General features: G+C 41.0%; 9 protein-coding genes and 2 long non-coding RNA genes across 14 annotated transcripts in view; 5 read left to right on the top strand and 6 right to left on the bottom strand.

Moving 5' to 3' along the window:
• socs5b (suppressor of cytokine signaling 5b) overlaps nt 1-15,185 on the bottom strand; it is a 19,240-nt gene extending 4,055 nt beyond the window's left edge. The window contains exons 1-2 of the mRNA XM_026189767.1: nt 14,722-15,185; nt 1-2,935 (exon numbers count right to left, since the gene is read on the bottom strand). The exon at nt 1-2,935 is cut by the window's left edge and continues 4,055 nt beyond it. Of these exons, the coding sequence (XP_026045552.1) occupies nt 1,225-2,916 (1,692 nt within the window). The 5' untranslated portion in view covers nt 2,917-2,935; nt 14,722-15,185 and the 3' untranslated portion in view covers nt 1-1,224. The remainder of the gene's footprint in view (nt 2,936-14,721) is intronic.
• Nucleotides 15,186-20,736: 5,551 nt separating this feature from the next.
• On the bottom strand, nt 20,737-48,799 carry LOC113034643 (rho-related GTP-binding protein RhoQ). Its single transcript, XM_026189419.1, has 5 exons — nt 48,218-48,799; nt 47,864-47,922; nt 29,285-29,449; nt 26,085-26,180; nt 20,737-23,639 (listed from the first exon to the last, which is right to left on the bottom strand). Exons 1-5 carry the CDS (start codon nt 48,357-48,359, stop codon nt 23,478-23,480), a joined length of 624 nt encoding a protein of 207 aa, XP_026045204.1. The 5' UTR covers nt 48,360-48,799; the 3' UTR covers nt 20,737-23,477.
• A 10,800-nt stretch (nt 48,800-59,599) lies between these two features.
• On the bottom strand, nt 59,600-60,923 carry LOC113035554 (homeobox protein otx5-B-like; the record flags this gene model as incomplete). Its single annotated transcript, XM_026191188.1, has 2 exons — nt 59,600-60,335; nt 60,711-60,923. Coding segments are annotated over 2 exons (879 nt in total), but the record flags the coding sequence as incomplete, so codon positions are not given.
• Nucleotides 60,924-68,387: 7,464 nt separating this feature from the next.
• On the top strand, nt 68,388-71,836 carry tmem254 (transmembrane protein 254). The gene is made up of 4 exons (XM_026191050.1): nt 68,388-68,533; nt 70,384-70,487; nt 71,042-71,101; nt 71,311-71,836. Exons 1-4 carry the CDS (start codon nt 68,447-68,449, stop codon nt 71,429-71,431), a joined length of 372 nt encoding a protein of 123 aa, XP_026046835.1. The 5' UTR covers nt 68,388-68,446; the 3' UTR covers nt 71,432-71,836.
• A 2,836-nt stretch (nt 71,837-74,672) lies between these two features.
• Nucleotides 74,673-87,450, bottom strand: LOC113035303 (L-threonine ammonia-lyase). Of its 2 annotated transcripts, none has more exons than XM_026190788.1 (11): nt 86,976-87,450; nt 81,140-81,467; nt 79,727-79,843; nt 79,371-79,612; nt 79,085-79,250; nt 77,898-77,997; nt 77,653-77,728; nt 76,931-77,056; nt 76,504-76,671; nt 76,341-76,398; nt 74,673-75,651 (listed from the first exon to the last, which is right to left on the bottom strand). In XM_026190788.1, the coding sequence occupies exons 1-11, from the start codon at nt 86,990-86,992 to the stop codon at nt 75,553-75,555; spliced, it is 1,497 nt and encodes a 498-aa protein (XP_026046573.1). In that variant the 5' UTR covers nt 86,993-87,450; the 3' UTR covers nt 74,673-75,552. The 2 variants fall into 2 exon arrangements, with proteins under 2 accessions (XP_026046573.1, XP_026046572.1); XM_026190787.1 differs by lacking the exon at nt 86,976-87,450 and adding an exon at nt 84,455-84,866.
• A 2,971-nt stretch (nt 87,451-90,421) lies between these two features.
• LOC113034904 (placenta associated 9) lies at nt 90,422-97,656 on the top strand. The gene is made up of 3 exons (XM_026190062.1): nt 90,422-90,734; nt 96,719-96,810; nt 97,156-97,656. The coding sequence occupies exons 1-3, from the start codon at nt 90,671-90,673 to the stop codon at nt 97,303-97,305; spliced, it is 306 nt and encodes a 101-aa protein (XP_026045847.1). The 5' UTR covers nt 90,422-90,670; the 3' UTR covers nt 97,306-97,656.
• Nucleotides 97,657-97,669: 13 nt separating this feature from the next.
• Nucleotides 97,670-205,491, bottom strand: stk32c (serine/threonine kinase 32C). Of its 3 annotated transcripts, XM_026190058.1 has the most exons (13): nt 205,429-205,491; nt 203,454-203,603; nt 156,100-156,155; nt 134,108-134,259; nt 125,209-125,382; nt 117,878-117,915; nt 116,919-117,008; nt 116,404-116,507; nt 116,158-116,274; nt 110,411-110,536; nt 110,000-110,128; nt 106,362-106,429; nt 97,670-102,494 (listed from the first exon to the last, which is right to left on the bottom strand). In XM_026190058.1, the coding sequence occupies exons 2-13, from the start codon at nt 203,533-203,535 to the stop codon at nt 102,287-102,289; spliced, it is 1,344 nt and encodes a 447-aa protein (XP_026045843.1). In that variant the 5' UTR covers nt 203,536-203,603; nt 205,429-205,491; the 3' UTR covers nt 97,670-102,286. The 3 variants fall into 3 exon arrangements, with proteins under 3 accessions (XP_026045843.1, XP_026045845.1, XP_026045844.1); XM_026190060.1 differs by lacking the exons at nt 203,454-203,603; nt 205,429-205,491 and adding an exon at nt 159,346-159,443; XM_026190059.1 differs by lacking the exons at nt 134,108-134,259; nt 156,100-156,155; nt 203,454-203,603; nt 205,429-205,491 and adding an exon at nt 125,968-127,530.
• Nucleotides 195,426-198,770, top strand: LOC113034905 (uncharacterized). Its single transcript, XR_003274257.1, has 3 exons — nt 195,426-195,585; nt 198,284-198,378; nt 198,495-198,770. It is a non-coding gene; the product is annotated as an uncharacterized LOC113034905 (long non-coding RNA).
• LOC113034906 (uncharacterized) lies at nt 199,521-200,890 on the bottom strand. Its single transcript, XR_003274258.1, has 3 exons — nt 200,615-200,890; nt 199,865-199,953; nt 199,521-199,660 (listed from the first exon to the last, which is right to left on the bottom strand). It is a non-coding gene; the product is annotated as an uncharacterized LOC113034906 (long non-coding RNA).
• LOC113034903 (leucine-rich repeat-containing protein 27) lies at nt 205,014-213,621 on the top strand. Its single transcript, XM_026190061.1, has 12 exons — nt 205,014-205,228; nt 205,375-205,670; nt 205,790-205,920; nt 206,347-206,405; nt 206,896-207,048; nt 207,823-208,018; nt 210,957-211,097; nt 211,190-211,295; nt 211,793-211,872; nt 212,349-212,469; nt 212,558-212,783; nt 213,561-213,621. Exons 2-11 carry the CDS (start codon nt 205,458-205,460, stop codon nt 212,669-212,671), a joined length of 1,314 nt encoding a protein of 437 aa, XP_026045846.1. The 5' UTR covers nt 205,014-205,228; nt 205,375-205,457; the 3' UTR covers nt 212,672-212,783; nt 213,561-213,621.
• On the top strand, nt 213,208-221,785 carry pwwp2b (PWWP domain containing 2B). The gene is made up of 3 exons (XM_026190056.1): nt 213,208-213,806; nt 215,975-217,703; nt 220,771-221,785. The coding sequence occupies exons 1-2, from the start codon at nt 213,667-213,669 to the stop codon at nt 217,701-217,703; spliced, it is 1,869 nt and encodes a 622-aa protein (XP_026045841.1). The 5' UTR covers nt 213,208-213,666; the 3' UTR covers nt 220,771-221,785.
• Nucleotides 221,786-243,793: the final 22,008 nt, after the last annotated feature.

The following is a 243,793-nucleotide window of genomic DNA, read 5'->3' on the forward strand; positions in this document are numbered from 1 at the left end:
CTCACTACGCTGTAAATCGACTTGCTTAAAGAGATAGTCTTTACACAGCTGCTCTCACTTCCTATGAAAGACATTTGTTAGGATTCTTTATTGTAACCAAAAGAACCCAGGCCTAGCTGCACTGATGTTTCAAATGTAATTACATATGTTGAATTCATGGATTGAGATTTATTTATATATTTGAATTTTTATTTATATTTTGAATATACAGATATTGCTGATGCAACAAATGGATCGTGAGCTTAAGGAGGCACCTATAAAACGGAATAAAATATCAACCTCGATTTCAGGAAGAACTGAACTGGGTGCATGTGTCCACATGCCAAACTGCCTATGGTCAGTGAAGAAGTGACAGGCTGCTTTCACAACTGCACCAATGACAAGATTTCCTCACAATCTGTCATGTTTCCAAAGCAATGCCACACAGGTGGAATAAAGCTGACAAGTTTAGCTTGCTTACTAAATGCCACACAGTCAACTGATTTATTAAGCATCACTCACGATACTGCTAAAAGAGAAACTAATGTTCCTTTAGGACTTACGCATAATCCTTAGAAATCACTTGTTTTCCTTCATCTCTGGCTTCACTGATGCATGCAACGAGATGGCAAAGAATATGACTTATGTAGCTCTATCCATAGGACAAGCTCTGACTGCAGTATACCAAAATAGCACCTCCAGATCCCCTCTCAACCCACACACACACACACAGACACACACACACCTTCTCTTGTAAAGGTGCTCCACTAGGTGCTTTGACAAGCTAAGGAAGAAAAGTAAGAGCGCACAAAGTGAGCTGTACAACATAGCCATGTAAGCCTAAATAGCAATTTAGGATGAACGGGGGAGGCATGCATGCAGGTCTACAGGCAGGGTGATGTTGTGGGATCAGGCAGACACTTAGCACAAAGCAAGAGAAAGGAAAAAAAAAAAGACACAAAGCACTGATATTTGTGTCTCCCCTCCCTGTCAAAACAACCTGTTCAACGCAAAAACATGTGCTTGCCAGACAGCATTATACTGAATATAATCATATGTACTTTTGTGATGTAAGTAATAACTAAAACAAAGTTTAGAATGAATCTTGTATAGCTTGTTACACTTAAACTCGATCCCCCACCGGTAAGAAAGCCATATCAGTATAGCTTCCATTTTGCTAATGAGGAATTTCTAAAGTCATGAATTCCTCCTGCAGCATGTCTAACAGGCAATGGAGAAGCCGCCCTATTTGACTTTGAGTGGCGGTTCCCTCTCCAGCCAGCGAACTCGTACTTTCTGTTTATAGTGATACTCCTTGAGGAAGTCCTGCAGGGCAGGAGGCAATGGCAGAGACCCTATACCATCGTAAGTGGTCCAGCGGCAGATGGCGGCCCGTGCCAGGTGCTGCAGGCCAAAGGGGAAAGTCCGATGAAGAGGCGCTGTAAGCAAAGGTTCGAAAAACATGCAGGCGCTGGGGTCTTTATAGTGCTCCAGCAGTCCTGTGACAGTGGAAGAGTGGAAAACGCAAGGATCATGAGCGTCAAAGCTGAAGTTGTGGTTCCACTGCTCGATGCGTGCGTGCAGGGAGCGATTGTAACGGCGGAAGCTAACAGAGAAGAGGTAGTCCTCCTGGGCTGAGTCACGCAGCAGGAAGGTGCCCTCGGGCCTCCCATCCAACAGCGCTTCTGCCTCGTAGCGGTCCATTACGCCCCAGTAACAGGGCAGACCTGTAATCTCTAAAAGATCTGGCACCAGACAATGGATGTAGTCTATCTGAGTATGAACCTTCCAGGGACCGTGTTGTTGTCGGCTAAGGTGACCATCCCCTGAAGCATGCCTCTGCTTGGGCCTCCTGGCCTGCAGACAAAGGGTGGTCGAATCCTCCTCAGAGTCACAGTCCTGGGATGACGCTGCAGCCCCCAACAACTGCCCACAGGCTCCTGATGATGCAGCAGCCAGAGCGCTCCCGGCCCCTGTGACCCGGCCTTCCCCAGAGGCCTCTCCCATGCCAGGAGCCATTTTTGGTCCCAGTTTGTAGAGAGAGGATCCTGGCACTGAGGCCTCCAGGGTGTGGATCTGTGCATTGGGTGGTGGGTCCACACCTTCCTCGATGCTGAGCCTGCGGCGCTCGCGCAGACGTTCTTCCTCATCCTCGGGAGAGGGGTGGGCTGGGTCAAAAGCATCCAGAAGGGCAGTAGAGGAATGCGGGCTGACTGGTGCTGTGTGCTGTTTGATCAAGTGCCATTTGTGAGCAAGGTCTGAGCCTGGTGGAAAGGGGCAGGTCTCCAACATGAGCTCTGTGAGGTGAATCTTACGTTTGGAGGTGACGGCGTTCTTAGAGGAACGTGAGCACCTGCGAGCAGGCAGGGGTAAGCACAACCCAACTGTATCACTTAGCCGCTGGCGCAGAGAACGACCATTCAGACTGCGTCCTACTGATACAGAGTCATTTGTCTCCTGGATAGAGCTGACCCCATAGCGCCTGTCCCTACGGTTCCCACTCCCGCGTAAGCGGCCGGACCGCCTATCTGCCTCCAAAGAGCTTTGGGTTTTGGTGGAGCATGAGTGTTTTTTCTTGCCCCCCCACGGGGCATGACGGGAGTAGGAGTCTCTGCGAGCCAAGGGAACACCCCCGGACCCACTCCGCACATCTTCAGCGTCCTTGTCGATAGTTATCTCTACAATCTGAGGTATGTCCGACACACAATTATGATGACGGCGCCCTGCTGTTACCACTGGCACTGGTAGGAGACTTCGTGACGGGCTGGAGGCTCCTGATGCCTGTGCCCCACCTGAGCTGCCTCCTTGACCGATATCCACCACACAGTGGACAGTGTCTGCCTCAATCCTGCTTTCATGGGGTCCTGAACTGTTGTTGTGGAAGAGTGTCTGGCATCTGCTCTTCAGATTGCTCCACATGATGCCCACTTTCTTCATTAATAGGAGCCCCTGGGACCTGAATATAAAAGAAGACAAAGCTGATTAACTCACAGGTGAGAACATCCCAACAGCAGCAATGGTACCTTCATTTAACACTGAGGTACAAGCTACACAAAGAATGCCCTACATTTAAATTCCCCAGACGAATGTGCATCTAGTAATTAGACATGGTGAGAGTATAACGGGGCCAGAGTGTCTGGGAGGTGGGTGAGCTTGAGCTGTTGGAACAGCAGAGTTACGAGTTGCCAGGCAGACATGCAGGGACACAAGGCCACAGCTATAAATGAACCTAGGATCTGCTCACAGCTGATCTGCTGGTATGTACTGTATTACAGAGCCAGTCTAGACCTGACCAAAAACCTTCCCTGTAACAGCAGCAGACAGGGCACATGTATATTCACATACACTCTCACATAAGTGGTTGATTTATCACTAGTAGAATTTGACAGGGATTTGGAAGTTCTAGCACTAGAGTGCATTCTAATAATCCAAATTTTACAGTGAGCAGAGTTACTATAGAGAAGCAGCCAAAGATGCCAAAGCCCTAAAGGAATTCATAACCGACTATTTCTACAGCATTTCCTGTTTCTGATGAGTTTTTTGACATCGTGGCTTTGTTAGTGTCCACACAACTGGCAAAACAATAAGATGCGTATACCAGAACAGTATCTTCAACCAAACAGCTTAGCACTTCTTCACACTAGTGTTTAGGTTTAGATCCTGATGGTGCCGATATTAGCCATTTGCATATATACTGGTTTCCCCATTTATAACAGACAAATGAGAATTAAAGTAAAGAAGAGATGGGAGAAACACCCTTCAACCATGTTTGTGCCGCACAGTTCGTCCACTACAGAGCACTCTGCAACTTCACTATTAGCAACACATTTAATGCCACAAACAACAAATTCATAACTTATTGTGACAAGATTATTCCATTACATTATCTCAGCAGGGATACATTTTAGGGTAATATGTTCATTATTTTTGTCTGGAAAAAAGTGGGAAAAACAAACAAACATTGTCCAGTCCATGATTTTAAAATTGCTAAATATTGTATGTTCTATAAAGAAAATCTAAATATATCTGTCAAGGGTCTTTAGGGTCTCTGTTGCTAAACGGAATTACAGCAAATTACTCATTTCTAAAAATAATTTTAGTCCATCTTCAGTGAACTTTGAATGAAACAAGTGCAAGACATTAGCACAGAAACCATATTGTACCATACTTAAAAGAACAGGCATTTAGTGAGCTACTAACACAAAAGTCTTCAAGTCTCTCTGGAATCATCAAATCTAACTTCCTATCTTTTCTTTTGTTTTTGGCCGGTTAACTCAATCTTCTTCTGGGCTAAAACCTGTTACCCAACGATTATGAAACATCATGTCAACCAGCATGCAGAGTAAAGTTTACCTATAAATACTAACGAACACATCATGGTTCAACACTATCAGCTGTGACAGAAAATGTTTCGCAAGGTAAGCAAACCATGCTGAGATTCAGCACATGACATTTGCTCAAGGCAGCTCACTACGTTTATCACAGACTTAGGACCCTGGCCCACTTATGGATTTGCTTTGTCAGAAAAAAGATGAGGACAGAACAACGAATCTCCTTTAACAGCCAATATTGGTTGCTATACCCACCCCAAAAAACAAACTGCAACACTGGTGTAGCTTACAACCCAGCTGGCATTACCCAAAGAATTTGCAATAAACTTCAATATGTCCATTGTATTTCACAACCCAGTCCATGCAAAATAGCTACCTGACAAAGACTATAAATAGCCATGTAATGGTCTACATGTAATCTGCAAAAAAAACACCAAATGAACCTACAACTGGATGCCAGCTTCAAAGTGTGTACCTCTCTTGACACTGGCTCCATGAGCTTCTAGACCAATCAGCTGGCTGATACATTTCTATCCTTGAGGCCATTCACCATTTTGTTGTAAATGCACTGTGCTTTCCCAGAACAAACAGTCTAGCTACTAGGGCTGAACGATTATGGAAAATAATCTAATTGCGATTTTTTGCCCCAATATTGCGATTGCGATGCGATATGCGATTATTTTTTAAGGTCTTTGTCTTCTGTATTATTAAACAAAGACAAGCAATACATCATATAGTATGGCCAATACTATATTACATTAATTTTAAACTGTTCTTTCCTGGAAGACAGACCTCTGTTATGATGACATGAGGTGATGCATGAATTGATGACTGACATTTTTATTTAACTTCTTCAATCACAACAGTATATTTGAACATACACAATAGTTTATTTTTAGCTTACAAACATCTGAGCATAAAGTGCTGACAAGGAACCCTGGTGTAAACATTAAAATGAAAGTCAGTACAATGTGCAGATTGCAGAAATATACATAAAAAAAATCAGTGGCTTTACCACACTCAGTTTTTCAACATCTGTGAACTACTAGACAGTCATTCAATTAAAAAATAATATTAAATAAATAAAACTAATAAATAAAAAATACACACATCTTACTGATCTCTGCAGTCAGTAACATTACACATAAAGTGCAAACATAATAGCAATTGTATAAACACACACACAAACACGCCTTTAAAGTTTAAAGGCGTGAAATTGGACGGTCTAGTTCTGATTAGCGTCACCGCTGTCTCGGTGGAGTTTAATAAACTCGGCCGTCTGCTTCTTGCTATCTAAAATATAACCAGACACTGGTGTAAATTCTCGACTGTCTCATACTTCTGTTTAATAAGTTTTCTGTTTGACGTTTAGTCAGCTGTGTGAAAACCAAGGAGGAACCCACCCGGGGGATTAATAAAGTTTTATTTTATCTAATCTAATAACTTTAATCTCAGCCAAACCGATTTACTCACGAACAAACAAAACACTGAAAAAAGCCCAACAATAACATTTTTAGGTTGTCTAAGTGACTTATATATTACGTTTAACCCGAGCAGCGAAACTCCGCGGTGATCTGAAAATGATGTGCCGGGAGTTGTGCCGTTCTCGGCCGCATCAGTAACCCTCGAGCTCCCGGCTAGCTGTCGAGCTGGTGGGTAGCAGACGCCTCTGAAAACGTCGAAGCACTTTTGCAAATATGGGATATCTTGATAAACCGAGCAGATATTTGATGTTTACACAACTACTTTCTCGCCTGAAAATATTTTAAAAGTTTATTTTGTGACCCAGAAAGATTAGTATGAGTAATTTTAAAACTTAGTAGCGGCCGCCATTGTTGGAAACTGGAGTTTGGCTGGGCCGCGCTATGAATTCTGGGATATGGTAGTAATTTGGACAGCCTTCGGCGCGTCGCTGTGACGTAATCGGTCTACAAATGCGGCCTCAGGAGGATGCAGCCCATGAATTTGGACATGTCCAGAGTATAATCGCAGCCTTTGCGGTTAGAAAATTGCACTTGATCATGTCGCGATATTATCGCAAATGCGATATATCGTTCAGCCCTACTAGCTACTTGTGAAATATTTCACTCTACTGCTCATCTTCCAATTTAAAGACCCAATTTGCACAATTGTTATTACCAAACAATCTCATGTGATTTAGAACCCCCCCCCCCTCTATGTTTTGTGCAGTTTATTGACATAGGATAAGCTTATTAAAACAAGAGCCTGACGTTGCAAACTAAGTGGTAAATAAGTTTTCTATTTTGCTAAAACAGCCTTCAAAATTCAAGCAGATGTCATCAAAATTCCAAAACGCAACTCCAAATTATTTGCAAGCAGAGGTTAACTTTTATACCCCCACCTCATCTGTGCAGTGAATTGGTTATGATTATTAAAAATGGAAATATAATAAAAGTAATTTTCTGCCATTTTTCCACAGGTAGTCAGTTCTTCCTCCTTCCAACAATGATCTGTACTAAGTACACATTAACTGGTACTAGGATAATGAAAAATGAAGCCAAAATTATGATGAATGACGGTGATATAGTAACCATGTATGAACAGACTTCAAAGCATGACTTGACAACTGACTACTATATGTTATAAAACTTCCAAAAAAAATGCCTAAAACTTCATCAATATTATATCAAACTAAAGACATTTCAATAAAAATAGCATACTAAATCAGAGGCTTGGGGAAACAGAAAACCAAAAATTATTTATAAAATGGATCAGGTTATTATTTTAAAAAACCCCAAAACAAAACATTTAACAACATACCTCTTAAAATGCTGTGAATTAGTCTATTAACACTGCAGCTTTTTGAAATGAGCGTTACTGTATAAACTCAGAAGAAAAGGCAACTTTAAAGAAGCAGGAGTCAAGATAAATATAATAAAGATGATGGACAAATATAAAACTGAAATATGATCATCACTAAAATCTAGTTACAACCATTTGGAATACACCATTTTTAAGAAGGTGAGGTGTAATAAGCTCAATCTTTACTTCTTCAGTCAAGTTTGTTTATCCAATTCTTTTTGCCAATTTATTTTTAATGAACACTTTTGTGTTGTTATTTTAACTATTAATAGCCAAAATAAAAATAAAATCACTAACACATAAAACCTCCACAATCACTACAAATAAAGGTTTGATTTAAGTCCTGTTGAAAACAGGTCCCAGACAGTCACGCGAGTCTGTTGTCGAGCTCTGTTTGTCATTTACAGACTTATTGTGTCTACATAAACTTGAATCAGTTTCAAAATCTATTAACCGAGAAACATGACAACATGGGATGCCATTTTCTGCTTTGTTGTAAACAACATTCAGCTGCGAGATAGATTTGATTGCATTATATAGGCTGTTTTATTTTGCATAGCAGTGCCCACCAGTGAACAGTGAAACACTCACTGTTAACAAACAGCAAAGGCAAATCCCAACTTGAGCATAAAAGAGGTTTAGGTTTATATTTCGACTGGTCTGGCAGCAAGTTGTATACAGGACAACCTTTTTAAAATCTCATTAATATATTTGGGTTATTTCCCATTTGGCATTTTCCCATTGTAATTTTCACCTGCCAACTACATGTGATACCAGCAATAAGGTAAAGATTTAATATTGTTATTGGGATTTTTTTTGGAGTAACATAACAATCAAATTATGAAAAAAAAATTTGGGGGATTGGGAGCGACGGTCCAGATGATGACCATCCCAGACTGAACACACTCACCCGAAACACTCAGCCTGCTAATAGTGACTTTGACTCATTAACCCAGGTCCATATTTTAGATGAAACAACTGATAATTTGAATAATTGTGGGTGTGCTACCAGCTCTACAGTCAAAAACTGCATTTCTTCATCTGAACGTGATGTACTTTCACTAAAGTTTCAACACACTGACTGTGTTTCCGCATTAAAAGACCGCTGCAACTGTGGCAACAACCAATGTCAGCATCAACTCTGGCAAAGTTCAGCCACACTTTTGAGCATTTAATTTTCTGTGTGTGGGACAGAGCTGCCCCGTGTCCCGCCCCTTGCATGCAGGCTCCAAAAGAGAAAGAGAGAACTGTCTTCTAAATAGGGAACAGAAAAAAAATGCACCACAGATTTATGTCTTAATAACTAACAGAGGAGCACAGAAAGATAAGCCTCATGTACCAATAATAAACGTGTTTTTTGTGTTGTTTTGGGTTTTGGTTTTGTTGGGGGGTTTTTTTGCCTCCAGTAACAAAACCAAAACATTATGATAACTTCAGCTTATTGACACTACAGTCTTTTATAATTTAGCCCTAGGGTCTGTTTAATACCTGGTTGCAGTACCCATCCCTACTCCATGCTCTATAAGTGTCTGTACAACAACGCGGATCAAGTTTTCTACATGGTCTGCTCTGCTGGATGTCTGTATTCAATGCGCTCAAGGGGTAGTGCCAGCAAGAAGAAAAAAAAAAAAGATTATTCTGCGGTCTAACTACCGCTGACTGGCGATGGAGTGATGAACTACACATCATTTCTAACGGCAACATACAAATGACATTGTCTAAACTGGTTAGAAATGTTTGTTTGAAGCTGGGTTTAAAGCCTCTCCTCTGCCCTAAACAATGAAGCCAATGTCTTTGCTGCAATAGACTCAGAAAACTTCTCAGCGACTTTTCAGCGGTGCTGGTTGTGGACACAACTACATTACAAAATTATTATTTTTATGTATGTGACACTGATTCTAATGCATCTTACTACGACAACAGTTTTCACAGGGTTTATGGTCATTACTCTCAAGCGCTGAAAACGAGATCATTCCTGTTTGTTGCCGTAACAGTGACAGCAGTGGGGAAAACCCACCACTGTAAATCATGCCTTCACCGAGCCCACTGCAAAAACCAATTTATCAATTCTTGGCCACAGTTTTTCCCCTTTTTTTCCTGTGGTTATTGTCACCCCCATCAGCGCTTCCCAGAAAGAAAGCACTACAGACTTAAATTGCCCTATAACACAGCAAAATAACTGCCAACAGCAGTCAGTGAACTGCTTTCTAGTTTTGTGCACGTCATTGTAAGCGACAGCTTTTACTCTGCCGCTTGTAACGAGGCACATAAAAATTCCACTTTATGCAAAATCTCCACATTGTATGGAAATCACAGAGATACACAAATATTATTGTGCCAAGTGCATCTTATCTGAACCAACAGTGCAGAGTAGATTAAATTAGCATATTGATCACTGAGTTACCAAGTCAAAAACATTTGACAGGGTTTGGCTTTTAAAGACTTGGGTGCTCTTAGGGGATATTAAAGTTCAGTTTTTAGGTTTGAATTATTCACCGTAACAAAACAGTTAATCTGTCACTGTCAGAGCAGCAGAGGCTAAACCAAACTTGTGCATAACAGAGGTTCGAATTTATATCTGAGCTATCATGGCAACATTTTATAGGTGAAAATGATGCCATTGCCTGTGTATCAGATATTCTTACTGCCATTTTTCACTGTTTTTACCAACAACTACAAAAAAACTGTCATATTACTTGGATAATGAAATCAGATGTCACAACTCCAATTCCAAAGGTCAGTTCTTTCTTCAGCCACTAGTCTGCATAATCAAGCTTATGATGTTTCTGGGACCTGCTTTTTCCTTCACGTCAACAAGGTGCTGGAAACATTCCAGAGATTTCAGTCCATGTTGACGTGATTGCATCACAGTCGCTGCAGAATCATCACGTGCACATCAAGGGCGAACATCTCCCGTTCCACGACATCCCAAAGGTGCTCTACTGGACTGACATCTGGCAACTGTGGCAGCCATTTCAGTGCAGTGAAGTCATTGTCATGTTCGAGAAACCACTTTCAGATGATCTGATCTTTGTGAAATCGTGTGTTATCCTATTGAAAGGAGCAACGAGAAGATGTGTACACTGTGGTCTTAAACGCTTAGACATGCTGAGCAGCAACACTCATACAGACTGTGCCATTTAAACGATGCCGAGCTGGAACTGAGGGGCCCCAAATATCCCCCATTCCACTGCATCTGAAATGTTAATATAAAGCAAGATGGAACCATGCTTTCATGTTGTTTATGCCAAAATGTGACTCTGCCCTCCAAATGTCACAGCAGAAATGGAAAAGCATCAGACCAGGCAGCATTTTCCAGCCATCTATTGTCCAATTTTGGTGAGTTTGTCAAAAAAAAGAATGTAGCCCCAGTTCTCAGCTGACAAGAGTCGCTTAAACCACATTTCTTCCATATTCTGATGCACAGTTTGAACTTCACTAGGTTACCTTGACCATGCCTATGTCTAAACGCATCAACTCACTGCCATGTTACTAGCTGATTAAGATATTTGTGTTAGTAAGCCAATGGTGTCCCTAAAAAAGCAGCCGATGAGCGTACATTCATAAGAGAGTAACGGTCAATCACAGCCGCTGTGCATCGCAACTAGGGCTGCCACGATTAGTCGACTTGTCACGATTACGTCGACGACTAATTTTATAGTAGACGCGTCGTTTGAAGCTTTGTAAGATCCCAAAAGACGCAGGAATAAGTAGCAGGATTTAAGAGAGTAATAACGGACTGAAACAGAAGATGGCAGCACTGCATGTACAAGGATGCCAGCTGCCGTTAAACCCCGAAGAAGAAGAAGCTGTATCCCAGAATTCATAGCGCCCTGCTCAGTTTCCAACAATGGCGGTAGCTAGTTAGTTTTAATATTACTCTTATTATTCTTTCTGGGTCACAAAATAAATGTTTAGCATATTTTCAGGCGAGAATGTAGCTGTGTAAACCTCAAATATCTGCTCAGTTTATCAAGACACCACAAAAGCGCTCCGACGTTTTCGGAGACGTCTGTTATCCACCAGCTCGATAGCTAGCCGGGGGCTAGGCTCACGCAAATCGTTTTCAAACCCACCGCCATCTTTCACTACTCAGGTTAAACATGATATATCAGTTACTTAGATAACTTAAAAATGTTATTGTTTGGCTTTTTTTAGTGTTTTATTTGTTCCTGAGTAAATCGGTTTGGCTGAGATTAAAGTTATAGTTTTTACACAGCTGAATAAACGTCAAGCAGACAGCTGATTATCAGAAGTGTGAGATGCTTGAGAATATACTCCAGTGTCCTGTTATATTTTAGATAGCAAGGAGCAGACGGCTGAGTTTATTAAACTTCACCTAAACAATCTTCAGATTTCATTAACATTTAATAAACTATCATCTTGCCTTTATGTTTAGTTAGCACATACCTTAAACACTTAAAGCTGTAAGCTAATGATAGTTATATAAGAGCAGATGCATGCTGGTGCAATAAGCTGTACGTTTTACGTCCAATGGATGATGATCTGATAGTCGACTAATCGCAAAAATAATCGGTGACTAGTCGACTATCAAAATAATCGTTTGTGGCAGCCCTAATAGCAACACAGTTTTATAAACCAGTATAAGTTCATCCACTTTAAGTTATCAGATGACATACACTGTAGCAAACAGTATAACAGACTTAAGTGGAACACGTTATGTGTGTTCAAAGGGTGGTTTCTCAGGATTTGTAACAAGTTTAAAAACCTGTCTTGGTCAAATATTGCCCAAACCTGTGGAAACCTACAGCCTGCTTTAGACATTGAGACTAGCCTTTTATTGATGTAGCACAAAATCAGTATTAGTTATGTAAATCAAAAATGTTGTAATTTTTATAGGATTTGCATTCTCCAGTGTAGTAGAGGGATACGTATCATTTTAAGAATTTCTAAACAGCTAATTTAACTTTTTAAAGCAACAATATTATTGCAATCATACTATAATTATATGTCTTCAGGAATAGATATTAAAGCCATATTTGACTTTTCCCATTGTGGGTCTAAACATCATACTAATGATCATGCTTATAAAAGTGCTTTATGTCTAAACTGCCAAATGTTGAAAGGCACTCCAAGATTTGTTCGAAGAGGTACATGGCTCAAAGTGAACTGTGCGTCCAGCCAATTCAATTTGAGAAAGCAAAACATGCAAACAACAGCCTCTCATTTGCCAAAGTTTTGTTTGAACACAACGGTTTTTCTGCTCACAACCTAAATTTGCCAGAAGTTTTCTTGATTCTGTAACTGGACTGTCAAAATGAACAAACCACTGAACTCCAAAGTAAAAGTGCATGCTCCCACCCTGCTGTGTGTCCTCCAAGTTGAACTGGAACTGTGAGGCTAATATTATATCAGTTACATCTCAAGAGCTTTTCCATCCCGGCTTGTGAGAGTTATTCTTTATCTTGCGAATCAGTTCAAAAAGCCCCAAAAACACAAACCATGCAATGTTCAAGTTTACAACAACTATGACTACATAGTCCCTGGCTTCCAAAAGCTATAACTATACAACTACTTCTCATGCACAAGTATGATTATATCATAAACTTGGCACCATATTCCAAATCTCCTTTGACAAACAGCTAAAAAGAAAAAACAAACAAAAAACTAAAGAATACACGTTTGCTGGTTAGTCTGACAGTTTTATGTCCACTGTGACACTAATTCAAACAATTACCCTAAGATACACAGAAGCACAATGCTCATGTGTTTCATGAAAACTGGCACCTATAACTGAAAATCTGCCAACTTGTACTTCAGTCTTATCTGTTCCTTGTTCTCATTAGTGTGGCTACTGTCATACCAGACATGCTGGCACTGACTGAACAACTGCAAACATACAATCACTAGCTTTCAGGTCAGTGCATTTAATTAACACAGAATACAGACCACCATATGTCCAAATACCCAATCCGTGTGATAGCAAATATTAAAGAACTTTTGTATATTTCTAATTGATAAAGAACAGACAACACACACATGAGCATATCATAATGTAGACATGCGTCTGCAATTAAAGTCAATTCAAGTGTGAGACAGTCCTCCTGAACCTTCTGACTTTTGCTGTTGTCAACAATGGCTGCACCAAGTGTGATCCAGTCCACAGCCATTTCGGCCGTCCTGAAACAGAACTAGGCTACTTCTCCTCTCCGACAACCCAACACACCCATTCTCCTGGGACCACACTGATCTAAGAGAGGTCTGGAGAGAAGACAAGATTAAGGGAGGATGCCTCCCCTGCTCAGACCAGACCAGAACAGAGTTAATGAGGTATTTGTAGCTCCTCACATTATAGAAGATTTGTGGGACATGCCATGCAATAAGAAAACATCAAAACGAATGAGCACGCCGATTGTTTTTCCCCATCGCTTAAAACCTGACAAACTGGACGCTGAAGAACTTCTCGGTTAAAATACACCTTTGAAGCAACATTTTCATCCATACTCAATAATGCACTACTTGAACTGAATCAACGCTGTTTTTCCACAGCAATTATTCGACACCCGTGTTCCTTTGTTAGTTGTTTGAGCTTAGTACATCGTTACAAACACATCATTTAATAAATATATACTTTGTTAATCTAAAAAGAAAATCTCAAATTAATAACAAAGACATATTCTTCCAAATCCGTTTAGATGCCATGCTAATTGCCTTAAGTTATGCGATTACAAAAACAGTCTTCGTTTCAGTGCAATCTTGACAGGTCCGTTATAGTATCGTTGGCTACATTACAGATTCATGTGCTATTAAAGTCAACAGAAATCCGACAATCGCGTTAAAACGTTATCATAGCTGCTTCATAGATCTGGCTGGAAGGCCTCTCGGGTCCTGGAGGCCCCACATTTTCCCTGTCCCAGCCAAGTTAGCTCACTTGCTAACCCGCTAACGAACCACAGCCAGCCCCCCGGACACCTCTAAATGTAGAATTAGAATAGAATAGAATTCAACTTTATTGTCATTGCACATGCACAGGTACAGGGCAACGAAATGCAGTTTGCATCCATCCAGAAGTGCTTTAGTGATATAGATATATTACAATATATATTAGCAATAGTATAGATATGTAAGTATACTACAGAAATGGGTCTATTATGGTATGTTATAATGTACACGGTATGAAGTATGTTGTGAATATTCTATAACTAAGTATGTAAAGGCTGGAGTACAAGCTATGTACAGGCTATGAACGTAACTATTGAAACCGTTTTCCAGGCTCATAATTGCCGAGCTAGCTCGTGGACTGCAGTCATATAAATATAATGCTTAAAAAAGCAAATATTAGAGATATTTATCATTTAGTTGGCAAAAGATATAATCAAGTTACTGTCCAGGCTTGTGAGCTGTCAAAAATGCTAATTGTTAGCATTCCCCAGAACGGGAATTTCTAGCGTTTTAGTTAGCTTTGGCTAACTAACTAGCTAGCGGAGTTAGCATTTTAGCTTGTTAAAAAAATCCACATTTTTTTTTATAAGTTACCCAGACGGTCCTGTGTACTATTAAATGAGCTAAGAAGACAAACGTGACAAGTTCGGGAAGTGCAGATTAGTTTCTAAATTTCATATCTTACCCGTGTGTCTCCTGAAAGCTCTATTCAACAGCTCTCTTTGTCTGCAAAAAATGGCTATTAAGAGAACTCAGGCATATATCCCCCTTGCGGACCACGGTGTCGGCTGAAACCACTGAAGGTACACGAATACTTGACGGTATCATACCGACTATTTAATTTATTAATGTAAAATGTATTTAAAAAACTAAATCGTGCGTTAAGCGCCGTGGAAGCCCGTTCTTCATTATGGTGGGGGTCTTCTTTTCTGCCGTGGTCGTTGCTGCTTCTAGCAACCAATATGACGGTAGTCTGAGCAGACACAGAGTCTGAGAGGCGGACTGTGCTCAACGTGAGGGATCCCGACTGACAAGGGCTCGGTCCAATGGAGCAAAGGGAAAAGGCGACCACTTCCGACGAAGCACGCGGATAGGGAATGCCCCGCGGCTCGCTCCTCATGATGGGCATCAAGTGTCACCAATGAACGGAGAGAGGAGGATGGGGCTCTCTGCTGGGCTGCTACTTGGAAACGTGGAGAGGTGAAGTGATGCTGGTGGTATCCCGGGCAGGCCGGTCCATTGGCACATTGATATCAACGGGGTAAAAGACGGCCAACGAGCCTTCATTCACCTCGCAGCCTGTGGGGTGAATGAAACCACGGGATAACGGCAAACCGTTTAACTCCACAACAATTTTATTCTTAGAGTCATAAGTGAAGAATGTAATCTAATAACTAGAATAATTAATTTAGCCTCACCAATAATCTTCTTATTCTGGTCATACCCAAGGCTGCTTTGCAAGGCAGGTCCCTCAAACTCCAGGGTGCCTGGAAAATTCAAGGCATAACGTCTTACGTTTGTACTAATTTCAATTAAAATATGTTATGAAACCCCAAGACCCAATATAAACTGACATTTTGAAGGCTTTTAGATGCAGAATTTGTGATCCAAACTCCTAAAATAATTTGCCTCCATCATCTGACCACAATCGAAGCTTGGTTACCACAATTAGACTTTAAAGCACACTACAAAGTAGCCTAATTCATCCGCGTGTGCGGCAAGCAAGAATACTTGTGGTGGAAATTTGCGTTAAATTAATTAAAGGACCTGTTACAACCCACCTCCCATGACCTCGAGTGCTGTAGACCAGTGAGTACGTCTCATAACCTGTTCCAAAGAACAATTAAAAAGTCTCTGAGGAGAAATTACTCACTTACACCCACACATGAGATCATCTCCTGGAGATGGATAATTCCTAAGCGCATGACACAAGCCGTAAGGGGAAGTGGAAGTTGTGTGAGTAATGTAGTAGTTCGCTGGAGCCGAGGGTTGTGAGTTCACGGAAATCACGAGCCGTCTGAGCACATTAGCTTTTACATCTCCGAGATACTGATCCAATTTGCGCTTATGAAAGGAAATGAAAGAGAATTGCATTAGCACTGATTCTTCAGCCAGGACTGATTCACACTGTTTTAGTCGACATGGACCTTCCCTAACAGGTCGCTGCTGCAGCAAACAAGCCACACAGAAAGGATATGATAATAACTAACTACGGTGATTCAGCTTCTTATGAAGAAGAAAGGTGTGATAGTAGTGTATTACAGGTCCATGCGAGCTCAGACCTAACATATTAGAACTGACTATTTATGAGTAGCTGAAAAAGCAGGGGGTGATGTTTATTCATGAAATTAAAAGCGATGAAGTACTCACTGAGAGAATATAGTTAAATGCCATAATAAACTTTAATTTATTGCAGTAAGCTACTAAGCCATAACCGCTGACAGCTAATATTCGAGGCTGGGCAGTCACTGAGTACAGGAATAGATTTGGATATAGATCAGAGGTGATACCAAGTAGAGGTTTGGTGTTTGGGGACTCATGTTCTGTTTCTTTGTACAGTGATTAAGGGAAGCAGTTAAGGGTGATTTTGTGATGTCCGCAGATCACATTTCGTGAAGTGGGGCTTGATTAAAATGTCAAAAGAAATGATCGGCCCCCAGCAAAGTTACTGCATGTTTGACTAGAGTTGGGTGAATCTATTGTTTGGACCAGTGAAACTGATACAGTAAGCATCAGTTTATTTAACCATGTCAGATGTCACTTTGTCATCTCATTGTCTGTTCAGAGAGATACACAGAATGCAGTGTTTTGTTAATGTAACTGTAACACATTTTATTGATCAAAGTTCAGGAGTTTTAGAAAATAAATAATGCATGTAATCATAATTAAACAAGCTCAGCGAAGAAATTCAAATTCAGCTCTGTCCTGAAAGCGTTGCATGGTTCTTTATATCCAGTGCTCGGGTATTAGTCATGCGGTGACAAAGGCAGGGTTGCCATCTTGTGGCAGCAGGATAGAAACAAAACAGTCCCTTTTCCCCAGATGTGCTGATTATATATGTAATGTACTTTTCAGACTTTTATAGTGCAATTTGCTGATCGGGTATCATTTTATGTAGGTCTCACACCAGTTTTCAGTGCTTTGCTGCAGCATTTCATATCAAACAGTAATGTCAGTTTAATTACAGCAAAATTACAATAAAGACTAGATTAATAGGTTCTACGTGTTGTGACAACTCATTATTAAACTCTTTTAATTATGTTTTATTCGTTTCACACAGCACTTCACCAAACCAAAGCCCTTTTTTCCTGGATAATGAGACATGAAGAAAATAGAGGAAGTCTTTTGCCATGAAGCCTTTTACTGTGTTGTTTATCTCTTTAAAGTGGACCTCAAACAATAATTGAATACAGATTAGGTACATTTCATGCTTGTAGAAATGGCACATATGGGGTGAGGAAGGTGGTAAAGGAAGAGTGAATATGTAATTGTTGAGAAAGGGCAATTCAACCATGCAGGGGAATAATGAAGCTCTGAGCTCTGTGGCTGGAAAGGGACCTCACCAGTCAGAGTAGCATTGTGTCTATTAGTGCTGAGGGCCAGAGGGAAGATGGTGGAGGAAGGTGCATGGCAGCAGACTGGAGCTGGGGAAACTCCAGGCTCCCAAAGAGTCCTGCTACACACATAATGTGCTGTGTATCTGCATTTGAAAGTTCTAATCAGAATTCGGTATTTTATCAGTTTTTCCTCTCTACATGACAATGAGAATAAGCTGACTTTCTGCATCGTGACAGTCAGCACTAATGGTGCAGACGACGCACGATCAAAAGTTAGAAGTCTGTGACTAGCACATGTCAACACCAGCAGGTGAGGAGATCTATTTGTTAGAGACCAAAATCATACCCAAGTCTTGCTTCTGAAGGAGGAGAAAAAACACATACCGCTTTCACATTAATAGATGCAACATTTCCCTGAATGTAGCTTTACCCCAGGACTCTAACAGTATCCACACACCGGGTTGTGTTTTCTAGGCTTCTAGTTGTATAAATGTGTCCATGTGTGCTGAAGCAAATGAAATCATTTTTTTTTAATTTGAAGGATGATTTGTTCTCCTTAATATATCAAATATGTCTTGGAATTGGTGACTCCAGTAGATGTGTCAAACTACTCAGATACACAGAAAATACACAAACAAGAGATGATATTTCCATATATGGTCATAGGAAATTAGAGCAGGAGGAGATGAGGTTTTGTTTTTTATCACAGGATGTTAGAAAAACAAACATGCCTGTTTCCAGTTTATGTGAATCACTCATATGGGATGTGAGCAGACGTGCTTCACTTTAACAATGCATGCATTATTAGCATTAGAGCCTTTTATAAGGCTTTTTTTTTAGCTCCACATGACAATCCTCTGTCTGTTTGTGAGATCTTTAAAAAAGCTAAAAAAAAACCAACAAAAAAACTATAATTGACCTTAGTATCAGATTTTAACTACGAGAACTAGATTTAGACATCCACATCTTATATTTTACATTTTGTAAGTGAATAAAATTCTTCATGTAAACTACAAAATAAAATTTTAAACATTCAACATCACCGCATTATATGTCCCATCCATTTTCCTACCTGTTCTGTCAACTCTGTTTGCAGAGGTGCTGGAGCTGGTCAGCAGTGCTTCATGAATTTGAAGATGTTACGCAATAAATGACAACATCCATCCATTCTCCTCGGGGGGCCCATACATTCACACTTATGGAGAATTTAGAGTTTCCTGGAGAGAACCCACTCAAACACAGGGAGAACATGCAAAGTCCACACAGAAAGAACCGGGTTGATGGTGGAATTGAAATCTGGACCTTCTTACTGTGGGGCAACAGCGCTCTCCAGTTTCATTGAATAACACATACCTGATTTTTTAACAGGTTTGGAGTACCTTTACAGTGGCGAACATTAAGACTCATTTGACTTCAATTCCTCATGAAGTACTGTGGTGATAATTGTTTCAGGTTTACAGTGTTTTTGTGGCAAACTACAATGTAAATGTTTAGCTAACAGTGCTAAAGTTCAGTTTTTAATGGAACCAGTGCTCCTGTAAATGTGTGGTATACAAGGATTTGACAAAAACGAAATCTCTATGTGTTTACAGAAAAGCAAAGAAAATATTTTGTACAGTTATATTTGCTTTTTAAAAAATAAAGTAGGACTTTCAACATGTGATCTTTGTAGTTCATTTATTGTAACGTTTTCTAAAATACACTAGCATAAAGTTACTTTAAACTAAAATTAAAGAGCTCTTGTTATGTTGATAGAGTATAATATTATAATATTACTTTGCTTATTTAAGTACTGCACACTCAAAGTAATATAACTGTCCCCTGTTTAAATCTAACAATACTTTTTTATATATATTATTAAATGAACTCATCTTTGCAGTGTACAAGGATGCTGTAATTCTGCCAGTAAAGGAAACCCTGTGGCTTTTTGGTCAACATGCATGAAAGTGATACCAAGCATTAATAAAGAGTCTTAACTTCTGAGATGAAATGCTCCTCGATATTACGGGTCACATAAAAGGTGATTTATCCCCTTCAGAGCTATAATATGGAGATCTACACAGTTTTACTTAACAGTTTTGTAAAAAAATAATTTCTTCAGTTGAAATCATGCTTTGGAAATTTTAAACTGCATTAATGTGTACCGTCAAATTTTAGCCATACGTGCACAATAATGAGAGACATGCAAATAACTTAGACTGTAAAAAAGTGCTATGTTCGATTTCAGAGTGTTAAAAAAAATTTTCAGCCATATGTGCCTGAACTTTGTTTTTTCAATATAAAATAGTTTATATCACAGTGAAGGAACTCGTACAAAAATGAATGGAAATGTGTTGTTTGAAGTTTGCATGAATAAATTATTGAACACTGATTTTTTAGCAGCATCATAAATGTTTATGAGTTAAATATGTTCCACTATGAGGTACTGTCATATACTGATACATCCAGTGATACTGTAAATTTCCACACCAAATAAACAGAGTAAAATTTTAAACTGTGTATGTAAAGTGAAGTTAATTGTTCCACAGAGAGGAACATATAGACTGCACCCAGTGAGTGGCGCTCCTGCCCAAGAGATAAATCAATTCATCTTATAATCTCAAAAATAGATTTAAACATAAACAGATTAATTTCCTTTTTTAAGTTTCAAAATAAAAGATGCAAACTTTTTTGTGTATTTGTCACGCTTTCACGTTTCAGATCAGCAAACTTATTTGAATATAATATAAAGAGCATAAATACCAATTGCAGTTTTAAAAACATAATTTAATTAAGAGAAACTGGACTAAACTTTCCAAACAAAATATGTGATCAATCGGAGATAACTCCTGATTTAACAAGAGTTAAAACTTTAACAAGAGTAAAACTTGTACTCAGGTTACCTTTCTCTAATATTAAAGTCTGTTTGATGATCTCATATGTGTGACAGTGTGACAGTTATGCAAATATAAGAAATCAGGAAGTGGGCAAATATGTTTTCACAGCACTGTAAATCTTTAATGCATTAATGCTGTGTGTGTTTTTTAATATCTATTTCTCCTGACCTTCTTATCTAACCTGTTATGAACATAAGCATAGCAAAGGTTTATTCCACAAATGCATCCCACATCACATCTGGCCCACTCCAAGTTAAATCCCCAAGCTGACTTTTTAAGACAGTAAACACATTTATTGAGAAGAAAGAAGCATCAACGGGAGAATGCATCGGTGGCTGTGGCACTTATAGGTCCTGGATCCTGAGGGTGGACCTTCACACAACATAAGCAAGCAAAACTGTCCAGTAGATAGAAGGCTTGTTCACCCTGCAGTCGTCTGCTGCTCAAAAAGACAGTTACAACAACGCAGGCTGGGACAGAGAGGAGGAGCACCTTTTACATTAAAGCTTTAATCAAACATTGTATCTGACTCTGAACAGAAAGTTAACAGCAAGTTGGCACCTTTGATTAAAATCTTTTTTTTTTCTTTTTAAAGATTTTAAAAAGCTAATAACAAATGCATAAAAACAAGAAGCACTGGCATTTTTATGTCTGTCTTGCAAGAAAAGTTCAGTCCCGACCTCCAGTTGTTACATACCTATAAACATATTGGCTGGAGACCTTTGTTGCATACACTTTGTTTTGTGGAGGGGAATGGGTGGAGTAATTGCTCTAGATCCTAAAGTTTAATTATTATCTCCAATTCTATTTAAATTGTAATGCAATTCACAGGTGACAGATTCTTTACGAGATCGCTTAAATGACAGGGATAGTCCATGGGTGCTGGTCAAAAATTCCTTAAATCTCTTCTGGCTTTCATTTCAGGACCTTATTGCCTAAAACACTATTTTTTTGATTCAGACTTTTTGTCTCCTGCACATGGGTTGTTCCAACTATTCATATATCTAGCTAAGTCGCTAATGGCTAGTTTCAAACTGGTGATTTGCCGAACTAAGTTGCACCATTTAACATTTAAAAAAAAATCATCTAAGCTTGAAAAGGCTTTAGTCATTTGGGTTGAAATGGTTGTGATACGATCTGAAGAATATCACATAACTTTATCAAAAATGCCCAAAACAACAGTTTCAGAAGGCTAAGTAGTTGCTACATTAAAACAAGCACCAATCGGTGATTATGCTGATCTAATTTACAATATGTTTGACATTTAATGCTATTGGCATAACATTTTGTAACTTGGAAATTATTTGAAAGTGTAAGAGATAATTTTCCTCATCTTATAAATAGCTTAATAAACATTATTTTGAAATATGGTCAAATATGTCAGCTATGAAGCTAACATTAGCCTTTTCAGCTAGCTGACATATCTTACATTATTTTGCAGCTACTAGGCCATTAGGTGGAAATATTTAGTGACAACAAATGTCCTTGTATGCAACTACTTTTTGTGGTGCAACTTGATGTAGTAATGAACACATCTCCAAAATGTAACGACCTAACTTATAAGTAGGATTAGCAACAGCTTACTAACTAACAGCTGTTGCAGCTAGTTCTTCAACCCTTCATACCACTTCAGAAGTTTGGATCAGTTGTGCACTTCCTAAAGAATTGAAATTCGGGACGTTCAAGGAAACATCCCAACCACTTTTTGTCGACTTGATAAACTCTGAAGATGGTGTGCTACGCTCATACTTGTGCCCGATAGAGCAATGTGCATCTTCTGTGGTTCAGTCGGTCTATTCTGGGATGGGGTCAGTTTCTGAAAGCAGAGAAATGTGCTTGGCTTTGCTAGGAAACAAAGTGTCACCATCTGTGCTTCATGTTGTGCAATAGATGTACAGCATTGGGTCATCTCAGCTATCGGACTTCGATAAAAGCGTGTGCATTGGAGTCTTTGGACGTTGATATGAATCAGAGTTTCATTTCTGAAATGAGATCCCTCGTCTCCTTTTCTCTTTGTAGAACTTCCTTAAATGTCGATTAAAGAATTATTGCAGAATAACAGAAAATAAAGGAAATACATTTATAAGCTCATAAAGTGTTATTTGCACAGATTGACTTTTCATAAACTCTGGATTATATAGATTTCAAAAATGGATAATAAACCTCAGTCTCTGATTAAGACATCAGACTCCCAACTTAACTTTCCGAATGTTTTGGCATGCCACGCTATAGAACATTTTTTCCCATTTTCCATAAGGCAAAAAACAAGACTTTCAAACTTTAAGATCACTCAGTCCTAGATCCAAAATCTGACATCCGAACTGCGTTTGTCCCAACACAATCTTGTGTGGTTTTTCATTAGCAGGTTCTCAAACGACAAATAATTGGAGACAGACTTTTTTTGGGGGCCAAAGATCTTTTTGGAAGAAGTTTTAAACAAAAAGAACTGGGCCCTTATGTCCAGAAAAGTATCCTGGACACCGTCACAGTGTCACTAAAGCCAGCCTCTCTTTCAATAGCTCATTATTTCTGGTCTTTTCTCTTGCACATCTGATCTTGTATTTAGAAATATACTAATCAATAATCTACCTCCCATAAACAGAAATGACATGAGCTCTTTAAAATGTAGCATTAGTCATTCAATGTCATTTTGTGTTTTGTTTTTTTGTTTTTGTTTTTTTGTCCATACATGACAGCATACAACAACACTATACAGAAAAATGATTAAAAATGGTTATAAAAGAATGTACTTCTGAGGCAAAAGTCTTTTAAAAGAAGAGACTGACTTGGGCTTTGTGCTCCTTTGGTAGTAAACTGCAACCCTAACCCCAGTGCTGGACAGCAAGAAAGAGTTATGGCCATCAAAGAGCTCCAAAGTGGCTCTCGTTTTGTCCTTTCAGTCCTCTCTTTTGTCTCAGCTGCTGTCTGTGCATTTTTCTGCCAGTCTTTTGTTCTCAGTTCAGGTTTGGTTTGTGGTTGATTGCTGAATGATCTCTGAGTATATGTAATCACGTAATCAGACAGCAGTTAATGCAGCGAGGCCCCAGTCTCCTTTTCAGAGACCCCTTCTTTCTCTTGGGGGTCAGGATGGCGATGATGGCCTCGTCAAACACCGTCTTCAGGCCCTTCTGGGTCAATGCTGAACATTCCACATAGCAACATGCACCAATCTAAAGAGAACAGAGGGATCGTCAGTCACAGCAACGCAACGTTCAAACGGCACTGACATTAAAATAGTTTGGAAAATGTTCACTTTCTTGTAGATTGGTAGATATGCCAAACTGTAGCACTATCAAAGAGTTAAATACCCAAAGGCACAAAGACGTCACTTGCACAAAACATCAGGAAAAAGTTGATGAATCTGAACTTTACCAATTTAGTCTGCCAGTGTCAACGAACATGCCAACTTTTCACCCTTATGGGCTTCATCCAAGAAAAAAAATGGAGGTCCGGTCATTGACATAGAGATATCTGGCAAGTGATTGGCTTAAAGATCAGAAGAAAATTAAATTCCTGATCTCAAATACATCTATGTAGCATATAACTTATCTCCATTTTCTCTCGTGCTTCTTGGTAAAGTTGACATGTTTGTTATTTAACAGCTTTTTTCTATGGTTTATATGCAAGTGCCACCTTTGTACCTTTGGATATTAAGCAGTCCTAAAGTATGAACTGTAAGATGGATGTAACTGGAAAACAGAGAAGCACAGTTTTCACCATTTTTTTAAAGATTTATATTTTCTTTAGAGCTATAAAAGTGTCTAAGAGTATCTGTTTACCAGTCTGGGTTTTTGGATCACCTCTGCCACAATGCTACGACACCCATCCATTAAAAAGGAAATGTAATAAGAGTGGAAGAGGCTCAGCAGCAGCTCTGCTAGCTAGAAACACTGAATGCTATAATTGTATCAGGCTAGCAGTGTAATCATATATTATTTGCTTTGGCTATGGTTGATATTAGTGGGTAACTTTAGAAGCTAATGGCAAGTGAGCAAGGCCAGTACAGGAATGTTTATGGAGGCCGCTCAAGTATAGAAAACAGCCCGATGAATGTTCACATAACTGAATAAATAAGTTAGCCCTTTAAAGCCAGAAACATTTATTATTTCATGTCCAATATGAAAAAAGGCCCTTCAAACACCTGATTTGTGTAAAAAATTGCTTTGCAAAACGGCTAGACCAAAAACAGCTCTTTAGCGCCTAACTAACGAGCTTTTTAGAGGTTAGCATTCATTGGGGATCCAAATTAAAGATTTGTAAACACTTTTATTTCTTTTGTCGAGTCACTCCTTTGTACTGTCCAAAGGAATCACAGTAACCTCAAACATTTTCACTATCATGATTTTTCAGCTTTTCTTCTAAAATGTTGACTTTGATCTTCACCAAAAATGCCTGTTTTTACTGTGGCCAAACAAATTTATCTTTGATCTGACCGTCCAGAGCACGGTTATTTTAGAAGGCCTGAACTCTGCAACGGCCAACGGTAGCTTTGCTTTAAAGCTCTTTTTGAACAGCAAATACCATTAGTGGCACTGCTCCCAGGTGAAATCTGTCTGCAGTGTAGAACTGTGAAGGCACATGACGTGTTAACAAAGGAGCTGCAAGAGTTCCCTTTATATCTTCTGATGGAATTTTTAGATCATCAGACTGGTTTTTATATCAAAATATCTGTTACTGACTTGAATGTAACAGGGCAGCCAGTCATGAAATCCACACTACTTTTCCTTACAATGGGATGATTTTTTTCCTTCTTTTCTTTCTGAACTGTTTGGAGCTCCTTTAAATAATTTACCAGACTTACAGACTTTGCTTCTGAAGGCCTCAAAATGTTCTTTAGATGTTGGCATGATGGGATCCCAAACAGCAAAGCAAGCAATAGACCTTTATTTATACAGGAAAAGCTGCAATCTATCACTCCCTCAAAGTGTTTTGCATCAATTGTTGGACTAGGATGTATTTTTACTATGTACTTTTTCAATTAGAATCACTTTTGCTTCTTCAAATATGGGAAATAGTTATTTTTCACATGACTGGATAAACTATTTCTTAAAAATATTTGAAATTTACCCTTTAAAAAAAAAAAAATTCTAATCTTGAGTTGGATTATGGAAGATGGGTTACCTACAACAGCAACTATAGGAAACAATACCCAAGGTAAAATGCTGCTCACTTTGAGGAAAAGGGGTCTAATTTGACCCGACATGTTCTTCCAAGTTTCCTTGAGGCCTCAGAAAACTTCATGACTCCATGAGATGAGAATCGCATTGAAATCTTACATTGCCAAAACGGCACGAATATAGACTTTAAAATGAATCTAGGCAGTAATGTTTTGAAAGACTGAGCCTTATTCATGCTCTGACAGGAGTGATTAATCACAGATCGCCTTTGGTATCTATGGTGCAGAGTCTCGAACTCTGCTGGACATCTGTGTTGGTTCGGAATGTATTCCCGGATTCATTGTAACTCAAAGAATGTGCAAAGGTCTTGATTCCAAGAATTTCTAAAGAGACATTCCTAGGTCAAATCAACACACAGGAATCTAACTGGACTGGGCAGCTCAATTCTGCAACAGCGAAAGTGAAAATAGAAGCTTCCCTTTAGTTTGGCATACAAACCTCCTTTGCCAGTTTCTGTCCTTGCTCGGTGGCAATGGGCTTCTCCTTCATGTCATTTAGTTTGGCAATGGTTTTGGGGTCATCACGGAGATCAATCTGAAAAAGATACGCTTCTTTTAGCTGAGTCAACATTAGTATTGCTGTTATGATATAGATTTTATTAATAGCTCATATTTGCGTAACACAGAGGGATTTCATCATTGCATCTATACATAGGAATGAGCTGTAACTGACAGCGCGAGCTCTCATTTTGTAACACAGCCATGTTGGCCCACACTTCCTGCTCTTGTGCAAAGCAATTTCACAGACAACCACAAGTTTCTTCACTCTGCTTTTATTCACTGCTAAAGCTAACAGGAAGTGGCCTTCATTAACCCATTTCTTGATTGGGGAGATTTGCGGCAGCGTGCACATATCAGCATCCAGCCAGTGGAGCGGCGAGTGAGTTATAGCAGGAACTGATAACAGCGCAGTAAACATCAACTGCCCTCAGTTTTAAGCAAGCGCGATATTGGCCGTGACTTTTAAGGTTTAAGAAATAAGCTAATGCTCTGGATTAATGTTGTGTCATAAGAATCAGTAAACTGTTAATTGCTTCTTTAACAGATTTAAACCTCACATTTAACACGGGGACATAAAACGCCTAAAGCGATATGTGACAAATCAGCCTGAGATCGTTGGTCAGGTTTGTACTGGCCGTTCCATATTTTTGCTGTTATTTAATAAATAATTTCTTCTGTTCTTTGGCTCATCTTCACAGCTCCCCGACTACATGAGTGGCTGGGCTTAAAGCTGCACTAATTAGTACTTTTATAGTGACAGTGGCTGAAAAACATAATTGTGGAATTTGAAAATGGTCTCTTCCAGACTCGGATCTACATCTGCCCTCAGCATTACTGATCACTTTAGCATCTTTCAGCTCGGTGTTTTGGTTTTACAGACCAAAGCTTTAATGTTTCAGTCAACAACTTTACCAACTTCATTACTTCCAACTTGTAATACACTGCAAAAAGCACGGTTCCCAAGTTAAACTTCTCTCAACTTTGAAGCAAACGATTGAAGCGACTACCAATCAGAGTGAAGGATACAGTTAATTGACATATGACACGATGGTAAGCAAATTAGAGGGTTAATACATACATTTTACATCAACCTTATGCATTGATAATATATTTCACGAGTTAATCACCAAACTAATACACTGCATGACTCATGATGTAATCACAACACCAGTGCAAAGCAGAAAAAACAAAGTCTGGATGGTGTTTATACTGAAATAGGCTAATTTCTAAGTTGAAGAAAACAGTGTAAGAAAAAGAAAATACATTGTTCTTTATCACTTTTCAACTTTCTTGGTAAATGGTAGGTTACACCACTTTTTTATCCCCCATATAACTAAATAACTGCATGAATCAGAGAAACACAAATAAATCTAGAGTCAGCTGTGGAGTACTACAGTATTAGCCAGACAGCTAATATCTAATTCCTCCATGCTACCACCTACTGTCTATTTCAGCACCTGTACTTTTAGATATGCGCCTACTCTTAGTTGTGTCTTAGTCCTCTTTAATGGGCAGCTGCGATGTTTTGTCATGTTCCCACCGTTCTCAAAGATACCTTGCCTAAGTAATATTAGGGCTGCAATTAAAGATCACATTTAACATGGATGAAGGTGCTTCATGTTTTCCCAGTTGATCAGTTATCATCATTTGTCTTTTTTATGTGTAATCTAATACAATATTTTGTTTATAGTCATTTATAAAGAAATAGGTTTGATATTATGGTGTTTGGTGTGAAAAAAAAAAATAGCTTAGCGGAGCAGAATGGATAGATGGATTATGCTAGGTGCTGATTTATTTTATGAAAATCTAGCTGTTAATAAAATAATGGCTTCAACTTTTAATACCACAGCAAAGTTCTGCTGTCTTCTGAATGTGAAATTTTCCTTTATTTCTCATACGTCAGCTCCTCAGCTGAGCTCTTATTACAACAGCAGAGATGTCAATCAGATGCTTTTAGAAAAGAGACACGAGGGTTATGTGAAGTACAGCAGCTCAGTGTGTGAATGTAAACACAGACAAAGGAGGCGGATTATGAGACAGAAGCACAGCGGGAGGATTACTTGACAGCTACAGACGGAGGAATGGAGAGATTGCTTTGTCACTGTAGCTAACTGCAAGGATGCAACTAGCATGCTAACAAAGCTTTCTGGTAAAATTTACAAAACTGTGTCCCAGTTTTTTCATTTTTTGTTGTGTGTTTGGTTTTTTTTTTTTTTACTGTTTTTATATTCCATATTATATATATTCATGTTAGAGTAACCAGCATGTTTGTTAATGTACAGCAGCACTTGCTATTGGCATTTGTGCTAACGCTAAAATTATGTAATCTCGCTTGTGCTAATCATCCTTATGTTAGCGACTGAGAATCATTCCTTTATGTAAGATAACATTAGACTTGACTTACACTTGCTCACATAACCTTATAAAAACAAAACCTAAAAAAAATAAATACATCCAGGAATATAAATTTACTTATAATAAGTAAATTTTTAATTTAAATAATATTTATTAGTGAATTAATGACGACAGGCATTTTTTCACTGATCTTATGCCCCTTTCCCTGATTGTATGTGCATCTTCTCACACACACAAACAAACAAACACACTCACACATACATTGTGGGTAGAGTGGAACTGACAGGATACAAGTGAAGTGAAATAATGTTAATCAGGCCGTTGACAGCACATAATGTTACCATAAGAGCAGTAAAATAAGTCTTCCGCCAAGCTTAATAAGAATGAGAGCGAGAAACCGGCAGCGACACCACTGTCACCAATAAAGCAAAAAACTATAACAAAGCTGTGAAGGAAAGTGTAGTTGCACCACCTCCATGTATGTATATAAAGTGGACTTCCACGTTGTCACTGTTGTACTTGGTCTAGCTTTCTGAGTCAGGATCAGACTGATACTGGATGAAAATGATTAAAGTTTGTTCAATATGTCTAAGTAACTGAGTTTATTTTTCATTCCTTTTCATCTCTATCTGAAAACATCAGGTATGAGCTCAACAGTGTATTCTTCTCTGGTAACCTCATTTCATTCCAGCGTGTCAGAAATGACAAATGCAGGTACATCCACCACATATGCGCAAAGCAGCTGAGAATGGGAAGCGTCTGTTACGTGTTTCCAGAACCAACCTGCGTGCCGATGAGCAAGTAAGGGACACTGGGAGCGTACTCCTGCAACTCGGGCACCCATTCTTCACGCACATTCTGGAAGCTGGCGGGGTTGACCACAGAGAAGCAGATGAGGAAGACATCGGTCATCGGGTAGGACAACGGCCTCAGGCGGTCGTAGTCCTCCTGGGAGAAGACAGAGCAGCACCAGTTAACAATCAGAAGATATGATTCACTCCTGTTCCTCACATCTGAGAAACTCTTACTCATCGATTATTAAAGGATTATGAGATGAGCTCAGAATGATGACCAGAGAGCTACACAGTGCCAAAGTGGCTCCTGAGCCGTGTTATGTGCATTAGGGTCCGAGTTAAAACAAGAAACGAATGCCAAGAAGATGACGTTAATGTGAGAGTTCCCTTTCTGACAGACAATCAGTTATTATATCACATTTGCAGTCCTCTAATGCGAGCTGAGCACAAGGCATCACCACAAGATGCTGAGAACCAGACACACTGCCATCTCCGATATCTGTGTGGTGTAAATGACCAATTCACCAATGCAACACTGCCCTTTGTGAGCCAGATCAGGCGCTCCCTTGTCCTCGCCAAAGATGAAGTCTTTTCGACATAGTGTCTGAGTTGCGCTCATATAAATATTCACGACCTATCTCACGTCTACTGATGGCACGTTTTTCCTGCCGCTGGTTAGAGACATGGGGAATCAATGAATCTCCCGTAAGGAGATATGACTCAACCAGACCAACTTGACTGAGTGAATCAGTCTCAGTTCTGTCACTTTTATTGTCTGCGACACTGAATTCAAGAAGATTGAATACAACGTCTGACCAAGATGCTGCAAAAGGACAACCAAACACTGGAATTAAACTCTTTCATCTTGATGCCTTCAGCGAGTTCAATTCTTTGCCAAAGCAGACAGCACAGTGTGCTATCACCAAATCGCCTATAACTCAATTACAAACCGCTGGGAATGGCTTTGCAAATGAGCAGAATGACAGGAAACTCCTCAAACAGCAGTACATCAGCCAGGCAGAGGCGTCCTCCTTTTTTGTCACCCGGGTAATGGATTTAAGATATACAGACTTTATATTGAATTGGAGCAGATGATAAAATAAGCATACAAATCTTCAAGCCCTGTGCTCATGTTGTGCATTAGTCAACAATGCCTCACTGGAATAGGTCAAGTGGATATAATTCAATACTTTACGAGTATTTCATCCTCTTACTTCCAAATGAGTGCGATATTTCACAGATGGGGCTCATGCAGGGATTTCAAACAACTCTTAGAGGCTTTTTTTTCTTAAGCTATGTTCACACAGGTACCGCAACCCTGAACTTTTCTCTGCAATACCAGATAAAAATACACGTAAAGCTAATCGGATTGGAGATTGCTGCTCACCTGTGACTTCCCAAGCACAAAGCGTGTGGGATTCTTGGATTGCATCAATGTGCGATTAACAGATTAACCACTGGCATCATGCACGCTGCCTCACGCAGGTTCTATTCAGGCTTCTCCATTAACCAAAACACATAGAACATTTCCAGTAGTGACAAAACATTAAAGCAGAGCGCTTCTTGCCGTGTGCCACATCTGAAAAAAAGACATCTATAAATGTGGTAAACACTCCGACCTGATTTTCAAGATGTCCGTATTTCATGCGTAAAAAATTGCCTCAGAGTGCTCGGGGGAGTTGAGTTTTGTTACACTGGCTGGTTGAGTGTTTTGACAGCACAATAAGTTAAGTACATTTCCTGTGTCATCTTACCTGACACTAGCTGAACCTCCGCACCCGATAAAACCATTTTGAGTGCAAACTATCCGGTGCTTGTAGCAAACCTGAGAGCAAAATTAATAAGAATAATCTTTAAACCTTGTGCACGACACATGTTATACAGTTTAGGCAAAGGTGAAACACGAGCATGACTAAAATGATCTGATGGAAAGTTTCTCAGCTGTCAGATTTTGCAATTATTTGCACACTGTCAGCTATAGTATGTTACACATGAAGTCCAGGTATATAATTTCTTAAGCGATATTTTCAGTGGTTGACAAAAAAAATAAATTTAAAGCCTATTACCAGGATTATCTAAGAATAAACTGTCTCCAACAGACATGTTATTTCACAAGTAAGAAGGAAAAACCATCATACCGAGCAACTAATGAGAAAATGCCGGTGAGCTGTATTATCAGTGTTTCATAAGCTTTACCTAAAATAAGAAATGACATCGGGATATTCCTGTGTCTGCTGCCTCAGTTTTGACCGGATTTAAAAAATACTCTGAGAACATCGACCTCAAAGTGCATTACTAACCTGCACTACACACATTTAGTGCATATCAAGGTGTAGAACTCATTCTGGGCACTGCTACAACACTGAGATGTGGCAATATTGAATTGTTTAACCTTCATGTTCAGCGTCATTATGATTAAGGATCATTGTTTCAAATATTTTTATTGAGAGCAAGTATCATGATTGTAGTTTTTACAAATTGACATAACATAACTTATGCTCCTTTTTTTCTAAACTAACAAGGCAAATAATTAAACAACACCAACAAAAAAAAAAAAAAAAAAAAAAAATAAAAATAAAAAAAAAAAAAAAAAAAAAAACCCGCAGTCACCCATAAGGGGTCCCAATACCCCGGCTGTCGGCAAAAGGGAAGAGAAACAAGTAAACAAAGTTTTATATTTTCCCAAGGTATATAAGTAAAGGGTGCCAGATTAATTCAAAATCTTTTACATTGTCATTCATACTATATCTTATTTTTTCAAGGTGAAGAGTGTTTATAAGTTCAGTAAGCCACATTTTTAATACAGGAGTCTCATTGCCTTTCCAAAGCTGCAGGATCAATTTCTTTGCAATAATCAAAGCATATGCCATAAACCTTTTTTGAGAGTGTTGTAAATTTTGTGTTTCGTTGGAAATCCCAAAGATGATTACTGTCGGATTTGGTTCAATCTTACTTTTAAAAATATTAGACATATAAGTAAAAATATCATACCAAAAACCCTGAAGCCTTGGACATAGTGCAAAACAATGTAACAGATTTCCATAGTGTATCTTGCATTTTTCACAGAGGGGGGAACACTCTGGATACATTTTGTGAAGTTTTTCCCTTGAATAGTGTAGTCTGTGTATAATTTTGTACTGAATTAAACAGTGACGGGAATTAATAAAAGGCGTATTTATGTTGTGTAAGGCCTCCTGCCAGAAATCTTCTGATAGGAGAGTCCCAAAATCTTTTTCCCACTCCTCTTTGATTGAAGTAGTTGAAGGTATACTCATCTCCTGTATTGAATTATAAAATAATGAAATTCTCTGTTCAAACCCCCTTCCATCACTAAGACATCTGTCCAAAGGATCGGACGATATGTTTTCAAATTGTGGCAGGTATGTACGGATATAGTCTCTTAGTTGAAGATATCTAAAAAAATGACTGTGAGGCAATCCAAATCTATCTTTTAAATGTTGGAATGACATAAAAGTATCATTTAGGTATAAATCTTTTAATTTACAAATTCCCAATTCCTGCCATATATTGAAAGCTCCGTCTACACATGATGGAAGGAAAGAGGGGTTAGCTGTAATGGATGTACACATTGATAGTTTTTTCAATTTGAAGTGCTTAATTATTTGTCTCCAAATTTGTACGGTATTATAAATCACTGGATTCGAATTGTAATATGAGTTTGTCAAAAGAATAGGAGAGAGTAGTATTCCACCAACACAGTAAGGAAGGCAATCCTCCCGCTCCATCTGTAAGCCGTTAGGGAGTATTGCTGTGTCATCCAATAGAAGGGAAATTATTCTTAAATTTGATGCCCAGTAGTAGTACATAAAGTTAAGTAGTGTAAGTCCACCAAGGGATCTATGTTTGCATAAGTGGTCTTTTTTTATTCTATGTGTTTTATAATTCCATATAAATGGCATAATGATGGCGTCCATCTTTTTAAAAAAAGATTTGGGCAAGAAAATTGGGATGTTTTGAACCAGATACAAATACTGCGGGAGGAATACCATTCTTATTGAATTCACTCTCCCTATTAAAGAAATAGGAAGTGTCCTCCAGTACTGAATGTTATTTTTAAGTTTCTCCAGTAAGGGAAGAAAATTCTCTTTCATTAGGGAGCTGTGTTTTTTTGGTATTGTAATGCCCAAGTAAGTGATTTTTTCATAGGTTATTTTAAATGGGAAAGATGTAAGCCATTGTTTATTCTCTAATTTAATGGGCAGTATTTCGCTTTTTCCCCAGTTAATCTTGTAGCCTGCGAAAGTACTGAATTTATCAATCACGGAGAGAATTGCTGGGAGGGATATTAATGGTTTTGTTATGTATAATAATATGTCGTCAGCATAAAGCGATATAGAATTAGAAGTGTATGTTGTATCATAACCGTGTATATCCATATGGGTTCGAATTGTCTGTGCTAAGGGTTCCAAAGCCAGGGCAAATAATAATGGACTAAGAGCGCATCCTTGTCTTGTACCTCTGCTGAGTTTAAACTGAGTTGATAATGTCTGATTTGTAAGAATTCTGGCTGTGGGATTATTGTAAAGTAGTTTTATCCAAGAGATGAAATCTTGTCCCAGTTGAAATTTTTCTAGGACTGCAAAGAGGTAGGACCACTCCACATGATCGAATGCCTTTTCGGCATCCAAGCTAAGTATAAGTAGGTCCTGTTGTACCTTGGGGGAATAGATTATATTAAATAGACGTCGAAGATTATTAAAAGAACTCCTGTTTGGAATGAAACCTGTTTGGTCTGAATGCACCAATTTATCTATTACTGTATTAAGTCTACTCGCTAGTATTTTAGCCAGAATTTTTTGATCAGAATTTAATAGAGAAATAGGTCTATATGATCCCACTTCCTCCAATGCTTTGCCTTTTTTTGGAAGTACTATAATAGTTGCTTCATTCAATGTTGGAGGTAGGGTGCTCATTTTGTATGCATGGTTATATAATTTAAATAGATATGGACTTAATTTGATCTTAAAGTATTTATAAAACTCATTCCCTAACCCATCAGGGCCTGGACTCTTGTTGTTTTTTAGTAATCCGATAGATTTTGTAATTTCTTCAATTGTGATCTTAGCGTTCAAAATATTGGCATTTGTCTGGTCTAACACAGGAAGATCACATTTATCTAAAAATTCCTGCATTTCATTAGGCCCTGCAGTGGGATGAGAAGTATAGAGGGATTCATAAAACTGTCTAAAGTTATCGTTAATATCTTTGTGTGATGTGACCAGATTTCCGTTACTTGTTCTGATTTTATGAATCGCTCTATCATTTTCTAGTTTCTTTAGTTGTCTGGCTAGCAACTTATGGGGTTTATCCCCAAATTCAAAATAGTTCTGTCTCACAAAAGTGAGAGTTCTATTAATATTAATAGATAATATTTGGTTTAGTTTATATTTTAGTGCACAAATAGTATTATACTTATCTAAAGAAGGAGCCATTGCATTATTGACGTCCAGTTCGTGGATTCTTTTTTCTAAATTTAGCTGTTCTAATTTATTCCTTTTGTTCCGTGACGCTTGATATGATATTATAAACCCCCTGATATAAGCTTTAAACGTTTCCCATAGTATATCTGGAGAGGTCTCAGCATTATCGTTTATATCAAAGAATAAAGACATCTGAGAGTTTATATATTGTTTAAATTCTAAATCGTTCAGTAATTGTGGGTCAAATCTCCAATTTCTGTATGTTTTAATGGGGTTACTAAGTGCAAAGGAGCAAGTAACGGGGCAGTGATCAGAGATAATAATATTATGATAGGTTGCATTTCGAATTAGGGGGAGCATTTTTCCATCCACCAAAAAATAATCAATCCTTGAATAACTATTGTGTACGTGGGAGTGGAAAGAATACTCTCTACCTGATGGATTTAAAATTCTCCACGCATCACAGATATTCATATTCTTCATATATGTTTTAATAAAGTTACTGCTTTTACACGGTGTGATTTTTTTGGTCAAGGATTTATCCAAATATGGGTCTAATACTAGGTTAAAGTCACCTCCAATTATTAAATTACTGTTGGGTATATCCGGAATTAAGCTGAAGACCTTTCTATAGAATTCTGGATCGTCATGGTTGGGCCCATAGACATTCAGTAGAATAATTGGAGTAGTATGCAGCTCCCCAGTCACTAATACATATCTCCCATTCTTATCAACTATAGTGGAGTTATGTTTGAACGGGGTATCTTTCTTGATTAAGATAGCTACCCCTCTAGTTTTGGCGGAAAGTGTTGAGTAGTACACCTGATTTATCCATCTACATTTAAGTTTATTGTGAGCCGCATTTTTCAAGTGAGTTTCTTGTAAAAAAATAATATCCACGTTAAGAGATTTCAAGTACGATAAAACTTTGCCTCTTTTAACAGGTTCATTTACACCCTTTACATTCCAAGTACAAAAAGTTAAATCCACATTTTTTACCTTTCCATTATCTTGCATTTGTATACTTTAGGGCGGCTTAATTCTCGTATTTTCCATATTCGTACAGTCGAGATATGGGTCCCAACCCTCACCCCCCCCCCCCCTACCCGTGTGTAACCGTGACAAAAAAAAAAACGTAAGCAATGCATCCCCTTCCGTGTATCCCAAAAAAAAAAAAATTCGAGGGGATGCTATAACAAAAACTAAGCTTACCAAAATATTCTATCTCAAAACTTCCTTTGTCCATAGCTCCTGGGCAAATGATGATTTTTTATATCAAAGTAAGTACGTGTCATTGGGCCAGATGCAGAGCTCTGGTTTATCTACCTTATGCCGTCCTTATTGAGATCCAAATTTTTCTTGTGCGTAGCGAAGTGCTTCGTTGGGATCTATAAAGACCAGTTCCGTACCATTGTGTGTCACCCTAAGTTTAGCCGGGTATAGAAGTCCATATTTAACTCCGGGTTGGTCTCGAAGCAGGTTTCTTGCTGGAGTAAACGCTGCACGTCGTTTTACCACCGCCTGGGGTAGGTCGCGGAAAATCTGAACGCGGATATCTCCGAGCTTCAGATTTTTCCTGGTGGAGATTCTTCGAAGTATTTCTTCCATAGTATGGCAATAGTGTATCCTCACAATCAAGTGTCGTGGCGGGGCCTCTTCTTCTGGGGTCACTCGTAGGGCTCTGTGTGCACGGTCCACCAGTGGGGTTTCGTCCAGGTCTAGTAGGTCTCGTAGTAGCCTTGCCGCAAAGTCTCTAGGACGTTGACCTTTTTCTCTACCTTCAGGTACTCCGGCTATCCTTATATTTTTCCTCTTTGAACGCCCTTCCAGATCAGTGCATTTTTCGGACAGTTGTTCCACTTTATTAGAAAGTTGTTTGACTTTTTCTTCTAGTTTCACCACGGAGTTAGAAGTGATTGTCGCTGATTCTGATAGATCTTTCAGCTGTGCATTGTAATTTTCCATTACCGTTTTTAGAGCTGTGATGGCTTCATTATTTTCAGCCCTTAGCGTTGCGATTTCCCCACGTAGGGTGTCGCAAACGTCTATTTTCATTTGAGTTATCTTATTATCCAAGGAAGTAATCGCAGAGAGTACTTGTTTGTTACCTTGTGTATATTCCTCGAGTGCGGAGTTAACTGGCGTGCCAGCTTTGGCGCCGTCATTTTCAGTTGAGGCCACATCAAATTCGGTCGTTTCTGTCGCCACTAGCTTCGGATTTAGTTTTTTTGGAGGCATTTGGAGAAGAATGCACTCTTCACAATCCCTATGTTGCTTTGTGGGAAGAAGATGTATTACTTTGATATTTGTCGAAATTTCGTAAAATCAGGTGCAGGAGCTGTGGCACACGCGTCTTCACCCTCTCATTATCTAACCGGAAGTGATTAAGGATCATGACTTGTCAGGTATTTCATTCTTTGGGTTAGCCAACATTTAATAAACCTGTCAGGTCATGCCTATCCATTAATAATGACTCATTTGATACAAAAATAGTAATAAACAATGAAAAAAATCTGATGTTTGGTGTGAGCAGCTTTGGTCTTTAAAACAGTACCCGTTGTTCCCTGCACACCAACTCATAGCTTGCAGGTAGATTGGACTGTTTTAGATCTTTAAGTATTTTTTGGTTCTTCATGTAATCCAAGATTACACCTGGTTTTTCTGGGCCTAGAAGCGACTTTATTTGAATTAACGGGAGCAGTGTTATCAGGTAACAATTCAGATATTGTTAAGAATGGCACATCCATAGACTGTTTTGGTGTAAGGGTGCTGCGATGAATATTTAGTGCATCCTGGATGAGCTGATAGTGACATTAACTTGCTCTTACAGCCTTCGAGGTCACATCTGATTTTAAAAGGGTTATTTCTTTAAAAGTGATGGAAAGAGAAATTTGCCAAATGTTTTAAAATACATGACTTAATATAATGTTTTACATACAAAACATAGGATGTTCACAAGTGTCCCCCCTCCAGACTCGTCTCATACCTTGGCGAGCACGTCTGGGGTCACTGCTACCAACTTTCAACCACGTCAAACTCACGAATCCGCTCTTTCTAACAGTACGTGTTTCGATTATTACCCGTAGAGGGTTGCAGAATTAAAGCACTTTGAATTAGTCTTTTAAATACACGTATTTAACGGGCAAGGCAACTGTTTGAAGTGCAACTGCATTAACGGCGAGGAGTCCGTTGATCAGGTGCTTGATTATCAATACGATTGCTTCAAAGTAATACAAGAGAGAAGCAAATTCTACCCGCCCAGCAAAGACACTGAAAAATGTTGAAGGTGACTTTGCCAAATAATATTGATTAAAAACTGAAAGCATCTTATCAGGTTAGTGAAGAGACGTCGAGAAAAAGATGCCTTTTTGTTTAATTTTTAATGGCATAAACAGATTTTTGATACTCTGTCGGCTGTGGATGTTCTGTTCACAGAGGCTTAGGCACCTGCATTTCTGTAATAGCATCTAAATATGATCTAGATATCTGGTTGAAATTCACATTTTTACTTTTGGTGGTGGTGCTGGGGACATTGTCCACCTCCATCAGATCCTACACTATGTCCATTTAGATTATTTATTTCCTTTGGGACAGCAAAAATAATATTTGCATTCGCATCATCCAGCAGCTCTCGTCTGGTCCCATATATACACCTCGTGTGTCACATGTACTTATTCCTGTGTGTTTGTAACCTTTGCCTGCACAAATGAATCCGATTTCCCCACAAGCTGCAGACGCAGTGGAAGCCGCTCAGCAGTTTACTGTAAACAGGCCTGAAGCTTGTTTGATACCCATCTCTGTACAGTTTCCTCAGCGCACGGCAAACACAGCAGCCATTCAGAGTCTTCACAGTGTATCGTCCAACACGTCTCCAGCGCTCAATCCCGGATTTAATGAACAGAACTGTTTACACCATCGCTGCCGTGAAGGTGCTCTGGATAAAAGTTTCCATTAAAAATATGTCCCACATTTTTATTAGTTCAGTCCAGCAGTTCATGAGCGCATCGCAGACACGCTGCACAACGATCTGTCCAAGTTAGCCGGGAGTGTACCGTAAATATTATGATCAGCGGGAAAGGAATGATGGAGGGGGAAAAAAAAGGGGAACAGGAGAAGCTTGTGCATGTGTACATTAAACTCTATCAGCGTCTGTCTATACATGCCCATACACTTCCATCAGGGCCAGACTCAGCGCCTTCAATGAGCCACTGTGAGCGCTCGGCTGTGTGACTGCGCTCTGTTGACTCAGTGACATATGAGTGCTATATCAGTGAGTCATTCCCTCCTCCTCTCCATCTCCACAACTCTCTCTCTCTTCTATCTTTCTCCCTTTCTACTTCCATCGCCTCCTCGGGGCTCTATAAACCGCCTATATCAACAGCGTCAGAGACGCTCGCTCTAACATGGCTGCCGGGTGGGAAAGCAAGCCCAGGCAGAGACGCTTCTGATCACAAAGTTCCGACTCCGATCTGCCAAGCTGCACATTTCAAAATACTTTATTTCACCTCGGGAGTAAAAAAAAACAGCAACAAAAAAAAAAAAAAAAGGGAGGGGGTGGTGCCTTTTTCTACTCCCACTAATGGCGATTAATGATCATTAATCACGGACTGAAGCTCTAATGCACTCTGTCCATTCATGCCTGTACAGTGAGAGCATCCTGCCATAGTTCATTCAAAAAGTTGGCTGTTCAGCGTTTCTATTTATAGATGTTAATGACAGCAGTAAATAGACAACAAAGAAAGAAAGAACAAAGCTTTTATTAACACTAATATATAAAACTGACAGTCCAAATGTATATCAATTCTTTACCACAGGATGCAGTGTGTTTTGATAATGGAGCATTTTGGTAATGGCCTTAAGGGATAATCCACTAATCCAAGCGCTTACTCACTCAAATGAATGAACAAATTTGGAGAAGGAACCAAAGGGAAAACCAATGACTTTCTCTATAAATATGAGTTTACTCATCTTAGCATTACTCAGCTAGTAAAAACAGTTTGTATGATTTCCTCGTACGTTAATATCGAGCTTTGTCAAGACCCCGATGATGTCACAGGAGGTCACCTCAGGTCCTACACTCGATCCTGCTCTGTGTCGTTTGGCTTTGATTTTGAGCCTTTTAGTTCCTGCTGCAAAAAGCAAAAAAAGGAAACAAATTCTCCGGAGGACTAAACGCACGTGAATCCACAGCTGCGAATATTCACAAACAACCATTTCGCAATCATTTTCTTAAACTACAGGCCCCAGCTGTTTAATTCAAGAGTAACAGCATGTCCTCAATTTGCAGTAGGAGCAAGCATGCTCATGGCAACGTGCCTGAGTCAAACGCTGGTCAGGTATTCTGGGAGTTGGAAAAATTTGCATGGCGGGAAGGGAAAGCGTTACAACATAACAGTGGATTCCTACACTAAACACTGTGCCAGCGCCTGTATACGCGAAAATAACTGACTCCATCCATATTACCACTAACTGCAAAGTTGTTTTTCATGTTATTTTGACTGGGACCCATAATTACACCAGACACCTACCCAAATATGTGGTCACTGGTTAGGTGTTTGGTGTTCCATTTTGCATTTTCAGATATTCACTATAAGCAGCTTTGTGGTGCAGTGGTTAACACTGTCAAACCACATCAGGAAGATTCAAACCCTCTGGTTTGCATGGGCCTTTCTGCATCATCTTCCTGTGTCTGCCTCGGGGTACTCCAGTTTCCTTCCACAGTCCAAAGACATGCATGTCAGATTAACTGTGCCTGTGTCCAGGTGTTAGCCTGGTGACCTGTCCTAGGTGAACCACACCACTTGCCCTATGACAACAAGGACAGGATCCTTAATACCCACATCCATCCCTGAACTGGATGAGCAGAAGAAAACCGACAGATGTTTTCATTCTAGACTTGAAAATCATCACCTATTCACTCACAGCAGGCCTCCAGAGAAGCTGGCGTATTGGGATCACAACACTATGTACATGCTGGGAATCAGTCCTATGCGTCTTTCATGTTGTTTTCAGAGAGGGCACATGCCTGTGTTGTAAATACACAAGCTGCTAAAAACCCGTCTTGGCATTGTAAGCTACAAGCCAGATGGGTGCCAGCTGTGCTGCACATCATGGCACATTTCACAAAGACAAGAAGAGAGTTAAATCATTTCAAAATGTAAATCCTGGTGCTGACTTCAAAGGCCAATCCAAATGGCAGAAAAATGCATTACACACCCTTTGCTAAGTCAGAAGCTGTAGTCTGGTATTTCAATCAAAGTCCAAGCACAAGTTTCAAAGCCACAGAGAATATCCAGTGTTTTTTTCATTTATCAACACCCTTTCATGCACCGGTCTCAACAGCATAGCCAAGTGATATAATGAGCCAACTCCTGCTAATTTTTCCAAAAGGTCAACAAAGACTTTCTTTTTCAAGATTCAAGACCTCTGGGCACTGGTACAGCTCATTGGGTAAAGCAAGCAACCCATAAACTGAAAGGCTGTTGCAGACCCTGAGGCCTGCTGGGACTTACTGTATGCCTTCCCCCTGATCTCCCAGCCTTCCTGTCTTCTCTCCACTGCACTATCCCAATAAAAGCAGAAAAAAAACCCTAAAAAGGCTTTGAGACCTTTATTGTCATTGGTTCAAAAATTCCAACTATGTCAACCTCATATGATGTGACATTTGAAACAAGACAGGACAGAGCTAAGAAGTCCTGAACGTGCGGTCGCGTTCATCATCGAGGAACACTTTCTGAGCCACAGTGCAAACAAAGTAAATATTAATAAAGCAAGTTTACGTTACCAGCAGCATTTAGAACTAAATGTAACGAATTCTAAAGTAAAGCAATGGAACAAACACCTTTCAATCACGTGATGCGTGTTAATTTTGGATCTGGTTTTCCACTAGAGAGCACTTTTAAAAATCCTGTATCGGTCGAGCTCTAGTCTAGCATTTCAGTATTTAGCCTTAGATTTTTATAAAGTGTGATGAGCTTTTTTCACTATTCTGATACTTTATTAAAAGGAGAATCCATTAGTTGCAAACTGACTGATTAATCACTAATAATCGTCAGGCAATGTGCAAATTAGTTGACTCCATTCAAGAGAATAGCACTAGAGTTGTTCTGAAGTGTAAAATCTCTTTCTGAGGCGTGCCCACAGCACTCCTGTTTCTCTGTGTTGGAGCAGCTGACTGGTGACCGGCTCATGGCTGAGTAAAACCAGTTTCCCCCTCTTCCAAACCCCACTCGCGTCCCCACCTGTCATCCTTTCACCCCTATTGGGTCACTAGGCCACCTTGGGTTGCTGAGTCAAAAAAGACTCATCAGACTGTACCCAAAGCCTGGACAGGAAATGTGAAAGTGATCATAGGAAGTGCATCTGACATGCTGAGCAAATCAGCAACAATCCAACTACAAAGTGGAAGTTAATAGCGTAGTAAGACACGGATCCCTCGGGGGTCGCAGCTCCTGAGCTCCTGTCCTTAAATGTCGTTTCCATTGGCTCTAGTGCACTTAGCATCCACTTCCTGTTTCCTCCTGCTCCTCCTCGCCAGTGGTGCTAGATTTTCTTGAGTGCAGCAGCAGCAGCAGCAGCAGCAGAATGACTGAATGAATGAATGAATGAATGAATGAATAAGTAAAGACTTTCCCCTCTGCTCCCTCGCCACATTGCAGCAAATTAGACTTCACAGACCTTCCATATGGAATAATTCAAAAGGCGGTGCTTGGAGTAGAGACGCAGACAATAACTGGCAGGGAAGCAATAGCAACAACAGATGCGGCGCAGCGGCACTGGGTTCAGAGCCGAGCTGTGATTATGTGGCACTGAGTGACATGTGACACCAACGTGACAGCACAGAGTCGCGACCCCAATGCGTACGTAAGGTTGCTGATAGGCGTTGGGAATTAGCGAAGCATTATGGGAGCTCCAGCCTACGCCAGGAATATAAATATTGCAGGGAGATCGAAGCCAAATGAACACGTGTAGCGCAGGACAGAGGTGGACGTAATGAAGGGCGAGTTTTACATCAACAGGAGAGAAATGGAAAGGAAAACGAAACAGAGGCGTCTGAATTTAACCAAAGCTATTTCACACACACCCCCCCCCCCCCACACACACACACACACACACACACACACTTGATTAGCCTCCCGCATCTGTCTCTCTCTCTTCCTCTTTCTGTCTCACACACACTATTTTCCTCCCCCTTTCCTCTCTTTGGGGGCATCGAGTCTTTGATCAGACGCTGAAGCTATAAACATTACCAGCTGGCCTTCTGCTCCACATAAAGAGGTCAGCCGAGTCGGGGGCGGAGGCACGGGAGAAACGTGAGGGGGCACATTTTCAAGAGCAGTAACTCTACTCTGGGAGGCCGGCGGCGCCCACAGCAGACATCTGGGAGAACTTCTCCATTTCAGAGACACTCTGAATCAGCTGAAAACAAACCCTCCTCTGACACACACACACACACACACAGCCTATCAAACACGCCAGAATAGACAAAAGGTTGTGTTCCTCTTTTCACAAGTGAGTAGTAACACTTCTACCATCTGTTTTCTTGGGGGAAAATTATAGCGCAGCCACAGGTAGCTGTTTAAGACAGGGAAGAAAAATGCAGGCTGTCTGCGATCTTTTCCCACTCACAGATTTGTGTGTGAATCAGGGTTTGTGAAGGAAACCAGCTAAATATGCCAAAGCTGACCTTTCTGAGCTTTGCATTTGTCTCTCTGCTGCATGGATCACATCGGAACAGGTCACTAGGAAAGTGTTAATAACTACTCAGCTTCTGGCAAGAGTGTAGTTTTAGGTTGCTGTAAGTATGAGGAGGTTAATCATGGGTGACTGACTGTTCGCTGTCCTGCAGTGCAGCTGAAGTTAGACCAGAAGGCCTTAACGCAAGAAAATCATAGTTGAGTGCATTCAGTTTTTCTCACCAAAGCACACTGTGTGTTAGTCTCGTGTCTAAAAAAAAGTGCTGAATCCATTTCCTTCCTCCTCATTTGCACAGCCAGTGTTTGAGTATTATGAGTTGTGCAATATACAGTAAGCATGCCTTCTTCTTCTACTGCTCAGCTGTTGAACTATTGCTAGGTTATTCTGAGCTGCCAACTGTTAATGAGCAGGAAAGAGACATACCCTACACAGGAAGGTCTATGCAGCTGTCCACATGCTTTTCTGGTTCTTGTACATGCACAAAATAAAAATCTGTTACACACACTAAACTCTTGCTTTAAATCACTACTGGAGGTTTAAAAATCTACAGGGTGCCTTTAGTCCTTTGCTTTAGCCATAGAAACGCCTGAAAATCGTGAAATGATACAAGAGAGGCCCATTCAGAGCTTTTGCCATTTGAAATTATTGGGATTTCTGAGCGCATTACACATAATATGTGGCCTGATTGTCATCTGAGTCACAAACATGATCTGACTAAGCTAATAACACTGTCCAAACAGCAGACTATAGAAAAAGAAAGTGATCTCATGAATTTAGCGATTTGGAGAACCTCGATCAGACATTTCCTGTTGCTGCTAATAAGACTTTCACAATGATGGGGGAATTTTAGAGCTAACAAACAGTTTCGAGTTCATCAGTACTGCTTAGATGTCTTGACTGGACAGCTCTCCCTAGGTCATGCCATGGCATCCTAATTAGGTAATGTGATAAAACTGACTCTGTAATTCCTAAAATCATTAATTTCCTTGTTTTTTTGTGCTTGATGATTTACTCGTGTTTTCACCAAACCTCTCCAAAGATTCAGGCCATGAAGTGCTACCCTGACACTGTTCTTTAAAATTTGATGGCACAATTATGAAATCCTTTTTCTCAAAATGGCTGTGAAGCATCCAGACTGAGGTAGCAAAGAAAGCCTAAACCACGATGCTCCCACCACCATGCACACGTTTACTGCACATCCAAAGTAGCCTCGGTCATGTTAGTTGGCACAACTAAAAAAAAACAAAAGAAAAACAAACAGAGATGACGATAACATCACTTGCTCACTCACACTGTCGTCACAGTTTGTGAAACGCTTATTTGGAAGGTTTTACTGCACTTGGGATAAAACAACACTTGGTCATCAACTTCATTAACCTCCTAAGACCCGAACTCTTCCATTGATATTTGGGCTGATTGGGAGACGATGAATGTAAAAACAAAGAATTACCAGATTTTTTTTTACCTAATTTTTGTTTCTGAGAAAAATGAGAGCCACATATGAGGATATTCATTTAAAATGTCGATAGAACAGTAGCAGTATAATGTCCTCGTAAGTGGATATCAGGCCCTTGTAGAGCAAACTTGAGTATTTTGGTCTAAATAACCCAAAATGCCAGGTCCTAGGAGGTTAAAGCCTAATCCTTGTGCAATTTAATCAAGGTGAATAACGTTGATATTTTTTTTTCTTTGTTGTATTTTGAGCCTATTGTGCTTTATTTTCTTACCAGTTCAATAAATGCCTACATAATTATTTACTTGGAATATTCCAGAACCCACACTAACGGTCATCAAACCATAATGAACCATATATACTTAAGTGTCAAATCTCATTATTAAAGGTGCAGAGATCATCAAATGCTTATTAATGTAACAGTGTATCAGAAGATACGCTAAAGCAAGGTATCTGTACCGAATCGGAGGTGGAAAAGTTGGATCAGTGGACCACTAACGTCACTGAACAATAAACATAGAAGAACATGTTACCAAAGGTGAGGCACTGCGCAACTAAACTAGGCTTAAGTTTAAGCTACTGTGTCTGTGCCCACCTGAGGAGATATTTTTTGGAATTTCAACCACCACAAATGTGCTCCTGTGAGTTCTTCCAAAAACCCAACTGCACAGTACGCGGTGTGGATGATGCTGCGCGTCAAGCAAATGCAGACCGGCCGACAAGTGGGCCGGAAAAGAGACGGAGCGGCGGAGTTCGTCAGGAACAGAAGCAGCAGGAAAAGCGCAGACAGTGACAGTGTTGTTTTTAACACTCAGCTTGACGTCAGCTCTTTGTCTGTTTGTAACTTTGCTCTTTTCCGTGGCTGACTCATGGACCGACAAAAGCACAAGAGTAGCCCACAGAGCGGCTGTACGACATATTTTTTGACTGCCCCCATTTGACAAGAGATGCTCTCTGCAGGTAGATGGGCCGCCTAAATCTGCTCAGGTAGAGCCTGCAAGTTACCATCGAAAATGTAAATGGCGATCTGTTAGAACAAACAGTCAAAGTTCACTGTGAAACTACTTAAAAAAATAAAGGTCCACTGCAAACTTCCATGTAAAGCCAGCAAATGATAAGTCGTTTAGCAGTTAAAAATGGTTGATTAGGTGTTGATTAGTCTTTTGGGAACGGTCTAATCATTCCCAGTAGGGCTGTTCGATATAACGATATATATCGGATGACGATATAAAAACATCTATGTTTCATTTTACGCTATCGTTTGTTTTGTGGTGTCGCAAAATAAACTGTTTGTTCATGGTTTTGATGGTCACTGTAGTGGCTATATTAATTTCTTAAAGTTCTCTCTTTCTCTTATATTTAATAGAAACCACACTACTGACGGACAAGCGCTTGTTTTTATTGGTTGTCTTTAGCAACAACGACGGTAAAACCATCGCATGTCCGCTAGTTTATTTTCCACATAAACCTTTCACAATAAACCTCAAGATTCTGTTGAGACTTTTCAAAATAAACGGAATCACGTGAAAAAGTATGCAGAGTATTGACGGATGAGAAGCAAAAAAAAAAAGAGCCGTCAGGTGCTAAAAAAATCAACCTTAGACTCAAACGTTAGAACAGGCTTTTCCCCGCAGCACGCCGTGTAATAAATACTCACAAAGAAAACGGCGGCCGTTACAACCTATGTCTAAGAATGTGTAGTTTCATACATCTGTTAAAACACTCGACTCCAGGTACACGACGCCCAACTGGAAACACTTCACCTACCCGAGATTCACAGAATTTACAGAAAATATTATTTTTTTTGTGATTTATATCGTTATCGGACGATAGAGGTTTTATATCGGGATATGAGATTTTGGTCATATCGCACAGCCCTAGTTCCCAGTGAATAACAAATATTATTTTAGTTTCAAAGGCACAATTTTTGCTTAGTTTGAGGTTGGTAGTACCTGCCAATGTGGCCTTTAGAAATTCTTTTTGGAGCCTTTTTCAGCTTCTTTCCTAACATAATGCTTCAACGACATCCTGCGAAAGTTAAACCCAACACCTCCCATCACCTTTACTGGGACACCTGGATACAAGTAGCTTCACTGGCACACAGGTTCATGTAGTCTCCAAACTACACTGTCAGTATATGTCAAACAGGCATCCAACCTGCAAATGTTTCTACAGATTGTGTTTGAATACAATTCTTTTTTAGTTCTTGGTTTTCATTTTCAGCTAATTTGCTGATAACCATCTCCTATAATCAATAATGAAAAACACTGATGAAGACTTTGCATACAGTCATAGTGTGAAATCTCAAAGATTGAAGCACCAAATTTTGACATAACTAACATGTAAAGAGTTGATGTGCTAACTGCTTCCTCTTTAGCTGCTGTCGCTTAGCTATTCACATCAAACCAAAACCGCCATAAAAACCAAATGACAACTTTTACACTAAAAACAAATAATTCAGGGTCTTTCCTATACGCACACCTCGGTGAGCTTCTGTGTGCTGTGTGTTTCAAGTAGCTTCCTCCATCTGTGTGTACACTGGCTCTTCTGCTGAGGGGACACAATATTTTGTGTGTGTGTGTGTGTGTGTGTATTACAGTTGTAACTCTTGCCCACTGAATGGCACATTGTAAAGAAAAGGCCCATGCATTAAGCAGCCCTATTAACAAACCTGTGACATCACTACTGGACATAGGAGCCCTGTTCTCCACATAATAGAACTATTGAAACCCCTTCACTGCCATCACTGTCCACGCCACAGCACACTCAGGCAGTTAAAGCCATGTGCGAAACCCATCACCTGTTGCAGCTTAGTGCCTGGCCTGAATATGAAGCCTGTGGGTGTTTCCAAGGCACTGTTGGATAGTTATTGGTCCCAGGAGCACATGGAGAGACCGAGATAGAGCTGGAGCGTGTGTGCATGTGTGCGTGTCCTTGACGTGCTTGGCACAGAGCCAGAGGAAAAAATAAACTTTACCTGACCAGCTGTGTCATACAGTCCCAACAAGTACTGCTTTCCCCCGACGTTGACGCTCACTGTAAGGAAATGACAAAGAGCAGTTTAGAGGAGGAACCAAGGGGTGAGGGTGGGGAGTGCTGGTGGGTGGGGGGGTCCCAGCCCCTCTGTGCTATGAAGACGACAAACAAGTGGTTTTGATTATAGCAACAGATGCAATGCAGTTGGAGGAAGAGTGGTGGGGTGGGGGTCTCTAAAATCTCTCTTCTCTTAGATTCGCATGTGGCCAATTATCTGTGAGCACAGAGCGGCAGCAGCTCAGCATGTCACGCTATTATGAGATAATAAAGGCGAACAGCAGAACTGTGTTCCTACCTGCATAATGATCAAAGACCGTGGGTACATACTCCTCTGGAAAGGCGTCATTGGCATAGCTCATCAGCAGACACGTTTTACCCACCGCACCGTCTCCGACCACGACGCATTTTAACATGATAGTACCGGTTCCGTTTGCCATGATCCCGACCTTCCCAACGACATCATCGGCCCCTGACGCCCTTGTTATCCTGACCTCCTCCTTCTGTTCCTCCTCTTGCTGCTGCTGCTGGGCGGTGATCCCCGCACGGCGGGCATCACCAGCGTCGGAGGCGGACTGCGCGGCTCACCGAGTCGGGCTGGAACTGCATCGTTCTCCCCTCCTCCCCACTACCCATCAGGTTCTTCCAAATGTCAATGAGTTCCTTTTTTTAATTGTATTTTTTGTACGACTGTCAGAAAGAATAAGATCCCCTCGGCCCAAGCCGGCTTTCAAATAAGCTGTCTCCTTAAACCCAATATCGGAAGCGTTTTCTGGGAGAAGCGGTCTGCCGGTACTGCATGTCTACCATGCCCGCTCCACGGTGCAGCCTGCGCTCTTGCTCCCTGGCGCACTGTGCCGCTGGTGGATAAGGTGGGTGCGCTTAGCCTACTGAAGAGGCGGGGCTTGGGTTTAAAACCAAGGGGCTCCGGATAAAGTACAGTCCGCCTGCTGTGAATGCCTGGATCACAGAGTAATTACACTATTTACGCTTCTTTAGAAGGATCCCGTGTGCAAACATTAGATTTCTGTTAGGGGGTGTCACAGGAAATAAAACAATATCCTGTTTTTGAGATAAACTTACCATTAGTTTCCACACACACACCATCTGAATCGTTCTCAATCCAAGGCTGGTACAAAGTTTATTGGCTTATAAGCTTCACAGTAGGATGTCCATGGAAAGAATTTTACATTAAACCTCCTTTAAAGTATCAATAAATCTTTAAATAAAGACAGTAGTGATATATGTTGGCCAGACATGCATGTGTCACTGAACACTTGTTAATAAAATGAAAGAATATACCCAGTCTGTCGGTTTGGAAATGGTGTAACCTAAGTCTAAGTCAACATTCAGCCTCTAAATTTAGGCGTCTCCCTCTCTCTCTGTTTGCTTTTCACATGACTTTGTGGCTGCGAGGATGAATAGACGATCCATCCTTACTGTCCTGCTGTGTGTGTGTGTGTGTGTGTGTGTGTGTGTGTGTGTGTGTGTGTGTGTGTGTGTGTGTGTGTGTGTGTGTGTGTGTGTGGGATGGATGGAATATGCGATATGTGAGACGGGACCGGGGAGCTGCAGATGGAGACGCCACAGGAGGAGGCATGTGTTTATGAAAGAAGTGAAGGAGGCACACAGATTTGACCTCTGCAATGCAGTTGGCCAGGTGTGGGCTGTCTCCTTGAATTAGTGCACCCCTAGCCATCTTAATAAGGAGCGACTCTTTTTGAAGTGAAAAGGAGTGAGCAGGCACATGTGCAGCCTATTTTCTTCTCTCTCCAAATCTTTGTCTCTGCTTTGTGGGCATTTAAAGAGTCAAGACCTGGAGAAAGCTAAGGGGAATCCCAAAGTCAGCTAAAGACTTCTTAATCTTAAAAGTTTGGTGCAACAAGAGACAAGTTTGTTTTGAAGAGCTCGTCTCGCTTAGACCACACATTTGATAGCGCTGTTGCAGTCCATGTTCACACCTTATCTTTTGTTTTATTTCTGAGTTTATAAATGTGAGATGAGGCAGTGCAGCAGCAGAACAGCAGTAAAATATAACCACACCAACCAGATACCATCTTCAAGTGAAAACACAATCTACATTTATAATCAGCCAAGTCACAGTTTGGCAGGAAACGTCTCATATCTAGAAACTGATTGTGTGAAAGAAAATAATAATAATAATAGAGTCAGCAAATAAGCACAAGCCACAGTAGCACAACAACACCAGTTTGCAGGCATTTAAAGTGAGATGTCAGAAGTCAGAGGCTTTACTGTAAAGTTTTACAACATCAATAGTTTCTATTCTTCAATCTATCTCCGTGTGTTGTTCAAACTAATCTTTATAACCGCCCACCCCTTCCCTCTATAAGATGATCTCTTGGTTGATGGTCCCTAGGCGACTACGACCTGTCCAATCAGCTGAAGGGGGCGGTGCCGAGGATTCTCCTGCTATCATCACATTTGACAGCTGCTGCAGCGGCTCACATGACCAAACAACAATTACCTCATACATGTAGTACTCCTGCTGAAGGTGTTACATTGGAGGCACCGCTCCCTGCGTTGGGCTGGATGGTGGCAGGAGGAGGAGCATTCATGAAACCACTGTTATGATTTCACTTCCGGTAGATATCAGTGGGTTTTAAATGACAAGGTTAATTATAGCCTCCAGTCAAGCCAAGCGCCCACCAGATGTAGCTGCTATATGGCGCCTTTCATACTGCAAAGTGACAACACCTGCATAAAGTTGGATGTTGTCTATCATCATGGATCTTTAGCAGTTTTAACCTGACTGATGTTCGACATGTTAATCAATGCGTTTGAGTGTTTTGGGTGACCACGTGTGCACACCTTCCACATATTGAGATATGTCCCACTTCCTGACGTGAGACACGTGCCTCTCGCGAAGAGATGCTGATTTATGGATGCGTCACCCCTGAAACCCACAGATGATTACCGGTCAGGTCAGCAGCTGAAACAGCTGAAACAGTTACTGCAACGGGGAGGAGATACAGGACACCATAAAAACAAACTTTCGCTTTCAATCATGCTTCTAAGCAGTTGAGACGATTAAAATGAAAATTCCGAATTTGAAATTTGCCTCCTAGAACATGCAACTGTAGTATGAATTTAAAAATCCTGGGTGATTTCCAGAAAAGCTGTCCTCTGAGCTTCCCCTCTGACCTATCCCAGCCAGGCAAGAGGAGGTGGGTACACCATGGACACATTGCCAGCCTTCACAGTTTCTCATGGCAAGGCAAAGGATGTAGAAACTGCATGAACTGTGATCTGATTGTTCAGAATGAGGTCTGTATTTGACTTAAGACACATGTGGATGTGGGTCAAAAGAGAATCAAAGAAGAAAGAGAACCAGGTTACCTTGAAAACACACAGGTGACAGATTTGAACATAACCAGCAGACTTGAATGGGAAGTCCTTACAAATATGAATATTATCCAATAAAGAAAAAAGTGCAAATAAAATCATGTGAAGCTTCCATTATGTTTTAAGGACATTTCACGAAGGACACATATTGTGTTCAGCCATAGAGTATATCAGCGCTGGCAGGTACCTCAAGACTTTGCTGCCGGGGAGTTCATTAGTGAGCTGCTGACCTTATTTTCTGTGTGAATGACATTTAATATCAACTCTCTATTTCTGTAAGGAGCCAAGTTTAGAGGTGCAGGCTGCAATAAAATATGCTCCACTGTTAAATTCTGCATGTCACAGCCTGTAAATCTGTGTGTTCCCAACAGACAAAATGACATTATGATTACATGCATTTAATGTACATAGTCAGTTGTGTCGTGTTACATCGGTCTGGCTGGCCAGCGGTTTGTTGTTCTATTTTAGTAAAACCAAATAAATGTTAGAACTCTTCACTCTCACGTCTCTTATCCAGTTTCCTGATACTATCTTTCAGATGGTATAGTACACATGTATGCAGACAAACACTCACAAGAGCTCCTTCTCTGAGAGTGACCAACATCAGTCACAGTGGAGACGTGTAAAGCGGAGAGAGTGGTGCAGTGCAATCACAGAGTGCTCAGATGAGCTCCTAATTTAGCGCGCGTAGCCTTCTCGGACTCCCTGGGAGGGTTTGGTTAAATTACAGGCCATATTTTTAGTGAAGGCTAGGCTTCATGCCTGGAACTGCCAGGGCAGCTGAGGACCATCACTCACACGCCTGTCAGCCCCCAGTTTGCTCAACATCGGAGCTGTTAACGCCTGTGAATGCATGTGTGTGTCTGGTGAGCAGGAGCAAAATGAGGCCATTCTTAGAAACTGTCACATTTTTATTGCTTGATGTGAGCTTCTGTATGTGCGCCCTGTAAATATTAATTACTGGGAACAACAGTGTTGCTTTGGATCGCACGCATGCCGCAGACAGAGAAAAACCAAAGAGGCCAGAAGTCTCAAGTGGCAACCTCCAACAGCCAGAAATGAAGCCAATAAGGAAGTGCCAGAAACTGCACTTCCTCTAATGGCAACTTCAGACTAGTAAAAACGTAACACATTCCCCTGAGACTCCCATATATTCAGCAAGTAGCATGTTTATAGCCTGCTGCGAAAAAATGGTTTTGTTATGTAGAGCTGATTTCTACCTTCATAACAACTCTACAGAGTGAAGATTTTCCACTGTGTTTTTGCTGTTTGCACCTTCTGGCATTATCTTATAGATCATAAGGAGGAACTGTGAGGTACACTACTCTAAGAAATTTGTGCTTAGGTTTTGGTGAGTGAAGCTCCGGCATATTATTTCTGTGTTGTTTAGCAGAAATCTACACATAAACTTTACTGCCAAAAGTATTTGCTTGTATGCTTTCACACACATATGAACTTGAGTGACATCCCATTTTTAATCCAAAGAATTTAATATGATGTCTGCCGAGTCTTTGCAGCTATAATAACTTCAACTCTTCTGGGAAGAATGTTTTCTGGCGGCAGGAATCTGGGCAGGCCAGTCAAGTATTTCTACACCAAACTGGCTCATCCGTGTCTTTATGGACCTGACTTTATGCACTGGTGCACAGTCATGCTGGAACAGGAAGGGGCCAACCCCAAACTGTTGCCACAAAGTTGGGAACATGAAGTTGTCAAAAATGTCTCGGTATACTGGACTATTAGGAGTTCCTTTGACTGGAACTAAGAGGCTGAGCACAACTCCTGAAAAACAATCCCCCCTCTACCAAACTTTACATTTGGCACAGTGTGGTCCTGGCAACTGCTAAACCCAGACTCATCCATCTGATCACCAGACAGAGAGTGGCCATGGCCATGTTACCTGGTGTCACGTTTCCACTGCTCCTGTGGCCATGACTGGAACATCTGAATTTAGTGATTTGTATGGGTGCATAAATACTTCTGGCAATATAATGTATATGTGCCTTTACAGTTTATAGCTGTGTCTTGCAAACCAAGCTTGCATGCATTAATTGATAACCCTCTACAATCTCTCATATAAGTACCTTCACAAGAATGTGGGTCATGCCATGTTACACTGGTCTTAGACACTTCCAGCGTCAGATGTGGCCACAACCCTCATCACATGAAAAACTCAGCTGATTACGAGTGGAAATCACTATGTCTGGAAGTAGCCTAACCCTGAAACGGATGCTAAACCTCATGATGTTGCACACCACCAAGTGGAACCAAGTTTAGGTTTAGAGGAACCGCTTCTGTTAAGCAATCACTTCTAACTATAAGGGCAAAAAGAGAAGAAACAAGCAAAGTCATTTACAGCAAACAGAGACAGATGATTAGCACCATAAATATTTTTTTTCCAAACAAGGTCCCATTAACAGAAACATCTGATGGTTGGTGGTTGACTCATAAATTTATTCAGCGTGTGGGGGAGCTGCCAAAGGATCATGTGAAATATGTAGCTCAGCTTTTCATCAAGAAAAACAAACATCAACAACATTTCTCACTTGCATTTCTAAACATGGAGCAGTGGCAGTCATGGCAATGGCCTCGAGTAAGATTGATCGTAGACACATTCGCCGTGTTGTGATTATGAAACAGGCGGGATGATGTGATTCTGTGTGGCCCTGGTGTCGTTCATTTTGGTTCAATCTAAATACATGGACTGTTATTCCATATGGCAACAAAGAACAATCCCTGTGTCATCCATCATTACATTAGCAAGGTGATACACGTTTTTGACAGGGAATTGATAGATTGCCATGGTAACTCGTGTTGCACACCTGATCCGAGTATCAAAGCACCATCTGCTGAATTCAATTCAATATCATTTTATTTATGTAAAGCAATTTCACAAAAACATTCATCTCTTTATATTTTATGGCAAAGAAAACATTATTAGAGAGATAACCCCAGTCGTCATGGCGTCTCCTATGATCATTTGGCAACATTGGCGAGGAAGAACTCCTTTTTAACAGGAAGAAACCTCCAGCAAAAAACAGGTCTAGTGTGTGAAGGGAGGGAGAAGACAGAAGCAGGAGCACAGATAGAATAGAATAGAATAGAATAGAATAGAATAGAATAGAATAGAATAGAATAGAATAATCCTTTAATTGTCCCACAGGGGGAAATTTGGTTGTAACAGCATAAAAAAAAACACATATACAAATAGAATAGGACACAGGACATAGAACAGAAACACACAAAATTTTTACATATTTACATCATGGACAATAGTTATCAAAACAGTACTGTACAGTTATTAAAATTAAAGTACAGATATGTGGCAAACCCAGGTTGTAGTGTGCAAACAGAGCAGGAAATTGAAAGATGTTTAAATAGTTAAGAATATTTAGAATAATTAGAAAAGTACAGATTGTGTATTGTACCTGTGCATTAAAAAGTACATTTAACTTCCAATAAGTTAGTGTATATACACTGAGAAAAGTAATGTGCAAGTTATAACAGTATTAGTTGTTTGGTTTATTAGTGCAAATTACAGCGCTGATGTAAACATCTGTTTGTTGGGAGCAGTTTTGATTTTGCAGTCTGACAGCTGCAGGGAGGAAGGACCTGCGGAAACACTCCTTCATGCATCTAGGATGCAGCAGTCTGTCACTGAAGGAGATACAAACAAGATACAAAACTACAAAGAAACAAAAGTATAATGCAAGTATAATTTCCACTGATTTCACTGTTCCAGCGCTAACTATAAACTTTATCAAGAAGGAACGTTTAAAGTCTAATTTTAGAAGTACTGAGGGTGTCTGTCTCCTGAACCCAAACTGGGAGCTGGTCCCACAAGAGAGGAGCCTGACAGCCGGAAGCTCTGCCTCCCATTTTACTTTTAGAAACTCAAAGGAACCACAAGTAAACCTGCAGTCTCAGAGTGAAGTGCTCTGTTGGAATAATATGACGTCTTCAGGATATTTTATGGCCTGATCTCTCAAGACTACATAAGTGAAAAGAAGGGAAATGGCATTTCCAAACATGCAAACAAACTGGCAAAAACTTTTAGCTTGGCCTCATGAGTCGTGTCAGTGGACAGAACTGCCATTTCATCCTGTTTAATCCCGTCAGTCACAAGGACGGACTGAAGTTTGAATTATGTTTTTATAATAGCTCTTTCCTGGATCTCAAAACACACCCATAGGGGGACAGCTGAAACAATCTGGGAACCCATCACTTATGATCTGACGACTTAGCTTCTTAGTGATCGGCTACTGTTTCGGGGAACAGATAACTGATATCCATGCCAAGACTTATTGAGGGGTAGTTCAAATAGAGAAATGAAATAAGTTTAAAAACCTGAAAAGCTGGCCATATCAGGGTCACTTTATATCACTTTTTCAATATAAGCTGAGTCTGTTACTGAGGACTCGAGGGGGGGGGGGACGGTTGTTGAAAGAGAAACACAAAAAGAACTGCTTTCAATCCTATGTTGGTTCAGTAGTAGTATTCTTTACTCTCAGCTGTCTGCATCTTGTTATTATGCATCATGTGCTTGTGAACACCTGCTCGGCAATAACAGTCTGCAACATTTCCTCTGCTGATCTATCTTTAGGGACCACAACAGGCTGAAGAGCCACGTTGCCTCCTGCGTCTTAGCCTATTGTGTGTCTCTTTTTTATCCTAAGGGACAGGAACCCACGCCAGACTCTAACAAAAGGACAACTCCCTTCCTCTCATCTTAAGGATGAAGGCAGGAGGCCAAAACAGTACAAACAATATACGCACGTTTCACTGTTGCAGGAAAAACAGTGCAAAGCCTCGAGCCTGACATCCTGTGTACTATCCTGGGCTTTTTCCTTGGCGTGTTTGATAAGGAAACATGTGTACAGGTCATCAGGTTGGAGGAAGTCACAGGACATTCATGCAGAGAATATAAAATGATGAAATTAAATTTATCTTGACCTGACAGGTTAACCTTGGCTTTTAGGGTCACTGGTGCTCGGGGAAAGTAAACAGAGTGGCTCTTTGTGAAAATATAAAATGTGGCACTATGGACTGTTCCTACAGACCAACAAACAAAATGTAAGAAAAGAAATTTCAGATAGCTTACAGCCCGTCAACATGATCTTACTTACATATCTATGATTAACACGGGTGATGAGAGAGGTCTCCCTCAAATCCCCCAGTGAGTCCACAAAGTTCAAATATCTAGCCAACGCATCCGATCAGGAGAACGACATCCATAGTGCACAGTTCACAGTGTAGCCAGCATTGGTCCCCCAGGGTTCAGCTGTCAACATTAAATATTACTGCAACATCCAGAGGTTTCTGGTGTAACCCTGTATATGGATGTAGCTACCATAACTTCACCCATTAGTGATTACCCAATGTGAAGTTTCAAGCGGAGCAATTTTGCTGTCTCCAAAAACTCCAAAACTGAGGGATACACCACGGGATGTGGTGTATAAATTACAGAGAAGACCCAACCACAAGCATGCCCTGCTCTATTGTCCTTATCCAGTCTTTAAGTCTGACATCATTAGTCAATTCTGGGCCAAAACTCTGCTTCAGGTCCCAACGTCAAACAAACACTGCGGCATCGCTGAGAGTTACAAACTGTCCAGATTCTTTCATCTTTAATCAAATGATCCGTGTTGCTTCTCTACCAGGTGTAACAATTAAGTTTAACCTCCAGGCATCCATGAAAACAGAATTTTGACGGTGTTAGAAGCTAGCAGGGAGTTCGCTTGCTAGTTTAATGGGCTGTAGTCACATTCATATGGTTTTAGCTTTAAAATGAATAGTGCTAATAAAAACCGAGAGAGGCCGACAGTGATCACTGACTTCTTTTAGGGGCTTGTTCAGATTAAACAGAACACGATACAAAGCATTCAAACATGTTAAAAACACAACAGCCTTAATAAATGCAGAGTAGTTTGGACCCGGAAGCAGGGTTCATACGTCATCACTTAAAGACCGGATTGGCTCTAACAGGGAACATAATTTACAAAATAAACTTCATGTTGTATTCAATAGATGTGAAACTAGAGATAAAGCCCATCAACTCATCACAGATCTGCAGACAATTACCCCAAAGACTTCTGTATAAACACTCCTTTTTGAAATCACAGGAGTCGCCCCCTGTTGGCGATTTGGAATATTGCATATTTATAGCACTTAACAGTACTACGTTTAACCACCATCATATTTGATTCATACACTTCTACATCATCAGAATGTAAATATTGAAATTATATTGTGAGTTTAGTTATTTTCCCTGAGTGATTTATTTTTTAGTTTTCTTGTGCTTACGAGTTCTGATTAGATCGTTTAGTTCCTTTTGCATTTCCCCCTTTGATGCCTCTCTGTCTTCTTCCTGCGTTCCCTGTATTTCATCTGTCATGTCTATCGTGTATGATAAGTTCTGTCTCCGTGTTTATTCATCTGTGTTCCAGTCGTGTCTCTCGCTCCCTCTCCTCTCTGTGTTCAGTCAGTTGGCTTCTTGTTGTGTGTCTCATATTTCCTGTTTTATTTTGATAGTTGCTTGCCCCGTGTTCAGTGCATTCAGTTTTGCTTCCTCCCCGTCTCAGTATGTTAGATCTGTTCCAGCTGTGTTTCCACTTCCCTCGTTACCCCTCTGTGTATTTAAGCCCGTTGTCTTCCTCTGCTTGTTGTTGTTTTGTCCCACATAACTGTGTGATTTCCTCCATGCTTGTGGTAATTCCTAGCTCTCTGTTCCAGTCTTTGTTTTCCAGTTTCCTAGCTTTATTTCCTTGTTTATAGCTTCTAGTTTTTGGTCGTTAGTGCCTTTATGTTTGAATATTTTTTGTACAGTAAAATAAAGCTGCATTAATCTAAATTCTGGCAATCTGACACAAATTTTCACTTGGATTCAAGGATGACCTGACGGAAAACTGGTGGTCGGAGTTAAAGTTCACTGACATCATGTTTTGCAAAATAAATAAATAAATACTTCTCTCTCACCTCTTCAACACCATAACTCTGGAAAAATGGGTTGATTGTGTTTTAGACTGAAGTGGTCACACTAATCTCCTCTTGTGATGCAATAATCGACAAATATCTGTGTTTTTGTCAAAAAAAAATGCAGCCATGTAAATCGATTTCGTTACCAGACTCAGCGCTTCATGGTTGCTTGTATCACATATAAAATATTAAAGTAGAAAAGAAGTTAACCTCCTTGCCATGAACAAGAAGACACTCACAGGTGAAAAAAAGAGAAATGAAAGGCAGCACAGGCAGAGAGCTGATAAATATAAAAGCCTGTAATAAAAACCAAATAACTGGGTGGATATTTTTACCCGCTCACTATAGTTAACAGGAACTAAACTGAAAACTAAAACTAGCTGTGAAAAAAACATCTTTGTTCAACTTGAACTTGAAAAACTAAACTAATATAAAATTTAAAAAAAAACCGAATAAACTAAAACTAAACTGAATTCAAGGCAAAAAAAAAAAATACTAACAAAGTAGAAATTACAGAACAAGAATCACTGTATCAGGATACCATGATGTCACAGTACTATGCTGTAAGTTATGAGTCATGGAGGCAATGTGAACGTTCATTTAGAATAAACTTTATTGGCAAAACATGCGAACATAATAACAGAATCATAATCATAGTTGTATATTCTCTATATTCTATATTATCACACACTATATATCAGCCATGTAACATAAGAACAAAGCTTAACAGAATCAAATATATTATATCAACATCTTCATTTCCCAAAACAATAATTAACCTCACAGAGCTTCAGAATCTTTACAGCAAACAACATCCTCTGTTATCAGATCCTTACAATTAATCAATCAAAATGGAAACATTATACAATAATCATCTATAGATTATTTTTGTTGTAATTATTTTTTAAATAAAGTCTTATTACAGATTACATGTAATTTCAGCATTCATTGGGATTTAACACGTTTTTATATTACGCTCCATAATGTTTCTGCACACAAAGAAAATCCCCTTTTTCTCATATTTACAACTCACAGGCACCATCTACTGGCTGTAGAATGTGACCTAGTTTCCTCCCCAGCTTCAAACCAAATCTGTCACATCTGGACAGCAGCGGCTGTGCAGATGTGAGCAGAGCCAAATCTCTGGTCATGAATTAGCTGAGAGTACATTCTTGGAAAGGGGAAGCCAAGAAAACACTATTATGCAATATAACTATTGATTTTTGTTTAGTTCTTTTTTTTTTTTTTACATATATATATATATTTTTTTTTAAGTAAACTTGAAGAAAATCAAAAAAAAAAATCTAAAAATGTGCAGTAAATACTGCAAAAACATGGCTTTTTAAAAAATATTTTGAAACTATTGATCCTACGTTAAACACTTGAGCCATTAAAAATACTCATCATAGCCATCAGTAGTAAGGGGGCTCCTCTCCAGTGACTCCGTTGTCCAGTCCATTTCCTCCCATCCATTCCTCATTCAGCTCCCATATGATATCTTGCAATGACAGCACTGGCAGTGAGCTATCCTGGACCACTGGCGGATGTCCTGCATCCCTGCCGTACTCAAGAGGTGCTGGAGTCGGAATACTCCCCATCTGCGAACTCGGAACTTCCAGACAATCCGTTGGGCTGCTGTTGAAGAATCCAGAATCAGGAGTGTCTGCTTTGAATATTTGAAGGAGCTCATGTATGTCTGAACTTGGGTACATGGAGGCGGCCTGGCTGGAGTTTGAGTTGTAGCTTACCATCTCCATGGGAGGCTGATGCCATGCAGGAACCCCAGTGGAGTTTTGGCAGCCTGGCTGAGGCATGTATTCCCACAGGCCTGAGCTGGGGTTATTGCCCATTGAGCTTCCTGGTTGAATCCCATACGCGGCTCCACACTGTCCATACGCTCCGGTGGCATTGAAGGCAGGAGGAAACTGTCCATTGTTAAACACCTGCTGCATTTGAGGTGCGAAGGCCTGTGTGTGGTGGTGAGCCTGTGAACTGTCCGCTGGGATCTGAGACTGGCACTGGTCTTTGCTGGATCCTTTTGATTTTAGGGTGCGAGCTCTTCGGTTCTGAAACCACACCTGGACGGGAAATGAAGGAAAAATACGTGAGCTACAGCTAGAGCACTCCATTCTGCTGTGTTAATAATCATCTTTCTCTTTTAAGCAGAAGCTATCAGCTGTCAGTGTGTCTCTTCCCTCAAATAAGCTCCTGATAAAAACAGCTGGTGTTATCTCAACAGATAAAGACATACAGTGACTGCGGTATCAAGTCCCCGCACAGCAACAGCGGAAGACGTACAAAGTCCATGAGGGTCTTTAACCAGCTTGCAGGTCAAATAATGTCATAATTATTGTTATTTTATTAAACAAAAATGAAATCCTAACCTAATCTAAACTTACAAACTGTATTTATTTCATCTTTATATCTTTCTTGCTCCATCAACAAATATTTACCTGGATGCGGGACTCGGGCAGGCCTGTGGTCTGGGACAGGCTCTCTCTGATGGTGATTCCAGGGTATGGGTCAGTCTCGAAGGTGGCGCGCAGCAGCTCCACGTGTTCTTTGGAGAAGCTGGTCCTCTTCCTGCGACTGGCAGTGCGAGATGAGCCGTTGTCGAAGGCCACAGGATTGGCGTCATCTGTGGAAAGGAGCAAAAGCAGATTTTTCCATCAGATCAGACGGGATGTAAGACCAATTTTCTTGCTGTACTATCTTAGCAGCTACATAAAAATGTAAAATGTGGTAATCCAGCTAATAGCTTTCTTGTGATCTTGTTGGAGTGAGTCACTGTGCAGTATCCCAGGAAGCTGACTGTTCATCCGGGTGCAGTGTTTCCAGCAGGACAAATGTTTCTTCACTCATCTAAGTGACTCTTTCAGTCTCCAGACATCACTTGGATGAGAAACGCTGCGTCCCAATGAACAGATTCAACTTTCTGGGATTTTAAAAATTGTCAACCTGGATGACTGAGCATGCAAAACAGTGCTTTTTGCTGAAAAACCTGAAAACACACAGTTTAGTTTTTCTAAGTTTTCAAATCTGGAGAGCAGCTCTTACCATTTGAGTCCTTCCACATGGCAGCAGCTAGAATGGATCTCTGGATGTACAGCAGTTGAGAATGGAGGTCGCTCGTCTTTCCCTCGAAGTGTCTCTGAGTGTCCCCTGTTTACCTCTGGTCACCTTTTATGGGCTGTCACCTGAGGGCTCCACAGGGGATCCCGGTGACATCACAACAGCTGGATGGCTAACTCGAAGTACCCCCACCCCTTGACTCCGGCCCCACCCTCGTACCCATTATCACCTAAGTTGATTGATCGTCGAAACCAGTTAATTAAAATACGACCTGCATGTGATTGTTTGTGTTTTGTCGGCACATGATGGCTGGCCAAGAAACAGAAAACATACAGAGCAAGATAGAGCGCGAAGATTAGCCAGCAACTTTTCTGTGCACATATTTCTATATCTATACACAGTTATATATTTTATTATGTATTAGTTTGTGTTTTTGCATATATTTTTACTGTGTTAGTGTTATATTTTATTTGTGTTAGTGCTCTGTGGTTTCATTCCAGTAATGTGGCTCAGTGAAATGTGCATCAGAAGGATAAAGTGTTATATTTTCACTTAAAGGAGGCCACTTTAGAAGCCACTCGTCTTTAATCTAAATATGGCAGCAGGGAGTCATGTGATTAGTTTTAAACAGTCTCCTGATGATTAATCAAAACATTAACAATCTTAAAAAGAACAAACACTTTTTTTTTGTCCAATTGTAAAATAGGACTGAGTTGAAGCTTGTCTGTCAGTGTCTTTGCTTTGCTCTTCATATGCAAAGCACCAGTTGAGCTGTTATCACAAGAGGAAAAACAAAGAGGACCTTCTTGATTAATTGTCCTGGTCCAACAGTAGCCTCAGTAATTGGTGTGTGTGTGGGTGTGTGTGTGGTGGGGAGAGGGGGGCAGATTGTTTAACATGTCCAGGCCTTGGATGCAGTGACCTTTAACCTTTATGTGTCAAACTCTCTTTTCTGTCTTTAAACTAAATCCCATATTACCTCCTGCACTTACTATGCATCCCCCCTCAAATGTTTGCCTAAGTGTTTGGACACTTTTTCCGCAGCTAGATTTTATTGATTTTTCTAAAATCAAGATATGCGGTGCCAGAGAGCAAAGTGCCAAGATCTGTAGTATGCATTATTAAAACACAATGCAACTTTGAAGTCTCTGTGAGCTATCTGATACAGGCGTCGACGTTTTAGTGGTTATCTGTTCCTGGAGCAGAATCAATGTCTCGGTGTGTGAGACCGGCTCCATCAAGTCCCCCTTAGTTTTTTTATCTGTGGGTCCTATATCCAAATCCCATCACACATCCATTATCAAACTGCAAAGTGATGGGACCTTCCACCATGACCAGTGTGAGGTAATGTTTTTAGCAGAGCTGGAATAAATCCGATTTTTATTTTTAAATTGAATGAAATGCAGATCTGTCTTTGAACATAAATGCCATGAGTGAGTTTGCACACAATGACGACGTGATTAAAGCCAGCCAAGCAGCTGATCAGCCTACAGGTTGTTCAACTAATGGAAAAGAGTCTTAGTTTGATAACAATGCCTACAGCGAGCTCCACAAACAGCCATCTGATCAGCTTATTAGTCATTTAAATTGCAGAGCCTCTAAAAAATGAAACAGTAAAAAAGTGCATTACAACATAGGGGAGCGATTCACTGCAATCTTAATGCTACGATTATGACTATTGATTATTGCATTATTGCAGGTTTTCTGTTTATTTCCACAAGAGACACATGCAACCTTTTATTACTTTCTTTATAATTGATGTAACGTAATACTGGAAGAAAAATCTACAGGGGGAATTACGGGATTGCAGTTTGAATAAAAATTAAATGTATGGTTATGCTAAAGGTACATAAGTCTCAGAGGTCATTTTAAAAAAATGGGTACAGAAATCTTTCAGAATACTAAAATAAAGTATGACTTTTTCAAATTAACATGAGCTCTCTATACAAAAATATATATAATATTTTTTAAAAATTACAATTTTATGCAATTTTTACATTTCATATCAGGAAAACATTAAAAAAAGAAAAAGAAAATTGGAGCAGAAGATTTTAAATAAATAAACAGCCCATGTCTATGATTTCTGGGTCTTCAGGCTGCAGTGTACAGAAAACACACATGGTTCTCTAGTGGAAGTAGTTACATTAGCACAATTCTTTCTCAATACAGGTTAAAATCATACAGTGCAACAACAATTTAAAAGAGAGAAGAAGAGGAAAACTGTAATAAGATCTGATCAATCATAATATAAAAGTCCTTTTTTATATATATATATATATATATATATATATATATATATATATATATATATATATATATATATAACATCAACCTTTAATTCTCTGTGCAAAAGAGGAGAAGGACATCTGACTTGTTATCAGTGCAGTTCAATAGCCAGCATCCATGATGGAAGGTGCATTAAAGCACAGAGCATAGCTAACGTGTACATTTTTAGGCATCGACCTTTATTTAACCAGAAAGTGGAACTCTTGAGATCAACAATCTCTTTGACAAGAATGTATTCGGTTCAGACAGTCAACATTAACTTAGCAATTTTTTTTGTCAGTGCAAGGTCCACACAGAAAGGGTGCCAGGGTTCAAACCCAGGACCCCCCTGCTGTGAGGCAACAGTGGGCCCAGTGGTTTTCCGTGAAGGCTCTGTTTATTTAAAAGAAGGCAAATATCATTCTGGATACAACAGCATGCATTCTGCTGTAAAAGCTGTAAAATGTGCAAGAACAAAAGAACAATTACATAAGAAAAAACTTCAACACTTTTATGTGTATCTCTGCACTGATTTTAATTTGGTTTGAATATAGCTTATAAATTCACAAAGGATTAATGGAGAGCTAGTTTAGCACAATGCATTATATAAATCCAGTGTGTCTGTTTATGCTGATAACTGTCGTTGTATGTGATGGTTTATAGTTTTAAAACATGACTGCTGTCATTTCTTGACACCCACTGTTTGTCTCAAAGATATTATATGTTAAATTCTTCGCAATGAAATATTATGGCAGCTATAAACAAGTACTGAAAACAACTAGAGAATCAGACCTGTCTAAAGACATTCAAAAATCCTTTAACCTCACCTCAGGGTGATCAGTTTCAGTCTAAACTCCGTAGCTTTGTAGATGAGTAAAAGCACAGATGTAAAATTCTACAAAAGAGAAAAAACCCAACAAACTCGCGGAGTAAGACATTCAGGTTATATTTTAATTATAACTGACATTAATTACTGGTATTCGTTTATTATTACCAATAATTTTTTGTTTTGTTTTGGGAAATATTCTATCATCATCAAACTTTTCTAGACATTTGTGGAAGAATGCGTCTTTCTGAAGGTCTTGCTGAGTTGAGCGTGGTTCTGTAGCAGGATCCCACCTTTGCAACGAGTCAGTTGATGAAATGTGTTCGCTCCTAGTTATTCCGCGATCAGCTGTAAGCGGTGTTACTGCTAACTGGAAGCGTCCAGGAGCCACAGCAACTCCGCCGTGAAGTGGCAGACCCCGTAAGGTTACGCAGCGGGGCCACCGAGAGCCGAGCGCGCACAGTGAGTAAAAGAAATAAGTAACATTATTTGTTTTATCTAAAAAAAAAAAAAAAAGAAGGAAAAAAATGCTCTGGAAGCTTCATGGCATGGATTTCTGTGACTGAGCAGCTCCTTTGGGTGTAAACGTGACTCAGTCATTTTTCTATATAACCTGTATAATTAACATAAGCAGGACAAGCCGGTCATTTGCTGCTTTTACCCTGCGCGTTATTTAGTCTTCACAATACCCAGGCTGCCGTGATTATTGAGGCAGGAAAGAAAAATCGCTTTACTGAGATTATTGGATGTCTAGTAGTTAAAAAAAAATAAAAAGAGAGAGAGAGAATGAGTTGCATTTTAGTGACGCACACGCAGTCTCCATCCTTAAGCCAAAGATCTACATAATCATTTGTGAATTTATATGTATTATTAACATATTTCATTTTATATGGTATTTTCAGCACCATTGTGCAGCTATAGAGACAACCCATAAACTGGAATTTTTAGTTTTCAAGTTAATTCATTTATTCAGGTGTTCAGGGCAATGCAAAAACTCAAAACTCAGCAGAGTTGCAGAAATGATAGCGCACACACATGCTGACATGCATGCTGAGACACTGACATGCAGGACGATTAAAGCGCACCTTTTAAACAGAAGTTAAAACTTAAAAACTTCAAATAAAAAAATAAAAAAAATAACAAGCTATATACACGCAGACCAAGTGTTTTCTTCATGCATTACCCACACTTATTTTTTAGCGTTTTATTTTTGTTATTTTTAAATGACCTTTACTCCGATCAATTCATCAAGCGCTAAGAGTAACGAATCAGGCAGCCGGAGGCAGAGAGGCTGGCTGCGCGCCTCAGCTGTGCTCGTCCTTGGGGTGCGCACAGGTGACTGCCGCTGTGACCGCGGGTGAAGCAGTGCGCCTGGCGTGTGGCTCTGAGATTTTCCCCACTCCTGCTTTAAATCACTGCCCCGAGGTAGCTGTTCACAGGAGGCCAAAACAACCTCAGAGCACTGGGTAATGCTCCGGACAGTCCCCTGTTTGGAGTGTAAGTGTATCTCCAGGGTTGTTAAAGAATACCAAACAGGTTTATAACCAACTGATGTTTGTGTTTTACTGCAGTGCATTGTCTCCCTTTGTGTAATTTTCTACATAGAATAAATAAATAGCTGATTTAAAAATAAATGAATAAATAAAAAAGGCTACTAGCACTGTGCCATCAACCCCCTCCCAGCCCATCCGCAGGTTTATCCCTATGGACTAGAACAGCAGTAGACTGCAGTCATGGGTACAAGTGGTTGATGTGATTATTATATAACACTGAAATAAGGTAATTTAACTCATTAAATCAGCTGTATTAAGGTAAAATTGAAATCACCCTTGTTTTCTGCTCTGCAGCCTTTAAGTTTACTTTAAAGTTGTTTTTGCATTAAATTTCCTTAAGTGTTTTTTTTTCTGAAATTCACTGAAAATCGCTGTTATCACCAGATTTGTAATTAACAGGTTTTATGTCAGCACATCAGTTTGAATCCTTGCCAAGTCAGCTAATCTTATCGAGCTCGTTCAGCCCTCAGTGCCACACAGAGTAAACAAACAGTCTGAAGTCCACGTAGAAGCAGAACTTAGCAGCTGATACGAAAACATCGTTAGAATTATGTTAGCTTACCTCGCCTAGCTTCAGGCACTTGAAGCTAACATGCAAGCTAGTCTGTGAATGCTGAGGGTTAGCATGTAGCTAATGTACCTTTGTTTGACCAAGAAATGGGCCAAACTCACCTCAAAACGTTTTCAAAATGCCTTCAGAGAACTTGCAAAGTACTTCTCCTCCGAATTAAAAAAAAAAGTAAATAAAAATAAGCAGGGAGAAGTTTTTAAACTGATATAATTATCAACAGTTTATATGTTCAGGCTAAACTCTGTAGCTAGGTAGATGAGCAATGCCACAAACTTACAAGATACATGTAAAATAATAAAATAAACAATTTGAAACTACAAGAATTAAACTCAAAACAATTATTTTTTAAACATATTAATGACCACAATTCATTATTGTTTTTGTTAGTTTTATATTACAGTTTGGCTTCTGATCATGTAATTTATGTTTCCATGGAAACTTTTACTTTATTCAGCATATGTAATTCATTTTTAAGAGGGACCAAAACACCAAAATAATTCACTTTAATGATATTAAGTGGAGATGTTTGGTTATGGACCCGTGAGTGTCTTTAATAAAGCGACACTAAACTAAACTAAACTATACTATAGGAACCTTGCAATCACTGAACTCTGTATATAAAAGTATTCTAGAGTCAAATGTGATGTCCTCTGTGTGACAGCTAAAGCTGGGGCCAGACTGAACCAGGCAAACGGACAACAATCCCAAGCAGCAAATCTACAGTAAAATGATTGGAATTATTAGATGTGTCTAATAATGTGTATATACACACATTTTTCATCATATTCTTACATGCATATATCCAAGATTCTTTTTTAGATATATATTTTATACCTTTAGAATTAGAAATGCACCAAAATTTTGTTCTGATGTGCACTAACTGGTGGATGTTCTGAATGATAATAAAGAGACTACTCTATTCTATTGTAAAATAAATAATAGCTTGAGGTGTTGTGATGCTCTGGTCAAAGTCCTCAACCTGTCTTAAATGCTGTGGTGGGACTTTACGAAAGCTGTAACAAACCTCAATGAACTGAAGTAATGTTGTACAGAAGAGTGGGCCAAATGTACTCCACAATGATAAGTGAGAAGCTGATAAAGTCATAAAGAAAATGATTTCTGTGAAGTTTTGCTAGTCTATGTGGTTCTGCATAAATCATGGGGGGTAACCTACTGTAGTTTTCACAGGACTGCAGAGAGTCCTTTTTTTCCACATAATATTTAATTTTACATTTCTTCAGTACTACTCAGTATATAGTGACACTTATAGGACTAAAATTTATAAATGCAATTTTTCAAAATTCATCATTCAGTCTGAATGCCGACCGTTCAAGATAATTCTTTCATTCAAAGTAATGCAGAGCAAGTAGGAAAGCATGAGCCATAGATGTCCCTCTGTCTTCCTCTTTCTCAGATCTGGATCGTTTAACGTTACGCGTAGATATTCAGGGAGGCAACAGTGACAGAGATGGAGAGCGACAGAGAGGAGGCTTGGGGGTTCGCATCAGTGCGCCCAGGACCCCACAGTTACAGCTGGATACCGAGTGCCGTCTGGTGACTGAGTGTGAGAGCTCCCCCCAACCTATTCCTACTTTAACGTAACATCACTTTAACATAACATCACTGCTCAAAGTGCCTTCCAAAGGAAATGACCTGGGCTACCGGATGGACAGTCCGCTGATTAATGAAACTATCCTGTCGACTTAAATTAATTTAAAAATAATATTTTTAAAGGTAAAGCGATAACTGTCATTATTTCAGTAAAATTTCCCCGTTTGTGTAGTAATCTACAAAAAAGGGAAAAAAAAGAAAAAAAACTGCCCGGATGGTTTAAATATCCGGGTTTAATTGCACGGTCATATTTGTACGGGGCAACGGAGAACTACAGCAGCAGCAGCAGCGATGGCGACAAGTGATGGACGCGATTATTTTCAGAGAGCACGTCTCTTCTGGATGGTCACCGTATCAGTGGCGCTGATATATTTCGCTGTAAGTTCGTTAAATCACCTTTACTTCGGTACAACTGAGATATTATTACCGTCAGCCTTTTTTCTCTTATTTGTAACTGCTCGCGGAGCCCGTAGTTGTGTTGCACAATATGTACTCCGGGTAATTTTAATTTTCTGAAAACTTGGGGGCTCGGGGAGAGTTTAGTCCTCCCTGTTGTGGATTGCTAATGAATTTTTAAATGGGGAAAATTTTTAAATATCGGCAGGTTATTGTATGGAGTCATTGCCAAGGGTGTCGATGTAAAAGGCTAATCTTATTGAGGTTCATTCAGTTCTCGGTGTGACACAGGTCAAAAAAACAGCTCAAAGTCCACTGTACGTGTTAACATTAGCAGCTGATTCAAAACTCAGTTCACGTTAGCTTTCTTTCATCAAGGCTGCCCTCGGTCGTGCTCGGTGAACACTGACGTAAGGGGCGCTTAAGCTAACAGGTGAGCTAGTTTGTACGTGTTGGGGTTAGCTTGTAGCTAATTAACCTTTTGTCTGGTCAAGAAAATATGGCAAAGTGACCCCAAAGGATTCATGCCTGCTTTCCAAAGTATTGCCATTAAGGAGAAATGACTCAAACGGGGGTAGATGGAGCATAACAGTTTAAATGTACAAACAGTACGATTGCCCTAAGGTGCGAACTTTTCCGAACTAAAAATACGCGAATTTAAATAAGTTCCACTGTGTTGAAATTACTTTTAATGAAACCTTCTAAAATTGTTTTAAAATTTGGCAGTGTTACTGTTAAACAGAGGAAATGTTGTCAACCTGTTACCAGGTTTGTTTATTAAGGTAAATGACAGGAATGTTGTGGCTACCTACTCTGAAGTGCTTTTTTGTTTGTTTTTTTGTGCCTTCTACAATGTCACTGTTCTCATATCCATGTTTTCTTAAATGGTGTATTTTACACCTTGGGAATGGACAATGGCAGCAGTGTGTTCCATTTGTCAGCTCATGAATATTTATCATTAGATGAATTAAGTGGTTGGAAGCTGAAGATTTTTATTTAGTGTAGAAGATCAGTAATTGGGTCAGAGACCACAATTATGCTTGGCTTTCTTTGGTAGAACTCAAACAGCCAAACACTGAACAGAACTGATTTTCGTGTAAAACTGACATATTTTACGGCATTTTGCACAACAAGGCTGCACTCTGTAGTGCATAAATCGGCTACAGTCATGATCTAAACTGCTGGAAAGAGTCATTCATAGTACCGTTACACAGCAGGAAAATAAAATGATACACTTTATTATTGCCACTGTGGAGTCTTCTCATTAAAACGGCACGTCATTGCCTGTGAGCACCGAGAGAGTCTGATGTTGGCAACTCTGGGCACCATGGAGGGGACTTTCAGCAGGAACAAATACGACTTACTGTGGTCATATGCATGCCATGAAATGAGCGTATATGTCATACAGTCATTAGAAACAAAGATGTCTTTGAACAAACTAAAGTTCTCACACGGTATTGAGCAGAAGTCCTGAGCCACCCATCTTTTAAACTTATTTCTTTAATTTTTTTAGAACACTGGGCCGAAGTATGGCAGTTTACAAAAACGTGCAAACATGCATGGAAATGCAGTTTATAGGGCAAAAACAAAGCTTAACTGTAGTCTTCACATTTTGAACTCTCCTGGCTGAGCGTTCATGTGATTTCTTTAAGTAGTCTTTGGGAATAGTTCTCAAGACTTGAAGGACATTCCAAAGGTCTTCTTTGAGCAGGGAAAAAAACTTCAAAAGACCTTCAGAATGATTGCTTATTAAAGATATTGCCCTTCAAAAAATTAGAAGGAAGTTTTGTTTATTGCATACAGTGTTTTAAACTCCTTCTTTCTGATTCCAGTGCACAGTGTTTGCACCAGATGTAGTCCCATTTGAGCTCCTTGGTCCATTTGGCACCTTCTCCAAAAACCTTGCGTATAACCATCCTGACCTACTGTACAAAGGGTAAGTAATGAAGCACTGACTCCTGCAAACATCCAAACAGAGAATTCTGGTAATGAGGTTTGGTCATTATAGCTTTTGTAATGAAAGCCAATCACTTTAGGAGATCTAAAGTGACATTTTTCTAATGATTTGCAAATCACCAGACCCAGACACCCCCCCCCCCCCCCCCCACCACCACACACACGTGGATCGTTGACGCCACATTCATAGGTTGCAAATTGGCACTCATGCTGTGGAGTAATAGGACAACAATCAGAGCTTAATGTATTGTTGTGGTTTCGGTCACGTGACTCAGCTGCCAAGTCGGTCTGTTCAAAGGAAATGCAGCTGGAAGCCATCATCGAGACACTGTTGGTTTGAAATATGAAACGACTGATCAATTTAAGCTTATCAGCACTCGGTGATTGGAACAGCATGAGGGGAAAACTTGTTTTCAGACCAGAAAAGTCCTCACTGTTAACTTGTGGGTCTTTTCCCCTTTTTGGAAGCATGTGCATTATCCTAGTTTTAAATGTTATCACTGGAGAGTTGAGCTTCCTTTTTTCCTGTTTCAGGTGGTGGTTGACCTGTGCTATTCATCTTTGTGAGGCCCTGGTTGCGCTGAAGTTGTGCAGGTAAGAATGCAGGAACTTTAACATCCAGTAGGTGGTGCTGCAATCTAATTTTTTAGCCCAATTTCATGTCAACATGTACATTTTTGAATTAAAAAAACAAAATGGCCAGCTGCATTCAAATTGTGCATAATTTTCTGTTTAAGGGTTCAACAACCATTGCGCATATGATGAATCTACTTCCTAAACACACTATTTACTTTTTCCTGCAGTAACAAAGGCATCAAGGACATGTCCACTCGTTGCCTGTGGTTTATCCAGACCTTTCTGTTCGGCTTCGCCTCCCTCCACCTGCTAATTAAGTACGACCCAGAGCGTTCCAAGCAGGACTGACCTTACCAGGAGAGGCCTACAGAACAACACATCTGAGCCTAGAGACCCCTTCTTGGGCCCTCAAGTCTTTCCACTGTTCACTTTGATTATAAGATCCTGCTGGAGAGCATGAAATGGAGCAATACTCTTGAGCAGTTTCTTTAATAGTGTCTTTTAAAATAATTCTAAAGACATGGTGCAGTACAGGTGGGTTGGTTTTTGGGGGGGTTCCCTCTTTTCTCTGCTGCTTGGATGAACGTGATGCCTGACAGGTTTGCTGGAGATGGTATTTTGCCATCATCCTCAAAAGTGCTCTTGGATTATATGAAGAGGGGAGATGCTGTTAAATTTGCCTTTCTCAGATTAAAGTGCTGTGATTCATAGTCTTAATGTTGACACTACAAAATGAAGGATGAGTGAACTGAATCCACTGTGGGGTGTCTTCTTTCTTCTTTTTTTTTTCTTTTTTTTTTTTAAATAGCATTTGTGTGATTTGAGATTAATAAAAAGTGGTCTCACCTCTGTGTTTATTCAGTTCAGATGTATTTATGTCGTGGCAAACCAAAATAGTTTTCCTCAAGGTGCTTTATACTGTGAGGTACATCCCTTTCAGTAGTCCAGAGAAAACTGCAATTAAATGACCTATAGGCAGGTACTAGGTAACAACGGGAAGGAAGAACATCCTTTTAACAAGTCTCAAGACAAAAACGTAATGACCTCCTGTTGTGGTGTATAAACATGGGGCATCCTCAGTGAATCACATTATGTTCTGCAGCAGTCTGAACCTATAGCAACATGACAGGTTCAGGGTCACCTGATCCAGCCCTAACTATATACTTTAGTCTCCAAACTTTGCTATTTGATCATCTTAAACTGGAGATCATGACCCTCTCAAATCGTGTGTGTGTGTGTGTGTATATTAGTTCTATGATCATGCCCATGAGCAACAAATCTAATGCACAGTTGAGTGTGACTAGTGTTTCACATAATTGATCAGACTATTAGAGTAATACTGGATTATGTGGATCCTTTACCCAAAACTAAAGCCACATCTACACATCGTGACAAGATTCCCAGAGGCTATACCTTTTTTTTTTTTTTTTTTTTTTTTTTTTCTCCTCCCCCACCTTTACCAAAAGTTCCTTAAACTGACCAAGGCTCAAATTTCATGTGAAAAGTGTTCGAGATGAATCCAACTGTTACCTAAACTGTTGTTTAGAGTCTCAATTATCTTTAGAAAGACTCAATCAGACACTTCAAACATGTTGTGTAAGTTTTGCCTTCAGTTTCTGAAAGAACTCCACTACACCATCAGTTAGCCAAAGGAAAAACATGCTCAGTCTGAGATGAAGGCCCATTATGACAAAAAGACTATTTTCAGTACTCTTTAAACAGGTGAGAACATTTTTTTTGGTCCAGTTTGCAAGCACAGTTTGCTGGATCCTGCCTAGTAAGTTATGTAATCCAAATAACTAGGATCTGCCATATGAACATGTTGAAATGTTACACTCCAAGAACTATCCACTATCACTGTGTGCGATTGCTTAATATAAACCCTCTGATGATGGGCTGATTGAAAAAGGTGTTTTGTTTGGTGCTCAGTTAAAACATTTTCATTGTTAGGTATTAGATAATTTAGAGTTCATCCTGTCCCATCTGTCTGAATCTGCTTGGGATGATATAGTCTGCCTGATCCATATTTAGCTCACTGAAGAACTTTGTCTCGATGCTTTGAATCTGCTAGAGCATCAACTGGGGTCCCAGAAATCTTCCTGTAAAATCTGTACTAAAATTACCAGGTCAGCCAAAATTGTCAAGTGCAGACATGCTCTAATCTTCTTGATTTACCAAAGTTCCAAAGGTTTCCTATAGACTGCCATCTGATGCTGCTATGTTCTCCCTTGTCACCATCTTCCAGTTGCCTCTCTGTTCCAAATTGCACTTCTTGCAGTCTAAAAGAGTGCAGGAAGATATAACTGTGTGTACCTGTGTGTCTTGAAGTATTCACCACAGCTCTTTCCGTCCTTTTTGTAAAATCCACTGTCATGTCCTTCTGCATTTCTCTCCTTAACACCATGACATCATCACCTCTGCTCCCTTCACCTCCACGTCCCCTGTAATCTGCTCTAATCACTCATCTCTCCCCCTGGGGACACTCTCTACCCCTTCATCACAAAAATTCTCTTTTATCTTCTGACAGCCAACTTGTGCATACACACTGACAACATTCAACATCACCCCTTTGATTTCCAGCTTTGAACTCACAATCACTAGTCACACACTCTACCTTCAAAATTACCCCAACTCCATTTCTCTTCCTACCTACACCGTGTTAGAACGGCTTGAATCAACCTCCACTGCTCCTAGTTTTGCTTCCCTTCCATCCAATATATCTGCCTTTCTTCTCTCCATCATATCATCTCCCTCTTCACCAGTCATATATTTAAACCGCCACACTCTTGCCTTTCCTCCTCTCTTGCCCTTAAGATGGTATTTCTTTGTCTTTGGCCAACAGTACAGTTTCCACCAGAATCCTTCTGACCAACAGAGGCGGTCATTGTTAACCTGAGCTTTGACCAAACTGCTATGGAAATCTCATTCTTTATGATCAATGTATTTGATTTCTATAAGATTTTATACCACATGCCCTTCCTGGTGGAGCCCTCCCAGTTTATCCAAGTCTGGTACTAGCATTAGGAGTACACTGGCTTGTAAACACCCCCCCCCTCCCTATGTCTGGGTCAGATGTTTAATTAAACATTTACTTAAATGATTGTATGTAGATTATGTAGCTTATCTACTTATGTTAATTATGTAGCCCAATTAGCTAAGTAATAATAATTGTTAATGTAAGAAGTTATCGTTTCCTGGCTAGGAGCTTTAACCGTTTCGGGAAGCCTTGGACTCATCAATCACAGCTCTGAATGTATATCTTCTGAAAAGAAGGTGTTTGTGTATGACGTGGGCTAAAGCAGTGTGTGACGTGGGCCAAATCAGGCTAACGCAGTAGCACGGGGTCACAGTGTCCTCTGCTTACAAACTTAAGAGCATTAGCTTGTCTTAAATGGTCCAGTCTCAACTAGAGCTTTGCCCAGACATTAGTCAGTTGGACAGTGCAGACACTACTTATTTTTAAATCCTGTGTTACTTTTACTTTTGGTGAAAGTACACCAGCATTGAAGAAAAACCCAAGCTAGTTGTCTAGTCTAGCTAGTCCCTTACTTTGCATATAAACTTCACAAATGTGAAAACACGGTTACAGTTCATTTGTCCAGAGTTTTATTTGGAGAACACTTTTAGGAGGGTTGAAACTGCCACTGTGGACAGTACAAATACAGAAATATTTACAGCATTTTAAAAAGAACATTCAATGAAAAATAGACCTTATATAGTGAAGCTGTACATGCGCTACAGGAGTCACACTCCACCCTTTAGCTAATGCAGACTGATCCACGTTCTGCCAGGGGGTGGAGCCACGAGTTGGCCACCACAGACTAAAGCGTGGCCACCCATGACAGCCGTTAATGAAGACCCAGAGGGCTCGACACACACTCAAATAGTTTTTTTGCAGAACTGTTTCTCTATAGGGACATATTTTAATTGTAATTAGCTTATATGCTTTACCAACAACTGGGAAAAAAAGCTTTATCCACTGTTACAGATTTATTTAATCACTTGAGGGTTACATAAAAAGCTTATATAATAAGAGTAAATGAAGAAAGATCTTGGCTACTGGTGGCACTACAGTAATTTAAAACACAGAGAAAAATACTTTATTATGTGCCAGCCCAATGTTAACCCATTAAATGGCCCAAGTTGGGAACCACTATAAAAATAGTCTGAATAGCATTCAGTTAGAATTAGCATCATCAACTGGGATGCAGTTTAACCGCTTCACAGTATATTTAAGGTGCCATGATGAAGAAGAACAAAAGCAGCATTAGTAATAGAAGGAACATGTAGATTTGCACTATAATCTCAAGGTTTTGCTGACCAAGCATTCTCTTAATGAGTCTCATATAACAGAGCTTGCATATCATAAGAGTGTGTGTGTTTGATGCAGGAATGGTTTGCATGTGTTATCCCGACGGCAGGAATCTGTTTTTAGTCAGTCTAGTTTTGTGTTTAGGATTTCGCTGTGATCACCGGTCCAGCCAGCATATAGAGGGGTAGCGCTCGCTCAGCGTCTTGCGCAGATGAGCACTCTGCATCTTATCCCTGGTTTCCACCACACACTCCACCTGTCAACACACACACATACAGTTAGTCTTCTTATGTCATTCTCCGTCTCTCACACACTCTAGAATTAGGGCAGTGAGAGGTTTGCTTGTTGCATTATGCAACACCTTTCACCTCCTGACACTTGCTCTGAATAAGCAGTACAAATTGTCAGTGGAGACTGTGGGGGTAAGAATGCAGAGCCAGGAGATTACATGATAAGTCTGCTCCATCCCTGAGCTTTAGAAATGAAGGAGAATAAAACAAATCCATTATTTTAAAAAGCTACGATGGCCCAAGTTTTATCAGTCGAGTTATGTCAGTTTCTCCCCGGCAGCTTTTCTTCATTTTTTTTCCAAGTTAAAAAAAAATAAAGGCATACTATATGTAATGTTTGTAAGTCTTAAAGTCATCAAACTGACTCAGTAGTTTCAGTTGCATAGCAACACTGTGTTTGCAACTTGCTAAAACAACAGCCAAAATTGGCTAATGGTTGTACCAGACCGAGTAAAGCTGTAGGTGGGTACTGAACTGAGCAATGCTACTTTTTTCTATCTTTTAAAAATGTATTTGTATTTTTGGTCTTTTAATTCCCGCCAACTCCCTGACAACTCCAAGCCAAGAGTTCCACGGCAATAAAGGAAAAGTGGATGAGCGGATTGGCGAGGAGGAGGAAAGAGAATGAAGTGAAGAGGACAGATTAGTCGCCTACCTTTGCCTTGAAGAGCTCTGACTTATCGCTGTGTCTACGATGGCAGACGTCCAACAACCTGGGAGGAAAAAGACAAAAGAGGCGAAGGAATGAATAAACTAAAGGTGGCACAGGGCAACGTTAAAGACAAAACCGATTAAGTCCGAACAGGTTCCTACACTACCTGACGTCCTCTCTGGTCAGAACATCCAGCAGCTTAGCCATGTCTCCTGGCCACTCTCCCAGCTGCACTGAGAACTTACTGATCCGGTTGTCCAACACCAAAGCTCGGTCCATGCACTGCCTCACCACTTCCAGCTCCATGTTAGCGCTGCTCACCACCACAGCCACCCTGCAGCAGACACAGAGGAAGGCTTAGTTTATCTGCAGTCAAAAGGATTAGCACTGCTGACATTGTTATGTTGCCAGAATGTGAGCTTTTCAGGCGTTAAGGAAAACATTGAGCCCTCAGAGTTAGGACTATATTTAAAATATATATATTTCTTTTTTTAAAGTGGGAATTTGCACTGTTTGAAAACTAGAAGGTTGATGAGTAAAGAGAAATTACATGGTTCGGGTAGGAAACCGTGAAATTAATACACTTGACCCACTTTTTGCCTTTTAGTTCTGGTAGTTGGCCGGCCAAAATGGCAGCCAATCCCATGGCTCCCTCTGTGTCCACAGTGGAGCGTTCAAACTCCTGAAACCGCAGCATTGCCACCAGAGAGTCTTCCTCACTGTAAGAAAAGGAAAGAAAAATGCACTCCTTCGATATCCGATTACCAAAATTAGACTTCGACATGGGCCCCAACATCCATAAAGATATAACTGACAAGATGATGGGCCTATAATTTGAGGTGATTCACATCTGAATCTTCAGAGCCAGTCCATAACCAGACAAAATGAAATGTGATTGTGTTCACACCAGATGCACTTCTTGTGATTGTTTGTTGAAATTCTGAACCCTAGGCCATCTCCTGTCTCACCAATGTGTCGACGATGGCTCTGGTCCACCGTGTCTCAAACGCTGCTTGGTGTTTTTCTCTCTCCTAACACACTTGAACAGCAGTCTCTTTTATGCCTTTTTCCATTGATGTGTGATTGTGCCTAACAGAGAACCACAGGGTTTCCAGCAGAAAGGTTAACAGCCTTTTTGGTGTGAAGCCTGAAGGACTGAGCCAGCACCAAGCCAAAACTGGCTCTGCACCAGCACCACTTCAGTGTAAAAGAGGTATTTGTGTTCTGGGAGTAATAATACATCTGTACAGTGAAGTCAGATATTTAAAAAAAGACAAAAGTTTAATTCTATAAATGTAATGTGGACGTGCAGTACCTGACAGTGATGACTTTGTCCACCAGTTTCTTTGCCAGCTGAAAGGTGTTAACACCAAGGGAATGCTCCATGAGATCTGAGAAGAGACAGATGATCATCACAAGCTCCTTTATTGCAGGGGAAAAAGTACAAAGGAGTTTCTAACAATAATTAATGTGCACATAATCTTTTTTTTACTATCTTCCCCTTCATGAGGGGAAGGTGTGGTACGTGACTTCAGCAGAACAAGTCGGAAATGAGTTTACCTCCATAAAGTTTCTTATTGGGGTTGCTGTGCATGTCTTTGATTGGACCGTTCGTTTTCAGAGATTGTAGCAGCAAAGGGAAATCTTCTGGTTCAACTCCCTGTTGAAGAAAGGTGGGTCAGCTATTGTTCTCATGTGTTGATGATGATGATTTCTAACCTGCATTTCACTGTGGAGTAAAACTGTTGAGGTCGCTTTTGCAGAGTGTCCTGGATTGACGTAGGCAAGACCAAGCTAGCATTTTTGGAACTGAGTTTTTGGATGGTGGACAAAAAACAGTGTTGGCTGTTTTGAACCCGGGAACCTCTTCCTGTGAGCCAACAGTGCAAACAGAGTCACTGAAGCACAGTCGCAGTTTGAGTTAAATGTTAGCATTAGCATGTTCAAATGATACTGACATGCTAACATTGAGCATGGTAGTGTTTACCATGTTTGCTATCCATATTTAACATACAGGCAACCTGACAGGCTGATCAGGACTGAATGTTAATGCTAATTGTGTATACATGTATTCATAGGTAGTTACACAAAGGACCGGCATCACTAAGTCTTTAGTGATCTTAGGGCAGTTCGTCCTGTAAGAACTATGGACTACATAACAGAAATAGACTAGCACTTATTTTGCAGTGCCTTATATTTAGCATGCGCACCACTTTTCCTACTGTGAATATATGAATATATTATAAAATGGTATACACAGTATTAATTATAAATGTGAAAATGTTGTATGAATATTAAAACAGGACCATCTCTGGACTGACTGGGAGCCCTAATCAGCCTCAGTGTTGCATAATATATATGTTTTCACTACTGGGTCAAATGTGGTAATATATTTGCTTGAAAGCTTTGCTACACAAGCTGTACCAGGATATTTCTTTATAGCTGAAAATAGAGCAAGAGGGCTGTTCTGTGCCTTAAGTGCAAACAGCACGACAGCTCTCAGAGCTGTGGGCAGACAGTGAAACAAGGGAAACCACTTCAAATACAGTCGCCTTGTTTCGTAACCCGTGCAGAATGAAAAAGGCACTTGTGTCAATACGAGGGAGCTAGAAGCAATTGTGCAATAAAAAGGATGTAGAGCTACTATAGGATCTACTATCGGTAACCAGTGATATGAGATGGGACTTCAAGCAATGAGCATACAGTGAAGATGTAAAGATTCAAAGAGCTTCTCAATGTCTGCTTACTATGACAAGAATGCGAGAGTCGAGGTGTTTGATGGCCGCAGCGGTGCCAGCCAGTAGACCATACTGTCCTGCAGCAGGAATGACCACTGCCTCCAGTTTGGGCACCTGTTCATAGATCTCCATGCCCACAGTGCCCAGCCCTGCCAGGTACGCTGCATTTTCATCTCTGCTCAGCAGCAAAGAGAGGAAGAGCAGCCTTATGTTAAGATACTAAAACATTACTTAGTACTGCAAAGACACAGACAGAAACTCTCATTCCAGCTCCTAATATGAATGTTAGACTGACTCTTCCAGGTAGAGGTATCCATTCTCCCTAGCCAGATGGCAGGCGTGGTTCTGGGAATCGCGGCCGGTGCTGCCGTAGGAGATAACCATGGCGCCGTAATCTCTGTAGATCCTGAGGCGGGGCGAGGAGCAACTTGACGGCATGATGACAAACACCGGGATCTTCAGATCCACCGCGTGGTGCGCCACGGCCATGGAGAAGTTACAGTCAGTGGCCACGATCACACCCATCCTCTGCTGCTCCTGCAAGCACAGAAACACACAGCTGACATATAATCACATGCAACAAATATGCACGCAGAGCACACTTCAGTGGATCCTTACAGCATCTTTTTCAGCTCCCCCGCCCCAATCTACCTGTGTGAGGGAGGTGAGCAGGTACAGCACTCCTCTCTCCTTCACAGAGCCGGTGTAGTGCAGGTGCTCCTTCTTCAGGTAGATCTCCATCCCGTACTGTTTGGACAATCTGGAGTACTGAGCACACAAAAGAAGCAGCATATTTCAAGAGCTCCTGCAGCAGCAGTAACCCGTTAAAGATAGATTTGCTAAGCTGGCTTTATATAACCACTCAGGTGCTCACATGCATGCTGAAATAGTTTTCACTTCATATAATTACTCCTGGCGTATGAAATCCATGGTCTTTGCCCCGAGTCATGTTCAACTTTTTTGTTATTTTTGCGTGAATTCCCCTAAATGCTGGTGCTCGTCCAGCTCCAGGAGTCTCTGCCTGCTCTTTGCTTTTTGCCAACAGCCGTTAATCCAATCTGCTTCACACTTGGTGGGTATAATGCAATATAAAGTATGAAGCAGATATGAGGGCTCCTCCTAATTTGGCTAAAAGCTGCAGTGCATTATTAGCGATGATGTCCCCACGAGGGCTTCACCTTTGGGTGATCTTTAGTTATTATCACCTGTCCCGCTAACAGTTGCATCACCAGTAGTTATGTCGAAGCAAGCCTCAATTAAAAGAGTTTTTCTTTGGGCGTTTTGTGGTTATTAGCAGCGACACACAACCACGCACAGTGAAAATGCAGAGATGTGCAGAGACATTATAAAAGAGAGACATGGCACTCCTGACTTGAAACTAATGGGAGGGTCTTGAATCAGCGAAGATGACGTTAGAAATATAACGTCCAAGGACCCAAACCCACTCTGCAGACTAACTGAAACTAAATGCACCTAACCTAAAAATGTAAATGAAAATGAATGAAAAACAGAAACGTAATAACTCTGCTTCTGGGGGGGATTATTTGGGGAAAGCAAAAGCACATATCAGAGGTTTTTTTTTGTTTGTTTTTTCCTGGTGACTACTGAGATGGAGAGAGGTGACGAGGCCTTCTTCTAGAGAGACTCTGCCTTCATCACTCCATCAATTTACATCAATTACATTATTGTGAGATCACATTTAACTTAAGGCAAGTTCTAAAATGAATCCCTGATAACCCAAATGTTAGAATTTCCCATTTTTAAGCAAAAACAAACTTGTTTACAACCTGGTACAAAAAAACTCTGCACAACTTAATTCTAACATAAAATCATCAATTTCAAATGTATCAAAGTAACGCAGACCATGAAGGCTTTGTTCAGTTTTTCCATGAGCAAAAATCTGCATCCCATTTAGACTAGTTCTGATATTAGTTCACCCTCTTGTGGTCTGTCTACAGCAAACTTCCTTAGGAATGAAACTGAAGGAAGTGATTTCAGCTCCCAAACAAAGGTCAAAGGTCACCTTATTGCACGTTCTCCTGCACTTATTCTGTGTTAGTGTACCGTGCAAGGCGTCTTCTGGATCCCTGACTGGATCCTGAAGGCTGCTGCGCTGATGTCCTCAAAGCGGAGGTACTGGGCAGGAGGTCTCGGGATCATCCTGAACTCACTGACTCGTCTGGTTTTGGGGGGGTCCATGAGGACAACCTCAGGAGCCATCGCTACTTTTGTTTCGTGGACTTTCACATCACCGTTGAGAAGTTCTTCCACACCAAAGTCCTTCAGACGCTCCGGTTCAATAAGGGTGGGTCTGCGGCCCACGGTGCCGTTACTGACGGGACCATATTTGTAAGAGCTGCCGGGCTGACTGGGGCCCAGATACAACTCCTCTCTGAAAACCACAAGCAGGCATTGGGGTGTCACTTAAAAACCATATCAAATCATATTCAGAGAACTAAAGTGTGCTTTTGCACAGCTGATGAGTCCTTCTCTTTTAAAACCATAAGACTACAGCTCCTGATCCTACACTCGTCTTTTTCACAGTGTAAATTCTTAATTTTCTGCACACATACTATTGCAAGCTAACACAGTAAAAATAACACACGGAGGCTTTAGCAAAGTACCACACAGTCATGAGCTGGAGCGCAGCGAGATTTGATTTGCATCTTCCAAACCCCGAAGATAAAAAGTGAGCAGATGTGAGAACGCTGATGTGAATATAATAGCTTTTCCAATTAAGCAGGTTGTTGGCGTCCACTAGCTCTCAGATCATAAAGGTTATTTCTCCCAAGTATGTAAATGCACCACCAGGGGGAACTTTTAAAACCAATTACTGTTTTCAGCTGCATGTTTTTCCACAGTGAGTAGCTTTGCAATCAGCTTGTAGCTGGTTTCCAGTGTTAAACCAGTTGTTTCTGAAGGATCGGGACTTTTTTTAAAAATTACAACAGCAGGGTATGCTTCGGAAATAGTAACATAGTACATATAGTACTATATACAGTACAATAGTACATCTGTCAAGCATCAGATCTGATTTATTACTTGATTCACGACAAATTAACACAATTTTAAGATATAAAGAAAAACTAAAACCGGACCAACAGCTTAAGAAAACAAATTAAACAAAAGTGTATTTGCACAAATTCTAATTTCTATCCTCTGGATGTCAGCCAGAATGTAGGGCGGCGCTGCGAGGCCTTTGGCAGACAGTATCAGCTGATATTCTCCACATTTTAAAAGTATACATCATCACTAGAGCTACAAGTTTTATTAACAATAGACATGAAGCAATAACTCTTAGTATAATTCACCTGAAATATAAAAAATAAAAGGTTTATTTACTCAAATAATTAATCATTAAGGAGAAAGTCCTTGGTATAAACTGAATATGTATCAACAAAGTGCATAAGGAGTAATGCATAAATGTTTTTTGAGTGTAACTGGATGTAAGAACTTTGAAAAAGTGACAATTTCCCACTTTGCTTCGTCGATATGACCACTCTCACCGGCGGTCCGCTCACATTCTTCAGGCTAAGATGAATTGATTCACCTTTCACGTCGACCCTGCTTCCACTCTCGGTGACGGATTACTATTACAAGTCACCTTATGATTCATTGGGTCATTCGGCTCCTCTTTTAGGAGACACACAAGCGATTAAAAAGGCAATTTAGTGGTAATAGCAGGACAGAATGATTTATAAACGGCCGTTGGAGCTAATCAAATTGCGCGATTCATTTAAATAGCTTATTAAAGTTAGGCTGGGTATGGGCAGATTTACTCAAATGACACAACACAAAACTGGATCAGACTCCCGCGGGATGTTTCTGTCAAACAGTCAGCGCAGAGGCCTTTTACACAGCATAGACATAGTAATAGGATTATACTCATTGGGGATTAACTCAGTCACTCAGTAAAGCAGATCACATATAGTTACCAGCTACGTTTGAAACTTTGAAACAGGTTGGAGTCATTCCAATCATCGTCAGTGAGGTAAAATAAGATAACTGACTGACGAGGGTGCTTTTGCGAGCGCGCAGTTCTACAATAACATCAACAAGCCACCAGGTGGAGTAGCTTTCCCAAACAATGGTCTAAATACCCTTCAGTGGTGCCAGCTCTCTATACAGAGAACATCTCGCTCTATTTATATCGCAATGATCTTGCCGTAGACAATACGGCAAACTTTCACCTCGCCTCCTGGGTCCATTACTGCTCTCTTCCCACTTGTCCTTCACTCTTTTAGCCCCATTATTCAAGCACACAGTGTGCGCTCTTAACACGGCTATGAATAAGAAAAGTCCAAGGCTGCACCTGTGATTAGGGTGCTTTGCTTCAAAGGCAGAGTTCAAAAACAGCATCAAAGGAGGGCAAAGAGCAACATGGCAGCCTCAGAAAGCCTCATCAAAAGGGAAGATGAAGCGCTGAAACAGTAAAAAACAAAAAGTTGCTTATTTTATTATAAAACAGCACAAAAAATCCCCACAAAAAGTAAGGACAAAGCTAAAAGTGAAGGAGATATTTAAGCCCACCAGGCTTTCATCAGTGCACTATCTCAGCTTCTTTATGTCCTTTTAAAGACAAAATGCCCTGTCTGGCTGCTGAGCTGCTTCCTTTTCTGATTGAAGAATAAAAAAAGTTCATCATATGGGAAAGGAAATGTCTCCTGGCACTACATGACTGTATGTATTCCTGATGTTGCATCACTGAGTGTGCAGTTCTGCATCCTTTCGGGCAACGCTTCAACAGCTTTCTTACATTCGTCGGCTGCTTTGTTTTTGGCTCTTTGGTTATAACACGAAAAGCTCCAGAAGTTTTTAATGTGCTCAAAGAGGCAGAGGAAGATCAGTTTGCTTGTTAAATCTTGACGGTTGTAATCTTCCGTATAAGTCAAACACTGAGGGAGTACTTGTAAAATCTGTTTGACCCTGAATGTGATGTAATTTATCAGCGGCACAAAGAAATGCCAGTTTTCCACCAAAGCTTAAAATCAAAGCTTCCTTCCTTTCTCTAAATCTGTCACAATATCCTGAAATGAAAGAGGATGTTATGGTCAAGAATCAAGCAGAGAGGGTAGCCTATCACGGGTTGGGATGCTGGCAGGACGAGCAAGGAGAAGATGGAGAGATAGAAGGAGAAGGCCAGAGTATGTGGATCTTTGATTTGGGGGTTTGCAACAGCCAAGCATGAACATTTGGTGCGTTTTGTTGAGTTTCACTTATAATTAAAGCTGAAGAAGAGACTGGACACAGCAGATGAGGAATGGAGGTCATTTAAGGAGGAGCTACCTCAAAATTCTGAGGGTAGATCTGAATCTAGAGGGTTGAGCTGGTTGGGGGAGAGGTCTGGGGCTCCGAAGAAGGCTACAGGTAATTTCCCACCTCTGCCAGAAGGGGTCATTCTCCTCGCTGTCTTTAAGGGCCGGCCGTGGTGAGTACAAACGCTCAAGTCGCTCGCTCAAATGGCTCGAGTAGAATAATTGAGCGGCAAAGTTCATCCTGGTTAGAGGACCTTCTTCCTAGAGTCCAACAAGTGTCTGTATCTGAATCCCTCTCCTGTCCCTGCTGCTGTGTTGTGTCCGAGGGATAAGAGGACACTGACTGGTGCTGCTCCCACGGCGTAATGTCCCACGCCCCAGCTCCTTCCTTTTCCTGTCCAGGGGCTATTTAAGAAGGGATTACCCATGGACATGTGCGCGGTGGCCATGTAGTGCTTCTCCGGTGGCACGGCCCCTCCCAGAGCTCTATTCCTGTGCTCGCACTGAGATTACTTCCCCTTTTTGTGACGCAGTGCTAATCAGACTGTCTAAGGAGATAGATACAGACTTAGGGTTTAACTAGGAAGCAGTGATCTAGAGGCTCAGCAACACAGAGGAGACAACAATAGATGGAGGATCAGAAATGCATGATTTTTTAGCCACCAAAATCAATTAAAAAAGAGACACTTGCAGCAGTTTCATCATTATGTGGCATTTCTAGTATCACGAAGTGATGCAGTTGTTGCAGCCTCTATGAGATACAGGGAGGGAAACTGTAGGAGATTTTCCATTCAGCTGTCAGATGTAAGTGCTTACATCTGTAAGAAAGTGAAAAAGGATGTTGCAACAGGAGAGACTATGTTCTGGCACCACAAATGAACAGCTGAACATGGTAGAACTGTAGAAAGACAGGCTGCCAGACATGAGACGCCAAAGGGAAAGCTTAGGTTTAGACTCTGTTCAGCTCTGATCAGGCGTCAAAATCTAAAACCTGAAGAGCAGCAGTGTGTCCAGCAGTCACCGGAGTCTCACTGGCAACTGATAAGCTTATTTTCAATTAGTTTCTTAATGAGTTGTTGCCTTTTTAGACAGCTGTGTGTGGAAAAAAGCTCCAATAACAGTTAGGAAAGTGGAATTGGGACTCTGTGCAATCAGTTTTGCAACTTTCCAAACTTCACTGCAAATGGTCAATTTTGGTTAATGTTTTTCATGGTCCAATGACATCTTGTAAAACCATATTTCAAGGAAAGTGAAACCTATACAACATAACTGGTCTCATATTACCTTCAGCTTATACACACTAAATCTGCCAATCTGCTTCGTCTGAAGTGTCTGCCAGCTGGTAGTTTGGGGAAACCGTCTTCTCCAAGACATCCAGAGGTGGACTGGCAGCTGAGAACTAACAGTCATTTACACCCACTTCAATCCATAAATTCTAAGTTGCGACAGAACAGCTAGAGTTTGAACTCTCAGCTCCTTTTTATCGCTGTTGACATACACATGAAATACCACTCGAACAGGTACGAGATAAGATCACAACGTAGGCTATTTGTGCTTGAGTATGTCAAATATTGCACTATATCTCTGCAGAGTACTTTCATCACAATCTGAACTGAGCCATAAGGAAAGTCAAAGTGACCAATGTCTAAAAAAAATAAACTAAAATAAAACTAACAAAGGGAACAATGTTATACATCCCATTTCTGACAAGGGCTTTATAAACACTTCGAATACAAAATTAGCCAAACGACCAGAAGCTAATTTAGGCCATAGTGTACTGCATGCTTAGTGTTTGGTTGTTCTAAAATACTTTATAAGGAGTAAGCTCTGCAATTTTTCAGTGAGCACATTTTGTGTAGCAATAAACCACCACAACACATATGCTAGTTTTTGCTAGCGAAAGTTATAATCCTACACTGGGAAACGATGCCCCCTGCAGTGCACACGTGCTAACGTTAGCAGATAATGGTTCTGGTTTTAAAAAAAATAAAATAAAAATGAGCTAGGGACAACCAAGATGTCAAATTAGAGGCTTCAAAAGGTTTTCCAAAAATGTTTCGTGGCAGTGGCTCCATCCGTTTGTTTTGATATAATTCATCAGTAAACAAATGAAAGGTGAAAAAAAATACAACAACAATCATGCAAGATGATACAATGCTAGGTTAAGCTAATATCCATTAGGACGTTGGACGATGGTGCTGTAGTGGTTAGCGGTGCTTTGTCATAGTAAGACGTTTTGGGGTTTGAATACAACTGTTTGCACATTCTCCCTGCATCTGTGTGGGTTTTCTTTGCACACTCTTCCTTCCTCCCACAGTCCAAAGACATGTACGTTGGGCAATGTGGCAACGCAACCCCAGTCAAATTTCTCCTAAATGACTGCAGAAAGGACTGAACACAGAGCATGCGTTAGGGTCTGTGAACTTTAACTTATTAACTCAGGTGTATTGTGGAGTGAAAGAAGTTAAATGACGCACAAAAAAAGTTAGGGTACTTTTTTAGCAAACAGGGCGCCATGTGTTCTGTAAAGGTTTTGGTGCAACACTTACAGGTCCTCTCGTTTTATTTTTTTATACTGTAAGGAGTCCATTTCTGAAAAAGCTTGAGGATCCTGATCTAGTGTGCAAAGTAATTAAAGTACAAACCTGAATAGTGAGAACATGCGAAAAGGTTTCCTTTTTTAAACACAGCAAACACGAAGTGGGATTGCGACAATCCAGGGAACCCAGAGGCCAATTATTGACTTGTCTCTAAACCAGACTTCACACACACCACCACACATCTCACTCAGATTAGACTTAGCTTCTTACAAAAGTGGCAAAAACATGGTGTATGCCAGAGAGCTGAGGTCACATATTGGCAGCGAGGAGCAATAATGAGATCCGTGTCGAGGTGGAGACGATGAAATGACCACCGCCGAGGGTCCTCTTAATCTCTCCACGACTGTGGTGACATCTGGTCATCATAACTACTGGCAGGCGTTGCAGTAGAAAACAAAGAGACGTATGGACAGGAGGACGGAAATAGGCAGTGGGAAGGTGACCTCGCTTCCAGCAGTCTGTCACACGGTGGCTCAGCGTGATGCCGGCTGTGATCCTCTGGTTGTGAGCTTCTGCAGATGCTCTGTTCTTTACGTTGCGTCTGATGCCTGAAAACACGCATTAGCTAAATGGTCACAGGGTGAACTCTGACACATATGTACATTTATTAGCCTGTTGATTGTAAAAAGGGGGGGTTGGGGAGGGGAACTCCAAATTCCAGTTCTAACTGCAGTTCTTTAAAATTCTAATGGTACACATATATATATGCGTGACTATAATGTGTGTTTGTGTGTGGATTTCATTCATATTAAGGCTTACTGCTACATTTACAGCTGTTGTGTTTTCTAAATAAATGAAATAGCAATTGGGGAAATTGTCTTTATGTTTTATCAAATGTGTCCAAGCTTTTGAATATGCAGCATATAAAAGTTTGTTTTTGATTTCTGGTGTATTAAATTTATTCTGACAGGATGAAATTATTGTTCTTTCCTTGTGTTGTTGCCCCTTTCAGTTTTCTTATCCCGTTTTCCTGTTGATGCTTCTGTAAAGGCTGACCATGTGTGAGACACATAGCTATATTTCCCCGTGTCCTCGGCCTGTATCTCTGGTTTGGATTGGCTAACAGACATAAATGTCCGCTGACTCTCTTTCTCTCCGCTGAGCCCTTTGCTCACTTTCCGCCAATGTTGTTTTCTGCTTCTTAACCTGTAGATCTGCTTAAGCGGCCAAAGAAATGAGCACAGAGCAGGAAGGCTGTAGACACTCTGGCTTAATAAGGTTAGATAATGCGTAACAGTCTTTGCTGTTTGTGTGTGGCAATGTGTGTGAGTCATCGACACAGAGAGAGAGAGCAGGAGAAGTCAGTTTACTGGGAATAACAGGAACCAATCAATGCGATTACAAAGGGCATTGTCTGCTGCTGAATTGATTTTGATTTCTTCGTCTTCCTGCTGAACAGAAATAACCTCCTGGTGGATGTTATCAGATAGCCTCAGACCCTCTCTTGATTTAATCAAAAAACTGTTTAAATAATAAAACTGAAATTAAAAGAAAATTGTCTACATCAGTCTTACCTTGTGTCTGGATAGAGATAAGATTGGATGCACTGCAGGGTAGCGATGTAAATCAGTGTAATACAGTACTGCTATGAGTTATAAATAAAACCTTGAAATCTTGTTCTTCGGGACATACACTCACTGGCCACTTTGTTAGGTACACCTTGATGATACCGTGTTGGACGTCCTGTTGTCTTCAGAACTACCTTAACACTTTTTTTTCATTCTTCTATTGTCCAGTTTTGGTCCATGTGAACTGAAGGTAGCACCTGGTCTTCTGCTGCTGTAGTTCATCTCCTTCAAGTTGTGCATTCACAGATGTTCGATTCAATTTAACAACAACAGTCACCTCAAGGCGCTTTATACTGGAAGGTAGACCCTACAATAATACATACAGAGAACAACCCAACAATCATATGACCCCCTATGAGCAAGCACTTTGGCGACAGTGGGAAGGAAAAACTCCCTTTTAACAGGAAGAAACCTCCAGAAGAACCAGGCTCAGGGAGGGGCGGGGCCATCTGCTGTGACCGGTTGGGGTGAGAGAAGGAAGACAGGGTAAAAGACAAAGTTCTTCTGCATACTTTGGTTGTAACAAGTAGTTATTTGAGTTACTGTTGCTTTCCTATTTGCTATTCTGTGATGCCAACGAGGCATTTTCACCCAGAAAACTTTTAACTCACCGGATATTTTTTTCCTTTTTGGACCATTGTTCTTAAATCCTAGAGACGGTTGTGGGGAAATCACAGAAGATCAGAAGATATCAAAACACTTAGTCCTGTGTGTCTGCCACATTCAAAATCACTTTAATCACTTTCCTTCCATATTCTGATGCTCAGTTTGAATTTCAGTATGTTGTCTTGATCATCTCTAACAGCCTAAATGCACCGAGTTGCTGCCACGTGATTGGCTGTTAGCCCACCTGACGCTAATGGTCGATTATGTGTCCTTTTTTGCTGAATAACAGCCTGCAGTGTCTTAGCAGTTGTCTCCTGAGCAATCCCAGCCCATGCTGCCGTTGCGTTGGAAGACAAAATCAAATCAAATCTTCATATATCCTTCTTTCTTCATGATTCCTTCAAACTTTGATGAGATTCTCAGTTCCAGAAACATTGAATAATCCCCACAGCTTAATACTCCCGCCACAGTGTTTCATTGTGGGGACAGTGTTCTTCTGATTGTTCTTTCTCCAAACATAAACAGTTTCATCTCATCTGACGAAAGGGCATGCTTCCAGTATGAATACCCTTTCTCCAGGTTGTCCTTAGCACACTTTAGTCTGGCTTGAAGGCATTTCTCTCGGTCTGTGTCTTCTTTGAGACTCCAATTCTTGACTTGACTAAGTCGTTCACGAGTGTATTAACAGTTGTCATTAGACACGTCTCTCGCTAGTTTTCTTTCCAGTCTTTGAAATCTTTTGCTCCCTCTGCCAGGCTTCTTCTATACTGTGTGGCTCTCTTTGAATTTCTTGATGATATTTCTCACTCCACGTCTTGATGCATGGAAATGCTGTGATAACTTTGTGTGTCTATCTCCTGCTTTCTGGGCATCACCAATTCTTTTATTAAGCCTAAACTGTTTTTTATTTTGGTGCTTTCTTATCTTACAGCTCAAACCTTTCCTGAAGTTTTGGGTGTTTTTCTGAAATGATTCTGATATTTGTGCAAAAAGAAATCATTTATGCTTTCTAAAGAAAACTCGAATGCTTAGAAATACTGTGTTGAAAGTCCCTTGTCCTCTTAAAACAGCAGTTGGGAAAATTTGGTGGGGGGGGGGTGTCTAATAATTTTGTCCTCATCTGTACCTAATAAAGTGGCTAGTTTGCTATCTTCCATATAAACAAAAACAACAAGCCACCACAGGTACTTTTTTTAGGATGAATGCCAGTAACTCAAAACTAAATACAACCTTGTTTAAAGGCTTGCCAGTGTGCAGCTGAAAAAGAGGAGTCCCCTCCCCAGACATCTCTCCCGCCCCTTCCCAGAATCTGAACTTTTTGTCCCGCTTCTAATGTTTTCATTAGGAAAGTGAGCTCAACCAAGTCAGGGAGGGAAGGATTAGAAAGCAAAGGACCGAACACGGGGCAGAGAGGGAGAAGGGAAGAGCTTTATGGAAGCAGAAATCTTTGGGTTTTTATCCTAATTTTGAGTTAAAAGAGATTTCGGGGCTCTCACTTCTTTGTTTCTTTTCTCTCACACTCCTCACTCTTTGCCACCAGCTGCCCGCCAGGTTTCTGTCTTCATCATGAGCTGCCCCTCCGGCTCCTCGATTGGACTCCTCCTCCTCCTGATTGGCTATGCCGCAGCAGGTAAGTGCGGTGTGTATCGTGGTGGAGGTGGGGGTCACAGGTCAAACAGGAAGAGTCAGAGAACACAGAACAGAGATCAGCGTTTTGATTTGCTAAAACTGATTTATGGATCAGCTTAGTGGAGATACATCCGATCATCTCCATCCTACTACATGTTTGTAGCACAGTGCAATAGACTTTAGAGGTTTACAGATGTGTGTGCGTCTGTGTGTGTGTGTTTGTGTGTGCGTGCTCACATGAGCGCCAAACTGACATCATGCATGTTTGAGTGTGTTCGGGATTTTGCCAGCACATCTGTTACTAATTTAACTGCAGCTCTGGCTACACTTGAGCGAATACGTTGCGAGTATTTCTCAAACGATCACTTCATGTATCGTGTTCATCTGCCGCTTCAAACCAGCATTTCTGAGCTCTGCGTGTTCCAGTGTCACCGAAATCTAATGGAAATTCAGAAATATGTGGGACAATCCCTCAGAGCCAAATCTGTGTGTGACAGCCTCAGAGTGTGAATTACACTGACTTCATACTACAAGAATGGCCAACTGCAGGAAGCAAACAGAGTGAACACACACAAACACACAGACCACAGTTGATGTCATCTAAAAACTTCGTTTTTATTTCACACACTAAGTATGAAAAGATAATTGGGTCATACAATAGTTATATTAAAAAGAAAAGATGTAAATGCTACAAAAAGAAAAAGTAGTGAAAACAGTTGAACTGTCACAGAGCAAGAGGCAAAAGCAGTGGACGTGACAGTTGACTTGTACGCACAGAAACCAGATGGCTTTTCTGATGAACTTAACACGCTGAAAATAGTTCAAGTTCGTTTGTTTTTACATGAAAGAATGGAAGTGTCAGTGAAAAGTGAAGTCAAGTGCAATCAGCTGATTATATTCAAGCAAAGCACGGCTAGTGCTGTCTTTAGTTATTTCACAGTCAGCTGAAAGTAGCATTCAGCTGACTGATGTGTCAACTAAACTGGAGTCACTGCATGCCACCGAACCAGCCATCCATCCATCATCCATCCGTCAAGCCAACCATCCATCCATCCATCTAGCAGCCATCCATCCATCCATCCATCCATCTAGCAGCCATCCTTCTATCCATCCATCCATCCATCCATCCATCCATCCATCCATCCATCCAGCAGCCATCCATGCATCAAGCCAACCATCCATCAAGCCAACCATCCATCCATCCATCCATCCATCCATCCATCCATCCATCCAGCAGCCATCCATCCATCCATCCATCCATCCATCCATCCATCCATCCATCCAGCAGCCATCCATCCATCAAGCCAACCATCCATCCATCCATCCATCCATCCATCCATCCATCTAGCAGCCATCCTTCTATCCATCATCCATGCATCAGCCATCCATCCATCCATCCATCCATCCATCCATCCATCCATCTAGCAGCCATCCTTCTATCCATCATCCATGCATCATCCATCCATCCATCCATCCATCCATCCATCCATCCATAGCTTGATTTAAACCTCTACAGGAAATCTCTGTCCTAATTTATGCAGTAACTGAAATCTTGTATCACCAACCTTCCACACCATTCAAGTCATTGTGGTATGCATCGACCTGGCGTGTAGTTATACTTCTCAGGAGGTTCATGTCAGGTTACATAGAAGGCTGTTAAAATGGGGTTCTGGTTCTGGTGTTAGGTACAAAGTAGATCTGACGCAGAAGTATAATTCACGTGTAAGCAGGGATGACCTCCCGCTTCCCAGCTACCTCCTCCAGCTCTTCCGGTGGGATACCAAGACCAAGCCAGCCGAGAGATGTATTCTCTCCTGCTTCTGCTTCTAGGAGGCTTCCAGGAGGCTGTTTTACTCTGAACCCTTTCCAAGTGTCCAAGCTTCTCACTCTATATCTATTTGAGAGTACCACCACCCCAGGGGAAGTAATTTCATTCCTTCTGTCATTGCCAGAAGCTCGTGACCATGGGTAGAAGTAGAAATATGGGTCCACTGGTAAATCACCAACTGTGCTTTTATGCTCAGCTCTCTCTTTACTACAACAGACCAGTACTGCAGAAGGTTTTAAACTGAAAGGAGAAGGTAAAGTTACCCAACCAAAGTGTCAGTTTGGATGTCAGCAGTGTGGAGTAAGGAGGAAAGGTCTGAAATGTCAGCTGACTTGTAGCTTAAACTTTAAAAGTAATGTGGCTGTCAGTTAAACAGTGAGCTCTGACCTGTATTGACTTTTCAATTTTACACTCAGCTGAACTCCTGCTCTCCTATAGAGAGCCATGCAAAGCATCACATACAAACACGCTCAACACACACACCAGGTAGTTGACCTTTGTCCTCAGCTGCAGCTGTGTTAAATCGTCATATCTGTGTTTGCTTTTCCTGTGGTGTGTTTTCTTGATGTGTGTTTACGTGTGCATGTGCATTTCTTAACCTCTTGGAAGAGCTCTGAAAGAGGAAAAACAGTCTTCAGCGAGATGGCCTGAAAGCACATGCCAACATAAACAGGAACAAATGCCTTCTTGCCGTTTGTTAACACAAGCTGGCGATTTCGCATCCGCCCCTTTTTATTGCATCTGCAAAAAAAGGCAGACTCAGTGGGCGCCACATACATCACAAACGTCAGCATGTAGCTCCCCGTTGCAAGTTTTACTCTAAAAGAGCAGGCTGCGCTGTGTACACGCTGACACTTAGATGGAAGCGCAGTTGTGGTTTGGAGGGATTTCAGCCCCCCTCACTCCCAACCAGATCCCCCTTTCTTCCCCCTGTTGTTTTTGATTTTGAAACCAGCAGCACATTCACTACAACAAAAGATTGTGGTTGTTGTGAGATGCAACAGCGAGAACCGCCACTTTGATAAATTCACATCTGGCTCTTTAGTGTAGATCCAGTGTAGGAAAACTTCATGTCTTTTGCAGACTTTTCATAATTCATCTGTCACTGTCAAATCAAAGCAGCGAGCTTTGCCAAGTCCTCATACACAAGAGTGAGTGCAACAAAACCCCCACTGCGGAGCACACACCGAGGCAGACATCTGCTTAGTCCGCTTGCTGGGAAGCCTGATGAATTTAATGTACCTTCCATCATCCATCGCTCTTTCTTGGCCCAATTCCTGCATGTACTGAACTTGGCACTCGCTGGACACCATAATGGTGCTTGTAAAAATGTTTCCATGAGAGGCTGTGGTAAAATCAGGGCAGCTTGATGTTCAGGTACAGCTGAACAAGGGAGTACAACTCTTTGTGTGTTGGCCACAAAAGAAAAAATGACTAATTGACCCCTAACTACAATACTTAGTTAGGGGTCAGGGTCAGCCAAACACTTCATAAAGATCACTAATTCTCAATAACATGCTGTCAAGCCTTAGCCGTCTACATTCACACCAAGTGTTTCGTTGTTTCTAAATGAGAGTGACTTCACAGCTGCAAGCATTCAGCCAGTGGATGAGACAGTCACTTTACTTTATAAAGAATAAATACTATCAAGGGGAGCTTGGCCTGTCGCCGATAAGAAGACGTTAAAAAAAGAAGCAGAGAGCTGCAAGTGAACGGAAGCGTCCCCCAAATACCCGGGCTTCAAAGAGAAACAGATAATTGGAAACTTAAGTGTGAGAAGGGAAATGCCTGGGACAATGCATGTGGCCCTCTCTGGCCTGCTGAAGCGAATTAACACCAAGCATCACGGCTGTCTCCTCAGCATACTAACTGTGGCCTTCAAGTAGGCCTGATCAATCGGCTGCTGTTTAACTAAAGAGTCACATAATTCAAGAAAATATAAACTGTTAAAAGGAGCATTGCATTTGGAAACGAGCAGATAAGCAACATAAGCTAAAAGCACATTTCCTCTGGTTAGTTTTCAGCTCTACATTAAAGATGTACATCAGATGGCAAAGACTTGTTTCTTTATAAGGACATGTAACAATAATATAAACTTTGATATTTGTTTTCTTTGCAAGATAAAGTCAATCTGCACAGAAACCTTTTCAGTTTTCAAGACAAACTAAACCCAACGTGTAATTCTTGAGCTTGTTTACATGGAGTACCGTTGTGTTTGCATGGCCAAACGCTGCACGCATTTAACATATAGATTTAAAAGACACATTCAAGGGGCTTAGGGACACAGCACCCATCAATAACTTAAAATCGCATTTAAAGTACACATGGTATCTTACTGGATTCACATGTTTGCAGGCAATCTGAAGGTTTTATCTGCAGGCTGATTATTTAACCTTCAGAATAATTCATTTATATTTGAAATATATTAATATTCTCTATAATATGAATGTTAACGGCACAGAGACAACACAAAAAATTAAAAACGAAAGGTTTCACATAGTTTTAGGAGTACTTGGCGTAGGGTTTAAGTCCTGTTTGTCTTCAGCTTGGCTAGAAAGAATTATTATCGTTTGTTACGCTGTATGTCTATGATATATAAGGACTTCAGTTCTAATTGGTCACCATGTTTTTAAGTGTTTAGTCAAACAAAACTCTGTTGACTTTCGTGACTGTAGATGCATATACATTCATATGGTACGATCATTGTAGTAAGAAAACTTCAAACTACAGTCAATTGTTTAGCTTAGCTTGACAGAAATAGTGGAAAACATAAGAAATAATGAAACTGGCTTTGTCTGAAGGGAACAAAATCAGCCACAAGCTCCTCTAAAACCTCTCAGACAGAGCAGGAAATACATTTTCATCCTCAAACACTCAGTGAGACAAATGTAGAGATGATGATAGATGCAAGCTAGCTAGCACAGACGCCAGTTTGGGAGTGTTTTTTGTCCTTAGACTAATTCACCTCACCATGAACTCTTCTTCTTCTCATATTTCCCTCCAGTCTTGTTGTCTTTTAACTCCTCTTCTCTCTCGGTTTTTGAAACAGTTTGACAAAGCCCCGAGCTGCCACTCAAGCTAACAAATCCAGAGCCTTTTTGGTGGCATGGATGGAAGAAATATTAGTGGGTAGCCACAAAATTTTGCTTCACCACGAGTCAGTAATACATGAGAATGTGATAATGAAGTCCTGACCACAAGTTAATAAGGCACTGTGGCAACATCTTAGTAATGCATGGCCACAAGATACGAACTCTGTTTACCCACCCGTCAAGTACGGCTATTATCTCATAAAGCAGGAACGAACTGGATTTAATTGGATTTTGTTTTATTTCTGAATGATTATCAAGACCCATCAAGATTTTCATCAGACTGTTAACATTTCCCATGATGTGGTAAACTCCACACGGTTTGCCAACAAAGGGTTTTAGGTTGCCAAATATTGTGTATAAAAAACACTTTGGACTCATAGATATGAGCAATGTTGACAGGAAGTGCCTTTATTTCTTATTTAGTGGTTACAATGATGTTAGAAACAAGAGGCAAGAGTTTGTACATTATTCTTCGTAAAGCTACAGTATGTTGGCAAGAATATTCAGTTTGAACCACACCCATGTGGTTATTATTTGAGGCTTGCTCTATTTTTTAAATGTATTCATGCTTTGGGGGGATAACAGCCCTATTAAGCCCAGAGTTGTAGGTAAATGGCAGATTTCACATCTTATGGCTATGCACTGCTAAGACACTGCCATGTTTAAATGATGTGCTTCCCGTGCATAATTAAACTGTGACCAGCAGCTGCATGTCCCGTAAAAACATGCCTGCTTTTGCATTATCTTTGCATGCAGTTGCATTGTTCTAATTTACCTCCAATCCTGCGTGAACACAGTGAGCCTAGGATTACACAACTCTGAGCTGATATAAAACAGATGAGTGATCCGTCTTTTAGTTCAGCTCTCCTAATCAGCTGGCTAGTTCCTGTAGTGTGTGACTAAAGTTTTGTTAAGCTCACAGGAATAAATTCATCTCCTTATTCTCGTCTCTCATACGGTGTTAAAAACAGCATATTATTAAGTACCTTTCATGATTCATTATTATATCTTGTTTGCTTATACTGTGCATCTGTAACACTGAGTATACATCTAATGTGTTTTCAGGTCCTGAGCCCCACCTTCTGCCTCAAGCAGTGCGTTCAAGCGCCTGTCAGGAGCACACGAATCTTCACCACCGCCTGGATGTAGTGGAGAAGGTGTAGTTTCTAATCTAACCTCACATTTAGGCCTCAGTGGTTTGAAACCATCAGGGTTTGGAAGTCCCTCCCTCCTTGGTTTTGACAGAATGAATGCCCAATATTCCTCAACATTTCCTTTTTCATAACATTATTAATACACTAGTGATCTACTCCAGATCTCTACATCATCTCATCCAGCAAACCCCAGTCCTAATCAGACCTTACCTTGCGTTACCAGCTGTTTTGGGAAACTGTTTTATTCATTCAGATTCATTATTCATCAGTGATGATTCTATTATTCATACTACAACTTATTAATGTATTATTTACTTGTCAACCACGCATGTCTCACGCTTCCTGCAGCAAGTGGAGGACACAGTTGAAAAGTTGGAGGTTGAGCTGGCTGCTCTTCTGGATGCCATTGAGGCCCCAAAGTGGCGCCACCTGATGGACAATGTGGGAAAGACGGCTGTGGACATCCTTGAAGATCCAGTAGAGAGAAGCCAGTCCTGAGCCAAGCAGACATCCATATAGGGTGGACTTTGAATTTTCTTGTTAAAGAGAAACTGTTTATGCATTTATTCTATATTTTTCCATATGAAGTTTGTATCATACAAAAAAAAGAAAAAAAAAGAGGAATTGTTTTGAACAAAGCCAAGCCTCTGCATTATGTATACTTACAAATCCTGTGACAGCCTTGTCTCTATTCTAGTCAGTCCTAGATTCCTCTTCACTGTACGCTGCTATTTAGAGATCAGTTCACCAGGGACGCCTCTGTTCACCCAGTACATGCCCCTGCTCTTCACTGCCCCCTACTGTCTGCAAACAAACTTTGCCATTAAAGCTGCATTTGGGTAAAAATGACACACACGCCAAATTATTGGAAGGAGATTTATTTTCATTATCAAAGCGATTGAAGCAGCATGTTTTCTGAACACACGGAGCAGTTTCCGTTTCAGCAACAAGGCCTTTTACTGATTCCCTGTAAAAATCCTGCAGCACAAGAACATTATGCAAAGTAGGATCATAAGGGAGGAAACGAGTGGCATGGATCACATTTTTCTTCTTGATTTCTTTTCTCGACGGGGCACTGAGTTTCAAACTGTAACCACAGACTTAAGACACCTACAGAATCTCAAAAGAGTCGGTGAGAAAATGGTTGAGACATGCTGCTGCTGGTCAAACTATATAGCATGATGGCTTGTTTTAAAACACAGAACATTAATACATGAAGAAATATGTCGGGAGGGTTTGCACGCACGATCCAAGTAGGAATGATCACTGATATCAAGGAACGAAAGCCTAGATTAGTTTGGTGTAACTTTGAGAAAAGTTACGCCTAAATTAACTGTTAAAATCAAATATTTCCCATTTACATAATTAACACATTGTTCCACACACTCCTCAGGCCTACGGTGAGTCTGATGCTGTGCCGACAGAGTCTGAGAAATAACCACAAATGGAGACAATCAGTTTTGTTTTTTTGTTTTTTTTCTTTTTCTTTTTTAATGCAGCAATTTCTGTATTGAGGTGAAGTGAAAACATGCCCCAGTTTCAAATCTTCATCTTCTGCTGCAGAGACAACAATGCAACACTTAATCCACAACAGACACACAGCTGCTGACCTCATTCCACTCACCATGAGGGTACGAGCCTGTATACTTGGAACAAAGCATTAAGACAACCTACAGGATGTCAAAAAGGTACTGCATATCATCTAAAATATCATGCCGTCCATGTAACACTGGGATTATACAATTTGTACAGCTTAAAGTAAACAGTCACGCAGGCCGGTTATACTCTGATTTTGGACTGTGTCGATAATCAGGTGAGCGTCGAGGTATGCTATTACCAAAAGCTTGTGCATGCACAAATCAGCCGGTAGGGCTCAAGCTCCAGGCTTTGGCAAAAAACAGGCTTATACTGTAAAGGTACATGCAAAAATAAAAGCACAAGGCTCAAGACTATTCAATTTCTCACACGTTTTGGCAGACTTGGAAGATAACATTTCATGTCTCTTTAAGAAAGCTTCTTAATCTAATCATAATGTAGTGTTTTAAAGAAACAGCTTACTTTTGGGAAACACACCTATTTGCTTTCCCTTTGGGAACAAGGTCAAAGCATCTGTCACGTTTGAGCGTCAACTGTACAGCTAGAGCTGGGGAACTGTTAGCCTAGCTTAACAGTGGAAGTTACGTCATTTTATCAACTTCCTACTTGTCTGAGTTTTATTGGAGGTTTAAAAATTCAACAAGCGCTTAATAATAGATCCATTTTATTAAGAAAAAAAAAAACTTTATCAAGCAGTCAGCCTGCGTTTTGAAAGTATCAGCTATTAGGTTAGCTTAAAATTAGCTATGGTGACTACACAGCAGCGATTTTGACATAAAATGCTAAATAAACATAGGTCAACTTATCACATTAATTAAAGCTTTTCAAAGTTAAAATAACAGAACGTTCATTAATGTCATTTGTAGAACATGTTTACCTGGTATTTCATATTAAAAAGGCTGGTGTGAAGAAGCTGTAATCACAAGTCTCCGTATCCTAGCGTCGAATGTTAGCAAGCTAGCTAAGAGCTAACATGTCATAAGCCAAATATGATACTGTCTTTTGTCTCTTTTGATAGAGGTTAATGCTATGTTCACATCATATCAGAGTTACTGTGAACACTGTAAATATTTTTCAACCCTGCATGTGCGAAACTGCATGTGAGTAAAACGACTCAGCTCTTAGAAAAAATATTCATTGTGAGCTAGGCTAACACATCGATCTGTCATATGAGACTAATAGTGAAGAAGCCCACACCTGAATTAATAAGCTATGTATTATTACAGTAGACTATACGGAGCTCTGTGTGCTTTATATTTCATGTTAGATTGATATTCAAGTTTCCATTTGAAACATGTCAACTGGTAACACTTTACTATCAAGTGACATTACTTGAATAAAATGTATCAGAGTTTGGCTTTTTTTCATAATTATGTTAGAACAATCTGTTACTAGGCAACTCTCACATTATAACACTGAAAGAACATTAACACAGAATTTATCAAGTTCTTATTTGTAGCTTTAAAAACAGAAAGACGTTACAAAGCTAGAGCTGCCCTGCCAGCAAAATCCCAACTCTTGCCTGTCACATGACCATCAGCCCAAAATCAAACCATTGGTGGTTCAGCAGCCCAGTTAGTGGTGTAGCTACATGTTGAACGTTTTATCCATCCTTTAAGGACCACTCATTCACTACATCTAGCTGTTTAACCAGCAGAGCACATTAACACTACATTAATATTTATATAAGAATTAATCACACAAGACAAATGTTAACTTCTAAGCTTTTACAGGTTTTGGTAAGGTGTTTTGCCCTGTGGCTACTCTTTATGTTAAGCTAGGCTAATCACTACCTGACTCTAGCTCTTTATTTAAAACAAAGACATGAGTATCGATCTTCCCCGGAAAGCCACTGGGCCTAAATTAATCCCCCTGTTGGCCACAAGAACAAATTTTTTTTAAAATACAAAAGCTTCAGTCATCAAGTTGGTTAATAGCTGGGCATTAACTGTTTCTGTTGGCTGTTTAGGCAAAAGTAAATAAAGAGTGAAGCAAATATTGTAGCTAATACTGTTTTACCTGTTCATGTGATATTTCACTCATGTCCTCTAATTACACTGTGGAGGCTAGACCATTCGTTGACCGAGCAGAGTGGGAGTGCAGAGATGCACTTAGGCCAACACTGTTCTGTCTGCACCTCACAATTAACATTACAGCAGGCAATGGCACAAAATTAACTGAGTGCAACATTAAATTGTGGCTCCAACCCCCAAAGGTCAGTCAAAGCTGCCGGGGTAAACAGCTTTACTGGTGGAAATGCTGCATCAAGACAGCAAACAGGTGTATTTCCCAAGATGCATTACCTGAAATAGACAGTTTGCACATCATCACGTTATGATTGTATAAATTACGATGTCTTCACTTGCAGAAATAACTGACTTTATGTTATCAGAGGGATAAAGAGACATACATTCACACACTCAAAGTTCCTTAGAAATGGTTGCAAATGGTAGAAAAGCTTTGGCATATATTGCCTACAAGTTGTGCCTGCACACTTGGAAAGAAGAGCGGGATGAAGTGGTGTGAAGCTTCACACAGCTCTTCCTTAAGTTTACACGTCGAGTTAGCAGTCCCACATAAAACTGTGGTCAGTTTAATTACCTACACTGTATGCTATTTACACGGTTTTTCAATTTGTTAGGCCTTCAGGTTTTTAAGGTGGTCTTTTGCTACATATTCTCAGACTGAGATTAACGGCGCCACCCTAAAATGTACCACTCTCACTACGACAATCAAAGAGTAGCTCATCTGTGCAGGTTGATGTACCGACAGGGCACAGCTACCCCAAACCAACCTCTACAGGGAGATGATCTTTATCCTAAACTAAGCACTTAACAAGATGATGAAGTCTAGTAAAGCAAACAGAGCTTTCTTATAGATGTGTAAAGGATGCCATTGTTGGCAGTGAGCTGAGTTTCAGAACCCTCTTTGGGTCAGAGCTTGGTGCAGGGCTAAAATACTAAATCTTCGTAAGCATTTTGGACACAGTGACAAGCACAACTTTTCATTCTGATTGCTGGACTGATTTTAACTTCAGTACCTTCTCCTCCTAAAAAGGCCTGAAGGGGAAAAAAGAAAAAACAGCTAGCTGGTTAAGACTTAAAAGAGGAAAATCTGCCCTATAACGCATCCATGGCTACGGTGTGATTAACAAATACCGATCATCATCGACAGGCACAACTTTAAACAGGTTTACAACATGAAACCAGTCACACTGTCTTTGCTGACTGCAGACAGCCATCAACACTTACTGGAAATGTATCACAGGAAGGTGTTGCAACAAGAGGAAGGCGCTCCAGGAGGAAAAAAATGTTCCAAATTAGGGCACACATCACATGAAAGGGGGGGAAGAGTGAACTGAAGACACAGGCAATAAAATAAACCGAGTGCCTTCGTGTGATGAATAATTCAGTCGTCCCCCATCGGATCTGGAACAGGGATAATAAAGGGAGGCACCTCCACCAAAACCACTAACCTTATTCAAAAAGCCGTAGACTGCTATTGCTCGGGATGTCATCATGCTCGTGTGGCTCTCTGCTTATGGAACGACACCTCCTAGTAAGTGATACCTTATTATTTTGTCATGCTATACTGTAACATTGCATAGAAGTTGGAGCTTTCCCCTGGGGTTAGGTACAATAGTCAGGGACTCTCTGGGATTCCGCTTCATTCATGCCTTACCAAAAAGATGCTATGGGGGGCGGGGGGTGTAAATGAGGGGAACCGTTATGGGAGCTGCTGCTGTGCGCCAAGTTGCCCCGCTGTCATTTTTCTCCGCTGTAGGCTACGACATGAGAGAGAGGTGAGAAGGTATCTGTTGGCATGGCACAAACACCGCAGCCGCCAGAGAGAGCTGCCATCGTCACTGTGAGGCGATGTGGCGCTAGCAGCTGCCGGGGGAGGAACACACTGAGCCGCACATGCTCAGTTTGGAGGCAGACTCGGGAGCCTGCTCGGGATCAGCTTCCGGTCCTGGTTCTGGCTCGTTCGCGTCCTCATCGGCGGCTCCGCTTTCTGCCTCTCCGTCCCCGTCGCCGCTAGCATCATAATTCCCGGCCTCTGACTGACCCTCCTCCTGACGCTTTTTCAACCTGAGGAACACAGTGACTCATGAATATGTGTGCATGTTTGCCAGGTGCACTTCTTTTCGTTCTTCTCCTTCCCTTCACTCTCCAATCGCCTGCTACAGGTGGCTGCCTCTAACCTGGACGTCTCTTCCTGTTCTAAGGTAGTTCTTCCTCGCCGCAGTCACCAAGTACCTGCTCAGAGGGGATACATCTTATAGTTTGAGTCTGTCTTTAATATTATTATCTCACTACACAAACCCATTCAAGATAAACTAACTGTGAACTGGCTCTATATAAATAAAACTAAATCACCACATTTATGATGGCAGCTGAGATATGCCCCCATGTTGTGTAATTAAATTATTTTTCCAAACTTTTGAGCTATAAAATCCTCAGAAAAATAGTCAAGAGGCCTTTAGACTTTACTATATAATGCACATCACTGCACACAATTCTAGACATTATGCCCTCTATTATAAATAGAAGTAACATGCCATTAATCAGACCAATAGGATATAATAAGACATTTGCCACAGAGGAGGACTGCAGTAACATTGCAGCGGCAGGACCTGGTCAATAATAAATGAGGCAATAATTTAGAGCAGCACTGAACCAATGTTGCTCACTTTACATACAAAGATACATTCTATGATAAATGGACTCTAAAGTAGTCATTTATGTTGTGCAGTGTGTATTCTGCAGATGTAAAGAAAACATTAGATGCATTAAATTTAGCTACACTCTTAAAAAGCCTCCTGTCATTTCTGATTTACATAACCGAGCCATTTCATTACAGAAGCTTGGCTGTCGTAAAGGTCTGGAGTAATATGTAATGCTTTTCTTCCTATACCAGTAACTCTACACTGCATGCTCTTGGAGGATTAAATTAGCATTTGCTGTACCTGTTCACATATGGCGGCCCTTAACTTGTTCCCACTGCAATCTTACGAGCATTTCCAGTGCCAGCCCCACATTCACCAAAGCAGTCGTGGTATAAGGTGACAGTTTTTTTTAAACTCATCATTATGACTGCAAACCTTTGAAGTGCAGATTTATTTTTATAGATCTGACTATCATCATGAATTGTTATTGTGCCGCCTTAGTTTTGAAAGTGCGTGTGGACACGTAGGGGGGAAAATACACTGATATCGCTGCAGCAACGTCTGACAGCAGGAGAAACTGGAGCAGTCAAAACAATCAGACGGGTCTTAAACAAACCTCCAGATTAGTCAAACAATCAGTATGCACAGTCAGAAATGTTTGATTGTGTGCTGTATCTGCAACGTAACAAACACAACAGAGGGGAAAAAGGTGGAAAAAATAAATGAAGTCGCCCATACAGAAAAGAAATGTAGTAAATATTTATGTATAATGTGACTCATACAAGGTACATTCCTTATACTATCGTATGAAAGTGGCATCCTCAGCATTTTGATCATACAAGACATTACACTTGATCCATATTGTTGTTGTTATTGATATATTTGGGAGGTTTTTATGGGTTTTAATATCGAGCTAATTGTTTACCTATCAATCTAACCTTATTTTCTTCCTTGTTTGCTTATGGACAGCTCTCTTAAGATCCTGCCAAAGCATTTTAGTTGGTTTGAGGTCTGGGCCATAGTAACACCTTGATTCCTTTCTTTTTTAGCCATTCTGTTGTAAATTTGATGATGCACTTAGCACCGTTGTCATGTTGCATGACCCAGTTTCTGCCACGCTTTAGCTGACACGATGGTCTCATTTGACTCTAGAATACTTTGTTTTACAGAGCAGATCATGGACTGTGAGGTATCCAGGTCCCATGGTTGCAAAAAAACTCCAAAAACCAAACTCAAATCAACACCCCTCCACCTCCGTGCTTGACCGTTATTATAAGGAGTTTGAGCTGATGAGCTGGTTTGGGTTAGGCCAAACATGGCACTATCCATTACAGCCAAACATCTCCATTTTAGTCTTCTATGTTTAAAAGACATGATTACAGAAGTGTTGTAGTGTGTTCAGATGTAACTTTCCAAAGCAAACCTCTGCATCCAGTGAAATGAAGCTTTTTCCTGGCAACCCTTTTTAACAAACCATCCCTGCTCCCTCGTTTTCTAATCGTACTGTCATGAAATGTAACATTTAACACTCTAACTGTTGCCTGTACAGTCTGAGATGCAGGTGTTTTGCAGTTTCGCTGAGCATTGCATGGAAGACTCCTTGAACGATTGCGGCATTGTCACATACGTGAATGCTCCACACCTAAAGACAGGCGTCCATACTTGCTGATGCCTAATTAATCAAGTGCAGCAGCTACTTATACTCTTAATTCCTATGGAAGCAGTAAGGGTGTACAGTGGTCCCTCGCTATAACGCGGTTAATCTTCCGCGGCCTCGCTCTTTTGTACATTTTTTTGGTGCAATTTTGCATGCTTTTTTTTTTTTTAAACAGCACATTGTGTTCTGCGTCCTGATTGGCTGTAGACCATTGTCAATCAATCTCGTGCCATATCTCCTGTACAGTACAGAATGCGTTCAGCCTGTCAAATACATAAATCTTCTGTTGCTAGCAGTGTGACTGAAGTGCTGTACTGTAAGTTTTCTCCCCAACAAACACAACAATGCCGACGAAACGCTTTGCACCGTCAGAGTCACCTGCGGTAGCACCCAAAAGGTCAAGGAAGATGCTAACCATTGCACAAAAAGTTGGACTTGTGGACATGTTAAAGGAAGGTAGAAGTTACCGTCTGAGTTACCCGTCTGAGAAAAGTGTATAAAGTGTGTAGTGAGTGAAAAAAATAAAGCTTTCACCTATCACAGTTTTTTTTTTTTTTAACTTAACTCCAGCGATAAACGAGGGAACAATGTACTGAGCTTTTTATAGGACTGCAAAGAGTCCTTTGGAACTTTTTTCACACGACTGTTTATTTTCACAAGTCAGACATTGTGTAAGACTCTACTTTTTGTCCGTTTCTTACATGAATCTTATGAAATGAGCATGCAAAAACATCTGCATGGGGAAAAATGTAAAAGGAGACACTTTCATGATTAAACAGTAAAGGCGTTTAAGTTTGATATAATATCTACAAGCACAGGCTGTGAGAAATTTGTATTTTTTTGCATTCCCCCCCAGATGTTTCTCAGCACCAGTAGCACCTTGAAAAACAAGAACCTTAACATATTTGAAACTATGTATTATTACAGGACTGAATGCTAGCATACTGGTTAATGCCGACACTTTACAGCAGGAAGACAGCACCTGCTTTGGTCCTCCTGATCAACTGAGCCTCTTATATGTTCTCCCTGTGCCTGCATTGGTTCCTGATTGACATGATTGTGACATAACTGTTAAGCTGACTGTTGATTCTAGCAAGGGAAACAAGGACAAGGACGAAGATGCTTTGTTACCTTAAACTGCTATATCATTTTAAAGTCTCAATTTGTCTTTTGTGCATGGATTTTATGCAATTTAATAAAAGAAACAGTAAAATGTGCCAACCTCTTGTCTCAGGGGTTTATGGGCAAAATATCTAGTTTTAACTGTAATTAAAGTGTCACTAATTTAGCTAAATTACTGCCGTTGGTTTTCTAAATATATGATTGCTGCCCCCCAAAAATAAGAGGTTGCGAGATAGCTTTAAGATCAAAGACAAATGAACCCCTATGTTGCCTCACAATCTAAGAAAAGAAACATGAAAGAAGATTAAATTTAGCTCCAGCTGAGGATATCAATCCGATTGTTTAAAGGGCAAACAAGGCAAGTGGCAGGAATGTTTCTGTCCTTTGCATTCGTTCTAAAAGGATGACACTAATGGTAGCTAATTTCATTCTGGCTGCGTTGAATAAAAAAAAGAAACCTCTGCTTTTAGCCCGTGTTATAGACGGTCTGCTGCTCTTCTGTTCTCTTACTTCTCTCGGTTGAAGATCATGAACTCTTGCTGCACCACTTCAAGGCACTCCTGTAGATAGTCGTTCTCCTGCAGGCAGATGACAGACAAAGCACACTCATCGTCACCTTACACATCGACCTCATCATCATCAGCATCATCAAGAACCGCAGATTAAAAAAAAACACAAAACAAAACTTGACGTCAACTTCAATCTGTCAAGTGCGTGACCTCCCAGGGATATTCATCCTTCCCCCTCGTTGCTCTTTTAAACAAGTCATGAATTGTTTGTGAGCTCTCCTCAAATTGGATGTTTGGCCCAAGACGAAAATAGAAGCTCATATTTCCAAAAGCACTTGGGGCCATGACAACGGCACCGAAGGCTTCATAATTTAATAATCTCAGTAATAACGCAGTATGAGTACACGCAAGCGGGCACACACGCATGTATGTGCTCCACACACAGCGCCTCACAACCCTATTGTTAGAGGTGCACGCTCTTTGCACATGTTCATCAGCCCTGATGACACGTGACACACGCACACGCGCTGATGTCATGAGGAGCGTCTGATGGGTGCAGGCTGCTTTTCATAAATACAGAGAGGACGTCTCCCGTCTGTGGTAAATAATGTCTCAATCAAACATAACACCAAGGCAAAGAAACAGAGACTGCACTGCTGCAGTTACACTGATCCTGCTCACAGCACACACAAATCAGACAGCAGACCTCATCACGCATTAAGGCAAAATGAGGAGGACATTTATATCTTGCATTGCTATTCATCTGCTACCTCAAAATCCTTTTGTTTTGCTGTAGTTGTTCGAACTGAAATTCAAATTGTTAACATTTAAACTGCAATAATTTTTCTTTTTTGGGGATTATTCATTTCATCCTTTAACAGAACAGCCTATTAATTCAATTTTAACTGTACAGTGGAAAATCACAACAACAGCTCTTTATATTGTAAAGTGAGAAATAGAGAGAGAGCTCTAAGGCTACGTTCACGCTGCAGGTCTTAATGCTCAATTCTGATTTTTTTTGTCTGGTTGTTCACACGACAAATAAAATGTGACAGCAAACACGCTCTAGTGTGAACGGTTCACGGCCCGCATGCGCAAAAGAAGACATGCAACGCACTCTGTTTACGGAAGTAAAAATGGCGGCTACAGAGATTAATTAGAGAAAGAAGGACACTGAGAAAAAAAGAGAGCACGTGCTTTAACAATGGCCGCCATGCTTTCTCGTTTGTCTTCTCCAGAGCTGATAATCGGCATCCGTCTTATGTCAGTGACTTAAAAGACGGATTTAATGCGACATGAACATTCACACAGCAGTCGCTTTCTAAGACATCAGATATGTCTCGGATTAAACCACACATGAAAGTGACCCAGGTCGGATTTGAAAATATCGGATTTGTGCTGTTCAAACTGTCATAGCATGATCGGATATGGGTCGCATAGGGTCAAAAAAGGTGCATTTGATGCGCTTTCGCCTGCAGTGTGAGCGTAGCCGAACAATCAAGTTAGTACTTGGTGACAGTGGAAAGAAAAAAATCTGTTTTAACAGGAAGAACGGGCTCAGGTAGGGGGACGCAAACTGCCGAGACCGGTGGGGGTTGAGACTCCAAGGATTGACAGCAAGTATTCAACGATATAGAAACTGTACTGTATTGCCTCTGTGAGCATGATTACACAGGTGTCTCGCTTTATCCTTCTACTGTATCACAGAGCTAAGAGCACAGGTAATTCACTACAGCTGAGGAAAAAAAATGCCAGCTGGCTCACTGCCAATCTAAAAATATACAGTGTTGACAGGATGTGACAGAGCGGAGACAAAGGTAAGCCTGAGCTGCATTGTTATCCTGGAATGGCCCGGGCTCTTTATAAAAACTGTACCAATGAGTAATGCAGTGGGTAAAAATAATTTACACGACTCTTCTGGTGTTCCCTTCATAATCTTTCGCTTTTAGCAATGACAGTTAAGTCTGTCTGTAAGTATCTGGGCAATCAAACACATTTTGTAATTTTGTTCAGTGAAGTTAAGACTTTCACCTTTAATTAAAGGGTTATGAAAAAAAAAAGCTTTGGATTAGTTGTTTAGGAATTGCAAGAATTCATATTTAGAGGCTCAAAAGTAAGCAGGTTATTGATGAGATGTCTCGTGCTCGGTTCTCTCATTATTTCATGAGCTGAAGCAGATGAAAGATACGGAGCTGATTCCAAGTGTTGGACTTGGAAGCTACTTGGTAGTTTTTCACTGAAACTCTCTGTAAAAATGGATTGACATAGAAATGAAGGAGCCCATCATCAGGCTGAAAAAAACAAAATGAGCCTATCAGAGAAGGACCGAGCAAAAACTTCTCAAGGAGGCAGGCATTTAACTTTCATAGGCTACAACTGAGAGATGCTTTCATGAATGGAAAAACACGCGACTTATCACAATATGCAAAACCACCATTTACACTTGACAAGAAGGCCATGGGTGACGTCCATGGTTCTAGGCTTCATCCAAGTACTAAAAACAATCTTTGTATTTTCAATCTCTAAAAATAGAGACTGTGTATTCAAATGACTGTAATTCCTAAACAGTTAATGCGATGCTTTTGTTAAACCCCTTTGATCTTAAGTTGAAAGTCTGCACAATCATACAAGGACTGGGATTCAAAGTCTACTGCAGTGCTGCACAAAGGCCACATTATAGAAGATGTGTACTTGTCCAAAAGTTAACAAAAACCTAACTGTACAAAGCAAAAACCACACTAATCTGCTGGAGGTAAGGCTACAAAGATCAAAATAACAGGTAAACAGCAAATCATATCGGTGCCTACGAGAAAATAACTCTTTTGAAGATGAAAAAACGAAAATGATCCCTTTGTATGATCAAAGAGAAGAGGCCTTTTAACAGATGCAGTGACAATTCCACCTTCATACTCGTGACTCCAAAATCCTCCTCCTTAACAGAACATAGTGCTTTTAATGCAGAGGTTATATAACTACTAAGAGGACTTCATCTCTGGTTACTAAACATGAAAGAAGATGGAGATCATTTTGCCTTTCTGAGGACTGGGATCCTTTTTATTATTTTTATTGACTTTTATTTGGTTACAGTGTTTACCAGTTCTCCGGTTTTCACTATTCTTTAGATCAGGGAACTTTTGAGAGTTACTGACCACTGCAGACTGGGAACACGTGAGCTGTGGTTTTGGAGATGCTCTGACCCAGTTGTCTAGCCATCATAATGTGGCTCTTGTCAAACTTAATTAAATCCTCGCACTTGTCCATTTTTCCTGCTTCTAACATCAACTTTGAGGACAAAATGTTCACTTGCTCCCTAATATGTCCCAGCTGCCAACAGGTGCCATGATGAACAGATAATCAGTGTTATCATGTCACAGGTTGTTATGCCTGATCATGTATATTCTAAGCATTAAAATCAAATCAAAACTCCCAGCAGCTACCAACACACTGCTTTAAAAAGTTTCTTTAGTGGTAGCGCTCACGACTCACTAAGAAGCAAATTAATTGCAAACTAATGGTTTAGTTTGTGCCTTCTATGCATAAAAGTCAAAGCTGTTGGTATCAGAGGTATCACACTAAGTGTTGCTTCATGAGATAAAAGAACGGACGCAGCAGCTCTGTGCAGAGCACCGTGTCACTTACAGACTGTGAATCCTTGCTGTTGTCTCGTGATCGGTTCTTTGCCAGCCTCTTTTTCTTCTTGTGAAGAGGACGTGACTCCAGGATCATCTCCTCCAGCTCGAAGGTGGGGTCGCAGTGCAGGCGACCTTTCTGTGTGAGCGAGATGCACGCGAGATAATTAGAAACAAACACAGGAGCAGCATCCATCGTAAATGGACCACAGAGTGCACGCGCTCTGAGCATCAACAGGGAACAGCACACATGAATGCACTGACATGCAAGCAGGAATATAAGGTGAGTGCACCGCAAAGACGCTGCATGCCAGCGTGCATTATTTAGTTGCCAAAAATGCTCATTATGATCAGCAAGCATGAAGGAGTGCTTCAGTCTGTGTGTGAGAGAGAGCGAGGTATGTGATGGCTTTACACTAACATTGGGAACAAATCCAGCCTCCATTTTCTTCTCATACACAGCGTCCCAGTTGACGTCAGAGAGGTAGGGAGCGGTCTGCATGTCAGACAGGCTGGAGAAACGATGCTCTGGGTTCACTGTCAGTAGCTGGAAAGAAAAGACGCACACACACTTCATCAACATCACTTTCTGAGTAGCAACATCACCTTCGCACCTTCTCTCCTCGCTCACAGCCAGGCTGATCTCCACGGGAGGTGAAATAAAACCCTTACATGAGTTGTTTTTTCCCTCCTTTCCTTTTTACCACCTGCCATCCCTTTTCATCTGCTATATCTTACTAATATGCTTGTATGTGTTGAACTCAATGATATGTTAAACCCGCAGGACTGTGAACCTTACATTGTTTTGGTAGAGGTGCTGCCTTGTGTGAACGCAAGAGTTAAAAAAAAGACTATAAATAAAGATTATTAGCTTTAATAAAAATGATCAAACCCAAGAGGCTGGAAGTCTTGCATTAATAAAAGGAACAGATAAAATGGATCATCTCTTCAAAGGGAAGAGAAAATGGGAGCGGATGTGAGGGTGAGCTTGAGCAACCATTCTCAATGTGACGAGCAGTTCATCTCACTTATCATTGGAGACCTATATTCGTTTTTTTTCTCTGCTTGTGACTTTAATAATATAAAGCAAAATTATTCACAGGGCTGTGCAAATTTCCAAAGTCCACAAAAAACAAGACAAAACAACTTTGCACTTTAACCAGTCCAGTTTCAGAACATTGTATTTGCACCACAACAGACCAGTACAGACATCAACCAAAGTGTGAGTGCTTTGTCTAAACCAGGGGTTTCCAAGTCCAGGACTCGAGGTGTCCTGCAGGTTTTAGACGTGATCCAGCACAGCTGATTTAAATGGCTAAATTACCTCCTCAACATGTCTTGAAGTTCTCCAGAGGTTTGGTTATGAACTAGTCATTTGATTCAGGTGTGTTGACCCAGGGTGAGATCTAAAACCTGCAGGACACCTGATCTTGAGGCCTGGAGTTGGACACCCCTGGTCTAAATCCTTATGAAAACTCCTGATGGAGATTGGATTTTTGATGCTTTCCATGGAAGATTTGGAAAATCGTTTAAGAGATATAGGATGTGATTTTTGGTCACTATTCTAAAGCCGGAAACTAGTAACTGTTTTTCAGTTACAATAGCACGAAAGCTAAAATATTTTTTTTTAATAAACACGTATTCCCATTGAGTGTCCCAGTAAACGATAGCGTGCCAGCCTGCACACTACCAGGACCCTGTATCGGTTTCATTTTTGTGCCCCAACTATCTTAAACGTCTGCTGTCAAAACCTTTTGATCATGCATGTTTATCTAGCTAATAGCAATCGTTTGGCTTTCTGACATGCAGATACAGAAACCATGAAATCTGCTTTTTTGGTTTTGCGTTTTATCACTATACATTCTTATAATCTGTCTGTGTAGGTTTTCAGATCATGGTAGTGTGAGAGTCAAATGCAGCTTCATTTCTTTTTGAAGAGCCCTCACCTCAAGTGGTTAAGACTATTCCTACAATCTTTCTTTCATTTATAAAAGTCTTTCATTTATAAAACGTCTGGTACTGACTCTTGGCTGGTGTCATTTTTTAGATTGGATGGTTGAAGCCTGAAGAAACACAATAAAGAGATATTGGCAATTTAACAGTTTATTCTTTTAACAAACAGGGGCTTGGATGGCTGGTCTCCAGCCTGGTCACACACTGCTATGTGATGACATCCTATTCTTCATTTGTCACAAATCAGCCAATGTGGTTGTGTTAGTCACTCTGGCACAAGCAGCACATCCAAACTGATCCCAGTGGGGTTGAGGTCAGGACTGCAGGCAGGTCATTCCATCCTAGTCAATGATAAGCCTCGATCTGCGGAGAGTGTCGTCATCTTGGAGGATAGAGTTCGGTCCCAGACTGTGGAGATATGGGATTGCCACTGGCTGCAGAATCTCATCTTGGAGACATCTCTGCATTGAGATTGTCTATAATAATGACAAGTCGCATTTTTCCAGTGAGGGAGACGCCACCCACACCGCCACCGCACTGTCTCCACACTGTTACCTTATTGGTGCAGCAATCAACACTGCAACATTTTGACCGTACAACCCAACAGGTGTGGGAAAACTCCCGACTCATCGATGAACAGGACCAATCAGGCCCCTGACTGTCAGCACCTGGGGTACCAGGAGCTCTAAAGAAGAGCCAACAGCAGAAAAAGCTGTTTGGCGCTAGCAAGAGAAGGTTTGGCAAGTTTTTCATGGGCGCAACCCACATACTCAACTCTGCTGCTCAATCTACAAATGTGGTATTATTTATGGGGAAACAAACAAATTGACCAAAACATAATTTTTCTTCCTTCTCTGTAGAAAACTAATAATTATGTTGCCACTACATTTGAACAGGAGGACGAATGCACCTTTACTAATAAATCCACCAACAGGAGGAATTGTTAATCAAATCTGACTCCAATCAGGTTGAATCAGAATTGTTGCACTGATCAGAACAGATGGACACCACACATGAATGGAGTCGCACAGTCCAGGGAGAAAAGAAGAGCTGGTGCTGATACAGTTGTGTTTTTAAATGGAATGCCATGTGCTTCATTTTTCACCTCGGGGGTAAAACGCTGGAGATGACAATGGGATGTGGTTTTTGTTGTTGTGTTAGCTCGCTTCCTGCGCTTTATTTTCTTCTTCTTTTGGTCACAGGCTGATTCAGTTTTCTCCTGCAGGGCCAGTTAGCTCAGTCTCGGTGGAGTCCAGACACGGTAATCGATCAGCAGCAGAGCGGAAGAGACCGTCGCTCCGTCCAGAACACTCAGTCATTCAGACGCAGAGCACATGCACGCACTCCTGCTCTGCACTTACACTCTGCCAAAGAGTATCCTCCTGAACAAGCCACAGTTTTCCTTCCCCACTCAAAAATCTTGTCTTCAAATAACTACAGAAATATCACCAGAGGGGAGGAGAGGACTAGTTTCCAGAACAGTTTTGCTTGCTTAGATGACAGCACGCTGATGCAAAGCAGAATAAGGTGGGTTTTTATTGCAAGGAAAGTTTGGAGCAGAATTATTAACATTTGATCCAGAGCGAGTTATCTCATCCAACTGGCACACTTTCGCTTTTAAGAAAACATTTTCAGTCTCAATATTAGACTAAAACACTCGTTATGATAAGTTAGCACACAAAGATACACATGCACTGTTTCGTCTCTCACCCACACGCTCAGTTTCTGTGCTTTCATCCCATCTGTCATTTTCTTTCTCCATCCCTTCTTTGCCCTCGGGGTCTCGGATCATCCCCCCTCCCCACAGCACTCACGCACACACAGAATACCTGCACCATCAGTTCCACTGGCTCCGCTGACTTTTTTTTTACCTCTACATCCTGCTCCTCTTTCTTAGGAAGACCATCTGCACTCAGGCAACATGGGTCAGAGTTAATCTGCCTTCACTTAATTAAAAACTGTAACTTTAGTTTCCTGGGACTGGCATTCACATTCCTAACCTTTCCATTTATCAGTTAGCTCATATACATTTTATTAAAATGTCCAAACCGAATGTTTATAGCTTCTCTCCTAAACCTTGGACGAAAGCGATGCATACTGACATAGTGAAAGAGATGTTGGCACAAACACCAGCTGATAAAGAAGACGTGAACCTGATTAAAGACAAGCCATAAAATTAAGATTACAAGTTTTTGCCAGCAAGGCGAAGGCCTGAGCCAACTAAAAACACTGCTCTTTGCTAATAATGAGAGATAATGGACTGCTTGCTGAGAGCGATCAGTGAGCTTTGTCGTTCTGAGCGTCAGAATAGAGCTCATCGCTAAGCCTGTTCATACATATTTGACAATTTGGATATTTGTTTACTGGGTAGATATTTGCTTTTCAGTTTTAGCAATTGGATATTTATTTTATTGTAAATGTAGAAATTATGCATCTCAGCTTGTCCATCTCACACCCCTCTCTCTCACGGCGCTGTCCCTATCCGGTTGTTCAGTCTGACGTCACTAGCCGTGTCTGGGCCTAAACTCCGCTGCAGGTCCATATATCAAACGATCACTATGGCATTACTGAGAGTTGAAAAACTGTCTAAAGTCTTTCATCTTTAATAAAATGATCAGCGTTCTGCTCTACCAGGTGTAACAATTGAGTTTAACATCCAGGCATCTATGAAAACGGAATTTATGACATTTAACGGAGTTAGAAGTTAGCAGGGAGTTAGCTCGCTAGCTTCTATCTAAATACAATATAGCATGTCCTGACTGCGGGGTTTTGGAAACAAATTAAAACGTACAGCTCTGCTATCACTTCCAACATAAATGAAGACAGAAAACTAAAAAGCAGTGACGTTTGTAGGGTTACTGAAGTTGGGCTAGCTGGTATATAATGATGTGCTACGTGACCACTAGCGACACAGCTATGTTAGCATAATATAAACAAGCTAACTTTTTTCCACTCGATAAAAGTTAACGTGAGTGTTCTCGGTGGGCAGGAACAAATGTAATCGCATGGCAGGATGCTGTAAAAGGACCAAACTTCAGCCAGGAGAACAACTGAGATAATCCATCCACAATACGAGGTTAGTCATTCATATACTGCTGCATGGGCTGTGCTGTAGTTACATCCTAAGGTTTTAAAAACTGAGCTTAAATAAATGATTAGTGGTAATAAAAGCCGAGGGAGGTCAACAGTGATCACTGACTGTTTTAGGAGCTTTTTGAGATCAAATAGAAGAAAATACAAAACATTAAACATGTTAACAACACAAAAGCCATATTAAACGCAGACTACTTTAGGCCCGGAAGTAGGATTCGTCGTGTCATCACTGAACAACCGGATTCAGTTCACCTCACTGGTTGCTAACTTGGCAACTTTGTATCTAAATTTAGTTACTTTTTATACTCCTTCTTTAAACTAAAAAGGCAGAGGGAAATAAATCTGTAGACAGTATCTGTCTCCGAGCTGTGCACACTGGGTGACAGAGTAATAGAAGAAAGAAAGGTGCTTTCTGTGAAGAGGGTCATATTACATCACGGATAAGCAGTTGTTCCTATGATACCTTTTTCAAATTTTCTTGCACTAGCTGCATAGTAGGATGGTGCTGTGTGTTACAGTTACACTGTGGAAAACAACAGTTAGAGATTGAAATACAACCAAACGTTAGCGCGACCGTGTGCAACGAACATGCGAACTCGCTGCTTTTGAAATGGTTGCTTCAAAGACGAATCAGCGACCACTAGCAGTGAGCTCGCCGTCTTCAAGGCGACAGCAATAACATGGACTCAGTCAAGTTACATACAATCCTTTTGTGATAATACAGAATTAGCAGTGATAAATCGATGTTACTGACTATGTATATAGAAATTCACATTAACTAATTTGATTTTCAGAGTCCAGACAGATCCTTGCAGATCTAGTAGTTGCTGCTGGACGGAAATTTAACTGAAAGATGACAGACGTTCAGCTTGAGTCCCTTATTCCAGCGGTCCCCAAACCCTATTTCAAAGAAATATTTACGCGTCACCATAGCGACCAGAGACCATTAAGGGGCAGAGAGGAGGGCGTTACTCTCAATGTTGTTGGCACATTATAGGAGGACGTGTTACAAAATAACACAAATTTTTTGGACATCAAACTGGTCCGTGGTGCAAAAAAGGATGGGGACCGCTGACTGAAGTGTAAGTGTAAGTTAATAATGCCCCATCGTCCTCCACTCACCTTCCTCAATAGTGAAACCAGATCCTTGGGCCAGGTTGGGCTGTACTGGACACTGACGGTACTGAAGAGCTGAATCAGCGATTCCACCGAGTTACTGGCGTGGATGTCATACGGCCTCTAGCAGAGAGACAAGGTGACAAAAGGAGGAAAAGCAGCAAGTTGAGGAAGAGAAAGACGAGCGAATGAATGGAGGCGAGCTCGTTCTTGCAGCCCGATAACATAAAAACTGCAATTTCAATGTCTCACCCATCCGCGCAGCACTTCGAAGACCGTCACCCCTAGTGACCACCAGTCTACTTCAAAGGCGTAGCCCGTCCCTCCACTCACAAAAGACTGGAAGATCTCTGGGGCTGAAAGCACAGCAGAGAGACACTGAAGAAAAAGCTTGTATAATGACAGCCTGTGCATGGAGCATTCCTTTGCAAAAATGTCATAAGAAAAGCACATTTTTCCTCGGCAATCGCATTATACAATAGTGGAACATTTGCCTCCCATTTTCACAAATCAACAGGATGTTTAATTTCTTTGATATCATTCACACACGCCTGTTTAGTGATAATGAGAGCGTAAAAATGTATTCAGAAATTGAAGGAACAGCGTCTGGCACCTTCTAGCAAATAGTTCTAGGAGCTTTAACTAACCGAGACAGTTAAATGGTACAACTGAGCATTTAAAATTACAAAGAAAAGAATAACTTAATTACGCTAGGCCCCCTTTTCTTGTAGCTTTCTTTTTCATGCACAGTATAAATGTTTAGTTACCCATGTAGGGCTTGGTTCCAGCTAAGGCCGTGGCTCGCTCTCCGTCTTTTATTATTGTTGCTATGTTGAAGTCCGTCAGGTGAGCGTGACCTGAGGAAACACGAAAATCCATCAACATTTTCTAAATAAACATCTGCGCTCACATCAAAAGGAAACATTTTCACATGTGACAAGAGAAGGAAACAAATGAGGACACAACGTTCCCTTTCAGTAAGCTGGAATGTGATATGCAAGGACAAAGTGTCCTCATTATTTTGTGCGTCAGTCCGATGTCCCCGACTCCTCTGACCTTCTTGGGGTCGTTTCTGGGGTGTCGTACTCGTCGCAGTGGATTGGGAACGTCACTGCCGTCTCTAAGGGTTATTTATTGTACAATTTCTGTTTTCCCCTGATGATCAAGCACTTTTCAGAATCCCTCCGTCAGCTTAAGCTGATAGAAGGATTTTGAGAAACACAAATGCACGACAGACATATTTATTGTATAGCTAGGAGGAGAAGTACAAAACACAGACGCACACACACAGGGAGGTACAGACAGCATTAGAATCACATGCAGTCGAAAAAAGAAACACAGCTTAAAGTCATCCAATGTGATAAGATAGTTAGGCTTTAAAGCTGCTGAATCCACTCCATCAATACGACACAGTCCTAACATTGCAGCTTTTAAATGACATGGAAATAGGAGGACCTGAGGAAACTGAATGTGTGCATATAGCAGGAATACATATAGTATAATCAGAATAAAACTCATTAAGAGCCATATGACAAAATATAACAGGTATCTGACAATAAATAAATAAATAAATAAACAATGCACAAAGAATACTGTGATATGCCCTTCAGACAGGTCTGTGGTCTAAATGTGCTCTTATACAACTACGATACATACTGAAGGCCTAAAAGTCCTGTTTTGTTTTACATCCTGTCTTATAAACAGAGCAAACTGTTCACACCCTTACCTTGTTCATCCAATAGGATATTGTCTGGCTTGACATCTCTAAAAAAGACAAAGAATACGTACACATTAAAACATGTTGATGCAAATATCAGTAGAGGATATTACTTGCATTTTAATAGCACATCACTGAGTTTCTGCTGTGTACAGGTAAACTGACCTACAGCTTTCTAAACCCCTATGGATAACATCACATAGACCTTCGGAGCATGTGGGTTATCGATGCCGCCTTTAAGCGTCTCCATTTGGATTTCTGTGGAAATGAAATGGAACCACTAGAGATTGGAAACATCTCCGCATGTGGCTCTGGGGCTGCAGATTTGAGACCTCTGATCTAAGCTATCCAATGGCACCGAAGCTTCAATTTAAACAGCCTCTTATTTATTCCTGGCTGATACAAAGATGCTGATGTGATCATAGTTGCAATCATCAAGCAAGTCTGAAGTTATCTAATGATTCTGTGAGCAGTTCAGGAAGTTTGAAAGATTTCCTACTATAAATGTTGGAAGGAATTAATCAGGGATAAATTAGCTGGAAAAACTCCATGATATAAGCTTGGCATGCGTCTCTTGCACAACTTGAGAATTTGAAAACAGCCTCACTCATACATCTCTCTTAAAAAAGAGAGTCTATTTCATTGTGGCCCTGGTGGTAGCTATTCTAGTCTAAAAAGACCTGTAATCATGCCAGCTCCAGTCATGTGCTGGATTTTATACAGCCTGAAATCAGAACTGAGAGGACACCCAGTAGACCCAGCTCCCCTTTAGACCATTTTACTATAAGTAAGGTAATTATGGACTCCTCCCCCTCCGAATATGGCCGAAAACATTTGCCAACCCTGGCGTCATTAACAAAAACAAAAACTGCAGTGTTCATGCTAGAGTTGTTAAAATGTGCGTTTCAAAATGTGCTTTATAAGTTGTTGTTATTAGTAAAAGTGTTCGTGAGTTTAAGCATTTGCTAACTGTCTAATCTGCTCCCATAACAGCACCTCCCATCATCATAGTTTGTGGTCAAGTGGGAAAGACCAGGATTGGACGTGTACAGTATGTGTAGATGCTAAAGCGTGTGGGAGGTGTTTTGAAGGCTGATGCATGTGTGAATTACATGTTTGAACAACATGATTTGGACATCTGTGTCAACAAGCAGAAAATTCCTTCATTCCCTGCATTTCGGAGCGCGTGAGAGCACACTCATAACTGATCCCCGGGAGAGGTTTGTCCAGAGGGACTAACAGGTCTGTCTGCACATGCTTATTACACTGAGCACCCAAGCCCTGGACATATCCAGGAGCGCGCACACACACACACACACACACACACACACACACACACACACACACACACACACACACACACACACACACACACACACACACACACCTTGACATTTTCCAGCCCTTCAAACACTTCACGGGCAATTAACAGAGCGCGCACAGCTTATTTAATTATGCCGTACATCATGCTGGTGTGGAGAATACATGCGGTCTACAGAGAGCATCTACATACCCCACAGGACACGTGTGTTCACGGTGACTGTGCGACTGACGTGAATATCTGCTAAAACTCGTAGAGGGGAGCGGAGGTGGTGGTGCTGCAGACTGATCCAGCAGAACAAAGCAGGAGGGAAAAGCATGCATGTTCACAGGAGGAATCCCTGCACCAGTGCCAGCTACAGCATCGTGCCACGCTGTTTGAAGTACGGAATTCACTTAATGTATTTTGCAGCAATCACAGAGACATCAGTCTAACATGAAGCTGCATGCCAAGTGATTTCTTATTTTGAACAGGAACAAAGCAATCCAGCGTGAGGTGATCTAACTTGCAGAGTGGATAAAAAAGGAGAGAAGAGAGAGAAGGGATTCTCCAATTCTACTTCCTTTCTTCTCACAGGACTAATTTTACCTCCTTGGGCATGGTGGCAGCTGACTGTTGCTAGGAGACCAGAGACCCCCCCCCCCTCTTTTTTTTTTCTTCAGTTGGTGCAACAAAATAATTGTAGAGTATTCTCCTGTCAAAAACTTCCGGGGTAGAAGAAACCTGTTGTGCTGGAGGAGGGCACTGATACAAAGGCACTAGATTACGGCACACACACTTGAATCAATGGCAGAAAACATGACGTTAAGAAGAGGACGAACAAAACACTAAAGCATTTTTTAGCTGCTATTTATAGCCACTTAAAATGTATGTGATGAAGATGCTTTGCCAACTATACAATGAGGGGAAAAACTCTGGCTTCACTTTCAGAAAACACTTGCCATCTCCGTGAGGCTGCCAGCAGAAGTGTAATGATGCATATCTACTGCAGACAGCCATGTCTGAGAACCTGAAGAGAGCCACAGATACATATCAAAGAAGCCGTACGCATACAGGAAGAGAATAGCACCGTCTCGCTTCACTTCGGCACATGCCCAGAAACTGTTTTCTGAATATTTGCTGAGGAATGACAAAACACAGCTTGAGGGGTTACCTAGTCACTCAGAGCATTGAATATCTACTAGCAACTAAGTGATAGGTGTCAAGCAAATCCTAAACAAGGCTTTACTGCTATAAGGTAACCTGCAGAGACCAGAGAAAGCCGCATCAAACGTCATCTTGTCAGTCTGAAACTTTTGACCCACTAGTTTTGTGTGCATCACAATGTATTAAAAATGAACTTTAGATTGCACGAGCAGGAGTTTTAAGCTCAGGCTCCGGCTTTAGCTGTATTGCACAGACCTGAAGGTGACAAACCTCTTTAGCTCTTAGTGAAAAAAAGCAAATTCAATAGCAAGTCAAACTATTCTTTTCCTTCCATATTCTTTTATGTTATTGTTAATTCTGCTCCTTAAAGGTGTTTTTATTTTTTATCACGATGCCAAATATGATGTATGCTTCAGTGTATCAGTGCATTTCAGCATTCAGACGCCTCACATTAATGCGCTACCTTTACTTTAAACCAAATCTTAGCACTAAAATGTTTATCATCTATGATTTGGGGGAATTGCTTTTTGTCCCCAAAAGGGAGGCAGGTCTGTACAGTGTGACTATATACACAGATTTATGTCCCCACAACATAAATAACACACACACACAAACATGCATATGGACACACACAGTTGCTGGAAGAAGACATGCAGCCCACATAAGGTTTTGAATAAGGTTCAAACAGTTTTTCAGCCATCTGTGGCTCTAAATCTGCAGCCTGCAGGGATGCATCTCTTTCACTGACTGGACTGCACGCACGCTTACAGCTGCGCTCAGCATATCTGGACAAAGAGCTGTGTTTACTGAGTCCACTGTGGATGAAGGATGGGGACAATTACAGAGAAACCCATATGACCCATCCTTAGGTGTGCAAAGTAAATAAAAACAGCGACTTCAGCGCCTTAAAAAAGGTTATAATCTGAGCTCACACCAAGAATCATGAGAAACTGAATATAAAATATATATTTGCTTGTGTATGGCTCATTTATGCTTGTTGTGTAGAATGTAAACTATGGTGTTTCACAAAAAAATAACAGAAAATGGCAACTTTAAAATGAGAGAAAAGACAGAGACTGCATCTGTGATATCAGCTGTCCATTTCTTTGGTTTTGGAGACCAGACATCACAGTCGCAGAGTAACTCTCACTGAAAATAAGAAATCACACCATACTCCTGTTGCAGGGACACATAAAGCGGGCCTGGTTTAAAGCACAACCAGCTTTACTGCCCTTCTGGACACTAATGCTGAACATAACTTACAAAAAAAGCACTCCACAGAATTTTAAACTAGCCATCAAAACTATAATATAACTATATCTGACAACAGAACTGGACTTTTGAAAGCTTTCAAACTGAGGCACTGACTGAGTAGCTCTCACAGTAAAAGCTAGCTTGGACCACGGCTTTAAATCTAAATCTAAGTATATAAATGTACGCCATTCACTTTGTTTTAAGCCTTTCAGTCTAACGTGAAGGGTCTGGGTGGAAAATAAGGGGTTCAAAGCTCCGTATGACTCCACTTTATATCTCAGTCATAAAAGTAACGACTGAAATTTTAAATTTGATTTCTTTAACAAATGGGGGGCCAGGGTAATACAGCATAAAGTGGTTTTGAGTAACCTTGCTGCTACTGTTTGCACCAACTGTAAATGGGCGGCTGCTGTATCAATATGTTATATGTTATTAAATTTTAATTTCTCTTACAGGCCTCTGATAAAGTCAAAGCTGCACTAGGCTAAAACATAAAACAAAGTATTGCAGAATTTGAAGATGGACATCCTGCAGCTCTTCACTGCTCCAGGCCTCTTATAACTTCAGGGGGATTTTTAACACATTCTTTTACATTAAAATGATCTTCTTTTATTGCAATACTAAATTCTACTTTGTGCATTGAATATTTCTCTCTTTGTATTGCTTAAAAACTCTCCTGATCTAGTCTGAAAAGAGCTGTGATGGTCAAAGGCTGCTTAATGGATTAGATTTTCTGAAGCCTGAAAACAGACCAGGGGATGTAGAGGAGTCTGGTTTCCCCTCAGACCACTTAAACTGCAACATGCTGAAAGCAATAATAGATTTTGTTTTTTGTTGGACCACAAAACCCTGTTTCCAATCTGTGCTAAAGGGCAACATATATTCTCGGCCATACTGTGGCCATGAATATATAAATACATCAGATCTTGTGCAAAGGTGCTTTTTGTTGTAAGGTAAAGACACGACAATAATACAGAGAAAACTCCAACAATCAGACGACCCCCTATGAGTAATTACTTGGTGACAGTGGGAAAGAAAAACTCCCTTTTAACAGGAAGAGCCCTCCCTGAACCAGGGACAGGGAATACGATTCAAAACCGTAAGATCCAAGTGGAAGGAGATGAGGAAGATAAATGTTGGGTCAAAAATATCCATCCTCAAACAAATGAGTCACATTTAAAACCTGGAGATCAACATATAATGCAAAGAAAGGGGCTGTGACTTTTTATGTTTAACCTTTCAGAGCAGAAAACAACACTCACTGGTGTTTAAGAGCGATGTGAGGCTCGACTCCTCACATTCAAAAATAACTGGAAATACTGCTGCAACGTGCAGAAGCACAACACAATGAAACAAAACCTCTTGAATACTGAAAGTTACAGACACAACCTTGAGCTGATCTTCGGTGTTTTTTTCCCCACACAGGGGAAATTCTAGTTCGCTGTATCCAGTTAAGCTACGTGTTCTCGCTGGCTGGCCCTGCAGCATCTAATGTATTTGGAAAGCATTGCAAACGCGTCTTATGGGTGTATTTGGGAGTTTAATGCGTCTGTCTCTCTCGGGTAAACACGCTGTGAATCAAAACCCAGAAGGCATGACATCCAATGTCACGCTGGAAATGAAATGTTTTTATTTTCTTCAAGGCAAAAACTGGAGTGTCTGGGACACTGGTCAATTTATTCTTCTTTCAGTTCAGAGGACAAAAAAAGTCGCATACAATAGTAAACAGCAGTATATAAAATATAGTCATAAGCATTTTTACAATGTCATATTTTTGTACCTTTGTACACCACCACAGTGGATTATACATCAAACAATAACGATGTGATTGAAGTGCAGACTTTCTGCTTTTATTCAAGGGTTTTAAAAAAGGCACCAAACTAACTGTTTAGGAATTACAGCTGTTTTTATACACAGTCTCCCGTTTGTTTGTGGTTTCTGCCTGGTGCTGTGCTTTACAGCAGAGAGTGACTTTATATTGTGGGTCACATACAGCCCACTATGACCTAAAACTGGTGGGACCAGTGAAACTCCCCTTTCTGTCAGTGTAAAGTTTAGCTACACATTTATCCCCTGAGACATCTTATTATTCAATTTAATTTAATTCAATTTTATTTATATAGCACAAATGACCCAACAGTAGTCACATTAAATCCCTTTATATTAAAACATATAATATAAAGTAATATAAGAAATCAAAGGCCATTTTTAAGAAATGTTCCTGTAATAATTGAATGAAATCTGTCAGAACGACTCTTTGGGCTCAAATTGTAAGAATTTTAAAGTTATTTATTTTCCACTGTGGGAAGAAATAAATGAAAAAAGCAGAAATAATAGATGGGGAAAAGAGGATTTTTTTCCCCACACTGTCATTTAATTGTTTATCTATTACTTATCTACTTTGGTGTAGCATGAATGGCCATCTTTATCAGTTGGAAAAGCTGTAACACTCATGAAAATACAGTTAAAAACTCTGCCCCACTTCACATTTTCCAAAGCTGTCCAGTGCGAGTCCTCACTGGGCCAATTCTGGCCCCCAGGTCTTATGTTTGACACCTTTGCTCTATAGCAGAGGTGGAGAAGCCCAGGCCTGGTGTCCTGCAGGTTTTAGATCTCACCCTGGATCAACACACCTGAATCAAATGACTAGTTCATCACCAGGCCTCTGAGAACAAGACATGTTGAGGAGGTAGTTTAGCCATTTAAATCAGCTGTGTTGGATCAAGGACACATCTAAAACCTGCAGGACACCGGCCCCTGAGGCCAGGAGTTCCTCACCCCTGCTCTATAGGGTTGGGATCAGGTGACTGACTTGGCCAGTGAATAATATCCAATTTCTTTGCCTCAAGAAACTCTTGGATTGCTTTTGCGGTATGCTTTGGGTCACCATCCATTTACACTGTGAAGCATCGTCCAGCCGTGCTGCTTCTATCAGCAGTCACATTATCAATAAACATTAGTGAGCAGGTTGCACAGGCAGGCATACACGCCAGTGGAACAACACTGACTCCACAGTGTTTGATAGATAATGTGGTATGCGTCAGATCATGATCTGTTCCATAATTCGTCATGGAATAATGAGGAAACAGACCTCATCTGGCTGTGGGACTGATTGAAAGTCAACTTTCCAAAAATATTTTGAGCCTCTGAAAACAGGAGACTTTGAATTCCTGAGCATTTAATTCAATACTTTTGTTCAACCCTCTGAATTAAAGTTGAAGGTCTGCACTTTAATCACATCCCACCTGTTTTAATTAAAATCTACTGCAAAATCACAAAATGTCTAATTTCCTAAATAATTATAGACCCAACTGTGCACACTTAGGCCTTTTTACTTGACTTTGTCTGCTGGACATATTTGCATTTCTCTATGCACATAGATATGTTTGTTATTTCCACCTCCAAAACCTTTACTCCACTGCAATCTTGCAGTTCTATGCAGAAAAAAAAGGGTGCAGCTTTAACTTTGCTTTACGAAACAACCTTCAGAAGGGTTTGAAGGGCAAATTTATGAAAGAGTTTTCCATATAAAAGAACACTTCATGCACTGTTTATAGCCATAGACTTTTCAACAGCTTGAAAGCTGCTGGAGGCCTTGAAATGAAATGAAAAGAAATACCTATGGATGATGTGCTGGCTCTGCAGGTAGTCCAGCGCCAGCGTCATCTCACAGAGGTAGAGTCTAACTGCGTCCTCGCTGAACTGGACGTTCTGCTGCAGGTGGTAGCGGAGGTCTCCTCCCAGCAGGAGGTCCACAACCATGAACATATCCTCCTCGTCCTGGAACGAGTACCTGGGTGCAGTGGGATGAGACGGCCCTCAGTCACAGCCCAGTGTGGGAAAACATATGCTGCGCAAACAACCGCAAAGACTGAGCACACAAGACCGCAAACATGCTCAGTATGCTTTTCATGCAGGACACAGAGTGCGTTACATGTGCAAATATTATCAGACACACGCATGCTGATGAGAAGCACGAAGGGTCGGCGGACGAATCTGCACAGAAGCAAATGCAAACATGCACAAATATGGCACATGCACACCTCACAGCCACAACATAATATCCATGCCAGCTGTCGGACAGAATGCAAAAACAGAGGACGTCACTGTCACATCAAAGCTCGACAATAACTTAGCTCGTCACCTGCTACACATTTTTTGTCAATCAGGCTTACTGGTCATGCACAACAAATTAAAACACAGCCTCTTAGTGATCCAGGTGGGGATTTGTAACAGTCCACTCCACAAATTCAGCTTCAAAACATTAAGCCACACCGGTGAACACAAATGTTTTTGTACAACAGAATCTAATCTCTCATCTGAGAAAAATAAAAGCAGAATAATATCTTAATAGACCCGGAGAGGAGGGACAACACACCAATCCGTGGTGACTCCTTCCATCAAACTTGGCTTAATGTGGTTGCCGCTGAGCCAATTCTTTACTTTCCCATTAAAGTTCTGATGCTGTGGCGATACCATTTCTTTTTATAGCTCACAGGTTCCCTCTGTATCTTTGGGCTTGGCTGTGAACACTCATTGGGGGTGGGGGCATTCTGATTGCTCCTATTCAGGTGCAATTTCCTGCTGCTCCGTGAGAGAGAAAGGGAGTTTGCTGCAGAGGCTGAAATCATTCAATCTTATCCACAGAAGGAAAAACCCATTTGCAGAACTGCTGGCTTTTTCTCTTCTCCTTAAAACACCACACGATTAACTGATGAATCACCCTCGACATTCATGTGATAGGATAAATAAAAAATAAAAAAAAAAGAAGAGGTGCTGCAAAACAGGGCAAAGAAAGTTTCCAATACACTTCCGTGCCACTGCAGCCTGCACTCAATAGGAAACGACAGCAGAGCCACCCTACATCATGCACAGTACACAAAGCTGCCCTGACCTGTTTAAGATTAAACTCCCCAAAACAAACAAAAAAACTAATATTGGCCTCAGCAGATGGCCAGCCCTAGGATGTTGTTTGCTTTTGGCAGGGGTTCCACACTGTCACCTTTTTATCACCTCATTGTCACAGCCCGATTCCTCAAACCCAGTTGACACACGAGCGTCCGCTGAGGTGGCACTCGCTATCTCAGCGTACCACAAAACTTTCAGCTTCCCTCGTCCACCGCTTAAATATCAGGGCTCCTGAGAGAGAGAGCGAGACTGCAGAGGCTTGGACTGCTTGTCATTTCCTTCCCCGCTTTCACTGAGGTGACACGGAGATGTCAGATACAGGCTGACAACTGGAGCATATGAAAAGCTCCAGCACTGACAAGCCTTGTCACCTTTAAGACTCTCACAAAGCACGGGATGGAGAAGAAACACAAACGGTTTTCTCTCTCTTTTTCGTTAAGGGGGCTTTGCTCCAAATAAACACAGTGTGAAATCCACAAATTCGGCAGTTCTGACACTTTAAATAAAAGCTTCTCCTGCTGTGAAATATGATCTGAGCTACCCTGGAAAGGAAAGTGAGGTGTATTAGTTGAAGAGCACTTGTCTGAAGAGAGTATTTGAAGACATCCATCCTTCCAATTTCCTTTCTGGCACTTGCTCCGGTCTTGGTCGCAGTGGTGGCAGCTTAAGGGGTGAGGACGCGCCAGCCAAAGTGCCGATAGTGTTTGTGACTTTGCAAAAGGAAAATCCAAACAGGCGCGCCAGCTTCACAGAGCGATCGCCCTGCTGTAGAGAAGAGAGGAAACTATGCAGGGCTTGAATATTTCGCCTGCTTCATTCAACTACTTCTATTTATTTTTATGCGTCAAAACCGAGACTGCGTTAAAGGACAGAGAGTTTTGAAGTCGACTTGGGCGCCTTGAGCTAATATTTTTGCACAAGATGCAGTTATTTGATCGAATGTTCACACAAAAAACAAATTTAGATTTGGGAACCTTTAACTCTTTCATATTTGTCTTGGAGACATTCACTGTAATATAGCTACGGTCAACATAATGTTTAACCACTAATCTCATTTTATGTGCTTCTGCTGCACTTGAGATGAGGATAATTTATTGAGCGCCGCTCTCCTAATGAGCACAGAGGAATTGCTGCACAAACCCTCGAGTATGAATGAATGCCTAGCAGTTATTTGGGAGAAGAGTCTAGGGAGAGCCGTGACTGTCCAAAACCACGAGGAAGGACATGCTGGAAATGGCCGGGACAGGACTAGGTTGCCACGATTGCGGGGACTAAGAGAAGAAGGTTAGCCGGCTGGAAGGAGTACAAGGAACAGGCTGAAATAATCAGGCCACAATGACAAATGAGCCCGGGGAGGCAGGGAGGAGAGAGGGAAATAGAGAGACAGTGGAATGAGTTTTGAGGAAAAAGCTAGAGTGAGGCAAGAGCTTGTGATTCTGTTGGCTCTAACCGCTCTACAAAGTTTCGATGGCCTACATAAAGTTGATGATAGAGATGGCTCAAACTGGCCGTGTGGTTCAGTCACAAGACTTTTGCATGGTCCTTTGAGGATTCCAATGGTGTGAGTGAGCACTGCCTCCAACAACTCACCTTAAGACAAAACACCTCCACTGGCCTGCTTTCACAAGGTACACTTTAAATCCTATGCCCTAAAAAAAAAGTTCTTCTTTAAGAGTAGTGTGTGTAGGGCACTTTGAACAAAAGTCCCAAGTCCTTTAGTGCTGGCAAGTCTAGGACGAAATAACCTTACCGACCGCAGTAAATGCTCATCATCCAGTTTTCTTTGGGCCACATTTGGCCTTGACTTATAACTTTGAGTCAGGTTGAGTCTGGCTGCCTCAACTGAACCAAATGTCAACCTTATATGAGCCAGATGTCAGATGTGTTGTGGCATTTTGGTCAGATCTGGCCCACAGATGACTTGTCGTTACCTACATCTAGTCCAGCTTATCACTTACAGTCAGATATAATTATTATACTTGTAGAAATCTATATTCAACCCGACCACATTACGGCAAGACCACAAAACACTCGGCAGAACTGAGGCATAAGTGCCAAAAGTAGCCCAGAATAGGCCCAGATGTGTCTGAGTCTGCATATTGCCTGGAAGCATGCTTTATTAAATATGGCTCAGCCGCACCAATGTGACCACTTTCAATACAAAGTGATTGCAGAGGACACCTGTGGGGAGGCAGCCTGCCTTCCAACAACCATGACCCCACTCAAACCGACTGTAGTCACACAGACTGGCGAAGGATTGCAGACACACTGGAATCAATCTGAGTCAGTCTATGCTGATAAGAACTTGTCTGTTAAGCGTCTCTTTGCAATAGGGGATTCAACTCAATTTGCTTGTATTCTGATTATATTCCTATATAAAAGCAGGGTTGCTGAGCACCCATGCAATTTTGCAGTTAATCTTATTGCTGTTTTCTTACTGTCTTGATGCGCCGAAGTCGCTTTGAAGAAAGAAACTGACTGCAAGTGGCTGCGAGCCTAGTCCCCATCTTCAAAGCAACCATTTCAAAGACAACAAGACTGTAAGCACGCGGTTGCAGCAGTCTCCGACCACTGCTGTTTCTCATGTTACTGTAGCATTAGAGAAAAGATCTCGCAGTTCGTCTTTTATGATGATGATTTAAAGACTAAAGCCCCTCATAGGGCTTGTTATAACTGCTGACTGGAGGTGTAGAGGCTAATTTGTTCCATGGCCTCCCGAGGCCTTGTTCCATCCAGGTCTGCAATCAATATTCCTAATGGAGGCCGAACAGGAGAGAGCACATCCATCCTCGGAGCTGCTCTCGCTTGCTTTATATGACTCTGATGGAGGGAAGGATGCATGAGGCAAAACACTTCACGCAGCTGCTCCAGATGACTCACCCTTGTTTTGATTTTTCAACCTTTTACATTCTTCGAGATGATCCCAAGAGAGTGGGGAAGCTCTTTGACAACAGTTGCCGTGATGTACGTCCATTTGGTCACTGGTGCATCTCCTTAAGGGAGAATTGGTTGGAGCATTAAAGGGAAAACCAAACATTTACTATGATGTACAGACCAGGGGATCAAATTCCTTTCTGCACCCTACTGTTAGTTATTCTCTGCTTCAGGGTGGGGACCCCTGCACTCTGGAGTTTCCAACATTGCGAGTAAAAGAGGAAGTCGGCATCTTCTCACGGTTTGCAAATCCTTACAAGGATTTATGTGGATTTGGAGTGTGCAGCAGATGATAGTTAATTTTTCCTCCTTTAAGGTAATCCATTCAGCGTACCCTTGACTCCTACACATCATTTCTATGCGGCGAGGGAATGGTCGCAGCAATTACTGTGGGCTGCAAACTTGACATCCGCCCAGCTTAAAGCAGTCTTCCCCCGGCTGATGGGATTCAGTGTGGGCTTTCAGAAGACCGCTTCTTAATGAATTTCTTGTGATGCTACGGACGGAGCGGTTCAAACGCACAGGAGAATTCAACGACGTCTCAATGAAAGCGAAACCTCCATTTCCTGACGCAGCGTGCCAGGCTGTGTAGGTATCAGCTGGAGGAAACCTAACAAATCCTTATATTATGCACATCTCTCTTTTTTTGACAAAACAACCTCCTGTCTTCATAATAATCCCCCTCCTCCTCCTCTCTGTGTGATTGTGGAAGTCATCTTCATCTGACAGGCGTTTGGTGGATTTTCCTGCGTTTTTTAAGACTATCTGTTTGCCTCCCTCCTGGCACAGTATCAATAAAAGCACTCCTGTGAAGCTTATCAAAACAGGCGTTTCTTGTAAGCTGGATCTGTTTGTGTGTTTGTTTTTTAAAAATAGGCATTTCCCAAAATGCCCTCAGCTGCTCTATCACATATGCATTATTAAAGCACCGAAGTGCCCAAATTCCAAGGACCAGAAATCGTATGGTTCTGTTTGATAAGCCTATGGATACCAGCAACTGTCTGATCAGCCTACCCACACAGGGAACCAATTATTTTCTTAGCTATACAGTAAGGTGGGAGACGGGAAGATGAGGCAGACGTCTCATCGGTCCTCTCTCATTACCTGCCTGGCTGAGATGTTGCATCACGCAGCAGCTAAATGGAGCAGTTTATCCGATGCATACAGGTGCATCGCAAAACAATCCTGTCACGCACAGATGCTCACAAAGCGTCTGGTAAACTGGGACAGAAATAAACTTGCGATAGAGACTCAAGCAGTAGATTGATTTGCTTTATGTGTCACTGTGTTCTCACATCCAGCTTTCAGGGAAATATCTGAACTTTCTTGTGATTAGACGTTTCCGTCAGTCCAGCGTAAATCCAACTGCTTATTAAGGAAGGAACTAAACAAACCTGTATTTGAAGTAATCTTCTGAATACAGGTTTGCAAGAAAACACCTCTCTCGCTCTCTAAGCGTCAGAGACGTCTGCAAACCTGAACGCTTGAAAACATCAACGCAGCTGCTTAAGTTCAGGGTAACAGCTGCATCCAGACATATTTACACATATCTGCCTGTCATATCATCTAACAGCAATGGCAACAGCCTGTTGACAAAGTACTCCTGCCTTCTGGATCCCTCACTGTTACACCTTTGTTTGTCTGTCTGTTACTGCACTTAGACAAAAGTTAGACTGCCTGAAACATTTCATGGCATTATTAGATTTCAACACATCACAAAAACAACTTAAAATGCTCAAACGGTAACACTGCATTCAAGAATCCCTATTGATCCAACCAACAGTCATCATTGGAACTTCTTTCCAAGAGTGACTTGACAAAAATACGTCAGACGACTGTAATTTTAGTTCGTGGGCCAGATACAGTCTCATCTCATAAATGGGTCAGACCATATAACACATAACAGCTCTTTTTAAAGCAAGCTGAAATCATAGGTCAAGTGAAAGATCCTCCTCCTTTAAAGATCTGACAACTTGTTGGCTCAAGACTTTAGTGTGAAACTCTTGAGCCAACCCTCATATCTTCATATTTTGCTTCCAAGAAGCCAGACTTTCTTAGCAATAGTTCTTCAGGCTTCCTGAAGGTCATTTTAAGTGTTTCACCATTTTTTCCAGCAACATTTTTATTTCTTCCTATTATTATTGTTTTGTTAAGCCAATTAACACTGAGCTGTGAATCATTTATTATAAAAAAGACAGATGAACCACTGTTATGTCTACACATAACAGACAACTTGGCAAATAACCGATTTGAGACATGGTCTCAGTGAAATGTTGGCTGTCAAGAAGCCATTTTTAATGAAGAGAAACAGGGAGAAAAGACTGAGGTATGTCAAATTACACAAGGATTACTCTGATAGTCAGTGGCAACAGTTCTTATGGAGTGATGATTCAAAATTTGACATTTCTGGTTCAAACTGCTGTCAACATGTATGGAGCAGTGTCTACAGCCATGGTAAAACAGCGGAGGCTCTGTCATGGTTTGGGCCTTCGTTTCGGCCTGTACCGTTTTCTCCAAAAGCTGATGAACGCAGAAAAATCCCATCAGATTTTGATCCACTATGTACCATCTGGAAAACATCTGACTGGCAACAGCTTTATTTTGCAGCATGACAATGATCCCAAACAACTGCCAATGCAGTAAAAGCATACCTGGAAACGCACACTGGAACTTTATCAGTCATAGATCGGCTGTTCCAGAGGATTCTGACAGAGAACGGAAACAAAAGGCGGCCAACATCCAAAGAAGAGCTTTGAATGTCCTTCGGGAAGCCTGGAAAACTATTCCCGAAGACTACTTAAAGAAATTAGAAGAGAGCTGCCTAAGAGAGTTCACGTGGTGTTTTAAAATAAAGGTGATGATAGGACCAAACTGTGCAAACTCTTTTTCCTCTTAATTGCCCCTTGGGGATAAATAAAGTCTCTCTGATTCTGATTCATTATATTTACATGCGTTTCAATAAATCTGGACCCATTTCCTGTTTTCCTCACAAAACAAAGAAATGGGGGGCGGCACGATCCTGTATTCTCCTCATTTAATGACTAATCCATTTATAAAACAGATAATGAGCGGCCCGAGCTTAGCAAGTCCAATTTCAGCAGCGTGGCTCAGTTTTTTCAGCTTCAATTAAAGCTGCTCTCATTACATGTACTTTACAATTTACAGATCACAGCTGAAAAGCACCAAAAATTCACATGTACGTTTTTGTGACTGAGCAGCAACATTTACATGTTTATTATTCAAATCGCTCGTCTCGATTTACAAACACTTTATTGTTTTTGGCATAATCACAAATGAATTCTCAACACATTTTATTGGAGCTATTAATGACCTCCCTGCAATTTTCACTAATGTTTCCAGTGGAACTCGTGTTTGAGTCTCAGGGTGTAGAGTAACTAAGACTAGTGCTCTTGATTATATTTTAATATGCGTGGAAGTGACAAAGCTCAATTGGCTTCCATTAATTAGGAGCAGAGGCAGAAACTCCTCGCAGATGAAACACAAACCGTCCGCTTGCACGGATACCGCTACAGGTCTGCAAAATCTGTTTACAAAATCATCCTCAACGTCCTAAAATAACACGTGTCAAAGATAATGGTCCAATTAGAATGAAGACTTATGGCGTTTTGAGTATAGGACCAATTATACTTGGAAACGAGAGGAACTGCTCGAGTATGAGTTTCTGTGTGCTCCCGGTGAGATGGACAGGCCATTTTTTTGGAGCATCTCAAATGCAGAGAGAGGAGGTGTGAAACTTCTCAATCCCACGTAGCCACAAAGATACAGTTCAGCATGCTTGTCACTAATGGGTATTTAAAACAGTGCTGCTTGCAGAGAGAGAGTGAGGGTGAGCTGAGCAGCACAGCCAGAACTAGAAAACTAGAACACAGAAGGCTTTGGCAGCCATAAACTCCTGCAGGGAATTATAAAAAATAAACAGGCCTACTACTGTACGCTCATTAAAATGCCCTCAGTTTGTTGTAGTGAAGTAAGAGTATCTAGCAGGCAAATGCATTCTGCAGATTGATCTTAAATCATTCACAACTTGGTAAGGAATGAGCCCCGGACACGGCTTTGTCTCGCTCCGCGTAATCAATCCATCACGGAACGTGGGAATATTCTGGCAGCGATTGCTCGGAGACGACGAGCACGTGCACAACCGCTCTACCAATTACAGAGGAGCAAAGTGCTTTGTGTAATACGGCGTGAATGCCGTGCCAGGTCCCCAATTACATTTAGAAATGTGTCCCGCCCGGAGATGAGCATTGAATAATGAACGCAGCCTCCATTCACCCACATATCATACTCGAGGGAAGAGTGAGGTCATTTCAAACCACAGTAATTATCAAATGTGTGCTTCATGGGCTCAGAGCCAAAATTAATATCCCAGAATATCTCTCTGCTATAAATTGTTTCTTAAGTTAATAGCTGTTGGTTTCTGAAGGAGAATTTGTTCAAGCTTTAATTAAACTTTTTTTTTTTTACCCACATGCAACACATAACATTCAAACAGAGTGCTTCTATTTAAAGGATGCGACAGATTTTTACAGCAAGCGTGCACACGTCTACTGGGAATCACTTGAGGGCGGACGCACGGAGCGCACAGACAGGCGAAGCAGGCAACCGACACAAACAGAGCCGACCACACTGAAAGTGTAAAAACATAGGATAGTCACCAGAGATTTACTAAAAAAACATGTTCAATTTCCTGTAGGATCTCAAGCTCTCTAAAGACGTTTCGGACCTCATCTCTCTCTATGCACTGCTGTTTGTTCATGTACTTCATGGCGTACATCTTCTCGGTGTCCCTCTTTTGTACAATGCATACCTGCAGCAGGGAAAGGACAGAACAGAGGGAGGGGGGGGAAAGGGAGAAGAGACAGAGAAACAAAATTGGGCACATTAGTACAAGATAATATAAATATTTAGCTGCTTTTCGTGCAGGTGTACAAATGCGGTCACGCTGCTGTGCGAATAAAATGTTTTCTAAACAGCCTACGGCATCATTCAGCTGCTGATTAACGCGATAACCTGAGTGGATGCCCTGCACTCATAAACCGAGCAGCTCAAATAAACTTCATTTTCGAAAACACGGGAGACAACAACAGAAACCACTTCCAAACAAATCACCTCATTATTTATTTAAACACTGATTACAGTTTTTTCTTTTTCTTATCAGGAAGTATCAGTGAAGGGTCAGGAACAGGACAGGACTCCAGAGGGGTCGCTACAATAACATTACAGCTTGCAGTCATTAAAAACAGATCACAGAGTCCTGCTTAGCAGGTCACCGCTGGACTTTTATCTTCTATGTTTTCTGCCTGTTTTTTCCAGTTTCATCTTTGTATAAAACTCACTCCAGGAAGACTGATTTAAAGCTGGTGAGGAGAGAAGGAACACATACAACATTCAATAACACACATACCCATTACACGTGTGCTGTGTCATAGCAGACTTGAAGACAAGAAATCAGAATCAGTCCTTTTGATGTGGCTTTCTAGCCGTCTCCAAAGGATGGTGAGGGCTAATTTGCATGACTGTTGAGCAGGGATGCCACCAACGCGCGACGCCGTCAGTAAAATGCTTAAATGAGCCGGAGGGTGAATACACATTTACAGTAGCTTCTGCAAAAATATCGCCTTTCTTCAAACCGAATTCTTCTATATCACACGAACATGAAGCCTGCAGACAAATATGCTAACTTGGCGGCTCACCCAAGTAATAGGCGACTTGTTTTAGCATCTTTCTTAAAAAATGCTTTTATTTTGTCATCTAAAAAAAAAAAAAAAAGACATGATATCCAATTGTATAATTCCCTTGCTTTTATCCTGAAAGCTCAATGGTGGCTAACCAGCTACCCAATGCCCTTCCCATCTCGTGGTTTCCCTATTGGCTGGCTTCATTGGTCAGGTTGGTGAACTACTTCTCTACATCATTTAGTTTTTTAGCTTCAGGCTCCCTTTATCCAGAACTTCCAGCCGGTGGAGAGCTGCTTCATGTGCTACAAAAAGGAACAAACACAGTAAAGTTGGATTAAATCCATTATTTGAGAGGAGCCAGCCTCACCCCAATGTCACGATCTTTACACATAAAAACGGAATTCATTAATTGGAATGTGGGTACTGCAGCTCGATTTCTATTAGAGACCGTCGTCTTGGTTTTGTTTATCTGGGTTCCAACAAATGTGTGTGTGTGGATGACAAAAAGACCCGGCACAGGGAGAGTATCACAGTGGCAGCAGGTCAGCAGGAACACCATTACTCATCCTTGTAAACACATTTAAAAGATGCCAGCCTTGTTTTAAAGCCAAGGAAGGGGCCGGGGTGGAATATGATTACCGACCACCTACATTTAAAAATGTCCTCTGGTTTTCCTCCTTAACTGGATTTCTTCCAACAACATGGCATCTTGTGTGCATGCTAACACAGTGAATGTGAAACTTAGAAAAACCACATAAATCTCAGCATCAGTCACTGTCCAACTACCTAAAGGACAAAATCTAAGCAGCTGTTTTGGCCACCGCTGCACTGACTGTAACATTTGCCAACCACGTGAAGCATTTAATGCTAACCCCCCCTCCCTATTTCTGTTATAGACACTCAGCCATTCCTGGATTGAATTGTCCACCAAGGATCTTCTCGCAGGTCTGCTCGTTACAGTCAGATCCACACAGATGGCTGTTACATAGCACTCTGGCCCTGATGCACTGCAAAAAAAACACCCTTCACAGCATTTTTCTTATTTTTTCAGTCTTAGAAAACAGAGGGAAAAAATGCCAGAGGGAAGAGAAACTATCCCTCGCCTCCATCCAGATGGATGTTTGTGCAGCTGTGCATGCTGCAACACTTTTCACAAATATGATGATACCGTCCTGAAATGAGTTACCGAGCACTTCGCTGCTATGTTTAAATTATGTTTGCATTACAAACAAATAAAGAGGCTTCAAGAAGCTACATACTTCTGCCAATGAAATAAGGGTTTTTCCTCTTGATTTGCTGGGAAAGAATGATTTCAAGACTGAACACCAAGCTTAATGAGGTGTTAAAATAGACATTATGTGAACAGTGACAGGAGGAAAGCCATTACTGTGTAAAACATCATCTACTTAATTGTACTCGTGGTTTCCCCTGGAGCACAGAGCTCTAATGTGTGCCAGGTCTGACTCGCTGCCTCTCCATTTGCTTCCATCTGGATCTTCAAGTTCACCCCCCGCCTCCCCCCCTCCCATCACGCTCACCAGCTCATCGTAGCTAACATTCATCAAACCCTTTCTTCGTCTCCTGTTTGTTTGCCAAGTCTGCTGTTATTGTTAAAACTGTTGGTATATTACTGCACACCAATGTGGAATACAATAACATCAATTTCAAGACAGAATTTCAAAAACATGATTTATTAAGTTTACTACGGTTTGTGTCACAAAATTTATTCAGTGATGCAAATTTTAAAGTTATTTAATTTTATTTAGTTTTGTACCTGATGTTGGTTTTATAGAACATAATTAAACAGACAGTATAAAGGCAGCCACATTTCGTTTTGAGAAAGCCGTTTCAAAAATGGAATCTTACTTATTAAAGTAGAAAAGATCAACACTGGAGAATAGAAACTAGATGTTTGCGTTTCCCCTCGACTCCACAGTGTAGTTACTTAAAAGCCGTTCTATCCTTTTCGTAGGTTTTTAGAGATAAAAGCGGGATTTTCAGGTGCGCTTACACCGATTCTTTCTTCAAACAAGAAGCACAATAAATTTTTAGAGATACTCTAGACTTCCTATAAGTGTTATTAAAGAAAGTGCTGCTTCTTCTCTTTTCCTTCCCCCCCCCCCAAACGGTCCCCCATCCGCAACTCCTGCACAACATGGCTTTGTGTTCAATACCGATCATGTAAACAATACACAGAAGTTCGTTTAGCGTAGAAAAGGGGGAAAAAAAACGCTTTACAGAATAAAGCAAAATACATTTTAATATCGCTTCACCTGATTCAGTTCCATATCGAAAAGGAGTGAGAAGAAGTGCACGCGTATTTAATCCGACCCCGTTATCAATCAATATTTATTCAGCTTCCTTACTGATATGATCTGCAGAAATAATAATGATTTCTAATATAACATATACACCACATTATACAAGATATCATCATGTTTACGTGATGATGTGATCTGATTCAATCTGATGTGATGACTTACCCAAAAACAAGTGTTCTCATTAGTTTACATATTCCAAGTGAAGCGTGTCGAATGATTAAAATTATCAGTAAATGTGAAATCTTGAGGTCTGAAGTCTTGACTGAGAGAACAGTAAAGATGATGAATGGCTGTACACAGCATGTGCTCAGTTAATGACAGCGCTGATTAAGAATCGTGTGCTTTACATTTTTTCACTGGTTTTGCTGGATGTGCACTTTTTTTTCCAATGTGCACATGAAAAGCAAAAAATAAAATAATACTGTAACTCCTTCTCTTTCAGCTCCGTCCAGTTTCTGTGTTTATCATATTTGTGGGATGTGATGCGCTTGGAGACTGTTTTTGCTGCTGTGATGCAACATTTCAAATGTAAGTGGTCTGACTGAAATCTGTTCTCATGTTCAGGGTTGAAAGGTCACCAAAGCAAAGCAAGTGAAATCTCAGAAATGTTCTCTTTACATTTTTTACTTTAACAATATTTCTACGGCACATTATGTTTATAATGTACAAATTGATAAATATCTCAGGTTCACAGCTTGCTGCTTAGGGCCGCAAGGTTTACAGTTTTGGGTTCATGTATAATCCATCTGCAAAGAGAGCCGACGGAGGCACAGGGGGAGCTGAAGGTTATAAATAGTGTCCGACTTTATACATGAAAAATCAGTTTGCATGGATGTTTTCCTCATCACGCTTTTCTGTGCTGACCATATTCTGTTACCCTGCATTGCACAAAGCTACTTTGAAATGTATTTATTGGTGATTGTGTGTCAGTATCGTAGAATGTAAAAACACAACATTTCCAAACCAATCAGATATCAAATTATCAGTCATCTTCCACTACCCTCGTGTTATCTGGAATCCTCAGGAGCCGGTCAGCGGAGTGAAATGATGACTTTTAAAAAGGATTTATTCATTTATTCATAGAGTGTAGACCAGTTTAGTATGGAGCAGAAAAAAGTGACAATTTGGAGACGAGAGGTGTGAGGTGGAATGTTTTGCAAGCTATTTGCATATGAATGGAGACGTTTTCACCTAGAATTAAATCAGTTGAGATGGAAGATCCCCGCAATTGCAGAGTGTGGGACTGAGGTGCCATAAAGAGATACCTTCTGAGACAAGTTCTCTCAGAGCAGTCGTGGACACTCATATGTTCCTAATTATTCTGTAACATTATCTCTAAAACGCTAACGGTCGGTGTGAGTCAGCCTATCGTTAACACTGCTGGCCAGGCTCTCGTTAAATTCTAATTTAGGAACACCTGCTAGTCAGACTGCTTTGAATATTTGTCAGAGATAAAGGTCAGTTTGTTTTCAAACAAGCAGGGCGGAAGAGGGGCAAATCTGAGGACGGTGCCAGATCTGTCCGCTGGCTGGCCAGCTGCGCATCTGGGAGAAGAGCTGGCTAATAAATTGGCACAGCGGCCACGTCAGGCTCTGGACTGACCAGCCTCCAGCCAGCAAGAGTCATCCAAAAACAAAAAAAGAGAGAAAAAAGAAAAGAACAGTGCTGCCTAATAAATGAGTCCCAGGAAATGTTACTTCAGCATAAACAAAATGATCAGGAAACTTTAGAAAGCATTTCGTGCACACATTTAAACTTAAATATCTATTTAATCTGCTTCAGTGGCACTGCCTGGACCGACAGCAGCTGGCTGGAAAATGGCAACGTGTTTCCCAGCCTTATTTAAACTTCCTAAAACTGAAAAAGTAACAGAAACATGCCTGTGGATCCTTTAGCAAAAACTAGCACAGTGGAGAGTTTTTGGAAGCTTTTACTTTTATCTCAGACACAGTTTTGGAAGACATGTTGCTGGGTTTTTGATGATGCCGTTCGGCTAAATCTATCGACGTTCAGATAAAATGATAAAAATCTGTGTGGTAGGACTCGACTTAAGCGGTCAAAGAAGTGCAGGAGACTGATGCTGTCCAGTGTAGCAAGTGATTTATTCACCATTCTGTGGCCCAAGAATATTTACAAAGAAACAAATAAGAAACTCAACTCTATAATAAACTCAATTCAAATAAACATAACTGAACTTAAATCAACGGAAATTAAGGTCAAACTGCACACAGCTACACTGACCTGAACCCTTCTTCTGAAACACCTGAGTTCGTCTGCTTAAATAGTCCCCTTAATCAAACACTTTCTCCTCTGGACTATTCCATTCAGTAGGTAGGTGAGATGAACATGATTATATTCATCCTCTACTACTCCTCTTGACTGGCAACATAAACTCTGGTGTAATCAATACATATCACAACATTAAATCTATTTCTTTATAAACCCTTTAAAATCAACTTTATTAAATTATAAGAATTCTTCCCCTCCTGCCCTTGGTCTCTTCCTGTGACCTCAGATGAACCCAGAAGGTATAAAGCAGGAAGTAGAACTACATTTCCTCCTTTTGCTTCTGGAAGACAGGTAGGTAAAGGTAAGTTCAAACAATACAAATTAACAGTTGAAATAAATAACATGTTAACTTAACAAACTTGTATGAATTGATTTAAACCAAGATGTTATATTATATAATCTGTAAAAGTGCAGAACATAAACAAACCCGGGATAGTAGATGTTTGCCTATTGCAGATTACATGTGAAATATGGTTAAATCAAAACAAGAATGTTAACTAAGAATGTAGACAAATGGTCTTCTCACCCACTTTGTCACAATCTGTATTAAAAGTGCCTTTGGGGTTGTTCCCTACAGCAGCAGTCACATAATTGACTTCCCCAAACACTATGGCTCTTAGTCCCAGTCTGCTACTTCCAACTAATTCTAGAGAGTCTAGAGTTTAATTTTTAAATTCAATCTATTAGGGCTGCTCAATTAATCGAATTTTAATCACGATTACGATCTGGGCTTTCAACGATCATTAAAAATGACTGAGCCGATTATTAGCCCCTCCCTCGTGCTTTACTCTCGCGCTGCTCCGTGTGGCAAATCGAGCGCACCTCTCTGCATTTCGAACACGTGTCAGAGCAGCGGTCCACAACCTTTATTGCGCCAAGAACCGGTTTATGCCCGACAATATTTTCACGGACCGGCCTTTAAGGTGTCGTGGATAAATACAACAAAATAAAACTAGTACCAGTACCGAAAAAAAGAAAATTTATTCATACCACACGTGAAAAGACCAAGGAAAACCGAGTAAATGATAAAAAATGATAACAAAATAACGCTGAAAACCGATAAAAACCCTGAAAACTATACATTTCACACCTGAGCCTCAACTCTCGCGGCCCGGTACCAAACGACTCACGGACCGGTACCGGTCCGGGGACCGCTGATTAAGAGGACCCGAGGGAAGCTCGGAAAGCTAAGCAGAAGTTATTTGGAGAGGAGAGTGACTGCCGCTGGTTGAAAAGAGAGGTAAAAAAAAACTTCAGTGGTGTGGAAACATTATGGGTTTGCGGAGTCAGACGTGGATCAAGTAGACACAGTGTGTAAACTTTGCTACGGTGTCGTAGCTGCACCACAGAGCAACACTGCAAAGTTCACTAAACATAGATGTTTACATTTTTCATTTATTTTTTATATTGCAAACATTTGCACTGTTATCAGTATTTGCACACTATTTTATATAATTTTTTGACAATCTTTAAAGTCATTATTCAATACATTGTTATTGTTAAATAAATATCGTCAAATAATCGAGATCTCAATTTCAGTGAAAATAATCGTGATTATCATTTTTGCCATAATCGAGCAGCCCTACAATCTATTACATTTTCTGTAGTTACTGTCTAAAAAATGCACTGTTACTATGTTGAATGTTCATATCAAACATGTATAATGAAGTTAGTGGACGCACGAGCAATTGCCAGTGGTTGGAAACTGTGGAACAACTGAATTTAATGAACATAAAAACAATAAAAAAACAAGATTACACGGAACAAAGAAAGAAGCTTTAACTGACCTCAGGTCAGCAGGTAGCTTTAAAAAAAAAAAACAACAACAACAGGGCCGCAGTGAAAACACCCTCAGATCGGATTCAGTGATCAGTCAAATGATCTGGAAGCGGCACTGGTGACCTTACTAATATGATTGTAAAAACTGAGCGGTCCAAAATAGTCCCGAGATTCCTGACTTGCTTGTGTTTCAGAGAACGAGATGATAAACATGAATACGTCTTCTGTCTTTGACTTTGTGGATCAACAACAAATATTTCCACCTCATTTCTGTTCCGTTCTAAAAACTTTCAAGAGATCCAACACGCAACGCAGCTTCTTAATTTGTGAACAGTGGGTAAGATCAACTGTGTATGAATGATATATGATGATTCCTCATGATAGTACCAAGTGGCAGCATGTAAAGATTAAAAAGTAATGGACCTAGGACAGATCCTGAGGGACCACCTGATTAAATTTTGTGCAGATCTAAAACTTTAGGTATGATGAAAACCATTCACGAACTTGACCTTTTAATCCAGTTGAATAAAGGTCATGATGTATTTTATTTTCTTTAAAAACAAACCAAAATTCCCATCAGCAGGAATTGTACTTTACAACAAACATCACTAAAAGTGAGTAAATAGAGTTTATAAGCGGCGAGTATTTACTGAGGAAATCTCTGTCAGTGGAAAACGCTACGAGCAATATGAGCTTTTGGATACACAGACAATTTGTGTTAATTCACTGGGATTTGTCAACATGGAAAACTGTTCTATATTGTGTTTCCTTTGAGCCCAGCAAGTTATGGGAGTGACAAATAGCCAGCTGCATTTACTGATCGCAAACATACAGAAACAGTCCGAGTGTTATTGAATTCAGCAGTGCAGCTATGAGACCGCTTTAGTCTTGTGCACCAGGGGATTTGAAGGGTAGTGTTAATGAGCAAACACAACTGAAAAGAAAAAAAGCTGTTCATATGAGCTCTGTCCAGGGTTTAGACTTGGCTCCAGATTTCATGTCTCCAAGCAGCGGGAAGGACGGCGGCGCTGGCTCTGGGTGAGATGCTGTCACAACGCTGGCTGTAATCTCTGACCACCAGCTGCACATAGCACCTGTTTATCTCTCCTACAGAGCGCTTTTTAGAGGTGGCCAGACGAGCGCACAGACACACACAATAAGCATTAATTCAGGGACCACGCCGTTTCTCCGTATATTTCTCTATGTGCTGTTAGAAGCTATTGGATGCAGGGGGAATCTAAAGGCAAGGAGTAGCGCCACAGATGAGAGCACCTGCCTGTCTCTGCCTCACAGAATCCATGCTTTGCATCACAACAGCTCAGATGCTCACTTTTAATAGTTTTGAGCTCTGGAGCATGAAACCAACTTTGTTTTTGTGTGTGTGTGTGTGTGTTTTTGCAGCACAATCATTATTTAATAAGGACGAAGAGAGGCGAATGACACTAATAACAAGGAGCTTGGCGGGCTGCTTCCTGGAGTTGATCTCCGTAGGGTCAGCCAGGGGCGCCTGGCAAGCAAAGAGACACGTACCTACGACTGAACAGCACATGAAAACATCCAACACTCTAAATAAAGGCAGCTCAGTTATTCACCCATATGTTCTAGAAACTTGAGAATCCTTAATGAGGCGATACGAGCAGCAATTACAGATTAACAGTGGGGCTTCTGAAGGGAGCAGCTACATGTAAACTCTGATTTAAAACCAGAAGTAATCCATTAAAAAAAAAAAAAGCAACATAAATTCATTAATTTTTCAGCAGAGTGCACATTGCACAGAGCCAAGTGAAAGAGATTATTCAAGGATGCTGTAATTAATATTGCCGTAGAAGAAAAGGCCAGTGCAGCAGCTGCTGTGTATTACAGTGTCTCAAGCGTTCAAATGTGAACGAAACCACGATTCAGGTTTCTATTTAAACAACGCAGCCTCCCTAAATTTGCTGGGAAAAATTCCACTGGGACTCAATGTGACCTATCTGCTGGTACGACCCATCTACAGATCATGAGACTAATTATATATTCCACTGAGATGATCTGTCCAGCTCTAACCTCAGCTGCCGAACGGGTGGAGGATGTTAATTCAGGAGGTCACTGGATAATGATTCCACGGGGCACTGGAGAATTCACAGTAAAAAAAAGAAAAGAAAAAAAGATTCAGTCTCTGGAGTGAAAAGCGCTGGATTTAGTTGAGCTAAGGAGGGGGGAAAGGTTTCTGAATGTAACCTAGCACGTCTCCACTCAAGGAGGTAAATACAAAAAAAAAAAAAAAGTTCAGTTGTATTAAAGAGCCGAATACACCATGAGAAGCTTTTTCAATTCCCTTATTCCTTATTAACTTAATAAAGAATTATGAAAGAAGATGAGTGGAAAACAGTGAAGACTGACAGGTCTATTGGCAAGAGCCTCAAACGATGCTTAAAATAGCAAATCAGGAAGTTCATTACTATCTTTTAATAATGTGTGTCATCCATCACCGAGAAGAGATCGCATCACATGTAGTACCATTACTCATGGCTTTTACAATATATATACATTAGACATCACAGTAAGGCAGAGCGCCTTAATAATAAGCACAAAGCTCAGAGTTTAAGAGAATTGCTTAAGGACACACAATTGAATCTAAAGCATGACTGAGGTTGTAAACCCTGGCACCAGTGCCCCCAGGCATTACAAGATGATTTATGGTGGCCATAAACTTTCTATAAAAGATGGACGTATCTTCAGGGTCTGAAAAGTGAAGCCAGTGCGGAATTACCTTAAACTTGGGCCAAGTCCTGTTGCAAAACGAGCTCCATGTTAAGACAGACCTCTGCTCTCTTGTTCTCAGACCTCAGAAAATGCTCTCTTGATGAGTTTATGGTCTCAGTCGCTATTTGGAGGTCATGATGTTCATTTTGTAAACTATCATCAATAAGGGTGATAAAGCAGATGCTTTATAAGACGCTAAATGCTTTCAGTTAGCATCATAAAATCTTACACGCTGCATTAAAGTATAAGAGTAAAAGTAATTCAGAGTGGTTGGCTCTCATATTGGCACTGGCGATGGTTTTATTATGTTTAAATATGCTTCATACGCCCAGACCCATGAATTCATATCAACTTAAGAGCTTGAACTAAAACCAAACTGTAGAAATTTTATTCTTGTTGTTTTATAGTTCACCATCTGTTGTAGATGACACCGCTAACCGCAAATGGGAGACAATCTCTCAAAACATATATTTTTACCATTTTATGGATTCTTTTATGCATTATACTGAACTGAATTTATAAAGAAGAGAGTGCTCATTAGGACAAACAGCAGAAAACTAAACTTGCTGGAAAGAACAATTTAAAAAGCAAAAGACACATTTAATAAGGGCTGAATTCTATTCAGTTTCAGGTCCTTGTACTGCACGTGCTGGCCCAATGCACTTCTATTAGTAGAGCAATGAAACTAATCTTTGTAACCCACAAATATACTGTATATTATTCAGATTGACTGATGGTTACTGGGAAAGTTATGGCCCTCCACAACAGTCCCAGTTGTGGAAGGTCACTAAGCCAACTCGTTTCTGCACAATATTCACTTCTATTTCTTTATAAGCTTAGTTTTGCAGCCCTTCACAACAGTCCTAGTTTCTCATGTGGCCATTTGGGAAAATTAATTGCCAACGGCTAGATCAAGAACCACGAATGACCTTTTAGTGTAGGATAGCAATAATAAGATACGAGGTCTTGAGACAGACTACCACTCTTTCACCTTTTTTTGTATCAACTAATACATTGATGAAATCAGTCCCTAAACATTTCAGAGGAGACTGACCTGCAGCCACTCTCTCTGTGATTTTGCAGGCTAAAACTCTGAGTTTATATCTCAGTATATAAATCCAAATCTGCCTTCTTCCACTCTAAATCTTTCATATGTAAAAAAAAAAAAAAAAAAGAAAAGAAAAAATACTGATCTAGCTCTGCACCCCAACCATCTGCCTCAGCCTCCGGCTCTTTTCTACCCAGGCCTCCCTCTGGTTAATCTCAGTGTTACGCACTCCTTGAACACATGCACTTATTAAATGCTTATTAGCTGAACATATCACTTGGTAACAAAAAAGCCCTTTCATGTCGCGCTTCAAAGCAGAGCGTCCCTGTTAAATCCCACTGATGGCTGTATGTTGTTTACCTTTCCGATCCACCTTCCTCCACCGCCTCGTCCTCTCCACTGTTCTGCTATAGTTAGCAGTCCTATCAATTGCTGTCAGAAGGCCTAAAGCTCCAGGGACTACAAGGCTTGCAGCGAGGAGAAAAAGGTTGGGTGTTAAATTTAGTGGGCTCAGTCAGGAAGCTGCAGATTTTGTGTTTTCTAGGTCAGGTAAGTGCCAAGTCGGCCAGAAGCCTCTAACTGAGGCACACGGGTGAAACATGGACAGAGAGGGAAACATGGACAAGAGGGCCACTGGTCCAGAGAGGGATGACGGGGGGGAAGAGAAGGAGGGCAGCCCGTGTCTTTTCTATTAAGTTCTCCAGAAATGTACTGTGCATTCTCCATTGCCTCAGGTTAACGTTCAGCTCATGCCTGTTGTTGGTAAGAATGATTTAGAAAGACGTGCCTAAGTAAAGGGTAACCCGGAAACGTGCAAATGCGCCCACTCCCTTGCACCAAACACGCTCCTCTCACCCACGTTTCATTCTGGTAAGAGTGCTTTGAGTGAGTCGAGAGAGGAAAACACAGTTTCAGGGTCGGATAAACATGTCATCCTGGGAGAAGAAAGAATAATTTGCACTTTCATTTGGTTCATTCCACTGGATGTCTCCTGCTCCACAGCGGCTGCTGTCAGCCTGCAGGAAATGAACGTGCTTACTGAGCTCGGCCATCCATTTGCTCAGCTGCGGGAAGACGGCAGGCATGACCATTAATACCGGACTTCTCTGAGGCTTAGCTGTGCAAAATGAAGCTATGTGATACAAGCAAAAAAAAAAAGAAAAAGAAAAGAAAGAGGGATACATTTTCTTCTCTAGTATAAGAACAGTCTCAAGTACAGATATAAATACATATAAATGATGGCACTTGCAGCACAAGCACACCTGCATAACAACACATTATTCTAGCAGACTGAGAGCGCTTCGCTCTCCAAAGGAAATGATTTGCTTTAGGCATCATTTACAAAACTCTACAGAAATGTATTAACTTTTCAACATGCAGTGCTATCTTCAAAAGCCCTATTTGTCTGACTAACACCTCAAAAGTTCAGTTCATCGTTTAAGGGCACGTTCTGCATATCTGACTAGCTCGAGTCAGTGAACTTTTGGCGCTGTGGCTACAGTGACAGTAGATAAAGGATGTACATGACCAGTCAACCAGTTGGTTTCACTACTTTTTTTCTGTCCCATTTATCATTTAGGAATAAACCAACATATTGGTTGAATGTTGGTATCGGTCACAACTGGCTGTGTTGAATGATATCTTCATATCAACATATAAGATGGAATTGACTGCAAGTGACTGATATTTATCAAGTGTGTCACTTTTAAATTTTAAAAAATCTGATGAACAAAGATGAAAATAACAATGCAGATTAGGCTGAGCCTATCGTCCATCGTTTGTACAAGGACGATTTATTTATTTCTTTGCCCATGAGTAAGTTTGCTAATAACGATGGAGCTAATAGAAGCAGTCAACAGAAAAAATAATAAGAATAGGAGCGCTGTTTTAACAGCAGCCTTTTTCATCTGCGAGCAAATGCACCCAGCTCACAGTGCGCCCAAATGTAGCGCTTCATTTACTCAAACTCACAACAGAAAGAAAAAAAGGCAGTAGCCTATGTTCAGAAAAAAGCATTTGTACATGGACAGATAAAATGCTCATGCAAGATAGTCGTGCTCGCACTATACGTCTGCATAAGCGGCACACCACTTTGGTTACGTTCTTAGGTTTCATCCGGTTTAAACATGCTCCTTTAAACCTCTTTCATCCGGTTTAAAGCCAAAGAAATCCCGAACTGGCAACTTTATTTTTGTTTTTGCAAGTAGTTCGTCCATGTTTGGACTTCTTCTGTGTTGTAAATGCATGAATCAGTCCGCCCATCAAAAGGTCTTGTTGATTATTGGACTGACGATTGTCAGTTGGAATATTTTTACATATCGCCCAACCCTAATACATGCCCTATTTTACTAATGTACAGACCAGCTAACTGTTGGTTCTAAGATGTTCTGAAGCGCTGACAGACAGCAGCCGCTGCCTCTTTGCGACAGGAAATTGCAAACAAGCAAATCAGTGTGGTTCTATAGTGATTTAATGTAGAAAGATTAAGGTACTGTTGACTGCCAAACTAAATCTTTCAGTTCTCGTCATGAGCCATATCCATGGGACTGCTATGACAGAATAAATTTAACAAAGAAATGAAAGCACAAGATTTTACAGAAACACAGACAAAAGCTGTGGATGCATTTAATCTGGATTTGTCACATTAAAGTGAAACACCGGTTGTCCTCTCAGAAACGAGAGAGGAAAAAATAAAAGAAGATCTGTGCTGAATGCACTAAACTAAGAAACACTTTACATACACAATGATAAACTAATACAAAAATTGTAAAGACACACTTGCCTGTCTGTGCTTTCCTCTAGTTTATATAAAACAGACGTTTGAAGCCGTTCGTGTATGAAGGCGAGGAAATGTAAGGACCACATAATGAGGATTACATGCATCAAAGAAGGTAATGGAGACCAAAGATGCACAAAAAGGGCCTGAAGGCTCATCTCCACTATAGGTTTACTGAAGCTGTTTGAGGTGTAGCTGAGTGCTCCATTAAGAGTGGAAATATCTCATACATATTCATCAACATGATATAACTCGCAGTTTGCCATCTGCTATCTTGTTATATATCACAAAAACAAGAAACATACACTTTATATAAAACATGGACGTAGCCATCGTGATGTCATCCACTGTTAAGTCCCCTTATAAGCCTGAAGCTTGGCCATACCCTGAATAGCTGTCCTTCCTGGCTTTTCTAATGATGACCTTTAGTTACAAAATGTACTTCATAATTTATTCATCATGACCTGAAACTAGTGACTGAGCCCATAAACTCATCGGGAAAATGTGGACAGGGCAAGAGAGCTGAAGGCAGTTTCCAAAAGACTTCTCTAGTGCTTTGCAACCAGAGAAGTTTCCCTCTGCTGGGAGTTTAAAATAAATAAACACAGGCACTTCGCCTTTGGCTTAATTTTTCATTCTCGGCGGCTACGTCCGTACGAACATATTTGGTGGAGTTCACACTTGACATTTTGGCCATGTCAGTTTGGAGCTGATGCCACTGTTCAGGAAATTTAAATATCAATTAAGCCAGCAGTCACTATCCGCTCTTTAAGTGACTTTCGGGTCCAAACTACTCTGCGTTTATTAAGGCCGTTGTGTTTTTAACATTTTTTAATGCTTTGTATCTTGCTGTATTTAATCTGAACAAGCCCCTAAAAAGAAGTCAGTGATCACTGTTGGCCTTTCTCTGTTTTTATTACCGCTGTTCAATGTTAAACTTAATTGTTACACCTGATAAAGCAGCCACACCGATCACTTGATTAAAGATGAAAGAATTTAGACAGCTTTTAACGCTCAGTGATGCCACAGTGTTCGTTTGACTTTGGGATCTGAAGCGAAGTTTGGACCCTGAAACGACCAATGATGTCAGACTTAAAGACCAGATTAAGTTTGGGCAAGCCCGTAACTGAAAAACAAACAAAAAAAGAAAAGAAAAAAAAAGGTGCTTTTCAATGCTTTTCCACTCACACCACTGCCAAAAATAATGGATTAATCCTGAAAAGTCAATAAAGGAATGCTTTTGTTATTATGAAAGTAATACCAACAATAATCCAGCAAAGGAGAATTTGGACTTTTATTAAAAGTGAGTCTGTAAGATGTAAAACTGATCGCTGTTTTCACTGAGAATGTGCGATATACCTAGTTTGCTACCTTTGTTAACTACAGGTATTTGACATCATCATAATCCTGACTGGTCACAGCTCCAGTCCTCTCTCTAGCTGAGGTGTCCTTCTCTGGGCAAAAGTAACTTAGTTCCACATTCATTCCCTTGTGAGACCGACCGCTGACTGACCCGTCAGTATTACAGCTTTCACAAAGGCATTGATTGATTGATTTGTGTTGGTAAGCCCTGCCTACGTTAACTGGCAGGCTTTCTGCTCTTACTACAGCACATAAGCAGTATGCAAACATCATGCTGGCAGACTTGTTATTTCATTCTTATCTCCAAGCTGGACAAAGACAAATAGCCTTTAGGATGATGACTAACCACTACATTTGACAAATGGGACACAGCATCAGCTAATGCAGCTGCAGTTACTGTGCTGCCAACTTCCCCCCAAAAATAAAGAGCAGTACAGAGTTACTCTGTTACACTAAACTCTGTGGCAAACAACTCAACAGTTTTGCAATGACGACACAAAGTATCAGTTCATATCTCATCAGGTACTGGTAGTTTGGAATAAGCAGTTAGTCAACTCTAAATATGGAAAGTTTTAAATCAATTTCAGATCACTTTGTTCTGGTAAATGTGGTTGAGCGCATCCAAAGACTAAGAAAATCAACCCCTATAACTCCTTTAACTACAAAGTCAGCTTCACACCCTTCTTTTGGATGGTTTTGTTACTTAATTTTGTCATACTGAAGGCACTCACACCTAAAATTTCAATTTATAGTATCTTCAAAGGTTGCAAAGACATAAATATCTTAAAGACTCTTATCTTTCCTGAGGTCCAGCCTGAGGGCACGGCATCGCTGATCAAAGGACACAAAGTTTGCAGGCAGACGGAAAAACTTATCTGACCTTTTAATGTCAAATGAGAATTATTTGATCGCAGATTCTTATCAGTTTTAATCAGAAAATGTAACCTTATCTGAAGAAAAACGCTGGCTACTGTCACAGTTTTGAAATCCATTCTCCATGCTTCTGCACAGATATCAAAAAAATGTGGAGGTGGAACAAAGCTCTCTCTCCTGTTTGTAGAAGGTACATAATGATGCTGTACATGAGAATACTGATACTTGTGTTATTCTCTGGGGAAGAGTGGTTGGAATGATAATGAAGACAACCAAGAATTTAACCCTATTATTAGTAGAAATGCAGCAATACCCAGAATACCCTGATGATTAATACGTCTATGTACGAAGGCACACTTTGGCAAAGTTGGGCGGTGATGAAATAAGATTCAGGCTCCAGCGGAGAATTTAGAGGTCATGACAGCTTTCTGGCTCGCAGCAATGCTGCCATTCTCATTTTCTACCCTATAAGTTATATTTTGTTGGCAGGAATGTTAATATTAACGCCTCCAAATGGCCTATTTTTTCTTTTTTGGATTTCACAATCTGCTGGTCCATTTCTTGTAGATAAAAAAAATATGGTTGAAATCATACCGTTGAAATAAATAAACCAGGGAATATCAAGCTCTCTGCGTGGTATGTTAAAGCAGCTATTCCAACCATATGGCCCCGTCTTCTTCTTCTTTATGTTGCTGTGCAGTGTAGGTTTACTCGGTGAAACCTATAGAGGTGTAGTGTAATGGAAGAGCGCGCATTTCTAGGCTAATTGGTTGCCGAGGGCTATGCTGTGGCTGAGCTGCAAGATGAACTCTGCAAAACCAACTTTCATCTAAGTAAAGATGAGAGTTGGTTTTGAGAGGTGCAAAGAAGGGAGGGATGAGAAGTAAAAAGCAGCTACTGTCAGTCTTTAGAGACAGGAGGACTGATTGGCCGTCTGGGAGCCCAACGGAGGTTTAAAAATACAGAAAAAAGTTGAAAACGTTGAAGGCTTGATCACCTCCTGACCTTTCCATAGATATGATGAGTGTCACAGCCTCTTGCGGTGTCAGTTTCCCTCATCTCCATCTCGTTTTTACTCCCACTCATTTCCAGCAGCTGTCTCTGTTCGTCTGCCTTCCCATTTCCATCCTAATGAGGCTTTATTCCCACTGAAGCATCTGCACGGCACAGGGAAAGAAGACGCAGGAACCGCCGGCTGAGTTCATCCACAGCTTCTGACCTTCCCTGTCTCTCTCCATCCACCTCTGTTCTATCTGTTTAGATGTTTACCTGTCCATGTGACTGTTGACATTAGGAAGCTGTCACTAAACTGCTGTCACTGCCAATGACTGTCATGTCCCCCTCGAGTGTTAGCCCCCCTCCAGAGCTCTAAAGCACAGGCTTTAATAAGCCCAGCAAGAGAAATGCCAGCTTCCTATGCAGCCTGAGCTGAGAACATTGGAGTGACAAAGAAGAGGGGGGCGAAAGTCTGATGCACACAGGGAAAAGTTAGAGAGGAAAAGAGAGAGCAGGAAATTATTCTTACTCTTAGGACTCATATGGCCCAACAGGCCTAGCCGTCATGATACAGATGAGCTACATCCTCCTGGAAAGCAGCTACCATTACAGTCTCCCCCATCTGCTGGAAGGCAGATGCTTCAAAACAGAGTGAGAAGTAAAGAGAGACGGCAGGAACTCAAACAAAATTAACGCCATATTTTATCTTTAATAATCCTATATATTTATATATTTATACTTTACCAAAACAGCTTGTTTTTGTGTTTTTTTAAAACTACCATCTCTCTTAAACCAACTTGAATTGAATAGTGAGCACAGTCACTAGGCATTATGTAACAAAAAGCCAGGGATGGGAGGGAGGGAGACGGTACCTGCACTGACGTTTAAAAAGAAGGAATAGGAGGAGGAGGGGGGGTGGAGGTGGTGGAGCACTCCAATAGGGGGGAAACAGAGCTTTCAGTAAAGCTCAGTCCAAAGCACTTTCCTAATGATTTCCCTGTAACATTAGTCCTCGAAGTCCCCGTCACAGCACACTACTGTGAACGGCACCAGACAGTTAATGAGACAAAAACAAGAAGCTCTTACAGCCAGGAGGCTGCTTCCAGATGAAGCTTGATTAACTTAATTGATTATCTGTGAATAAGTCTTGAGCCTCTCCTCAGTTCTTTATATTTTGCCTGTACTGAGCCAGATGATCTTCTTGAGCAACATTTCTTTAGACTTTCTGAAGGTTATTTAAAGTTTTTCTTTGGACATTGACTGCTTTTTCACCCATTTTCAGTCAAGTCCTTGTACTGATCACTTCCAGAGCAAAATTTTTGGTTTCCTTTTGAAAACCACTTACAAAGCACACAACTTAGCAAAGAACCAATTTTAAATTGTATTGTTAGTGATTTTGTTACTAGCACCCTGTCACAAAACACACCATTTCTTCCCATTTCTTTGGCCTGGACAAGTAGGGCACAGAAAAAAAGAGGACAGGCCGAAAAATCTATGTACACCAGAGGAACAGTACTTGAAAGTTATAGCAAACACCTGACACAGGACCTGAAAGATGCACCTGGTCCTTCAGTTGATCCATCTAGTGTTCACCAAAGCCTCATCTCATGGTATCAGTGAAGGGTGGCTGTCAAGAAGCCATCATCAAGGAAGGGAAACAGGGAGAAAAGGCTGAGAGATGCCAAATTACACAAGAACTGGACTAAAATCAGTGGCAGCAGGTCAAAATTTGACATTTCTGGTTCAAATTGCTGGTAATATGTCTACAACCACCTGTAAAGCTCTGTACTGTACAGCTCTGTCATAGTTTGGGTCTGCATTTCAGCCAGGGTGTTGGGGATTTTGTCAGAATTGATGGAATTATGAACTCAGAAAAGTACCACCAGACTTTGATGCACCATGCAATACCATCTGGAAAGCGTCTGACTGGCAGCAGCTTACTAAACACAACAAAACACCATCATTCATGGACTGACCTGAGCCGTGTGGCATCATCTTGGCAGAGAATAGAACAAAAAGGCAGCTAATATCGAAAGAAGAGCTCTGAATGTCCTTAAAGAAGCCCGGAGAAGTATTCCTGAAGACTACTTAAAGGAATTCCAAAGAAAGGTGCCTAAGAGAGCTCAGGGTGTGCTGAAGATAAAGATGCTCATACCTAATATTGACTCTCAAGCTCATTATGTAAACTCTGTTTTTGCCTTTTATAGTGTATTTTCATGTACGTTTTCCAAATTTAAACTGATGCACCCATTTCCCATTACCCAGCAAGTTAAAAAGAAATAAGGTGTGGCTCAAACTTTTGCACAGTCCTATATTTCACACCTATAAAATGTTTTGGCTTCTGATAAACCTTTAAAAGCACTGACCTGCTACTCCAACTATCTAACTGTTTTAAACAACACGCACTTACCAGCAGTTGTGTTGCGTTTTTGTCAGGTTAGCGGCTCGGACCTAAAACAGCCCTACATTATCTCTAATTCAGTTCTGGACCCAAGCTTTTATTTGTACTCCTGTACTCAGGCACAAATTAGACTTTTCAGGTACAAACTGTAACACCCAAACCCACGCTGTCATTATGCCAGGATCAGCTTACATTTTCAGACTGCAGTTGTAGCAGCGGCTACGCTCGGAGAATTTTGATGCAGGATCTTTGGCTGCCAGCAGGCATGCCTCCCTGTGCATTTTTTTTTTTTTTTTTTAAACTGGTGACTGAAGGTAAAGGTTTCACCGCGCATCTGTCAGTTGTCAATTAGGGCACTTTAAGTCCCAGAGTGCGATATGAGTCCTTGCGGTGCTTAGTCAGGGGCAGAGCACGTCTTCTGTAGTAAGAGTCAAAGTGGTGTCTGCACAAGCTTTTAAGCTAGATAACACAAGGAGGAGCTCTTATAAAACAAGAGTGAGACTGAGAGGCCTGCTGCAAGAAGATACACACCCAAGTGCTGGGCTTGTAAAGATGAAAAGTGAGCAGAGGAAAATGAGCGTTTCAGGAGAAGGACGCGGTTTCCTCTTTTTCCCCTCTGGCAGCCTCACAGCAGGAAGTTATGAGGTAGCCCCAACCTACCTCACATCTCCCCGCTGTGCAAGAACGAGCTCAGCAACACAAGCATTCTCTCTCTTTCTCGAGTGCATACGTGCACATCTACAGTGCTGCATGCCGATGAACCCATTTTCTTGGAGCACCTACACAAGCTGCAATATACAGATCATGTTTCACAGCGCTACAGCGAGAGGCAAACACCTCCCTCTGTTTGTGCTTCATTCTAGCTTCTCCCTTCTCTTCCCAACCACACACACCAACACCTTTCTCTTGTGAATTTTATTTTAATCCTTAACATAAAGACAACTATAAATTAGGATAACCAAACCTGTTTTACTACCTCCTACACCTCCCCCACTTAAGTGTGTTCAACAGGAAGCTAAAGGTTGGTGCTGTTAAAGTGTTCAAAAAAACAGCAGGAGCTCGGTGTGAGGCCACAGTGGGCCAAAAAACACACACAAGATGACCTCCAGCGAGGACAAAATGTATCTGGACGTCTCTGTGAGCATCTGTCTCACTGTGTAAATGTAGCACAGTGTCTGTGCGTGCATGGCTGGGGAGAGATGCAGCACAGCTGAAAGCCGGCGCTCAGACGAGGACCCGGTGCATCGTCCGTGTCTCATCTCAGCCAGTTTACTTACAAACTCTTTAAGTTTGAATTTTAAAGCCGACAATGTGAATGAAACTTATTTACATGTGGCGTTCATCTCAAAGAAACTAGAGTGAGTGTAAATTGTTATTCTAAAAAGATAATGCTTCCCGGCTTACTGCGGATCCACTTCAGTATCATAAGGGAAGTGACAGCAGCTCGAGGGAACAAAGCAATAAGTAAAAATTAACATAAATTCACATGGTAATGTATTCAGCATTGGGCAATGACTTACAGAGGGACATGTTTTTAGAGGGAAAAAGTGTTTTTGTAGAGAGCAAAGAATTTGCACAGGCGTGCACAGACACAAGTATAATGAACAAATATTAGCAGTGATATTTGGGATTTAAAATGAAGATAAACTATTCCAATCTCTGGAGCCCCAATTGTGTATCTCACACACACACGCCCGCCTGCCTGCACGACCGCCCGCCCGCGCGCGCGCGCGTGCGCACACACACACACACACACACACACACACACACACACACACACACACACACACACACACACACACACACACACAGAGTCCTGAATTCATTACTGAAGTCTCATCCAGACGTTCAATGTGTACACAAAGGAATTCTTCTGCAGGAGGTGAAAGAAAATGGCCCACAAGTTAATCCAAAATGACGCTTTTATCAACAATGGCCACCAGCGGTGATTTTGGCACCTGTGACAAGGTTGAAAAGAACTGTGGGTAATTTGGTCTCACAAAATGCAGCGCGCACACACACACGCCAAGTTCTCCTCCTGCCTCTATTCAGCCCAACCGCGCGATGACAAATAGAGCCGCAGAATTGTGCTACTCTGTAATTAAATTGAGACGTGGGGTCAAAATTCCCAATAGATTGAGTGAGATGAAATATAAATTGGCTCTCCTCTGACTTTATAGAAATAATTACATAAGCTGCATTTATAACTGTTATTAAATGAGCAAAAAAAGGACGGCTCTGTTAAGCAGCATACGAGAACTAAAGTGTAATCCCAGCACATTTAGCTTAGTTTGCTCTGATTCTTTAGAGATGACGACTGTGGTGGGTAATTAAGGGCAAAGAATATACAAGTCGCATGAAAATTGGAGACCACATTACCTTTCCAAAGCTCCCCTTCCCGATGGCCCGCAGAATCTGGAAGTGGTCAAAGTTTACTGTGGAGAAAATGAGAAGCAGTTAGTGAGAACGTGTCAGTTTGAGTTGAGCTATAAAACAGGGAACGTGACATGTACGGCACTGTGCAAAAGTCTTGAGCCATCCCTCATTTCTTTATTTGCTTCCAGGGATCCAGACTTCCCTGTAATTTTTAAAGTGGTATTAAGGAATAGCTCTCCAGGCTTTTTAAAGTGTTTCTGATTTTTAATCCAGGGCTTGTATTTGACCAGTTTTTGTCTGTTAAGACACTTCACACTAATCTATGAAACATTCAAACATAAACACACACCTAAATCACAGAAAGGACCAGAAAACTTAACAAAGAACCAATTTTAAATTGTATCTTTACACATTTACTTGCGGCCTATTGCAAAAAAGCAAAACCCCACATAATTTGCTCCCACTTCTTTAGTTGAAGAATGCAGTTAATAACACCGTTAACACAGACTGACCTGGCAAAATACAAAAAAAATGAGGGGGTGGTTCAAGACTTTTGCTCGGTACTGTATGAGAAATGGAAATCCAGACTCTATGTGCACTTCACAATGTATTGGTGCACTTTGGCAGTACTGTGAAGATTAAATGTTTTTTTCAAAGAATTAAAAAGTAGGAGCACAGTGGGAGAGAATAATGTGTGTGTTGGATAATGAAACATGTGAAAGATGGAAAAGTAGAAATAATGAATCACAACAGTCAAAATGTGAAAAAGCAAAAACATTTTCCCTGGAGGATCTGTGCAGTGACACACCGTCACAGTATCGACGATTAGCAAGCAAAACAAAACCCCAGAAATAACATTTGTTAAATGAAGACTTAGCTAAACTTTTTTAAACTTCACATCTGAATAACAAATAACAAATAATAATAGAAACAAATATCTAAAATGAGTTTGATCTAGATCGCAATAAAATTTGACACTCTTCCATAAGTTTTATGATCGACTTTTACAAGATCAAATTTGAGCAAGTAAAGACATTTCACATGAAGACCAGGAGAGTTGTATTTCAGAAAGACATCCAGCTCAGAGCGCTGACTCATTCATCTTAGGTTTTTTTTCCTATTTCAGTATGCATAGTAACACAGCCAGATGTTTTCATTCATTGCCACTGGAGCAGATGCATGCGTGTGTTCTGCAGACTGATTGAATCCTTCTGTACGCAGCTTAAAATGAGTCCTGAAGGACATGGTTGGATGAAGTGGTGAGGAAGAGTGTCATGTTTTTTCCTCTGTAATAAATAAACAAAATAATAAGCACAAATATATGCAATTTTAATTCCAAATTATCCATCATAGACCCCAGAAAAAGCATAAATAAAAAGAACACCCAATCCATGATATTAAAAAAGCCTTGATCATTAATAGCAAGTCTTTTTAATATTAACCAATATGAGTAAAGTTAGCTTAAAGGCAAAAAAGCCAAAACCCTTGTTTTTCAGGCAGAGGAGAAAAAGAGGGGCTCTGTGTAAGATAAAGAAGCATTTTTTTGAACTGTGAATTGTGCAAAGCTACTCTAGTAGAGTCCAAGAATAAGAATATCATGTTGGAAATGAAGATGAGGATGATCAAAACGCATTTCCTCCAACAAATAAATGCTATGGAGAGCAGAGCTGCTTCAACATTTAAAAAAAAACAAACAAAAAAAACCCCAAAACAACGTCTTTGGCTGAGCACAAACACAAGCGCTCAGGAATCCGATTAACCAACAACAGACAACAGCCAAGATTTGTTTCAACAACTCAGAGTAAAGAGTAATTAGCCAACACTGTAACTGTTGGCCAGTAAAATCAACATTTGCTAACTTTCACATTCAGCAGCTCATTACGACACTTAAAATAAATCTAATTAAGACATTTAAATGTTGGTTGTATTTTCCTTCCCGATGCATGTGACAGGTTAAGACTTACATCTCCAAATGTAGTGGAACTGATTTGAACCAGAGGACTCAGCCACACTGTTACTATGTACTGCATAAACATGTTTACCGATGAAGGTAAACCAGATGCTGTCCTGACTGTGTGACTAAATTCTGTGCTTAAAGCATCAAACTAATTGAATATGATTAACTTGCTATGAGAGGTTTTAACTCCACGTGTGACTTTTTCTGGGTTCATAAACCATTTTCAGGGTCCATTTTCAAACTTGGCCAGCACAAAAAAGGATGCATATTTCACTTCGCATCACCTCAGTAAGACCATGTCAAAGGCCAAATTAATAAGTCTTCTCATCAGATCTTGATGCTTCTTTCTTGTGTGACACAAAAAATAGGAGACAGATCTTGGCTTGTGTTGTTTTTTAAGTTGATTCATTCAAAACTAACTGTAAGATGCTTAACTACATTGCAGTCTGTGTTGCTGAAGTCCTAAATTATCACCTTTAAAGTGTTTGTGCTAATAACATCATGTACAGTAAGACAGGCACATAGAACAGCACTGACTGGGAGAGGCTTTGAACAGTTGACATACTCGGTTCAATTCAACATATAAGACTTGAATGCACAAGCATCTTTCAAAAACCTATTAAATCTATCATCTGTGATATTATTATATACAATTATAATGTATTGTTCATCTCCCTTAAACAAACAGGCAGCCTTAAGGTATGAAATATTCATTTGTCTACTGTTTCAGTGGCTGATAGTGTCCCACAGGCCTTAATGTGAGTTTGAGGCAATTATGTTTAAGTTGTTTAACGATAAACAGATTTTGAATGAAAGCGAGGGAACTTCGGTAGCATAAAAAAGTCTATATTCTTTGTGTCCATATGGATCAGCCATATTACCATTATTTCCCCGTAAGGTTGCCAAAAGCACCAAGTTAATACTTGAAAAAACTGCAGCAATACACAAAAATATAATCAATATTCTATTTATTCGGTGACAACGCCGCTTTTAGCCTTTAATCAGAAAGCCTTAAGTTGGCTAGTTAAGCATCGGGCTAACGTTTAAAGCGTTCACTTTGGGGAAGTAACTCGCAATACTGCTACTGCTGTGTAGTCTTGGTTAAATTCACAGCATATTACATAAATTACCCTGCAATAACTAACTGTTATAATAGCGGCACCGTATTGCATCACACTGAGTACATTTCAATCATTTATCCCGGAGTTTGCTAGCTAGCAAAATAATAAAAACAATTCCAAAATTAGCATGTGTAACGTACACACTCGAGAAAATTATTTACTAGCACTTACGCAAACTCCCCCATTGTGAAAACGTACAAATCCATCTTGCAGACTCCTTGTATTTTTCGTTTTCCAGCAAACACTCATTAAAACGGCAACACCGGACACGTTAGTGCACTCACCCCCGACTGTTCGGGGAGGGAGGGGGTCACACATTGAAGAGACAACGTGCAGAGCTACAAGGCAGCCCAGGCAGAGAAATGTTGGTTTTAGACTTCTGTATCTGATAAGAAAACTATTCAAAATCAGATAGTGATTTATGGTGAATGAAATACGGTTACAGTTTCACGAAGTTTTAAGCACCAAATCCAAGATTCTTCATTACTTTATACAGAAAAGCTGGACATGGTATGCAGAAAAAACAACAACAAAACAAATACAAATAAACGAAAAAAAGTTTTGTAACTGTCAGTTTCCTTTTAAAATTCTTAGTGTGAACAACATTACACAAACAACCACGTGTGTCCTGCGATCACCAAGCATTTAGAAAATCTATTAGAGGATAATAAAGTGTTTTCATATTCTTGACCAAGCAGAAAAACATATTTTAGCATATAAATTAGCACTCTCTTCTCAACAAGTCCTTCAACATGCTGATGTTAAAAATATAATAAAAGGCATCTATCAAATTGTTAAAAGTACTAATTACAGTGTATTTTAATTGTTTCTAGTACTTTAATTCAAGCGTATCACTGCATTGAGAAATGGGTGGTTATCTGTTGGATAATGGGATTAAGCAGTGTTTTTGTTGACGTTCATAAAAGATAAAATATGTAAAACAATTAATAATGAATGATGTTTAAACACTTTACGAAAGAGAAAAAAATATCCAGCTGTAACTATAGCATGGATCAGCTCAGTAGTTGAGATCACAGCTCACTGCGAGGAAAGTCTTTATGCTGGTACACAAATGAGCCTCGAAACTGCAACTAAACTGTCACTGCGAGGCAGAGCTGTGGTGGTAATAAGGACAATGAAACCTCTGCACAAGCATTTTCCTGACAGGAACAGATCCATTATTACTATTAATATAAGATTATTTCATGTATCACAGATTATCATCACATATTATTGTTACTTCCTACATCCACCTATGAAAGTACTAAAGAAGAAGCTGAAGGCTCCAAGATAAGCTCTTTGTCTATAGAAAGGATGTAGCCCTGAATTTATGAGACAGGTAAAGATACCAAAATACAAAAACAGATACAAAAAACTGCACGAAAATGTAAATGTAACATATATATAAAATTTTTATTTTTTTAAAAAATAACAAAGTAAATAAACATAAAGATTTATAAAAATATGTACAAAAAACAAAATATGTAGCCAAAATGCCAAAACCACAGAACAAAAGAGAAATACGCACTTTTCTAAACACTGTACACTGCCAGGTTTCCTGTTCAAGGTTAACCCTGCACGTGCAGACTCCAGCTGTGGTAATGTGGGTGGATGAAGATGGTCACTGATGGACCTCCACCCCTGCCTTCTGGTCATCTGTGTTACTGATTAAGACTTACCTCTGCTCTGCGCATGTGCATGTGTGTGTGCGCATGTGTAACAGCAGGCGTGATGCCAACTCATGCAGCTTCTCCTTATAAGTCACTCAGCACCCTCTCCGTGTAGACAAAGAGCAATAATGGGAGAAAAAAGACACAGACTGGGCTCCTCCAGGCAGACCCATTGCTAACCAGCCTCTGAGTGCTGAATGAGAAGGCAGGCCCCCGCCTTGCCAGGTGATTTCAAAGACAAGGGTGTGTTTTCTGTAGTTTGTCTGGGAGACAGTCTGATACGCTCCCTCTGTACATAGCTAATCCCCTCATATGGCACGGCTCAGACTGCACCTCAGGTCCAAAACACAGAGGCACTGTAGCATGAATGTAGCTCTGTGCAATATTAAAAAGGATAAAGAAAATGAAATAAAAATTTAATCTAGCGCAGTGTTTTCATAGATTCACCAGGTCTTTCTCCCAGCGAGAGCGATGATTCAGCTTCTCATCTGGGTCCTGTGCCAGTATAGCATATATTAGCAGATGGATAAACAGGTTTGGAAATCCCTTTCCCGTACTAAGGTTTGTGACATCAGAAGTGAGGAGGCTGTCTGGCAATTTTTGTGCCTTTACCAAAGTGACGTTCCAATATTCACACCTGCTCCAGGCCTGCAGAGGCGACAAAGTAAGTTGTGCTTGAACTTTTCTTTCGAGGTCTCTTCTTTGATTCTCAAACTTTTTCCTCCACACACTTTCACGTGGCAACATAATGAGTGGCTTCCAGGAGAGACTCGCCCTTTCAAACTAATGATTCATCAATAATGTTTAGCCAGAATTGAAGCATCTCAATACACAGCATGTCTGTGCTCTGGCACTCCTTGAGTCAAAAGATCTAACAGCTCCAACCAGATGTTTTGGCTGTGCTCCAGTTGTTGTTTGTTGGGTAAAAACTGGTTACTCAAAGTTCATTATGAGTTTGTTTTGCTTTGTAGTTTTAATTGGCATGTTTATCTCTGTTTACTTCATACAGCTTAATAATAGTATGTAGGTTGAACGCCACAACTGGTTGTCTTAAGGTTGACTTAAAACAAAGAATAGAAACCAAACTGTGAATGTTGGGAGTTAAATTAACTTTAAGGTGATTGGCTGATGACCAAAGCACATCATAGTTTGGAACCATTTGCATGTGTATATGTTAGTATGACTGTATGGTTGATTTGAAAATGTAAAGTTATTTTTAACGTGTGGCTTTTATTCAAACTCTGAAGCACTTTGTAACTCTGCATTTGGATTTGCTCTACAAATAAGGGTCCATCAAGTTATGAATGCATCAGCACATCCATGATTCCTATATCACCTTCCAAAGGTGCTCTATTAGACTGAGATCTGCTGACGACAGTGGCCATTAGAGTATACTGAACTCACTGTCGTGTTTAAGAAAACAGTTTAAGATGATCTAAGATTTGTGACACGGCACGCTGTTCTGCTGGAATCAGCCATGAGAGGAGAGGTACACCGTTCTCATGAAGAGATGGACATGTTCAGCATGTTAATACTAGTATTATTGCTACTTGGTTGGTACTAAGGGGCCCAAAATGTGCCATGAAAATACCCCCCACACAGTGACACCACCACCGCTAGTCTGCACAGCTGACATAAGGCAGGATGGATCCATCCTTTCATGCTATTTATGCCAAATTGTGACCCAACCATCTGCATGTCAGAGCAGAAATCGAGACTCACCAGACCAGGCAACATTTTTCCAAACTTCTCATGTCAAATTCTGAGAACTGTAGCTTCAGTTTCCTGTTCTTAGCTGACTGGCGTGCATGGTGTGGTCTTCTGCTGCTGTAACGCATCTGCTTCAAGGTTCAACATGTTGTGCAAGATGCTCTTCTGCATTCTTTGGTTGTAACAAATGGTTGTAAGAGCTACGGTTGCCTTCCTATCTGCCATTTTTCTCTGACCTTTGACATCAATAAGGCAGTTTTCCCAAGAGAACTGCCGTTCACTGGATATTTTCTCTTTTTGTCACCGAAAAGTCAACAGATCAGCAGTTTCTGAAATAGTCAGCGCAGCATCAACAGCTATGCCACCTTTCTCCCCTATTCTGATGCTTGGTTTAAACTTCATCATGTCCACATGCCTAAATACACCAAGTCGCTCCCATGTGATTGGCTGATTAGATATTTGTCTTAACAAGCAGCTCCGTACATGTATCTGACAAAGTGGCTGGTAAATTTACCTTGTGTTATGGCTCCACACTAGTAAACTTGGTCTTCTTTCCAATTTAACATCAGTCAAAAAACATGAAGGGTTATGAAAAGATTAAATCAACTGTGAACTTCTCCTCACAGGGTTCATGCTTTCACCGAAGACTTGAGTAAACGCTGAATCTGCCTCCAATAAAAGGAGGCCAACCTTCACACGGCACTGAGACACGCTGCTGGCGTGATGTGTCAGATGCTATTCACAAATGAAACCTAACAAATATTCATTCAGCATCTTAAATGATTTTACGCAGTTCACCATGACACAATCAAAATCATCCACCTCCACTGTTTTTCTTTTTAAGTTTGTTTTTTAGTAACCATCGATCTATGTACCCAGTATCACAGCACTTCCTCGAAGTATGAGTCACTGGGTAATGGGAAACGAAACAAAAGTCCCCCCTCCTCCTCCTTTTATCCAGCCTGGTGAAAGGAGCTGCTCTTTAGATAAAGGGGTAAAGGACTACAGGCCTTGTTCCATGCTGAGGGGGTAATTATTGTGGACATAGCCGTTCCTGTAACCATCCCTTCATGCACAAGGCTGAGAGAAAAGAATTGTAGAAGCTATATAGGTCACTGAGGCTTTAAATCCCAACATATAGTGGACCACCACTACGCTGGCTAAGGTAAAGTGCCAGCAGTTCAGTCAATAAATGGCTATAGTATAAATATCCACGCTAACATACAGTGGGGCAAAAAAGTATTTAGTCAGCCACCGATTGTGCAAGTTCCCCCACTTAAAATGATGACAGAGGTCAGTAATTTGCACCAGAGGTACACATCAACTGTGAGAGACAGAATGTGAAAAAAAAATCCATGAATCCACATGGTAGGATTTGTAAAGAATTTATTCGTAAATCAGGGTGGAAAATAAGTATTTGGTCACCTCAAACAAGGAAAATCTCTGGCTCTCACAGACCTGTAACGTCTTCTGTAAGAAGCTTTTCTGTCCCCCACTCGTTACCTGTATGAATGGCACCTGTTTGAAATCATCATCTGTATAAAAGACACCTGTCCACAGCCTCAAACATTCAGACTCCAAACTCCGCCATGGCCAAGACCAAAGAGCTTTCGAAGGACACCAGGAAAAGTATTGTAGACCTGCACCAGACTGGGAAGAGTGAATCTACAATAGGCAAGCAGCTTGGTGTGAAAAAATCAACTGTGGGAGCAATCATCAGAAAATGGAAGACATACAAGACCACTGATAATCTCCCTCGATCTGGGGCTCCACGCAAGATCTCATCCCGTGGGGTCAAAATGATCATGAGAACGGTGAGCAAAGATCCCAGAACCACACGGGGGGACCTGGTGAATGACCTGCAGAGAGCTGGGACCAAAGTAACAAAGGTCACCATCAGTAACACACTACAACGGCAGGGAATCAAATCCCGCAGTGCCAGACGTGTTCCGCTGCTGAAGCCAGTGCACGTCCAGGCCCGTCTGAAGTTTGCCAGAGAGCACATGGATGATACAGCAGAGGATTGGGAGAATGTCATGTGGTCAGATGAAACCAAAGTAGAACTTTTTGGTATAAACTCAACTCGTCGTGTTTGGAGGAAGAAGAATACTGAGTTGCATCCCAAGAACACCATACCTACTGTGAAGCATGGGGGTGGAAACATCATGCTATGGGGCTGTTTTTCTGCCAAGGGGACAGGACGACTGATCCGTGTTAAGGACAGAATGAATGGGGCCATGTATCGTGAGATTTTGAGCCAAAACCTCCTTCCATCAGTGAGAACTTTGAAGATGAAACGAGGCTGGGTCTTCCAACATGACAATGATCCAAAACACACCGCCCGGGCAACAAAGGAGTGGCTCCGTAAGAAGCATTTGAAAGTCCTGGAGTGGCCTAGCCAGTCTCCAGACCTCAACCCCATAGAAAATCTGTGGCGGGAGTTGAAAGTCCGTGTTGCTCGGCGACAGCCCCAAAACATCACTGCTCTCGAGAAGATCTGCATGGAGGAATGGACCAAAATACCAGCTACTGTGTGTGCAAACCTGGTAAAGACCTATAGTAAACGTTTGACCTCTGTTATTGCCAACAAAGGTTATGTTACAAAGTATTGAGTTGTATTTTTGTTATTGACCAAATACTTATTTTCCACCCTGATTTACGAATAAATTCTTTACAAATCCTACCATGTGGATTCATGGATTTTTTTTTTCACATTCTGTCTCTCACAGTTGAAGTGTACCTCTGGTGCAAATTACTGACCTCTGTCATCATTTTAGGTGGGGGAACTTGCACAATCGGTGGCTGACTAAATACTTTTTTGCCCCATAGTACATCAGTGAGCTTTTTATTTACTTGTGAAATGTAATCAAATTCTGTGTAACCAACTATTCTAATGTGATTTTAATGAAAGTACTTTCGTACTACTCACAGTGAGTGTCCTGCACTTTTGTATGCACTCTTCAAGTGTTTGATTTCTACACAGCTCCCTCAGCGGGTGTTGAAGCAGATGATTAAAGGACAGAGGACATCCATTCATTAAACAAACAAGGGAACTCTTCACAGTACATCCACACGACACAAGAAAGGCTTCAATTACCTTCATCTACTCTATGATGACGCTTGGGAAAATTATCTTAAAATCGATAGAAGACTGCTGGTTGTATTTTCAATTTGTGCCACGTCACAAGTGGTACTCCAGAGAAACAAGCAAGATGATGGTGAATGAGGCTGGTTTCTTTTTTCTTTTTTTTAAAGTATCTGCAGCAAACAGCATGCTGCCTCTATCTACCGCACTCGGTTTTCACTGGACGCTGCACAAAAGACAACGGTCTTAGTGAATGTTAGTGAATGGACTTACTATGGAGGTAATGGGAGAATGACAACATCTATTCCTCCTATGGGGGCTGTAAGCTCCTGAAACACAAGGATAATATGCTGAGCAGGCTCCACAGGGGTCCTCGATGGGGGGATTGGCTCCTGTGGAGGTGTTGATGTTGGCATAGAACCCATGTCAGGTGACAGAGAAAGGGAGAGTGTGTGGATGTGTGTGTGGTCATATATACTACCATGCAAATCTTTGGGATAGTTTTCCATCTCTCATGGAAAGTCATACTTTTATTAATGACATGAAACGTGACTAGAAAAATCAACATCAAGAATTTCATTAGGTTTTTCTGCAAAAATCTCACTTTATATTCTGTAGTGCTTATACTTTGATCATTTCAGCTGCTCCCTTGTCACAAGGAAGTCACCACAGCAGACAGCGCCACATGTTTGATTTGGCAAAGTTTTATTTTGTACTGCTTGCACATGTTTTAATTCAACGCCTGTTTTGCATGAACTGATTAGGAATTGGAGCCATTTTCATACAAAGTCCAGAATTTTCAGATGGGATGTCAGTTTCACGGGAAGGTGAGGCCTCCGGCATCGTCATTTCCAGACAAATTAAGCAGGTAAATGTAGTTGCTCGGCAAACTCTTAAAAACTCTCAAGTGTTTCCTAAATTATTAATCTGATACATTTCAAAAAAGAAAGAAAGCACTGCCAATGAAAGAGAAGCTACCCGTGAAAAGAAAGGCTAGATTAATCTAAAAGCCTGGAAAAAAATATTATTTGAACAGATGAAACCAAGAAAAACTTGTACTACAATTGAGGGATGAGTCTGGAGGAGGGAAAACAGATCATGATCTGTCAAAGACGGTGGATGAAATGCTATGGCATGAGCACATATGGCTGCCAGTCTTAGTTTATCACTAGTGTTTTTTGATGATGTGGCTGCTGATAGAAGTAGCAGGATGAAGGGTTTGCGTGTACAAAAATGGCTGTAATTCTCTAAACAGTTAATGTAGCACTTTTGTTAAATCCCTGGAGTTAAAGCTGAAAGCCTGCACGTCAATCACATCCTAATTGTTTGATCTCAAATTCACTGTCGGTACGTACGGAGGCAAAATACCAAAAACGCGTCACTGTCCAAATACTTATGGACCTAACTGCATCTATGACAGAAAATAAGAAGCAGCATTATAGAAGCACTTTAAGATGCAGATTTTGAGTTTAATGTCACAGTTAAACCCAGCTTCCACCACCTGTTAGCGGTGCACCTAATATAACTCTAAACTCTGCTAATGGATGTTTTTGGCAAATGCACCCTGACTCTTATGCTTTAATGCATCTAAGCTTGAAGCAGACATTTTCTAACGCCGTTTTCTTTGCTTGTTTTCATCTTAGCCCGAGCTGTGAAAGTGCTCCATCACCTCAAGCTATATAAGGAGAAAATGAATATGATTTCAGCCTCCAGAACCAGAGCTGCTCCATATAGCTCATCTCAGTCCACAAACACCATCTACGGTAATCGTCCGTCAGCGTGTCTTTGCCTTTCCGTCAGTACTGATGACATTCAGAGAAACGCTGTATCGCTTACTACTCTGCAACACGGAGCGTGGATCTGTTCTCGCACCTTTGTTGCTCCGGAGCAACTTCAAAACAAAAATGAACAAAAATAAAATCCAATAACCTTGATGGTAGTAGCTCGGGGAGCTCATGAAAAACTCCACTTGTTTCTATGATGGTTGCACTCAATAGAATCAACTGTAACACAGAGGATGATTAAAGCAAAAACAGGGAAGGTGAAAAAGGTGAAAACGAGGAGGGCACCTTCCTGACCATGATGAAAAATACATTATGCAATTCGATCATTAACCTTGCTAATAACACACCAGGAGATAATGAGTTAGAGAGACAACTTTCAAAGCCATTTTCTTTAACTAGGGTTTTATTAAAGGAAAATCCAAAGCAAACTGAAGCTCAGTTAAATGCATAGTTTGTATTTAACACAGGAGAGGAGGAGGAATATGCTGAGGCATGCAAACATTTCAGTAATATATAAGAGCTAATATGACTTTAATGTGCAGCACAAAGGTTTTATAGTCATATTTGGACATTAATTATAAACCCTGAGATAATGTAATCTTCACAGAGGTTCATTATTCTTTATTTATTATTTTATTATATACTTTATTTATTCACCATCACAGCTGCTGCTCCCTGCATGAAAGAAAGAAAGAAAAAAAAGTTGTTGAGAGAAGGAGTGGTGGCAATCGATCCAGAGTGATGAATTATGAGTTCCACTCATATGTAAGTAACCACAGATAAGAGAGGTTTGACAGAATCAAGTATAAACAGATGCTGGGGGCTGTTTATCACGAGGGACGCAAGTTTGCGTTATTTATGAAATATCGTCTACTTGAGAAACATTAGCTGGGCTGGTTTACGGCGTCGTAGTTTCATCCTGGCATAGAAGTGTATTTAAAATGTTAAGAATGGGAAGACCTCCCATACTTTAGTCAAAAATTCCTTTTGTTTCATGTCTGTAATTATGAAAATGTTGAAGAAATGATTATCTCCTCTAACCTTACACCCCAAGCTTTCTTCTGAGAAGCACTATTAGATAGTGGAGAGAATAACTAAACACCAGTTAGGCTCAAGGTACAACCACTGAGAGGACTGTTAGGGTTTGTGTGTCCCATCATTTGTGTCTTGGATGGTGTTCAATATAACCCCAGTAGCCCCAAAAAGTTGAGACTCTGGTAAAAATGTAAATAAAAGTTGAACGCAATGAATTGTGAAGGTAGAACATAGAAGACCTATCAAATGTTTAAACTGAGACAATGTATCATTTTAACAAAACAATGAGGTCATTCTAGGCTAAAGAGAAGAGGGACCATCCAGTTTGTTATCAGCACTCAGTTCAAAAGCCTACATCTCGGTTGGTGTGGACATGCCTATTAATGCCTAAGGAACTGACAGCTTGCACCATCAGTGCTGAACAATATCTACAGGTTTTAGAGCAACAGGTCAGGGAAGGCCCTAACTTTTTGGTTTGTTTTTTTTTGTTAGTGCCATCAAATCATTTTTTTTTTCTTAAATTGCTAGATTTTGTCTGCTTAAAGATTTCACGTGTTTTTTAGGTTTCATTGTGAATTTGTAACTCTCATAGTGCATTTTACAAAGCATCAGAACTTTTCTGGAATTGAAGTTGTAAATTTTTACTTTTTAAAAGACTGTTCAGACCTTTTCCCCCTGCTCCGTACAGGGAATAAATGTTTTTTAAAAATTGGTATCAACTTTGGTCAAAATGGGTATTTTAAAAATCTGTATCAGTATCCACTACAATTTCACAACTACTGCATTCCTTGAGTAGATACAGTACATTCATCTGCACATATAAACACGAGATCTCATCTTCTACTATGAGGCCTCAGATTTCACCACGACTTCCCCAAAGAGGATATACCAAAGTGGAGGAGAATTATCACATAATCAATAAACTGGACTGTGATACTGTTCGACTATCATGGATCCAGCTGGGGTAGAACTGTGAAGGAGGCGAAGCACTACACTAATGGGGATGCAACATAATATTGCTGATATCAGTAAAACTTGAATATATGAACACCAATGAAGGAAGATCTCAGGGATTTACAATGGTCAGAGTGATCGCCAACAGCCTGGCGATCAAGCTTTTCAGAACGTTTGCCCATTAATTCATCGAATCGCTGCTATCAAATATTATCAGATTCAAATTTAATTGAATTAGCCTTACTATAGTTTCACGATAAAACTGTGGAGAAGACTATCCAACTCTAGACTCGTCTATGTACCGCCACTTAATGCAAAGATGCTGAGCTGGTAATACTAGATCTCACTAAGAGTCAGTCATTTAGAATCTGTATCAGGAGGCATCATTCCCTTTCTAAACTACTACTTATTAGTTATTTAGGACAACTAGGGTTGGGGTCGGAGTTGGGTAGTTGCCTGTTTTTGTGGGCGTTTTGTTGCCAATTGTTGCTCACAAACTCTTAGGATTGGGAATGTTGTTCATTAAAAGCCTTTTAAACATCCCACATTACATAGTGTTGAGGAATGCTCTCACCAGGATTTAATACCAATTTCTCATTTAGGATACCATTGTGTTTGTAATCAAGCAGGAAACCTCATAGAGGTGATTCACGTTGTGATAAATGACTGCCCAGTTTGCGTGCCGATGTACCAGACATGCTCTCTGTTTAATAATGCAATACACCGATGAAAAGTTTGCAGTTGCCCCTGGGTTCGTGCAAACACATAAATCAAAATGGGAAAATGAGTTGTGAAATATCTGTAATAATGAACAAATATCAAGGTACGGCCGAGTCCCTTTTAGGATGTAAAGCAGCTCGCTGCAGAAAGTGAACCCTGAAATGTTAATGCAGAGCGCATTTAGAGTACGACCCAGCCATCAAATCACACTGAGTGAATGCACGCTGTGTGGACGAGCCCATTGGAGTGGGATCAAAAAACCTCCTAGCATCGATCCCTTCCTGTTACGTCTTTTGAGAATATGCTTCTGCTCCTAATCCAATCCTATGCTGTCTGCTCTGTGCTATGTTATCAGTGCATGTACAAGCCATTTCTCAGCGCTTTGCAGACAGGTTTCCATTTGCATAGACAGTGCACAGAACCAATATGCCAGGTTTATTGCATCTGCAGCACGCACTGTTGGATGATGAGGGCTACGTGCTTTGTGCGACTTGTCATTGTGGTAGAAGAATCAGAGTGTGAGTGCATGTGACTCTTCGCTGTGCATGTGACACTACACAGCGCAACCAAGTAAGACCTGCTTGCTTCACAGCAGCTTCTTCTCCCACATGATTACTGAATATTTTATGGCAGTAGTAAGCCATATTTCACGGTCTGTAGTAGTAGAAGCTGCTGCTGGGACAACCCTACACTCTTTGATATTGAGCATCAAATTGAATGGAATTGAGAGGCCACAGGAGAAGACTGTACTACACAATTTCAGCACATTTTGAATCCAGGATTTCTCGAGCGATCTTGATCTTCCACTGATTTTCTTTGATCTTTATTGATGGATGGGACTCTTTTGAACAGCAGAGGAAAAGCTGCATGTTGTGAAAGGGCGATCGTTAAAGTTTGCTGCGCGATTCATTTCAAGGAGTTCCAGTTATTAGACCGTGCTCAAAAGACGCCTTTGCACAACTTGAAGCGTATTTGGTAGTCTGTGAGAAATATGGGTCACAGATACATTACTTGTTTATACAGATGAGACTACCGCCTCTGAAAGGAGCTCCTTAAAGCTCGGTGTTTTCCTGTTTACTTAGGAGACTTGTATGCAGCAAAAGTTTACTCTAAAACTACTGACACAAAAAGCAAGTGATCGCCTCCTTCAATTTCAAACTGACACGACAGGGAAGTGCATCCGCAGCCTGCTGAAGGCCACATTTGATGAATCTGTTTACTTAAATCACTATCATCACTGAGCAGCCATCATCATCATTTTCTCCTTGTACACTGGAGTGCTAATACAGCCTAATTGGAGGCTCTCTAAACAGAGCACCTTATGAATATTCACAAGCACAAAGGAGCTCATTGTCTTTACAGGCATGACAATTTTAGCCATGGGTCTCAACTGATAATTGGACAAGGATATGGAGGTACATGCAGAGGGCGTGTCCGTGCAACCATGCACTTAATGCCCGCGTTTGCTTATCATTTGAGTCTCCTCGCATGTGCATTAATTTGTCATGCTTTTCTGATCTTCATCTGCTGAACAGCTTTTATGACAACACAAAAGAGTCACACTGCTAGAAAATGAATGCAGCCATTAAGGCTTTTTTTTTTTATAGCTCTGTGCATATGCACGCCTCGCTAATGTGATGAACCTCTATTCAAAAACAACTCCTAGAGCATGTGACTCACACACCATACCTAGTTCCTAAGGTTACTCATCAAATTAAAATGGAATTGACCAGCTGGTACGCTAAAGAAGATCAATGGAGGGAAAGGTCAGGGATGTGCCTGTCAATTGCCAAAGTTTCACTAAGTGTTTCATTATCAGCTGCTAGGAACTACTGTGTCCCTCCCTAAGCAGACATGCCCGCTTACTTCTACAACCATTATTCACCTCCTACATTCTTCTCCCTGACTGGAGAGACTGGTCCGTACATCTGGTGTACCACGTCTACCTCCTGGATGTGTCCAGACTTCTGTTCATTCTGCTTCTCCTTTTTTTTTTTTGCTTTCTTTGATTGCCTTCACGTGAATGAGGCAATTACTCCAGAACCTGCGCATCTTATTCACATTTTCCTCTGAAGAGGGAAAAATACAATAATCTGGTAAATTGTTTCTGTCTAGCCTGCTTTTTGCAGAACAGTCCAATCAATATCCCGTTTACCAGTAGGGATGCTGTGATTCAAGTTTTTCTCCATTGATTTTGACTGTGGAAAGTTTGAAAGTGACATCAGTGTTTCCCACAGATTTATGGGCTATTTGTAGTATTAGTGGGTATCAGCTGCCGCTCTAGTAAGTTTTGTTGGTGGAGACAGTCTCCAGTGTTGGACTGTTTGTTGGAAGTACTGGTTCTGGCCTGTAGCCTCAGAAGTGTCATTTAAATATGACCGCAAAAGAAAGTCCATCAAAAGAAAGAAGAATAAATTTACTCAAATCTGTGAAGGACAGTCAGAGAGAAAAAAAATTATAGTTTTTAAAAAAGAAAATTTTAATTACAGCAAATTAATAAAATCCTGGACAACTTGAGCAAACCACGCAGGGAACAATCGCTACAAATAGTTACAGGTTACAGAACAGGACAGAAAACTGTATTTAACCTGCAGCCAGCAAATTAGGTCACTGTTCTGTACCGATACAGATCCAGCTCTATTATCAAAGACAATGCAGTGATAATGCAACTGTAGCATTTAGGCTACTTCTCTTATACAAAGGTGCATCTACAAGAGTATACTTTGAATGTGATATGAAGAACTCGCACAGATGTCGAGTAAATCTTTGTAAACCGAGAGCCATGCTGCAGCGAATGAAAAAGGAGACGTGAATTTGGACTCCCTGGCAGTCAAGACGAAGAGGATGCAAGATGAGAACACTTCAGATGATAATTCTGCACTGCAGCATGGGGACTCTCGCATGCACGGCACTGTCACAAAGAAACATCATCTGGACCGTGTGAAAACTTCTGAGGTTACCATGGCAATCAAGCCTTTTGTGTGTGTGTGTGTGTGTGTGTGTGTGTGTGTGTGTGTGTCTGTTACGTTACGGTGGTGGCACATCATGTAGTCCCTGCATTGGCATAATTAATTCTGTGTGATTCACAACTCCTGGGCCAGAATCTGCACATTGTGCATTCATCTCGTCTTCTCTCATTAATAAAACACAGGGAAGGCATTGTGTTAGGTTTACTATCTATATCCAATAATTATGATTATCTGGAGCCAGACCACAAATATAGATTGTCTACACTTTAAGTCAATGTTAGTGTTCTCCTGCAGCATGGAGTCAAGTTTCTACTGTGACAGGAAAATGGATTTACTGAAAAGCCCTGCATGACTCCTCAAAGGTCATCATGAAACCAGGTAGGCCTCTGTATAACCGCTTAAAGTGAAATTACTGCAAAACTACAACCACTGCTTCTACAGCTGGATGCCTTTTAAAGCTTAAACTATTCTATAAACGACATTATTGGGATTTTCTGAAGTTTTTTGAGTTCTGAAAACCATGAAGGACAAGCATTTTTACAGAAATTTGCAGATGGATTAATAATGAAAACACTCAGTTTTAACCTTGACATTTAAAAAACAACAACTAGATAATTCAGGTTCTATTAAGTGACTGACATAAAATGTTACTGTGGTTGGGATTCTTTGCATTGCGACTGAGCAATAAGGAAACCAGCATTTCTTAGCAAAGGTTCTCTTGCATCACAATCCTAAGAGTAAGACTTGCTACCCAACAGCCCCTGGAGCAATGCATTAAGGCAGTTATTTATCACAAGTTCCCATACAATAATCAGTGAGACATGAAAACAACATGTTCAGAATAACCATTCAAATCAATAGTTAGGGGATTTAGTCCCAAATAAAGGTTTAAAATGCTTCATTTAGGATAAAAATCACAGCAGGTTGTAGTTCTGACATGTATTATTAATATCTCTAGCTGATTCTCCCAAAGCACTGAACAAATGCCATGCCAATTATATATGCAATTTACAATTACGCCTCAGACCAGCAGTAGTGAAAATGATCGCTAAAGCCGCATTCACGCAGGCCTAAAGACCGTCAGAGACCCCATGGTAACCACCAGTCACAGAATTCACACTTTTTGATAGCAACCGGTGGTTCACGGTTTAGAAAGTAATTTATTACACTAGTTACTACATCAATTCTGCATTACTCTGTAAAACAAAACCCATTGTCACTTACCGGTTAACAATATAAACCTGGGAGTTTGTGATTGCCGAAGAGTATAGTAACATGTTATACCTGCACTTGTTAGTGGAGGGCCACTGACTAGTCTTTACGCATTGGGGTTGCTGCACTACAGTTGCTTTAGTTGCTAGTAGGTTGCTCGAGTCACATACTTATTGGCAAAGCTGGAGAAGGTTTTCTGGCAAATCAGCATCTTCCATGCAAACTGCCACCGCAGAAATCTAGTGACCTAGCAAGTAACCAAAGTAAGCACAATGTGGATTTAGTGCAGCACCCTGATTACAACAGATTTTAGGGTATTTCACAGATGAAAGTGTCATGAGCCTCTACTATATGAACCTCAGCAGTGACATTATAACTAGTGTTACATTGTCAGAGGAGCAATATGACTAGGTCACGTTTGCCTGTGTGGCTGCTGATTGGCTCCTTAGGGCCAGGGATCGTTGACACAACAGAAATCGCCAACTTTCTCCTCTTATTTGTAACTGATCTGGATATGTTAACACCAACTTCATTATTTTAAAAAAACAACAACTTTTTTTCTTAGTATTTTTACATAACACTTCAGGAAATGTTAAACTTGCCTACACTTTTGAGAGAGTTTCCACTATATTGTTAACACTTTACAAAAGCTGATGTGTGAGTCAGTGTGTAGACAGCTGCTCCCTGCTTCTTGTAACCAGTCCCTATTAAGAGCCGTGTCTCAACAGCCAACCCCAACCACCATCTCCGTGCTTTTTCAGTGGGACCTAGTTTCACAAACCACTGGGCCGTGACACATTGTGGTGAAGAAATGGACCGCGCTCTGGGGTTAAAATGCCATACTAACCTTTCGACTGTTAGCAGAGGGATACATTAGAGATCTATTTAAAGCACAGTGGGAAATGGAATGTAGTGGAGGGATAGGAAGAGCAGTCACAAAGAGCCTCTAAGATAAAGGACAAAAAAATGAGATATGTACTATAAATAGAGCTCTATACTGTCCAGCAGTGTGATATATTTAAGGTAGAGGTACTGATGTAGGAAAAAAGATAACTACACTCTTTACTTTTAACCCCTGAAAGGTGAAAAGTACACAAAGGGCTGAAAAACGCATGTTCACTTCCTATGCCAGCTGTCCTCACATTAACACATAAATGTATGTGCTTCAGTGGGATGGTGTGATTTCAGGAACTATTTAATATGCAGACATATGTTGCCTGCGTGTATTAACTTAAAGAAAGAACCCGTATAAGTATAACTTACAGTGAAACAACAGAAGGCAATGAGATCTTATAAAGGAAAGAAAGAAAAGAAACAGCCAAGCACAGACCAACTAATGCCAAACGGTGCTTGAGGTGACTCGTGACATGCATAGCGCCGTATTTAAGGACACGGACACTGTGGCCCAGTTTTTAGGGTTTTTTTTTTTTTTTTTTTCACCTTAGCAGCTCTGATTTGAGGTTGCGGCACGACACTTCATGCTTTGCCCCAGATACACCTGACTTCTGTAAGTCTTTACAGGTATATAGGACAGAGCTGTGTATTCAGTTCAACAGTCAGGTGATGCCCAAACCAGATTTTCTAACTTCAAATAAACGCCTACACCTGTAAGTAGCACTGTGGCTGTTTATGCAAACCTCTGATTTGTGAAGTGAAGCAGGTTTGTTTGCATAAATCCTCCCCCTGGGGTATGTGGGGCAGCTGGAAGGGAGGAGCCTGTGTCAGATTTAATAGTGTCACAATTCGGTGAGAATGAGAAAAGGGATGTGTGTTTTTGGGTGCCACTATAGCAAATCGGTAAATCTGCATGTGTGGAAACAAGCACTAGTAAATGAGAAACTTATTAATTAGGGATAAGAGATTAAGGGAAAAATGGTTAAATATGTGGATCAGTGAAGGAGAAACCTGATTTTCAGCCATGTGTTGTGTAAAAGTGTTTCTTAGTGAGCTTTTATAAGAGCACGTGGCATGACAGACTTAAGACACGCAAAGTACTGCTTTGTGCAGCTGGATGAAAGGGAAGATTATTATGTTTAGTGTCCAAAATAATTAAACCCAAAGCCCTTGGGCTTGGGCAGAAATCTGATTACTGACAAACTGCATGTAAACCTGGGTTTTAGAGACATAAACAAGATTTGATTTTCTGCCCCAATTTCCCTCAGTAAGTGTATTATGTGTATGCATGCAGTGTGACAAACTCTCTGCCAACACAACTGATCCCAAAACAGCAACACAAAGAAGAAGAGTGACTCTGGGTGGTTTGACAACAAAGAGGCACACCAAACCACCATGCCCATCCTGTCCCTTGTCAGTGATATTAAAAACGGTGTCACTTCCTCTGATCTCAATCAGCTACCTAAAAAACTCAGTCTGTAAGAAACAGGTTGCCTTCACAGACTTTGTAAAACATGCTGACAATGAATTGATGAGGTTTATGCTTCTGTTAACAATAGCCTTTATGTTGTACTAATCTTGTAATATCTCATTGTAGTGGTGGCAGTATTACAGGGAGTGCAGCATTATTAGGCAAATGAGTATTTTGTCCACATCATCCTCTTCATGCATGTTGTCTTACTCCAAGCTGTATAGGCTCGAAAGCCTACTACCAATTAAGCATATTAGGTGATGTGCATCTCTGTAATGAGAAGGGGTGTGGCCTAATGACATCAACACCCTATATCAGGTGTGCATAATTATTAGGCAACTTCCTTTCCTTTGGCAAAATGGGTCAAAAGAAGGACTTGACAGGCTCAGAAAAGTCAAAAATAGTGAGATATCTTGCAGAGGGATGCAGCAGTCTCAAAATTGCAAAGCTTCTGAAGCGTGATCATCGAACAATCAAGCGTTTCATTCAAAATAGTCAACAGGGTCGCAAGAAGCGTGTGGAAAAACCAAGGCGCAAAATAACTGCCCATGAACTGAGAAAAGTCAAGCGTGCAGCTGCCAAGATGCCACTTGCCACCAGTTTGGCCATATTTCAGAGCTGCAACATCACTGGAGTGCCCAAAAGCACAAGGTGTGCAATACTCAGAGACATGGCCAAGGTAAGAAAGGCTGAAAGACGACCACCACTGAACAAGACACACAAGCTGAAACGTCAAGACTGGGCCAAGAAATATCTCAAGACTGGTTTTTCTAAGGTTTTATGGACTGATGAAATGAGAGTGAGTCTTGATGGGCCAGATGGATTGGCCCGTGGCTGGATTGGTAAAGGGCAGAGAGCTCCAGTCCGACTCAGACGCCAGCAAGGTGGAGGTGGAGTACTGGTTTGGGCTGGTATCATCAAAGATGAGCTTGTGGGGCCTTTTCGGGTTGAGGATGGAGTCAAGCTCAACTCCCAGTCCTACTGCCAGTTTCTGGAAGACACCTTCTTCAAGCAGTGGTACAGGAAGAAGTCTGCATCCTTCAAGAAAAACATGATTTTCATGCAGGACAATGCTCCATCACACGCGTCCAAGTACTCCACAGCATGGCTGGCAAGAAAGGGTATAAAAGAAGAAAAACTAATGACATGGCCACCTTGTTCACCTGATCTGAACCCCATTGAGAACCTGTGGTCCATCATCAAATGTGAGATTTACAAGGAGGGAAAACAGTACACCTCTCTGAACAGTGTCTGGGAGGCTGTGGTTGCTGCTGCACGCAATGTTGATGGTGAACAGATCAAAACACTGACAGAATCCATGGATGGCAGGCTTTTGAGTGTCCTTGCAAAGAAAGGTGGCTATATTGGTCGCTGATTTGTTTTTGTTTTGTTTTTGACTGTCAGAAATGTATATTTGTGAATGTGGAGATGTTATATTGGTTTCACTGGTAAAAATAAATAATTGAAATGGGTATATATTTGTTTTTTGTTAAGTTGCCTAATAAATATACACAGTAATAGTCACCTGCACACACAGATATCCCCCTAAAATAGCTAAAACTAAAAACTACTTCCAAAAACATTCAGCTTTGATATTAATGAGTTTTTTGGGTTCATTGAGAACATGGTTGTTGTTCAATAATAAAATTATTCCTCAAAAATACAACTTGCCTAATAATTCTGCACTCCCTGTATTTGGCTTTTAAAGTTGTATTCATCTTTAATACACAGAAAAACCCTATTTTCTTGAGCACCAATGGCTTTCAGGTTTCACCAAAACAAGGATCTTTCCAAACCTTAATCAAAGTGCTTTTGGTGTCGAAACCCAGCCACAGACAGGACTGAATTCTAACGCTGGTGTCTGTCTTCAGCAGTTGTGTCCTCTGTACCACAACCACTTCCTGCTAAGAGTTTAGCAGATGGTTTATGTTTTTAGATATCTAGGGTTTGAAATAAGCAATGGCATGATGGCCCCAGTAAAAAGGGTTATTTTAGGCGAGCTGACAGGCCAGTAACTGGCCCGTTTGGTGTGCTTCCACTAATCACAGCTACAAGCTGACCTATGAAGCAAACTGGCTTAAGCAGCTCTCCCTAATCAATTATTTCACATTAAGTAAAATAATTTTTCACACACACTGAACAAAATAATGGATTCATTCAATTTGAAGACAAAAACAAATGGTCTTTTTTATTTAAGCAGATTTCTTTGAATTTGAATTACCATCCAAAATGAAAAAAGCAAACAAATAAATAAATGTGAACTGAACTAAATGCACCACAGTCTGGAAAAAAGTGAGCTTTTATGGAGATGCAAACGTAATGAAAAGGAACGTGCCAGAAGGCAAAACGAGTCAGCGATTACAAGACAGAACACAGCACAATCATCAGATCTTAAATATCCTGGTTTAACAACTACTGGAGGCCAAAATTGTAACTGAAATTGAAATTTAATTAATTGCATATCAGAAATAAAGGACTCAAGTGAAAGTGTTTCACTGGCATTTGTGAATATTTTTTTTTGATGCATGCAGACAAACTTCAAATGTTTCATTGTCATTTCTAAATTTACTTCACAACTATGAAACTCAAATTCACCATGCACAGTAAACACATCTTTAAACATCACGAAACCAAATTAATTCGTTCCAGAGAGCTGATCCATACAGCTCCTTGATTCCTTTTGTCCTGTCCTCCTGCCCTCAAACCCTTCTCGGCACTTGGCTGCCCCTCCCAGAGCCTGGTTCTGTCTGAGGTTTCTTCCTGTTAAAATCTTAAGTCTCATATAAGACATCAGTGAAAGCGAAGCTCAAACTCTGGAACAAAGATTATACAGTGGATTTCAGTAGATTCCCAGCTGTGTGTATTCTCACTGAACCTGTGTTCAATCTATTATTTTCTGCATTTTCGTACAACTCTGTATTGTTAATGGCCTTAGGCACATTTTCATAGTTTTTACCACTTAGGAAACATCCTTTTCCAAAGTGTACATGTCTGCTAAGTTGTTTTCACTCTCTGGAATATCAGTACTGGGGTGCTTTTCAATAATATTCTTATTATTATTATATAATAAGGTACTTTTATTTGTTTCATTACTATGAGCTACAATGTCATTAATGAGGACACATGATGACATTTCCACAACAAAATGTGATTTCTGATGTTCTGATTTTCCTTTTGCATATTTCTCACACTGAAATGTTGGATATCATCAAAGCATTCTGATATTATAGAATGATAACCTGAGGAAACAGAAAATGCCGTTTTTAAATGGTTATTTCAATTATTACAGGAAGAAATGCTATGTTTTTCTGAGATGTGCAAGCCCAGGGTTCCTGCTGGGTCTGTGGATGTCAAAAAAAGCTTACTGCCGTGAGGACTGTGTGCGCCTGAGGCTGGGACATCTGCTGAACTGGACTTAGTGTGACGTATTACTCCTTGTACACTTAGGACAGACAGTGAAAATGTAGTGTGATGCTTAAAGAAGATTCAGAAGCTTAACTGCACTAATGTGGATTTAGATTTTTAGGTATTTGTATGGTGTGTAGCAGAATAACTGATGGAAAGTTATTCTCTGCTATAACAAATATCTGCTGACCTATTGATGAGCAGGGGTTATAAATTCTGAAACCAAGCCAGGAAACGGCAATTTTACCACAGTTCATGCTTTTTTTCTGCACTCTGATACTCATGTGTCCACAAGGCTGATAAAAGGTGATCGTTGAGGTAACGGGTAATGTTGGAGGTCTGATTTTATGTTATTTTCTGCTCTTCATGATGATGATGATGATGATGATATAAAAAAAAAAAAAAAACAACAAGATGGTAAGCTTGTTGTTTCCAAGTGCTGTTGTTAGTAGAGCTGATCACCGTTGTAATCATGGCCAAAATAGGAAACTATGGTCAAAGCTAACAGATGAGAGCTTGAAATGGAAACATTAACAGTGAGCACAAAAGTCACAGCAGCAACCTCTGCATGATAGAACTGAATTGTGAAAATTAATATGGTAATCGTTTTGTCAAAAAATGTTAAATGATATCTTAGGCCAAGATGAAATGAATGCCACTGGCACTGACATTTCTACCGTGAAACAGGCTGCGTCTGTGCTTTTGAACTTCATATGGAGCTTTTTAAAAAAGCCTTTCAAAAACGGCTTTAATCAAAAATATTTCAAGTCACTGAAAGATGAGCTTTACTGATCTCACAAAAGTATTTAAGATGCTTTGCCAAGTTGGTGCTACTGGTCACGAGTTCAGCTACTGGTGAAGGGCAGGAGCTGTGCTCCTGTCTGTCTGCAGCACTAATGTTTGAAGTTGTGTGTCATCTGGAGGAGGCGACAATGTCGGCATCAGTAGTGTTGCAAATGAGTATTTAAGTAAGGTTATCAGTTTTTTCACAGGTCTACTGAGGACATATGCTGCCTACTGTAATGACAAAGAAATTGAAAGGTACTATAAGTATGAATTCTGCTAAAATCCTTACCAGCCATCATTAAACTACCAAAACAATAAAGCTTTTTGCTACCAACTACCAAGCATCCGAGCTGGAGGGGGTATGTGTTGCTGTGAGAGCAGATCCACTGTACAAACAGGAGTAGCATGCAAAGTCAAAGATAGCTACAGCCATCAAAAAGCTCCAAGTGGAAATCCTTCAAAGAAAACAAGAATGAGATCCTGTCTTAGTTCCAATAGTTACAGCTAAAACAAAAAAATTGGAAAACTGGAAAATATCTACCTCTTCCTAAAAATCAAGGAGCCATTGAGTTTTAAGTGTTAAATCTTCCACGGTGATTCTTGCAAACTGCATTTGTGCCTCAACAGAATGAAAAGCTTTACAAGCACAGCAACAGTAATGGAGGCACTTCATGAACAGTCGGCAACCCCCTGCTGTTGTTGTTGGGAGTTTTTTAAAGTACTTAACAAAAAGGAAAACACGTACACACTTTAAGAGTTTTTTTGCACACATCCAACCACTTTTCCTCCTTAAAACAATGGACATACACCTGACATACACCTGACATAGAAACAATGCTCAGATTATCGGAAAACTGGTTTTAATTGGTTTCCATGGGCAATAACATTTGAGCTGGCTGCTAAACAGTATGCTGGAACTTAGTCACTGCACAGATGCCTCACAACAGACACAGTCAAATATAGCACACACACACACACACACACACACACACACACACACTGTCTAAGTAATGAATTAAATAATGGGATTACAAACTACAGAGAGTTTACATCAGTCAGTCTGTCAGGCGACTTTGTGATTTGCGATTTGGTGTGCGGTTGCATGAGCAAGGGCACCGTGGAAATGTACTTAGAGTTTCAATAAGGTTTCCCCCAGAATTGGGCGGGAGAGTCCTGTTTCTGTCCCGTCTTTCATGAATTTAGCACAGCAATCGAAGCGGTGGGAATGAGCTGAATATTGAGCTGAAGTCAAATATTGAACTCCACAGACTCCTGCAAGGGTGCCCAGAGGTAACACTTTCTTGACTTTATTACATGCTCCTTTTATCAATTCTCGTCTTTCATCTCCCTGTGACAAAGAAGAGCGACTTCGGGGTCAACAACACAGCTCTGTGTACTCGCTCTCCTTGTACAGGTCGGGAAAGAGCAAATTCAGTGTTTAAAAAGACAGAGAAGAAAAACAGAACGAAAAGACAAAACTGTCAGCCGCTTTGACAGCCCGTTGCATTCCTCTTGTCCTAATCCGTCCTCCCCGCACAGACACATACACACACCTCGACAAGGAAGAGAGACCTTTATTCCCCCTGTTGCCACCTCAGCATCAAGCTGAGCTCATCTCTTTGATGACTCCTTGGCTCAGGCAACCGGGCTGCTACAACTGTCATCGCCTGCGCATCACCTGAAGCAAACAAGATTACATAAGACCAGAGCAAGGGACAAAACAAGGCTGCTTTTATGAGCCCGTCTCCAGCAAAGAGGTCTCATCTTTAATGAAAAAGCAACCGTCTGGGAAAAGGTGACATGTAACGTTACAGTATGAGCTTAGAAATCCTTCTTGGTGGAGCCTACTTTGGGAAAAGTGCAAGTGTCAATAAATGAGAGCTGAAGTCCAGATATCGTTCATGCCGGCTCATTGTTAACAGCGTCCCGGCCTGGCGAGACGATTAAAGACGCCAAAGCTACTGCTAAAGGTATTAGTAACACCAGCAATTTTCCTACTATGATGAGTCAAAACGCTGCGAAAAAGGTCGACTGAGAGCTGTCAACGCGAACATCAGGTGCAGACAGCCGCACGTAAAAACACTGTTAGATGTGACACGCACAAGCAGTCCGTCGTTGTTAACATAAGTGGAGCCAGCTATGCAACTGCAACTAAAAAACACAGAAAACAAACAATCAAAAAAATATATATATATATATATCATGGCAGCACAAGAACAAGCTCTGAGTACAAGATCCATAGAGGCTGGGGTCTATCACACCAGGCAAGACCCCAGGTGCAGGCTGTGTAAAGATGCCCCAGAGACAATCCAGCACATAACAGCAGGGTGCAAGATGCTAGCAGGCAAGGCATACATGGAACGCCATAACCAAGTGGCCGGCATAGTGTACAGGAACATCTGTGCCGAGTATAAACTGGAAGTCCCGAGGTCAAAATGGGAGATGCCCCCAAGGGTGGTGGAGAATGACTGAGCTAAGATCCTGTGGGACTTCCAGATACAGACGGACAAAATGGTGGTGGCTAACCAACCGGACATAGTGGTGGTAGACAAACAGAAGAAGACGGCCGTAGTGATCGATGTAGCGGTTCCGAATGACAGCAATATCAGGAAGAAGGAACACGAGAAGCTGGAGAAATAACAAGGGCTCAGAGAAGAGCTCGAGAGGATGTGGAGGGTGAAGGTAACGGTGGTCCCCGTGGTAATCGGAGCACTAGGTGCGGTGACTCCCAAGATAGGCGAGTGGCTCCAGCAGATCCCGGGAATAACATCGGAGATCTCTGTCCAGAAGAGCGCAGTCCTGGGAACAGCTAAGATACTGCGCAGGACCCTCAAGCTCCCAGGCCTCTGGTAGAGGACCCGAGCTTGAAGGATAAACCGCCCGCAGGGGCGTGCTGGGTGTTATATATATATATATATATATATATATATATATATATATATATATATATATATATATATATATATATATATATATTAGGGGTGCAACGATATTCGTATCGATATTGAACCGTTCGATACAGTGCTTTCGGTTCGGTACGCATATGTATCGAACAATACAACATTTGTAATTTATTTTATCAACTTTCCTTCTGAAGATGCTGTCTGTGTTGAGCGCTCAGTATATCTGCGTTCGACTACTCCGCCTAGGCTGCACTGTCGAGCGCAGATCCACTGAGCGCTCAACACAGACAGCATAGTCAGAAGGAAGAGCACAGGGCAAGCTAGCAAGACAGAAGTTAAGCTCTCTTTGCAACATGGACCTCTCTCACCCTCATTCAGATCTGGCGTTTGGAATTATTTTGGTTTTCATGTGACGTATGACCCTGAAGGTAAGCGAGTCATGGACTAAAGTAAAACAGTATGTTGGATGTGCCACGCAATGCTCAATTACATGGGTTGGAACTAGTGTGTTAGCGCAGTTAGCTCGTTAACGTGTTGGCCGTCTAGCCCCACACACGGGGCGATCGGCGGTAGCTCGTTAACGGAGATTTGCCGTGTTGTGGCGTTCAGGTCATTTCAACGAGATTAACCTGAAAGCACTAGTGGGAACACAACGAATATGACTGCACATTTACGCTGACATCATCCTAGTGCAAAGACCAAAACAACAAGCATGCTACTAACTTTAGCCGAGTCATTTAGACAGCTGTTAGCACATGATTCTCCTTATGCTGCTGAGAATATAGCCCAGAAGAAGCGGATAGTATAGCTTTTATTTTGGAAAGAGACATTTCTCTGTAATAAACTCTCTTTTCCAAAGATGAGTGATTCCTCAATCAGATACAGGGCTCGCAATATCGCTAGCCCGACGTCCTGGGGCTAGCGATTTTTTCAGTCGGGTTACCAAAATCGATCTCTTCCCTGCCCGTCGGGCTATTGTAGGAAAAATATATGTCAATGCTTTTGCATTCTTTCAGAAATGTAGCTGGGTAATTATGTCATTGGCATCGGTGAGCCACTGTCAATATGTGACATATTGAAATCGCGTTTGAATTTGCGCTTGTTTTTTTGCTTTCACTTTGCAATCGCGCGAACTGTGTATAGAGAGCGACAGCACTGATCTGTGAGTGATGATAATTTGTGCACCAATTCCTCTGACATCGTCTTATCAATCGTTAGCTTACTATGCAAACATGACAAGTGAAATCTCCCGCAGCTTAAACATGTGAGAGGTTGATCGCGCAGAGAATCGCTGAGCTTATGTGAGTGTGTGTGTAAAAGCAGCAGAATATATATTTTAGTTCTGCTGAGCCAAATAAGACAGGTCGGGGTGAAGAAGTGACAGCCAAAGAAAAGCTTACCACAAAACGGAGAAGTTATGACAAATGAGACTATAAGGCAAAAAGAAAGTGCAGCTTTATGGTTTCATGGACAAAATAATTTCTGTGGCTGCAATATGACGAGCTAAATAACCAGGGCTGCACATAAGTGGTCCGCAGGTGCGCATTCACTGTCAAAATAAAAAACACGCACAAGGGTTAGGGTTAAATTTAAAAACTGTACTTTTGAGTTAAAATATATATTTATAATTTTAATAAATGACAAATTAAAAAGGCATGAACATTTTTTTTTGTATCGAAAAAATATCGAACCGTCACCGTATATATATATATATATAACCACATCTTAATGTGACAGATTCTATTCATATAGTGTAATAATATAATCACGTAATGGCAATAAATGTGGTCTAAATTGGTCATTTTTTTCTACACTTAATGGACAAAATACTGGGCCGTGTGTACATTACACCCACAGAAGCTTTTATGACATCCCATCCTAAATCCACAGTTATCAATATGGAGCTGGTTCCCCATTGCAATAGCAGCTCTCACTCTTCTTGGAAAGTCTTTATACAAGATTCCCGAGTGCGTTTGTGGGAATTTTTGTCCATTCATCCAGATAGCATTTACGAGGTCAGACGATGATGTAGACTTGGCTTGCGATCTCTAGTTTTAGTTACTTTACCAAACTCATCAAACTGTGTCTTTACTCTGGAACAGAGTCATCCTGCATCGGCCGTGAATGCCATGAAGGCCCTGGAACACAGTTATTATGCTGATGTTAATGCCGGGTTTAGTAATAGGCAATTATTAATTCAGAGAGAGAGCTGGCGACTTACCATCAGTGCTCTGTACCTTTACATGGTCTGACACTTTGTAGCTGAGCTGCTGTGGTTCCTGAATACACTCGACTAATTTTTAGAGATCAGCTTCAAGAAATTAATCAAGCGTAACATTCGACCACTAAACCTAAATTTTTGTTCAGGAATTCGTGGATAACAGCAGTTTTATATTTTTACATTTATTTTACGGAGCTTGCACTCTCTGCTGGATTAACCATTACAGATACATAAAAAATTATTTTGGGAATTACCAGTAGTGTTAATTTTAGGCAGCTGTGGCATAAACCCTTACACAAGGTGGTGGTGTGATGAATTTGTTAAACACTGCAAGTACAGCTAGTTTGTGACAAATACATAGCAGAGCTGTGAGGCTCTTGCAACAGAGTCTTGCAGACTGCTGATGGTAATGCTCGCTCTGCTCTGCAGCCTCAGTGAGTTCTGATTAGATTAACCATCCAACTGCAATCCAAGATGCTGGAGTTTGAGTCCATCTAAGCCTGGGACAAGACATTCACTGGAGGGGCAGCTAAATGAGATGCAGGACAGCCACAGCAAGGAAAAACAGTGAAAAGCTAGTCAGCCGCGACTGGACTTTCAAAATAAGAGCAAGGCGATTGTTGATAAGTAAACTTATGTTAGATGGCATCAGTCTCTCAGGATTTTTTTTTGTTTTTGTTTTTAAATAAATGCTACAATGAGTTATGTTGGCACCTGTGTGATCCCTTCATTCCACGTTTCCTTGTGAATACATAGTAGTAGTTTGGAAATAAACTGATGTATGCATTTAATGATGGCCAGCCAAGAGATTAATTCAGTCTGAATACTACATGCTGAACAATGTCCGTGCTCAGCAGTCAGAAGACACTGCAATATGACCAGGACAGTCTTCCCACATCTTGCGTAACTTACTGCTGAGGCCAATTACAGTGGACTGCCACTGTGGCAAGAGGCCAGTAGCTGCAGGCAGCCATGAAGTTGAGTGGAATAAAAAGACAGTGAGAGAAATTGAGAGTCTGCAACAGAGATGAAACAAAGTGAGCGCCTCAGTATTCAGCGCAAATAATCAGCCATCCCTCCCTGCATCTATCTTTATCCTAAACCAAATCTGCTTTCAGTGCCTCGTGCATTTATCCTTGATGGAAAAAGAAGCTACAGACGTGCGAGCGTGCACGTGCACACACACACACACACAGACACACACGCGCATCAAAAAAAGTTCAGTGTCCACAGAAGTGGAAATTTGCCTGTGGCTTTACATGAATGATCAAACGGATACAACAATATAACACCACCACAAACAGACAACACAATTAACAGCATGTTCTGCAGTCATAATCACGAACGCAGTTTAAAGACTTTGTAGATGCTCCGGAGCGAAAATAACAAGTTCACCAACTCCGTGCTGACGCTGAACTGAAACAGGCATTTGCCAGTTCTGCACTTTTTCCCCGAGTACTGTAGCGCATTCACAACAAGTGTCCTCTTTCAAAGCTACTCAGACTAGTTGAATGCTCCCAGTTCACACGAGGACTTGGAGAGAGTGAATTGAGTCGTTGTCTAGAGCCTGGCCAGCTGTCAGCTCCTACTGACTCAACAACTTTTACAGCAATTACCCATTCTAGATGCTGTTGGTTCATTCAGCTATTATTGTTTCAGTCTGATTTGCTTCATTAATTGACTTAAAATCTTTAATATTCCCATGGTGTAGTGGGTAACGCATTCACCTAATACAAAAATATCTCTAGTAAAAACCTGCCAAATCAAATATGTGGAGTTATCTGCTGTGGTGACAATTGTGAATAAGGATTCAGCCAAAAGTAGCTTATTCTACTTAAAGTCTTTGTTTTTCTGATAAACAATGGCTTCAAACTGTCATATTTGGATTCTGAATAACTGACACATTTTTTTTAAATCCAGTAAACAATACAAAAAATATATAACACCAGCATGTTTGTGTGAATGTCTACGTCTTGGCTAAATCTAAAGCTGCGATTTTAATGCTTGAGGTGTTGCAGTTTTTTCCACATGCAGACTTTACTTAGCCAAGCCGCCCAGTTATATTAATTCAATTCAGTTCAATTTTATTTATATAGTGTCAAAACACAACAATAGTCATCTCAAGGTGCTTTATATTATAAATAAATACCCTAAAATAATAGAGAGAAAACCCCGACAATCAGACCACCCCCTGTGTGCAAAAACACTGAGAGAGTGGGAAAGAAAAAATCCCCTTTAACAGGAAGAAACCTTGAGCAGAAACAACCTGCAGCCATCTGCTGTGGATTTGGGTATTATTGGGTACCTAAATATATTTAACAACTCCTTTGAGTACTTTTACTTTATGTTTTCATCTCTCCAAAACAACTTTCAGCAATCTGTTTACATCTTATTACATCCCATTTTGAAAGTTCAGTAGCTGTTAAACCAGTTAGTCCCAAACATTCAACAGGATCTGAGAGACTCCACTGTCTCGGGCTATTTGGTGTTCAAGGTACCTTGGTGTTCATCTGAACAATAGACTGGACTGGACTCATAACTCAGGAAAGGGCAGAGCAGGCTGTACCTGCTGCGGAGACTCAGGTCGTTTGGAGTGGAGGGCCCACTCCTGAAGAAATTCTATGACTCTGTTGTGGCTTCTGCTATCTTTTATGGCGTGGTCTGCTGGGGCGGCAGCATCTCTGCTGGGGACAGGAAGAGACTGAACAGGGTGATCCGAAGGGCCAGCTCTGTTCTAGGATGCCCTCTGGACCCAGTGGAGGTGGTGAGTGACAGGAGAACGGCGGCTAAGCTGTCATCCCTGTTGGACAACGTCTCCCACCCCATGCAGCAGACTGTGACAGCACTGAGCAGCTCCTTCAGTGGGAGACTGCGGCACCCACGGTGTGGGACGGAGAGATTTCGCAGGTCTTTCCTCCCCACTGCTGTCAGACTCCATAATAAAGACTTTAACTGATCAAGCACACACATCCATACATATGCAATAATACTAAGTGCAATAATCCTTTCTGTCATCGTTGTATTTTACTCAGTTGTATATAGTATTTGTATTTGTATTCTATTTTTATCTTATTGTATATTTATTCTATTTTATTCTACTGTATATAGTATTTTATTTTATTCTATTCTGTACAGTTGTGTACTGTATTTATTCTTATTGTATTCTAATAAGAATAAATAAGAGCAGCCACCAGGCCCTTCCAGCAGCCACCAGGCCCAGGCTCTTCCAGCAGCCACCAGGCCCAGGATCCTCCAGCAGCCATCAGGCCCAGGATCCTCCAGCAGCCACTGGGCCCAGGATCCTCCAGCAGCCATCAGGCCCAGGATCCTACTTGCTCCACCAGGCCCAGGATCCTCCAGCAGCCACTGGGCCCAGGATCCTCCAGCAGCCACCAGGCCCAGGCTCTTCCTGCAGCCACCAGGCCCAGGATCCTACTGCTCCACCAGGCCCAGGCTCTTCCAGCAGCCACCAGGCCCAGGATCCTCCAGCAGCCACTAGGCCCAGGATCCTACTGCTCCACCAGGCCCAGGATCCTCCAGCAGCCACTGGGCCCAGGATCCTCCAGCAGCCACCAGGCCCAGGCTCTTCCAGCAGCCACCAGGCCCAGGCTCTTCCAGCAGCCACTAGGCCCAGGATCCTACTGCTCCACCAGGCCCAGGCTCTTCCAGCAGCCACCAGGCCCAGGATCCTCCTGCTCCACCAGGCCCAGGCTCTTCCAGCAGCCACCAGGCCCAGGATCCTCCAGCAGCCACCAGGCCCAGGCTCTTCCAGCAGCCACTAGGCCCAGGATCCTACTGCTCCACCAGGCCCAGGATCCTCCAGCAGCCACTGGGCCCAGGATCCTCTAGCAAGGCACCACCAAGTAAATCAACAGTGACAAGACGGTGAACGGAGCGAGCAAGACAACAAGCAATGGGGCCTAAGAGAACACCGAACGCCGATGAAATTGAGGACATCAAAAAGTCATTGGACTTTCTAACTGAGGAAACATCGGCTATCAAGCTACAACAGAAATATATCCTAGACTTAGTCGAGGAAATAAGGTCGCTACGTAACCAGAATGCAGAGAAGGAGAAACGGATCGTCTATCTGGAGAGCAGGGTCGCGGACCTGGAGCAATATACCAGAATGAACGACGTGATCATCACAGGGCTGTACATAAAACCCCGGTCATATGCTCGGGCTGTGACTGCTGGCAGTAAAGAGGAGCAAGGAGATCTGGATGGGAGCTCTGCGGAGCAACAAGTAGCTGGTTTCTTGCAGTCGAAAGGGATCGACCTGGACTGTAATAACATCGAGGCATGCCACCCCTTGCCCAGGAGAAATGCTAGTGATAAACCAGCTATCATCATAAGATTTGTAAACAGGAAACACAAGAATGCACTGCTGAAGCAGGGGAGGAAACTAAAAGGATCGAACGTCTACATGAATGACCATCTAACCAAATCCAATGCTGACATAGCGAAGAAAGCACGATACCTAAAGAAACTGGGTAAAATTCAGAACACCTGGACTGCAAACTGTAAAATATTTATAAAGCTCAACGGTACACCGGAGGAAGCCAAGGTGCTGGTCATCAAATGCATCCAGGATCTGGAAAAATATTAACAGGTCACTTGACTACAAAGGCAAGGAGCGGGACAAACAATCTACAGTCATCAAAGCAGGTAATAGAAGACAACAACGGAAGCTAAAGCGTAACGTATTCAAGGATGAAACAATCAATTAATTCATTATCTGGGAATTATACATTGCTACCACAAAGGATTGCTAATCAGGAGATACATTCACCAGTAAACACGGAATACAAAACACACTTCACAGAGCAGGACATTGATCCAGAACTGAACTTTTTTAACATCAAAAATACCTGCTACTATCATACTGAAGAACAATTCAACAAAACTGTCAAGGTCGACGGCAAAATATCTATAATCCACTTTAATAGTAGAAGTTTATATGCAAATTTTCACAAAATAAGGGAATATTTAAGCAAATTTACACATCCATTCAGTGTGATTGCAGTATCTGAAACATGGATTAATAAACAGAAAGGAGAGGACTTTGTAATAGATGGATATGAATTAAATCTTACAAATAGAAAGAATAAGAATGGCGGTGGTGTGGCCTTGTTTGTGGATAAAAATTTAAAATACAAGATGGTAGAAAAAATGACGGTGGCGGTAGATAATATATTAGAGTGTGTAACAATAGAAATTAGTATGGGAAAAGAGAAAAATGTCATTGTAAGCTGTATATATAGAACACCAGGTTCTAATATTGAAATTTTTAAGGAGTGGGTAGATAAAACATTCATTAGGACAAATCAAAAAGTCATGTTCATTTGTGGGGATTTTAACATAGATCTACTAAATCCAAACAAGCAGAGAGCGACAGAGGAATTTATTAATACAATGTATAGCTTGGGACTTTTTCCAGTGATCACTAAGCCCAGCAGGATTACAGCACAGTCGGCAACCCTAATAGACAATATATTTACTAATGAAATAGAAAATAGAACCATAAGTGGTCTCCTAATTAATGACATCAGTGATCATCTACCTGTTTTTATAGTGTATAACAGCAATTACAGGAAGGTTAAACAGCAAAACACAATAAAATACAAACGAGTGAGAACAGAAGAGTCAATAAACGCATTCAAAAGTGATTTACTCAAGCAAGAATGGGAGATGCTGTATAAGGAAAAAAATATTGATAAAGCTTATGAGATTTTTTTAGGAAAATTTAAACTGTTATATAATAGTCATTGCCCAGTAAAGAAATATAGTAAAAAACAAAAATATGCAGAGTGCCCATGGATTACAAAAGGATTGCAAAATGCATGTAAGAAGAAAAATACCTTATACAGAGAATTTATAATGAACAGAAGCACGGAAGCTGAAAATAAATACAAGAAATATAAAAATAAATTAACGAGTATTTTAAGGTCATGTAAAAAGGAATACTATGAAAAATTACTGATTATGAATAAAAATAATATTAAAGGGATCTGGAAAACATTAAATACCATCATCAAAAAGGGCTCGGGGCAGGCAGACTATCCTTCGTATTTCACAAATAATGATAGAAACATTACTAATATGAGAGATGTGGTAAATGAGTTCAATAAATTCTTTGTAAGTGTTGGGCCAGACTTGGCTGAAACAATTCCTGATATAACAGATTCTGTAGAGAAAGAAACTAGACTCATTGACCGCAATCCTCATTCAATGTTCTTAACGGTGGTGGAAGAAATGGAAATCATTGATATTGTTGGGAAATCACAAACAAAAAACTCTACAGACTCTGACGACATTGATATGGAAATCGTTAAGAGAGTGATAGAGGGCATTTCCAAACCCTTAACACACATTTGCAATTTGTCCTTACAAACTGGTGCATTCCCAAAACAAATGAAAACAGCTAAAGTAACACCACTGTTTAAAAATGGTGACAGACACCAATTCACAAATTATAGGCCTGTCTCTCTACTTTCTCAATTTTCAAAAATACTGGAAAAAGTCTTTAGTAATAGACTTGACAAATTTATAGATAAACACAAAATAATAACGGATAGTCAGTATGGTTTCAGATCAAATAGATCAACATCATTGGCATTAATGGAACTGATCGAAAATATCACCAACAATATAGATAAAAGACAATGTATAGTTAGTGTATTCATTGACCTAAAAAAAGCTTTTGACACAATTAATCATGACATATTACTTGATAAACTGGAGTACTACGGCATTAGAGGAGTGGTGTTAGAATGGGTAAAGAGTTATTTGAGAGACAGGCAGCAATTTGTGAAAATTGGGGAATATCAATCAGAGTGTATGGACATTGTTTGTGGAGTTCCGCAGGGGTCAGTATTGGGACCAAAGCTGTTTATCCTCTATATCAATGATATATGCAGAACATCAGATATACTACAGTTTATTCTATTTGCAGATGATACAAATATTTTTTGTGCTGGAGAGAACTTACATCAGCTTTTGGAAATTGTCACACAAGAAATGATTAAACTGAAAACATGGTTTGATAGAAATAAGCTATCATTAAATTTGGAAAAAACTACATTTATGTTATTCGGAAATTGTAAAAAAGATGCAGGAGCAAAATTATTAGTAAACAATGTTGAAATAGAGCAAGTTTCGGATACAAAATTTCTGGGTGTGATAATAGATAACAAAATCTGCTGGAAACCTCACATAAAGCATATACAAGCCAAACTGTCAAGAAGCATCTCCGTACTAAGTAAAGTTAAATATTTTTTGCCTTCCAAATCACTCCGGGTACTTTATTGTTCACTTATATTGCCATATTTGGAATACTGTGTGGAAATTTGGGGAAACACATATAAAACTGCACTTCAACCAATATGTAAAATTCAAAAAAAAGCAATCAGGATGATTAATAAAGCAGGATTTAGAGACCATACTAACATCATGTTTTTGAAATTAAAAATACTGAAGTTTATGGATCTTATAAAATATAAAACTGCAAAAATTATGTACAAGGCCAGATACAATATGTTACCAGGAAATATACAGAGGATGTTCTATGACAGAGAAGGAGACTATGAATTGAGGGGGAAATTGAATCTAAGGATTCTTAAAGCACGGTCAAAGGTTAAAACCTTTTGTGTCACTATTTATGGGGTAAAACTGTGGAATAGTTTTACTATAGATCTACAGCAATGCTCAGGAATTAGTAAGTTCATGAAAATACTTCGAAAACTGATTTTGGAAGAATATGATACCGATAAAGATGATCACCCATTGTATGTATAAAAATATCAAATTATATCCAAATTATATCAGTCACGGTAGCCAAGTTTATATAGGTTCTCCTCGTGTATCGTGTGGAGTATGTGATGATGGGAATTAGGTGAATTATGTGGGATCAATAAGATGTTGAGCAGGGGTAGGAATTAATAAGTATGTTCATACTTCTTCCTACTCCTTTTCAGACCAAACATTGTTACATTATGTCAGACGATTTTGTTTTATTTCATTATATATTTTTTGTTTATCTGAACACATACGTGTGTGTGTGTATATCTACATATATATTCGTATCTGTAAATGAAAATATATGTAGTGTGTATATATTGTTTTTTGTTTTATATGTCTGAAACAAATAAAGATACAATACAAAAAAAACAATACAATACAATAATTTTTGCCTCATAACTTTTGCACTGTCCACTCCTGCTGTGACAAAACAAATTTCCCACGTGTGGGACTAATAAAGGTTATCTTATCTTATCTTATCTTATTTATAGCGATGATGTTCAGCTGGCTGGAGAGACACTCTAAGCAGACCCTGCAGCAGGAGGTGAGGAGTACCGCCTCGCCCAGCTTACCAAAGATGAAGAGCACGAGGACTACCAGCTACATTTCAGCTACAGTGGAGCCAGCATTCAACCAGAGCATGAGAGACTCACTGAAGAGAGAGCTCATGAAACTGCTCAGTTATTTATGGTTGATTTAAAAAAGCATGTGCACCTCCTTTCATGGCACACTTTCACACACATCTCCACAGAATATAAATCTGTGAGAAATCCCGTGTCTGAGGCAGGCTCAGCAATTCCCCAAGCTTTATGCCAAGCAGAGATAACTGGGCTGAGGGCGGTATCAATCTTCTCATCTAACTCTTGGCAAGAAACCAAATTATCGCCATTTTCCAAAATGTCAAACTTTTACTTTACAACTTCACGAGCCTAGCAGGTTGGCAAGGACAAGTTTCGAATTTAACAAGTTCTGCATGCTCATGAATAAGAAAGACTGCTCTCAAATGGTGATAAAATGCATGATTAAATGTCTGACGGAGCAGACTCCATCACCATTTCTCCAAACATCGACTTCTCTTATTTTTTCCTCACACTCTCTGCTGTTGTTAAAGAGCATTCGAGCGAGTCGCAAACTAGCAGGATGTGCACCTCAATCAATTCCACAGGCTCCCTTTGCTAATCAAACTACCTGCCAGAAAAGCCCTTCTGGCAGCTACGCTTCGACATCAACCTGACCGCCTGATTATGTTTGCAGCCTTCTGAGCCAAAAGCTGCTCTAATATTACTGCCTAATGTATGCCATATGCTGTTTTCCAAGAAGCCAAAGGGATACTGTTTCTAAGAGACCTGACAGGCAGCAAGAGACATCTATATGGAATCAGAACGATGCCACCTTGAAACGAAACCGAAAAATGGATTGAAACCGAAAAAAAAATATTGTAACTGAAATAAATGTACTGAAAAATCTTGTATTGAAACCGAAAAAAAAATTGATAGTGAAAAACAATTAATTGAAACTGTAATTTTTTTGTTTTCGCTTACAATTTTTTTTTTCGGTTTCAATCCATTTTTTTTTCGGTTTCAAACCATTTTTCAGTTTCAATCCATTTTTTTTCGGTTTCAATCTGCTGGCACTGTTTTGGCGTCCGGGGGCGCGCTGGGGGGACGGGGTTTCCGGCCCGCATGTATTTGCATATATTATAGAGGCCACTAGTGCTGACCAAGCTGCCATCTTTCTCTCTTCCCGTCTTTCAATGGCTGCTTCAATTTCAGCTTGAACTTCCAAACCGCAAGTAAGTAATCATTTTTTGTCATCTTTTCTTGCTGTCCCACTGGGCTGGACATTAGTTTAGTTTTTTTAGCTACATCTGGTGAAGTTGTGGTAAAATGCTGGTATTAGCCTATTCGTCGTAGCAAGCTAGCCTGAAGCTAATATTTGCTAAATTTAGGGACACCCGTGTCTCTTCAGGAGTTGGAGGCCGGTGTTCTAGGAGCGGATCTCAGGATCTCAACAGGCAGTGTTGGGCAGTAATCAATCAATCAATCAATCTTTATTTATAAAGCACTTTTCATACAAAAAAAAATGTAGCACAAAGTGCTTTACATAGTTAAAAGCAGCCCCCCCCCCCCCCCCCCACACCCTCCAACTCACTCCCCACACTCTCATTAACATAAATGATGTGAATACACACATATCCCCCCCCCACACACACACACACACATACACACACACATACACACACGCGCACACTTAAAGAGTAAAAATTGGGCTGGGCTCGCATGAGCCAAGTGAGGAAACACTATAACAGGGAGCCGTCTGCACCGGGAGCCGGTCACAGACCGCAGCCTCCAGGCTGGGCACACAGCAGGAGGGAGGCAAAGGAGCCCCCCAGCCAGGCTGAGAGGACCCCCAGAGACCCAGCAGCCACAGTCGATCACAGCCCCGGTGCAGAGAGCGCCCTCTGAGGAAACACTGGAGATATGACACAATAGGATATATACAGGATAAAATGATAAAATAAATAAGAACAGGATACAATATAAATATAAATAGAGTAAGAAGGTTAAAAAATGAATAAGAATAAAATCAATAAATATTAGGTAAAGTCTAAATTAATAATAGAATAACAGGATAGAATAAATAAGCATAAAATAAATAAACGCTAAGTAAAAGCTAAATTAAAAAGGTGGGTCTTGAGCCTGTTCTTAAAAACATGTACGTTCTCTGCGGCCCTGAGCTCCTCCGGCAGGCTGTTCCACAGACGAGGACCATACCACTGAAAAGCTGCCTCTCCGTGAGTATGTGTCCTGACTTTAGGAACGATTAAAAGGCCAGTACCAGAGGACCTCAGGGTCCGTGAGGGTTCGTATGGTAAAAGCAGATCTGAGAGATAAGAAGGCCCAAGACCATTAAGACATTTAAAAACCAATAAAAGAACTTTAAAATCGATCCTGAAACACACGGGGAGCCAGTGCAGCGATTCTAAAACCGGTGTAATGTGGGCCCGCCCTCTGGTCTCCGTCAGCACACGAGCTGCCGAGTTTTGCAAAAATTGTAAAGTTGAAATATTCTTTTTAGGAAGACCAGAGAGCAGGGCATTACAGTAATCAATGCGACTGGTAATAAAAGCATGCATCAGCATCTCCGTGTTGGCCCGAGAGAGAATAGGGCGGACTCTGGCTATATTTTTTAGATGATAAAATCCAATTTTGGTTACATGTAACCAATACATGTAACATAATACATGCACCGGCGTTACGTATTTAAAATACAAAATATGAGTAAATGTATCCGTTACAATTACTGTTCAATAGGTGATATTGAGAATACAGTTAGTTAGTTGAAATAAATGGATTACATGGCGGTATTTACCTGTTTCATATGTTAGGCTATGGTCTCTCTATTTTTGGTAATTCCACGCCGGTGGAAACCCAAACAAAACACGCAATAAGAGCCTCTAAAAATTATTATACAAAAATGATTTAATATGAAGGCAATAGCAGAGTGTTACAGGCATCGCCCTAAACAATGTAGCCTCATGGGCAGTGTAGTCCGTGCTGCAGGGAGAATGGACTGCCATACCCGTTATGTGTCTGTGAGCGAGGAGGGAGAAAAAGGAGAAGTACAGCTGTCACGGAGCAGAAACGGGAGCTGGAAGCATGTAAACATAATAACCACTAAAGCCAAAAAGAGTGCCTGACGAGCCCAGCTGTAAGTAAGCTATTAGGACTCGACTGTACACCGTGTTCGTGTTTTCCTCCGAAACAATAAGCAGCCTTTCAACGCCTCTCTCTGTCTCTCGCTAGCAAACTTGACCCAGACAACAAAGTAAAGCTAGTTTTCCGCTATGAGCCCGACACGAACCCGACATATTAACCAGAGGTCCCTTTACTACGGTTCAGAGCCGCTGACCTGTTTTATATACGCGCTGAATAGTTTTCTACACGAGATCGCTGCAGCCTTACCTAATGTCCACCTACTGTTACTCATCGTGGCTCAAGAGTTGGGAGTTCGCCTTGTAATCGGAAGGTTGCCGGTTCGAGCCCCGGCTTGGACAGTCTCGGTTGTTGTGTCCTTGGGCAAGACACTTCACCCGTTGCCTACTGGTGGTGGTCAGAGGGCCCGGTGGCGCCAGTGTCCGGCAGCCTCGCCTCTGTCAGTGCGCCCCAGGGTGGCTGTGGCTACAATGTAGCTTGCCATCACCAGTGTGTGAATGTGTGCGTGAATGGGTGGATGACTGGATATGTAAAGCGCTTTGGGGTCCTTAGGGACTAGTAAAGCGCTATATAAATACAGGCCATTTACCATTTACCATTTATATTAAGATTTTAACATCTAGTTGGTGTTGGTATGGCGAGTAGCCTTCAGTAATAGTAATAAATCACACAGCAATAGTACATTCATGTAGTTGTAAAGTATTCAGAATACATTACTTCTATAATCTTTGGTGGAATACATTTTAAAATTAACCTTTCCAACACTGTCAACAGGTTAGCACCTCATACCACAGTGCATCAAAGCAGTCTCATGAGCGCTGGGAAGGAGGAGCCCAGAGCCCAAAACAGACAGTGCAGGAGATGACAAGGTTAGTAATTGTATGGTGAAAATTATACTTTATCTTGATTGGCAAAAGAAAAGTAAATACAAAATCTGCTTCTCACATATAGGGCATTTCCAAAACTTCAATTTCTTTCATTACAGCTGTCCTGTGCCAGAAGTTCTGTTGACCCACAGTGAGAGGCATCATTTCAGAAACACCAGGAAGACTGAAACTCATCGCCGGGATCAAGCAGGGCTCGTGATCTTCACCAGCAGCTCCCTCACAAGAAGAATAAACCCAGCATTTCATGAACACTGATGGAGACCTTTGCTTTGTGTAATGTTAGAAGTACTCAGATAATCCTCAGAGGGTCTGGACTTTTACATAATATAATAGAATAGAATTCAACTTTGTTGTCATTGCACATGCACAGGTACAGGGCAACGAAATGCAGTTTGCATCCATCCAGAAGTGCTTTAGCCATGATATAGATATATTACAATATATATTAGCAATAGTATAGATATGTAAGTATATTACAGAAATGGGTCTATTATGGTATGTTACAATGTACACGGTATGAAGTATGTTGTGAATATTCTATAAGTATGTACAGGCTGTAGTGAGTACAAGCTATGTACAGGATATAAATATGAAAAACTACAGAAATCTGAGATATACAGTTATACAGAAATGTGAACTATGCAAATTATAAACAGTTGTAGGATTAAAAATCATCATATGTACAGAATGATTATTTACACAGAACTATACAGTAGTGCAGTTAAGTAATAGCTATAAGCTATAGTAATATCTTTAAGTCCTGTAGAAAGTTAAATATATGTTGTGCTCACTGGTTACTCTGGTATGAATGACTCTGAATTACTTTATGATAAATAACACTATTGTCAAAAAACAGTGAAAGAATTCCAGATCACAAGTTTTTAGTTCAAACCTTTGACTTTAATCAGGTTTTATTTAATTGTGTCAGAGAAAACATCACGTGCTTTTCATGTAGCTGAGTACATTCAGTGTTTAAAACAGAAGTTGTGCAGGTCTGAGATCAGCAGTTTTCTGAAACACCAAACTGAGGTCCTGTTAATGCTGATGTATAGTGACACAGTTACAGGGGTGATTAATCCTTTTGACTTTTTGTCTTTAAATTTATCAATAAAACAGCTGCAGCTTTCACTGACAGCACATGTGGTACTTTAACCTTTGTACTGTTTTCTTCAGTTAATTTTGGAGTTACTACAAAGATTGAAGACATAGGATGATCTGTCTGCTGTCACTGGGTGGTGCTGAGGTCTGAATCTGAGGACAGCTCCTGTAATCACAAACAGAACAGAATCATCACAAACTGAAATATAAAGTTTATCTCTCAAATCTGAAATACAGCTGATCCTTCTCCGGCCTCACACACTCGGGATCTGAAGTTGTTCAGTCCTACAGTTCTGCCGACAGCTGTTTATTTTTTTATTTGTTTTAAAGGCCTTATATACACTAACACATTTTCTAATATCATGTTTACCTTTGAGTTGTTGATGCTTTATAAATGGACATCTGCAAAGATGAGATGATGGAGCAGGTTTCAGTCGAGGTTCCGTCTGCTGCTGCATCCTGGTCACAACATACAGAGGTGTTATCAGCTCAGTATTGAACAAGAAATATTAATGTTTCAAATTATTTGTCCTAAAGGATGCAAGCTGTACAGAGTACTGAACATGTGACTTTGTGAACATAATTCATTAAAAATAATTTGGACAGTTTTTTAACCTGAATATTTGTAACAAACTCAGTAAAAAAAATAATCAGGGGAAAAATGTAACATTTTAAGTTAAGCTGACAAGCGGAAGTAGTTGGTTTCAGTACATAAGTATGGGGCTTTGCTATTTAATCCGTAGCTATTGACTAATGAGGGGAATTTAAAAGTTGGCTTTAATGTCCTTCCACATGTGGAAAGCGACAGAAAACATGCTGCTGTTTGCACATATTTAATAATCAGCTCTGCACAGGAGCAGAAGCAGAGTCCAGCCTGTTGCTCTTACAGTATAATACTCATAATAAAAGTACAGTAACCGTGGTTAGTCACTGAGCAGCCCGGTGCGTTTCTCTTGATTTCTTTAGTCAGGGTAAATTCATTCACCTGCACGGGGTAGCTAAACGAACTTTACAAAACAAGTTTCCCCGACAGCCGAGTGCTCATTTTAGCTAGCTAGGTCCTTAGGTAGCTAGCTAAGGACCTAAATTACGGATTAGCTTACAAACACATTTAACTTACCAAAATTAATGCGGTGGGGCCTCAGGTCCTCCTGTCCGGTAGTCCAATTTACTGAAGAACACCTCAGGCTGTCACTTTGAAATAGTCGGTAATGTAAACACTGGACACGTGCGAGTTTGTCCGTGACCGCAGCCGCGTCGTCAGTGTTTTCTCCAGTCATTGGTCAGCATTATAATATATGCAAATACATGCGGGCCGGAATCCCCGCCCCCCAGCGCGCCCCCGTACGCCAAAACAGTGCCAGCAGAGTGAAACTGAAAAATGGTTTGAAACCGAAAAAAAAAATTTGTAAGCGAAAACAAAAAAATTACAGTTTCAATTAATTGTTTTTCACTATCAATTTTTTTTCGGTTTCAATACAAGATTTTTCAGTTTCGTTTCAAGGTGGCATCGTTCTGATTCCATACATCTAGAGCCTAAGTCAGCATCCAGAAGGCAGCGCATCTTTTGCTCCGTTTGTTATCGAGGCTCGGGGTAAAAAAAAAAGAGAGCCAGCTGCTTCACGAAGGCGGTGCCGAATCAGCGCTCCGCAAATGTTCAAGGTGATCAGTTTCACATTAACAGTTGTCTCTCTTTAATGCATATGTGCCCTCCACCCACGATGCCTACTGCTCCCTTTGTGCTCAGCAGACGAGTATTTTCATTGCTGCATGAAAAGCGAGCGCGCTCTTAAGCAGATCCCCGTAATGACAACATTGCATAATTAACATCGAATGCATCTTTGCCACCTAAGATCAGGCCTCGGTCTACGCTTCTACGCATAATCACAGCGGTGGTGACACAGCCGGTGATTAAGACCACAGTTGATGGTGGCGGTGATACTCCACCAACTGAATTTTTCACTGCTGGTGTTTTGTAGGTCAAGCCTAAGTGACACCTGCGTTACACTGATGATGGGAGGATAAAGACGAAGCTGATCTCTAGTTTTTCCCCCTTTTTTCACACTCGGCATAAACAAATCACACATTAACACAGCGACACAGTCTTGAAGAGGTTCTGACCTCAGCCTTAAAGTTTCCCTTTAATCGCACAGAAAAGCTAAAGAAAGCCAAATGTGCACAGCCCGCTCAAGAACATCTCTCCTGGCTTTGATTAACTGCTGCGAGTGCGAATGCCGTAGGGCCACTCCAGTAACCACTCCCCTTGATAGTGATCTGAACTACAGCTGGACACTTTTCCTAAAGGCAAGAGCTGTAGACTTAATTGGGTTACCCTTGTGTGCAAAAGGGGAGTACTAACACACACATACACACACACACAGAGCATATGACCATATCCCTGCAGTGAAATGACCTCATTTACTCAAGTTTTCCGGCCAAATAGTTCTGCAGCAACAGTGGATTTTTTCCCCCCTCCTGCAGTCCATCATCAGAGATTCAGCAATCCAGTGCTGAGCTTATTGGGCTCACTTCCAAGAGGCTTATATCCCCATACACTGACAAGACATTACTTAACATTACTTTCCACGCATGACACTATAATCTTGTCTTGATTATGCAATTAGTTCTCCGTCTTTGAACACACAATATTTCCAAAGAGCTCGTTCAGGCATTAAAGTGTTTCCCCGCAGCGTGAGCATGGAGGTATATACTGCGCTTCAGTGGCAAGAGCTGTGTTTTTTGGGGTGGGGTGGGGTGGGGGGGGGGGGGGGGGTTGTGCTTTGAGGACTGTGGCTTTAGCGAGACAACGGACTCTCCATATCTGTCGCTCTCGCCTTTTGCCTTTATGATCTCGCCACATATAGCTACAGACACGCGTCTCCCTCTCCCAGCCTCTCCAACGTTAACGTCTGCCCTTTGAAATGGACGATGAAGACAAAAAGGTGGAGGTATAAGGAGAGAGACGGAGAGATGCAGCTGGAAAATAAATGCAAGTTAAGGGCCAGGTCAGCGTAAAATACTAAAGCACATACATTTGGTCTGAGATTTGGATTTTTACAGCTTCATATTGAGTTCGGTGAATGTGCGTTTTCATTTTTTTGGACACTGGTGCTAAAATATAAAGACATTCGTTTAAATCTGTAGGTTTGTTTTGTTTTTTTCAAGTGGGCATTATGATTGCTGGAATACTAGTGAGGGATTTTTTAAGGTCTGACATTTTTCTTTGATGATCATAGTGGACAAACTTCCACACTAAGGATGCCACTCTCGACCAGTGCTGAAGTTAAAGGTGATGAAATGACATACGGCTTAATGTCTTAAATAACTGTAACTGTTCTTAACTTGTATTCAGAGTGAAAATTAATTACCCAAAAAAGAAAAAAGAAAGCGAAAATGACACGGAAAAAAAGACAATTCAGAAGAATCTGATTAATATTTCATTATTTAAAAGTTCCACGCCAAATATCGCGATAATACAATTTAAGCGAGGTTAAAATGCCGACACTGTGAGCTATAAACAACAAACACAGATAGTCCACAATATTAAAAGAGTGAAACGCCCAGTCCAAGTTATAGTTTGATAGTACTGGTAAGATTCATTTCACCTGCTCGGGGTCTTTCCATGTATATGCACTCAGCATCAGGTCATGTGATGAAAATGTACATTTAATCATCATTATTATTATTATTGTTGCTGCTGCCTCCTGTAGTAGAAAGTTTGACTTCAAGCCTTGAAAATTTCCCACATGAACACTGTCTGTTCGCCGTGAGCAGCCAAACTCCGTCTAAACTCCTTTGACAGCGTTTAATTCCCTAACAGGAACTTTGATAACTGAGCCTGTGCCAAGCGGAGGGATACCGTGAAAAAAAATGCCATCGTAAGTGAAACATACACAATAATAAGTTCCAAAGTTGTTAGTGCCACTATTTGCTAGAGATTTGGTGACACCTTCACTTACCATCTTCCTTTTCGTCAAAAACGGGTCTCTTTGAAGAACTGTTGGCTCCCATCCTCTTCTTCCACTTGCCCCAGTGAAACATTGATGCTCAGCTTGCATTCCTCGCCTTCTTGGAAGAGAAACTACAGCTCTGTGTCGGACACCCTCCTCCTTAAAAGACAGTAACAACAGCCGTGCATTTCAGCCGAGACGTGTCCGTTATTTCGTTTTATTTCTCCCGTATTTGGTCTGCCGACAATTTGACCAGCGCGAGTTGAAGTCCTCAGAAGGAAGCGGAAAGCAAAGTGCAGCGCTTACCGACGGACAGGGATGATATTTAGAGCTAACACTGTTTGCTAAGTTGGAGGTTTGGGCTGGAATAACCACTCGGTGCTCGTAGTGTTCAGTTGCCTTGCGCAGCCAGACCGACGGACTCGTGTTTGATGGGGCTTGAAGAGTACAGACTACGCGGAGAGGGACTCAGTTGGAGAAGCCCTAACCGGAAGTGAGTCAGTTAACTGTAAAAAATAAAAGCTCAAAAGGACTTTTCAATCGCCTCAAAATTATTAGACGATGTATTTATGGTTTTATAATCCTCACTTATTTTGTTTTAATTTAGTGTTTTATTTTTTCTTTTAAATTGGAATTAGTTTCAGTTAGTTTTCAAGTAAGTTTAATTGTTTTCCGTTATTTTTATTTTTATTGTTTTTTCCCAGTCTAAAAAAACATAAGCACAAATATACATTTGTTATCTCATTTAGGTAGATTTCTAAGTACATTAAATCATTTCACTTATCTTTATTCTTTTCGGGGGTTAAGTTTCTACTTTTATTTGAGATAAACACATTTTCACACCCATTTTTTCTTTTATGTAGTTTATTATAATTAGCCAGAATAATAATGTAGTAATGGTAGTGTCAAATCCCTCTAATTTGAGATTTTAAATTGCATACAGAAACTGAAGTGGCATTAATACATAAAAATTATTCATCCAGTTCGACTCAGCAAATTTAGATCGCAAGTGTAGGTAAATGTGTCACAATGGCCATCAAAAGTAGCCTACTGAACAAAATCTCGATAAAAAAATTTTATTTATACGTTAATAATGGGATACCACTTGATTTTTGCCGCTTGTCCATTAGACTTTTATATTGAAAGCAATAACCGGAAACTACTAATTAGTATCCTCACTAACTTGACTCTTGCGAGAGTAGTGTGACAGTTGTTGGCTAGTGAGTATAGTCGACGTAACTCTGTATCACGGACTGTCGTGCAAATCAATACATTAGGAGCGGTGTGTGGACGTAAAGCCAGGATGGCTCAGGACAGAGTGGAGGCTTCCCGGCTCGCGTTCACAACAGAGGGAAGCCGTGTTTATCCTGCCGCCCAAATGAACCTCAGTGAATTATTCCACAATCTCATTAGAAAATGGATGGGTGGAGTCGGTTCACTGACTGTGGAACGGGATTAACACGTTATCTACACAGTGTGCACATTAGATCATTTGCTCTTCTTTTTTTCTCTGCATATAATAAAGTATATAAACATTTAACTTAAAAATATATACAAAAATTTTACTGAAGAAATATCAAGTTAGTCGCCTTGTTCTTGTTTTGCACGTGGACAGCTGCCAGCTTGTGTTGACCACGTTGCTATGGTTACAGCGTCAGGTCGCGAGACGTGTCTAAAAGTTAGCATAACATTTTTCAGTTTCGTAGTTTTTTCCGACCTATAAAGTGTTTGTTTTTAGATAACACTGAGCCGTGTTCACATTGGTAGTAGTGCTGAAATAGCAGGTAAGCTAACACAGTTATTGAACAGTTACATAATGGTGGGCTAATGTTGTCCTTTAGTTAGTTAGTTAGTTAGTTAGTTAGCTCGTACCCAAGTTAGACGACGTCTCTTCATTTATTTAAAACTTTGACGGTTTTGTCTTTTACAGACAAACAACAAGAAATTTCTCTGCCAAAAAGACACTCGTGTATTTTGAGTATACCAGTAAAGCGTCTCGGCCTCCTTTGTGCAATGACTTCCCCGGAGAAGGAGGCTGAGCTTCCTGGTGCGCAGCTTAGCTTTGTCTTTGGGAGCAGTGTTGTCAGAGCGCCGATCCCCCGCACTCCTCCCGAGGATGCCGATCCACAGGAGCCCGCTGAATGTTATTCAACAGAGACGCTATGTCTGAGCAGATCTCAGCTGAAACATGTTCCAGACAGTCCTTTGAGAAATAGCAAGCTAAAGGTCAGTGTGGACTCTAAACACACACCAGCTACATGATGTATGCTCCAGTGGCTTTCAAGCAGAAGAAAAAACGTTTCTACCACTGCATCATTACTAACTGCTCCCTCTGTCATCTTCAGTATTTGAGTCTTGAAGGCAACCAGATATGCAGTATTCCAGGCTCCGTGTTTATCAGCTTGCCCAACCTACTGTGGTTAGATCTCAGGAAAAACCTAATTGAGTCACTCCCACCTGAAATTGGCTTGCACAGGTACTGTATGCAACATTTAAAAAAACAAAAAAAAATATAGACCAGTCTAATGTGCACGTGTTCATTTGAACTTATCTGGACAACTTTGATCTTACAATTTACTCTTAAACCAAGGCATAGGCCTCTATGGGACTATAAGAATGTCATGTTTTAGAACATTTTCTGATCACTGTTAACATTTCAAAGCTATTAACATAAGTTGAACACTTTATGATAAGCACACAAGTGCTACAGTTGTAAATCTAAATGTAGCGAAATGAGATTCCCAGGCCCTAAAAAGCATTTCAGGATATTTATACAATATGACTGTAGAGTGGCCTGTACACTTTCCTCCTGTCCGTGTATTCAAGTTTAAGAGCAAAGATGCTTTCTGACGAAGGCCTAACCCCTTCAAACAGTTCATAATCTGTCTTTTTATGGATGTAGGTGCTTGAAAACACTGCTCTTAGAAGGGAATCCTATCTCTGAACTTCCACCTGAACTGGGTGAGTGGTCCCTCCTTATCAAAAAAAAGTTGTAATTTTCAGAAAGGAAGTTATACATATTGACATGTGAATTACATGTATGCAGTAACTACAGGATTTTAAAGGGGACCTGTTTTGCTTGTTTAAAGCTACGCAGTTTAATTCCTTGGACTCCACTAGTGTCGTTTTGCATGATTCACAGTTCAAAGTAATCATTATTTATTTTACACTGGGTCACTGAACAGCTCTTTGTTGATCATTTGTCCTAAATAAACAGTTTTTTTGTTTGTTTGTTTGTTTTGGGGCGTGTTATCGTCCACTTACACTCAAAGAATAAGTATTTCAATGAACATAAAAATTCATGGACATAAAAATTCATGGACATGACAGAAAATAAAGACACACATAATGGATCTCTTTTAACAGGTAGCTGGTACATTATGAGTAATGTAAGCCTCTTCATTATTCAGTGTACGTCTTTATGAATGAGTCATTATTTGCCTTTTTGCAGGAAATGTGATTAGCCTCAAAGGTCTGAACCTAAGGGACTGCCCAATCCACTTTCCTCCACAAGAGATTGTGCAGCAGGGACTCCAGTCCATCCTCCAGTACCTGAGGAGTGCTCTGGCTCACCGGCCAGTCAGCACAAGGAAGAACCCTCCAGGTGAGTCAAAGGCACTTTACCTTTGAACAACACAAGCAGCATGCACGTGCATCCTAGCCATCTGCTCTTTTTGTCAAAGGCAGGACAGCGCGTTCACAAAAATAGCTCCTTGCCCTGGTACCGCTTCTCTAGTGTGACTCCTGTTCCCTTGGAGACGGCGCGTGCAGCTCAGCCGACTCCCCACCACCACCACCACCACCATCATGCGCCTCCTCCCTTTTCACTGTTCCAGCTCTGTAATATTTTTAGCCCGATGGAAATGATCGATAACCTGTTGGCTCTAATCAGGAGCTCTCTGTCACTAAGCCCTGTCTGGAGATAATCACTGTGAGAAGGCTGAAACAGGAGAGGCTGCTGCTACTGCACAATAAGCAGAGACAGAACCCTCAATCAAATTATTTATCTCCCTGCTTACAAGGTTATTAACAAAGATAGGGTCCCGAGTTTCAGATGTAAATCTCTTCTCATTTAATTGGCCAAGAGAAGGAGTGTAGTGGGTTTGAATTTCCACGCTGTATTGTTATCCACCTTTAGCTGTGTTAAAACTGAACATTTATTCTTGTTAGAAGTTACTTTACTATAAAATGAGTAAAAATTTGTTGGTTACATTCTCCTCCACATTCCACACAGATATTTAAAGGAGTGGATTTACCTGTGTGAATTAGCTTCTTAAATGCCTCCTGCCAGCCACTGCAGCTGCAGACAGTATCGAATGTTGCAGTATCTGTTGCCCCCACACCGCACTAGTAGCTGCCATTGTTGTTTCATTCCTAGAGTTGCCAGCAGTGGAGAAACTCCAGCTGTTAGAGCTGAGGGGTATGGAGGAGCAGGAAGAGTCAGGGGATGTGGAGGAGCTGCAGAGGTTCAAGGAACTCAAGCATCAGTTGATCCTACTGGACAGAGCTGAGCTGGGCTCAATACCACAACGTGATAAAAACCTAAACCCCAAACTTCTCCTTTCTGGCAGGAGGTAAGAAAAGATGTTTGGGTGGGAAAAAATGCCCCATAATGACACAGAGAAAAAATGTGCTTGAAATTCTTGCAAATTTATTTAAAATGAAGAAATGAAAATGTAAATAAGTATTACCAGACTTTTCTCAAAACTTTGTTGAAGCACCTTTTGTAGTGATTACATCCTCAAGTCTTTTTGAGTATGATGCTGAAAGCTTGGTACACCTATTTTTGGGAAGTTTCCCCCATTATTCTTTGCACTCTCTTAGGCTCGATCAGAGTGGATCAGGTTGGATGGGGAGCGTCAGTGCACAGTCATTTTCAGATTGCTATAAAGATGTTCAATCAGGTTTGAGTTTGGTCTGTGGCTTGGCCACTCAAAGGCACTTAAGGAATGGTCCTGAAGTGGTCCTTTGTTATCTTGGCTCTGTGCTTAGGTTCGTTGTCCTCATGGAAGATGAACCTTCGCCCCCAGGTTGTCTTCAAGGATGTCTCTGTAGATTACTGCATTCATCTTTCCCTTGTCCCTGACTAGTCTCCCATATTCTGATGCTGAAAAACATTCCTGCAGCACGATGCTGCCACGACCACACGTCACTGTAGGGATGGTATTGGCCAGTTGATGATCACTGCCTGGTTTCCTCTAGAAATCATGTTTGACATTGAGGCCAAAGAGTTCAGTACCAGTTGTTGTTTTGTTTCTCTTGGTCTGAGAGTCCTTCATGTGCCTTTCAGCAAACTCCAAGTGGGCTGTCATGTGCCTTTTACTGAGGAGCTCTGTCAGAGTAGCCTCCCTGACTAAGGCTCTTCTACCCTGATAGCTCAGATTGGTCAGGTGGCCAGCTCTAGGAAGAGTCCTGGTGGTTCCAAACCTTCCATTTACAGATGATGTAGGCAACTATTCTCACTGGAACCTTCAATGCTGAGCACATTTTTATGGACCCTTCCCCACATCTGTACCTCAATACAATGCCGTCTTGGCCTATAGACAGTTCCCTGGTACTGGGTATGGCTTGGTTTGTGCTTTGACATGCACTGTCAGTTATGGGACCTTGCACAGACAGGTGTGTGCCTTTCCAAATCATGTCCAGACAACTGAATTTACCACAGGTGGACTCCAGCTGTAGAAGCATCTGACAGATGAGCAGTGTAAACAGGGTGCACCTGAGCTCGATGTTGACTGTCATGGCAAAGCCTGTGAATACTTAAGTGCATGTTATATTTGTGTGGGGTTTTTTATTTTTAATACATTCGCAAGAATTTGAAGAAAATGTTTTTCACTTTGTCATATGGAGTATTGTATGTAGAATGTTGAGGTGGAAAATGAATTAAATTAATTTTGGAATAAGGCTGTAACATGAAAACATGTTGAACAAGGCTGTAAATCTTTCTGGGTGCATTGTATGTGCTTATTTATTTATTTTTTTCAAAGAGTTAGCAGAGAAGGTCGGTACCTGTGTAAGATTTGTAAATTACCTATGAGGCTAGAGCCAACAGAGAGTTTCTTCTAGCAAAGAGCAAGAAACAGACGGAATCACAATGGTTCTCTCCAAAGGTTTAAATCTCGGCCTTCCACAATTAGCTCATGAACTAATTGATAGAAATTCACATTTTTCTGGTTATTTACTCTTAAATATCTCTTGGATTAGTTCTGTAGAAGTCATATACTCTGTCCAGGGAGCACCATGCCTCTTGAAAGCTGGGATAGGTTTCAGAGATGTCTCTCTTGGCTCTTAAGCCCTATAACCTTCTGCATTCTTCTCTGGTTGCACGATAATAGTCACATACAACCGGCTTGTAAAATAGCTTATTGTCTCATTACGCTATAGTTTTTAAACAGATATAACATGATAACTAGTGGACTTTGGTCCTGCTGCTCCATGTATTAGTGCAGGACATTGCTAACTTAGCTGTTTCCAGTCTTTATACTACTCCTGATGTTAACTGGCTGATGTGTTCATCCATGTATCCATGTAATGAATCCATTAGGCACATTTCTCTTTCTATGTTTATTCTCAGACTGAACTCAAGTAGCCTTTTATCATTCGCAACTCAAAGTAATCCTTGTTTATCTTAGTTTATCCTCTGAAAACAAAACTTTTTTAGCTCTCTTCTCCCTCCCTTTTCTTCTAATTGGCTGCTCCCCAAAAACAGCCATGCCCACTCAATGACATCAGAGTAGAAAAACATCCTGAAACAGATTGTTCAGAACAGTCTGGTTCACAGGAATGAATTACATATGCACTGACCTCATTATTTGAAAATTTGGCCATGTTTAAAATGAACATCTACCACTTAAACAGTTTAATAAAACATACCAGGGTTCAATTTAATTGTCAAATAAGACAGGAGTATTGATATTTCCCTCCAACTCCATACACTAGAAACTAAACACATGCAAAATGTCACACTGTTGTTTCATAAGAGGGATGAAACATATGCATTGGACATGCATTTGTTAAATATTTTCATTGAGATTTTAAAACTTCATGCATCTAATTAATTGTACCTTTGTTTTTGTATAATGTACCCAGATAGCAAATATCTGTTGGGGCCAAGTCATTTTCAACTACTCAATTATCAAAGGTAAAATTTAAATCTGAATTATTATGGTCAATACTGAGGTTTTTTTTTTAACGAGATTATTCATAGACTTTGGAAACAGTTGAGCTGGAAAACTAATGTGAAGTTGAGGCTTTAAGGGAGCAACTGCTGTAAAACTGAGAGCATCTTTAATAATCACTTAATCTCAGTTACCATTATAACATTATTTTACTCCTTGACCCTCCGTGGAGTGGAGGGCAGAGTTTGTGGCCGTGTGCTTTGTAAAATTATGGCAAAACAACTTTTTAATATCATTCTCTGTGGAGGAAACCAGGTGATAAAAATCTAAGCTGAGAGCCCAGAGCTCAGACGAGCCATAAATATGAAGCAGTTTGTTTGAATTTATTCTTCAGAAAAAAGACAGCCACCAAGGCCGGCATGATTCCCCAGCTCCCCCTTTTTGACTCGCCTCCTTGGAAGAGGCCAGAGGAAAGGAAGCAGGCTGCAATGAAGGAGTTGCACGAGAAGAAGGCTATTCTCGAGCAGAAGAGAAAGTGAGCAGATTTCGGCCTGGAGAACAAGAGTTGTTTTGGGTTTTTTGTCTCTGATCTGTTACAGAGTGTATTGTTATCTGACTCTCCTGTAGAAGCCAAGTGTCTCTTCAGAAGTGCTGCACACAAGCCAGAATCTCACAAGACAAGAAAATGTCTGAGCACAAAGAGAAGAAGCATGAAAGACAAAAAAGGCGTGAGGTTTGTGTGTGCTTGGGTTTTCAGCTGTCATCCTGCCCACCACCAGAGGGCACTAGAGCACCACCTCTGACACACTGGTTAAAGGAGAGAGGCATAGATATATTGCCATTAAATGAATCATTTTGATGTGAGTGAATGGGTTTTCAGACAGTAGCACCACCATGGTGGTGATGAGACAGCAACAGTTTCCACTGGCGGTAATGGAGCATGCTGGAGGAGCCATCAGTGCTGATATACACAGGGAGACACATTATAAATCTATCATTTGACTTTCAGCTCCATTTTCATACATATATATATAGTGGAGAAAGGGTGCCCATTATGTTTGCATGGGATCAGCCCGACATAAGGGAAAATTTATTGTAAAGGAAAAAAGTCTTTTTTCTTTTTTTTAACTGAACACAGTGCAGCCACAGGCTACATCTTTGTATGATGCATTGCAAGAGTTGTATCGCTTCACAGGTAAATGTAACAAGTACTTCCTTACCCTGTTTCAGGAAGCAGAAGTAGATTCAAAACCTGGTTTTGAGGACAGCAGTGGTGCTCCTCGGACATCTGGCAGGTGTGAAGGGGACAGGTAATGACAAGCTCTGGGTCTGCTGTTAGTTCTGCCAGTATACCTCTAAGCTTTAACAGTGACTGCATTTGTCTCTGTGAAGAGTACTTGTCCTACTTGTGGTTTAAACTTATAATCATCTCATCAATGAGCCTAACGAGAACTCCACAAGTACCCACTAAATGGCATTTTGCATGGTTTAGCAGATGCGAGTTCTGCTACTAAAGATGTAAAGCTAGAGACACCTAGTGGACAAAGACAGACTGCACACATTATAGAACATAAGCAGATTTCTTTGTTCCTTTTAAACAATGTTATGTTTTTGCAAAAACAGATAAACCAGGTAAGACAGTGCCACTTTTCTTATTTTATTTTTACTGATACAAGGAAACAGAGAAAGTAACCCTTTGGGTTATATCTGTAAAGGCTATAATACTTAAACACCTGTATAGTGTTGTATATATAGATTTTGACCTTTGAACTGCACGGCCCTAAAGATCGGCCCGGGACCTGGAACGGCAGATTTGTGCCCGTGCCGAGAAGATACAGGAGAGGTGCAGGAATCCCAGGGGCACAACAAGCGAGCAGATGGCAGCAGCGATGGAGGATGTGGAAGAGGTCTGACGTATAATTCCCATTCATTGTGCAACTCATTATATAGGTTAATATAGATTATTGATCTAAACTCCACTTTTCTGACTGACAGATGAGGAAGTTACAGATGCAGCTCCTGGAGAGGAAGAGAACTCAAGGACGAGATCTTGAAAAAACTTTCATGATCTTTACTGGGGACACCTGGCCTGGTTTCCTTGATAAGTGACAGAGACTACACACCTGCTGTTTGAGTTTTTGTGATATTTAATTGATATGGAAATAAATCAATAAAGCGACTAAATCCTTTTGAATCATATTGTGTTGCACAAGTCTATAAGGTAAACATTTCAAATCCTAACTTGGCAAGGGAGTGTTTAGAAAGTTTCCAGTTCACAGCTGGTGTGTTTCTATTTTTCTTTTAACTTCTGCAAGATGCTCTCTCCACTAAGCAAAGTAATCATGTTAACTTTAACTTACATAAAATAAATACTTTATTGTGTCAAAATAAGCTTTTCAGAAAAAGCGTTATTGGCTCACCGGGCATGTATTACCTACATGCAGAGTAAATTAAGCCAGTCTTAAAATAGATCATTTTAAAGGGGAACTCGACGTTTTTAGCTCCAAATAGATAATAATATCCTCATTAATGTAATTTACAACAAGATACATTAAAGTGGCAGGTTTTTGTCAAATAGCACATTAAATGTTTTATTTATTTGTGTGCGTGTGTGACATTATATATAATCGTTGTCAGCTGGCTCTGCATCTTGTGATTATTATTTAATTGCCATTTTTGTCATCATCAGTTTTAATTTTTGATTACATATTATTTTAAAATGCTTGTATGCGTTTTCAGTTTTCATGTGTAATTGTGGTATTTGTTTTGAAGACGGACGCCATAAACCTGCTGCTGAGTTTAAAAGAGGGGGGGAAAAAAGCGAAAAGTGCCGGGGTAATGAATGGCATCAAGCAGTACAAAGTGAGACAGAGAAAGGGTAGGCCTTGTCTTGAGAGATTTTCTGCTCCTGTAGCACAGAGAGCGTGATGTCAGCGGTGGCAGTACTGTTGTAATTGACTTGGTGGGGGTGATGGCGTCATTTTATGCCCTGGTGTAGCCTCCTGCTCCAATAGCGAAGGGGAGACGGATCTTTGGCCGACGCGACCGTGGCTCCCTTGGCCGGGATCGAGCACCGCCGAGCCGGACAACTCACCCCGGGAAACATGGAGGCTGTGGCCGAGGAGCTGCGGGCCGGCTCTCGGGTACCTGTCACTATCGATCAAATAGTTAACGATACACTGGTGGTGACGCTGACCTATCGAGAAAGGATCTACACGGGGATTTTACTCGATTGCAACAAAAAGTGAGCACTATTTTTTCTAAACTTCTTTTATATATTATCGTCTAAAAATTATTTGCTAAATACTGCTAACGGCTAATTTACCTTGGATGCTAAGTCAAAGCTAACTATTAGCGACCTAGGCCTTTATACAAAAGGCTTGCAGGTTATTGTAGCTGACAAGGTGGCTATCTGCTAGCTTCTCGGCTAATGTTAAAGTGATGTCATTTTTGCCTATAATAAGACGGCGAAATACTCGATTTTACGATGGAGGAAAACTATATAAAGGCATTAGCCCAGCCTGTAGAGACTGTTAGTGACTTCTGTTGAAAAATATCTACTGTCAGTGGGTTCAGCTATAGCTTATTGTTAGCCTAATCAAGGGAAGAGCAGCTAAAGCGAATCCAGTAAAATAGCCAGGCCTTAGCTACACACTATTTATTTTTATCTGTTTTATTATCATGCAATTGTACAGAAATGTGAATGTGCACTAGTTTTGTAGGCAAATGTCTGAGTACAGTAAGCTGAAATTTATTCAAAGGCAGCAACATTATAACCTGTCATTTCTGACTAGCAGAAACAATAGAAAATTATTAAAATACATTTGAATGATCACAACTGTGTCTCATTTTCGGTAAATCAAGCTTTGGTCTTATCTGTGTCCATCTTAGCCTCTGACAAAGCAAAACATAAAAAATGGGGCTATTGATAGAAAGCACAGTCTGTTCAAAAGAGAACCATACAAGTATAATTTGACATGTACCAGTGTCATGTCTTATCAGGCCCTCTTGTTGTGTGTCACATGTATAAGCCTTGTGTTCCTCCTGGTGCTGTGCACCTTAAAAGCCACTGGCTTTAGGCTATTTATAGACGAGCAGAATCAGAACCTGACCAGCTTTTCCCCTTAGTATGCTTAGATGGTTTTTCGTGCAAGAGCTCATGCTGTACTGAAAATAACCCACCCAAATGGGAAAAGGTCGGCCTTGGAATAACTTAAAATAGGCCTATATTTTAGGCCTTGTCACTGACAAAATTTGACTAATTCCTCCTTTTCAGCTCATGGCAATACACTTCCTGTCATTGTCCGATGCAAACAGATTGTTGCATTATTTTTTTTAATCTTATTGTCTTGCCCTATCATTCTGACAGATCTCCACCACAGCATGAAAAGACAACAGTGTGGTGAATCATGCCTGGCCATATTCTGCGTCCTTGTACTGCGCTTAACTATTACTGTGTGTTCCCTACTACATACAGCCTTGTTTGTGCTGCGTCAATCAGAGTAAAGAGTGATATTCAACAGCTATAGGGGCGCATATTTTGTTATGGGAGCCTAAAGCTAAGAGTAACAAGCCTCACCAGGAGACTATTATTTGGAGATGCCTGCCAACTACTTCTCTTGGGGAGGAAAGCAGGCTCCCCAAATGTGCACTAATTAATAATCTTGCCGCACATAAGCCCCAAGTAGACACGGATGCAAAAACAAACTGAAATCTCCTGGCTCCTTCCCTACCTCTCTGAATCCCGAGTGATTCATGGGATTGTTTTTGTTCAGTCAGATGTTGGGGAGGAGGGGGTGGTCTCGGGCATCCTGTAGTCTCTTTGTCTGTTGTCTCCTGACTAAGGCAGCACAGCTATGTTACTGTTGCTTGCCAGCCACCTCTCAAAGACTTTCTTGGCAGTTAGGACCTCACTGGACATGTTTGCTGATCCCAGTGTGTTTATAAAAAAAAAAAAAAAAAAAAAAGCACGCACACACACGCAAAAATCACATAAAAATCACTTAGGGAAAATTCAGCAGCACTGTTGCTTCTGTGGCCTGAGGCTGAGGCACAGATAACTGTCTGTCTGCTTGCACAACAAACCCCAACCCCCACATGTTAAGAACCTTCAGCACCCAGGTGACAGGGAGAGTGACATCAATGTCTCGCATCAAAGTAAAACCAAAACTAGTTATATATGTTTGTTTTTTTTTCGACAATGTGAACAGTTTTGGCTGTTCTTTTATTGTTTCAGTGCTGTCCTACTTGCCTCAGGTTGTGTCACATGTTGAGGCATATTGTTCTAATGGAGGGGATTGTTGAAGTAAAAATTCTCAGGGTTTAGCACGACTGTATCATCTTTGCTGTATAAAGCTTAACAAGATCCACAGCTATTTATACACTGTTTCTTTTTTCTCTCGTTTATTTTAGGACCGGGCTATTTTGTCTACCAGACTTCACAACAAAACTCGGGGACTGCCAAGAATCTAAACCTGCTTCTGAAATCCAAGAAGTTCTGAGCGAGGACTCGGTTTCCAAATCTCCCAGCCAGGTTTCACACAGACCAAAGGATGAAAACACTCTCCCTGAAAGCAGCATACCTACACCTCCTCTACCCTGCCCCGTTCCCACACCAGTGCCAGCTGGACAGACTCCTTATCCTCCTTATTTTGAAGGAGCCCCCTTCCCCCAGCCCTTATGGGTGCGCCACACCTACAGCCAATGGGTACCTCAACCCCCTCCACGACCAATCAAGAGAAAGAAGAGGCGAACGCGAGAGCCCGGCCGTATGACCATAAGTACTATCCGTCTGCGGCCTCGGCAGGTACTGTGTGAAAAGTGCAAGAACACGCTAAATAGTGACGAGGACAGCAAAGATGGCATGAGCAACACCAAGACCTCTAGAAAAGAAAATTCACTACAAAGTGACGATGACGGCTACGACAAGGATACTCCTAATAAGTTGTCAAGAAAAGAGGACACAGTCACAGCCAAGGACACTAAAAGACGGGAAAATGGCACCAGCCTTGATAGTAAGCGTCTCAGAAAGGACAAAAGGTGCGAGGCTGATGGGGAGAAGTACCCTGGAACTGATGTTATTCCACACAGTCCCGTCATAAAGATCTCCTACAGCACTCCACAGGGCAAGGGGGAGGTTATGAAGATCCCGGCGCGAGTCCACGGTTCAGTCAAACCATTCTGCCCCAAACAGCTGGTGCAGAATGGCGTGGGGGAAAACGACAAGGCAACTTCTGATGCCACCAAGGAACAGCGGCACATTCTAGATGCCACAAGGTCTGGCCTCACTGTGTCCATTCCCAAACTCAAACTAACAAGACCTTTTGCAAATGTAGGTCAGGACACACCTTCTCCAAAGATCCGTTTGAGACCCCCTCAGAGGGACACTGAGGAGAGCGTGGTTGAGTATGATGCGGAACTTCTTGGAGGCACCAGGAGACGGAGCCCTAGGGGGCCCGGGCCGTGCCTCCCACACTCCGAAGACTCAGGAGAAGGCAAGAACTCTCTGGAATTGTGGTCAGGGAGTTCAGGTGAGGAGGTGGATCGCGGCCACAGTGACCTCACCCTTCTCATTAACTTCCGTAAACGTAAAGCGGATTCTTCTAGTTTGTCGGTGTGCAGTAGCGACAGCCTGGACGAGTCAAAGTCCTTCAGCTCGGACGGCACCTCACCAGAGCTGTGCGATCTGGCGCCTGGTGAAGACCTCTCTGTAACCTCATCTTCTGTACCTTCACGGGACGACTGCAAGACGGTGCCGCCTCTCACAGTGCGGCTTCACACCCGCAGCATGACAAAGTGTGTGACAGAAGAAGGTCACGCCATAGCGGTGGGTGACATCGTGTGGGGGAAAATCCACGGCTTCCCCTGGTGGCCCGCACGCGTCCTGAGCATCAGCGGCACTCGCAAGCAGGAGACAGCCAGTTGCGAGGCCCAGTGGCCCCAAGCCAAGGTGGCGTGGTTCGGTTCACCCACAACCTCCCAGCTTTCTGTTGCCAAACTGTCGCCCTTCAGAGAGCTCTTCAGGTCCCGCTTCAACCGGAAGAAGAAAGGGATGTACCGGAGAGCTATCCTGGAGGCAGCCAAGGCCGTGGGTCACATGAGCCCGGAGATTACGTCACTGCTTTCTCACTGCGACACGTAGGTGAGTTCATAGCACTTACATGTGCCTGTATCACTTCTATGACTATGTTGGGCAAAGGGGTATACTATAAACTAGAGCTGGGCGATATGAGATTTTTTCATATCACGATATGTTTTTTTCGTTTCAGGCGATAACGATATCTATCACGATATAAGCCAAATAACTATATTTGTAAGATTTAAATGTGCCGTTGCTCACAAGTAAAATGTGAAATAATCAGCAGCTTGTTTTTATTTAAGTATTTATTTCCCATAATAAGTTCAACAGGGTAGATGTACTTAAGGAACATGAGACTTTTTCAGATAAATAAAGGCAAATATTGCAAACTACACAAAAGGCAGCCGCTAAAGCGTTTAAGTTTCAAAATAGAACAAACGAAACAGACTACTAAATTGTCAATTCCACTTAGAAACAAAATATTAATTCTAAAAATAAATCTTAGTTTGTTTTACAGAAGAACAGACAAAACTGACTAACTTTTGTCAATATCAAATAAACTGAGAACTAAAAGGAAATTCTCAATCTCTCCTTGTTGTATAGCTGAGCTTTTCAAACAGTTTTAACAGTTACTTTAGTCTGACAAAAGCTGAATGACGAATTAGCGCTTCCAGTCAGAGACTGAGGCTACGTCCACACGTACACGGGTATTTTTGAAAACAGAGATTTTCCGTTTTCGTTTTAAAAAATAATCCCGTCCACACATAAAGGGAGAAATGAAGGAAAACGCTGCTATGAACATGCCAAAGCAGCAGGTGGCGCTAGATTCCTAACCGTGCAGAAATGTTGGCCAATCAGAAGTCTAGAAGCCTCGGTGGGAAAAAGTAAACAAAGCTGGGGCATAGAAGCAGAACCGAGTCGTGTGTGTGGAGGGACAGTAACTGTGTGTATATGTAAGCATTTAAACACTGCAGAGAGTAGAATTAACAGTATTGTAGAAATTCATTTCACCGAAACAATAACGTGGCGCACAGTGTGACGCATGCTCCAGTTTATTGTATTTCCAGACTTGCTTTCGGCACAATTTACAGTGCACGCTACTCTGTTTTTTGTCAGACTTGAAATAGCCAAAATACCTTCACACTACGGAACTTCTATGGCTCTTCCGTTCGACAATCTCTCCGACGTTGGAACCATCATCTGTTTTCTCTTCGGTCACGCTCGGTTGATTTTTCTAGTCGGCACACTCATTTCCTCCATTACGCGCTGGCTCCATTACCCGCTGGCTGCTTCCCAAACAAACACACGTGCGGCTTGGCACTTGTGCTGTACGTAACAAGTCACGCGACGTGACGCTGCGGCTGTGATTGGTTCGGCTCTGCGCTACTTAATTTGGATTGGCTGACCTTTTTTTTTTCTTTTTTCTTAAGAGGACAAGAGCGGCGAGGTCTATCGCGATAGCTTAATTTCTCTATCAAGTAAAAGTTATATCGCGATACATATCGTTATCGTTCTATCGCCCAGCTCTACTATAAACATAGAATATTATAGAAATCGTTACCGATCACCTGCATTTTTTTCAAACAATGTCTACATGGTAGATGAAGGAAATGCTTTAAGTGAACCTAAGAAGATAATACAAGCAGCCAGTTGGTGTTGTCGTTGTGTGCTCCCCCACAAAAAAACAAAACAAAAAAACAAGGCCCACACAAACACACGGACCAACACCAACTGGCTGCTTGTATTTTAGATTGTATTTTATTTTTTTAGATGACAAAAAAAAACTCGGTCTAGTCATCAGTGGCCCAACTGGTAGTTTTAATCACAATGATTGACTATGAGAAACAAGTCTGACTCAGCAAGAACAAATTACAGCACAGAGCTGGTGCAGATGAGCAAGAGCTGCCAGTGTAGAAATGTTGGCTGTGCAGACACAATACGGGCTGCATGCATGAGTCAGTTGATTGACAGTAAGTCGGCACGTTTCTCAGTTTTTCGCATTTTCTGTTTTGTTTTGTTTTTTTTAATATGAACCTTTTCTTTCTTAAACTATTAGAAATTGAGTAACTTTGATATTTGCATTGATTCTATGATTTGACACCCCCCCCCCCCCCCCCCCAAAAAAAAGCGCACACACCAGAAAGAATATACAGCCAAGCTAAAAGTGTATGTTTTTAATTTATTTCAATTGTGTCCCTCTTGATTGTATATATTTCTCCTGTTTGCTATTTATTCCTTTATATTTTATGCTGGAGCAGTTAGTATAGAGCCCCACAATTTTGTAGTACACGTGCAATGACAATTGTTAAATATTCCCTGTGCCTCTCCGGCTGTATTCACCAGCTCTTCCCTCAAATATCTGTGAAACCTGTAATTTGATGAGCATGTTAAACTTTAGGGCAGAATGCTGAGCTAAAAGAAAAAGAGCTTGTGCTCCAACCCGCTCTAGTACCAAACACTTTGAGCTGTGTCGTGCCAGCCTCGCTGCATTCACGTCCTGAAACAGGTGCTGTGTTTGAGGCAGCAGAGCAAACATTAACACAAGCTCTAATGAAGGCACAGGCTGTGCGGCTGCCTGTCAACAGGGATGGTTTGTTTAAAAGGCTCATTTCAGAAAAGGACTCGCATCAGGCTGTACTGCTTCAATTCAAGCAATCAGAGTGCATGACCATAAGTTGTTTCTTTTTTTTAAAGTCATCTCTTATTTTGTTGTCGTCCAAGTGTGGTGACCTAGCCTGGGTAGCCAAGCAGCAGGTTTCTCAACATACACTCAAATGTTAAATATTGTCTCTGAGTGATAGAAGGGGCAAACAGACCATTTCCAACCCCACTGTTTACTCTGTTACGAGCACAGCAGCCAAGAGGGAATTGGTTATAGCAGAGGATAAACAGTAAGGGGTTAAGGCAAGCCTATATTTGGTGCCTTTTCCAGACCTCATAAAGGAAGCGTTTTTCTTCCTCTGTCAGCTACACAGAGGTTTCACATGACTGATATAACATGTTGAGCACAACACCAAACGCACTGCTGATTCTTGCAGACTCAGTTAAAAATGACCTGCACCGGATGCATGACCTGCCTTGTTTGCTCATTGTCTATCCCCCTTTTGCCTCTCTCTCTTTTTTTGCATAGAGCCTGAGGACTGAAGACAAGTCTCCGAGGTTTTTCTGAATTCTCAGACTATGTCATCAAGACCCAGGAGGGAGTACGTGTGGTTGCCACGGCTACTATTTATACGCCCTCTCATTTTTTATTTTATTTTCTTTTTTCTCACAAGGCTGGTGGAAAATGGCCGCCAAGGTGGAGTGTTCTTGAGACCGGATAAGGGAGCAAAAAATATAAAGGCCTGGCATCTCATGGTCTTCTTTGAACTATAAACTATTCCTCCTTTTTTTTTTTTTTTTTTTTTTTTTTTCCTTTCCTAGATTTAATCATATTTCAATAGAGCCGAATAACAACACTACAAGGACCTGAATGTATTTATTGTCTGTAATGTTTTATTATGATCCAGTAAGTTCACCCTTTCTACTACAGTCTCGCAAAAACCTCCCAATCTGCTGCTGTCATTATCGCGGGCCTTGCCGCCGTCGTCGTTTGGCTCCAAGGTTCCCCTCCTCCAGCCAAGAAGGCTCCCCCTCCTCTTCCTCCTTCATCCCTCGGACACAAGTTTAAAAAGGAAAAAAAGTCTTACCCCAAAACCTCTTTTCCTCTGAAAATGTGAACAGCTCCATCCAGAGACAGTAGTGACTGTTTCCAGCTAGCGATCACAGTGTTTCATCCTCGTAGCCTTCCGCGACATTAGTTGGATTTGTGGATGTATTTATACTGAACTCTGTTCCTCTCCTGATTCATGTCGTGTCTCTTTTCCATTTCATTTTCTAACGTTACGAGTGTCATGTCGGCGTACTCTACCCCTCCCAACGCTTTTGTTTTTTTTGTTTGTTTTTTTTCCCTGAGAACCATTATTAATTATTTAAAAGTGTCACGTTTAAGAAAAAAAAAAGCACTTTATCTGTACCTTGGTGGCCTGCTGTAAGCTCACTGTCTGAAACACTATTGCGAGATACAGCCCTGTTAGGCTGCAGGGGAATTCAAAAGTCTTTGTGGTTGACTATCCATGGCCTTGGAGATACAAAACAACTTTTTTTTTTTTTTTTTTTTTTTTTTTGTCTTTTTAGTCGTACAATTTCGGGGACACCAGACACAGATGGTTGTGTACACTGTATTCTCGCATTTTGACTTGGGTGCGTTTCTCTCTCACTACAAAAAAAATTCTCCATGTTTTAACATTATCCACTGGATAAACATGGACGAACAAGCGCGTCAGAAGTCCCCTATGCATTATCAGTTAAAGCTTTATGAGTGACTTTGGGAGAAGAAGAAAAAATAACATGCTGTAAGAATACTGTGAATTCAACTGCTGAGTGTGCTGAAGATAAAAGGAAAAAAACCTGCTTGCTACTAGTTGGAGCAGTTATATTGAGACATCAGGCAAAAGCAGACAGACTGCGCCGCTGACCTTTAGTGACCTTTTGTGTTGAAAGCAGCACAGTTGGATTTAGAGGGGAAGGGAGGGAAAGGCGAGGCAGCCCTGTCGGTGTTTAAAAACGTAACTTAAAGTTGCGCGCAGTCACACTCAGCAGACCGGTCCGTCTGCTTTCTGTCCGCCTGGAAACTGTTCGTTCCCATCGAGGCTTGCTGTCAGCGAAGCGTATTTTTAAAGGGGAGCAGTTTAATGCACTCTTCTTTCTTTCTTTTTTTTTGATAATCTGCAGTTTGACGGTTTGTAGTCAAGCGCAGCTAGGTCCCAGGCAGCCTTACAGTTTAAGAGTCTATACGTACGTATGCCTGAGAGGGGAAGTGGTCGACAGGATTTTTCCCCACATATGAGCAACATGGCTGTCTACTGTTGCCCACGTTGGTCAATAATATTAGCTACTTTTTTTTTTTTTTTTTTTTTACATGTACTGTACATAAAATAAAATATACAAGCAATACTTGTCACTTTGTCATTGATGATCAAAAGGGCTCCTGTTTTTGTGGTACCTCATGTTATTGCAGTCCATTAATTGACTTCAGAAGTGCAGGAGTGACGTCTGATGATATTGTAGCAATATTATCAGAGTTATTTCAGCTTGAGGCTTGAAAGTTTAGACAAAATTCCCTTGATCTGATAAGTGTTTTGTGGGAAAGTGTGTGACTCTTGTTAAGTCGGATGCTAGAGTCTTTTTATATCTCGCGGGATTGGTCCTATATTTCAGTCCTTTGTTGTTGTTGTTTTGTTTTGTTTTAAGCTGGCTCAAATCCAGTGTGCATCAACCAACTTGTTGTCTCGAGGAAAAAACACAAAGTTCAATAAAAGTGTTTTAAGTTTTTATTGATTTATAAAATGATTTGCTTTCAGTTTGTTACAAAGTGGAGTCCAAAACTGCACCGATGAAGTTAAACGTGCACAGAGGCAGAGACTAAATTTCAATATTCACGCGTGAGGGTTCACAGGGTTCACGCGGATTTCCTTATTATGAAAAGCAGAATCGATGATTTGTCTTAACACGTATTAAACAGAACCAGCGGGTTTCCGTCATGTTCTTTCGTCCAATTTCACACCTCCTGAGAGGCCTGCTAGTAATTTGATCTTTTCCTTTAAAGCTCAGTTTTGTGGGTTGAAGGAACTGTGCAGTTTATTCATTTAGTTCAGCAAAGTTGAAATTTTGCAGCAGTCTGAAAATTAAGAATACATTTAATAAGTAATGACTAATCAACACAGTTCCTATATGACCTTTCATGGTGCATATACTGCTGGTATGTGAAGGGCAAAAGGTGAATGTATTGCTTCTGTTCTATATAGTAATATATTCATCAGCACAACTGTAACCAGTATACAGTGAATAGGAAGCAGAAGTAAGTGGATGGATGGGTTATGGCTTCTATCCCCTGGCATCCATTGTTCAGTGTGTCAGATTTACATGTTTCAAAGAATAGCTTGACATTGTGTGAAATCAGAAGATTCATAACTACATCTATGTCCAGCTGCTGCTCTTAATATTTCTGAGCTGTCAGCCTCAACAAGGCCTCAGTTCTGTTTCAGGTTGGAACTCGACAGCCTATCTGTAGATTCCTCTGTGGTCTCTGCTCAGGTTTGGCAACACCTTGCGCTGCTAAAATTGGTTTTACAGCCTTTGGTTTGTTCTTGTTTTTCTCCTCGCGTAACATAGGAGTAATTTCAAACCCGTTCAAACCCCTGAAAATAAACTGAGGCTTGTGTAAGGTTTGAGTGGAAAGACATGTAATGCCTGGATGGTTAAACTTGAAACACTGTCTTATTGATGGGCTCTCTCTGCGCTGTCCTCAGTCTTCCTTCCTGTCTGCCCTCCTCAGTTATTATCATATGATGCCTGTTTAATTTAGAGCCTCCATGTCATAAATAGGAGGATTTAAGTATGTTTGTTGCATAACTAGTGCGGGCGGGTCACCTCACATTGACCAGCCTATCTCCTGATCAGATCATTTTACTATAGAGGATCAGCTGTACATGTCCCTTCCCCCCCACGCCTGCTCTTATTTCATACCTCTAAACTTGCTGTGTCTATTGCCAAACATTTCATAACTCTATTCCCCGGGACCTAAGCACCCTCCAAGTAAACTCACTGACTGAACAAGAAGAGGCCAGAAAAAAATGGTGGGAGGTATGAAACTTCAATTCAAGAAGCAGACTGATGGGTGTTAAAGGTCATTAGCTGCCACGAGACGGAAAATTGCACAAGTGCCTGACAGAGTCCCACAGATCTGCTTTTGACCAGGATTTTGACTCGTACCTGTTCCTTTAAATATACAGTTAATGGACATTTGAATTACTTTATCATATCGACCACAGTCCACTACCCCGTTTGTATTTGTAACTCTAAAAATCACAAAGTAATGCATCATATCCTGTTGGGGGATGTTGGTCAGTCCCACATGCACTGACCCAGTTGGCTGCTGGTGATAGATGAGGGGTTTTTATTTTATTTTTTTTTGAGGCATTGTGAAAATCAAACCAATATTTGGTAATTTGTGAGTTTTAGAGACCCCTCTCTCAGCTCCATATTTAAAAGTTGATGTCAGTCTCACCTGACAATGAACAGTCCATTTACCTTTGTAATATATTTTATAGAAAATGTATATTGCAACATTTCTTAATGAACATACGGTTAGGTCCATTGCTATTTGGAAAATTAAAAGTTTATTCTATTTGTTTTTTGTTTAAAAAAATAACAAGAAATGGATTTTAAATCAGGCAAAATGGTTTGAGAGAATTATTATAAAAGTAATTGGACTAACAAGAGGTTTCATGACCCATCCACCCATTATTTTTATTCTAAAGTCAGCAGGTAAAGGTGATTCAGTTCAGTTGATTACCAGTGTAGAACTATTTGGTTGCTTTTTACTGATGCAAGTGAAGGAACACATCATTAGGCTGGGGGGAAAAAACCCTAAAACCCAGGACGGGTCAAATCTACAGTCTGGTACATTCTTGAAAAGCTACAGAATGATCGCAGAATTATTTCCATGGTTAAGGAAAACAATATCCAGCCAAGTCAAGAACTCTCTCGTGCTATTATCAAAGTCTACAATCAAGAGACCGTTTCATGAATGGAAATGCAGAGGGGTTTCAGCAAGGTGGAAATCGGAGGTTAAGAACAAGATTAGAGTTGCCAGAAAACATCAAAAAGGGCCTGCAGAGTTCTGAAATGGAAACAGCTAGGGTTAGTTACTGCTATGTTTCTGTTAAATTAAATTAAGGAATTGAATTGAAACTGAAAGCCTTAATTTCACTCACAAATCCACTGAGTTGGTGTAAACAGGCAACATTACAGAAACTGTGTCATTATAGTGTTTCTCACTTTCTGTCTGACATTCAGTGAGATCGCTCGCTGCTGTTGTCATGCAAAAACAAAGGGTTGGTTGATAATCAAAATCCATCGATTTCTTTTTTAGCAACATGAAACAAAAACATAGAACCCCTAAAACAGAACCCATAAAACCCTTTACCCAAAACCCCGTGGGGTAAAACAGAGGAAACTCTGTTTATTATAGCTGCGGCATCTCTGCTGGCTTTTCAAGTTTGTCTTAAGTCTGCTTTTTCCTGCAGGCAGGTCTGAGGCTGCCTTTGGCTCAGTGGCAGTTGCTTATTGTTGAACTCTGTGCAGGTGAGGCACTAGCGACAAATGCATGCAGGCATTTTTCTGAGCCTTAGCTACACACACATTTCTCTCTGCAAAACGTGTCTAACAAAGATGTGTCTGTTTGCCAGGTGGAACCTGCAGACAGAGCAGCAGTGACCACTGTGGAGAGATTTGACAGGGTGGGGGTGGTTTTCATTGATGTGCAGCCAATATCGCCTTTCAGTGTGGATCACATAGATCTGAATGGGAATATATCTCCTCTAATATATTCACAATTAGCAGTTTGGCATGCATCTTCCAATATTATAGGAATCCTTTTTCTCCAGGATTTGACTGTTCAGGAAAATCCATGTATATAAACACATCCAACATGCCTAACCAGAGTTAAAACTGTACCTGTGGCCCTGAGAACTCAAAGGAAAAACAAAAGCAATCAGCACAAACGTGCATGTGTGCAACTTTGCACATGGGCATCTAACCCTAACTAAACCAGATAAAGAACTGCTGCGCAGCAGTAATGAACATGCCTGAAAATGCATGTGATTCATACCATTACTCACGCCCTGATGACTAATCAGAGTACACATACTGTGTGAGCATGTGTACTCTGTGTACTTGCTGACATGCAACAAATAACTGCAGTAGTGCTAGATGTTAAAATAGCTCCTGTTTAATGCTTATTTGGGTGCTAATCTTTAGTATTTGCATGTTTCTATATTTGATTCTCACTTTTGAGTTCGAAGTATATTCTTGTCATGCTGTCTATGTTGTCTGATTTAGTGAATGCTTTTCTGTCACACCTTTTTAATGTCAAGCTGTGTTAAAAAGCACACAAAATTACGCAACTTTACAGGCTTAGGTTATGAAGGTGTGACTGCCCTAACCACTGCGTTTAATGCCTGTTTTTCACTAACCAGCATTAGTAATTCATTTTTCACTGTGATGCGAATGCTGTGATGGTGCCTGGGCCTGACACGATGGGACCACGTCATGAACACCGACATCCGAAAGCGGCTGGGCATCGCGCCAATCACGGAGAAGATGCAAGGAGCGCGACTGCAATGGTATGGGCACGTGGTCAGAAGTGACGAAAACTCGGTGGCAAGAAGCACTGCGACTCAGCCCCCAAGGCTGGCAGACCAAAAAGGCGATGGATGAACCGAGTCAAAGACGAGGTGAAGAAGATCAGCGTCAACCTGAATGACGCCCTTGATCATTCTGAATGGAGGCGGCCTTGCAGAAAAGCGAACCCCTCAGAGCGGGAAAAACGCTAGGAGAAAGAAGTTTCGAGTTACGACAGTCACCTCACGAGAAAACCCCAACAATCAAATGTCTCCCCCTACACCCATGAGCAAACACTTGGCGACAGTGGGAAGGAAAAACTACTTTTAACAGATAGAAACCTCTGGCTGAACCACACTCAGGGAGGTGCAACCACCGGTTGGGGGTGAGTGGAGGGAGAAATGACAAAATCTGCCAAATCAAACGTACGTAAGGTCAGACTGAATGTTAAGCCTGAAATTGGTGTGGTCCAATCAATGAGCACTCGAATAAGCATTAAACAGCAGTAAAGAGTGTCAGAAGTAAAGCCAGATGGGCCCACTGAGTCCTCACTCCTTGGCTGCAGATTTTTTTTCATTTTTAATGTATTTCAAATTCCAGAGATGAGGTATCTTACTGTTCAATACATTTGAAGATGATTATAATCCAAGAATCTGTTGGGACCACAGCAGGTTTCAACACATCGCAAATTGGTATCAAACTTCTTTACATCCTTGTGCATATTTACATATCTCTGAAGCAGCACTCTGTGTATTTCTAGAGTCTATTGTGAACTATCCTGTGTGATACAATAGCAGGTTTAACATAACCCCAGGACCTCATCTCTATTCAGATGGAGCATGGCAGCACACGGGCACATGAGCCTCAGTCATCTCCCTGCGCTGACTGCACAGATGAAATAGGCTAATTGCATTTAGATTTGCTTATTATGTTCCAAGCAGTTTCACAACCAGAGCAGTTGGGAACAGCGTTCCCCCTGTTATTATGGAAACACGTATACCTACACACATGTGTGTGCTTACACAACAAATGCTGCCTCTCAGTAATCCTCTGTATTTCCTAGACTTTACATAAAACTGCACAATCCATCTACATGTGCCATTTTACCACAGCCTATTTGAAACCCAGCTTTAGACCCTGATTTCCTCCTTTGACTAGCGTGAGCCAACAGTGAGCACATGCTTGTGCACAGAGTGATCTCCAGTCGCATCATTTTTGCCCTCTCCGTGCACTCATTCCCAGTTTGTGGAACGGTGTGCTGCTCATTCATGCATCAGTGCGATGTAAATCTGGGACAAAAAAAACAAAAAACGCAAGGCACATGGCAGTGGGATGCTGGGTGCAATTACTGCTAATGATATGCCTCCATGCAAGCTGTGGCCATAATTAACTTTGGAGAAAGGCTGGCCTGTCAGAGCTGTGTGTGAGGGGATGTTCGCAGGAGCAGACCCAGAACTTAGAGGCAAGCCTAAGAAAGCAAACCTGCTTTGACATTGTTCAGACAACATGTCTGCTACCGCAGATTAGGCACGCTGGGTGGTCTCGTGCTCGGTAACATGATGCGGATGTTAATGGAATTGTCCTCCGGAACTTAGTGAAAACTTGGGCTTACTCAGGAGAGATTGTGGCAAGGCGTGGTCAGCAAGGAGCAGTGGAAGTGGATGTTGTCTAACGTAGATATCCTTGACAGCAAACAAGGGGGGGTAAAGTAAAAGCAGTCCTTATACTACTACCACTAAAACAAAAATCATGCTAAGGCTTCCATAGAAAGGGGACCTATGAAACAATCCATATGTATTTTACCTTCCCTTGGACTGATTACACAAATAAAAAGTCGACATTTTATGTAACACAGAACACACCTTTGCTCTCAGCACAGATGCAGATGTGTTCTTCTAAATTTACACCCTTGAAAAAATGATAACCATCCTGCCTGACATGTCTTCGGTGTTTATTTGACACGTCCCACCTGTCCCTGGTGCTGCGAGGCAAATGGCATGGTGGTTTCAAAAACAGGCCTTGGCACGTCTCCAGAGCAATGCACAGGAGAGCTGTCGCCTCCTTTGTCCTTGATGCCCCGGAGTCATTTCTCACTTCTGTCATCCGTATCGATGGCCCGGAAAGTTTGCTGGCCAGGCTTTTTCCCCCCTCTACCTTCTTTAAATTGAGTCGTTTTTATTGATCCAGCTTAATCATTTGGGCTTTGATCACTTCAGTGTCTTATTTGCATTCGGTAGCAGCTTGCCCCTCACTCCGCCCCCCCACTCGGACCTCCTCCTCTGCCTTCAATAAATGGAATAATAAACCGCACATATGGGTAATTTTCTGCAATTTATTTGTGCTTATTTAACTCAAAGGTGAAAGGGAGGATTGAAATTTCAGTGCTGGCTATGAAAATAATTAACATTTTCTTTAACAATAGCACCGTTACGCAATTTTTGAATTTCTCTCAGCTTGCGGTTGCCAGATATGCAGCCTTTCCCAAAACTTGCCTAATGCAGTTCCAGGAAGACACTAGATACATTACTCAAGGATCTGGGTGCGGTTCCACTTGATGATTTCCATTACAGCCCGAGGGTCAAACCGTGCGACCTGGGTAATCACTGCTCAGGCCTTGGCAGGAAGCGGCCGTCACTTATGATGGACTTTAAACAGCGGTGTCACGTCTCCCTCCCGTTCCGTCAGACGCACAGGGTTTCCTCAAATATTAACACAGGCAGACAGACTGAGTAAACACCAGGACTTCTTTTGTCCAGGCCTCTTTTTTTAAATTTCAGGTTCACCCAGTTCGCGGCCGTGAGCACGCATGACTTCTTCACTGAGTCTTCCAGGATACGGCCGGGGCTCTGCTCTGCTCAGCCATGGGCAGCAGCTCCAGGCCTCCCTGAGCAGCTGTCGACGGGCTCCAGAGACAGAAAGGAAGGGAGAGGGAGTCGCCCTGCCCCCAACTTCACCAGCCTGCCTTCTCTCACTGCAGGGAACTAAAAGAGGGGGATGGGCATTCATACGGAGAGATAAAACATGGAGAAATCCTGAAGCATACTTTAGCATCTCTACATAATTCTGCTTAAAGGACGTTGACTTAATTATTAATCACAATCATCCCGATGATTCACATGTCTTGTTCCCTGCACTCGGCCTTCTGTTTTTCCCGTCTGGCCTTGTCTGTCTTTTCTTTCTCAACCTCCTGTTAATCACCTCCTCCATTGTCCTCAGACTGTACTGGTTTTCTGTACTGAAACCACAGCCGGGCAAACATCCTCAGGGGGCTTAAACCACTGGCGTGCCAGTGTCACCGTAGGAAGGAAGAGAGTCTGTGGCATCTGTGTGAAAAACAAAATGACAGGATAATCTAGACTATACGATGACTAATGATTGCATAACAGCCCTCTGGGGGCAGCTGAGAATGCTTTATCAAGAATGCTTTATCAAGGAAATGCAGCTAAAAATATAGAACAGTGAAAAGGTCACGCCTGATTCACGAATAGCTAAAGCTGGATCTTAAATGTTAAAAGCATTGGGCGTGAGCGGCGTGCAACCTGAGTGGTAGCAAGCACAAGCTCGGGCTTCTGATCACACATTTGGTGGGTTTAATCAGTACGCTTTGCCATTTGAAGTCAGAAATCTGAGTCTGATTTGTTGCTTTAGACCTCTTTCGGAAGGTGTTTTTTATTTGCTGTTGGTGCAAAAAGACTCAACGTTTTTTAAAATGAAGGAGGAATGAGCAGGTGGAACATGCTCAGAACACCTAATCCAAGAGGCGCCCAGGAGGCATCCTCGTCAGATTCCCGAACCACCTCAACTGGCTCCTTTCGATGTGGAGGAGCAGCGCCTCTACTCTCAGCCCCTCCTGAGTCCAGCCACCCTTTGGAGGAAGCTCATTTCTGCCAATTGTATCCGCGATCTCGTTCTTTCGGTCACTACCCACAGCTTGCGACCACAGGTGAGGGTAGGGACGTAGATCGACCGGTAAATTGAGAGCTTCGCTTTTACGCTCAGCTCTCTCTTCACCACAACAGAGCGTCCGCATCACTGCAGCCGTAGCACCAATCCATCTGTCGATCTCCCGCTCCCTTCTCCTGTCACTCCTACACAAGACCCCGAGATACTTAAAGTCCTCCACTTGGGTCAGAAACTCGTCCCTGACCCTGAGAGGGCACTTCACCTTTTTCAAGCTGAGGACCAAGCCTCAGATTTGGAGGTGCTGATCCTCATTCCCACCGAGCTGGAGGCCATCACCCAACGAAGCCAACAGAACCACATCATCCGCGAAAAGCAGAGATGAGAGTGATTAGATAGGGTGCAATAGCAGTCATGAAAGTTGTTATCAGTGCAAGCTAGTTAGTGTGAGAGGGGATGGAGGCCACAGCTCGGGGGGGGAAAAGCTGTTCCTCGGTATATTAAAACTGAATAACTGGGGCACTTACTGAGCATCTGTACCACAGCAAATACAGAACACAATGTGAGTGTGGATAGGGGGGAAACAAGTTTCTAATTACCGTACAATAACTTGCCATTTATCAGTACTATAAGATAAGGAAAAGGGCATTATGCAGAGTCAAGTTAATAGAATGAATGATTATGTCCTCTCGCTGTAAAATCAGTAACCTAGTTGTAATGTAACTCTTCTGTTAGAGGTGGTTCAAGGGTCCAGTGTAAGATCTAGCTAAAGGTCAGAACTAACACTGTGGTCTACAGTGAAATTAAATAGCACTTACAATGTATACGTGACAGTGATTACTGAGGTAATTCTTCTGTTTTGTTTTTCTGATCGTCCACATGTAGAAAAAGTAATTCTAAAGCACTCTGGTCTAGTGTTTCTGTCTTTTATGTCCATATGTAGCATAATAATACAGAATATGTTTTGAAGAAGTCATTGTGATACTGAGAACTCTGATTTTTTTAAACCCAGATGGAAATTTTCTGCCTGTCTTTTGCACAGTAAGTAAAAGTTGTCCCTTTTTCAGCACTGGAACACCATCATGTGAGCGAGCGTGCTCTGCAAACAGGAAATTCAACGAGACACCGAATCTACCACACCCCTGTGTTTGCTAAATAAAACTCTCCTGCCTCCCAAGAGCCAGAACACGGTCACATCAGTGGTCACAGAACTCGTCATTAGGTCCGACTGACTGACTGGCAGAAAATAATATGCACTGCCATTAATCTTTGCACGCGCTTTTCCTCTCCCCAACCCCCTCCATCTCGTTTGAGTCCTCTGAGATTTTTTTTCCAGCCCCGTTTGGTCAATACCTTTGCTCATCAGTTTGCTTTACGGACACGTCAGCTCAAAGCGTACCGTTCCCATCAGCCTCACTTGCGTTTTGCGTGACGCTTTATCATGCAAATCAGGGGTGTTGTCATGTCAGGACATCAAATGCTTCCTTTCTGTTTGTCAGATGGCGCTGGCGTCTTCTGCAGCAGAGGTGCAGAGGCAGCAAAGAATTAGAGTTAGAAACCTTTTGTTGCCATTATACAGTTTATATCAGCATACATAGCAGAGCAGGTAAAACTAAGAAGATTTGCACAGTAATTATAAAAAGTAATTAAAACTGCTAAATATGATAGAAGTGAGGTAACAAATCACAGCCATGCTAGGGAGTAGCATGGCCACTGAGCGACTTTACCAGTAATAGACAACACTGCACGGAGTTTCTAGTAATATGAGATCAATGTTGCTCATTAAGGGAGTATTGCATTTTTCTGGGATATTGCACAAGCCAGAAATTGCTGGTGTGTTGATGATCACACACTCCCTCTTCTCTGTCTTAGCGCTGCTCCTGTATCACACTGTGATGCAATATGTCAGCAGTAAAGGGTCACCAGCAGCTTTTAACCCAGCTTGTTCTTCCTGAGCACTCAGGAAGTGAAGTCACTGCTGTGCCTATGTAGTGACCGCTGAGGTCACAGTCCAGGATAGGTCAGCGGAGGTGAAGGTACCCAGGAATTCGAGGGCTTGAACCCTCTCCATATAATTGCAATTGATGTAGCGAGAGGCCGGGGTTTCGCTGTTCTACCTGAAGTCAAAGATGATTTCTTTTCTCTTCAGTGTGAGGTTGTTTGTTGAACTTCAGGCTGACACTTTCAGGATTTCTTCTCTGTAGGCAGACTCATCCCCTTCTGCTGATGAGTACAGTGGCCATGGTGTCATTTGAAATTTGATGATGGTGTTACTGGGATGGCCCGAGTTGCTGTCATGGGTGTAAAGGCCAATAGCAGTGGATTCAGCACACAGCCTTGCAAAGAACACATTCTCAGTTAGTGTCACTGTCTGAGGGTGATTTGTGAGAAAGTCCTTTTTCCAGGTTGGATCATCTCTGATCCACTCAGGGTAAAAAACTCTGGATGGATAATTCTGGATATATATTTGACCAGAATTGATATTCATTTAAATTAGTTGGTTACCTGGCACTGATGTGGTGTTTAAGCAGATTCCACAATATTTCGATTGGGTTGAGGTTGGTGCTTTGGGCAGGTCATCCCGGAAGCCAGCTTGCTTTGGTTTTAAGACGTGTTTAAGATCATTGTTCTGTTGAAATACGCAATTGTGTCCATGTTTCAACCGTCTATCTGTTGAACCGATGTGAATTTGAAGCATTTGGAGTCTTTTCTCTTTATTATCTCATTATTCCACACACTTTTGTGCAATGCATCAGTACCACTGGCTAAATATCTCATTTGTCTGACCATAAAACCTTTCTCCACAGGCCATTTGGCTTGTCCACGCGGGCAGCTGCAAATTTCAGTCGAGCTTGAAGGTGTCGATGTTGGAGCAGGGCCTACTTTCTTGGTTGGAACTCTCTCAGTCCATAGCGATATAAAACTCACTTTACTGTGGACACAAATTGAGTTTTACTGGAGTTTTACTGTTAGGATTCCAGTAGTTTCCAGTTCATGGCAGACTTGAGGCTTGGTGGTCCCATCCTAACTAATTTTCTTTCCTCAGATAGTGACATTTTGTGTCTCCTTCCAGAACATCCATGACTTGTACTTACATACAGTTTAAACTGATGAGTCTACAGTTGTTTAGAAGAAATGGCTCCAAGAGACCTTCACAGCTTATGTTAATAAATAAACTGAGTTCCTTTGACTTTTTCATTATGTTGAGTATTGGTCAATCCAATGAATGCTGTCAACTAAATCCTGTTTACGCTGGAAAATCTAAATTAAATTCAACCTTGTGCATCTAATTGGTTTTTTCTAAAGCCATTGAAGATGCATGCTGTGCATTCATTTGAGCCTGGAAAAGAACAGTTTTCCACTCTACAAAAACCCTGCTCATGGCCCTCACATGAAAGCTTTGCCTATAGCAATTGCAGCTACATGGGCTGCAGATTTCAGACAGGGTGGGATGAAGGCCTGCGACAGAGTAGTTGAATATACTGGTGAAGACATGTGATGACTGGTCTGCACACGCTTTTAGAACCTTGCCTGGAATCCTGTCAGACCCGTCTTCGTGTATTTGTAGTTTTAGTGTGTGGGCTCTGGAGTCTCGGGTAGGGATGGGTATCGTTTAGGTTTTATCCGATACCAGTACCAAACCGGTACTTTTGAAACTGTGCCGGTGCTTAAACGGTGCTCAAACCGGTGCTTAAAGAATGGAGAACACTCATGTTCAGCTGTTTTTTTGTAAAAAGATAACAATGTTAGCCTTTTCTGCAGCTATAGGGCATATATGGTCTCACTCTTGGCTGGAAGCAGTGCTTAAAACACCAATTTTGTCTAGAAACCTCTCATGTTTATCTGTTTCCCACTTTTTCTTTGGTCATTTTAGCCTTTTTGGCCAGGGTGAAGGGAGTATCTGCCATCAAACAAGAAGACAGCCGCATGTAGCTACGATGATGTTTGCTAGTTCACCTTACATGCATTAATGTAATAACGTGGTTAGCCTCAACGTAAATTACACACGGACAACATTAAGCTACTCGCCCAGAGAAGAACGGTGGCTGCTGCTGCATCATCATCCTCATCATTTCTGCTACACTGGCAGGGCTACGGGCCAGGACTTTACTCTTCGGGTTTTTGGGGGATGTTGCTAACTCCGGGTCCGATAACAGGCACCACACCCGCAGTAGATGTGCTCGGTGTGAGGTCTCGCATTTCTCGGCTTTTAACAAAATGCTATACATCGCTAGGTGTTTCATCAGATTCAAGGTGTTACCTCCTTTGCACAGTATCACCTTAAAGCACTTGTTGCAGGCTGCTGAGTTTGCATCTTTTGCTGTGAAGTACAGCCAGACTTTTTACCGCTTCGCTTTGGGCATTTTTAATCTGTAGCTCTGCTCTAAAAGAACATACGTACCTGGGCCTGCCTACTACGCTTGCAAAGGTAAAACGATTGGCTAGAATCCAAAGTGTATGACATCTCAGGGAAAAAAAGCACCGAAATGTGCGCTGCTTTTCGGTCTGGTTACTACCATTTATGTCAGAACCGGATACCGGTACCCATCCCTAGTCTCGGGGGGATTACCGTTATCGAGTTTCAATAAGGGCAGTTTTAATTTTCGTGAAGGAGTCGCTCTCATGACTTATCAAGTGACACCACTGACTAGCCAATCGTTGGCATTTAGTCTGTGGCAAACCAGTCGAGTTGAGTAGGTACTAGTAGGAAAGAGCTGAATGTGTACAAAGAAGCAATTTACTTCCTCTACCAGTGTGCCGCCCCAACTTCCCAAGTCCACAAATGTTGTATTGCAGCCCCTGTACTCAGCAATATCCTGTATTCCCTGCCACACTCACCGAGGGTCTTGTTCTCCAGAGGGGTGGGAGGGTGATCACAAATTTGTCAGCCAGGAGGCCATAATTGGTGTCCTATGTAAAGGTGCTTTGTTTTTTAAAAACATATTTTAGGTTTTTACTGGCTCATATCATGGGTTAGGTTTTTTACTTGTTGCTGGTTAGGCTCTAAAAACAAACTGATTAAAACTGACAGACGATTGTGATTCTCATCACATTCCTCCTGATCACTGAAAAACAAAGCTTACCCAGTGCATTTAAGGTTACGTCCACACTAATGCAGTTTGAAAACGCATCGTTTTCTCTCCGTTTTGGCCTCCCGTCCACACTGAGACGGCGTTTTCCTCAAGGAGAAACGCTCTTGAAAACGAATACATTTCAAAAAGGAGCTGCCCCGGCGCAGTGTGGACACTCAAAAATGCAGACTTTCTAAACGATGACGCATTTTAGTCATGTGATGCAGTCATGTGACCAATTAAACAAAGATAGCGAAGGGCAGCAGTTGTTTTGATTGCTCTCAATTTTGACAGCCCTAAAAAAAAGATTAATATCAGTTTGTACATGCTCCAGATAGCTTTTCTTCTAATTCTTTAATTCTCACTTGCTTTGCGCATGTGCAGGACTGGAACGTAAGCGTTTTGGGCCATTTCAATGTGGACGCACAACTTTGTGAAAACGACTGAAAACGCTAGTGTGGGCGCGGAGCGTTTTCAGTCGGAAACACCGTTTTCAAATCTATCCGGGCTAGTGTGGACGTAGCCTAAATGTGACGCCCAGGGGTACATTAGTGTGTCAGTATGTGAGAAACAGGGAGTGAGGCACTGTGCTCAAAGCACCTGCGCCCAAGGACACCTTTGATACACTAGCAACAGTATTTGACACCGTGGGAAGGACAAATCTGCTTTCAGTTTGCTGGTTTAAGCTTTTAAGCCTCTGTATATTCTAATTTAAATACTACGGTACATGATATATGGCTTTAACTATATTCTACGAGCGTCAAAGCTATTACTTTGTTGGTTTTACTGGCTGTCAGGCACGCCTATGAATACGGCAAGAGCAGCCAATGACAGAAATATGATCACAATTCCTTTGTGAAATGATCTGACCTCCTCTGTTTGTGTCATTTTATAATGAGGCACACCTAACCCGGCTGCTTATGCAGCCTAATAAAACCCCAAAGGCTCATTTGTAAATAAATTTTAACCGCATTTGATTATAAATTCACCAGCTGCTGGGTGCAAGGTAACTCATGATTAAAGCCTGTGCGCCAATCAAATTACCCTCTAGAAAGCTGTGCCAGCGATGAAACGGGCTGACACATATTAGACAGAAATGCGTGAGAAGGTGTCGTGTACGTTGTGGGTTGAGGGTGGTGGATTTCTTTCTTTTTTTGGCACGCAGCATGATCAGCATTGTAATAATATCTCCCCATCGTTCATCTGTCATTTTTCTGGTCCATGGTCACACATTCCTTGCATGTGCTAGTATTTACAGTATTGCTTATCTGCTGGTATCTCTTTCTGTTTGGCTTTTCAAAGTTTATCCTTCAATAGTTGTGTGCCCTCAGGCTGCTCTAGTCCTACTTTATCTGTCGATTATTTTGAACCACAGCGTGTTGCCAACATCCAAAGCATCTGGCACCATAGAAAAGGACATTCCAAGATCATCGACTCACCCGCAGTGAGTCAGGCACACACACACACACACACACACACACACACACACACACACACACACACACACACACACACAGAATGTTCTCAGTGAACTGTACAGATTGAGGGTTGGAGTTTAGCTTAAGGATGTTACATCAAGAACGGTTTCTGTCTGCGATTGCGCAACGTGATAATGCGATACCTGACAATGGAGCTGGTGTCTGTAAAGAATGGATTAGATAACATACGTGTGTACAGTCTGGGTGTGTGTCAGAGCCTATAACAGTTTTATCTGTGATTCAGCAACGTGGCGCTGTGATTGATGCTAGCTTAAATGTGCAAAAACAGAAACAGCAGTGTGTGCTGTGGGTGTAGATTTTTCATATCTAGCATTGAGACTGAACTCGTGTCCTTTGTGAGTGCATCGGTGTGTGTGCAGCCCAGCCCCGCAGCTATGCTGATCCCATCTGTGAACTCTGCCTCCTCACAGCTTGATACCAGCACCACCTCCATTGTCTCACTAATCCAGGACTGTTAACATTGCAGCGCCACAACAGGCGCTTACTGGAGCTCCGGATGGCTCTTAAAAACTCTCTCCACTAAACAGACTGCAATCTAATTAACATGGCCAGGGGTTCAGGATGGGTGGGGGCGTATGTGTATGTGTGTGTGTGGGAGTAAGGTTAACAGGATCCACTGGGATTAACTGCCTTTTGATTATCGGGTAAGCCTGTGCTGCTACAGGTGTTAATATGAAAATGGCTGCAGTCAGGATCGACTGCATTAATGTGTAATATCAGTCACTGATTCAGGTGGCCCACAGCTTCTTTGTATGATCTCATTGACTGTCAGATTGATGCTTTGATGTGTGATGAATGACAGGAAACAGTACCACCAAATGAGACCTCAAGTATGAGAGTGTTGGTGTGAAAATCCCACCCTCAAGCAGTCCCTGTTATCCAGGTAATGATTGTGATCTTATACTTGATCGGGCCACATTATTAAAGAAAACCCATCATTAGATCACCTTTAGTGAATTTAAGAATGACAGAGTAGAGCTACTTTCAGCTTATTCACAAGCATTCGCCACAGCGTGTGGCGTGTTTGGTTTGGCAGATTTTCACACTGGATGTCCGTCCCAGAATCAAACTGGGAAGCTAGATGTGTAAACCACTACACAACGGAGCCACCAAGGATTACAGACTACACTTCAATTCATTTTGCAATAAAGGGTTGTAATCTCAGGGTTTACTGGCTCGGCCAAACCTTTACTGGTCAGATGTGTAAGTGGACTGGCCATTTGGAATGACATTTATACAGTGCTTTTCTGTTTCCACTGGGCAATCGAAGCTAAGCTGCAGGCTACATTTAATAATACATTCATACAGCGCCTTAATATACTTTAAGCACTAGATATCCTGACTGGACTCACAGCCACTGTTTACAAAACAATGTATAAGCAGTGGCTGTGAATTTCTGTGTTTGTGGACTGCAACAGATTTGCATGTTGTTAGCTTGTAGCCAGCTATTGTTGTGTAGCCGGCTCGTTGTTAGCTATCCAGAGACATGTCTGATCTGCTGACAATTAGTAACTGCGACAATATCGGGAATAAACAAGCATGTTTATGCACGTTTGAGCCCTGACTTGAGTTTACAAGATGAGGCTTGAGGAGAGGAGGAAGTGCTGGAGGAGGTGAAAGATGAGTGTCAGGGACCAAGCAGTGAAGCATAAAGGACACAGGTGTTTAATTCAAAAAGGGGTTTTATTGACCCAAAAGTATGAAAAGATATTTAACGAAACCAAAACTTAAACAGGCAGACCAATAAAAGAGGTCAACTCAATAGACTAAACTCAAGATACCCCCCACAGCAATGAAGCATGTGGTTTCATCCGATTAGGCTGTAGTGGCACTTCAGCTCTCCCAGCCCTTTGACACACCTTTTGCCAGACAGGAGGAGACGCCAAACCCCAGGTAACTCAAACAAAGAAAGATGTATTAATATCACATAAAACAGAAATTTGAACTTGCAGTGTTAATATGTGTGCACGCCATATAAACATTGGAAGGTGTGATGTTCTGACTTGTATTTCTGACTAAACTAAAGTGAATCAGCTGGTGGTGAGGTGTGGAGATCACCATGTGTGGCTTGTCATCACAATGAGAATAAGATAATGACAATAAACATCTACAAATGTGCAAGATTTTAAGGGATTGCATATCTGCCGTGTCCAATTTAAATGCTCTGGCCAAAGCAGAAAACTAATTAAGCCAGTTAATTTGAATAAGTCCAGATTTAAGAAAGAACTGCAATAAAAGTACATCAAATGAAACCTTACATTTGACATATTTAGTTCATATTTTGGAGGACAGATTGGAGCCTCTTGGGCATGATGTTGAGATGTTTTGCATGTCTTTGAGCAGATGATGCTTTTCAGCTGTTATTTCCTGGAGGGGTTTTTTTGTTGCGCTGCCTTCCGCTTTAACATACTCCCATCATCTTTGATTTAAATCAAATTAGGGAACATGCCCGTTCAGATCACAGCTATCCCTGTTTTCTTCTTTAAAGCTCTCATGTGATTGTTGCTGTATCTTTTCATCCAGTATGAGATTTATTTATATAAATCCCACATTTTGCCTTCATGTGCTCCATGTTTCACGGTGAGCTCTATGCACACTCTTTAGCAGACTGGTGCTAGTACCAGTTATGGCAGTGCTAGCTCCTACATGACCATCACAAACTTTATGGTGTGCAAGAACCCTTTGAAAGAACTGGGTTCGAAGTATTGTTTTAATCTGGTTCTAATTTGACCCCTTTAGCTCTTGGCTATTTTTACTTCGGCCTCAAACATCTCCAAATTCTGTCCATAGCAGACCCACAAGTGTAAAGCCAAACTAAACAACGTTAAGCTCTTTGCTCAGGAGACACTTGGCTGAGCTTTCACAAAGAGTAAATCTCTCCGTCCTCAGATAGAGATCTGAGAAATGGCAGGAAAAGGTCTTATCAAATCAAAATTTAAAAATAGAGAGCCTCTTCAGAATTATAACACAACAGCACTGAAGCATCCAGTCCAGTCTCACGAGGTCTAGGTGGACCGCTTATCTAAAACCTGCATGAACAAAAAGACTGTTTGCAGCAAACAAAAGAGCTTCAGTCTATACATAAGGAAATCATTAACATTTGGACTAGTCTGTGTGTGTGTGTGTGTGTGTGTGTGTGTGTGTGTGTTTTGTTCCATCCTTTGCATGGCTTCATATCACACTGGGAGAGTTTCACAAGCTGACTGTTTCGTCTGTTCGAGTCTTTTATTTAGAAAATTGACCAGAGCCTGTTTCAGTAAGACGGTGTTTGACTGTGGCTTAGATAAACCAAATGGTCGGACTGCAGATAAATCCAATAATCCATCTGTTGCACGAATCAGCTTAATCATTGACTCTTAAGGTGGACTTCCATACGACAAATTCTGAGAATATTAAGAAGAATGGCTGACCAGGCGTATTGAACACCTCTGCTCTGTGTACTGCGGCAGAAAGTGTCTTTGAAAGAATTCAGAGGTAATGAGGAGAAAATTCAGCAAACAGTGTAAGATTAAAAAAAAGGGTTACAACTCAGGTTTTTACAGGAATAAAGAAATAATTATACTGCATGTACATGTTAGTGGTGCGTAAGTAATTTTAAATAATGCATAATTTCCTGGTTATTTAGAAGAAAACAAACAATACTTCACGTTTTTACATCATAAGTATGCTGATTGTTTTAGGGCCTGAGCCGTATTATCGAGTGCTTTAACCTTGCCTAACGTCCAGATATTTTACAGGAAAGCAGACCGTATCTAACTATGGTGTAACTCATTGTAAGTAGTGCGCAATAACCTGGTAATCTTGCAGAAAAACTGTATTTTTCCATCTTACATCAACAGCATGCTATAATTTTTTTACATCGATCTTTAATATTCATTATGTTGATGTGCACGATGGATTTCTATTACTGGCTTGTCCTTTTTTACTTACACTGTTCTTAAAATTATGGCAGTGAGTGTGACGCTTGGCTCTTTTCCATATTATGGTCCACACCTGGAAAAGTACTGAATATGTTAGAAGTTTGCTTAAAATTACTTATGTACTATTTAGGTTTACTTACGGTTTAATTTCTTCTTTACTTCCTGTAAAAATCTTTCTTATTCTAGTGTACCTAACTTCAAGTATTTGTATGTAAATGTAATTACACTGCAATTTTAAATAATGCTAATGCTAATGCTAACATTCCATTCAATTACAGGGAAATTGCCTTGAGTTGCGTGACGTATTATAAAGTGTTACTGTTTCTTTTCCTTGTTAAACAGCTCAATTTACATGATCTATGAGCAAAACTGAAACTGGTCATAGTTTGGATTAGATACCACAAATAGCCACACTTCAGGTTGATGTTTAAAGCCATCTTATTGCACAACACCCTTCAAACCCTGACTGTTGTAAGTGTGACTATAGTACAGCTAACGGGTAAATTAAGACTTTAGCCAGCCGCTCAGCTGTATCCAGGCAGAAAATGTACGTCGAGAACCTGAAGAGGGTACATGGAAAAATCAACAGGATGAAGCTGGCTAATGACTGAATGATACAGTTTAAGAGGACGTTGCTGACACCCTTTCAACAAAATCTGAAACATGTAATAAATGTTTTTGGGGTTTTTTGTAGTAATTCACGAGTCAGGAGGTTTCTCTTTGTTGTTGGGTGTCACTGATTGTCACAGTGTTAACATCATGCCTCAGGCTTAGTTGGCCTGAGGGTAAGGTCTCTCTCTTTTTAAAAAAATTAGTCACCCTTTACCCTGCATGCCGGTCTAAAGCACTTGAAAACATTCCCAGATTTGTAGGATATTTTTAGCAAAATGGGAGCAGAGAGCTGCTTCTGGGAGGCTTTCAAAATACAATGTAATACATCTGCAATGCATCTGGTAGAATCACAAGGGCCTGTTTGAGTGAGTTCAATCAGCTCTAGCATCTGTGTCGGGCTTACGCTTCCTTCTAAATAAGGTCAGATTAGAGGGAACTTCAATTAGATCAAGTGTACAGTCCATACTTTTCTCACAGTTGCAAACCATGTTGAGTCAGTGTGTCAGTCTAAATTAGTGCACAGCTAAAACGATAGCTTCCTGCGTTTTGGCAGGAAGCTGCAGTTTTGATTCTCACAAAGGTCAACACTGTCCAAAAGCACAAACTGGCCTGTCATTAGGCTGGACAGATTTACTTAACTCTCACTTCTCGTCGTTATTAATATAAAAAAGTCCCTAAAGCCCTCGAGGTTTATAGCACTTCTGCAGCCTTGGTGCAGATTTATTTATTTATTTTTAAATTACATAATAAGGCAAAGTACAAGCAGCCATGTATTTACCTCCAGCACTTTAAGGTCTCAACTCAGCTTTCTGCAAGAAAAGAAACTGGATCTTTGCTCAGGCTGTGGTTAAGCCAAGGAGCTTACTTTCTTATTGTAAGTCAAAGCAGCTGAGTTTGCATAGCTTCCACCTCCTGTGGCCTGGGAACTGTTGATTCTTCAATATTTCCGTGTGTGTGTGTATCTGCGCGCGCATGTGGTTGTCAGCTCAAAATCGTGCAGAGTAAATGCGTGCATCCTGAAGGCAAGAGAGCTTTCTTTATACACTCCCTGCCCCCTCCCCCAATATCTGACATTCTTTGGCCTTGTATGGCAGATCAGCATCAGATGCTGCTCCTAAGGAGAAGAATAACGACAGCTCGGTAAGTCTTCTGTGCGCCACCGCCCTCCCCGCAGCGGGTAAAAGAAGCAGCTCAACTTATTCCACAACTGTAGCTAAATATCCAGCCTCCACAGCTGGAAAAGCATGCCGACATCTACACTGGGGACTGTGGTAAACCCTTTGAAAAGTTCTGCATGCTTTCACTGGGATAATACCTGACATGAAGAAATGATAAATGTGCAGAAGAAAGCACAAGTTTAAGCTTTCCTCCTTACTCTCTCGTTGTCTTTCTCTCCCTACAGTATGCTGATGAGTCAGTGTTTCGGGCTTGATTGCGGGCTGTTTTTCCCGGAAATGCCAACATGCGTGTTCATACCCATAGCTGCACAGTCATTATCTCTGCCTGTCCATGTGAAAAACACAGAGATTTTAAACAGGGATCAGTATCACTCATCAACGAGTCTCTTTCACAAAGGTGAAAATCAACATGAACGAAGTGTACCTTGCTGATAACGATTGCCATTTTTACCTGTAATTGCTGCTTTGAGCTTTGAGATGTCAGATGAGGTTCAGTTAGTGCTTTTCACTCAGTCTGGTGCTTTTCAGGAAACGTTTACAGAGATTTTTGAACTGTGACCTGAGTGGATTCAAGAAAAACATACACTATTGAGCCAAAAAAATTACAGTGAGGTGTTTGTTATATGCTGTATTTGGTTGCCTCCAAACATGATGCAGGCCAAAAACCTCACCTTTGCTCTCATCTGTCCAAAGAACATTGTTCCAGAAGTCCTATGGTTTGTTCATACAGAGCTTTGCAAAGATAAG

Source organism: Astatotilapia calliptera, chromosome 13, assembly GCF_900246225.1.
Source record: "Astatotilapia calliptera chromosome 13, fAstCal1.2, whole genome shotgun sequence".
In the NCBI taxonomy this organism is placed as follows: Eukaryota; Metazoa; Chordata; class Actinopteri; order Cichliformes; family Cichlidae; genus Astatotilapia; species Astatotilapia calliptera.

What these genes read in the sequence shown, in the direction of transcription:
- LOC113035303 (XM_026190787.1), bottom strand. Translation starts at nt 84,570, where the DNA reads ATGAACTTTGCCGCTCAATTATTCTACTCGAGCCATTTGAGCGAGCGA. An exon ending in AATGACCCCTTCTGGCAGAG is followed by an intron (nt 81,468 to 84,454) that starts GTGGGAAATTAC and finishes TGTGGTTTTCAG; the next exon opens with AGAGGAGTTGTATCTGGGCC. An exon ending in CCAGAACTAAAAGGCAAAAA is followed by an intron (nt 76,672 to 76,930) that starts GTGGGTCAAGTG and finishes TGTCTGCTGCAG; the next exon opens with GGTGGCTGTGGTGGTGAGCA.
- LOC113034643 (XM_026189419.1), bottom strand. Translation starts at nt 48,359, where the DNA reads ATGGCAAACGGAACCGGTACTATCATGTTAAAATGCGTCGTGGTCGGA. An exon ending in ACTTGCTCATCGGCACGCAG is followed by an intron (nt 26,181 to 29,284) that starts GTTGGTTCTGGA and finishes TATCTTTTTCAG; the next exon opens with ATTGATCTCCGTGATGACCC. An exon ending in GACAGAAACTGGCAAAGGAG is followed by an intron (nt 23,640 to 26,084) that starts GTTTGTATGCCA and finishes TGTTCTCTTTAG; the next exon opens with ATTGGTGCATGTTGCTATGT.
- pwwp2b (XM_026190056.1), top strand. Translation starts at nt 213,667, where the DNA reads ATGGAGGCTGTGGCCGAGGAGCTGCGGGCCGGCTCTCGGGTACCTGTC. An exon ending in TTACTCGATTGCAACAAAAA is followed by an intron (nt 213,807 to 215,974) that starts GTGAGCACTATT and finishes CGTTTATTTTAG; the next exon opens with GACCGGGCTATTTTGTCTAC.
- stk32c (XM_026190058.1), bottom strand. Translation starts at nt 203,535, where the DNA reads ATGTTTCACTGGGGCAAGTGGAAGAAGAGGATGGGAGCCAACAGTTCT. An exon ending in TCGAAGTGCTGCGCGGATGG is followed by an intron (nt 116,275 to 116,403) that starts GTGAGACATTGA and finishes TCTCTCTGCTAG; the next exon opens with AGGCCGTATGACATCCACGC. An exon ending in ACAGCAAGGATTCACAGTCT is followed by an intron (nt 106,430 to 109,999) that starts GTAAGTGACACG and finishes ATCTGCCTGCAG; the next exon opens with GAGAACGACTATCTACAGGA.
- LOC113034904 (XM_026190062.1), top strand. Translation starts at nt 90,671, where the DNA reads ATGAGCTGCCCCTCCGGCTCCTCGATTGGACTCCTCCTCCTCCTGATT. An exon ending in GATTGGCTATGCCGCAGCAG is followed by an intron (nt 90,735 to 96,718) that starts GTAAGTGCGGTG and finishes ATGTGTTTTCAG; the next exon opens with GTCCTGAGCCCCACCTTCTG. An exon ending in GCCTGGATGTAGTGGAGAAG is followed by an intron (nt 96,811 to 97,155) that starts GTGTAGTTTCTA and finishes CGCTTCCTGCAG; the next exon opens with CAAGTGGAGGACACAGTTGA.
- tmem254 (XM_026191050.1), top strand. Translation starts at nt 68,447, where the DNA reads ATGGCGACAAGTGATGGACGCGATTATTTTCAGAGAGCACGTCTCTTC. An exon ending in CCTGACCTACTGTACAAAGG is followed by an intron (nt 70,488 to 71,041) that starts GTAAGTAATGAA and finishes TTCCTGTTTCAG; the next exon opens with GTGGTGGTTGACCTGTGCTA. An exon ending in GTTGCGCTGAAGTTGTGCAG is followed by an intron (nt 71,102 to 71,310) that starts GTAAGAATGCAG and finishes TTTTTCCTGCAG; the next exon opens with TAACAAAGGCATCAAGGACA.
- LOC113034903 (XM_026190061.1), top strand. Translation starts at nt 205,458, where the DNA reads ATGACTTCCCCGGAGAAGGAGGCTGAGCTTCCTGGTGCGCAGCTTAGC. An exon ending in ATTCTCGAGCAGAAGAGAAA is followed by an intron (nt 211,098 to 211,189) that starts GTGAGCAGATTT and finishes ACTCTCCTGTAG; the next exon opens with AAGCCAAGTGTCTCTTCAGA. An exon ending in GGCAGGTGTGAAGGGGACAG is followed by an intron (nt 211,873 to 212,348) that starts GTAATGACAAGC and finishes ACGGCCCTAAAG; the next exon opens with ATCGGCCCGGGACCTGGAAC.